Here is a 288,358-nt window from a genome sequence, read left to right as displayed (position 1 = left end):
AAACCACGTGAAGCAAGGACGACGTGAAAGGTTGACTTTTTTTTGACTCGTCAGTCTTCTGACTGGTTTGATGCGGCACGCCGAGAATTCCTCTCCTGTGTCAACCTCTTCATCTATGAACACCACTTGCAACCTACATCCCCAACTATTTGCTGGACGTATTCCAATATCTGTCTTCGCCTACAGTTTTTGACCCTACAGCTCCTTCTAGTACCACGGAATTCATTCCCTAATGGCTTAACAGATGTTCTGTCATCCTGTCCCTTCTCTTTATAAGTGTTTTCTACATATTCCTTTCCTCTCCGATTCTGCGCCAAACCTCCTCATTCCTTACCTTATCAGTCCAACCCATTTTCAGCATTCGTCTGTAGCACCACATCTCAAATGCTTCGATTCTCTTCTGTTCCGGTTATCCCACAATCCATGTTTCACTACCATACAATGCTGTGCTCCAAACCTACATTTCCAGAAATTTCTTCCTCAAATTAAGGCCGATATTTGATAGTAGCAGACTCTTCTTGGCCAGAAATACCCTATTTGGAAATGCTAGTCTGCTCTTAATAGCCTCCTTGCTCCGTCCGTCGTTGATTATTTTGCTGCCTAGGTAGCAGAATTCCTTAACTTCATCTGCATCGTGACCATCAATGCTGATGTTAAGTTTCTCTCTGTTCTCATTTCTGCTACTTCTCATTACTTTCGTCTTTCTTTACTCTCAGTCCATATCCTGCAATCATTAAACTGTTCATTCCATTCATCAGATCATATAATTCTTCTTCACTTTCACTCACGATAGCAATGTCGTCAGCGAATCGTATCATTAATATCCTTTCACCTTGAATTTTCATTCCACTCCTGAACCTTTCTTTTATTTCTATCACTGCTTTTCGATGTACAGGTTGAACAGTAGGGGCGGAACACTACCTCCCCATCTTACATCCTATTTAATCTGAGCACTTCTTTCTCTGTCGTCCATTCTTTTTATTCCCTCTTGGCTGTTGTACATATTGTATATTACCTGTCTATCCCTATACCTTACCCCTATTTTTCTCAGAATTTTGAACATCTTGTACCATTTTACATTGTCGAACGCTTTTTCCAGGTCGACATATCCTACGAACGTATGTTGATTTTCTTTTTTTAAATTTTGCTTCTATTACCAACCGCAACGTCAGAATTGACTCTCTGGTGCCTTTCCCTTTCCTAAAACCAAACTGGGCTCGCCACCTAACGCATCCTCAATTTTCTTTCCCGTTCTGCTGTATATCATTCTTGTCAGCAACTTGGATGCATGAACTGTTAAGCTGATTATGCGATAATTCTCGCACTTGTCAGCCCATGCATTCTTCGGAGTAGGGTGGACAATATTTTTCCGAAGGTCAGATGGCATGTCACGAGACTCATTCATTCTACACACCAACGTGAATAGTCAAATGGTTCAAATGGCTCTGAGCACTATGGGACTTAACATCTGAGGTCATCAGTCCCCTAGAACTTAGAACTACTTAAACCTAACTAACCTAAGGACATCACACACATCCATGCCCGAGGCAGGATTCGAACGTAGTAGTCGCGCGGCTCCGGACTGAGCGCCTGAACCGCTAGACCACCGCGGCCGGCGTGAATAGTCGTTTAGTTGCCACTTCCCCCAGTGATTTTAGAAATTCTGATGGAATGTTACGTACCCCTTCTGCCTTATTTGAAAGTAAGTCCTCCAATGCTGTCTTTGATTCTGATTCAAGACTGGATCCCCTGTCGCTTCTAAATCGACTTCTGTTTCTTCTTCTATCACATCAGACAAATCTCCCCCTCATAAAGACCATCAATACACGCCTTCCCCCTATCTATTTCTGTTCTGCATTTAACAGCGGAATTTCACTAATCATCGTTGAGGTGGGTAGCGATCACACGCCCTTCTCTCTACTGCACACCACAAAGGTATAATTATATTGAGGGCTGGTGATTGTGGTGGCGCATGCGCACAAAACTAGTAGTGCACAATGCGAGCTGCTATCGTCTTGAAACACAGCATCACCACTGAGGGACAAACAGTGTACCAAGGGACGGATCTGGCCAGCCAAAATGGCTGCATAATCTTCGCAGGAATCCGACCTTGCAGAGTAAACATGGGACCCCCGGAATACCACGATGTGGCTGCCCGAATCACCACCGAACCCCCGCCATGCTTCACTCTTCTGACATTCAGTTCTGCAGTGACTTTGCAGATGTCGTCCTCTTATTTTTATTCGCAATCCTCTTCAATGACCGCCTATCACGACCACTCTACACACACTTTCGTCCACTTTTGTGACTTAGTGGATGATGCTTTTCCTCTTTCTCTTTATACGGTATAAATCGTCAATACTGCGCCTTCTGAAACACCGAACACTTCGTCTCCCTTGATTACGGAAGCATTCACCTTACGTGCACCAACAATTTTTTCACGTTCGAATTCGCTTAGATCCAACATAACCCACTCGCAACTACACTACTAGTGATACTTGTAACGTACTGTGGGCCTTTCACAAGTGCCGTTCGTGGCAAATACAACAGTGCAACCTGCAGCTTGGCTAGCACCTGCATTTACGTTCAAGCATCCATTTCTCGAGGTGTTCCTGCACTTTTGTCCAACGTCTGTGTAATGTATTACCGCGGGGACATCATCGGGAAAACTACGATGTTCGCAAATATTGATGAGTAATGTTACTTGCGCTTCTTTCCGAGCATCACGTGGTAATGACACGCTGCCATGTGCCTGTTTTGTGTCTGCAGTATCGGTCCTCAGCGTTCCACTTCTGCCCCTCCCTGCCCCCCCCACTCCCTCCTTTCCCAGCAACCCATCACTCCTCTGCCGTCGGCCGGGGTGGCGAGTGGTTCTAGGCGCTATAGTCTGGAACCGCGCGATTGCTACGGTCGCAGGTTCGAATCCTGCCTCGGGCATGGATGTGTGTGATGTCCATAGGTTAGTTAGGTTTAAGTAGTTCTAAGTTCTAGGGGACTGATGACCTCGGAAGTTAAGTCCCATAGTGCTCAGAGCTATTTGAACCATCCTCTGCCAATATTTTCCATGCAGCAGAAATGAGGGGAATGTTCGTGAAGGTCCCACAAAGTGCCTATAGGTAATGTGAATGACAGATTAAAACATGGAACATGAACGTCTAGGCCATGACACACCTTTGCCTTCCGTACTCAGTAACTTGGTTGAGACAGAGCACGCATTGTAGATGAAAACAACTTTTTTTTTTACTTTTCAGGTGAAAGTTGGCGCCGCATGAGAGCAACTCTAAGCCCAGCGTTCACATCTGGTCGAATAAAAGACATGATGGGACTCATGGCGCAAGTTTCTCGCAACATGGTGGACCACATAGACAGCATCATCAAAACAAGTAAGACAGAGCAACAATTGTAACTTCATAAAAGTACTTGCAACAATCTGTTAAAAAAATGAAAACTTCTCTAGCCACTTATTAAGTTTTGTAGTCATTAGCTTAAACATATTTCGGTGTGGCGGTCCAGAGTTTTTGTGCGTTAGCATAGCTCCTTACCAAATATCTCAACAATGCTCACGAATTAATCAGAAGAAGGCTTTGCAAGGTTTTTTTTGGGGGGGGGGGGAGGGGGGAATTACGTTTCCTTAGAAATTTTTCAGTGATTCTGAAACTGGTAAATGGTTTCGCCACAGATTTTTTTCACGTTAAAATATCCTCTTAAATTAGCCCATGCCATCCCTTATCATTTAGCTACAATATAGCAGGTCAGCAACTGGAAGCATTTAATTCCATAAATTATCTGGGAGTACGCATTAGGAGTGATTTAAAATGGAATGATCACATATAGTTGATCGTCGGTACAGCAGATGCCAGACTGAGATTCATTGGAAGAATCCTAAGGAAATGCAATCCGAAAACAAAGGAGGTAGGTTACAGTACGCTTGTTCGCCCACTGCTTGAATACCGCTCAGCAGTGTGGGATCCGTACCAGATATGGTTGATAGAAGAGATAGAGAAGATCCAACGGAGAGCAGCGCGCTTCGTTTCAGGATCATTTAGTAATCGCGAAAGCGTTAGGAGATGATAGATAAACTCCAGTGGAAGACTCTGCAGGAGCTCGGTACGGGCTTTTGTTGAAGTTTCGAGAACATACCTTCACCGAGGAGTCAAGCAGAATATATTGCTCCCTCCTACGTATATCTCGCGAAGAGACCATGAGAATAAAATCAGAGAGATTAGAGACCACACAGAGGCATACCGACAATCCTTCTTTCCACGAACAATACGAGACTGGAATAGAAGGGAGAACCGATAGAGGTACTCAAGGTACCCTCCGCCACACACCGTCAGGTGGCTTGCGGAGTATGGATGTAGATGTAGATATTATTCCAATATTCTTGATAGCAGTCACTGATTCCAGCGACAAATTTCCCATAGAACAGTCAAACGATGTTGTACACCAACTGTTCTCCCGTGACAGAACCTCCTGACTTCTGAACCCCCAGCCCCATCCAGCCACCTCATCAGAACCGTCCCGAGGTCACCCTGCTCCTCTGGCAGAACTGGCAAATCTAACGCCTCCCCTTCTCCCCGCCAACCTTCCCCCGCACAAAAACTACCAACTACAAACGTAATTAACAAATTTCAGTTTTGTAAGTAGGATTAATAAAACTGAAGCACAGCGATACCGACTGTCCAGCAGGATTTGATACAAGAACTACACGGGTTGCATGTTCAGCACAATTGAAAGCAAAGAATCGTAATATTTTCAATGCTTTGACGTGTTTCAGAGTTCTTACTAGAATAACAACAAAATACTTAACAAATACATTACTGGTCATTAAAATTGCTACACTACGAAGATGACGTGCTGCAGACGCGATATTTAACCGACAGGAAGAAGATGCTGTGATATGCAAATGATTAGCTCGTCAGAGCATTCACATAAGGTTGGCGCCGGCAGCGACACCTACAACGTGCTGACATGAGGAAAGTTTCCAACCGATTTCTCACACACAAACAGCAGTTGACAGGCGTTGCCTGGTGAAACGTTGTTCTGATGCCTCGTGTAAGAAGGAGAAATGCGCACCATCACGTTTCCGACTTTGATAAAGGTCGGATTGTAGCCTATCGCGATTGCGGTTTATGATATCGCGACATAGCTGCTCGCGTTGGTCGATATCCTGTTAGCAGAATATGGAATCGGTGGGTTCAGGAGGGTAATACGGAACGCCGTGCTGGATCCCAACGGCCTCGTATCACTTGCAGTCGAGATGACAGGCATCTTATCCGCATGGCTGTAACGGATCGTGCAGCCACGTCTCGATCCCTGAGTCAACAGATGGGGACGTTTGCAAGACAACAACCATCTGCACGAACAGTTCGACGACGTTTGCAGCAGCATGGACTATCAGCTCGGAGACCATGGCTGCGGTTACCCTTGACGCTACATCACAGACAGGAGCGCCTGCAATGGTGTACTCAACGACGAAACTGGGTGCACGAATGGCAAAACGTCATTTTTCGGATGAATCCTGGTTCTGTTTACAGCATCATCATGGTCGCCTCCGTGTTTGGCGACACCGCGGTGAACGCACATTGGAAGCGTGTATTCGTCATCGCCATACTGGCGTATCACCCGGCGTGATGGTATGGGGTGCCACTGGTTACACGTCTCGGACACGTCTTGTTCGCATTGACGGCACTTTGAACAGTGGACGTTACATTTCAGATGTGTTACGACCCGTGGCTCTACCCTTCATTCGATACCAGCGAAACCCTACATTTCAGCAGGATAATGCACGACCGCGTGTTGCAGGTTCTGTACGGCCTTTCTGGATACAGAAAATGTTCGACTGCTGCCCTGGCCAGCACATTCTCCAGATCTCTCACCAATTGAAAACGTCTTGTCAATGGTAGCCGAGCAACTGGCTCGTCACGATACGCCAGTCACTACTCTTGATGAACTGTGGTATCGTGTTGAAGCTGCATGGGCAGCTATACCGATACACGCCATCCAAGCTCTGTTTGACTCAATGCCCAGGCGTGTCAAGGCCGTTATTACGGCCAGACGTGGTTGTTCTGGGTACTGATTTTTCAGGATCTACGCACCCAAATTGCGTGAAAATGTAATCACATGTCAGTTCTAGTATAGTATATTTGTCCAATGAATACCCGTTTATTATCTGCATTTCTTCTTGGTGAAGCAATTTTAATGGCCAGTAGTGTAAGTAAGGCCCACTTCTACTGGACGTAGCCGGCCACGGTGGCCGAGCGCTTCTAGGCGCTTCAGTCCGGAACTGCGCTGCTGGTATGGTCGCAGGTTCGAATCCTGCCTCGGGCATGGATGTGTGTGATGTCCTTAGGTTAGTTAGGTTTAAGTAGTTCTAAGTCTAGGGGACTGATGACCTCAGATGTTAAATCCCATAGTGCTTAGAGCCATTTTCTACTGGACTTACCCCAGACGCTTCAACAATGCTGTCGATGACTAACGGCGGAGCATACGTGCGCTTCTATTTGCCTTCAACGTAGGTGAACAGAGTGTAGCTGTCTACAAGCACGATGCAACTCCTGGAATCTTATTAATCTGTCTCAGAAGGCTTATTCTTGGATTACTTTTTTTTTTTTTATTTATGCTGCAGACAGTACCATCCGAAACTTGAGCAGCTAAAGTACTTTTTGGAGAGGCAATTAAATTACGTGTCCCCTCCACCTTTTTTGTTTGCTTCATCCACTATCACCTCTTTCTGCAGTCCTCAGTCGGCGGGACTCGGCAAAAATCGGATGCCTTCGGCCAAACAGCACATTTGCTTCAGCTTCCGCTCATCGACCTTTGAGAATGTACAATGGACACTGATCAGACAAAACACTGTGACCACTGCCCACCGCGACGTTGGATGCCGCCTGGTGGCGTGACCCAGAAACAAAAGTATGCAAGCGGAGCAGACACAGAGGGGATCACCCTTGCGAAGGTATGGGCTGCAGAAGGGGGTTTCCGCTGAGATAAGCGACTTTCACAACGGACAGATCATTATTACGCAGAGCCTGTCAACGAGTATCTCGAAAACGGTGGTGTTGATCGAATGTTCACGTGCTACTGCCGTGAGCATCCACAGAAAGAGGTAGGAGGACAGTGAAATTACCACTAGGCACTAAATGGTTGGACATCCACGACTCTTCACAGAACGGGGGCGTTCGGATACTTGTCTTCTCGGTAATGTAGGACATATGGTGATCTGTGACAACTCTACCGAAAGGGCACGATACTGGTGCACGCACAAGTGTTTCGGAGCACACCGTTCATCGTACGTTGTTGAAGATGGACCTCCACTGCAGACGACCCGTACGTATTCACATGTTGACCAAGCGACATCGTCAATTACGATCGCGATGGGCTCGGGACCATCGGGATTCGACCGTCGGTCAATGGAAACATATTGGCTCTTCGGGTGAATCACATTTTTGCTATACTAGGTCGATGATCGTCTCCACAAACGCCGTCATCGAGGTGAACAACGGCACGAAACGTGCAGCGCGCCACGGACCCAGACTGGTGGGAGCAGAGAGCTATCGGAGACATTCTCCTGTGCTTGCATGCGACCTGTGGCAGTAATCGAAGACACGACGACAGCTGCGAACCACTTCCAGCCGTTCATGCTTGGTATCTTCCCCGACAGCGATGTCATCCCTCACGCGTCTCTGAGCCAGAACCGTGCTGCAGTGCTTTGAGGAGCATTATAGTGAGCTCACGTTGATACCTCAGCCACCAAATTCGCCTGACGTAAAACCTGTGGAATCCTTCTGGGTCGCCATCGGCTGCCATCACCGCGTACGCTAATTAGCGGCCCGTTATTTACGCGAATTACTTGACGTGTGCGTAGACATCTAATGCCACATACTTCCAAAAACCTACCAACAGACTGTTGGATCCCTGATACGTAGAATCAGTGATGTATTTCGTTCCAAATACGAACAGTCTAGCTATTAAACAAGTAGTCATAATGTTTTGGCTCACCAGTGAAGCGGCGTAGTACCAGTTCCATTGTTGAAAAAGAGCAAGCTTTGTAGATGGTATCTGGGTGGACAGAGCCCACTGTTGCTACAGAAACCATCGTAGCGATGGTTGTAGTTGTTCCTTCATACTGCTAAGTAGGTGAAATGACTCTGTGACAACAGTACGTATTTACAGTCGCGGACAGAGGGAAAGGTTTTTTGCGCGTAGGGAGAAGACTACAGCACCACAGATAGTAGGAAAACTCGCTTATCTCTCCCCGTTGATTCTTAAACCGTCTTCCTATCTTGATCATTTTCTGGGTCAGTTTTTGCGACCCCCTGTGCCTGCGGCCTTGGCGGAGACCCATCTCGCCACCTTCTGGGTACGGTGCAGTACATCATGCCAGAAACATCGCACCTGTCTTCGTGCCACAGCCTCTGGCACGCGCGGAACTGTCTTTAGTCAGTCACGTCTCTCTTTCCGCCTTAGACTGTATCACAGTGGTTCCCAGTCTATGTTTAATTAGCCCCTGAGGGGTAAAATGAGATTTTGTAAGCGGTAAAAACAAAAAGGGTGTGATTATGTTTCAATCATGAAACTACACTCATGCTCATAAATTAAGGATAATTGCAGAATGTGGTGCCACACAACGTGGCACTACGCAAAACTGGCACTAATAGCATAGGCACATAGGGAACACACACGACACACATCTGTAAGTCCACGGTATTGGCGATAAGTTGAGAAAACCGTGACGAAACACATGTGCTACAAAGCGCCACTGTTTCCTGCGCATGTACCCCGACATCAAAATGGGATATGATCACCACGAACATGTACACAGGCCGATCAACGGGTTGGCGTACTCTAAATCAGTTGGTCGAGCCTCCTATTCTTCCACCAGTGCCTGTCGGAGCTCCTGAAGTGTCGTAGGGGTTTGAAGACGTGCAGCGATTCGTCGACCAAGAGCATCCCAGACGTACCCGATGGGGTTTAGGTCTGGAGAACAGGCAGGCGACTCCTTTCGCCTCATATCTTTTGTTTCAAGGTACTCCTCCACGATGGCAGCTCGGCAGAGCCGTGCGCTATCATCCATCAGAAGGAAGGTGGCAGCTACTGCACCCCTGCAAAGGCGGACATACTGGTGAAAAACGACGTCCCAATACACCTGACCTGTTACAGTTCCTCTGTCAAAGTCATGCAGGGGTGTGCGTGCACCAATCACGATCCCACCCCACACCATCAAATCACGACCTTCATACAGGTCCCGTTCAAGGACATTAAGGAATTGATATCTGGTCCCTTGTTCACGCCAGATGGAAAGCCGGCAAGAATCAAATGGTTCAAATGGCTCTGAGCACTATGGGACTTAACTACTGAGGTCATCAGTCCCCTAGAACTTAGAACTACTTAAACCTAACTAACCTAAGGACATCACACACATCCATGCCCAAGGCAGGATTCGAACCTGCGACCGTAGTGGTCACGCGGTTCCAAACTGAAGCGCTTAGAACCGCACGGCCTCACCGGCCGGCCCGGCAAGAATCGCTGTTCAGACTATACCTGGACTCGTCCGTGAACATAACCTGGGACCACTCTTCCAATGACCACATACTGTGTTCTTGACACCAGGCTTTACGGGTTCTCCTGTGACAAGGGTCAGTGGAATGCACCTTGCATGGCTCCGGGCGAATGAACCGTGTCTGTTCAGTGGTCTGTAGACTGTGTGTCTGGAGACAGCTGTTCCAGTGGCTACGGTAAGCACAGGCGTCTAAAGCTAGCGAAATGAGGGATGCTCAACTACCGGACCTACCGATAGATGGCTCTAGCGCGTGCCGGCCAAATATCATATCATTGTTTATCCGCCATATCTGAATTTGGCGAAAAACGAAGTGTCAAAACACGGATGAAAATATTTTTCGTTCTGCGCCCTGATAAGTCTTTTATATTGGATGTTCTAGATATCTACGCATCAACATAATGAAGTGTTTCTAATCTAGTGAGAAAATACAGTGACAGTTCTGCTATGAAATTCCTAAATTCGAGTGTGTTTTGGAAGTTTGACAAGCTGACCTATAAATTGTTTACTATTAATTTTATGAGTGCTTTACTTATTTGCCCGTTTTAAAATACTATTTAAGATTCAATGGAGCTCAGCAAATTACCTTGGTTGCCAAAGCTTTTAACTACAGGTATAATTCGGAAAATCAAGTGTGGAAAACAGTGAAGACGTGTCTTGAAAAAAAGTTGACATCGTTTGCTTAGGCGTATCTTTACTGACAACAGAAATTACAACTGAATTATTAAAGTATTACTTAGTTATAAACGGAAAAACTGTTATTTTTCTTTATCTGAAGTGATGCATTACCGATCTGCATATATGCTGACACTGTAATTGCAACATTCACTTACGAATTTGGCTCTCTCTTTGATCAGAAATTGAAATGCCATGATTTTATTAACGCCTGTATATGATACGGTGTATTTTAACTGAGTGATAAGGTAGAAGCACCAGTTTTTGACAGTGCTTCAGTCTTTGATACGAGACAAGAAATACATTTAAATGAGACAAACACAAAGGCCAACGTTAAGGCTCCTCTTAAATGCATAACTTGTATCATTTGGAAGTTAAGTGTAGTAATAATATATTGGACTGATCCATGATGATGTAGGAAGTGAAGGAACTTGTTGAAAATAACATTGATCACAGCTGTTAATTTTAAGGTTGGGGTGTCTTAAAACTGTAATTTTCCGGTCTGACACCCAAATAATGACTGGTACCATGGTTTTGTTTTAAAATTGAATTCAAAACATGTCAGTGAGCAAAATTAATTGCACTATGAATTACAACCATGGAATTTTATTTGTGTGAATCTTGGCTCCAGTCTTTGACATGGTGTCAATCACTGGAATGACTGGTTGTCATGATATGGCCCAAGCAAAAAACAAACCTGAAAGCGAAAGCTGTAGAAGCTGGCCACACAGGCACCCCAATGGCTGCTACAATCTGTGTTAGACAAGAGTGACATTATATTGCAAATTTAGTGTAAAAAGTTCCATATTGTCTGAATTTGTCCTATACTGACAGGACATTCTAGTCCAGTCGATTTTCTTATCTGCAAAAGTACACTAGCCAATACCAGTGGTACAAAGGTAGTGCCAAATTACAAACTATCCAGTAACAACAGAAGTATTGCTGGACAATGTACAGTAAATAATATGTAATAACCTGAGACATTCAGAATTGGTTTGAAAAAACAGAACAGCATTTGGAAAGAGAGTAACATTTTAAAAATAACAAATGACACAAGTAGAGTTTTCAGTTCTTATGAAAGCTCGCTTACTTTTTCTTTTTTTTCTTCTTCCTCTCACTTCTCCATTCTCAAGGGAAAAATGTGATAAAATAAAAGTGCAAGAAAGTTGTGTACAACGTTGGAAATGATGAAAAAGAAAATCTCACTATGCTTTTAACAGCATATGCTACTGTAAAGCTTGCTCCCCCTAAGAACATGATTTTCTCCCATCTCTCTCTCTCCCTCCCTCCCTCCCTCCCTCCTCCATGTGAAGAGTATTCCTGTAATAATAGCTAATAGCATACCAAGAACATGAGGGTGTCACAGTGGGGATTTGTTTTCTGGTACAGACGTCTGATACAACTATTCCACAGCAAAACTTACTTTCAACAGGTGTGGTAGCAGTGCATTCCCATAGGATAACAGAATATTATGTCCTCCAGGAATCACATTGGGTACACCACTTACAGCATAAACTGTACAGCAACTACAATGTCTTGTGAGCAAGTAATGCCAGTCAGTATCTTTAATTTTAACATAAGTCTTGACTCCCTTAATTACCTGCTTATACATGTGCTTGTACTACAGGTTATTGGTAAAGCAAATACTTATTGAATAGGTCTTCACACTTTTAATACTTAGCAGAAATTCTGAAAAAAGTAAATTCTTTTATTACTGTATCACCTCTATGGTGAATTAAGAGGTACTAACTGGTTTCGCTGAACATTTAATAGAAGCCTTCTTTTTACCTGCTATTGATAAAGAGCCATTCCAAGTTCGGTACATTACAATCTCTCACATTTTTCATGAGGTTTGTTATTCTGTACACTAATATTTCTTCTTCTAAATGGTAAATAATGCATTCAGACATTGTCGGTATTAAAGGTAATTCATGAAATAAATTACATTTAAACCAGAAAATTAAAGGTTCCACATGACACATGAAAAGTACGTTGTTACACACATGTATGTACAGATTCCAAAATGTCTGTGAATTTGAGTTACAAACTTTTTTAAATAGAAATATGAAGATCACAATACTTTGGGTCTGCAATAACTCAAATGTAAAATACTTTAGTTCCCTATGGGAAGCTTTGTTCTTTACGTGACTCATGCAACTGCTTTCACTCTTAATGGAAAACTAAATGGTTTATGTTAAAGTTAACTTGCAAAAAGTGTAACCATTGTTACATAATTTCTGTGAAGTAAGATTCCTTAATGTTAATTCCTTCCTTTGTCATTGTAACTTGATAATTTCAGTTCCATATGGGACATATGACCTAAAAAAAAATGAAATGCTTTTATTACTATGACCAAACAAAATCTTTTTAACATGTAGTACACAGTTCAAATTAGCAAAAAGTGTAACTGTATAATTAAGGTAAATGTTGACGAAAATTAGGCATGTAACACGAATACTGAAATTTCCTAATCCGCAACTTGTGGTCGTGTGGTAGTGTTCTCGCTTCCCGCACCCGGGTTCAGTTCCCAGCGGGGTCAGGGATTTTCTCTGCCTCGTGATGACTGGGTGGTGTGTGATGTCCTTAGGTTAGTAAGGGGACTAATGACCATAGATGTTAAGTCCCATAGTGCTCAGAGCCATTTGAACCATTTCTTGAAATTTCCTAGATTTCCAAGTGTAACTGTAATCACTGTATTCAGTACTTTGTAGTGCTAGAAAGATAATTCTATATGATTATTTGCATTCTCTTCCCCTCCCCCCTCCCTCAACACAGGAAAATATAATAGAAAGACATGCTAGCAAAATTAAGAAAATTAGGTTTTGCCTGAATCAGGCCCCCTTATTCTAGAATGGTTCTAAAGTAATAAGAATGCTTACGATCAATTGGAACATTGTGTTCATTCTAAAAAGTATTAAAACAAGAATTGAGAGAGTAACAATTTTATTGCTCTTATGTTGCAGAGTATCCACAAACATTACTGTTTGAAACATAGGGTCACTGCATACTCCATTAGATCACACCCATTCTGTGATTAAACTGTTTTCTTAAAGTGAAAAATTCCAGTTAACATAGTTATTGAGGGAAATATTTTCTGACACTGAAAGCTATCTGTCAAATAAGTCTCAGAACTTTTTTTCATTAATTTCACACAAATCACCTGTTTTTAATGCAAGTGCTTATTTTGTAACACCTAACGTCTTAAAATAAGCTTATATAATAAATAATTATAATTTTGTTACAATATCTACACAGGATGTAAAGAGTTAATTTTACTTCAATGTGATTCATCGTTTGAAGTTCATCATTATACAACAACAAATCTATGGACAAAATAGTTTTAAAAAATCTGTCAAAATGTCACACCCATCTGCATGAAATGTCCCAATACATAATCTTTTCCAATTTGAGCACTATACATGGTTAAACAATATGAGTTTATTTAACTTCTGCCTTATACTTGATTTGTTGTTTAAAATTTTCTCAGCGGGCTTTTTTTTTCCATATGTTTTTAAGCATGTGCAGGAGTACAGGGATGCAATCTTACAAACAAGTTGAGTCTGATGTAAATCCTCAATCCCAATTTCATAATGGTAATCATGACCAAGAGCAGGAGCAGGAAATGGGTAATCTACAAATTTAATTTTAACACAATGCAAAATCTTGGCCTGTATATATTTCTGTCGCATATCCCCAGCAATCACAAAGATCTGAAACAGTTTCTGAGTATTCTACAACAGAGTACACGCAGTCACTTGTTTTAAACAGTTTTCCCCAGTTAACAAAATTTAAAAATGCATTTTTATTGGCCATATTGGGAAAAGCGTAGAGATAAATACATTCTAATGCAGATTTAACATTTTTTGCATGGAGCAGCAATGGAACACCAATGATTTTTAAGCTTTTGATATAATTTTCAGTGTCTGAAAATACCAAGCCAATAAGATTTGTTTTCAAGTCTCAGGGGGCTCTTATACCCTTTACCTAATGGATTTCTGGAGTTCTGAATATCAAAAATCCTATCAATATAATACAAAAATTCTACTGTTGCTTCACTTCCTTTAAAATTCGGATCACCAACCCTCCTCAAAAACTCTATACTATCTGCCACGCTAGAACTCAAAAAAGTCTGTGCAGCTAATGAAACATTCATTTTTCTATTTACACTACTTATATGTTGTCCTGATAGTTTGTTGGTAAATGTCATACCTTCTTCTTGTTGTACCTTGTTCAGTTGCTCAATGAAATGCCGTCTAATAATGCCAGTTGGAGACTCAATAGCAGATACTTCTGCTGGAGCATTTCTGGCAAACTTAATCATATGACATGTCCAAGATACACTGAACATTGTATTTTTCCACAGGATGAGGAAAGTAGCTTTTAAAATCACCCTTGGAAAAATTTAAAGTACAGTCAAGTGAACGTAAAGTGCTTATATTTACCTTACAGCCATTACATGTAACACAACAAACCCTAATGCCAGAACTATGCAGCCTCTCTAAAGCAGATTTTATCACTGTGGCCTGATTATTTGCCTGTACACCGTTGATAAAGAAATATGCAATCAGGCATTTAAATTTGCCTTTAATAGAGACAAGCATGAAAACCAGAACCTCAGATGGCTCTATTACTTCTTTTACTGAGCCACTTCCCCACCAAAGTCTAAAAAACCTGTGTACTGCTTAGTTCCTTGGTCCCAAACTACTTGCTTCCTAATTGCCATACTGTCTACAATTACACATGAATCGCTGAAATGGTCCCTTACAATGTACTTGAAAACATCTTTTAAGAAGCCAGGTTCACAGTCTACACTTGCCACCCATTTTGAAATCAATGATGTATGGGGCAGAGGCATTAATTTTTTCAGGTATTCATATGCTGCTGGTGAATAAAAGTACACAGTCATCGCAAACATTTTCACATTTGTTGTGTATCTATTACCCTTTGATGAGACAGAGTTGTTCACTAAATTGCACACTAATTCCACTTGTGTTCCTTTCTGATGATTGAGGAAGTTATGTAACTTCTCAGGAAGATGCCCCTTCTCCTTCAATGAACTTATGATGTCATCCACGGAAAACACTTTCTTCTTCGAAGTTTTTCACGGACACACTTCAGTTTACGTTTTATTTTGTGCACAATGTCTGAGGAAAAAAAAATGCAAGTTTCGGCGCCTTGTCTTCCATTTATACTTTCGACTGTATACCACAATCAATTACTGAAGAACCAACTGCACTCTAAATAAGGAAATAATTTCGTTATATACGATTGAAATAACTCAAGGCTTGATGAAAAAATATTATAAGAAAACGTTGGGGGTGTGAAAACATCCTTATACTAACGTTTTCGACACAATTCGCAGCTTCAGCATTGGATAAGTGGGACATGCTTTCCAGGGAAGAATTCTCATTGACAACATTCTCCACGCAATCAGTAGCATCTGCAATGGGCAAATCGAGCACGGATTCCATGACAGAACGCTAAAAACAAAAATATGGACCTGTATTACAACAGTGCTTAGACCTATGTAGCGTACGAAATAAATTCACAAAAGTAAAAAGCGCACACACAGCAAGGAAAGTAATTTGCTACCTCAAATGTAGAATCATTGTTGTCACTCAAAATCCTAACAACATGTCGTCGTGGCTGTTTATTTGGTGCATCAAATGTGTCGGAAACTGATGGCACTGCTTGGGGTTTGAAACGTTTCTTCCACGTTCCAGGGCTCACTACGTAATCATCTTGTCGGAAACGGTTTCCGCAAAAAAAACCTGCAACACGTAGGATTAAAATCTTTCCGCTTCACGGAAGTAATCTACGTCTTTAGTAGCTCTGGGTGCTTTAGAGGAAACCTGTTCAAAAACATCGAATTAGCAAACGCACTGAGGTCTGTATTTTTATCGTATTGTATCGGTAGTCGTATTACCTGTGAAATGGTAAGTCATTCTCCTTACTCCATCGCTTCGTACAACTGAAAGCGGAACAAGAAATCACCATTTCGATAATCCGTAATTCCTTATACACCGTACAGACCGAGAGAAACTTCTTGCCAAATTCGAATATGGCGGGCAATACAGACGACAGTAATCAGCTGGTAGAGCCATCTATCGGTAGGTCCGGTAGTTGAGCATCCCTCATTTCGCTAGCTTTAGACGCCTGTACGGTAAGCTCCCGAGCAAGGCTACCTGCAGTACTCCGTGGCCGTCTGCGGGTACTGATGGTGAGATATCAGTCTTCTTGTGGTGTTGTACACTATGGACGCCCCGTACTGTAGTTCTTGGACACATTTCCTGTCTGCTGGAATCGTTGTCATAATGTTGAGATCACACTTTGTGGCACACGAAGAGCCCGTGCTGTGGCCTGCTGTGTTTGACCAGCCAATTTCAACACACAGTCTCCATTAGCACGTCTGCGCACTTACTCGCTGCACCGTACTCTGACATGCACCAACACACCTCTGCGTACGTGGACTGCTGCCAGCGCCACCGTGCGACGACCGCAGGTCAAATGCACCGCATGGTCATACCTCGAGGTGATTTAAACCCGCAAACCGGCCACCAGAACGCTGTTTCAACAGGTATCAGCATTATCCTTAATTTATGAGGATGTTGTAAATTACTTTCAAAACATTATTTCTCCAATCACAGTTTTGTAAGACTTTAATACTGATGAATATATAAGTCATCAGTAATTACTTTTTTCCTCCATTACTAGCATTAACGCATGACACCATGTGATGGTGGTCACAGGCGCCTCACATAGACCACTGTACTTTGAACTTGTGTATATGAAAGTAAAAGTAAGACATATGTAAGAAATGCTAGATACGACGTATCTCGTATCTAATGAAAATGTCTTCTGCAAGTTGTAGATAGTTCGTGCAATAGATCAGAAACTGCTTCATTACTGACTCTGAAAGATATAAGAACTAATTGGCATAACAACACTAGAGTGCTGTACAAAGAATTATTATGATTTTTGTTGTTATTAGAGCGCTCAGACACAAAGTGTTAACACCCTGAAGTATTGCAATGTCCGCCACTTCAGAAGCAAGGAGTCCAGCGGTGAAGTGATTTACAAGCAGCAAGTACAGTGTACACATTTTAACTAGGTGGATTTTAAATCGGAATGCATGGTGTGGGTGAAGCAAATGCGCCAGGGAGAGGAACAGCGCAGAGAAGGCACGTTTTGTTAAAAGTGTCCCCCATCACTGTAGATAGCTTTCGTGACTGAGTTGTAGGTAGCACTGGTTATTCATCGGGAATCGCTTCATCATCCATGATAGCGCGCACACACGCACGCACACACACACACACACACACACACACACACACACACACACACACATGTACGATATTGCTTTGAAAAGAAGTTATTTACTAACATAAAAGGCTAGTACTACACTATTCGTTCATTTTTCACTCCCAATACCCACATACACTGTTTCATAATGTAACACTAGACACACAATCGGGTGGCATCAGGATCATAGCGACGATGTTTAATATCCATATAATTTGCTAGCCTGAAAAATTAGGTCAGCATACTTCTATAATGAATGAGATGTTGAGCCCAGGAAGAGGGTAAGATGTTATATTATACATTGTAGCTTTTGGAATAAAGATTTCCCGAAAAGAAAGAAAAAAACATAGCGTGAAAGTTTTATGTGAGACGATGTACTGTTATTATTATTATTATTATTATTATTATTATCATCATCTACTTGAATTAAATGCTTTACTAAACCTATAGTCTATATTACCCAATTAATCCTTCACTGTATAGAATTTACTGCTGAACAGGAACTTTTCAACAGCGTTTTTAAATAAGTTTGGTTTAGTAATCTCAATTGCCTTGTACAGTTTTATTTCTTGGTATAAAATGCTTTTTTGAGTTTTTTGTGTATTCTTTCTTGATAAATGTAAGATCAGTCTAGATTCTGTTCTGTGATCATGAACCGGGCTGTTAGTGCACTAATTTTCGGTGTTATTTTTGATGTGCTTCGCTGACTGGTAACTGTACTCACACGGTTTGGTCTATGTACTTATAAATTAATAGGAGACTTCACTTGTGGGATTACCTTCGTATCTATTGTGTTGTTCCCCCTCGCTGGTTGTTAACACCGTCGGCACCCCAGGCGACTAGTATCAAGGGAACTTGATCCAGCTTGTAGAGGCTCCTCTTCTCCGGTTCTGAATTGCCCATTTGAGTTTTTTCAGAGTCTCACAGTACCTGGCAGCGTTAATTGTGGTCCCAGCGATTCAGCTCCGACGACGAGGTGAAAGAAGAGGTTCATAACTTTGTGAACAGCTTGGCGGCGAGCTGGTATGACATGGGCATACAAAAACTGCCACAGCGTCTACAAAATTTCATCGACAGAAATGGTGACTATGTCGAAAAATAGTTAAATGTTCAAGCAACGGTATGATTTGCGGTGCGGGTGAATTCAGTGCTTGACTTACGATGAGGAGTTACCGCCGAGTTGTAAGTGATGGTTCACCAGCCGCAGCAGAAAGACTGAGGATGGAGCAGGTCCTATAAACACCGTTGTCAGCTGGAGTCACTTGGAATGGAGCAGTTCCAGCCTCAAATCCAGGGTTTTGACCGCCTGCCACGCTGACTGATGCAGAGGCCCAGAGTCATTTTAGACTTAGGGGTATACAGGAGAGATTGCACTCCTGCTTCTGTGTTTAATCAGCTATTTTATGACATTTTATATGAGCACCACAAATATGTAGCGGTCTTTACGGATGGGTCTAATCAGGGAGGCTCTGCTGGTTGCTATGTTGTTTTCTGGGACCACGTTCTCAAGACCCTACTGCCTCAAGACTGCAATATCTTCGACACAGAATTATATGCAATCTTGCAGGCACTGGAGCTGATGACAGGTTCTTCTAGTGCTAAATTTCTTGTCAGTTCCGATTCTCTCGGTGCCCTTCACTCACTAAAACGCTTGTACCTATCCCATAAAGTCGTCCAGAACACTCAAGATGCTCTCCTCTAACTACAGTGACTGGGAAAGGAGGTGTTTCTGCTGCGTACCGCCGGCCGAAGTGGCCGTGCGGTTAAAGGCGCTGCAGTCTGGAACCGCAAGACCGCTACGGTCGCAGGTTCGAATCCTGCCTCGGGCATGGATGTTTGTGATGTCCTTAGGTTAGTTAGGTTTAACTAGTTCTAAGTTCTAGGGGACTAATGACCTCCGCAGTTGAGTCCCATAGTGCTCAGAGCCATTTGAACCATTTTTTGCTGCGTACCAGGGCACATGGATATTGCGGGGAACTAAAGGGCGGATCTAGCAGCCAAGCAGGCGTATCACGTTGCTCAGTAACTTCGGTGTGCCATCCCCCTGCATGCTGTAGCTTCGCTATTCAGGTCCAGAGACTTGCGTCGGCGGAAGAATGAGTGGCTGGGAGGGACAGCCGTCTAGTAAAGCCCACAACGCGGCCGTGGCGTACTTCCTTGCAGCCACGTAGAACGTACGAGGTCCTCCTGCCTTTGCATAGGCCACAGCCCTATGACGCATGGCTTTTTGCCCCGGCGAGAGGACCCTACAATGTGTGGCTCTTGTGGCATACAGGTCACTGTGGGCAACATTTTTTGGAAACCGTTTTATTTTCCGATCAGCGGACCCCGGCTGATTTCCGAAAGATCTGCACTGTATTTTGGGTAACGTTCAAATGAATGTGGTTAGAATTTTAAAGTTTTGTTACTTGTCCAACATTTTTGTCAAGATTTTAGAGAAATGATTTGAATGTATCGAACAGGGCGACTGGGTCACCCATATTTTACCTAAGAGGTCAGCCAGTGACATTTTCCTTTGTACTCCTTTTAGCTCCTTTGTCATTTCAGTTGTGTTTTAGTCTCCCATATGGCATCTTTTATTCTTTCCCCGTGGTCTTAGCGTTGTTGTTGTTGTTGTTGTTGTGGTCTTCAGTCCTGAGACTGGTTTGATGCAGCTCTCCATGCTACTCTATCCTGTGCAAGCTTCTTCATCTCCCAGTACCTACTGCAACCTACATCCTTCTGAATCTGCTTAGTGTATTCATCTCTTGGTCTCCTCTACGATTTTTACCCTCCACGCAGCCCTCCAATGCTAAATTTGTGATCCCTTGATGCCTCAAAACATGTCCTACCAACCGATCCCTTCTTCTAGTCAAGTTGTGCCACAAACTTCTCTTCTCCCCAATCCTATTCAATACCTCCTCATTAGTTACGTGATCTACCCACCTTATCTTCAGCATTCTTCTGTAGCACCACATTTCGAAAGCTTCTATTCTCTTCTTGTCCAAACTGGTTATCGTCCATGTTTCACTTCCATACATGGCTACACTCCATACAAATACTTTCAGAAATGACTTCCTGACACTTAAATCTATACTCGATGTTAACAAATTTCTCTTCTTCAGAAACGATTTCCTTGCCATTGCCAGTCTACATTTTATATCCTCTCACTTCGACCATCATCAGTTATTTTACTCCCTAAATAACAAAACTCCTTTACTACTTTCAGTGTCTCATTTCCTAATCTAATCCCCTCAGCATCACCCGATTTAATTTGACTACATTCCATTATCCTCGTTTTGCTTTTGTTGATGTTCATCTTATATCCTCCTTTCAAGACACTGTCCATTCCGTTCAACTGCTCTTCCAAGTCCTTTGCTGTCTCTGACAGAATTACAATGTCATCGGCGAACCTCAAAGTTTTTACTTCTTCTCCATGAATTTTAATACCTACTCCGAATTTTTCTTTTGTTTCCTTTACTGCTTGCTCAATATACAGATTGAATAACATCGGGGAGAGGCTACAACCCTGTCTCACTCCTTTCCCAACCACTGCTTCCATTTCATGCCCCTGGACTCTTATAACTGCCATCTGGTTTCTGTACAAATTGTAAATAGCCTTTCGCTCCCTGTATTTTACCCCTGCCACCTTCAGAATTTGAAAGAGAGTATTCCAGTTAACGTTGTCAAAAGCTTTCTCGAAGTCTACAAATGCTAGAAACGTAGGTTTGCCTTTTCTTAGTCTTTCTTCTAAGATAAATCGTAAGGTTAGTATTGCCTCACGTGTTCAAACATTTCTACGGCATCCAAACTGATCTTCCCCGAGGTCCGCTTCTACCAGTTTTTCCATTCGTCTGTTAAGAATTCGCGTTAGTATTTTGCAGCTGTGACTTATTAAACTGATAGTTCGGTAATTTTCACATCTGTCAACACCTGCTTTCTTTGGTATTGGAATTATTATATTCTTCTTGAAGTCTGTGGATATTTCGCCTGTCTCATACATCTTGCTCACCAGATGGTAGAGTTTTGTCATGACTGGCTCTCCCAAGGCCATCAGTAGTTTTAATGGAATGTTGTCTACTCCCGGGGCCTTGTTTCGACTCAGGTCTTTCAGTGCTCTGTCAAACTCTTCACGCAGTATCTTATCTCCCATTTCATCTTCATCTACATCCTCTTCCATTTCCATAATATTGTCCTCAAGTACATCGCCCTTGTATAAATCCTCTATATACTCCTTCCACCTTTCTGCCTTCCCTTCTTTGCTTAGAACTGGGTTGCCATCTGAGCTCTTGATATTCATACAAGTGGTTTTCTTCTCTCCAAAGGTCTCTTTAATTTTCCTGTAGGCAGTATCTATCTTACCCCTAGTGAGACAAGCCTCTACATCCTTACATTTGTCCTCTAGCCATCCCTGCTTAGCCAGTTTGCACCTCCTGTCGATCTCATTTTTGAGACGTTTGTATTCCTTTTTGCCTGCTTCATTTACTGCATTTTTATATTTTATCCTTTCATCAATTAAATTCAATATTCTTCTGTTACCCAAGGATTTCTATTAGCCCTCGTCTTTTTACCTACTTGATCGTCTGCTGCCTTCACTACTTCATCCCTCAGAGCTACCCATTCTTCTTCTACTGTATTTCTTTCCCCCATTCCTGTCAATTGTTCCCTTATGCTCTCCCTGAAACTCTCTACAACCTCTGGTTCTTTCAGTTTATCCAGGTCCCATCTCCTTAAATTCCCACCTTTTTGCAGTTTCTTCAGTTTCAATCTGCAGTTCATAACCAATAGATTGTGGTCAGAATCCACATCTGCCCCTGGAAATGTCTTACAATTTAAAACCTGGTTCCTAAATCTCTGTCTTACCATTATATAATCTATCTGATACCTATTAGTATCTCCAGGATTCTTCCAGGTATACAATCTTCTTTTATGATTCTTGAACCAAGTGTTAGCTATGATTAAGTTATGCTCTGTGCAAAATTCTACAAGGCGGCTTCCTCTTTCATTTCTTCACCCCAATCCATATTCACCTACTATGTTTCCTTCTCTCCCTTTTCCTACTGACGAATTCCAGTCACCCATGACTATTAAATTTTCGTCTCCCTTCACTACCTGAATAATTTCCTTTATCTCGTCATACATTTCATCAATTTCTTCATCATCTGCAGAGCTAGTTGGCATATAAACTTGTACTACTGTAGTAGGCATGGGCTTTGTGTCTATCTTGGCCACAATAATGCGTTCACTATGCTGTTTGTAGTAGCTAACCCGCACTCCTATTTTTTTATTCATTATTAAACCTACTCCTGCATTACCCCTATTTGATTTTGTATTTATAACCCTGTAATCACCTGACCAAAAGTCTTGTTCCTCCTGCCACCGAACTTCACTAATTCCCACTATATCTAACTTTAACCTATCCATTTCCCTTTTTAAATTTTCTAACCTACCAGCCCGATTAAGGGATCTGACATTCCACGCTCCGATCCGCAGAATGCCAGTTTTCTTTCTCCTGATAACGACGTCCTCTTGAGTAGTCCCCGCCCGGAGATCCGAATGGGGGACTATTTTACCTCCGGAATATTTTACCCAAGAGGACGCCATCATCATTTAATCATACAGTAAAGCTGCATGTCCTCGGGAAAAATTACGGCTGTAGTTTCCCCTTGCTTTCAGCCGTTCGCAGTACCAGCACAGCAAGGCCGTTTTGGTTAATGTTACAAGGCCAGATCAGTCAATCATCCAGACTGTTGCCCCTGCAACTACTGAAAAGGCTGCTGCCCCTCTTCAGGGACCACATGTTTGTCTGGCCTCTCAACAGATACCCCTCCGTTGTGGTTGCACCTACGGTACGGCCATCTGTATCGCTGAGGCACGCAAGCCTCCCCACCAACGGCAAGGTCCATGGTTCATGGGGGTCTTAGCGTATATGATAACAATTTAGTAATTGTATCCTCATTCGTTCCTTTAATGTGTGTTGGGGCGCGTACGAGCTGTAAATAAGTAGTTGCCATTATTAAAGTGCCAACCCTCGTATTTTATCCCAAATTTGGCTTACTGGTTCTCCTGAAAAATCTTGTAATTTTATTTCTGATAAAAGTCTACCGTAATCCTGTAATAGAGGGAATTTTTTTTCATACTTGATTTTATTTCATTAATTGGCAGAAATGGTCCGAGAGTCAAAGATCTTTTACAACTACACCACTCTTGTCCTTGTCCATATTTGTAAACACTTTGTTGAGTACCGATGCACTCCTTGTTGTTAATCTACAGGTCACGTCTGCATGCAACCGTCGCTAGTCCCTGCCTTTTTACTATAAAACTTTTTTCCTTATGGTGCTGCTGTCCCACCTGTCTTCACGCTATGCCCCCCTCCCCCAGACCCCACGCACCTGTACGCCTTTGTGTCTGAATATACACTCCTGGAAATGGAAAAAAGAACACATTGACACCGGTGTGTCAGACCCACCATACTTGCTCCGGACACTGCGAGAGGGCTGTACAAGCAATGATCACACGCACGGCACAGCGGACACACCAGGAACCGCGGTGTTGGCCGTCGAATGGCGCTAGCTGCGCAGCATTTGTGCACCGCCGCCGTCAGTGTCAGCCAGTTTGCCGTGGCATACGGAGCTCCATCGCAGTCTTTAACACTGGTAGCATGCCGCGACAGCGTGGACGTGAACCGTATGTGCAGTTGACGGACTTTGAGCGAGGGCGTATAGTGGGCATGCGGGAGGCCGGGTGGACGTACCGCCGAATTGCTCAACACGTGGGGCGTGAGGTCTCCACAGTACATCGATGTTGTCGCCAGTGGTCGGCGGAAGGTGCACGTGCCCGTCGACCTGGGACCGGACCGCAGCGACGCACGGATGCACGCCAAGACCGTAGGATCCTACGCAGTGCCGTAGGGGACCGCACCGCCACTTGCCAGCAAATTAGGGACACTGTTGCTCCTGGGGTATCGGCGAGGACCATTCGCAACCGTCTCCATGAAGCTGGGCTACGGTCCCGCAAACCGTTAGGCCGTCTTCCGCTCACGCCCCAACATCGTGCAGCCCGCCTCCAGTGGTGTCGCGACAGGCGTGAATGGAGGGACGAATGGAGACGTGTCGTCTTCAGCGATGAGAGTCGCTTCTGCCTTGGTGCCAATGATGGTCGTATGCGTGTTTGGCGCCGTGCAGGTGAGCGCCACAATCAGGACTGCATACGACCGAGGCACACAGGGCCAACACCCGGCATCATGGTGTGGGGAGCGATCTCCTACACTGGCCGTACACCACTGGTGATCGTCGAGGGGACACTGAATAGTGCACGGTACATCCAAACCGTCATCGAACCCATCGTTCTACCATTCCTAGACCGGCAAGGGAACTTGCTGTTCCAACAGGACAATGCACGTCCGCGTGTATCCCGTGCCACCCAACGTGCTCTAGAAGGTGTAAGTCAACTACCCTGGCCAGCAAGATCTCCGGATCTGTCCCCCATTGAGCATGTTTGGGACTGGATGAAGCGTCGTCTCACGCGGTCTGCACGTCCAGCACGAACGCTGGTCCAACTGAGGCGCCAGGTGGAAATGGCATGGCAAGCCGTTCCACAGGACTACATCCAGCATCTCTACGATCGTCTCCATGGGAGAATAGCAGCCTGCATTGCTGCGAAAGGTGGATATACACTGTACTAGTGCCGACATTGTGCATGCTCTGTTGCCTGTGTCTATGTGCCTGTGGTTCTGTCAGTGTGATCATGTGATGTATCTGACCCCAGGAATGTGTCAATAAAGTTTCCCCTTCCTGGGACAATGAATTCACGGTGTTCTTATTTCAATTTCCAGGAGTATATATATATATACTTGTATTTCTCCACAGCTGGTCTTTTGGACCCCAGTCAATTCACAAATGATTGCAAAACTATGTACACATATGATTTGTTTTCTTGGAAAAGAGAAATTCCCACATCAGGTCTTCATGTGTGATGGTCCTCCCAGACATTTTAACCTTCATATCGTCGATTTCAAATGCAAGTTGTTTAAGTAGGTCAATTTATTCGCCTCCAAACACTCTTTATTTAATTTAATTGGTATTTACCTCTTGTGGGCAATTAAAGTTTGTTGCTATTACATAAGGTGAAATAACATTGCATGTGCGAAGCGTTCGTGTCAGTTGGACAATATTCTCTGCCAACAGAATATCAGGTTCGCCTAATATGCAAACAACTTCGTTTACCATCTACGCCTGGCGTTTAGAAGTATGTCTCAATCTCGATGAAGTGGCTGACTAGAGTCTGGTCCAAGTAAGATTTTGCTAGTTTGACCAGATGATAAGAAGAAAGATATGTGTAGATAAAGGGTAGAAGATTGTGGCGCAAGTTCGTGGCCGCGCTGTTGACCTAACTGAAGGTAGAAGCAGCCTTTGTTTGACCCAGCGCTAGGAGGGGAGCGTGGGGGGTCCATCACCCTGCCCGCCTTTTATCCACAGAAAATATTCCGGTACTGTTTTGGCAGCAGGCTAGGTGTACCTGAATCTTGGAGGGACTGGAACGAGGAAAATCTCCGACACTATCCGAGATTGAACCCAAGACCTAGCCACTAGCCCATAACGGCCACAAAATACAAGATTCCTACCAACAAATAAATATGGGTCACACTGGAAACCACTTCAGATTAGAAGTTAAACACTCTGGACTCATCCTGAAGTAATTTAATTTGTTCCACGAATGTTACAAATCTATTCGACAAAATTTGACCCTGCATATTTGTTTCACAATAATTCAAGGTTTCATTTGAGCTCCATTGAACAAATATTTCATTTGCCTGAATTGATTGCTGGGGGACAAAGAAAATTTCGTTAGTAATTGATATGATATGCTGAACACTAACTAAGCGCAGTGGTTATCATCAAAGATACTGCATTTGCAGCTCCTTTCCCTGGAAACAGAACATAAAGTTCCCTATTCCCGCGGGGGGGGGGGGGGGGGGGGGCATTCACATAACAACGGATTAATAATCCTAGATCTTGTTCTAGGGCAGATGATCAGGTACACTACTGGCCATTAAAATTGCTACACCACGAAGATGACGTGCTACAGACGCAAAATTTAACCGACAGGAAGACGATGCTGTGATATGCAAATGATTAGCTTTTCAGAGCATTCACATAACGTTGGCGCCGGTGGCGACACCTACAACACGCTGACATGAGGAAAGGTTCCAACCGATTTCTCATACACAAACAGCAGTTGACCGGCGTTGCCTGGTGAAACGTTGTTCTGATGCCTAGTCTAAGGAGGAGAAATGCGTACCATCACGTTCCCGACTTTAATAAAGGTCGGATTGTAGCCTATCGCGATTGCGGTTTATCGTATCTCGACATTGCTGCTCGCTTTAGTCGAGATCCAATGACTGTTAGCAGAATATGGAATCGGTGGGTTTAGGAGGGTAATACGGAACTCCGTGCTGGATCCCAACAGCCTCCTATCACTAGCAGTCGAGATGACAGGCATCTTATCCGCATGGCTGTAACAGATCGTGCAGCCACGTCTCGATCCCTGAGTCAACAGATGAGGACGTTTGCAAGACAACAACCATCTGCACGAACAGTTCGACGACGTCTGCAGCAGTATGGATTATCAGCTCGGAGACCATGGCTGCGGTTACCCTTGACGCTGCATCACAGACAGGAGCGCCTGCGATGGTGTACTCAACGACGAACCTGGGTGCACGAATGGCAAAACGTCATTTTTTCTGATGAATCCAGGTTCTGTTTACAATATCATGATGGTCGCATCCGTGTTTGGCGACACCGCGGTGAACGCACATTGGAAGTGTGTATTCGTCATCGCCACAGTGGCGTGTCACCTGGCGTGCTGGTATGGGGTGCCATTGGTCACACGTCTCGGTCACCTCTTGTTCGCATTGACGGCACTTTGAACAGTGGACATTACATTTCAGATGTGTTACGACCCGTGGCTCTATCCTTCATTCGATCCCTGCGAAGTCCTACATTTCAGCAGGATAATTCACGAACGCATGTTGCAGGTCTTGTACGGGCCTTTCTGGATACAGAAAATGTTCGACTGCTACCCTGGCCAGCACATTCTCCAGATCTCTCACCAATTGAAAACGTCTGGTCAATGATGGCCGATCAACTGGCTCGTCACAATACGCTAGTCACTACTCTTGATGAACTGTGGTATCGCGTTGAAGCTGCATGGGCAGCTGTACCTGTACACGCCATCCAAGCTCTGTTTGACTCAATGCCCAGGCGTATCAAGTCCGTTATCACGGCCAGAGGTGGTTGTTCTGGGTACTGATTTGTCAGGATCTATGCACCCAAATTGTGTGAAAATATAATCACATGTCAGTTCTAGTATAATATATTTGTCCAATGAATACCCGTTTATCACCTGCATTTCTTCTTGGTGTAGCAATTTTAATGTCCAGTAGTCTAATTGTGGCCAGTGAAGATCATATCTGTTTTATGCTAAGAAAAGTATTAGGAGAATATGATAAGTGGGACTGAATGCAAATTTTCAAAAGATTGAATATGTAGTGGGTAAAATGTAGGAAATGTAAAAGCAGAGGGTCGTCACATCAAGGCAATTAAAAAATTTTAATATTTGTGTAGCATTTGTTCCAAGCCGGAACAAATAGTTGGGAAATACAGCAACGATTAGCCCGTGGGAAAGATTTGGAAAGTAAATCAGGCGCTCTATAGTGATACTGTAGAGCCTGTAACGACGTATGGATGCGACTGCCGGTAGCTTACTGTGGTAAAAAATGAAGAGCAAACAGAGTTGTAGAAATGGATTAATTCAGTAGATCGTGTAGAATATCTCGGCTAGACCACGTAAGAAATACAATTATTAGGTAGAATAGCTTGCCTGTTATGGACATACTTTGTGAATGACAGATGGTGGAAGAAGATCTTGATGTACCACCCTCACGAAAGAAGGAGAAGATCGAAGGTTGCCTGTTAGATGACATAAAGGAGGCCATGAGAAAAAGAGAAATACAAGAAGACGAGAAAGAATGGGATCACAGAAAGCGATAACAACAGATATGTGGGATTGGAGACTCCATGGTGTACTGTGTGCACAACGACCATATATGTTAAATTTAAAGGAAGGTCAGCGTTGGCCTTAATATTGATGTTTTATTGACAGCAAAATCGATTTTCAATCACGTAGTGATCGTCTTCAGTGCTGTGGTGTACAAATTAAACTCACAATACTGTGATCGCTTCTCAGTTTTTGTCACTGATAACTTGATACCAGTGTCTGAGTTTAATTTGTACACCACAGCATTGAAGAGGATCACTATGTGATTGTAAATCGAATTTGCTGTCAATAGAACATCAATATTACGGCAAACGCTGACCTTCCTTTTAATGTAAGTTATGTGGGATGTGGCGAAAGCTGCAGGAGCTCCACAGAAGAGAGAGAGAGAGAGACAGAGAGAGACAGAGAGATTCCTATTTTTGGTTGCATACGATGCGTAATTCGGAATATTATCTTCCAGTTATCGTGTCTTATCATATATTTTAATATAATTGCGTTCTGTCCTATTTAATACAGGCAGTAATCATTTTGAAAAGCCTATAACTTATTTATCTGGGAATGAAGCTCATTAATATGTTATGTGGTTGAGTTTATTGATAGCTAATAAAAATATAAACAGATGCATAAAGGCTGTTTCAACTGCGCTTAACAAACAAATGTAAATTTCTCGTTGAGCGAAACTACGTAGTAAAATGTAATTAACCTTCCCAAAAATTTTCCTCGCCTGAATCGCTCGGTTTTTCCAGGCAAGCTTACCGATGGTCCTGTGCCCATGGAGATAGAAGACCTGATGAACAGATACAGCAGTGACGTCATAGCTTCCACTGCATTCGGACACGACTGTAACTCATTTGCAGACCGCAACAACGAATTCTATCGCCGAGGGAAGGACATCACAGACTTTTCCGGAATAAGAGCTCTTGTTATCATCGGCCACGTGCTGTTCCCGTCTCTCATGAAGGTAATAGTCCCGAACTGTTTTATATCAGCATGTGATGACTATGATCCTGAAACTGTGTTGCGCAGAGGATAAGTAATTGTTCCTACACCTTGCGTCTGAACGTCGAATTTGCTCAATGTTTTGAACAGGTAACCGCAATGGATTCTCACTACACTATAATCCAGATTCATAAGTCAACGTGGGTTGTTGTATTGCATAACTTATAGCTGCTGCCGCCAGCCATTCTTCCTTGATGACTATGAATTTTCTATAGCGTCTCTGAGTAAAAAGAGTATGGTAGCAATCAACTTTAATAATGTCTACAGTATTTTGGTTCTTTAAATACGTCGATGACGCATGCTTTATTTATTTGTTGTTACATCTTTGCAATTTTCTTGCTGCTAGGTTAGTTTCGTTATCGCTGCCGTGCTGTTAATCATGGCTGCTCCGCTGTCTATTTGCACCAAAGAAGAGCAACGTTCAGTGATCCGTTTTTTGTGGTCGGAAAGCGTATCAGGGGCCGAAATTCATCGAAAAACTGTCGGTACAGTACGGAAACAGTGTTTTACCACAACGGAGTGTCTACAAATGGATTGAAAAATTCCGAAATGGTCGCACAAGTGTTACACACGATGAGGGAGCCGGACGACCGTTTACCGCCACAAATGAAGAAACCATTGAGCGTTCACGTGAAATGATTCTCTTAGGCAGACGATTGATCATTCACGAAGTAGCACATCATCTGCAAATTAATCACAGTTCTGCCTACGAAATCATCCACAACAGACTTGGGTTTCATAAAGTTGGTGCAAGATGGGTCCCAAAACAACTGACACAGTTGCATAAACAAACGCGCTTGCACTTCTGCAAAAAACACATTTGGATCTTAGAGAGGATCATTACTGGTGACGAAACATGGATCCATCATTACGAGCAGGAGAGTAAACGGCGGAGTACGGAATGGAAACATCCAAATTTGCCGGGTAAGAAAAAGTTCAAGACCCAACCGTTCGCAGGAAAACTGATGCTTACTGTTTTTTGGGGCTCACAAGGTCCAGTAGTGGAACATTATGGGGAAAGGGACACAACAATAACAGTGTACGTTACAGTGAGATGCTCACTGCTAGGCTGAAGCCTGCAATTCGAAGCAAACACTGAGGATTGCTGTCGAATGGTGTTGTGTTGTTGCACGACAATGCCCGTCCGCATACTGCTGCCCACACTGCTGAAACGCTCCAGAAACTCAAATTTGAAGCGCTGGATCGTCCTCCATAGAATCCCGATCTTGCCCCTTCTGACTATCACTTGTTTGGCCGATTTGCCCCGGACGAAGCAGTCAAAGAAGCGGTGCATTCCTGGCTCGCAGCTCAACCGAGAATCTTCTGTTATGAGGGCATCAGGAAGCTCGTACAACGATGGACCAAGTGCGTTGAAACCCAAGGAGACTATGTCGAAAAATGATATTCTTGTAAGTTTCCTATTTGATTACAATAAACTTTTACAACTACTTTGCGGATAATAATTGACTTACCCTCGTATTTTGCTTTCTACTGAAGCATCACTCTCTAATACCACTTTCTGAGCACTGCTAATTCGGAGATAAGCTTTTAAACTGAAGTCTGTCAGAGACCTTCTGTGGGTGTGCTCCATTCTCTTGATTGCGGAAAAAAGTTGCTTGCAAAAATATTGTTTTGCGAAGAACAATATTGTACCTTTTGTGGGATCTTGCTCACTCGCCGCTAACAGGGTGCCTAAGGGATGCAGCGTTCTCAGAATGCTATACAACAATTCAAACAAATAACATCAGTAGTTATATTTCTATAAAGCATCAAACCAGTCTCAGGACTGAAGACCACAACAACAACAACAACAACAACAAAGCAATTGACAATACTTAACTTCGATTACAGCAGATGTCGCTAGCGAGAGGCGACATGAAAACAGTAAAGTTCTTGCTATACACAAAGTTCAAGTAAGCACTTGATACGGATCACAACAATCTGATACCGTAGCACAAATGTCTGTTGGTGACGGGGCCGATCTGAGCGACCGAGGCTTATATTCACTTCTTGAAGGGGGGGCAAGTGGCGCGCAGCGGTCCAATTCCGCGCACCATTGGCCGACGTTTTCTCACCGCCTTCTCTGGTTTTCTGTTCGTCTTCGTTCCGGCGCTTGCGGTTACGCCAGAACACCTTTTACCTCCGGCATGTTAAATTTGCCGTTTTCAATGTATCTTTTCTCAGGATGTATTAACAGTAGAACTGAAGTTTTTTTTCCCCCTTGCATTTATACTATCCGCTAACAAGCTGACATTTTTTTGAATAATATTTTAAAATTGCATTTTTACTGCATTTTTACTGCAAATTCTTAAAATAAGAAAAGTCTTGGGGAACTTAATGATGCAGCTATAAAGTTAAAAACATATCACTTCATGCACATGTACTAATACAATTGAGTGAATCTCACAGCTGTGGGATAAACAGTTTCAGAGAAAAGATACATTGGGTTAGAAAGTTACGAGTTTGTATTCAACTTACAGTGTTTTTGAATTTTTACTACATTCCTGGTACGTACTCGTTTATTCTCCCACGTTCTATATTTCTCTTGTTCCTCTGTATTTCTGTTTAGCCTTCTTGTGGAGATGTTCTGCCTCCAAATCAGACTTCGTGCTGCAATACCGGTCTGTTTCTTTGAAGATTTTCTGCAGGTCTTCCTGCTTGAATTCCTAGACTTTTCCTGTTCAAGGTGTGTCAGCGTGTTCCTGCTCCTGCACCCCCGCTTTCATCCCAACGTCTGTTGTCACTTTGTTATGTCCTCGGCTTCCATTCCATGTCAGATGGTCTTTCTGGTGGTCCCCTGTTTGAATTTATAAGCGTTCCGCTGTCTTTCTGCCGTCTGACCTCCACTTCCAGATGTAATTTGGACGTCATCTCTGCAGTCTGGTCACCGCAGCCAACAGACTCCGCATGCGCTTTGGCGACAAGCGAGAGGCCGCTCTGACTGGTACAATAATGTCTGGTCGATCGCCACCGGTGGTTTTACCTGGAGACTGAGAAGGTACGAAGAGAGAAAGAAACATGTATTAAGCTTCGAATGTAGCATGCAGCGCCGTGACTACGTGAAGATGCAGAGCTGCTAGTTGTCAATCAGCGGTCACGCAACACTACTCTGAGTCTCCTGAACAGTATTCCGTTGGTCGATCTTGGCATTTCTTTCCTGATAATAAAAAAAAACACGCTTGTTACGTTATTACTGCAGGTAACAACGGAATGCAAGGCAACAAACAATGTATCCAATAGCTGAAAGCTCAAAGCGTCGGCAAAAATGTTCCTAGGCTTCAAAATCATAACAAGAGAATTCACAGAGCAAACAGTGGACGTGTCTCACTTTGCAAGCTGCCATTTAAACTGCTATCTAGAACCCTTAAATAACGATTTGCACGAAAATACTTGTATATTCGCACAAAGCACACTTCAAACCGTCGCAATAACCAATAAGAAAAAATTGATATAATCATAATTTTCAAGGTTCGATTTGTATTATCAGAAATAAAATGTGGTGCCTCAATATGAGTGACACTTGACGGAAACACTTTCTTATTCGCTTTCAGAAGCAGTCAGTTCCTTGCTATGACGTCCAGAACGTTCTTAATAAATTATTTACTTTCTAATTGGTTTCATCATTTTTCCAGTGACGAGGTGAACAGCTTAATTCTGTTGTGCTAGAATACCTTTTCAGTTTTTTAAGATACAAGTAATTAGATAGTTTTTTCGATCCTCCTGGCAAAGGTTAGATTTGGCACTTACAGCGTTAGAAGTTTGCACAGTTCATTTGACCGTCTTTTGATTTTGCCCACATACTTACCGTACAGGCCATGACAGGCCAGGTAAAGTATCAGACCACGCGACGAGTAAACGAATCTGTCGCGCGGGATTAGCCGAGCAGTCTTGAGCGCTGAAGTCATGGACTGTGCGGCTGGTCCCGGCGGAGGTACGAGTCCTCCCTCTGGCAGGGGAGTGTGTGTTTGCCCTTAGGAAAATTTAGGTCAAGTAGTGTGTAAGCTTAGGGACTGATGACCTTAGCAGTTAAGTCCCATATAAAAAAAAGTAAACGAATCTCATTTGTAGTACGCTATTGTCAGAAGTAAGTGTTGTGTATACTGGAAGGGGAGAAGGGAGAATGGAAGGGAAGGAAGTAATACTATCAGCTGCATCAGGACTTTGTGCGGAATCAGTGGCACCGAATGAAAAGGTGTGGCAGACCGGAACTCGAACCCAGTGAAACCTTCCCGTCGAATAAATAACAGAAATAATGATTGAACTTAATGCGTTTGGACGATAACCTTCCCGTCTAGAATAAAATAATTTAACTTACTTTCCGTGTAATGAAAGAAAGAAAGAGAATTGAACTTTTTGTGCTTTGCAGCTTTCATGCCTGGACTTGCTTCTGACAACGTGTCTGATCTGATAGTCTTTAGCGTACACAATGTTGTACGCCTTGCGCCTTTATTGGTAGCAATATTAACATGACTGGTCAAAAGAAGATTATTTCGACGTGAAGACAAAAGCTTACGCCGTTGTCTATTCAGTGAACCTGAAAACATACATGTATATTTTCCTTACCTTTTATTTTCCTGGGTCGACTCTGGATAACGTCATCTGACTGCATGTCTGAATATACTCACTCTGATCTATTGTTGATAATTATTTGGGTTGGCATTCATTTACTAGGATTGCAAATATGTGAGCTAAAACTGTATTTGTGATTCATTTGCTTTTTTAATTGAAGTTACTGGTGCAAAATTCAATGTCATTATTACATAAAAAAAGTTGAGAAAAAAATCAACAAAAGTTAAATCTTGTGGTTACTGGGCTCAATGAAAAATAATACGATATTGACTGAGATAAACTGATCTATTCTGAAAACGATTGAATATAAATTTTTTGACGCTTTATAATGATTCAATTTATAAAACTTTAGTTTGGAGATCGTTTACATAAAACAGATTAAAAATGTAACAACGAACTTACAATATGCAGTTAGCGCTTATATACCTTTTGATGTCTTTATGGCGTCGATTTTTAATAATTCATCAACAATTACCAATTATAGTATTCTTCAAGTAATATATAGCTGGTGGCGAACAGGCACACCGCTCTGTCTCTACACACAACTCCACTGCACAAAGGTTGACTCAAGAGTGTTCTATCGACAACGCTGCGCGCTTCTCGCCGCGCTTCCTATGTACACTCCTGGAAATGGAAAAAAGAACACATTGACACCGGTGTGTCAGACCCACCATACTTGCTCCTGACACTGCGAGAGAGCTGTACAAGCAATGATCACACGCACGGCACAGCGGACACACCAGGAACCGCGGTGTTGTCCGTCGAATGGCGCTAGCTGCGCAGCATTTGTGCACCGCCGCCGTCAGTGTCAGCCAGTTTGTCGTGGCATACGGAGCTCCATCGCAGTCTTTAACACTGGTAGCATGCCGCGACAGCGTGCATACGACCGAGGCACACAGGGCCAACACCCGGCATCATGGTGTGGGGAGCGATCTCCTACACTGGCCGTATACCACTGGTGATCGTCGAGGGGACACTGAATAGTGCACGGTACATCCAAACCGTCATCGAACCCATCATTCTACCATTCCTAGACCGGCAAGGGAACTTGCTGTTCCAACAGGACAATGCACGTCCGCATGTATCCCGTGCCACCCAACGTGCTCTAGAAGGTGTAAGTCAACTACCCTGGCCAGCAAGATCTCCGGATCTGTCCCCCATTGAGCATGTTTGGGAGTGGATGAAGCGTCGTCTCACGCGGTCTGCACGTCCAGCACGAACGCTGGTCCAACTGAGGCGCCAGGTGGAAATGGCATGGCAAGCCGTTCCACAGGACTACATCCAGCATCTCTACGATCGTCTCCATGGGAGAATAGCAGCCTGCATTGCTGCGAAAGGTGTTCTTATTTCAATTTCCAGGAGTGTATCAATGCGCGGGCTCACCCGTCAACAAAGAGCTTCGTGCGGATACTTCACTGTCACCATCGATATGCAAAGAACTTAAATAAATTTTACAAAACATTTTTCTTACACACTGTAACTATTATTTACATATTTTTAGCTTATAAATATTTTTCATCAGTTTATTACTTTGACTTATTTATTGTTTTGGCCTGGTTGATTTTCTGTTGACATATTTCACCAGGACCTCCTACTTACTAGGCAGTTGCATTAACCACTGCGCCACCCGGACACAGTGTTTATCGCAAACGTGCGGACTGGCTGACCCACATTCTCAACTAGCTGGCCGGCCGGGGTGGCCGAGCGGTTCTAGGCGCTACAGTCTGGAACCGCGCCACCGCTACGGTCGCAGGTTCGAATCCTGCCTCGGGCATGGATGTGTGTGATGTCCTTAGGTTAGTTAGGTTTAAGTAGTTCTGAGTTTTAGGGGACTGATGACCTCAGAAGTTAAGTCCCATAGTGCTCAGAGCCATTTGAACCCAACTAGCTCCACTTATACGGAGTCCCTGTCCATGTCCTCGACGCTGGGCGATTTTTAGATTCCTCCCAGGTGGTCGAACGTACATGTGCATTCGCACTGAAGGTTGTAGATTCATTGCCCATCGAGGCGAATGAATTATAGAAATGCGTGGTGTCTGTTCTATTAGGCATGTCCGTAAGAACTGGTGCCACACACTGATCTAAATATACAGGATGAAAAGTATTTAAACCGACAAACTCTGGGAGGCTCCTCTTCTCCGGTTCTGAATTGCCCATTTGAGTTTTTTTCAGAATCTCACAGTACCTGCCAGCGTTAATTGTGTTCCCAGCGATTCAGCTCCGACGACGAGGTGAAAGAAGAGGTTCATAACTTTCTGAACAGCTTGGCGGCGAGCTGGTATGACATGGGCATACAAAAACTGCCACAGAGTCTACAAAATTTCATCGACAGAAATGGTGACTATGTCGAAAAATAGTTAAATGTTCAAGCAACGGTATGATTTGCGGTGCGGGTGAATTCAGTGCTTGACTTACGATGAGGAGTTACCGCCGAGTTGTAAGTGATGGTTCACCAGCTGCAGCAGAAAGACTGAGGATGGAGCAGGTCCTATAAACACCGTTGTCAGCTGGAGTCACTTGGGATGGAGCAGTTCCAGCCTCAAATCCAGGGTTTTGACCGTCTGCCACGCTGACTGATGCAGAGGCCCAGAGTCATTTTAGACTTAGGGGTATACAGGAGAGATTGCACTCCTGCTTCTGTGTTTAATCAGCTATTTTATGACATTTTATATGAGCACCACAAATATGTAGCGGTCTTTACGGATGGGTCTAATCAGGGTTTTGACCGTCTGCCACGCTGACTGATGCATACGACCGAGGCACACAGGGCCAACACCCGGCATCATGGTGTGGGGAGCGATCTCCTACACTGGCCGTATACCACTGGTGATCGTCGAGGGGACACTGAATAGTGCACGGTACATCCAAACCGTCATCGAACCCATCATTCTACCATTCCTAGACCGGCAAGGGAACTTGCTGTTCCAACAGGACAATGCACGTCCGCATGTATCCCGTGCCACCCAACGTGCTCTAGAAGGTGTAAGTCAACTACCCTGGCCAGCAAGATCTCCGGATCTGTCCCCCATTGAGCATGTTTGGGAGTGGATGAAGCGTCGTCTCACGCGGTCTGCACGTCCAGCACGAACGCTGGTCCAACTGAGGCGCCAGGTGGAAATGGCATGGCAAGCCGTTCCACAGGACTACATCCAGCATCTCTACGATCGTCTCCATGGGAGAATAGCAGCCTGCATTGCTGCGAAAGGTGTTCTTATTTCAATTTCCAGGAGTGTATCAATGCGCGGGCTCACCCGTCAACAAAGAGCTTCGTGCGGATACTTCACTGTCACCATCGATATGCAAAGAACTTAAATAAATTTTACAAAACATTTTTCTTACACACTGTAACTATTATTTACATATTTTTAGCTTATAAATATTTTTCATCAGTTTATTATTTTGACTTATTTATTGTTTTGGCCTGGTTGATTTTCTGTTGACATATTTCACCAGGACCTCCTACTTACTAGGCAGTTGCATTAACCACTGCGCCACCCGGACACAGTGTTTATCGCAAACGTGCGGACTGGCTGACCCACATTCTCAACTAGCTGGCCGGCCGGGGTGGCCGAGCGGTTCTAGGCGCTACAGTCTGGAACCGCGCGACCGCTACGGTCGCAGGTTCGAATCCTGCCTCGGGCATGGATGTGTGTGATGTCCTTAGGTTAGTTAGGTTTAAGTAGTTCTGAGTTTTAGGGGACTGATGACCTCAGAAGTTAAGTCCCATAGTGCTCAGAGCCATTTGAACCCAACTAGCTCCACTTATACGGAGTCCCTGTCCATGTCCTCGACGCTGGGCGATTTTTAGATTCCTCCCAGGTGGTCGAACGTACATGTGCATTCGCACTGAAGGTTGTAGATTCATTGCCCATCGAGGCGAATGAATTATAGAAATGCGTGGTGTCTGTTCTATTAGGCATGTCCGTAAGAACTGGTGCCACACACTGATCTAAATATACAGGATGAAAAGTATTTAAACCGACAAACTCTGGGAGGCTGTAGGGGACATCAAGACAAATATTTTCCGCTTTTTTTAGAGATGGGGCCCCTCCACGCCCGCACCAACGTGGTGACCAAACCAAAAGTTCTACTGTCACCTCCGTAAACATGTTAGCTATCTAGTAAGTGGATCACAGGATGCTGGGCTGTGATGTTATCCGTGCGTCTGGGTAAGATTACGCATCAACACGGTCCATCAGGTGATAGATAGTGGACGAAACGCGAGTGAGGGTAGCGATTTGAAGAGCAGAGGGAAAAAAGTGCCATGGCTCGTGCCGTGGGAAAAAAACCTCTGCGACAGTGGGATGGGTAGTAAGAGCAGTAGTGGCTTACTAGCTGCGATAGTTCATGCAAGGTTGGGTTTGTTAGTATAGGTATCATGCATCATTACCGTGGCAAGCGATGGCGATGTATCCCAGTTGCTGCAGCCGCTACATTCCTGGAACAATCGAGATCGTTATACAGTAGTCGGAGATCGGCCGTAGATCATCTCACTGTGTGGGGGATGTGTGGAGCTTGTCTGCATGCAGTGTACAGTACGGCTTCCCTGCGTGGTGCCAGTTATTCGGCAGTGTATTCCAGCTGGATATCCAGTAATGGCGTATGATTAGCAGGGGCTCACCTATACCGTTATGTTTGCGTATGCTTGGCCATAGATGTTAGGTCCTCACAAGTATGTCTTTTGGCCTTTTATGTTTCCATCTATGGTTGTTGTCGTAGTTACCCAGATTCAGAATAAACGGGTTCTCCGAATGTCTGGAGTTTCTGTATAGTCTTGTGGTAAGTTTGTGGATTACCTCCGTGAGAGTCTCAAGTCGGTATTCCCGGTGGAGGTCCGCGATGCGTGTGTATCGTGGAGCGTTGCTTCTGATTTTGAGTACTTTGTTTTGTATGAACTGCAAACGGCGCAGGCGTGTAGGCGCAGCGTATCCCCAGACAGGAGCTGCGTACGTCATCAGGGGTCGGATAAGTGTCATGTACATGGACCTCGACACCCTTCTGTTCAGTGTGCTACCCCTGTTGAGCATAGGGTAGAGCTGTTTGAGCCTCGCGCTAGCTCGGTTGGTCATGTGTTGTATGTGGTCCCCCCAGAGTAATTTCCGGTCCAGCCAGACACTGAGGTATTTGACTTTCTCACGGAAACGTATTGGGCGTGCATGTAGAGTTATTGGCCTGCAGTATCGGTGTTTGCGCAGTTGCTTCGGTCTTCTAGTGAACAGAACGGCTTCGCACTTGTCGACGTTTACTCTAACACGCCATTTCTCCAACCAAGGCTCAGCCACTCTGAGTGCAGTCTGTAAGCGTGACGTAATGTTTGATGGTTTCCAATCTTGCGCGAGGATGGCTGTGTCATCCGCGTAGATTGCCATCGTTGTGTTGTGTGTGGTTGGGAGATCGTTTATGTAGAGGTTAAACAGTAGGGGCCCTAGGATGCTTCCCTGGGGTACTCCCACGTGTATACCGTGTCGTGTTGATTGTTTTCCCTGCACGTCAGTGTTGAAACTCCTGTCTGTGAGGTATGAGTGTATTAGACGCACCACCCCGTCGGGGAATCCCGCGTCGCTGAGTTTGCGAATGAGGCCGTTGTGTCATAGACGGTCGAAAGCCTTTTCGTTGTCCAGGAACACCGCCCCTGTAGCTTTGTTTATGTTGAAGCCATATGTTATATGTTCAACGACCCGTAAGAGTTGTTGTGTTGTGGAGTGGTGATTCCTGAAGCCGAAAAGCTCCGGTCTCAGGATGTCATTTGTTATGCAGTGCCTAGTGATGCGTTTGAGAATCACCTTGCCGGCCGCGGTGGTCTCGCGGTTCTAGGCGCGCAGTCCGGAACCGTGCGACTGCTACGGTCGCAGGTTCGAATCCTGCCTCGGGCATGGATGTGTGTGATGTCCTTAGGTTACTTAGGTTGAAGTAGTTCTAAGTTCTAGGGGACTGATGACCACAGCAGTTGAGTCCCATAGTGCTCAGAGCCATTTGAACCATTTGAGAATCACCTTCTCAACAACCTTACTGAGCGAGCTCAGAAGGCTGGTGAGTCGGTAATTTTGTGGGAGGCTGTGGTCTTTCCCCGGCTTCCTGAACATCAGGGCCTTGGCTGTCTTCCAAATGGCGGGGAAGTGTTGGTGTTTTACGAGTAGTATGGCATTCGTTATGTGTGTTAGGCACTCAGTTGCTTTATCTGTGAACTCCTAGAGGACACGGTTTTGCATGCCATCAAGACCAGGGGCTTTCCTAGCAGCGGAATGCATTATAGCCCAGGGGACTTCGGATGTGCTAGCATGTCGAATGTCGTCGCGCGATGGTTGGGCTAGAATGCGTGTAACCTCTTGGTCAGTAGCAAGTGTGAACGCTGGATCTGATGGTACCAGGTTCGGTGTGAATGACGCTGCGAGTGTGCGGGCCATTAGTTCTGCTTTCCCTTCCGCTGAGTATGAAGGTCCGTGAGGCCCTTGAAGCGTTGGGGTGTATATTTTCTCCCTGGTGAAGTGTCAGGCTAGTTGCCACACACCAGGTCGTGCGGTGTCCAGCCCTTCGAGTTTTTGGTTCCATTGTTGTGTTCTATGTGTTTGTATTTTATCGTGTATGATGCCCTGTAGCCTGTTAATGTGCCGTTTGAAGTATGGGCGCCTGGTGCGCTGCCATTGTCTCCTGAGGCGATTCCTCATTGAGATTAGGCCCAGGATTTCCTGGGGCAGGGACGCACTGCTTTGTTGTGAGGTGCGATCAGGTATGGTGCCTGCCATTGCGTCCTGGACGGCGTTAGTGAGGGTTTCTACTGCCTCGTCAATTTGTGCTGTTTCATTAATTTCGTGTATAGGTGGGATGTGGCTATCGAGCGTTTGCTTGAACAATGTCCAATTCGCACGCCCGTAGTCCAACATCTTGCGTTGTTCCATATGCTGCAGTGTTTCCTCAATGTATAGTATTACAGGTTGGTGGTTTGAGGGCAGATCGTTTTCAACGGCAACGTTGAGTGTCGATGTAATGCCCTTGATGAGGGCCATGTCTATCACGTCTGGCCTGTGTCCCCTCTGATAGGGAATGTGCGTCGGTTCAGTCGGCGCTAGTATAATGTAGTTTCTGCCTAGTGAATGTTCGTACAGTTTTTTGCCGTTGGGATTTCGTATGCGTGAATTCCATTCTGGGTGTTTTGCGTTCAGATCTCCAGCGACTATTACTCGCGGTGAAATGTTGAGTAGTGTGCTGATATCGCGTGTTGAGATGCCTACAGGGCTGTTGTATACCGATATCAGTGTGGTGTAGGCTCCGTTGAACTTGACTCTGACGGCCGTAGCCTCGATTTTTTCCAGTTCAGGGAGCTCTATGTTTGTGTGCTCAATGTCTTTGTGTATGACGATTGCAGTTACACCTGCCACGGCGTCGCCCGGTCGGTCGGTACGATAGACACAGTAGCCAGGAAAGTTTAATTGTTTGTGCGGTTTAAGCTTAGTCTCGCTCAGTAGCGCGACAAGGATTCCCTTGCGCTCCATGAACGCGGCAAATTCTGCCCTTTTGTTGTGGATCGAGTCTGCATTCCAGAACAGGATCCGTGATAGTGTGTGCGGGTTTGCGTTATGGGCCGGGTGTGGCATATTATTCATGTAAGAGTGTGAAAGAGTGTTGTGATGGCAGTGTGTATGACAGCCCAGTATTGCCCGGGTTCGGCGCTCATGAGTTGGGTGATGAGTGTAGTGACGGCCGTCAGCACCTTGGTAAGGATTTGAACGGTCGTGTGTCGGGGGAATAGTGTTTCCAGTATTCCCCCAGGTGGTGTGTTGGTGTTGGGTGTGGCAGCCTGAGATGCTGTTGTGGAGTTAGCGGCCGCTTGTGCGGGTATTGGTGTGTTGTTAGGAGTGGCATTTGTGTTTATGTTTTGTGACAGAGGTTGTGGCGCCTGTGTTACTTCTGTGGTGAGGGGGATGGTAGTGTGAGTTACAGTCTCGGTGTCTTGTTGACTGTTTTCCTGTGTGTTATTGATCTGTTGTTGCTGGGTGGCCTGTTGTGGTGATTTCGTGTTCCCCGCCCTGTGTTCACGTCTACGTCTATTCCTTCTCTGGGCTAGGGGTTCTGGGGGATCTTGTGTGGGTGTGTTTTCCTGTATAGCGTGCGTTTCTTCGCAGCACGTGATTTCCGGGAGTGGGGTCGTGTTGTTTGGGGGCATAGGTGTTGGTACCGATGCTTGTTGGTTTTCAGGTGTTGTCTGTGGCTGTTGTGTAGCTGTTGCAGCGGTTGTTTCGCGTGTGTGTGAAGGGCGGTGAGGTTCCGTGGCCTGTGCCGTTCCCCCAGGGCGTGCAACCGTGGCAAACGTTACGCTGTTCCTTACTGGGTTTGGCGCTGACCTTGGGCGTGGAATGTCGTACTGTACCCTGCTCTTGTCTTGTTTACGCTTCAGCGCCTGTTTGTATGCACTGCACTGCCTGAAGTTGGCCGCATGGGGCCCACCGCAGTTGGCACAGCGTCGCTGGTTTGGCTTTGTTTGTGTGTAGGTGTTGGATCTGTGTCTGCCAGCGCATCAGCGGCGAGTTGCCAGGCCGCAGCGTAGGGCCGAGTGGCCGAATCGATGGCAGTTGTTACATTGTTGGGGGACGTTGGGTGGTTCGTAAAGTTCTACACGTACGTCCATCCGCAGAAAGCTCTTTATCTGCAGGATGGCGCGGGAATCAGCCGTGTCGGCTAACTCAACCATGTAGTGTGGTAGCGGTGCGTGTGTACGGAACCCTGTCATCCGGGAGGCACTTTTACAGTAGAATCCCAGATAACAGAACGCCATCTGTACTGTCTCGTTGGGGGTACTGGGATCCACTCCCTTGATCACGTACTGCTGGGTTCTCTCGTCCAGCATTCTGTACGTGTAGTGTTCGATCTTCCGATCTTTGAGGAAGGTCAGAAGATCTTTATATTCGTTGTTCAAAAATGGTTCAAATGGCTCTGAGCACTATGGGACTTAACATCTATGGTCATGAGTCCCCTAGAACTTAGAACTACTTAAACCTAACTAACCTAAGGACATCACACAACACCCAGTCATCACGAGGCAGAGAAAATCCCTGAGCCCGCCGGTAATCGAACCCGGGAACCCGGGCGCGGGAAGCGAGAACGCTACCGCACGACCACGAGCTGCGGACTATATTCGTTGTCTGTGGCAACGTACAGTGAGGCCCTATCCCCCGAGTACTTTGCGTGTAGTGTACTGTTTATGTGCCTTTCCGCGAATGCAGTGTTAAGGGCACTATGGTTCCCATAATTTTGTATAACGACTGGGGGGAAACCAGTCTTGTGTTGTGTGGGCACCGCTGTGGCTTTGTGTGCTTCGTTGTTGTTCGCCACAACTGTGTTTGCGTTTTGTTTCGTGTCAATATTGTTGCTAGCCTGAGATGAGCTAGTAGGTGTAGGCAACAGCGCCTTTCGGTTGCCTAGCGAGTTTGGTTGCTCGCTTGTTTGTGTTGGTGTTTTTCTGGATCTGCGTTTTGGGCCCTCCACCTGCCAGGGCTCTGTGTAATGGCTTTCTGTGTCCACAACCGCCGCCGCTGCCTCGATCTCTTGAGGCTGCGGCGTCGGTCGGACAATGGTACATGACTGTCCAGTGGCAGGTGAGTGTAAGGTTATGTTAAGTGTTGCTGTTTTGGTGGGTGAGACGTCCGCCCCGAATAGTTCGGTGGCTAGCCGGCGCGACTCGAGCTGCTTTTGCGCTTTCGCGCCAACCTGTCGAACGTCGCCAGACGCTCCCTTGCCTTCGGTAGCGGGCGGGGCGCGAGTTTCGGCGGGTGCAGTCGATCCTCGCGCCTCGTGTGTTGCAGTCTTACTGCGGGTAACAGCAGGGGAAGTGCTAGCAGGGTCCGCCATCTCGCACTTAGGATTATTTATTAGGTGGGAGGGGGGAAACGACAATTTTGCTTTTCTCGATAGGCGAGAGAAGTGTATCTTGTTCCCTATTGAAGTGGGTGTTCCCTACGTTATGCTAACATGCGCTGTTGGTGCAAGCGCGGCACCTAAAGGAGGTGCGACAGAAGAATGGCCTGCAGCACGCGGGTGCGGTCCCGTGAAGGAGCCCTGGTACTGCCTCAGAGTCCCTAAAAGAACGTGAGAATCACGTTGGGGGCGTCGGGTAACCGGAGGCTACCGGGAGCTGCGAGCCGAAGCTCTTTGCGGCAGTCCGCGACTGGCTCAACCCTTCGGCACTCGGCCGGTTGCCGCTGGGCGGCTGCGCCGGGAGCGGCTCATCCGCACTCTCCGGGCGCTGCCGGGCGACTGGCTGCAGAGCGCTGGTAGCGGCCGGCTGGAAGGGGTAGCGGGCGAGCTACGGCTGCTGGCGGTCGCCAGCTGCGCTGCGACGTCCCCTCCGCTCGGCGTCCACGTGACAGTATCCTGAATTGTTCCTGCTGCTGCTACTATCCGAGCTACCAGATCCTCTTCTGATGCAACAGGAGTTGCGTAAACAAGGTTGCGCATCTCTCCCCACACAAAAAAGTCCAGAGGGGACATATCTGGGGATCGAGCAGGCCACGGTACAGGACCACCTCTGCCAATCCACGTTTCTGGGAACCGTCGGTCCAGGAGTCGAGGCACACGACGACTGAAATGTTCCGGCGTCCCGTCATGTTGGAACCACATGCGTTGTCTTGTAGGTAGCGGGACCTCTTCCAGCAATTCTGGCAATGCTCTGGCTAGAAAACTAGAATAGTGCCTGCCATTTAATGGCCTAGGTAGCAAATACGCCCCAATTAAATAGTCCCCAACAACACCGACCCACACATTAACGAAGAACCACACCTGATGAGCGCTAGTAACTGTGGCATGTGGGTTGTCCTCACTCCAAACATCACTCCCGAACATCGCTTCATCGGTAAACAAGAAAGAGGATGGAAATGTAGGATGCATTTCACACTGCTCCAGATACCACTGCGAAAACTGTGCTCTGGGTGGATAATCAACTGGTTCCAGGTTGTGGACACGCTGTAAGTGAAATGGACGTAACAACTGGTCTCGAAGGACTGTTCTTACATTCGTCTAATTCGTCCCCATGTTACGTGCAGTTGCACGAGTGCTGATTGAAGGATCCCGCTCCACATGCTGCAAGACAGCTTCCTCAAATTGCAGCGTTCTTACCGGTCGACGGCGTCCCTGTCCAGGTAATCTGCTAAATGAGCCGGTCTCACGCAAACGTTCGTAGACAGAAGCAAAGGTCGTATGATGCGGGATACGGCGATTAGGATATTGTTGTTGATAAACCCGCTGTGCAGCTCGTCCGTCGTGGTGCGCTACGTAGTACGCACCAACCATATCAGTGTACTCACTCCAGGTGTATCGCTCCATTAGTAAACAGAGACAATGCACTACTTCACTGGTGGACAGCAGTTGCCTACAACTGAAGAGCGTAATACGGCCTCCACCGGTTTAAATAATCCTCATAGGAGAAAATGACATTAGGGAAGAATATTTGTTTTGATGTCCCCTACAACCTCCCAGAGTTTGTCGGTTTAAATACTTTTCACCCTGTATACACGTGTTCTCCTGCCCGCATCGCCACACTCACTTTGCCGCAGTTGTAAGGTGCGACACAGTGTGATGTGCTGCAGGCGCTGGGGATCCCCTTCGTCCGTGCGTCCAGCCGCGACTTCCTGCTACGGCTGGTGCGGGACGCGGTGGAGGCGCGGCGGCGGTCCTCCAGCTCCAGCCGTCCGGACGTGCTGCAGCTGCTGATCGAGGCCCGCCACGAGGATGGAACAGGTGACCACTCTGCGACGCAACGGCAGGTGGCTGCACTGTGGAACGTAATCTAGTGGTCCTAAATACACTCGTGTGTAAACGTTAAGGACGAAAGTAACTTTCGCATAATGTCTCACTGCCAACATAGCTCAATGAAACTTGGACAGTACATGATATACAGGACATAAAATCCCGTCTGAAGCTTGCGATCATTTTTACGTTAATAACTGACAACCAATGCTCTACAATCGCAATAAAGGCATGAGATGTTCAACTGTCTCTTTCATTAGAACATGTTACGCCTTTCAGGATTACACCCATCTTCAGACAACTGTTACAAAACATAAGTGAACAGCACACTCAACACGGCTCAACGCTACAGAAAATGAGATCTGGTCACATGTGTTACACACCACAAACTTCGACTCCTTCCTAACCATCCAGGCGTACAGCATTGACAACTGAAAGGAGTGTCGAATAACATACGACTGTGACACAAGTAATCTTGAAGCAGAGCGTATACTGACGCTAAACAAGTCAACTAGCAGCGAAGCGCCCTCGGTAGGGGGAGCTTCATGGTCATGTGCTCCATGCGTTCACAAGTAATTTAATAATAATATACTCAGCGTATAACATCTAACAGGGTGTAATTACGACTAGCAACCGTAATAGTACTTCCGTACACGTTAACACTAAATGATTTTTTTTTAATTTAAAACTCCAATTTTTTAATACATTGCCATATTATGCCTATACCCAGCAGTGCCACTAAGCACAACTCAAACCATATGTCAATATAAAATAAATAATAGGGGGTGGGGGAAGTTCCTTCATGAGAGGTTGAAAGGTTTTTTCATGAAGGAACTCCCCATCCCCTATTATTTATTTTATATCGACGTATAGTTTGAGTTGTGCTTAGTGGCACTACTGGATATAGGTATAGTATGGCAGTCTAAAAAATTTCGGAGTTTTTAAAAATTAAAAAAAAAATCCTTTAGTGTTAACGTATACAGAAGTACTATTCCGGTTGCTAGTCGTAATTACAGCCTGTTAGATGTTATATGCCGAGTATATTATTATTAAATTACATGTGAACGCACGGAGCACACGACCATGAAGCGCCCCCTACCGAGGGCGCTTCGCTGCTAGATGACTTGTTTAGTGTCAGTATGCGCTCTGCTTCAAGACTCCTTGTGCCGCAGTTACAGTCATATGTTATACGACACTCCTTTCAGTTGTCAAGGCTGTACGCCTGGATGGTTAGGAAGGAGTCGAAGTTTGTGGTGTGTAACTCATATGACCAGATCTCATTTTCTGTAGCGTTGAGCCGTGTTGAGTGTGCTGTTCACTTATGTTTTCTACTTTTTTTGTAACAAAAATGGCTCTGAGCACTATGGGACTCAACATCTTAGGTCATAAGTCCCCTAGAACTCAGAACTACCTAAACCTAACTTACCTAAGGACATCACACACACCCATGCCCGAGGCAGGATTCGAACCTGCGACCGTAGCAGTCCCGCGGTTCCGGACTGCAGCGCCAGAACCGCACGGCCACCGCGGCCGGCTTTTTGTAACAGATGTCTGAAGATGGGTGTAATCCCGAAACGCGTAACATGTTCTAATAAAAGAGTCAATTGAACATTGAAAGGTGGCTACACTGAGCCACAGCGCCAGAGATCGCTAGAGAGCATTGTTCCGCCGCCTCCACGGGCAGTCATTATTGAGATGTGCTAGAAGTCAGTGCTTGTCGAGGACTCGTAGTAGTCAGTTCGTGTTGAGATGTGCTAGTAGGGTGTGCTTTCTGAGATGTGATACTGAAAGGTTCTTGTTGAGATGTGGTAATAGCGAGTCGGTGTGGAGATATATTGTAATGATTAGAGTGATTTTGGTCAATATATGAAGGTAACGAAACTTGATTTATTTTTCATTATTTCCATGTTAAATAATGCGTCATTACAGGTTCAGTCAACAAAGCATCTGGCTTGTGTTATTGTATTAGAGTGTAATTCTGGTTTTCTTGAGTAATTATGGTATTTTTATTTTCTTTAATTAATTCAGTATGAATGATATTTAAAATTTCTTGTGTTATTGAAGAAGAACCGTGCCAGATGCGTACGTTGAGTCATACTTCCACACACAGAACAGTTATACTTGTGCTTTGGTTTCGTAGGTTTTATAGTTGCTGGGGACTTAATTAATTAATTAATTGTGTTAATGAAAATTTCCATTTCATTCTTTGTTGTTGTTCTAAGCAGTCAGATTGCGTAATAATAACAGTCAGGGCCAACCGTTACGAGACTTCGTAATCGGACAGACAGCTACTAAACCGAAAAACTAAAAATATTTGCATTTCATATAATTAAGCCCCCATGCACGTGGCGACCCTGCTTCGGATCGTCCCTTGGAATTCTTCTGATTGTAGAAATAGTAGACAGTAGGATTGTTGTAGTAATTTGTAATTTAGTAATTGTAGTCTATATTGCATGTGTAGATTTGGTAATTGGCATTTTTCTAATGGTATTCTTTAAAATTTAATTTTTGTTGTCTTGTCTATGGGTTTGACAATTTAGTGCAATTATTTCAATTGTTCGATGATCGTGATTGAGGGAAGCATTTCGTGTGAATGATATTGTTGGAGATATAGTGTCATTGTGTGTAATTTTTTTATAGTGACGAGTTTTGTATATTTTGTAAATGATCACGCGATCAATGAAAAAGGCAAAAATGATGGATAGTCAGAATGACGAAATTGTTGACATGGCGAACTCGCCAACACAAGAGAACAGTATGTTGAATAATGAAGTGGAAAACAATGTAATAAGTCGGGAAAATAGTCCGGAACCATTTCAAAATTTTTCTCAATCAGAAAATTCACAGAATCCGAGATTAACGACAGAAGATTCTGGAATAGTATCGAATTCAGATAGCTTTACAGCTATGATGAAGGAAACTGGTTTCGCGGGAAATGTTAGGAGCGAAAGGAATTTCGAACAAGTTAATATGGAGCAGTTGATGAGTGTAATATTAAATTTTCGATCTGAATTTAAAACTGAGATGGGAACAATGGGAACACGGTTAGACTCACAGGGATCACAAATAGGAACAATTAAAACTGAGATAGGAACAATTAGAACTGAGATGGGAACAATGGAAACACGGTTAGATTCACGAATAGGGACTTGTTTCAAAAACATGAAAGATGAATTAAAGAAAGAAATCAGAGAAGAAGTACAACCGATTTTGAATGCTCACAATAATAGATTAATTGCAGTAGAGATTAGACAAAGGGAACAGGATAGAGAACAGGAAGAAAGAGATCGCGTGATAGTACAAAAATTTTCAGAATTAAATTTACAACGTGCACACGATAAGGAAGAAATATTTGAGAGAATCGAGGAATCCGTACCAAATGACAGAATAAATAATCTAACACAACAATATGAACAGTTAACTACCAAATGTGTCAACACTGAAACCCGAGTCGCGACACTTACGGAAGACGTAAATAAACAGAAAGAAAAAATAGGTGACTTATCGGAAAGAGTTGAGGAGATTTCAGATAAATTGACAAGTCTTAGTTTAAATGGGGATAGAGATTCAGATGATACAGCTCCATTACCATTTGCAGAAACCGAAGAGTACCAGAACATAAATAAGCATGTTGAAAATCAGGGAAAATTTAATGAACGCGTTAAAAGGGAAGTTGAGGCATTACGAAAGCAAGTGAAACAAATTGAAGGCGAAATCGTAGGAAAAGACAGCAGAAGAAATTTAGAATCACAGATAGCAGAGGGGTTTGAAGAAAGTAATTTATTTCATTTACGGGACACAACAAGAGAGCGCCAGGCGCGCGAACTTGACAATAATCGACATTCAAACTGGGACAGACGCGGTAGGTCTTTGTCGCCACGAGGCGAAAACTTTGACTATAAACACTTTTTGACTGTTCGGAAATTTAAGATCTTCCGCAATTCTAAAAATGACATACATCCATGTGCATGGTTAGATCAATTTATGTATGCACTCCCACCAAATTGGCCACTAAGTCACAAACTGGAATTTATGTGTGGATATTTAGAAAACGAACCGGCGACGCGGATGCGTGCACTCATTAGAGATTGTAATAATCTGAATGATTTTTATCATGCATTTCTATCGGCATATTGGTCCGAAAACACGCAAGACAGAGTCAAACACAGTCTTATTATGCAGCGTAATTTCAAACAGTCTGAATTCCGCACGCCAGCAGAATATTTTGAAGACATGATTCGAAAGAATCAGTTCCTTTCCAACCCTTACAGTCCGACTGAATTAATTCGCATTTGTTTAACTAAGCTGCCACAATCCATAAGACAAATTGCTTTAGCCGGAAGATGTAAAGACGACATTGAGACTTTTAAGACTTTGCTACAAGAACTTGAGTATGACAACGACGACGGGACTTCTTGTAATTTTTTCAGTAGCAGTAATTACAATACATTTTCAGAGAAAAGGGATAGTGATCGGAACGGACGTTATTTGGGTAACTTTGAGAATGACAGACGTAACAGACAGGACAATAGATACCAGCCTTATGACAATAACAGACGTTCTAACAGAAATTACACAGACAATTATAATAACGGTAATTCCTACCGGAATGATCAACCATACGGAAACAGTAATCGGTATCATCAAGATAGAAATTATTCATACAATAACAGAAATTCTTACTACAGAAATAACCAGGGTAGTAGATACAACAATAATTTCAGAAGTGACAGTCGAAATTACACAAGAAGTAGTTATGCAGACAGACAGGAAAACAGAAATTTTAATAACAGACACAACCAAGAATTTGCATCTAACAGACAGGAAGGACCTAATTGGCATCCTCCACGTGACAGAACTTCAGAGAGACAAGTGCAATTAGTAGAAATTGATCCGCGAAATGACGCGAATAATCAAAGACGTGACGCAAACAATCGACAATGACTAGCAGCTTCGGCTTCTGGCAGCAATATAGACGGTTCAGAAAGTAATGACACTTCGACTTTACACTACGTACGACTGGAAGACATGAGAGACATTTTGTTAGACGAAAAGGAAACTAATGTAGACGCATTTTTACATCCTGTTATTGAAGTATGTGTGGGTAAGAATAAGTTCACTGCAGTTTTAGATTCTGGGAGCCCATTGAACGTCATTAGTGAATCAGTTTTTCGTATATGTGAAAGAACTATTGCCTGTCCCGTGTTACCTATTTCTAAAACTACAATTCGAGGAGCGATTTCTGGAAAAGGTGTGGAAGTTAAACAACAGACCAACCTAAATTTCATTTGTCAAGGATACGAATTTTCTGCTAATTTTATTATTGTTCCATTACTCAGTACACAGATTATTTTAGGTATGGAGTTTCTTAACGCACATAAGGCAATTTTGAACTTTAAAGAAGGAAGTGTGAATTTGACTGTTGCCGGAATGCTGAAATGTTTGAAATTTTTCGAGTGTTTAGCAAGATCTGAATCAGATACAAAATGTTTAAGGTTTCTTACTTCTGATGCTTTTGTTGAGCATTATGACGACAGTGTGTTTATTCATGACAATGACAATAGATACAGGGACGCGATGGATGATGTAATTAATAGCGAAGAATTAATTAATGAAAAGGTTAAGAAAGCTGAAGTGCCAGATGACGTTGCAAGAGAAGAGCTGCACCATATTTTGACTTCACATGCTACAGTGTTTAGTCATCACACAGGAACTATACAAGGCTTACAATATTTATTTAAAGTAAAAGAACACACACCATTTCGCGGAAAAACGTACGCTATTCCTTTGGCTTACAGAGACAAGGTTAAGAATGAACTTCAATACATGTTAGATCAGGGCATTGTTGAGCCAGCAGTCAGTCCTTATACCAGCCCATTACACGTTGTTCTTAAAAAGGATGGGTCAATTCGTTTGGTTCTGGATTCCAGACAGATAAATAATATTATTATTCCTGAAACTGACCGTCCACAAAATTTAGATGAACTTCTTCAACATTTCCATGGAATTAAAGTTTTATCCACGATTGATATGCGCGCAAGTTTTTGGCAAATAGAACTCCACCCTGATTGTAGAAAATATACTGCTTTTTTAGCCTTTGGTAACTGTTACCAGTTTCGGAAATTACCGTTTGGACTTACTGTATCTTCAGCAGCATTCATTCGTAGCTTAAATGAAATTTTACCTGTTTATCTTCGTGACAATATTACTTCTTATGTTGACGACATTCTTATTGCTAAACGTTCTTGGAGTGAGCATAACAAAATTTTGGATTCATTATTACGTATTTTTGCACGAGTTGGCATGACAGTGAACTTGGAAAAATCTGAATTTGGTCGTTCTCAGGTGAAATTTCTCGGTCACATTATTTCTACAGAAGGTATTCTTCCCGATCCAGAGAAACTAGATGCTATTCGTAATTATGCTGTTCCTACCACAAAACGTGATGTTCGTAGTTTCCTTGGTGTCCGTAATTTTCTTAGACGCTTTGTTAGATTGGACAATTTGGCCACACCTCGTTTATGTGAATTATCTGGAAAAAATTCTAATTGGTGTTGGGATGAGGAAGCTCAGTCAGAATTTGAACAACTTCGTGATGCTTTAGTTGCTGCCCCACTTCTTTCACATCCGGATTTATCTAAAGATTTTTGTTTGGCGACGGACTCATCATACAAAGGCCTAGGTGCACATTTATTTCAAGAGATAGAAGAAAACGGCGTTGTAGTACAGAAAACTGTTGCCTTTGGAAGCCGTGTTCTCTCTAAATCAGAGAAGAATTATTCGATTACGGAACTTGAAGCTTTGGCTGTTGTATGGGCCTTCACAAAATTTCGCACATTTTTGTTTGGCAGACATACTAAGGTTTACACCGATCATCGAGCTCTGGAATTTCTTATGTCGACAAAATTAACTCATGGCAGATTGTCACGATGGGCGTTGTATCTACAGGAATTTGATTTTAGCATTGTTTACATACAGGGATCTTCAAATATTGTTGCTGATGCTTTATCACGTGCACCTATGGGTTTGAAACAAAGAGCTGAAGAGGACTGCAAAGAAAACCATTATTGTTTGATGTATATTCAAGGTGTTGCGTTTGAGAACTTTATTTCATCTTCGCTCCAGGACATCGCTAAGGAGCAAAATAAGGATCCAATCTGGAAGGACATTAAGGAGAAGTGGAGGAGAAAGGAAAGCGTAGCGATTAGACAGCATTATTTAGTTCGCAATGACATTCTTTTTAAACGAAAATCGGTCGACAACTCTGTTTGGTTAGTTTGTATTCCTGATGAGTGGGTCAATAAATTGATTTGGTACACACATTTCAGTTATGCGCACTTTGGTCCCAGAAAATGCTTTCATAAATTACGAGAAAATTGCTACTTCAGTAATATGGAAAAACGTATTCGATCTGTTCTTGCCAAATGCAAATTATGTCAAAAGGCTAAGCCGCCAACAGTTTCTCACAGAGCACCGTTGTTTCCTATCATTCCAGCGAAATTAAAGGAGATGGCTGCAGTCGATTTGTTCGGTCCAGTGGTTCGTTCTACTAATGGTTTTGCGTATATTTTCGTAGCAGTGGAATTAACATCAAAATATGTGTGTTTTACACCTTTACGCAAAGCAACAGCTCGTTCAGTATCTAATGCTTTCATCAAACATTTTCTTAAGGAAGTTGGTCATGTTGATAAGGTTATATCAGATAATGGATCACAGTTTCGCTCTAAAATTTGGCTTCGTACTCTACGGCGTCGTAAAATTAAACCAATTTTCATTTCACTTTTTCACCCTCAATCTAATCCTTCAGAGAGATGGATGAAGGAAATCAATAAATTGTGTCGTCTTTATTGTCATCAGAATCACAGAACGTGGGATCAGTATCTTCATCTTTTTCAAAACATTCTGAATGAACTTCCTAATGATTCAACTTCTTTACCGCCTATACTGATATTAAAAAATAAAGTACCAACAAATCGCATTTCTGAAATCGTTCCTTTTCCGCCTACACGGAAACTGCGGCATTCTGAAGTTGTCAACCTGGCTCTACGAAATATTGCATCGGCGGCTGCTAGAAGAGAGAAATCAGCTAAACGTCCTGGTCGTTTAAAAATCTTGTCAGTTGGTCAGAAGGTGTTAATTAAATCTCATCGTTTGTCTCATAAAGGAAAAGGCTTATGTCGCAAATTTTTTCTGCTTTATAACGGTCCATATAGAGTTCGCAAAATTATTCATGATAACACTGTTGAAGTAGAAACTCTTAAAACTCGGCGCTCTAAGGGAATACATCACATATCTAACGTAAAAATTTTTGTGGAATGACATACTTGTGAGAAACCAACAGTTTACGTAAACATGGAGAGAGTACAAGGATACCGCGCTGTGTTTGGCGGCGGCACATACTCAAAGCAACAGTCAGTCTGCGCGCCGCACAAGGCAGTCGTTGACCGCAAACAATTACCTTCCTACGTCACGCGCCTACAGCTGATCGAGCGCTCAGTGCGAATGCACTGACAGACGTAAACAAATACACAGTCTAATTTCTCCGACTCAATTCTGTATAAAGCTATAAGGACTTCATAAATTATGTTATTAACGTTCAGTATTTTTCAGGATACGGTTGTCTAAAGTATTTAAGACCTTCAGGTAAATTCGGTGCGTGTCCGACGTTAAGACGACTTGCTATCGAGAAAATTTCAGGAAGAATGGAATTTCGAAAAAAAAAAAAGTAATAAATTAAAAAGGGTAACTATTAATTGAGTTTTCAGGTAACATAATTCCACTTAGGTACGTACTTTAGACGTAATTTGCTGCTTGCGATTACGTGACTCATACTTTGTGCTAATTTCATGTTCTATGAATTTACTTGTGAAGCGACGTGCTTGCGCACATTAACTGATTTTGACAATGATTGACTAATGAACAGGGTTGTTATTTGTATATATTATGCATCGCTTGGCTGCTATGCTTTTTCACTAATGATATATTTTTTTATGTGCCTGCTGTGCTTATTTATTTAAATTATAATTGTCACCTGATTAATTGTGCTAATGTGGTTAGATATGTAAGTTATACTTTATGATTTATCTGCTTGCGCCTTCATGGGTACTTATTAAGATTACATATGAGCATTTATTTGCTTATGTCGATGTGATGCTAATGACCTGTTTATTGTGTAAGGCATGTTTGCTGCTGTGCGTATGGATTGCATATTTACACATTTCTGTTTTGTTGTCATAACTACTCTTCAATTTAGTATATAGAAATGCTGATATACTGTGTACGAACATAGAGTTTAGGTTACACTGTGGTATTAATTATAGATTGTTCGCTTGGCAGAGCCTCGTTGTAGGAATTGTGCTGCATCCACTTGTTGACATTCTGTTGTCTACTGGTATATTTACTCGCTATTGCATGTTTTGCATACGCTCAGTGCCTTATATTTTTAAGATAAGAAAATGAACTGCAGTAATTCGACGAACGACATTAGTACAAGAAACTTCATTGAAGTCACATGAGTTGGAGGTTTTATGGAATCTGTATAAATTTATGTTAATAGGAAGGAAGCTAACGACATGACAGACCAAAACTAGGTTTAGACCATTGACAGTATTACACTGCATTTTCGTGAGCAATTGAAATAGGAAGTGACACTTGACACAAGGAATACTCCACATGTTTGCTTCTGCCATGATTCTTGAAGTGGTGTACACACTGTGAAATATTATGATTATTCACACTCCGTAATCGTACTTAATTACTGAGAGTTATTCGAACTAAGTCTGTTAGAGGTCATGTATGCATTTCTTTTATTTAATGATGGACAAGGAACCAAAATGTATCTTATAATTTATAATGAGTAGAAAATTTGGGTCAGATGGATTACACAGAGGTTGTGTGTGGACACTGTGTCTTCGGATTGTATGGGATGATGAATTGAAGTTGCACTAGGATTTTGTCTGTACTTGTTCGAGGAGACTGACTAGAGGAAAGAGTTGTTATGGAAGTGAAATGATATTGGTTCTGAGGTTTATATGTATCGACGTATTATTGAGGTATTGAGATTAGGTGAAGTAGATGATTATTGGAGTTTTCGTGGACAAAAGGTAAGATAAATGATATTGATGATCGACGTATTGAAAAGGTATTAGTGAAGTATTGAGATTTTGGTGGATAAGAGGTAAAGTAAATGAGGAGCATATTTTTTTTTGTTGGTCCATATGGAACAAGGAGGATAAAGATGGCAGACTAGAACACTAAAGTGGAAGGAAGATTGTCTACACACACACTTTGTCAAATCACTAAGCAGTATATACTTTTTTGAGAGAGGAAGCATTTGCATATCTTGGTACACTGACAGTTGTTCAGCAACCGTACATTTTGATCTGGCTTGGCAAACATTGGTCTTGACATGATGACTATGACGTTGACTAAACTATTATTGACTGTTATACATTGCTGCCACTACTACTTGATACACATAATGAACATAAAATTTCGACAGAATTGCATTTACACAGTTAACACTATTCAATTACACAGTAGCACTAATGTGGATGAAAGATGAGTGAGTGTGTTTTGTGTGTTTTCCTTTTACAATCCCAGAGAAGTGATCCCAACCTATCTCCTAAATATTATTTCACTTGTTTGTTGTGGCTTGCACTGACACCCATAAATATTATAGGTTAACTGTTATTGTGTACTGTAATAGTTAATGTGACAATTACCTGATATCATTTGTGTGTTTATTATGATTTGTATGTTTAGTGTAAGAGCATTGATAATAATTTGTTAAAGAAATTGTATGTGCATTCAAACTATTGTTCATGACTGAACTGTCTCAGTAGTTATGGTGAATAGTATGGACTGTTACTTGCACTTTTTCTACATGATTGGTGCCACAAGGACATGTTTAATTTCTGCTGATGAACTGTGTGATCAGTGATTGTGAAAAAATTATGGACTGTTACTTGTACCTTCTCTACATGATTGGTGCCACTAGGACATGTTTAATTTCTGCTTATAAACTCTGATGAACAGTGTGATCAGTGATACTAGATTTTATGGAACTGCTTCTGCTGAGAAATGTGACTTGTTGCTGTGTGTACCTACTCAACATTGCTGGGTGCCACTGATGGATTGCTTCTACTGAAATGAAGTCACCTGTTGCTGTGTGCACCTGATCAACATTGCTGGTGCCACTAATGGACTGCTTCTACTGAAATGGTGTTACTTGTTGGTGTCTGCACCTACTCAACATTGCTGGGTGCCACTGATGGACTGTTTCTACTGAAAAGATGTCACCTGTTGATGTCTGCACCTGCTCAACATTGCTGGGTGCCACTGATGGATTGCTTCTACTGAAATGAAGTCACCTGTTGCTGTGTGCACCTGATCAACATTGCTGGTGCCACTAATGGACTGCTTCTACTGAAATGGTGTTACTTGTTGGTGTCTGCACCTACTCAACATTGCTGGGTGCCACTGATGGACTGCTTCTACTGAAAAGATGTCACCTGTTGATGTCTGCACCTGCTCAACATTGCTGGGTGCCACTGATGGATTGCTTCTACTGAAATGAAGTCACCTGTTGCTGTGTGCACCTGATCAACATTACTGGGTGCCACTGATGGACTGCTTCTATTGAAAAAAATGTTACTTATTGGTATTTGCACCTGTTGACCATTGCTGGGTGCTACTGCTGGAACTGTCAACTTCTTATTCTTGGGCTATGGAAAGCGTTTATGTGAATATTTGTATAAACTGATTTTTGTGTATTACTGTTTGTGAAAAGTTAAGAGACTCTTACCTGCACATATTCGTCATTGCTGACGCTATTGATTGAACTGTTTAACCACATAATACTTGTGTAAACTGTTATGTAAAGTCACATGTATGACAGAATTTGTATTGCTTACTGTATTCTATATAATAGGTTATTGAAAGGTCAGTGCAAAGCCAAAATTTTATTTAGTTATATGATGTTTACGTATTAATATTATCTTTTATTTTTGTCTGTATTTTTTTGACGAATTTGGTGGTATTTTCACCACCAATGCTGGCAAAAATACCATCAAATTCTAGCCGTGGAGGAAGGGCATATGAAAGGTGGCTACACTGAGCCACAGCGCCAGAGATCGCTAGAGAGCATTGTTCCGCCGCCTCCACGGGCAGTCATTATTGAGATGTGCTAGAAGTCAGTGCTTGTCGAGGACTCGTAGTAGTCAGTTCGTGTTGAGATGTGCTAGTAGGGTGTGCTTTCTGAGATGTGATACTGAAAGGTTCTTGTTGAGATGTGGTAATAGCGAGTCGGTGTGGAGATATATTGTAATGATTAGAGTGATTTTGGTCAATATATGAAGGTAACGAAACTTGATTTATTTTTCATTATTTCCATGTTAAATAATGCGTCATTACAGGTTCAGTCAACAAAGCATCTGGCTTGTGTTATTGTATTAGAGTGTAATTCTGGTTTTCTTGAGTAATTATGGTATTTTTATTTTCTTTAATTAATTCAGTATGAATGATATTTAAAATTTCTTGTGTTATTGAAGAAGAACCGTGCCAGATGCGTACGTTGAGTCATACTTCCACACACAGAACAGTTATACTTGTGCTTTGGTTTCGTAGGTTTTATAGTTGCTGGGGACTTAATTAATTAATTAATTGTGTTAATGAAAATTTCCATTTCATTCTTTGTTGTTGTTCTAAGCAGTCAGATTGCGTAATAATAACAGTCAGGGCCAACCGTTACGAGACTTCGTAATCGGACAGACAGCTACTAAAGCAAAAAAAAAAAAAAAAAAAAAATTAAAATTATTTGCATTAATATTTTTATTAAGCCCCCAGGGGGCTTAATAAAAATATTAATGCAAATAATTTTAATTTTTTTTTTTTTTTTTTTTGCTTTAGTAGCTGTCTGTCCGATTACGAAGTCTCGTAACGGTTGGCCCTGACTGTTATTATTACGCAATCTGACTGCTTAGAACAACAACAAAGAATGAAATGGAAATTTTCATTAACACAATTAATTAATTAATTAAGTCCCCAGCAACTATAAAACCTACGAAACCAAAGCACAAGTATAACTGTTCTGTGTGTGGAAGTATGACTCAACGTACGCATCTGGCACGGTTCTTCTTCAATAACACAAGAAATTTTAAATATCATTCATACTGAATTAATTAAAGAAAATAAAAATACCATAATTACTCAAGAAAACCAGAATTACACTCTAATACAATAACACAAGCCAGATGCTTTGTTGACTGAACCTGTAATGACGCATTATTTAACATGGAAATAATGAAAAATAAATCAAGTTTCGTTACCTTCATATATTGACCAAAATCACTCTAATCATTACAATATATCTCCACACCGACTCGCTATTACCACATCTCAACAAGAACCTTTCAGTATCACATCTCAGAAAGCACACCCTACTAGCACATCTCAACACGAACTGACTACTACGAGTCCTCGACAAGCACTGACTTCTAGCACATCTCAATAATGACTGCCCGTGGAGGCGGCGGAACAATGCTCTCTAGCGATCTCTGGCGCTGTGGCTCAGTGTAGCCACCTTTCAACATCTCAAGACTTTATTGCGATTGTACAGCATTGGTTGCCAATTACTGGACAATACCCAAAAAAAATCTGCTATAATGTACGAGACGTGCGAGGTGAGCAATGAGAGTGACAACGCAGCGAGCGATCTGGCAACACTGCGTTGTTCTACATGTTCCAGATGGTGAGTCCGAGCTTCAGTACCGCACTCACATCACGTGATTTTTGAGACCGTCATTGGTGGAGCTGAATTTTTGTTGTGTGTTACGAAAATGGAACAGCGGAAATAAGAACAATGTTATGCACTCAAGCTTTGTTTTAAACTTGAGGAATCTCCGAGTGTGACCTTTGGAAAGATGAAACAGGCCTATAAGGGAAGTTTCCTTATCAAGAGCACAAGTTTTTCGCCGGCACAAATCGTTTTTGGATGCCCGAGGCCACACCGAAAATAAAGCTCGCTCAGGGATACGTTCAGCTTCAAAGACGTCGAATGTGTACCTGCCCTTGTGAAGTCAGACCGACGTTTTAACAGTAAGGATGATGGGTGACCTGTTACACATTTACCGTACGTTAATATTTGATCGAAGATTTTAACATGCGAAAGGTTTGTGCCAAAATGGTGCCGAAAAGCCTTACACATGAGCAGAAGGACAGTCGAAGAAATGTGTGGATTGATCTTGACAGCACTGACAATGACCACGAATGACACATTCGTGTGGTCACAGGTCATGAATGCTGGATTTTTTAGTACGATCCTGAGACAAAGCGGGAAAGTGAAGAGTGGGACACTGAAACACCTCCTCGATCGAATAAAGTTAGAATGAGCAAATCAGAGATAAAAACAATGCTGATTTGCTATTTTGACTGTACGGGCATCGTGCATAAATGATTTGTTTCTCCAAGACAAACTGTCGATCAAGTGAAACTTCCTCGCAGCTTAAAACTATGTGCCGGCCCGGACTCCAACTCGGGACCTTTGCCTTTCGCGGGCAAGTGCTCTACCAACTGAGCTACCCAAGCACGACTCACGCCAAGTCCTCACAGCTTTACTTCTGCCAGTACCTCGTCTCCTACCTTCCAAACTTTACAGAAGCTCTCCTGTCTCTCTCTCATTGTCGATCAAGTGTTTTACAAAGATGTCCTCGAAAGGTTCAGGAAAAGGGTGAACGAATGAGACAGGACACTGCAGATAACTGGGTGCCGCATCAAGACAACTACCCACGTCGCACGGCTAGTTCCATCACGGAAGTTTTGGCCTCAAAAGGCATTCTTGTTGTACCATAGCCCCCTAATCATCCGATCTGAATCCTTGTGACTTTCGTCTTTTCCAGAAATTGAAAACTGTCTCAAAAGGACGTCATTTTGGGACTCTGGACAACGTTCAAAAGAATGTGAGAGACATGTTAAAGTCCTACCATTGAACCCTTTCAGTGCTGCTACTAGGAAGAACGTCTCCACCGGTGTGTAGCTGCTGAAGAGAATTACTTTGAACGAGACAATATTGTTGTTTTTTAAAAACAAAAAAAAACTTTGTTAGATGAAAAATTAGTCTTATATAGCTGGGTGGTCAGCGTGACAGATTGCCGTCCTACAGGCCCGGGTTCGATTCCCGGCTGGGTCGGGGATTTTCTCCACTCAGGGACTGGGTGTCGTGTTGTCTTCATCATCATTTCATCCCCTTTGGCGCGCAGGTCGCCCAATGTGGCGTCGGATGTACTAAGACCTGCACCAAGGCGGCCGGACCTGCCCCGTAAGGGGCCTCCCGGACAATGACGCCAAACGCTGACTTCCTTTTTTTTTCTCATAAAGATTTTAGAACAGAAGATAATTGAAAGAAATACGCTATGAGACGAACAGGAACGACACTTCTTTTCAAAGACAGTTATTACGCTGAAGTTACCTCGATTCATGATGGTGTCCTGGACGTCACAAGAGGGGATAACATGGCTCTCAATAGGATGTGTAATCGCCCCGCACGGCAGTGCGTGTTCTGCATAATGCCGCCACGCTGGCCATAAACTTGGTGAGTAGTTCTCGTTGTGGGGCGTTCCATCCCCCCACCAGCGCGTTTGACATCAGCTGGATCGTCTTCGGTACATGTGGACGTTCTGCAACACATACATCTCACCAACGCCTCGCACACGTGCCCCATGGAACTTTAGGTCAGGGAAACCGGCACGCCAGTCTATTCACCGAATACCCTTCTACAACAGCTCTCTCACCTGCGCAGTTCGATGCGGTCTCGCCCGTTGTCATCCTTAAAAATGAAGTCAGGGCCGACGCACCCCTCAAAGACGCACATGGAGAAGGAGTAAGCGTCGCAGTAACGTTGGTGGCGAATGAACCGTGTTCATAGATCTGGAGGTAGCTCATCCGTGCAGCATTATGTCGCGTCACACTATAACACCTGAAGCACCAAAATGATCGTGTTCGACAATGCTGGATGCACCCTCATCTGTTGAGAGGTGGGAACGCGTAATCCACCCAGAAACATGGCTGAACATGATCGTTTTGTGGACTAAGTGTTATGCTGTGGAGAGGTGTAATGCTGTGTTGTCACACTGACTTCCAAATCTTTGAGCATAGTTCACTCACCGCTGAGCGTTATTGTAACACTATACTCTTCCCCATATCCGTCTTTTCAGGCGTGCATTCGGCCCTGACTGCGTGTCTCATGGATGACAGGTGTGAGGTAAGGGGCGAGTCGTCAAGGCCTGAAAAATATTCTAAGTTCGGAGGAAGCAGCGGCCGCACGGGCCTCTTGGCGGGCGCCACCGCTCGGCAGGCAAACCACGTGGTGGCAGAAGCTGGTCCAAGCAAGAGGTGTCCAGCCGTACGCCTAGGAATTACATGGTGACGCTATCTCGATAAAGGAGACACGCCGGGAATGCCAAAGATGGGGGACTTTATGAAACCTTAATCTCTCACATTTCACACTTCGTATAGAAATTAATTGTAGCCAGATGAATCATGATACCTCAAAAAGAAACATCCACATTACTATTATTTGCATGACGATTCTGATGGTGTAACCAGATTTTCAATATCTTTATTAGTTTAAAGTTTCGTATCTGACGGTAAATTATACACTATGGCCATTACAATTGTTGTTGTTGTCTTCAGTCCTGAGACTGTTTTGATGCAGCTCTCCATGCTAATCTATCCTGTGCAAGCTTCTTCATATCCCAGTACTTACTTCAACCTACATCCTTCTGAATCTGTTTAGTGTATTCATCTCTTGGTCTGCCGGCCGCGGTGGTCTCGCGGTTCTAGGCGCTCAGTCCGGAACCGCGCGACTGCTACGGTCGCAGGTTCGAATCCTGCCTCGGGCATGGACGTGCGTGATGTCCTTAGGTTAGTTAGGTTTAAGTAGTTCTAAGTTCTAGGGGACTGATGACCACAGATGTTAAGTCCCATAGTGCTCAGAGCCATCTCTTGGTCTCCCTCTACGATTTTTACCCTCCACGCTGCCCTCCAATGCTAAATTTGTGATCCCTTGATGCCTCAGAACATGTTCTACCAACCGGTCCCTTCTTCTAGTCAAGTTGTGCCACAAACTCCTCTTCTCCCCAATTCTATTCAATACCCCCTCAATAGTTATGTGATCTACCCATCTAATGTTCAGCATTCTTCTGTAGCACCACATTTCGAAAGCTTCTATTCTCTTCTTGCCTAAACTATTTATCGTCCATGTTTCACTTCCATACATGGCTACACTCCATATAAATACTTTCAGAAACGACTTCCTGACACTTAAATCTATACTCGATGTTAACAAATTTCTCTTCTTCAGAAACGCTTTCCTTTCCATTGCCAGTCTACATTTTATATCGTCTCTACTTCGACTATCATCAGTTATTTTGCTTGTATCCTCCCCCTCACTTATCGACCTTAATGACAATGAAAAATTAAACCGCGTGCACCTAATGGAAATTTGGGAAAAAGCAATCGTCACCGAAGTTAATTTGTCGGTAAAGAGGGAGGAAAGGGTTACATCTAAATGAAAGGAAAAATGCAAATGAAATTGGTGGAAATTAATTTTGAAAAGGGGTAAATTTAATAAAGAAAGCAAATGTGCGGTCGTTACGTTAACAATTAATTGGCGTTAATTAGATATTTGAGATTTGGGGAAAATTACGGTCGCCAGTCCTATGGACAACTACTATTATAACTGAAAAAGAAAGGTTATTACACATATAATTAGTACTAAAAGCGTGGCAACTGAAGGTTGACACGTGTTGTGTGAAAACTGATTGTTTGTTAGAAGTAATAAATTTCGCTACACTCTGACTTAATTTAGCAAAAGAATTAATAAAACCGGAAAACTGAAAGTTAATTTAGTGACTGAAATTAATAGTGAGCTTTGTTTCTGAAGCACTACGAAATTCAGTAAAATAATGTTACTCTTGGGCTACACCAACAATCATTTCAAAAGCTACTTGAATCTACGCAATTTAGAAATAATATATTTAACTTTGAACTTGAATTAAATGATTCTGGACAATTAACAATAGTAACATTTAGTACGTACCAAGCTGAGCTGCAGTCACAGGTAAGCTAAAATATGCTAACAAAACTCGCACTCTTAATTTGTGCTTGTGTAATCTAAATATTGTAGCCAGCTATGAATACCTTAACTGAACTTTGAAATTAAAGCAGTGAAATCGAATGATATTACTTTAATGCTGGCGTTTGAATTTCAACGACACTCGGGTTCATTTCGGAAAAGGAAGGGACCCTGCTTGGTAATGCAATAGGGACAACGAGCAACAAAGGTTCATGCTAAGTTGCTGTAATTTTGTGATGCAACAATTTTAAAAGCTGAGGTCTGCCATACAGTTCTAAAACTTTACGTGCTACCTTGTTGGTTGATTGAAGGTTTGAAGTCGTCGATCGAGGAGGTGGCGACAGTCACTCATTGTCGGCCGTCGCTGTTGCAAAAGCTGGATGCTGGCGCGCCTTCTTCTCGACACGGTCTCCAGCCGAAACGGGCTCTTGATGTGCGCCAGCTAACGCTTCCCGTCCGCGACACCGTGTCAGAAACTATCATAGCAAGTCGAGCGCAATTTCATGCTGCCAAACCCCGAAAGCGCGGCAACTCGCGGGAGCGTCACACACCACACCTGCTCCACTGCCCTCCTCCAGCCAGACTCCCCTCTGCTGCGCTCCACGCGACAGAGCTAACACTACAAAAACCCTAAACACTTTGGTTCTCCACGCGACCTATAGATGTAATCGTTCGATTGCATAGTTTTTCCCTAGGCCAGACCCAGCGTAAAAATACAAATACTATTTACAAAACAAACCAATTATACATCGACATAAATGCATGTATCTACAAATAGTAAAACAATTACAATATACAAAGACACAGAAACGTCGTATCTTCAGGTAACAAAATAAGGGAAAAAATTTACAGTACAATAGATGGAAATAGGAGGATATGCATTTCCGGCGTTACATGCTCCCCAAATAGCAAAACTCATCTACTATTTTAAGTTGTCTCATTTCCTAATCTAATTCCCTCAGCATCACCCGACTTAATTCGACTACATTCCATTATCCTCGTTTTGCTTTTGTTGATGTTCATCTTATATCCTCCTTTCATGACACTGTCCATTCCGTTCAACTGCTCTTCCAAGTCCTTTGCTGTCTCTGACAGAATTACAATGTCATCGGCGAACCTCAACGTTTTTATTTCTTCTCCATAGACTTTAATAACTACTCCGAATTTTTCTTTTGTTTCCTTTACTGCTTGCTCAATATACAGATTGAATAACATCGGGAACAGGCTACAGACCTGTCTCACTCCCTTCCCAACCACTGCTTCCCTTTCATGCCCAGCGACTCTTACAAATGCCATCTGGTTTCTGTACAAATTGTAAATAGCCTTTCGCTCCATGTATTTTACCCCTGCCACCTTTAGAATTTGAAAGAGAGTATTCCAGTCAACATTGTCAAAATTTTTCTCTAAGTCTACAAATGCCAGAAATGTAGGTTTGCCTTTCCTTAATCTATTTTCTAAGATAAGTCGTAGGGTCAGTATTGCCTCACGTGTTCCAACATTTCTGCGGAATCCAAACTGATCTTCGCCGAGGTCGGCTTCTACCAGTTTTTCCATTTGTCTGTAAAGAATTCGCGTTAGTATTTTGCAGCTGTGACTTATTAAATTGATAGTTCGGTCATTTTCACATCTGTCAATACCTGCTTTCTTTGGGATTGGAATTATTATATTTTTCTTTCGCCTGTCTCATACATCTTGCTCACCAGATGGTAGAGCTTTGTCAGGACTGGCTCTCCCAAGGCCGTCAGTAGTTCCAATGGAATGTTGTCTACTCCCGGGGCCTTGTTTCGACTCAGGTCTTTCAGTGCTCTGTCAAACTCTTCACGCAGTATCGTATCTCCCATTTCATCTTCATCTACATCCTCTTCAATTTCCGTAATATTGTCCTCAAGTACATCGCCCTTGTATAGACCATCTACATACTCCTTCCATCTTTCTGCTTTCCCTTCTTTGCTTAGAACTGGGTTTCCGTCTGAGCTCTTGATATTCGTTCAAGCAGCTCTCTTTTCTCCAAAGGTCTCTTTAATTTTCCTGTAGGCAGTATCTATCTTACCCCTAGTGAGATAAGCCTCTACATCCTTACATTTGTCCTCTAGCCATCCCTGCTTAGCCATTTTGCACTTCCTGTCGATCTCATTTTTGAGTCGTTTATATTCCTTTTTCCCTGCTTCATTTAGTGCGTTTTTATATTTTCTCCTTTCATCAATTAAATTCAATACTTCTTCTGTTACCCAAGGATTTCTACTAGCCCTCGTCTTTTTACCTACTTGACCCTCTGCTGCCTTCACTACTTCATCCTTCAGAGCTACCCATTCTTCTTCTACTGTATTTCTTTCTCCCATTCTTGTCAATTGTTCCCTTATGTTCTCCCTGAAACTCTGTACAACCTCTGGTTCTTTCAGTTTATCCAGGTTCAAATGGTTCAAATGGCTCTGAGCACTATGGGACTCAACTGCTGAGGTCATTAGTCCCCTAGAACTTAGAACTAGTTAAACCTAACTAACCTAAGGACATCACAAACATCCATGCCCGAGGCAGGATTCGAACCTGCGACCGTAGCGGTCTTGCGGTTCCAGACTGCAGCGCCTTTAACCGCACGGCCACTTCGGCCGGCAGTTTATCCAGGTCTCATCTCCTTAAATTCCCACCTTTTTTGCAGTTTCTTCAGTTTTAATCTACAGTTCATAACCAATAGATTGTGGTCAGAGTCCACAACTGGCCCTGGAAATATCTTACAATTTAAAACCTGGTTCCTGAATCTCTGTCTTACCATTATATAATCTATCTGATACCTTGTAGTATCTCCAGGATTCTTCCATGTATACAACCTTCTTTTATTGCTACACCAAAAAGAAATGCAGATGATAAACGGGTATTCATTGGACAGATATATTATACTAGAACTGACATGTGATTACATTTTCACACAATTTGGGTGCATAGATCCTGACAAATCAATACCCGGAACAACCACCTTTGGCCGTAATAACGCCTTGATACGCCTGGGCATTGAGTCAAACAGAGCTTGGATGGCGTGTACAGGTACAGCTTCCCATGCAGCTTCAACACGATACCACAGTTCATCAAGAGTACTGACTGGCGTATTGTGAGGAGCCAGTTGCTCGCCACCGTTGACCAGACGTTTTCAATTGGTGAGAGATCTGGAGAATGTGCTGGCCAGGGCAGCAGTCGAACGTTTTCTGTATCCAGAAAGGCCCGTACAAGACCTGCAACATGCGTTCGTGAGTTATCCTGCTGAAATGTAGGGTTTCGCAGGGAGAGAATGAAGGGTAGAGCCACGTCCACTGTTCAAAGTGCCGTCAATGCGAACAAGTGGTGACCGAGACGTGTAACCAATGGCACCCCATACCATCACGCCGGGTGATACGCCAGTGTGGCGATGACGAATACACGCTTCCAATGTGCGTTCACCGCGATGTCGACAAACACGGATGCGACCATCATGATACTGTAAACAGAACCTGGATTCATCAGGAAAAATTACGTTTTGCCATTCGTTCACCCAGGTTCGTCGTTGAGTACACCATAGCAGACGCTCCTGTCTGCGATGCAGTGTCAAGGGTAACCGCAGCCATGGTCTCCGAGCTGATAGTCCATGCTGCTGCAAACGTCGTCGGACTGTTCGCGTAGGTGGTTGCTGCTGTAAACGTCGTCGGACTGTTCGTGCAGATGGTTGTTGTCTTGCAAACGTCCCCATCTGTTGACTTACGGATCGAGACGTGACTGCACGATCCGTTACAGCGATGCGGCTAAGATGCCCGTCATCTCGGCTGCTAGTGATACGAGGCCTTTGGGATCCAGCACGGCGTTCCGTATTACCGTCCTGAACCCACCGATTCCATATTCTGCTAACAGTCATTGGATCTCGACCAACGCGAGCAGCAATGTCGCGGTACGATAAACTGCAATCGCGATAGGCTACAATCCGACCTTTATCGAAGTCGGAAACGTGATGGTACGCATTTCTCCTCCTTAGACGAGGCATCACAACAACGTTTCACCAGGCAACGCCGGTCAACTGCTGTTTGTGTATGAGAAATCGGTTGGAAACTTTGCTCATGTCAGCACGTTGTATGTGTCGCCAACGGCGCCAACCTTGTGTGAATCCTCTGAAAAGCTAATCATTTGCATATCACAGCATCTTCTTCCTGTCGGTTAAATTTCGCGTCTGTAGCACGTCATATTCGTGGTGTAGCAATTTTTATGGCCAGTAGTGTATATATGGTCCAACTTTCATTGAGATATGTTGCTTGACAGTGGCACACCTTAAGTATTGCACCGCACTGTTTATAGAGACCGTATCTAGAAGCAGATTGGTGAGATGTAACTTTTTTCTCGCAAATAATCAGCTGTCGGTGGTATTCTCCGGTAGTTACACTCTGAAATAACGCTGTTTTTACATCTTAACGCTGTGCACATCATTGTGAGGTCCTGCGCTTCAAATGATCTCGCAGAGCGGATGGAGCATTGTATCCTGTTCTATACTTCTGTGATTTGTCGGGTCATTCTGCAAAATCATTTAATTCATCCTTGACGTTACAACACTGCCTCATAACATCATTATATCCAGAGCGTTGTTTGGGAAGTACTCTCGTGGTCTGCAGAGATGTTTTGGAAACGAAGCATCTACATGTAACTGACGTGATAGTGAATGAAAAACACCATCTTCAAAAATGACTCAAATGGCTCTGAGCACTATGGGACTTAACATCTGAGGTCATCAGTCCCCTAGTCTTAGAGCTACTTAAACCTAACTAACTAAGGACATCACACACATCCATGCCCGAGGCAGGATTCGAACCTGCGACCGTAGCGGTCGCGCGATTCCAGACTGTAGCGCCTAGAACCGCTGGGCACCCCAGTTGGCAAACACCATCTTGTATTTACAGGGTGTTTCAAAAATGACCGGTATATTTGAAACGGCAATAAAAACTAAACGAGCAGCGATAGAAATACACCGTTTGTTGCAATATGCTTGGGACAACAGTACATTTTCAGGCAGACAAACTTTCGAAATTACAGTAGTTACAATTTTCAACAACAGATGGCGCTGCGGTCTGGGAAACTCTATAGTACGATATTTTCCACATATCCACCATGCGTAGCAATAATATGGCGTAGTCTCTGAATGAAATTACCCGAAACCTTTGACAACGTGTCTGGCGGAATGGCTTCACATGCAGATGAGATGTACTGCTTCAGCTGTTCAATTGTTTCTGGATTCTGGCGGTACACCTGGTCTTTCAAGTGTCCCCACAGAAAGAAGTCACAGGGGTTCATGTCTGGCGAATAGGGAGGCCAATCCACGCCGCCTCCTGTATGTTTCGGATAGCCCAAAGCAATCACACGATCATCGAAATATTCATTCAGGAAATTAAAGACGTCGGCCGTGCGATGTGGCCGGGCACCATCTTGCATAAACCACGAGGTGTTCGCAGTGTCGTCTAAGGCAGTTTGTACCGCCACAAATTCACGAAGAATGTCCAGATAGCGTGATGCAGTAATCGTTTCGGATCTGAAAAATGGGCCAATGATTCCTTTGGAAGAAATGGCGGCCCAGACCAGTACTTTTTGAGGATGCAGGGACGATGGGACTGCAACATGGGGCTTTTCGGTTCCCCATATGCGCCAGTTCTGTTTATTGACGAAGCCGTCCAGGTAAAAATAAGCTTCGTCAGTAAACCAAATGCTGCCCACATGCATATCGCCGTCATCAATCCTGTGCACTATATCGTTAGCGAATGTCTCTCGTGCAGCAATGGTAGCGGCGCTGAGGGGTTGCCGCGTTTGAATTTTGTATGAATAGAGGTGTAAACTCTGGCGCATGAGACGATACGTGGACGTTGGCGTCATTTGGACCGCAGCTGCAACACGGCGAACGGAAACCCGAGGCCGCTGTTGGATCACCTGCTGCACTAGCTGCGCGTTGCCCTCTGTGGTTGCCGTACGCGGTCGCCCTACCTTTCCAGCACGTTCATCCGTCACGTTCCCTGTCCGTTGAAATTTTTCAAACAGATCCTTTATTGTATCGCTTTTCGGTCCTTTGGTTACATTAAACCTCCGTTGAAAACTGCGTCTTGTTGCAACAACACTGTGTTCTAGGCGGTGGAATTCGAACACCAGAAAAATCCTCTGTTCTAAGGAATAAACCATGTTGTCTACAGCACACTTGCACGTTGTGAACAGCACACGCTTACAGCAGAAAGACGACGTACAGAATGGCGCACCCACAGACTGCGTTGTCTTCTATATCTTTCACATCGCGTGCAGCGGCATCTGTTGTTGAAAATTGTAACTACTGTAATTTCGAAAGTTTGTCCGCCTGAAAATGTACTGTTGTCCCAAGCATATTGCAACAAACGGTGTATTTCTATCGCTGCTCGTTTAGTTTTTATTGCCGTTTCAAATATACCGGTCATTTTTGAAACACCCTGTACGATTACATAGTTATAAATTCACTGCTGTCGATACCACAATGGAGACAGTGGGCGGTGTCTTGGTGTGCTTGAGGAGCTGGAAATTTATACTGCTAAACGAAAATAACTTGACAAGAAACTTAAAAAACAAGATGCGTTTTCCTGTGGCGTTTATTTTAATACGTTCTATGTCATTCTCGAGTAAATGTATTAAATGTTTCATACGGTATTGTGTGTTCTTGGCTGTATGTGTGTGTTTGAAATGTAATGTCATATTCTGATCACATACAGATTAACTTCGTCGCGTCGTATACTTCCTGGTTCAGCGTGATAACGAAAAAAAATAATTATTTTTTGAGAGGCACCCACTTGCCTTTCTCATACTGTGGCATCAAGCAGTCAGGCCTGCAAGATGAGTGGTTTGCCAAGCGAGTGGATTCTTCCTTAATTTATCGAGTAACATGAAATCTCGTATCTTACTATTTAGTTACAAATTATCCTCCTGTTTGAATAACACGCAACGGAAACACGCATCTGACTATCAGTGATTTATAGAACTCTGACTGCACACTACGCACTGGCAATACCACATTTACTTTTTGTCTTTGATTTAACGGCTTTTATATAAATTCGGGACATTATGACAACATACAATTTAATGAAAAAGGCCACCAATCTCTTTCTTTTCATTATTTGATTTATTCCTAAACACACAAATTCTACAACCTACAACAATATCACATGAGAAATTCCGCCCAATGGGCATGGCTTTACTTTAGTGAATCTCTAAACTATGGTCTCGTAATCTATTTACCGCAACAGTGCACTTCCTGGATAGGATGGTGGATCTTTTATTATACCTCACACTTCGATTCTCACAATCATCCTCACGAAACTTTCCTCGAGATCGAGCGATACAGAAGGAACAAGCATAACCCACAAATCTTTCGAAACTACCTTGCTACCCCCATGCAAAACACACATACCCAAATTACATGACATACACAACACAACAATATGAAATATTACACAAAGAACGGTTACAACTTCATCACTTTCCGCTTTCCCACTTCAATCAATATTTATCCCAGTTTCACACGACACTGCCCCATTTTGTAATTCTACTTTCCTACTGTGAACTCTGGAGATAAACGCACGTCTTCCTGTGCAATGCAAGCCAAGTGGCGTTGCTGGAAAGATGGCCGACTCACCTTGATTCTCTCTCAGAGTTTAAATTTAGCGTCACACGGAATGATATTTCTTAAATATTTCAACTTATGATACACACGCTATTTCTTAAATATTTCAGCTTATTGTACACACGCTATTAATTCAGCTTAACTTAAGCACACGGAAGTATCTCAACTTATAACTACACGTGGGCTCATTGCGACCGTTGGTTTACTACAATCCCCTTAAAATTACCTGCCTCACATTTAATTCTCCCCACAAAAGTTCCTGAGAAAGAGAAATTATTAATTCTAACTACTCTTAAATATTCCACATCCATACCATGCCTCCACTCTTTCATTACGGAGCACAACAAAAAACAGGTCTTTACAGCAGAAGGTCCAGCGGCAGAGTGCCGAAACATGGCCGTATTCCGGTTCTCTCGCACCTCTGTCGAAGTGGGAGAAGCACCTTGCTACCTTATTGGTCAGCCGCATTTCAGACGCTCAAAGCTCTGGTAACTTCCATCTCTTTGGTCCCACCAAAGGTGGCGAAAGGATCGACTCAAAGATGATCATTTATTCACATTCACTATCTGTGGTTAGCAGACGACCATACATTCTTCATTTCACAGATCTCACCAAACTGGATGTAGGGATTTATTTTGAGGGAGTGCACATGTGATCAATTAAATAAATAAATTGTCATTCTTTCCCACACTGGTATCCGGCTTCGCTGTATTAATTGAAATTGAGTTACTTTTACACAAAAAATGTGTTGTTCTGACAAAAATATCGAAGTATTTCGTACCTATTTTCAATGTCGGGCGGTACTGTACCCTTTGATTTTAGTTGAGTCTCGCCAAATAAATGTTCGTCGATGAAAACCCATTTATTTTTCTTTGGTAAGAATAATACTGTCGTACTAATACGATGCTGATAAACATATCAATTATTTAATTAATAGTCCATCTAACCATGTGTTCTCCATCTTGGTCCAGCCCAGAACACAAGATGCCCTAATAGTCTTAGTCTTAATTACTACGTACAGGGATCATGCTCGCTCTGAGATAATATTTAACCATTTTCCGCTAATGCAGTAAGTAATGTCTTTGCTTTCCAATCTAGCTTCACAATTTTTATACACAGACACGCGGTAAAGAAATGATATTTTACATGTACAATTCGTGATGTGCCTGAATAGACAATACCTGTTGTGATCCTTCGCTCCGGTTCGTTGGTTTCTCTGGGAGGACGGCACCAAACAGCGACGTCATCGGTCGCAACGGATTAGGGAAGGATGGGGAACGAAGGCGGCCGCGTCCTTTCACAGGAACCAACCCGGCATTTGCCTGAAGCGTTTCAGGGAAATGACGGAAAACCTAAATCAGGATGGCCGGACGTGGGATTGAACCGTCGTCCTCTGGAATGCGTGTCCGGTGTGCAAAGCACTGGGCTACCTCGCTCGGTCTGTCGCTCCGATGTCATGGACGTGTTCAGCAAGTCAGCTGGCAGTATATGGAAGGTGGTCGGCACATCCTGCCTCCTGCGACATGCAGAAACACACTGTCGTTATAGTGCGTCGTTCGTCAAGCAACCAGATGTGGTATGCAGGGCAGCCTAACTGCCACTCTGTTTTCCCGCACTATTATCATCCAGCGCCTTTGTTGATATTTTTCTCGCCTTAGAGCTGCAGATATCTGTTGGTTTGATCAAAACTGGTCATCATTAATACAAGAAATAGTGATTTAGAGAGTATTTTTCTATTCCTTGTGTCAGTTATGGAACTGACGTGATTTTGCTGTAACTGGTCAATAAATATTTCATTTGAAACTTCCTGGCAGATTAAAACTGTATGCCGGACCGAGACTCGAACTCGGGACCTTTGCCTTTCTTTGGCAAGTGCTCTACCAAACTGAGCTACCCAAGCACGACTCACGCCCCGTCCTCACAGCTTTACATCTGCCAGTATCACGTCTCCTACCTTCCAAACTTTACAGAAGCTCTCCTGCGAACCATGCAGAACTAGCACTCCTGAAAGAAAGGATATTGCAGAGACATGGCTTGGAAGGTAGGAGACAAGATACTGGTAGATGTAAAGCTGTGTGGACGGGGCGTGAGTCGTGCTTGGGCAGCTCAGTTGGTAGAGTACTTGCTCGCGAAAGGCAAAGGTCCAGAGTTCGAGTCTTGGTCCTGCACGCAGTTTTAATCTGCCAGGAAGTTTCATATCAGAGCACACTCCGCTGCAGAGTGAAAATCTCATTCTGGAATATTTCATTTACCGTATTTCTTAATACATGGAAATATAAAATGTTTCTGATCAATGCTAATAATAATGGTTCAAATGGCTCTGAGCACTATTGGACTCAACTGCTGAGGTCATAAGTCCCCTAGAACTTAGAACTACTTAAACCTAACTAACCTAAGGACAACACACACATCCATGCCCGAGGCAGGATTCGAACCTGCTAATAATAGATAACAGTAAAATACTAATAATAACTGAATAAGACTGTCGTATCTGTATGAAAACGCTTCTCCAAAATCACTAGACGAATTTTCATGGCCTTTTTACAGGTAATCTGAACATAGCTTGGGGCACCGTAGAGGCTTTATTTAATCAAAACATGTGCATGTATGTATGTTCCACAACTCCTCCAAAACTTATGGGCCGATTTCAATCGTTCTTGATACACACATCACGTACTGTCTAGAAAAAAATGCTGTGGAGTAAGAACCACCTTTCTCTGCACTCCCACGACAGAAATGTGTGTGTGTGACGGTAAACGAAGGAGTGAAGTTATTTGATATGCTGTTGATCCTGTTTGCATGTGACATGATTCCAATCACCGGTACAGGCGCTACAAACGATTCAGGCCTCAACTGCGGTTCTTGGGAACTACGAGGCACCTTTTTAAAGTAAGTACCGTTTCGAAATAAAATAAAAAACAAAAGCAGTATTATAACGTCTTTTACATGAAAGCCTGGACCTTAATCTACACTGCTGGCCACCGTAAATGTAACACCCTGAAGGAAGCATCCGAATCAAGTGAAATTTACAGAAATGGCTCGAATGGCTCTGAGCACTATGGGACTCAACCGCTGTGGTCATAAGTCCCCTAGAACTTAGAACTACTTAAACATAACTAACCTAAGGACAGCACACAACACCCAGCCATCACGAGGCAGAGAAAATCCCTGACCCCGCCGGGAATCGAACCCGGGAACCCGGGCGTGGGAAGCGAGAACGCTACCGCACAACCACGAGATGCGGGCTGAAATTTACACCATGGGTTTCCAGCGATGAGATATGCAACTGATTAGAATTTCAGCGCAGACGCACATCACGCGCGCCTGTGGCGCCACCTCATAGCGCCATTTAAGGCTTGGCGATTTCGACGAGTGTACGTTCGGCACGTGTGTTTACCTTGTGGTTGTTTCACAAGACGATCAGTTATGCCTCGTAGACAACAGCGAACATCGTTTGATCAAGTATCCGAGTTCGACAGAGGAAGGATAGTGGCTTACCGAGATTGTGGATTATCATACAGAGAAATCGCTAGTCGTGTTGGACGAAACCAAACAACTGTAATGCGGATATGTGATCGTTGGATGCAGGAGGGTACGACGGACCGACGTGGTCGATCGCATTCACCTCGATGCACCACTGCACGTGCTGATAGGCAAATTGTGCACATGGCAGTGACGGATCGCTCAGTGACATCCCGAACCATAGCACAGCACATTGCGTCTGTAACGCATCATCCAGTGTCTGCGCGTACCATTCGACGCCGTTTACAGCAGAGTGGTCTGTCCGCAAGACGTCCATTGCTTCGTCTACCATTGACGCAGAACCACAGACATCTCCGTCGCCAATGGTGTGATGACAGACGGATGTGGACGGCAGAATGGAATGACGTTGTCTTTACTGTCGAGGCACGCTTCTGTCTGCAGCACCACGATGGTCGGATTCGAGTGTGGAGACACCGTGGAGAGAGGATGCTGGACAGCTGCATTATGCACCGCCACACTGGTCTTGCACCGGGTATTATGGTATGGGGCGGTATTGGATATTACTCTCGCACGCCTCTAGTATGCATTGCCGGTACTTTAAATAGCCGGCGCTACATATCCGAGTTGCTGGAGCCAGTTGTCCTTCCTTACCTTCAGGGTTGGGCCACAGCCATATTTCAACAGGATAATGCGCGACCTCACGTGGCACGCATTGTCCAAAGGTTCTTCGTCAATAACCAGATTGAATTGCTTCCCTGGCCGGCTCGCTCTCCGGATCTTTCGCCGATAGAAAACATGTGGTCCATGGTTGCTCAACGAGTGACCCAGATTACATCCCCAGCTGCCACACCAGACGATCTTTGGCAACGTGTGGAAGCTGCTTGGGCTGCTGTACCCCAGGAACACATCCAACGTCTCTTTGAGTCAATGCCGAGACGTGTGGCAGCGGTGATCTCCAACAATGGCGGCTACTCTGGCTACTGATTCTGGCAGGAACCACATGTCACAGACGTCTGTAAACGTAATCATTTGATACTTGGTCAACATGTTATCTACAAAATAAATTTTGTTGTGCTACCTCTTGTCTTTCTTGGTGTTGCATTTACGGTGGCCAGCAGTGTATTTTTCGTCATATTAAGGCACTTAAGATATGTACCGTTTCAGAAACAGTGTATACATGTTGAAATGTGCACCATCACATACATCAAAGCTGCAAAGCACCAAAGCTTCAAAGACAGAAGAAATTTTAGACGATTTATAGACAGTTAGGCTAACTGACTACAGTGGCGGTAGAAAAGGCGTAATATTAACCTGTCAAATTGCGAAGACAGCGGGTCCACAGGACGGGATAAACGCTATGAAAAGAGGGAGGTTATACACAGTATGCAACGTGGGTTGTTTAGTCAGCTTTGCTACTATAATATTGCCTCGCTCGCTACATTTCCAGCCTATTGGTATCCGTATGTGTTTTCGCATTTGTGTTTTACTTACTTGAGTATTGTTGTTCGTATTCTTGTTTATTAGCCATTACATGTGCTCTGAATAGCCTTGTTTACAACTATCTGCACCTCTGAGCACGCAAGGAAAGTTACGTCCCACGCCTCCGTCCTCAAACAGCACTCACCGACACCGAGATGGCAGCGCAGGTGATGTTCTTCCTGCTGGCCGGCTTCGACTCGACCACAAACCTGCTGTGCTTCACGACGTACCTGCTGGCCCTCCACCCTGACGTCCAGGCGCGCCTGCAGAAGGAGCTCGACGAGTGCAGGTCTGCGGCGAGCGGGGAGATCAGCCACGACGACCTCACGCGCTGCGACTACCTGGACTGGGTCATTGCAGGCAAGTTGAGTTACGGTATACACTCGTTTACGAACCGTTTCCTCTTCGTCACCTAGCTCAGACATTTTCAGGTGCGGATCAGTGGTCACTCAGCCCATTATATTTTAACATCTTTTTATCAGATCACTTACTTGATCTCTGACTTCACTGGAAAGCCTCTAACCCATAAGCGAGACTAACGCAGTCGGAGTACAACATTGTGCATCACTTTATGCGGATTAATGAAAACCAATGCGTCAGGTCCAGGCAGAAAGCAAAAGTCCCGACAATGTTCGCGGAAACTTCGCCAGACACCTGCCCTTGCGTCATCTGAGACGGAGTCACCAAGGCGCAGCCGTCTTTCGGGTCACACACAAATGAATGTAAAATCTCCCCCCCCCCCCCCCCACAACTGATATCCAAATGGGATAATTACTCGTCCGAAGCCTCGTCTCAGCGGGCACGGAAATGATATGTTTAACTTTAAGTGCAAATATCTTAGATTAGGCTTTACTGTGACTGTTATTTATATCCAATGAAATAACAATTTCACTGTTACCAGTCATCGTTTATTTATATCTGCAACGCGTTTCGAAGGTTTAAACCCCCATCCTCGCATGGACTTACATATGTTAATGTGAGGTGTGCACTGTGCTACTACTTTGGGGCAACCTGTAGCACTGCCATGTGGAGAAACAAAACACTGTTCCAGAACATGGGTCTATGGTGGTCTTCGATTATAAATTAAACGAAAATGTCAAAATAAAACAACTAAAATAGAATACATCCAGTGGTCAGAGGCTCCTCTCTCTGTCGAGATACACCATACGTAAAAGGTCACACGTCGTAGACAAAGATGGTGTGGGGAAACTAGTTGGTGCAAAGAACATCAGCAAAAACAGAAACACTATTCCAAAGTACAAACAACATATAACAAAACACCACCATAATTTTAAAGTAAGTCGAGAAACGTTATGGAGACCTTTAGTTCAGTGGATGAAAACATATGTCAGAGTAAATATTTCAAATACACTACTGGCCATTAAAATTGCTACACCCAGAAGATGACTTGCTACAGACGCAAAATTTAATCGACAGGAAGAAGATGCTGTGATATGCAAATGATTAGCTTTTCAGAGCATTCACACAAGGTTGGCGCCGGTGGCGACACCTACAACGTGCTGACATGAGGAAAGTTTCTAACCGATTTCTCACACACAAACAGCAGTTGACCGGCGTTGCCTGGTGGAACGTTGTTCTGATGCCTCGTGTAAGGAGGAGAAATGCCTACCATCATGTTTCCGACTTTGATGAAGGTCGGATTGTAGCATATCGCGATTGCAGTTTATCGTGTCGCGACATTGCTGCTCGCGTTGATCGAGATCCAATGACTGTTAGCAGAATATGGAATCGGTGGGTTCAGGAGGGTAATACGGAACGCCGTGCTGGATCCCAACGGCCTCGTATCACCAGCAGTCGAGATGACAGGCATCATATCCGCATGGCTGTAACGGATCGTGCAGTCACGTCTCGATCCCTGAGTCAACAGATGGGGACGTTTGCAAAGACAACAACCATCTGCACGAACAGTTCGACGACGTTTGCAGCAGCATGGACTATCAGCTCGGAGACCGTGGCTGCCGTTACCCTTGACGCTGCATCACAGACAGGAGCGCCTGCGATGGTGTACTCAACGACGAACGTGGGTCCACGAATGGCAAAACGTCATTTTTCCGGATAAATCCACGTTCTGTTTACAGCATCATGATGGTGGCATTCGTGTTTGGCGACATCGCGCTGAACGCACATTGGAAGCGTGTATTCGTCATCGCCATACTGGCGTATCACCCGGCGTGATGGTATGGGGTGCCACTGGTTACACGTCTCGGTGAACTCTTGTTCGCATTGACGGCACTTTGAACACTGGACGTTACATTTCAGGTTACGACCCGGGGAGTTACCCTTCATTGGAGCCCTGCGAAACCCTACATATCAGCAGGATAATGCACGACCGCATGTTGCAGGTCCTGTACGGCCCTTTCTGGACACAGAAAACGTTCGAATGCTGCCCTGGCCAGCACATTCTCCAGATCTCTCACCAATTGAAAACGTCTGGTCAATGGTGGCCGAGCAACTGGCTCGTCACAATACGCCAGCCATTACTCTTGAACTATGGTATCGCGTTGAAGCTGCATGGGCAGTTGTACCTGTACACGCCATCCAAGCTCTGTTTGACTCAATGCCCACGCCTATCAAGGCCGTTATTACGTCCAGAGGTGGTTGTTCTGGGAACTGATCTGTCAGGATCTATGCACCCAAATTGGGTGAAAATGTAATCACATGTCAGATCTAGTATAATATATTTGTCCAATGAATACCCATTTATCATCTGCATTTCTTCTTGGTGTAGCAATTTTAATGGCCAGTAGTGTAAATGAGACGTCTAGTATCGTCGACTACACTCCATACTTTGTTGAGCAGTGTAAATAAACAATATCTGGTAAAAGTAAACTTGTTTCATTTTAATATCTTGTGTCTAAATCTGAAAGTTAACTGAATTACGCCGAGTAGGGAAAATAAAATAAGATTATTAAAGAACTGCAGGGAAAACTGTAACTACAGCCTCAAAGAGTAGTCTGAATGGATGTGATGACCTGTAGATTGTTAGCTGAGGCGACTGTTGTGCGCAGAGTCTCTGCGGCTGTTCCCGCCAGTGCCGCTGCTGGACAGGCGGTGCGGCCGCGCATGCGCAGTGGGCGGCGGCCCGCGGCTGCAGGCTGGGGACGTGGTGGCGGTGCCCGTGCAGGGCCTGCACGCGGACCCCCTCCTCTTCCCCCGGCCCAACCACTTCCTGCCAGAGCGCTTCCGGCGGCCGGACCAGGTGCCGCAGGGCGCCTACCTTCCGTTCGGCGCCGGACCCAGGGCCTGCATCGGTACGTTCATCAACGCTGCACTCTCCGCTCCCGTGCCGAACCGGTCAATACTAATAATTAAAGCGGTACTATTCTATACTAGAGCCATGCAGCTGTTTCATTTATGGTAGGTAATTCACACTGAAGACACAATTTCATCTTCAGACTTGCTTGTGGCAGTCCAGCTCAATCGAAACCTTTATCGTATACAAAATTGTTACGCCGTCGCCAAGGTAGCCCCTGCGGGCCGGCAACCCATTTAACACCAAACAGCACCGAAGTTGTCTATGCCCAACGCGTAAGCAATGGTAAATATCGGCTGTTTTGGAAACAGACATTCCGCGTACTACTTCCTGCAGAGGGAGTTCGAGATGGCCTGCAGGAAGTAATACTACACCAACATCTGATTGGCTGGCCAATACTATTTAAAGGCTAGAACCAGCACCGAACGTCCCCCCACCTTCTCCTTTTCCTTGAACACATCCGCACACTATGTATTGTCCACCGCCTTGATCCCCCTCACCCCCTGGTGTCTCCCTTCCTCTCCACCCCTAACCAGTTGCCGCGCCTTTACCGTTGTGTCCCACTCTCTCTCCATCTCCACACCCTCCATCTCCTTTCCCAACGCAATTTCCACCGTCTACCCCTCCCGGATGATGAGCTTCGCCCTGACGCCTACCCTTCCTACCAACTCTAACCCCATCTTCCCGCCTCCTCCTCAGGGCTCCCTCTCCTCCCCCTCCATCCTCCTGAGCGGCTTCGCCCTCCTACTCCCCCTCCCTCTCTTGTGCCTCCTTTCAGTGTCTCTGCGCTCCCTCCTGCCTTGCCTTCCCTCTTCATCTCCCACCCCACGTGTCTCCTGCCTCTTCGTGTACCCGCTGACGCCCCTACTCTCTTCATCCCTGCTGCCCCTTGCTCTCCCCTCCTTTTCCATCCTCTCTGACCCTTCCCTCGGCCGGTCCCACCTGGCAGTTTTATTCTTCATTGTGTGTGCTCCAAGTGGGTTTTAAGTGTGTTGTTCTGGAGTGTTTTTAATACTGTGGCTGACTTTTAACCTGTACATGTGCGTTCAGTGTCTTCTCTGTGTTTTAAGAATCGCCAACTGTGTTTTTTAACTTTCTGGCGACTTTTTTTAACTGTCCCCCATGAATGTCTCCATGTCAGTCTATTTTTACCTCCATTTTCCCCCATTACTCTGTTTTAAGTTCCCCTTTCTTATCGCCTTATGTATGTAACATTTTATTCTTATTTTAAGTTGTCATGTCACTGAAGAGCGGCGGATTGTGCCTCTGACAGCCCTCTCCTGCCCATATGGGGCAGGGGAATGAAATCACAATAAAGAAAAAAAAATACTGGACGACAGTTCACGCCAAATACCGACCTCAAAGACGTCTCCACGGAAGACTACGTCTTTGCTATCGGAATAGGACTTGTAATTAAGTGTATGTGTGTTGCGACGGACTCTTGAGGGAAACTTAGAAGTTATCTATTGTTGCCCATAGTAGGAAATTCTTACTGGCTTTGTGATTGTGACTTTTCGTTGTTATTCATTCGTTTCCATGTAGACTCACGTAAATTAAAGTTGTGTTGTAAAAACTTTCAAATTGTCAGTTGCAACAAAAATAATCCAAAACGTAACCACACCTAACCTCAGCGTTGTACTGTAAACATGACATATTTCAGACTTAGAGAAACGTGCATTGGAGTCGGCGCCTTTGATACCCGCCCATTTCTTCAGATATGTTGACGATACTTTTGCTGTTTGGCCTCATAGAATATCTTAACACGACGCACGCGAACATTCGTTTTACAATGGAGGTGGAAGAGAGTGGTTGCCTTCCCTTTCTTTACATTGTGGTTACGAGGAAGGTTGATGGATTATTGGGACATGCAGTTTACTGACTTGTATTTACAGGCTAATACACTCATGCTCATAAATTAAGGATAATGCTGATACATGGTCGGACAACGCTCTGGTGGGCGGTTTGCGGGTTTAAATCACCTCGGGGTATGACCATGCAGTGCATTTGTCCTGCGGTCGTCGTATGGTGGCGCTGGCAGCAGTCCACATACGCAGAGGTGTGTTGGTGCATGTCAGAGTACGATGCAGCGAGTAAGTGTGCAGCCGTTTTCAGACGTGCTAATGGTGACTGTTTGTTGAAAATGGCTCAAAGATCACATACTGATAACGTTATGAGGGGTGGAATACTAAGGCGACGGGAGGCTGGTCAAACACAGCAGGTCGTAGCACGGGCCCTCCGTGTGCCACAAAGTGTGATCTCAAGATTATGGCTACGTTTCCAGCAGACAGGAAACGCGTCCAGGCGCTACAGTACAGGAAGTTCACAGTTTACAACAACAAAAGAAGACCGATATCTCGCCATCAGTGCCTGCAGATCACCACGAAGTGCTGCAGGTAGCCTCGCTCGGGACCTTACTGCAGCCACTGGAACAGTTGTCTCCAGACACACAGTCTACAGACGATTGAACAGACACGGTTCATTCGCCCGGAGCCATGCAAGGTGCATTCCACTGACCCTTGTCACAGGAGAACCCGTAAAGCCTGATGTCAAGAACACAGTACGTGGTACCAGGATATGTTCACGGATGAGTCCAAGTATAGTCTGAACAGTGATTGTCTCCAGGTTTTCATCTGGTGTGAACCAGGAACCAGATACCAATCCCTTAATGTCCTTGAAACGGAGCTGTATGGAGGTCGTGGTTTGATGGTGTGGTGTAGGATTATGATTGGTGCACGTACATCCTGCATATCTTTAACAGAGGGAGTGTAACAGGTCAAGTGTATCGGGACGTCATTTTGCACCAGTATGTCCGCCTTTTCAGGGATGCTGTGGGTCCCACCTTCCTCCTGATGGATGATAACACACGGCCCCACTGAGCTGCCATCGTGGAGGAGTACCTTGAAACAGAATATATCAGGCAAATGGAGTGACCTGTCTGTTCTCCAGACCTAAACCCCATTGAGCACATCTGAGATGCTCTCGGTCGACGTATCGCTGCACGTCTCCAAACCGCTACAACACTTCAGGAGCCCCGACAGGCACTGGTGCAAGAATGGGAGACCATACCCTAGCAGCTGCTCGACCACCTGATCCAGAGTATGCCAACCCGTTGTGCAGCCTATGTACGTGTGCATGGTGATCATATCCCATATTGATGTCGGGGTACAGTGGCGTTTTCTCAGCTTATCACTAATACTGTGGACTTATTATCCTTAATTTATGAGCATGAGTGTAGTTACGACCATCTGGCCCAGCGTGAAGGCGTAGTTTGAATCTTGGTACACAGGGCACATGCCATTTCCGACAGTGAGACTTTTCCAGCTGGACTGGCCCATTTTGCAGCTACATTTCGTCAAAATGGTTATAGTGAAAGACCAATTTAACATGCGGTGCGCTATCGACCAACTGTGATCGGGTGAATAATGATAATACTGAGTCGACACCTAAGCCTACTGTCTTTTTGCCTTACGCAGGAAGCACTTCCAACAAGATCGGTCGTATTTTACGGAAATTAGAATGCTTCTGGGTTCTGTTAAGGATGATCTTGGTTTGCGTAAGGAGGGTGTAAAACGCATTCCTTGTAGCTGTGGCGTGGAATACATTGGTCAGACTCAGGACCGTGGAAGACCGATGTACTGGGCATAGAACGGCACACACGATTACAGCAGCCAAGTATATCTGCTATTGCCGTACATTGTTTGGATACTGGTCACCCTATTTATTTAACAATACCGAGGTATTGGCGTCCACGTCCAGCTATTGGGACAGAGTTATTAAAGAAGCTGTTGAGATTAAATTAGCGAGCAAACTTGTAAACAGGGATGGAGATTTTTGTTTAAACTCTGCTTGGAATCCTGCTCTTTCCCTTGTCAAAAAACAGAGGGACAGAGTCAATGTTACCTCACCTGCTAGTACATAGTCTTTCACTATCGATACTTCTGACTTTGCTCATCTCTGGTGGCACTAGTGTTCAGTGTTGTTTTGTTTTTGCTCAGTTACTCCAAGCACCAAGGTTTTAAATTTGCTTGTACATCGCCTCTTCGTTGCAGTTTGTGCCTTGAAAATGGCGGGGAGTACTCCCGCCGAAGAATAGGCAGTCGCTGTAAATGTTACCTGGCCGAATACCAGTAAGTTGGTTGAAAATTGTATGGACCAGGAGAAACTCAGGTCTCGCAATATATTCATCAATTGTGAATGTCATTTTTTCCGATGATTAAATAAAGAAAACGTCACTAGTGATTTGGTGCTGCACAACTGCGACTTTACCTTTAATTACTTACGTTTCACCATTGTCACGATATTTGATCACCGTTACATTGTAAGTGGCTAGGTCCGTGCGGATGTAGTACTTCCGTGTCCGTAATTTTGTACGGCTTCCAGCAACATATATTTATTAAATTTTTTTGCTATGTGATGCTCCATAGCTGATAAGCACTATACGAAACACATAATGTATAGACACATGAACAGCTGCTAAGTGAATTAATTTGTTTACAACACTTTCAGGTCATCCTCAGGTACAAAAACGCGATCACTGCTTACACCTGCCCACACTATGATTTTCTAGCATAAACTTATTTGGTAATAATTTTCAGAAACCATATTGTGAAACGTGTACATTGTCGTAATATTTTTGTACCTGAAGATGCTATGAAAGACTGAAACTTGTAAAATAAAAGTAATTCACCTAGCAGTTGATGTTTCTACATACTACGAGTGCTGCTTACGAGGCGTGGATCCAGGGATACGGGAGGGGGGGGGGTCATGGTGGTCATTAGCACCAAATAACTTTTTACTGGTGGGACAATGGAAAATGAATCAGTGTGTGAAAAACAGAAAACAGAAGAAAGTGATGAGGATACGGGATTGGAAACTGAAGGAGAGTGAAAGTGCTGAGAAGTACAGAGAATTAGTCGGACCAAAATTTCCTAAAGAAGTTTTCTGCGATGTAGAAAAAGAATGGAGTTTATTCAAAGACACTTTAGTCGAAGCAGCACAAAAGTATGTGGTAGAACATCTGGAAAGGAAACAGTAAGACAGACAAGTTGGTGGGATGATACCACAATCCAAGCAGTTAGAAGAAAAAATGGAGCATGGAGAAAGTGGTGGAAAACTAAAAATGGCGAAGACCATAAAAGATATATAGAGGACAAGAAGAAGTGCAAAGAAATAGCGGAAACAGCAAAGAAAAAGGCATGGGAAGAGTTTACAAAAAAACTTGAAGAAGATGTGAAGAGCATTAAGAAAATGTTCTATAAAATGATGAAAAATAAAAGGAAGGCTTCTGAAGTACCAGTAAAGATGGAAACAGAGGACGGTACCGTGATTGAAGATCCAGGGAATATAAAAGATCTCTGGAAAGAACATTTTCAGAAACTGTTAAACGCTGAGGAGCAGGTACACGACGAAACAACAAATAATGGAGAAACTGAGAGAAGCTGGGAAGAAAAATTAGGACAAATTACACTCGATGAAATGGAAATAGCTGTGAAGAAGATGAATGGGGGGGGAAAGCTCCAGGACCTGGTGAAGTATCAGTGGACATGATAAGAGCAGCAGGTCTAGTGGGAATGCAGTGGCTGTATAGAGTACTATCAAGCGTGTGGAGAAATAGTACAATACCTGATCATTGGAGAACAGGAGACATTGTTCCCATCTTCAAAAAGGCAATAAAAGACTTTGTAAAAACTACAGAGGAATAACCCTTATGAGTCATACAGTCAAGATTTTTGAAAGAATTTTACTAAATTGAATAAGTGAAAAGATAGAAAAGGAGCTGAGTGAAGAACAGCATGGGTTTAGGAAAGGAAGAAGCACGATCGACCTGATATTTTCTATGCGTCAACTGATGGAAAAAGGTTGGGAGTATAAAAAAAGAGTGGTAATAGTTTTTACAGACATAGAAAAGGCATATGACTCAGTTAACAGGGAAAGACTCTGGGCAGAAATGAAGAAGATAGATATAGAAGATGGATACATTAATGTAATAAAGACAGCGTACAGCGGGCACAATTATAGAACACCACTGGGGAACTCTGGATACTTCGAAACAAGACAAGGACTTAAGCAAGGAACTATTCTATCTCCTGCACTTTATAATGTTGACATGGAGGGTATGAATAGGGCAGTTAAAGATATAGTAAAATAAAAAGACAAAAAGATGATTTTTGCAGATGATATGGTAATATGGAGTGACAAAGAGGTAGATGTACAGTTACAACTTGATGCGTGGAAGGAAATAATGAAAAGGTATGGATTAAAAATATATAAGAGTGAAGTAATGGTATTTGGAAGAGAGAAAGGGATCAACGGAAATATTACCTTGAATGGAGAACCCTTCAAAGTGGTAGAAAGTTTCACTTACTTAGGGAGTGAAATATCTAGGGATGGAAGAATAACTAACGAAATTAATAGGAGGTTACAGAAGGGAGGCAATTTCTACCAAACAATAAAACACCTGATTTGGAATAATGAAGTTGCAGAAAAAGCAAAACTCCTTATGTATAAGAATTGTTACTTACCTATGTCACCTATGGTGGAGAAACATGGACAATGACAGAAAGCGACTGGAGCAGACTGCAAGCAGCGGAAATGAAATTTCTCAGAGCAGTTAAGGGAAAAACAAGAATGGGCAGAGTAAGGAATGTAGAGATCAGAAAGGACCTTAAACAAGAAAGTATGAGAGAAGAAATTGAAAAAAAGATATTAAGATGGTATGGGCATGTTAAGAGGATGCATGGGCAGAGATTCCCCAAAATTATGGAAGAACTAAAGATGGATGGGAAAAGACCTACAGGGCGCCCAAGAACACGGTGGAAAATGGGAGTGAGAATATCTGTGGAAAGGAGAGGTGTGACCTGGCAGCAAGAGGAGGAAGAAAAGTGGTGGGAGGACCAAGCCAAGTGGAGAGGACTCGTCAGCACCCTGACCCGGCAGTAGCTGGAGCGGAATCTGGATATAGGTAGATAGAACTTTTTACTAAAAGCTTTTTACATATATCGGATTTCAGATTTTTCAGATAACTTTCAGAGAGTTCAGTATTGTGAAAACTAAGTCTCAAAAGTGGCAAGAAATTATAAAAAATTACAAGCTCAGTTTATACAGGACACTTTCCAGTATCGTTCCTTAGGGGTTAGCCCACGTGGATTGGTTTGTGGCATGACTGGCCGTAGGAAACGTACCATCGAGATGGAATCGACGAACCAAAGGCACAGGAAACTGACAAAAAACAAGCTGAGGCTGGGGAGGGGTGTGTGTGTGTGAATCATAACACGGATATTGCACTCTTTATAGTTTGGTGTGCTGTGGTGTTTCGTCAGAAGTTACTGAGTAACTGAAATTTTTATATACTTATGCGAAGTCGTACTAATATTTCGATATAAGACAATCTGTTATAGGCATATGAAGCCAGCTAGTTAGCAATACGTGTCTCAAAGAAAATGATCCAGAAATTACTCAGTACGGAAATTTTATAAATTATTATCAATTTTACCCCATAGAAGCAAGAATAAAGTCCTTATCAACAGATGTTTGGAATACTAGGGTAGCCGATGACAAGTATTGCGTTGACGTTGGATCTACCTCGGGGGTGGACAGAGTGGCTCAGTCTTATTGTTATCGTTAGCTTCAAAATTTTTTCTTATACTTCTTGTTTTCGACAACAACGTCTGTTAGAGGATGATGATTACGACTGGTATTTCCAGTTTGTGTTCAAACCGCATTTAGTATATGCATGATCTGAAGACGGTTGTTATTTAGAACCGAAACTAGGTAGTTATCTTTTCTTAATTACCTTAAGCAAATACTGTCTAGGCGTTAAAAAAGATTTTTCTAAAAAAACTTTTTCTAATTTTAATAAATTACATAAATACCGCCTTCTCTATTCCTGACAATGTCAAGCATAACTAAAAGTTGTGCATGTTTGTTGGTTACAGTCAGTGCTTTTTTTATAAAAAAAAGGTTGAGGGTACTCCGACATTGGATATAATGCAGCGAAAATTACTTATAACTGAAGCATGGGGTACCACCCGTCTGTTTTTAGCCATGTCGTCATCAACATGCCGAACTACAAAAAAATGGTATCGGACTTGTTCCAAAATCCAACACTCTGGACGATCACTTAATTTTCTATCATGCACACGTTCGTTCACTGCATTTTCACACGTAGGTTCAGTGGTCAGGTTTACAGTTTCACTTTCGTCATCCACTGATGTTCAACTTCCTGGCTTTTCACTCGCACACGAATTATTGACAGTTTTTGGTTTTTTAGATGCAGGAGAACAAGTAAAATAGTTTTTTAGTTTTCTGCTTGAAACAGTCAATGACATCGCTTTTCCCACCAAAAACTGAACTGTTATCGTTCGTATTGCAATTACCAACACGAAAAAGTGAAATAAAAAATTTACGTCCGTGAAATAAATCTATGGCACTCTTTCCAGTTCTCAACATTGTAAAAAAATTACTTTGTCGACAAAGAAGTTTAGGGGTAGGCATTCCCCAGCGTTGCCCAGAAAAACAGCACTGGTTACAGTTCTTAAAACAATTGCATAACACAGGTACTTCTCGAATTTTTGGACAAACGCTTTTCGGATGATGCATCTATTTGATTTGTAATGTTGTTGACATTATACTGAAGCTCTGTATTAAGCACTGATGTACACAAATTATATAAGATATTTCAACACATTTTTTCTCTGCCTCGTGATGGCTGGGTGTTGTGTGATGTCCTTAGGTTAGTTAGGTTTAAGTAGTTCTAAGTTCTAGGGGACTGATGACCATAGATGTTAAGTCCCATAGTGCTCAGAGCCATTTGAACCATTTTTTTTTCAACACATTAAGAATAATGTGTCGTTATTTATTTTTTATATCTTAGTCACCTGTGGCTCGTTAGAAAAGTGCGTGACATCAAGTTATATACGATGATACCCCCCTCCTCTCTCCCAGAACTGAACTCTATTTCGTGTCTGCTTCTTATATTTACTTATTAAGCAACAAACCGTACACGCAGGTAAAAAAATTAATAATCAATCCCGATAAACGTTTGTACTTATGTGATACTCTCGTCTGTGGTTTCTAGCGAAACGCTTCGCCCTGATGGAGAGCAAGGTGGCGCTGTCCGTGCTGTTCTCGCGCTACAGCCTGCACCCGGTGGAGAAGACGCCGACCTCCATACGGCTCACCACCAGGGGACTCAACATGACCATCGACGGTGGCTTCTGGATAGGCTTCAAACCGCGGCTGTCATCCACAAAGACGTGAGCGGCGGATGACGAAGCGAAGTAAACGTCTCGCGCTTTACACGTCGCACACTGCACAGGCGAACATGGCATGTTCCACTGTTGTTATGTATGACGCAGTTGTGACTTAGCAAAGTTCCAGGACGCTGGCCAATAACTTGATGACATTATTTCCTGTGCCAGAGAGCGATGAATGCTGTGAAACACAATTCAGAGTCAGTACCTGATATCCGTGTGGAGAATTGGTATTCGCATACCAATGTGAATTTTATATCCATTACCAAGATCACTGTGAGAGTGTCCTACGGTTGTCGCAGCTCCTCTTTTCCCACCTTCCATCTGTATCTTGTAGTCTTCTTGAACTGTCGCATCACGCACATCTTCGTACCAGCTGCCAGACTGTTGTCAGCATTCCATTCAGTTTCGTAATCTCATCGACAATCCATTGTTGTATGACTATAATTGAAGCTGTTGAATATTATTATTAGAAGTGTCCAATTCTCTCTCTCTCTCTCTCTCTCTTTCTCTCTCTCTTTCTGCCTCTCTCTCCCTCTCTTTCTTCCTCTCCCTCTCTTTCTTTCTTTTCCATCTCCCAACTGTGGAACTAATTATTTTCAACTGATAAAGTTAGTAACAAGCTGCAAAAAAGACGTGTGTGAACCAAAAACTAGGTTAACACTTGGATCGAAATATATCGATACGCTTCATTCCTTGCTCTGGTCCAGTCAAAGCAAAACGATAGGAAATTGCATCCAGAGAAATTGTGGCGCTGATTAGTAATAACATAACAGTGTGTCGGTGAGTAAACAACTGCAAGGAAAAGAAATCTTGATACACTGGGAATGAACCGCGAGTGGTTTAGATGCCCTTGTGGGGCATCGAGATAGCAAGCAGGTAGGAATGAAGATGTAAGAAATTGTACATATATTAAAAATCTATAACCGAATGATCAGAGCGAAGGTAAGCCCAGTGCCACAGTCATTTGTGTGAATGGAAGCATAGCTGGCAAAAAAGAAGAAAAAGAGGACCGTCGTCATCTTGAAAAAAGTTATGAATGCAGTAGTCAGCCTCGTTCCATACCTTATACAAACATTCTTTTTTAAAAAACAAGACAATGTGGCACTGCATGGAAAGTTTTTCTAAAGTCTACAAACGCCAGAACTACATGGTTCCTCTATACGTGGCAATGAGATCTTATGTGAAAATGGGTGTTCAGCCGCACGTGCTCGATTTTTTCAGAACCAATGATAATTTTGTTCTAGTTAGATCGTAATTTATGAGCTCATAATATGTGCTAGGATCCCGTTACAAACATACGTTAAGTCATATACGAAGTCAGTTCAGCTTCCTTTTTCATATATGAATGTCACCTACGTTCATTCCCAGTTACAGTGGATATCTTCCTGCTCAACGGATCCGTTGTAAATTATGTGGAACCAGTTTACTTGCAAATGTTTTACAGAACTTGTCAGGGACCACATCTGGTCATGAGGCCTTATTCAAGTTTCTTCACCACTAGTAACGATTACTACGTCGTTCATTTTAACAGTGGTATTGTTATTGTATCATTGCAACATTACTTCATTTTCCTTTGTGAAGGAACATTTCAACTCATCACATCGGCCTTTATTTTGGTGTTTTGCATTTAGGCTCCTCTCTTGTTCAAAACTGTGTGGAAAGCTTTAACATGGCAATTGTCTGGAAAGTTGTCGAGCAACTGGACAGCCTTAACATATGGCTAACATTTTTTGGTATCCTACGATATTTGTAAATATTTCTGGATACTATGCACAACCATACAAGATGGCACAGTGCTTAAGACACTGAAATCACATTCGAGAGCAGCAGAGTTGAAATTTTCTTTAGTTAATCCTGATGTGAGTGTTCTGTGCATTCCGTAAACAAGTTCATAGGAATACCGGTATAGTCCCTTTGAAAATTCCGTGCCTGATTTTCTGCCACATCCTTGAGCAAGCTAATTTGTGCTCTGTGTGAAGTGACTCTGTCATTGTACGAGGTGTCAAATACTAATCTCTTTTTTTTCTCGTATACATCATGTAAGGTCCATTTCCTGCTATATCACTTCAAACCAAACGAGGAATAATTATTACGACACTTCACCAGCTATTAGTCTCGAAAAAAATGTCAGTCATGTGGTTGGTCTGTATCTAGAATATTTTCTTCCTTAATTAAAATGTATTCCAAAGAATTTTATTTTCTCAAAACAGTTCGCGTTTGCGGAAGGATGTCTGCAGGAACAACGCAATACTCTGAAAAACCGCAATCCGTTATGCACTGATAAACTTTAATATCTTACAATGTTCTTCACAACACAGCTATGTACGTATACAGTACGTAATGGTGATGGTTTCAAATTAAACCTTTTAATCGTAAACAAATTAAAGTAAGTGATCATCTAGACCGAATACATCGTTTTTCAAAATAATTTTGAATATTGACAACCCATAACGCTTTCATCTAAGTTTTGTATTATCTGCTGTTCACTTTTTGATTAAATTTGTATTTTTTACTATACAGGAATAATCGTAACTAACGAACTAATTAAAACAGTTACGAAAATGTCCAATTACGTTTCATTATATCATGACCACCCTCTTGTCTGAAGACACATATTTTTGGCCATTAAAAACTCACCTAGCTTTGGTAAGAAAGTGCTTGCATGGCACATTACAACTGAATTTCCAGATTTATGATTTGTATTGGTGAGATACTATAAGTAGACTAATTTGATCACTGTATGTTTGGAATGAAGTTCTAAAAGTTTTCCAGCTAAAAACTAGTATATAATTTTAATAAATTATCTAGTGTATCCTCATACAAAGAAAAATTATATTCGACGACTTTTCTCTTTCGTGGAACCCTTTAACCGCACGAGGATAATAAAAGTTACTCGTGTGCAAATAGCAAAAAGTTTATAATCCTGTATTTTATGTCGGTATTTTCCATTTTGAGGATTCACATAACGACAGCTATTTAATACAGCAGAGGGAGCAGCAGCCTCTTTTAAAGGCAGCAGCTTTTATGAAAAGCGATTTTCCCGCTTGTTTACTAGGCTACATTTACTAGCTTACGCATATCTCGTACTCAGAATTGTATGGCCAAGCTTTCAGTAAAGATTCCACATACAAAGGAATAAAATGTTTTGTATCGACATGGGTCCGAAAACGCTTTATTTCCATGTTGAGCTCATTTTCTACTTATCATCGTAATCACATTAATCATGGGAAATGCGCAGAAACAGCCCGTAGAAGCACTACATGACACGTTTTCTTAAATGAAATGTTCAATACCTTCTTGGTAGCCTTTGGCTAGAATGTGTAGTAAGCTGTAATTCTTGCCAGCGTTAATTGCTGCACCTACATGAAGGTAGTGCTAACGTGCAACTAACCTCATTGCCCTACTAACATCAAGAACGTAGCATCATCACGGACTTTGTTTCCGGTACAGCACAATGGAACCATACTCAAATGCGGAGTACAGATTCTCGGATGGTAATGGCCTTAGCGCTCAACGTTTGTTCTGGATGAGGTTTCCCAGGATTATGGTGCTCCGACAGGAGGATGCATGAAGCAACTGATCGTCCTCTTGGGGAGCATGGAACGGTTACGTCTACTGCTCGAGACTGAAGAGACCTAGAAGGACAAGGAAACCTCAGCTGCAGCCAAATTTCCTGCGCGGCCACGAATAATTCATTCAGTAGTGTGTCAACGCCGACTTTAGTGCAAACGTGGTGTTCGCTAATGAGGCTTCATTTCAAAGCAGATGGTTAATCTGTGTAAGAGTTGTAGAAACTTAGCTTTAACATGGATATACAGAGTTTCTGGACACATGTTGTAAGTGGGCTGGTTGTGTGTTGGCAGCGCTGTGTAGCGCTTTGCATTGGATCTCTGATTGCGCTTTTTTCGTAAGAGACTCTGTGGCTGGTCGGACTCGTTGTTGGAAGTTAATTGCCTGTACTGTTGGGCAGTTGGAAGTTAGTCGCCAGCAGTGATGGAAGTACTGTTGGACAGTTGGAGGTGAACAGCCAGCAGTGATAGATGTTAAATGTGAGAAGTTACATCGATGAAGGGTAGAGGTCTGAAGTGTTAGTGTAAGCTAACGATCTGGAAGTATCTGACTCGGAGATTGAAAATTATTCATGATTATATATCTTTGTACTGGATGTTAATGACGATTTATATGCGTGTTTGAACTGTATGTGACATTATTAAGGTAAAAAATGCATTATTTGGTTTGCTACAAAATCTTTCCTTTGCTAACCATATGCCTATTAGTAGTTAGTGACTTTAGTAGTTAGAATCTTTCATTTAGCTGGGAGTGTTGGGGCTCGCCGTATTGCAGTAGTTCGTGTAATGAAGATTTTTGTGAGGTAAGTGCTCAATGAAAGTTATAGGTTATTGTTAGGATTTCTTTTTAGTCAGGGCCATTCTTTTTAGTTAATTATTTGAAGGGCTTATTTCAATAGTGGTACAAGTCCATTACCTCCACTTTTCTGTCAACACTCCTGGAAATGGAAAAAAGAACGCATTGACAACGGTGTGTCAGACCCACCATACTTGCTCCGGACACTGCGAGAGGGCTGTACAAGCAATGATCACATGCACGGCACAGCGGACACACCAGGAACCGCGGTGTTGGTCGTCGAATGGCGCTAGCTGCGCAGCATTTGTGCACCGCCGCCGTCAGTGTCAGCCAGTTTGCCGTGGCATACGGAGCTCCATCGCAGTCTTTAACACTGGTAGCATGCCGCGACAGCGTGGACGTGAACCGTATGTGCAGTTGACGGACTTTGAGCGAGGGCGTATAGTGGACATGCGGGAGGCCGGGTGGACGTACCGCCGAATTGCTCAACACGTGGGGCGTGAGGTCTCCACAGTACATCGATGTTGTCGCCAGTGGTCGGCGGAAGGTGCACGTGCCCGTCGACCTGGGACCGGACCGCAGCGACGCACGGATGCACGCCAAGACCGTAGGATCCTACGCAGTGCCGTAGGGGACCGCACCGCCACTTCCCAGCAAATTAGGGACACTGTTGCTCCTGGGGTATCGGCGAGGACCATTCGCAACCGTCTCCATGAAGCTGGGCTACGGTCCCGCACACCGTTAGGCCGTCTTCCGCTCACGCCCCAACATTGTGCAGCCCGCCTCCAGTGGTGTCGCGACAGGCGTGAATGGAGGGACGAATGGAGACGTGTCGTCTTCAGCGATGAGAGTCGCTTCTGCCTTGGTGCCAATGATGGTCGTATGCGTGTTTGGCGCCGTGCAGGTGAGCGCCACAATCAGGACTGCATACGACCGAGGCACACAGGGCCAACACCCGGCATCATGGTGTGGGGAGCGATCTCCTACACTGGCCGTACACCACTGGTGATCGTCGAGGGGACACTGAATAGTGCACGGTACATCCAAACCGTCATCGAACCCATCGTTCTACCATTCCTAGACCGGCAAGGGAACTTGCTGTTCCAACAGGACAATGCACGTCCGCATGTATCCAGTGCCACCCAACGTGCTCTAGAAGGTGTAAGTCAACTACCCTGGCCAGCAAGATCTCCGGATCTGTCCCCCATTGAGCATGTTTGGGACTGGATGAAGCGTCGTCTCACGCGGTCTGCACGTCCAGCACGAACGCTGGTCCAACTGAGGCGCCAGGTGGAAATGGCATGGCAAGCCGTTCCACAGGACTACATCCAGCATCTCTACGATCGTCTCCATGGGAGAATAGCAGCCTGCATTGCTGCGAAAGGTGGATATACACTGTACTAGTGCCGACATTGTGCATGCTCTGTTGCCTGTGTCTATGTGCCTGTGGTTCTGTCAGTGTGATCATGTGATGTATCTGACCCCAGGAATGTGTCAATAAAGTTTCCCCTTCCTGGGACAATGAATTCACGGTGTTATTATTTCAATTTCCAGGAGTGTATAATGCTTCTGAAATTAATAATCCAAACAAACAGAAAGAAACGTTCATCTCTAGCAAGAAGCCATATGCTTGAATATTTCTGGTATCTCAACTGAAAATCTTTCAGCGCTCCTTTAATGTAGGATTCTGTATCTCAAAATGAACAAAAATGGACTCGTACCACTATTGAAATAAGTCCTTCATTTGAAGTCAGATTATCTTTTTTTGAGCAGTCAGACGGCGCTGCGCTAGGATATTGTGGGTTTCAGTCATTCAGCAATTTTAGTACAGACACAATCATTCAAATAAAGAAGTTTCAATGTGCATATAACATATTTTCCTCCTCTACTTATGAGGTACGTTTCCTGGAAGAGTGGCCATACCTTTTTGTTACACCCTGTGAAGTGATAAGTTACTGTTAATACACTGTACGGATTAAGTCTCTAGAAGTTGTCAAAGTATACCATATACGCAGTCTGCCTTGATGGGACCTACGAAACATATTGGATGGATGAGTGAATGGCGTAGAAAGCAACGACTGTTTGTGAGGCGCGCTGCCGTAAATGCACCCCTTGCCTACACATAGGTACCTGTCTTGTTATAATAAATGAAAAGCACCAGTTTACTTTTGTTCTACAATATTACTTTTATTGTTAACCGGTTTTCGGCTTACAAGGCCATCTTCAGACATTTACTGAGTATTATCACCTAAAATACCAGTAGCAGAATACATTGATATTCTGACAGAGCTGATGCGCAAGTCTAATGTCAATCCTGTGGAATTGAGTGACTTGAGACTGGTCACACAGACATGCCTCGCACAGAACTATTTCCAGTTCCAAGGGACTCTTTATAAACAATTAGATGGCTTAGCTATGGGTTCCCCTCTTAGTCCACTGTTGGCTGAAATATTTATGGACCATTTTGAACAAAATTTTCTAAAAACAGAACCTTTGAGTGCAAACATCAAATACTGGTTTAGATATGTAGATGATGTCCTGTGCATGTGGACTGGTACTACAAGACAACTCAACATATTCTTGAAAAACCTAAACAGTCAACATAAAAATATCCAGTTCACTATGGAAATTGGCAACAAATCCATAAAGTTCTTTGATCTCACCACTGACATCAGTACACACACATATTGTTTCAAAATTTACAGAAAAACAACAACTACAGACACAGTAATACCTTCTTGCTCACAACACCCCATAGCTCACAAACATGCAGCTTTCCACTCAATGGTACACCGTCTCATATCCATCCGCATGTCCAGAGATGATTTTAAAGCAGAGTTAGATACAATAAAATTTATTGCCACAGCCAATGGCTACAGTCCAGTTCTTATTGACCACATCTTGCACAGGAAACAAAAACGGAAAATTATATCCCTCCTCTATGCCCCACCTGCTTCCCCATCCACTGTCTACAAGAAATGGTGTACACTACCATTTCTAGGTCAGGTATCACAGACTGTAGCCAAAGCATTGAAATCCTGCAAGTATAGGCTTTCCTACTATGTCAGGAAAGACAACCCAGTGTGTTTTTAATAGCAAAGACAAGATCCAGTTATTAGCCAACAGTGGGGTATACAAAATCACCTGTTCTGATTGTGACAAATTTTACATCGGTCAGTCAGGCAGAGACATAACAACTAGGCTGGCTGAACATGAACGCAGCTGGCGGTTGCAGAATTCAGACTCTGCATTTGCTGAGCATGTACTGAGTGAGGGTCACAACTACCAGCCAGTGTCCCATGTACTTCACTTAGCAAACAAAGGCCATAAACTCAACCTGCTGGAAGCCCTGTAAATTAACAAACATCTTGCTCACAGTCCAGATCTCATCCTAAATGACCAGACACAGCTAAACACTTCCCCTCTCCTAAACTTCAAATAATCATTTTCGTTGTTCATTACTTTCCACACTCTCTCTTCTTACATATTCCCATTTACCTGTATTCATTAAGTTGTTTTATTTGTTGAAGTTGTCTTTGTATTCCACATAGACTGTAGTTTCAATAGTTAAGGGTTTCTTTTAACTGGTACTTGTATTACTGTCCATGTTTAACACCCCTTGTAGTTGTCTCATCAAATACTGTTCATATTTTACTTTGCTCGTTTATTTAATGAAAACTGGTACACAGCCACTGCTTTGATTATAATGTTAATGTTAAAACGCAGTACCACCACACTCTCAAACTGTAGGTTCCCTCAAACACCTCCATTTTCCTGCATTTATTAATTTCTGTTTATCTTATTGATATTGCTTAAGTTCCTTATGTATTCTGTATTTACACTGACAACTGTCTCTTCTTTTAATTGGTTGTGCATCACTCTCCATGTTTCATACCTCCTGATGCAGCCTTGTCTAGTACTAATTTTATTTTATTAATTTTGTTTATTAATAGAAACTGCTATGTAGGCATGCTATTCCTATTTTGTGCTAAAGGTTTTCCTGTCTACTCCGTTGTTATTTGTGTACTTTTCAGTTTTTACCTTTTCATTGCAAAGATGTTACTTACTGTATGTTTCTACTTCAGTCTAGATGTGTTTCTTCTCTTCCAATGTTGTCTGCTAACATTTAACTTCTTTGGTGACAATACTCAGTAAATGTCTGAAGGTGGCCTTGTAAGCCGAAGACCGGTTAACAATGAAAGTAATATTGTAGAACAAAAGCAAACTGGTGCTTTTCGTTTATTATAATGTTGTTCTACACCAGAACCGATGGAAGATTCTGTTAACCTGTGTTATTTGTTTCGCAGATGTTTATCTCAGAGCCTTCCGGAACAGCAGTCATTTTCTCCTCCGCAGACACAGCCACGTCCAACCCTTGATGTTCAGCCCAAAGTTCTTGGTGTCCAGCTCTAGTGGTATGATGGTCCTTGGATCCAGCTGCAGGTGGAACCGAGACAACAGATGCACCAGCAGCACCTTCGTCTCCAGTAACGCGAACCTTTGAGCTGCAGAAAGACAAATTCGTATATTATTTCTGATGTTTCACTTCTTCGAAGAAGACAAAAGACACGGGGTGATTCAGGAGGAATATCACGTAATTTGTGAAGTGATTCTGCATGTGAAAATAAACCGAAATGTCCTGTGAACATGTGTTATATTTTCGATCGTTATAGAACTGGAGCGAGTTGAAATCTACAGACATCTATAGATGAATATGAAGACAAGTGTGAATAGTACTTACCAAACTGCTGTGTTGGCGCTTTGGTGGACAGAGCAGTAGTGGCCCAGATGACTGATCCATCCCACAAGAAAGATTCAAAAAGTCTCCAACCTTTAAGTTCATTTGTCAGCGCGTTGGAGGGTGTGTTGTGTTGCACTTCGAGCATAACCTCGGCGGGCTTTAATGCGGGCTACAGTGTCAGTGATGCGAGTGACTAGTTCTTCACCTTCGTAACGCACACGTCCGCTTTTAAGCAGCTCCATAAACAGAAGTCTAATGAAGTTGGGTCAGTTGATCTGGCAGGCCAGTCAATGGGTCTGCCACGGCCAATCCACCGATAAGGAAATGTGTTACTGAGATACTGGGATACTTGTCTGGTACAACGAATCGATGATTCATCATGTTACAGGTACATTTGCTGTCTTTGTTCCAGTGAGACATCTTCCAAAGGCGCAGATAGGTGTTCTCTCATCATCTATCAAGAAATTTGGATAAGCTGTAGCTGTCATGCTATTTGGCAGGAACACAGGCCCTATCATCAGATCATCAATCATACCACACCAGGCCCGCATCTCGTGGTCGTGCGGTAGTGTTCTCGCTTCCCACGCCCGGGTTCCCGGGTTCGATTCCCGGTGGGGTCAGGGATTTTCTCTGCCTCGTGATGGCTGGGTGTTGTGTGCTGTCCTTAGGTTAGTTAGGTTTAAGTAGTTCTAAGTTCTAGGGGACTGATGACCATAGATGTTAAGTCCCATAGTGCTCAGAGCCATTTGAGCCATACCACACCAGATGTTCACAGAGAACTTAACTTGGAATCTTGCTTCCCCATGTCATGTGAGTTCTCCAGGGTGTTCATGATACCACTGCCTCATTTGTAAATAAAGTGCATTGCACACCGTCTCTGTGTACAGCCAACCATTCACAAAACTGTTGTCTGTGTACTGATTTACCACGATACAGATGTTGCGTAGCCTGCACGTGGAATGGCTTGAAGCCATCTGAATGTAACATATGCCACACTTGAGTTTGTGGAATATCGAGCTGACAGCTAAAGCGCTGTGTACTGGTGGTGAGACACTGATGTACCATTACAATAATGGCTTCCCTTTCCTCAGCTGACTGGGCAGCCACACATTCAGATGTTACGTGTATGTGAAAACCCTGGGAAATACTCCGGTGCAGGGGATTCATCAGTCAGGCAAACATCTACGGTATTCTGTTGCAGGCAAACGGGCACTGCCATTACTGTACCTGTACACAAACAACATGTCAGTGTATTCTGCATGGGTGCATGTACGTGGCCTGTTGGTATTCACACACACAGTGGAATTGCTCGATTAAACAACACTCAAGCACGACATGGACACGGCCTCACGACTGATCACTGACCCAATCCATAAGTACAGACTGGATGTTCTTGCAGCTGCTGCCTCGGTGTGACGTCATAGTGCTGCCATCTGTTGGAGAACCCTCACATCTCTTGTAGGACAGATCAGTCATTTGTCACAGCATTATTCTGCCCACCACAGCGCCTACACAGCATTTCAGTAAGTAGATTCACATTTGTCTCCTTACTCATTCATGGATGTGTGTAGTCTTCAATCTGCTCCAGTTCCGTAGCAATCGATAATTGGACACATGTTCGTAGGACTTTTTCGGTTGATTTTGACACGTGGAATCACCTCAAAAATTACGTTACGTTCCTCCTACATCGTCCTGTGTGTCTCAAAAGACAGTACAGTGGTGTGCATTTATTTATGTACCGTGTGTGGAAGAATGCTGTATCTTGGGACACTTTTCAGGCTGTCGCCACTAGTCTGTTCTGTAATAGAAGTTTAATATATTTTCTTATTCCATTTTTAAATGATGGCATTCTCTTTTAATGTGCTGTAGTCTTTTTTCTGAAATTACAAAAATTACTCCGAAAAATTAGAGATATTTCCAAATGTAAGAATATGTTTCAAGGCACATCATTGTCATATAACACACAGTGTATCTCTACAGTCACCCATGGAGTGACAGCTTGTCATACTGTTGATGATGATCCGGAGACATTAAATTCGACAGCCCTAATGTACTATTTCAGACGAAGAGGTTAAGTACCGACACTAGGACTTCTCCTTTCACCAGCTATGATAGAAACACCCTACCGTACTCCAGCTGTATCCATCACAGTCACCGGCACTTCACATCTACACATGACGCGTTGGACAGATGCTTGCACGAAGAGTGCTCAGCACAAAACGAAGCAGACCTGCGTGAGACACTGGGGAATTTTGGTATTTAACGCAAGTTAACTAGCGAACAGTCTGGTCATCAGGAAGTGTTGCATCGTCACATCTGCTGTGGTTGTAAACCAAGCGTAAGACATGATAATTTCTTACAGCTCAAGCTCCGGTTCGAGTGCCACTACATAGGCTTACATGATGGTTGTCATCGGACAAGCTACGTGGTTATCTCGCGCTATGTCCGCTCCATCAGCTCCTCAGCACGTATGCACCTCTCTCCTTCGCATCAGGGATCAAGTACCTCTCATCATAACTGCAACACAAGGTCTCACTTGCCTGGTATCCAAGCTGTGCCTACTGTGCATCTACATCTACATTTATACTCCGCAAGCCACCCAACGGTGTGTGGCGGACGGCACTTCACGTGCCACTGTCATTACCTCCCTTTCCTGTTCCACCCGCGTATGGTTCGTGGGAAGAACGACTGCCGGAAAGCCTCCGTGCGCGCTCGAATCTCTCTAATTTTACATTCGTGATCTCCTCGGGAGGTATAAGTAGGGTGAAGCAATATATTCGATACCTCATCCAGAAACACACCCTCTCGAAAGCTGGACAGCAAGCTACACCGCGATGCAGAGCGCCTCTCTTGCAGAGTCTGCCACTTGAGTTTGCTAAACATCTCCGTAACGCTATCACGCTTACCAAATAAGCCTGTGACGAAACGCGCCGCTCTTCTTTGGATCTTCTCTATCTCCTCTGTCAATCCGACCTGGTATGGATCCCATACTGATGAGCAATACTCAAGTATAGGTCGAACGAGTGTTTTGTAAGCCACCTCCTTTGTTGATGGACTACATTTTCTAAGGACTCTCCCAATGAATCTCAACCTGGTACCCGCCTTACCAACAATTAATTTTATATGATCATTCCACTTCAAATCGTTCCGTACGCATACTCCCAGATATTTTACAGAAGTAACTGCTAACAGTGTTTGTTCCGCTATCATATAATCATACAATAAAGGATCCTTCTTTCTATGTATTCGCAATACATTACATTTGTCTATGTTAAGGGACAGTTGCCACTCCCTGCACCAAGTGCCTATCCGCTGCAGATCTTCCTGCATTTCGCTGCAATTTTCTAATGCTGCAACTTCTCTGTATACTAGAGCATCTTCCGCGAAAAGCCGCATGGAACTAGGTCATTTATATATATATGTATTGTGAAAAGCAGTGGTCCCATAACACTCCCCTGTGGTACGACAGGGGTTACTTTAACGTCCGTAGACGTCTCTCCATTGAGAACAACATGCTGTGTTCTGTTTCCTAAAAACTCTTCAATCCAGCCACACAGCTGGTCTGATATTTCGTAGACTCTTGCTTTGTTAATCAAGCGACAGTGCGGAACTGTATCGAACGCCTTCCGGAAGGCAAGGAAAATGGCAGCTACCTGGGAGCCTGTATCTAATATTTTCTGGGTCTCATGAACAAATAAAGCGAGTTGGGTCTCACACGATCGCTGTTTCCGGAATCCATGTTGATTCCTACAGAGCAGATTCTGGGTTTGCAGAAATGACAAGATACACGGGCAAAAAACATGTTCTAAAATTCTACAACATATCGATGTCAGAGATATAGGCCTATAGTTTTGCGCATCTGCTCGACGACCCTTCTTGAAAACTGGGACTACCTGTGCTCTTTTCCAATCATTTGGAACCTTCCGTTCCTCTAGAGACTTCCGGTACACGGCTGTTAGAAGGGGGCAAGTTCTTTCGCGTACTCCGTGTAGAATCGAATTGGTATCCCGTCAGGTCCAGTGGACTTTCCTGTGTTGAGTGATTCCAGTTGATTTTCTATTCCTTGGACACTTATTTCGATGTCAGCCATTTTTTCGTTCGTGCGAGGATTTAGAGAAGGAACTGCAGTGTGGTCTTCGTCTGTGAAACAGCTTTGGAAAAAGGTGTTTAGTATTTCAGCTTTACGCGTGTCATCCTCTGTTTCAATGCCATCATCATCCCAGAGTGTCTGGATATGCTGTTTCGATCCACTACTGATTTAACGTAAGACCAGAACTTCCTAGGATTTTCTGTCAAGTCGGTACATAGAATTTTACTTTCGAATTCACTGAACGCTTCACGCATAGCCCTCCTTACGCTAACTTTGACATCGTTTAGCTTCTGTTTGTCTGAGAGGGTTTGGCTGCGTTTAAACTTGCAGTGAAGCTCTCTTTGCTTTCGCTGTAGTTTCCTAACTTTGTTGTTGAACCACGGTGGGTTTTTCCCGTCCCTCACAGTTTTACTCGGCACGTACCTGTCTAAAACGCGTTTTACAATTGCCTTGAACTTTTTCCATAAACACTCAACATTGTCAGTGTCGGAACAGAAATTTTCGTTTTGATCTGTTAGGTAGTCTGAAATCTGCCTCATATTACTCTTGCTAAACAGACAAACCTTCCTCCCTTTTTTTATATTCCTGTTTATTTCCGTACTCAGGGATGTAAAGGATGAGCCAGACAATAAGGGATTTTACTTTATTATATGAGCCTCAAACCGGTAACTTCATTTTTCCATTACGGCCAAGCCACGGCCGGCAGTGTTAGCTGCCTGTAAATTCTTTCGTCCCACGGTCTAGTAACAGGAAGTCAGCACCGAGGAAGGGCACCTTGATCACGCGCCTCTCTCATGTGCTTACGAGGTAACGCCGCCCCAGGCGTCGCTTAGCAGGCAACGCTCTGGAAAGTTCCATGCCGCCCGCACGGTTTGCTCGGTCCTGACCAATCAGGGTGGAGGAAGCCGCGTGGTGCGTCGAATATACCCGGCCGCCCGTCGCCGGGCCCCCTCTCTTGTATTCTTGCTCACCCGCAAGTCGGATGCGCGTCCTGTAACATTGAACATGTCCCGCTTCTCCCGGTGCTGCGGCACTGTGGACTTAGTTATGGCAGACAACAACTTTCGGTAGCTTCGCGAACAATGTTCGCCACATTATAAGTTCTGGCTCACCCTCACCTCCCTAGGCCTATGTAGCCCCTTTTCATCATGCTTTAGCCAATAAATGGCCTTTGTCTAAAAATTACCCTATTATTCCGCAACGCGCACCGCCTGCCCATACCCGCCATCCTGTACAATTGGTGTCAGAAGTGGGATTGCGTTCCCGTAGTGACTTTGTCGTTACACAAAATTTTTTCCGGCGGGACGCCGTGAACTTCGCGCATGGAATGCGCCAACTGGCCGCCACGTTTGCTCCACGTGGGCCGTGGCTGCTCCACCAAACACGCACAGGGCGCGCGCTGCAGCGAGGCAGCCCACGCTAGTCAGCCACGTGAGCCGGGCGCCGCCGCGCTGTTCGCTGCCTGAGTTCGAGGGGCCTGCGCTGCGCTGCGCGACCGGCCGGGCCGCCGTCATCCGCCGCCGCGCCAGCCGACGCCGCCGCCGCGCCACCCACCACCGCCCGCCGCTGTCACCGACGCGCCAGGGGCCTGCCGCCATCGCCGACCGGCCGAGCCAGCGCCGTCCGCCGCCAACACATTTGCCGCCGCCCGAGGGTCCGGACGCCGCCGCCGCCGTCGCTGCCGCAGCCACTGCACCACGCCGTCGCCGCCACCACTGCGTCGCACCGCCTCCATCGCCATGTAAGTCGCCGCGATGCTTACAACTATAGCTTCGACGATCTTCCGCCGCTGGATTGAGAATATTTGTGGCCGTCCTTTTTTTGTAACGATCATTACTTTTTTCTGGTCACTAGCGTCCCATAAAATTGTAAACATGCCGATGGGAACACGAGCGACGGAACGGGATACCCCCGTAGAGGCACCCGCCTCGCAAGACCCGCTCGAGGCCATAAATTCGCAAATGCGCCAGTTATTCGCACAAAATCTGGAGCTACTTGAGCAAAACCGCGTCTTGAAACAGACGCTGGAAGCTAGTGCGCGAACTTCCATACCTGTGGGTAGCTCCACCCCTGTAACAAATGCTCAAACAGAGGCAACTAACACTAATTCTGTTTCTAATACAAACGCCACACTTTCTGCTAACATGGCGACTGTAAGTAATTTTCCTGCGGCTGATTTCATTCCCACGTTTTCTGGGAAGTCCCACGAAAATGTGGCTATGTTTTTACAAAATATTCGTGATGTGGGTCGCACGTGTGCCTGGCCGGATGATCTATTGGTCAATGTAGCCAGACTGAAGTTGACAGGGGAAGCCCGAATGTTCATAGAAACGGTGGACGAATTGCGTGACACGCACGAATTTGAAGTATTCGCCCGCGGATTGACTACGCGTTATTCCGATACCAGAGGTACCGCATATTACAGAGATCAATTATCAACCCTTAGGCAGAAGCCTAACGAGGATTTTGATGCCTTTGCAGATCGCATACGAGCAGGTGAAAATGCCAGTGAAAACAGAATTTTGCGCTCAGAAGCGGAAGCGCGTGCAATTGATGCGTTTGTTCGCGGTATTGACCCCCGCATCGGAGGAGAAGTCAAAGCAGCCTCCCCCACTTCTCTGTTTGAAGCTGTTCGTTTGGCAATGCTTCGCGAAGAGGTATTGCGTTTTTGCGCTGCCGCCCCGCGCCCAACGAACCCAGTACCGGTCCCAGCAAAAGAAGTATTTTGTCAGCGTTGTGGGAAGCCCAACCATACGGCAATGCGCTGTCGCGCGCCGTATTGCACTATTTGCCAGACAGTAGGTCATGCTAATAATGTTTGCCCCACAAAGTCTCCATTTTCTAATCAGATGCGCGGCCACCGCCGCAACGTGGGGTCGAATCAGGGAAACGCTTGGGGGGCAGGTTCCGCCACCCACCCGCGCCCCCGACAAAAGTAATACACCCGGTTAGGACCGAAAAATGTAAAGAGGTGGAACATGTTAGTCTATTTGGCGTACTCGGGAACAAATTAGTTAGAATTTTAGTTCAAAATGGTTCAAATGGCTCTGAGCACTATGGGACTCAACTGCTGAGGTCATTAGTCCCCTAGAACTTAGAACTAGTTAAACCTAACTAACCTAAGGACATCACAAACATCCATGCCCGAGGCAGGATTCGAACCTGCGACCGTAGCGGTCTTGCGGTTGCAGACTGCAGCGCCTTTAACCGCACGGCCACTTCGGCCGGCAATTTTAGTTGATACTGGTGCTCAAGTTAGTGTATTGTTTGTGGAGAAAAATGATCGAAGGGTGTTACAGCCACCCCGGTACCATATCAGTGGCCTTGGAGAGGAAGTAATTGTCCCTGCAGGTTCGTGTGTAGTGAGTCTGCAAATCGACGAGGGTAAATACAGTCAGAGGATGGAGGTAGTAAGGCTAAAGAAGGGTGAATTTGACATCATACTAGGGAATGACTTCCTGCACCGTTATCAGGGGATAGTGGATTATCGAACGCGAACTGTGCAGTTCGGCGAAGCAATTCACCGATTTGCCAGTGCGCACCCCCGTCAGACGCGAGGGAGCTGCGAAAGCCGCCGTTCACAGTCTCCCATAAAACCGCAGATGTGGGCGATAAAAACCACTGACCCTGTGAGGATAAAAGGCGGAAGTGGAAAGATTCTCTGGATAGATGTCAAAAGTCAAGAACAGCCCAAGACGGACATTTTGGTTGACCCGCTCACCCACAATGATGTTTTAGATCGTCAGTCAGTCCATACAAAGAGAAGTATCTGCCGACCGGAAAGGAGACAGAAGGGTTTTGCGATACCAGTAAGTATAGATAATTTTGGTGTAAAAGATGTTGTGATACCGAAGGGTACTGTTGTTGCCGGTGGACAGGAAATTTTTGAGGAAATAAGAGGAAGTGAGAAGCAGCGAGATAAAGATGAGAAAGGAAGGAAAGGAAAGAAATGTTCAGTTAGAGAAGTGCGATATGTCGCGTCGACGATAAGGAGTCAGTTAGCAGAGAAGTTAGGTCATTTAAACAGTGAGGAGAAAAGGATGTTGCAGCCAGTATTAGAGGAATTTTCGTGGTTATTTGAAGAGAGGCAGTTTCTACCGGCTACGGATTTGGTTCAGCACGAAATTCCGACCGGAGAAGCTCGGCCTATTACGCCAGTAGTTCCACCCATAAAAGCAAGAAAGAAGGTAATACAACCGCCTAGACAGCAACGTAGATATGCTCTAAGGTCAAACCCCTATAATTTGCGTGCCAGAGAGTAGGTCTGAAATGGTATGTAAACAGTTGGAAAAGTCCTGCATGCAGCAAGAGAATTAATTGACGGAAAACACCGTCGTTACTATACATTTAATTAAATTGTGCATGTTAGTTATAAGTAGATATAAGAATTGGCAACTGTTGGTAACTGGTAATAGAATTTATGACGTCACATGTTAATGGAAGTGACTGAAGTTATGTAATCATTTTGTCTTGTCATTTAACGTCTCCAGTAATGTTATCGTAGCAGTCGAGAATTAAAAACACAAAAATTCTTTAATCATGGAATTAAGGGGAAAGTTGTCCTTGTCAACAGAACACTTAGAGAAAGAATCAGTTAATCTAGAATATATCAAAGGGATTCACATTTCACCTGTTAATTTAGTGAATAGTGCACGAACACAGCTACTAAAGCTTTACCATAAAAACATGATAGTAACACGCCTTCGTAACCGTCAGTAGATCAGTGACTACATGCAGCCGTCTACCTGTACTTTGAAAGACGCCCTATTACATGTATGTTTTGCTAAATGATCACACAACGATAAAAACATGAATAAATACGTCCAAGTTAAACAACCAATATGTTACTCTAAAGTAAGTCTTCCTCAAGTGCTATTTTATTGTTTTCATGATGCGATGCGAACAGACAAGGTAAGTTTTCTTGCTACCACGTATTTCTGTATATTAAATGCCACGGAAGGAGTCGCGTAAATACCTCCACTGTTGTCTACAGCTGTTTACATGCGCCGAGCCCCGCCCCTCCCTATCAGCTGGCGACGCGGCCCCCTTCCCTTCCCTCTCACTGGCCTGCCGAGAGAGCGGCCATTGCAGTCCCCTCTTCCCCCACCTCCCGCCTCTGTCTTTGGCGCGTGCAGCATCTGCACCTTTCCCCTCGCCCCTCCGCCCGTCACATCGCCAAGCACGCCACGTGCGTCAGCCACGCTACACCTTCGTACGTTGCAGTTTAAACAGCAAACCTAAAGGGATAGTTATAGAAATAAAATCACCGGCTTAATATTGGCCTACAGATTTTATTAGTCTTATCTAAAGACGGAAATCTATGTGTCTTGTCTATTTGAGTTTTCAGTAAGGAACAAAATCGTGAGAGAGAACTTTTTCCTGGTACGCATTGTGGAAACTATCAGGATTAGAAAACATTGGAATTTCAGATCGATCTCCGGCTATGTTGTATTACCACCACGGTTAATAAACGGATCTATATGGTGTCAAGGAAGCCGGCACTTGTCGCTATATCTGTCCTGTAAACGACCGCTGTGTGGGAAACGCGTTAGCCAAGGAGTTGGGTTTGGAATGCCATCGCAAAATACAGTTTATCTAGAAGCCTAACACCTGCCATGTACCTAAATTTTAGGAGAACAGAGTGTTTAAGTAAAATAATTGGAACCCAATAGTTTTGTGACCTCTAGCGATTGAAGTTATTAGAGTCCCTTAGAAAAGAACATCCTCCATGCATAACTGTCGTGAACAACATAAGCTAACTCTGGAAGGAAATTTTGTGACTGTACCGAGAGATAAACTTCATTCGTAGCAAGAGGACGGACCCAGCGTGAACGCCAGCTATGCCGCCGAGCCAGTGAAACCGGACGCAGCCGTACTGTCAGCTGTACTGTCAGCAACTTACAATCTCACGAGCGCGACGCGTGTCGCACCTTAGCACCTCAAGCTGCACTGAATCTCAACACAGAAATTCTTAACCATTATATAACGAACCCTTTGAATAACTTTATGCACATTTTCAATAGTAAGGAACATACTTTGCTCCCTACACACTCTTTATATGACAAATGAACTCTAATTTTATTAAAAACCAAAGCACCGACAGGTAAGTCATATCGACGTCTTCGAGATGCAACCAGCTTCGTCGAGCCGCCAATATTGATTATATGGAAGCAGGTAAGTGAGAGAATTAACAAAAGGAACAACAATCATATCCTTGAACGATTGACTGGGTGACTGATAATCACAAATATTTGCAAAAACAAATCAACACGGCAGACAGCATATCACAAGTTTAATAATTATTGGTCTGTTCATTGAAGGCGACACAAAACCACTTTTCATCAGAATCTTGTTGAAGGAAGTATTAACGTAACATCACACTATTCCACAGCATTACACACAACATTGCCATTACTTAACGACAGTTTTCTCGTAGGTAGAAGTACCAAAGACTCTCAGTTGGTATGGAGATGCAAATGTGAGCATAAAGGTATACCAAGGAATACTTACACTCATTTTGCTACGAAATGTAACTGGAGGATAAGGAAGTTTTATTTGAAAGAAATAATATTTTGAACTTTTGCTTTGTTGCGGTTTTGCCATGTCTTGTAGTATCACTATGACGAGTTGCCAATTACTTATGTCAAATTACTTATGTCTAATTTCTTGTGTCCAATTATTTAAGTCCATGTATTATCTTATTGTTGTTCATTTTGACTGTTTTATTACTACCTATTTAGAGAATTTTGCTAAAGTTTTGCCAGCACCAGTAATTTAGTATTTGTATCAACCTAGTGTTCCCATGTGTCACTGTGTTACTATATTGATGAGAATAATCATTTTGTAGGATTTCAAGTATGCTAGAGTAAGTTCCCGAGTACTGCCAATTATTTGTTTAATAATAATGATGTCTTAGGTGATAAATTGTTTTGGAAGAGTAGTTTAGGATGTAACCATGCTTTATTTTGATTTGTATTTGAATGTTTATCTGGAGGGACATACCACATGCCTACCCCCGTGACAGAACGAGCAAGGTTTGGCCATATACCTAGTCTGTTGGATGAACAAGAGAACCACACCCGCAAGGGCACGTACCTTACGTGACGCGGCTGGCACCCGCGCGGTCCCTTAGCTGTCTGTGTCGTTTCTTCACTTTTACGTTTCGCGACATAGTCCATCCTACCCACTTTCATCTTTCCTCTCTCAACACAAAACATGAAGAGTTATGCACAACCCGCAAGGGCACGTACCTTACGTGACGCGGCTGGCACCCGCGCGGCCCCTTAGCTGTCTGTGTCGTTCCTTCAATTTTCCGTTTCGCGGCATAGTCCGTTCTACCCACTTTGATCTGTCAAATTTCAACAGACACAAAACTATTCAGCCCAGACTTTGATCTTCCATCTCGAAGAAGAGTTCACGAGAACAGTGTTCCGTGCTCTCTGACGACAGCTGATCAGGCAACATCAGACGCTAACCGCGTCTAGCCCGCAGCTAAACGCCAGTAAGCGGAAATCTCTGTTCAAAACCTTGAGCCTTCTTTGACACTGTTTCCCGTTGTATTTTCCGAAGGAATACCCACTACTGAAGTAGTAGCATTTAACTGTATGACGTGTCCCAGGACACTGCGAGATAACCAATGATAGACGGAGTTTTAAGCAACCAGCTGGGCCCGAGGAGGCCAGCACTACGGAGTTATAAAGACGGCGAATTTGGCCGCAAAGTAAAGTTTAGTCGCAATATGTTCAGAGGATAAAGACGACGAATTTTGTCGCGCAGTAAAGTTTTGTTTTAGGTGAGAGAAGTCGAGTTTGAAGAAGAAGTATGAAGTAGCTATCTTGGAATCGCAGAATTGTCATATACACAGTTAAGTAGGCGAAAACGTCGTGTCAACGATGCGCCATGCACTGTATCTTCATAAAGGGAAAGTCCTTCAGAAATTACGCTCCACTTAGTTGATTCTAATTTAACTCCTTACGCTTTCTGTTTCCACTATGGAAATCTCTAGATTCTTGTGGAGTTTTGTCGAGTGATGACACGCGTAATCCCACTTCTATTTTGTTTGTCATCAGTGAATAAACCATATCGATTACGCATATCTATTTCCCTTTGGAGAGAATGTAAAATACAGACAGCGCAGTGAACAGCGTCGGTAAGCTTCATCGCTCTCTCTCGCTCTTACACCTGACGCATGCTTCCTGCGCCGCGCACGTGCGCACGTAGCCGCCTCGGCTTCGCTTCTCAGCTGCCGCGTGCAGCCCTGACGCCGCGCTGGCCTTGGAAATTATCTGCCGCGCGCCTTTCTGACTTAGCGCGAGATTCGCAGTCAGCTGCCACTCTGACGTAGCCTCCGCGCAGATCTTTAGCAAACGGTTCCTGTTGGAACACCATTAATAACCTTTCATGCCACTATGGCTTACTCAATTAGCATTCGCGCATCTTTAATTATGTTTTTTTTTATACCTGAAAGCTTATTCGTGATCCCTTGTCAGCTAACTTGCCAGCTTTATCTAATAAATCAAATGATCACCTATCGTCAATTGATGACTTTCTAAAACATTGAAAAAGGACAAATTTCTTACCCTCGCCTGTTGGCACACTTAAATGAATGGCAAACAGTCGCAAATTAAACCAAACAAAAAAGAGAAAACAAGAACCTATCAGGCATGTGCCCTCCCTTAGTTTTAAGAGTGAAACTGAAATAACAACTAATGTGGAAAAACTAGTTTTGTGTAGTGAAGTGTTCCCTTAGTGATAACTCCCTTTTCAACTGTGTTTTGAAACATGTGGACCTCCCCTCATACCCCCCTGCGCTGAGTTCCAGTGCACGGACCTGACCACGGCCACGCCCCCTACCCGCCGGCAGCCTGCGCGCTGCCCGCTGAGGACAACACACCACGCCGCCTCGTGCCACTCGCCCTCGCCGTGACTCATCAGTGGTGATGTGTTTAAATTTTCAACTTATTTTAACAAAAGCAAAAAAAAGACATTTTTACTTCAACTTCCCAACAAGAACACTTGACATATTTATCTAATTCACACTGCAATGTTGTGTCCTAATTTTGTTTTGATATTCTATGATATTTTATGATGTTTTGATATTTTATGATGTTTTGATGTTTTATGATGATTCTTGTATACACAAATATTGTTGATGTAAGTCCCCTTGCGACCCTTAGGAGGTCTTTAGAGTCTCTACACCCTCCCATACATTAAGACCCCTGCCGTCTTCCGTGAGGGCCTTTCTTAATCAAGTGATGTTCACTTTCTTTTGCAAGATAAATTTGTTTACATTCAAATAATAATTACCTTGAGCGAATTCACGTACGTTCTCCGCTCCCACGGAAGGGGGAGGAATGTAAAGGATGAGCCAGACAATAAGGGATTTTACTTTATTATATGAGCCTCAAACCGGTAACTTCATTTTTCCATTACGGCCAAGCCACGGCCGGCAGTGTTAGCTGCCTGTAAATTCTTTCGTCCCACGGTCTAGTAACAGGAAGTCAGCACCGAGGAAGGGCACCTTGTTCACGCGCCTCTCTCGTGTGCTGACGAGGTAACGCCGTCCCAGGCGTCGCTTAGCAGGCAACGCTCTGGAAAGTTCCATGCCGCCCGCACGGTTTGCTCGGTCCTGACCAATCAGGGTGGAGGAAGCCGCGTGGTGCGTCGAATATACCCGGCCGCCCGTCGCCGGGCCCGCTCTCTTGTATTCTTGCTCACCCGCGAGTCGGATGCGCGCCCTGTAGCACTTAACATCTCCCGCTTCTCCCGGTGCTGCGGCACTGTGGACTTAGTTATGGCAGACAACAACTTTCGGTAGCTTCGCGAACAATGTTCGCCACATTATAAGTTCTGGCTCACCCTCACCTCCCTAGGCCTATGTAGCCCCTTTTCATCATGCTTTAGCCAATAAATGGCCTTTGTCTAAAAATTACCCTATTATTCCGCAACGCCCACCGCCTGCCCATACCCGCCATCCTGTACAGGGATGCTGCAACGGCCTCGTGATCACTGATTCCCTGTTCTGCGGTTACAGAGTCGAAAAGTTCGGGTCTGTTTGTTATCAGTAGGTCCAAGATGTTATCTCCACGAGTCGGTTCTCTGTTTAATTGCTCGAGGTAATTTTCGGATAGTGCACTCAGTATAATGTCACTCGATGCTCTGTCCCTACCACCCGTCCTAAACATCTGAGTGTCCCAGTCTATATCTGGTAAATTGAAATCTCCACCTAAGACTATAACATGCTGAGAAAATTTATGTGAAATGTATTCCAAATTTTCTCTCAGTTGTTCTGCCACTAATGCTGCTGAGTCGGGAGGTCGGTAAAAGGAGCCAATTATTAACCCAGCTCGGTTGTTGAGTGTAACCTCCACCCATAATAATTCACAGGAAACATCCACTTCTACTTCACTACAGGATAAACTACTACTAACAGCGACAAACACGCCACCACCGGTTGCATGCAATCTATCCTTTCACAACACCGTCTGTGCCTTTGTAAAAATTTCGGCAGAATTTATCTCTGGCTTCAGCCAGCTTTCCGTACCTATAACGATTTCAGCTTCGGTGCTTTCTATCAGCGCTTGAATTTCCGGTACTTTACCAACGCAGCTTCGACAGTTTACAATTACAATACCGATTGCTGCTTGGTCCCTGCATGTCCTGACTTTGCCCCGCACCCTTTGAGGCTGTTGCCCTTTCTGTACTTGCGCGAGGCCATCTAACCAAAAAAAAACCGCCCAGTCCACGCCACACTGCCTCTGCTACCCGTGTAGCCGACTGCTGAGTGTAGTGTAAGTGTACCATATCGCCCTGCGTCAAGTTGTTCAGGAGGCGGATATCCGGTGTGCATTGTCGTCTCGACAATAGAAGTTTTCCATGAAGAGCGCGCATTTTTTGCAAGTCGGATGAGTGAAGCAGGAAATACGAGCCGAGGGTAGAGGACGGAAGAGTGGCACTGTAGGATATAGAAACAAAGCTATTTCCATTATTGTTAAAATTAAAAGTGAGATAAATAGCGAAACAGTGGGAGTCGGAGATGCCGGTCATGTGTGCGTGAGGCGCTCGCTCGTGTGAGTGAATGTATGTGTGTTTTCCTTTTCTGAAGAAAGCTTTGGCCGAAAATCAATTTGTGAGAGGCTTTTCGTTGTGCCTGTCTGCAACTTAACTGTGTCATCTTTACCGCAAGTACCAATCTATATTTTCCTATACTGCTGAAATGAGGTAAGTGGAAGGGCGGTAAAAACAAGTGAAACAATCAAAGAATACGGAGGAATCAATGTAATTTTTGAAAGAGGTTGTATCGCAAGATCAGTAGATCAAGTGTTTAATATCAGTAATCGCACGCGAATATTGAAAAATGGTGTTTGTCTGACACAGTTTTTAAGATTCGATAAATTCGATGAAAAATATTTCAGACTGAATGAAACTGTAGCATTTTAAAGACAGTGATGAGTGCAACTGCGAACTGAAGTACTGTGAGTCTGAATTTGTTCTGTAATACGCAGTGGCTATAATTGCAAACATTTCTTATTAATCACTATCTGTTACCACGGAAATTACATTGTCTACTTAAAAAAAAAATAGTTCAAATGGCTCTGAGCACTATGGGACTTAAATTCTGAGGTCATCAGTCTCCTAGAACTTAGAACTACTTAAACCTAACTAACCTAAGGACATCACACACATCCATGCCCGAGACAGGATTCGAACCTGCGACCGTAGCGGTCGCGCGGTTCCAGACTGTAGCGCCTAGAACCGCTCGGCCACCCCGGCCGGCTTGTCTACTAACATTCAGTGAAAAGTTCTATAAACAATTCCAAGGTATCGGAGTGGAGATATAGGGTTGGTAACAGCCCACACTTTCACAACTCTCAACCTTGCCTTATTCATCTGCCCTACATAACTGCTTTGCCCACAACTAATTACATTCCTAGCCAACGGCATTGTTGAAGTGGTAACACCGGTTCCCGTCAGATCACCGAAGTTAAGCGTTGTCGGGTTGGGCTAGTACTTGGACGGGTGACCATCCGGTCTGCCGAGCGCTGTTCGCAAACGGGGCACACTCAGCCCTTGTGAGGAAAACCGAGGAGCTACTTGATTGAGAAGTAGCGGCTCCGGTCTCGGAAACTGACATACGACCGGGAGAGCGGTGTGCTGACCACATGCCCCTCCATATCCGCATCTAGTGACGCCCATGGGCTAAGGATGAGACGGCGGTCGGTCGGTACCGTTGGGCCTTCATGGCCTGTTCAGGAGGAGTTCAGTTCAGTTTCGATTAAATTCCAATAGCCTTGATTAAATTTGTGAACGCTAAGTGAACATTTCAAATACAGAGAGAGGAGGAAAAGTGTTACGACTTCCATCATACAAAACAGTTCGGAATCGGCTTCTCCATTGATGCTGTTCGACTCTTGAAAAGACTACCCAGCACTCTGCGCTCGGTTAAATGCCCTACTGCATTCCAGGAAAAGCTGAAGTTCTTCCTTTTCTCACCCTCGTAACATTTCCCCTAAAAATTAACAAATACTCCCGGACGAAGAAGTGAAGCAGCCGTAGGACATGGTCGGATGGCAACGTAACTTCGTACACTATCGATTGTTATCCAAATGATTATCGTTGCAATTCTCTGTGGCAGGTATAACGGCCACCAGAATGCATTAGTGTTGTTCGTGTTAAGCATTGTTACTAGGTGTGACGGTACGTCACATAAATAGACAATTGGAGAAAGGGAGAAGAAGTTTTTTTATGAGATGTGTGAACCCTAAATTATCTAAATAAGTACGTCTGCGCGATGTATAAGAAATAGTTAAGGATTGTAAATTATCATTATAAAAACGCAAATATCGATGTAATTAACAAAACACAGTTTTTTGTATAATCTCTGTGTAATATAGGCCATGAAGATCAGAGACAATGCTTTGATTGAAAAACTCTCCTGTTTTTGTTTCGTCTAGAGGTAGGCCGCCATTGTAGCGCTGGATAATATTTGATGAAATTTTGGTTGTAATTTAGTAAAATATACTTATTATTGTTATTAGAAAATGTGTATTATTGACTTATTTGTCACCTCTTATGATCGCAACCATTAATTATAACTAACAAAATTTTTACAGAACTTCGTAGTCCAGGGAACTCATCTCCCCTAGCAGGATTTAGTCGGCCATTACGCTGACTGTATCATTTAATTAAAATTTCGTATCACAATATTAAATGTAAATGCGAAAGACTTCTCAGTTTTGATCTTTCATTAATTCAAAGTAAAAAAGCGTAGTAATAAACTGCATTTACTAAAATCTACAGCATTGAATGAGTTCAGTATGTTTCATTTTGGCCGCCTAACGGCAGATGAGATTCTCTCCAGTTTTGTCTTGCAAATAATGAACAAGAAATATTGAAAATCAGTATATTCAAAAAGCCCCGCAATATCTCAGTTTATCTTTGTGACATTTGGTTCATAAATAACCAGTAGCTCCTGAGACCGATGTTAATAATTACAGTTTATGTAAGAATACGCTTATTTTCTTTTCTAAATAGCAGCGCTCACGCAAACTATTTATTAGAAGGCGGTGAGTCGCGCGTTGTGTTTAAAAAATATTCGGGGCAGCCGATGTCCGTACGAGTGCTATCGCGGTATAAGTTAATTAAAAGTCTCATGCTAGCCCACGATATTTAAAGCCACCCCAACCAAAATCATAAAATATATAATTATAAAAATAAAAATATATAATTATCCCGTGATTAAGTGCACCCACCCAAACAAACACATATATAATTATACCGTGATACAGCCTAGGTGACTGATGACCTCAGATGCTGAGTCCCATAGTGCTCAGAGCCATTTGAACAGGTTAGGTGGAATACGTAAGAGGTGTGAGCAGTCCGGCGCTGACTGGCCACTGTGCAGGACACGGAGGCCGCATACTCGTCTCAGAACGTGTTCAAAATGGTTCCAATGGCTCTGAGCACTATGGGACTCAACATCTGAGGTCATCAGTCCCCTAGAACTTAGAACTACTTAAACCTAACTAACCTAAGGACATCACACACATCCATGCTCGAGGCAGGATTCGAACCTGCGACCGTAGCAGTCACGCGGTTCCGGACTGAAGTGCCTAGAACCGCACGGCCACCGCGGCCGGCCCAGAACGTGATATCAGCACCTGAATGAAAGGGGACACATTGTGGGTCGCCGTTTGGCCGGCTTGTCGAATCGTGTGATATCCAAATTATTGGAACGCGTCCGACAGCAGACTGCATGGGAACGTGAGGTCACGCATACTCGTCGTGAAGGTTCCAGTCGACCACGGTTGACCGTCGCAAGGTAGGATCACCGTATCCTGCACCAGGCACTTCGTATTCCCCTCACAGTTGCACTGTCGTCCTAGAACAATGGACGCCCTGGGACATTCTATGTCTTCCCAGACCATTGGTCGGAAACGAGCACCAGCGGGACTCATGCATAGGCTGCTGCTAACACCACAACACCAACGGCTGCCTTAAGAGTTGAGCCGTCATCAGGAAGCATGGGCAACTGATGAATGACGTCGCACTGTGTTCAGCGACGAATCTCTGTTCTGCACTACCCCAGGTCACCAACGTCGGCGAGTATGGTGACCTGTGCAGTGGTCCCTCTTCCAATGGTTCAGAGAGGCACAGAGTGTTACCCGTGGCGTCACGGTGTGGACAGCCAACGTGTATGGCTTCAGGTCACGGTTGATAGCCATTGAGGGAACTCTGATGCCACAACGGTATGTGACAGTCATGCTGTATCCTGGATATCAAGGATCATTTACAACATTCGTACGTGAGCTTGCCTCAAAAGATGATACAAAGGCTTTATGTACCCATCTCAAACGTATCAGAAGGTGCCTCAAAGCTAGATGGGGTGCAATGTCGTACTAATAACTGGATACATACTGCCAAGTACTTTGTAAATGCGAATCGATTTTGTAATCACTGAAATAACACTACACACTCTCTCAACCCGTGAAGTTTAATTTCGCTTCCTCCTAATCTCCTACATGCTTCACTTTTTTTGTCGGGAAGTGTATGTGGACAGTTTCTCTCTATCAAACAGTAAAGAAAATATTCCCATCTCCCATTTACTCTTTTTTACCTTTGTTTTCTTCATAATTTACGCCTCTTTCCTTCCTCACTTCATTACCTGTGTTTTGTCACGTTCCTTCTCCTCTCCTCTCTTTTCCCTCGCGTCTATTTTTGTCAGTGTTCTTAGTTGAAATGCACCTATCCGCATTTATCACTTTTGTTCTGCGAGGGTTATCCAGAAAGTAAGGAACGATCGGTCGCGAAATGGAAACCACAGTGAAAATCCGATGAATGTTGGACAGTGTCCCTAGTATGCCCGTCGATCGCGTTACGTCGTTCTTTTTAGTTCTGAGCACACAGGGAGCACGTGAACATGCCTAGAACAATAGTGCCTCCCGCCAAGTACGAGGGCCTGGTGAGAAATTTCGCCTAAAGCTATGCAGCCAACTTTACATAACTGTCTTGCGTTTTTTTCTGCAAGACAGTTCTCAATCGCATTCTGCACGGGCAATGAAGATGCTCCGACATCGTTTTCAATTGGAAATGTTTGTTTACTCAAAATACGGCCTGCAATTGTCTCCCTCTGAATTTCATCTCTGTTCACATGACCCGTTGGCTAAGAAGATAACATTTTGGCACAGACAACGAGCTGTACGCCAGCATAGAGAATTGGCGGAAAGCAGTGACGGCTGCCTTCTATAACTAGGGTATTGGAAAGTTGGCACAATGCTACGACAACCGCCTAAGTCGGATCGGCGACTATGGAGATAAGTGGGTGGAAGTTGTAGCTAACTGTTGCAAACAAGTAAAACAGTTTCACTGTGGTTTCCATTTCGCGACGTATCCTTCCTTACTTTCCGAATAGCCCTCGTATTATTCGTGAACTAATATAAACTATCTTTTTTTCTACCATAGCTAACATAGTTTCCACTATTCACGTTATATTTATTTCTAATTGCTGTATCCCATGTTAAATGTAAGGTAACTTATCACATATGTTTCATAATGTACATAATGTAAAATGTCTGTTGCTCCATCATGGACAGGGGGCATTGGCTGCTTAACTTACTGTCAGTGTCAATGAACTTCACCAACAGCCGTGTAACTTAAGATGTTATTTTATTTTATTTTGAAGGCTACCATATCAGCTTTTCACTATACCATCTTAGGCCCCCCGCGCATCGTTTATTTAGATAGATGCATATGGGGCGAGGATGGCACAGTGAAATGCTGAAACTGACAGCCTTCAAAATAAAGTAACATCTGAAGTTACACGGCTGTTCTTGAATTTCATTGAACCTGACATTAATGTAAAATGTGTCGACGCCTGGATTGGTACGTGAGGGGGCCTGATGACCCTAACCATGCAAGATTAAAAAATATCAGTCGATAAATACAACACATAAAATCACAAAAGCAACTGTCGTTACAGTGATAGCTCTATAATAAGAAATATGCTACACACTAAGAACGTAATTTTACAAAATCGGAGTAACAAAACTGGGTTATTTTGGATGACAAGAGAAATATGACACAACAGTGGTGAACGTACACTGACAGTCAAGAAGAGCGACGGCGTAAAAGTGGGGAAAAATTCGCATACAAAAGCTTCTGCCACAAGTTTAGAAGATGGCATCATGATACGGGCACAAGGGCTACAGCCAGCGATACTAGAAGATGAAAAACAATCAGACCGTAGCATAAAAATGGTACCTACATAGACTGGATACAAATAAGAAGTTTATAGCAGAGACAGGCAATGGCCGTATACTCCAATAAAGTACTGTTGCAGATTTGAATTAATCTTCCTAATTAGCTAACGATTCCCGTAAAAGAAAAAGAGAGGGATGTATCATGATGTAAAAGATGTCTGGAATCTATGAGGGCATTTATCGTAGATTCTCAGTGGGATTCTCAGCTGGGAATAATCTTAGAGTTTTCGTTGGATTCACTGCTCACAGCACTGACCAATGCAGCTGCGAGGTCCGGATCCAAATGGGAAGTAGGTGAATGGTTTGATGAGGTGCTTGTTCTTCGGGCTGAATCGTTCCGGGTCGAAGCGATCTGGCTTCGGAAAGTACTTGGGGTCGCGGTGGATGCCGTGGACGGGCACCCAGATGCCATCTCCAGGTCGCAGTTCGACTCCTGGGCAAGTCTCTGTGGCTGGAAGCACGTACGGGCGTGTGCATTGGCGGTCCAGCACAGCCCCTGGAGAGTGCATTCTCAGCGTCTCTGTGAACAAAAGAAGGATGCTGAAGCCAAAGTAGGAGCGAATTAGAAGAAATGCACTGAGCAGTAAAAATGTTTGAGCAGTGCAGAAACGAGTAATGAGGTAATATGTCTTTGGGGCGTCCCTTCTCGTCCTTACATCAGTTGTTACGTAGCGTAGGGCGCCGCAGCCAGAACCACAACAATGAGCGCGACGCGAGACAAATAACGCGACGTACTGTTACTGTTCCGCAGACTTTCTCGGAACCAATTATTAGTGGACGCGGAGTAATTCACTGCACTAATGTTAATATACAATCAGTCTAAATAAGGGTGGCCACGTTCGCTTATCCCGTGAGACAGGGTTAGTGTTGCCACTACCACTACATCACAACTGAGTGCCACAAACAGCTTACATTCGCATCTATACTCTGCGAACCGCTGTGAAGTGCACGGCAGAGGGTACTTCCCACTGTAGCAGTTATCGGGCCTTTTTCCCTTTCGAGTCACGTATGGAGCTTGGGAAGAACGATTATTTAAATGGCTCTGTGTGTGCTGTGATTAATCTTGTCCTCACGATCACTATAGGAGCGATACTTAGGTGGCTGAAGTATATTCCTAGAGACATCATTTATAGGCAGTCCTTGAAACTTTGCTAGTCGGTTTTCTCGGGATATGTTATGTCTATCTTCAAGAATGTGACAGTTCGTGCTGCCTTTCTCTGCATACGTTCATTACGCCCTTCTAGTCCTATTTGGCAGGATCCCATACAACTGAACAATATTGTAGGACAGATCGCACAAGTCATTTGTAACCAATTCAGTTTCCTTTGCAGACTGGTTGCATTTCCCTTGTATTCTAAAAATAAATCAAAGTCTACTACGTGCTTTGCCCACGACTGGGCCTATGTGATCTTTCCATTTTGTGCCCCCACTTAGTGTAGCACTTTGAAATCTTATCGAGATCTGACTGAATATTTGTGCAGTTTCGTTTAGACTGTACTTCGTTGCAAACAACTACATCATCTACGAAAAGTCTGACGTTACGATTAATATTGTCCGCAAGGGGTTGTTAATATACAACATGGACGACAAGGAACTCAGTACACTTCGCCCTTGAAAACACCATGGCGGCCCACATCATCATCCGTTTGGTTGGATAACAGGAATACCGGGCTGGAGAACAGGCCCCGTCTCCCAGGAGCTGAGTCTTTACGAGCAAACCAGGAGCTTCTTTACCTGTTGTTACTCGTGCTTTAGGTATAAGTGTATATGTGTTTGTATGTGCGTGGGGCCCACTTATCACGGGATAATTATATATTTTTATTTTTTATGATTTTGGTTGGCGTACTTTATATATTGTGGGCTAGATGAGACTTTTAATTAACTTATACCGCAATAACACTAGTACGGACATCGGTTGCCCAGAAGTACGTACACTATAACATTTTTTAAACACAATGCGCGACTCACCGCCTTCTAATAAATAGTATGCGTGAGCACTGCTATTTAGAAAAGAAAATATACGTATTCTTACGCAAACTGTAATTATTAACATGGGTCTCAGGGGCTACTGGTTATTTATGTACCAAACTACACAAAGATTAACTGAGATATTGCGGAATGTAATTATTTTAAATATTTCTTGTTCGTTATTTGCAAGGCAAAACTGAGGAGAATCTCATCTGCCGTTAGGCGGCCAAAATGAAACATACTGAACCCATTCAGTGCTGTGGATTTTAGAAAATGAAATTTATTACTATGCTTTTTTACTTTGAAATTAATGAAAGATCAAAACTGAGAAGTCTCTCCATTTACATTTAATATTATGCATGAAATTGTAATTAAACAATACAGTCAGCGTAATGGCCGACTAAATCCTGCTAGGGGAGATGAGCTCCCTGCATTATGAAGTTCTGTAAAAATTTTGTTAATTATAATTAATGGTTGCGATCATAAGAGGTGACAAATAAGTCAATAATACACACTTTCTAATAACAATTATAAGTACATTTTACTAAATTACAACCAAACTTACACTAAATATTACCCAGCGCTACAATGGCGGCCTACCTCTAGATGAAACAAAAAACAGGAGCTTGTTCAATCAAAGCATTGTCTCTGATCTTCATGGCCTATGTTACACAGAGATTATACCACAAACCTTTGTTTTGTTAATTACATCGATATTTGTGTTTTGATAATAATAATAACTCACGTTCTTTACTATTTGTTATACATCGCGTACACGTGCACAGTCGTGAAATAATTTATAATTCACACGTCTCATAACAAAAACCTCTTTTCCCTTTCTCCAAATGTCCATTTATGTGACGTACCGTCACAACTTGAGCTAAGCAAGGCTCTATTTGAAAAAGAATAGCTCAATTTTTGTTTTACTGATTTTGGTTTATTTCAAATCAGCTTTCGGCATATTAGGCCATCTTTAGGAAACAACAATTATTACCTGAAGATGGCCTGACAAGTTGAAATTAGTTTGATATCAACAAAAATTAATAGAACAAAAACAGTGAACTTGTTATTCAACCTAAAATATGGAATTGTTCTACCAAGAAGTAACGGAAGAATCCATAAATAAAAACAGCTCGATGAAGTCATAGATTCGAGCCGCGCACGTCTGCTTTCATGCCCCATAGCTAACAAGATGCAAATTATAATGTGGAGCTGTGATCCCGCAATTAAGTAGTCTGTCCACTGGTTAGAATTTCGATTTAATAAAATACTTAGAAATGTATGATAGAAGTTAAATGAATAACTTAACAAAAATGGGTTCTATTCTAGTATCTGTAGTTGATGTAGACAACAGAGAATTATCTTTAATAATCTTTACACAAGAAAGGACATCTCAAATAACAAGGAAGTGGTTCCAAGATATTCAGTTAAAATACAGATAGAATAAATTAAGTAAAATTACATTGACAGCGTTACAAGAATGGTAGCAAAATCCCCAAACTAAATTATAAGCAAAGGTAACGGGAAACCTAAGTCCATTTCCTGGTCACGACACACAAAATATTCACCATCTCACAATAGTTCAGTGTTCAACATGATGAATCGCAAATTGACAACCGCGATACAAGGAATGGTGCCTCATACTCTGCGTATTCTCCGTTCCGAAATACAAGCGGTTAAAATTCCAGTCCTACACTGGATCACATTCAGACCTCTCGAAATATAAAGTCCTCTCAGAAGCTAAAGTACGGTAGCGGCCGTTCACCGCCCGGAATCAGTACCAATCGTTACCATAGGCAGGTCTGCCTGCTTCCAGAACGAAAATCCAACAGCCCAGAATCGCTCCCTTGAACTTTTCACTAGGAAAGTGCCAGTCTTCAATTGACTCCCATAGTGATCCTCTACTGAGTGCTTTTCCAATGGCTGAAGACTGCCCCCCCCCCCCACCCAAAAAAATACATAGTTCTTAAGCTCCAAAGACATAATTTGACTCAACATGACTACTTTCCAGACTTAACTAATTTATTACAACAATATTTAAATAAAGAAATCTTACAAATATTTGGTCACTCAGATCATTCACAATAATTACAAATAAAAGATTATTCATAAATGAATAAGCTAGTATTCGTCCGCAAGTGCACTCATGTTAAATGACAACGAATTGTGGTTAAATATTATTTAGTTGTTTTATGCGTTCTTGACAAAGGCGTCTTGTGGTTCTCTTTTCAATTGTGGTGTCCGCTAACATATGCGACTGACGATTTTTAAATTACCACCGTTTTTAATAGCACTTGCAGTCACCATTTAAATAAAGTTACTGGCAAAATAGTAACTTATTCATTAAATAACTACACAAGTATACCATATGTGAGGTATTCATACCGTATGCACACGCTATGTTATTCTGGAGAATACGATGTTCTGGCAAACATTTTCATAATACAATTGGTACAAAAGACGTCATAAGTCAGTAAATAAAATAGATATAGACGAGTGGCCTACTGGGAGGATAGCTATTGTGCAATGCCATCATCTGAGATATCGTTTGTTGAAATCGAATGAAGCTTTTAAAAGTTTTTAATTCGGTGGTTCACGGTGAAAATATTTATTCACTGTGAGATATTAACTCCTGTAATTTTGAAGATATTGAAATATTATTGTGTCACGGGATGTGCCTCATTGTTATGATATCGCGCATGTATTCAGATTTGCTTCAATACTTGACTGTAAATTATTATACATTCTCAAAGAGGTGTAAAAAGCCGTCTCTCAGTTTGTCTGAAAGCCCGCCATTGCTGGTGCATCTCCTGCACAAAGGCCATGCGAGTAATAGCCGTCCAGATTCCCAGCTTTTGGAATTTACTCATTTCCGGCGACGCTGCTCGTCTTTCTACATGGATTTGTCAATACAGGTCGCCCTGAGTCTTGGGCCCTCTAGCGTTCACTTATACAACAAATTCATCTTACCTGGTACCAGTACTGGGTGGCAGATTAGTTCGTCTATAAACGCAATAGCGAGCACGACTAGCCGATGGGCACGGCCAGAAAAAAAAATGGTTCAAATGGCTCTGAGCACTATGGGACTTAACATCTGAGGTCATCAGTCCCCTAGAACTTAGAACTACTTAAACCCAACTAACCTAAGGACATCACACACATCCATGCCCGAGGCAGGATTCGAACCTGCGACCGTAGCAGTCGCGCAGATCCGGACTGCGCGCCTAGAACCGCTAGACCACCGCGGCCGGCAACGGCCAGAATTCCCGCCAAGTGTGTTCCTGGTGCAGATTACTTAGGCAGACAAAAACATAGGCGAAACCGTGATCTGGTCAAATGAGTCCCGATTTCGGTTGGTAACAGTTGACGGTGGGGTTCGGGTGTGGCGCAGATCCCACGAAGCCAGGCTCCCAAGCTGTCAACAAGAGACTGTGCATGCAGATGGTGGCTCCACAATGTGCGGGCAGTGCTTAAATAGAATGAACCGGGTCCTCTGGTCCAACTGAACCGATCATTGACTGCAAATGATTATTTTAGGCTATTTGGAGACCATTTGTAGTCGTTCATGGACTGCATCTTCTCAAACGACGATCTGATTTGTATGGATGAAAATGTGTCACGTCACTGGGCCACAATTGTTTGTGGTTGGTTTCAAGAACATTTTTCACAGTTCGAGCGAATGATTTCGTCACGCAAGTCACCCGACATGAATCCCGTCGAACATTTGTGAGACATAATCAACAGGCCAGTTCTTGAACAAAATCCTGCACACTTTCGCAATTATTGAGGGCCATAAAGGCAGCATGGCTTAATATTTCCGGGGGGGGGGGGGGGGGGGGAGACTACAAACGACTTGTCGAATCCATGCTGAGTCCTGGCGCTGCACTATGCTGGGGAAAAGGAGGTCCGACACGGTTTTATGATGTATCCCATGACTTTTGTCTCCTCAGTCTCAGACTTCGCTGTTAGTCACGTTTCACAGCTCAAAAATAACAGTAATCTTCATAAATATACACTCAGGAGCTACCAAACTACTCAAAACATGCCTACTTATGAGTATCACCGATTTTCACTCTGATGAGGCCGGCAGCGCGGAGTTTGCAGAGAGTGGAGGCGGGGGGAGGGGAAGTACAGTCCTAACAGTTTCAGAAAGGAGGATAGGTGGAAGGAAGAAAGCTGAATTTCTCCCAAGAAAAGGAAAGTTTCTTATGCTAATCACCTTACATACTACACTACTCGCCTTTAAATTGCTACACCAAGAAGGAATGCAGGTGATAAACGGGTATTCTTTGGACAAATATATTATACTAAAGCTGACATGTGATTACATTTTCACGCAATTTGGGTGCATAGATCCTGAGAAAACAGTACCCAGAACAACCACCTCTGGCCGCAATAACGGGCTTGATACGCCTGGGCATTGAGTCAAACAGAACTTGTATTGCTTGTACAGGTACAGCTGCCCATGCAGCTTCAACAGGATACTACAGTTCAAGAATAGTGACTGGCGTATTGTGACGAGCCAGTTGCTCGGCCACCATTGACCAGACTTTTCAGTTGGTGAGAGATTTGGAGAGTTTGCTGGCCAGGGCAGCCGTCGAACGTTTTCTGTATCCAGAAAGGGCGGTACAGGACCTGCAACATGCTGTCGTGCATTATTCTGCTGAAATGTAGGGTTTCGCAGGGATCGAATGAAGGGTAGAGCCACGGGTCGTAACGCATCTGAAATGTAACGTCCACTGTTCAAAGTGCCGTCAATGCGAACAAGAAGTGACCGAGACGTAACCAATGGCACCCCATGCCATCACGCCGGGTGATACGCCAGTAAGGCGACGACGAATACACGCTTCCAATGCGCATTCTCTGCGATGTCGCCAAACACGGATGCGACCATCATGATGTGGTAAACAGAACCTGGAATCATCCGAAAAAATGACGTTTTGCCATTCGTGCACCCAAGTTCGTCGTTGGGTACAGCATCGCAGGTGCTCCTCTCTGTGATACAGCGTCAAGGGTAACCGCAGCCACGGTCTCCGAGCTGATAGTCCATGCTGCTGCAAATGTCGTCGAACTGTTAGAGCAGATGGTTGTTGTCTTCCAAAGGTCCCCATCTGTTGACTCATGGATCGAGACGTGGCTGCACGATCCGTTACAGCCATGCGGATAAGATGCCTGTCCTCTCGACTGCTAGTGGTACGAGGCCGTTGGGATCCAGCACGGCGTTCCGTATTACCCTCCTGAACCCACCGATTCCATATTCTGCTAACAGTGATTGGATCTCGAATTCGACCTTTATCAAAGTAGGAAACGTGATGGTACGCATTTCTCCTCCTTACACGAGGCATCACAACAACGTTTCACCAGGCAACGCCGGTCAACTGCTGTTCGTGTATGAGGAATCGGTTGGAAACTTTTGTCATGTCAGGACGTTGTAGGTATCGTCACCGGCGCCAAGCTTGTGTGAATGCTCTGAAAAGCTGATCATTTACATATCACAGCATCTTTTTCTTGTCGGTTAAATTTCGCGTCTGTAGCACGTCATCTTCGTGGTGTAGTAATTTTAATGGCCAGTAGTGTAGTTACCTACTACCTACAATGCGCTTAACAAAGATAGTATATTTGCTATGAGATATGTATCCATCATTTTTCTTTCAAGTAGTTAACATTCAGATATTTACGAGTACTTTCTATATTCACAATTCAATCGTTGTAAATATTGGTGACATCTGGAGAAAAGTGACGCGAATTGAATGACATCCTTAAGATTGTAGAGCCATTTGGGATTCAGCTACGAAATACTTTTGAGATAAGTGGCTGCGGCCACACTTATTATTGCTCAATATCCGTTATGTATTCTGGCATTCTTCAAACTGATACTAACTGACGCGTCAGTGAAGCGAGACGGCGATAGGCTTCGGTTTGCGAATACCTTTTATTTTCTATTTCTCCCACGGCCATGACCTCTAGTTTGCAAAAATGTTCCACACTGCGCGCGATTATTATTGGAGAGAGGTGGAGAGGGAGGGGGGGGAATGGAAGTTACGTGGATGCTGCTGATTTAACCTGATGAGCGAAAACATTATAACCATCTGCTTAATAGAGTGTTGGTCCATCTTTGAAATGCAATGCAGTAGCGATTCCGAGTCTCTAAAATTAGACATGTGCCTGTTAGGTTACTGGTCTACGCACAGGTCATGCATTTCCCGTCCGTTAAGGGCCGGTGGGTGTGGCTGCGGAACGAACGCCCGATGGCATCCCAGATGTGTTCCATTGGGCTCCGATCAGGCGAATCTGATGGCCAAGATATCAACGTGAGTTCATTATCACGCTCCTCAAATCACTGTAGCATGATCCTGGTCCTGTGACACGGACAGTTACCCTGCTGGAAGATGCCATCGCCGCCGGTAAAGACGTCAGGTACGAACGGATGATCCCCCCCATGAACCATGGACCTTGCCGTTGGTGGGGAGGCTTGCGTGCCTCAGCGATACAGATGGCCGTACCGTAGGTGCAACCACAACGGAGGGGTATCTGTTGAGAGGCCAGACAAACGTGTGGTTCCTGAAGAGGGGCAGCAGCCTTTTCAGTAGTTGCAGGGGCAACAGTCTGGATGATTGACTGATCTGGCCTTGTAACATTAACCAAAACGGCCTTGCTGTGCTGGTACTGCGAACGGCTGAAAGCAAGGGGAAACTACAGCCGTAATTTTTCCCGGGGACATGCAGCTTTACTGTATGGTTAAATGATGATGGCGTCCTCTTTGGTAAAATATTCCGGAGGTAAAATAGTCCCCCATTCGGATCTCCGGGCGGGGACTACTCAGGAGGACGTCGTTATCAGGAGAAAGAAAACTGGCGTTCTACGGATCGGAGCGTGGAATGTCAGATCCCTTAATCGGGCAGGTAGCTTAGAAAATTTAAAAAGGGAAATGGATAGGTTAAAGTTAGATATAGTGGGAATTAGTGAAGTTCGGTGGCAGGAGGAACAAGACTTTTGGTCAGGTGATTACAGGGTCATAAATACAAAATCAAATAGGGGTAATGCAGGAGTAGGTTTAATAATGAATAAAAAAAATAGGAGTGCGGGTAAGCTACTACAAACAGCATAGTGAACGCATTATTGTGGCCAAGATAGACACAAAGCCCATGCCTACTACAGTAGTACAAGTTTATATGCCAACTAGCTCTGCAGATGATGAAGAAATTGATGAAATGTATGACGAGATAAAAGAAATTATTCAGATAGTGAAGGGAGACGAAAATTTAATAGTCATGGGTGACTGGAATTCGTCAGTAGGAAAAGGGAGAGAAGGAAACATAGTAGGTGAATATGGATTGGGGGGAAGAAATGAAAGAGGAAGCCGCCTTGTAGAATTTTGCACAGAGCATAACTTAATCATAGCTAACACTTGGTTCAAGAATCATAAAAGAAGGTTGTATACCTGGAAGAATCCTGGAGATACTAAAAGGTATCAGATAGATTATGTAATGGTAAGACAGAGATCTAGGAACCAGGTTTTAAATTGTAAGACATTTCCAGGGGCAGATGTGGATTCTGACCACAATCTATTGGTTATGAACTGCAGATTGAAACTGAAGAAACTGCAAAAAGATGGGAATTTAAGGAGATGGGACCTGGATAAACTGAAAGAACCAGAGGTTGTAGAGAGTTTGAGGGAGAGCATAAGGGAACAATTGACAGGAATGGGGGAAAGAAATACAGTAGAAGAAGAATGGGTAGCTCTGAGGGATGAAGTAGTGAAGGCAGCAGAGGATCGAGTAGGTAAAAAGACGAGGGCTAGTAGAAATCCTTGGGTAACAGAAGAAATATTGAATTTAATTGATGAAAGGAGAAAATATAAAAATGCAGTAAATGAAGCAGGCAAAAAGGAATACAAACGCCCAAAAATGAGATCGACAGAAAGTGCAAAATGGCTAAGCAGGGATGGCTAGAGGAAAAATGTAAGGATGTAGAGGCTTGTCTCACTAGGGGTAAGATAGATACTGCCTACAGGAAAATTAAAGAGACCTTTGGAGAGAAGAGAACCACTTGTATGAATATCAAGAGCTCAGATGGCAACCCAGTTCTAAGCAAAGAAGGGAGGGCAGAAAGGTTGAAGGAGTATATAGAGGGTTTATACAAGGGCGATGTACTTGAGGACAATATTATGGAAATGGAAGAGGATGTAGATGAAGATGAAATGGGAGATAAGATACTGCGTGAAGAGTTTGACAGAGCACTGAAAGACCTGAGTCGAAACAAGGCCCCGGGAGTAGACAACACTCCATTAGAACTACTGATGGCTTTGGGAGAGCCAGTCATGACAAACCTCTACCATCTGGTGAGCAAGATGTATGAGACAGGCGAAATACCCTCAGACTTCAAGAAGAATATAATAATTCCAATCCCAAAGAAAGCAGGTGTTGACAGATGTGAAAATTACCGAACTATCAGTTTAATAAGTCACAGCTGCAAAATACTAACGCGAATTCTTTACAGACGAATGGGAAAACTGGAAGAAGCCGACCTCGGGGAAGATCAGTTTGGATTCCGTAGAAATGTTGGAACACGTGAGGCAATACTAACCTTACGACTTATCTTAGAAGAAAGATTAAGAAAAGGCAAACCTACGTTTCTAGCTTTTGTAGACTTAGAGAAAGCTTTTGACAATGTTGACTGGAATACTCTCTTTCACATTCTAAAGGTCGCAGGGGTAAAATACAGAGAGCGAAAGGCTATTTACAATTTGTACAGAAACCAGATGGCAGTTATAAGAGTCGAGGGGCATGAAAGGGAAGCAGTGGTTGGGAAAGGAGTGAGACAGGGTTGTAGCCTGTCCCCGATGTTATTCAATCTGTATATTGAGCAAGCAGTAAAGGAAACAAAAGAAAAATTCGGAGTAGGTATTAAAATTCACGGAGAAGAAGTAAAAACTTTGAGGTTCGCCGATGACATTGTAATTCTGTCAGAGACAGCAAAGGACTTGGAAGAGCAGTTGAACTGAATGGACAGTGTCTTGAAAGGAGGATATAAGATGAACATCAACAAAAGCAAAACAAGGATAATGGAATGTAGTCAAATTAAATCGGGTGATGCTGAGGGGATTAGATTAGGAAATGAGACACTTAAAGTAGTAAAGGAGTTTTGCTATTTGGGGAGCAAAATAACTGATGATGGTCGAAGTAGAGAGGATATAAAATGTAGACTGGCAATGGCAAGGAAATCGTTTCTGAAGAAGAGAAATTTGTTAACATCGAGTATAGATTTAAGTGTCAGGAAGTCGTTTCTGAAAGTATTTGTATGGAGTGTAGCCATGTATGGAAGTGAAACATGGACGATAACCAGTTTGGACAAGAAGAGAATAGAAGCTTTCGAAATGTGGTGCTACAGAAGAATGCTGAAGATAAGGTGGGTAGATCACGTAACTAATGAGGAGGTATTGAATAGGATTGGGGAGAAGAGAAGTTTGTGGCACAACGTGACTAGAAGAAGGGATCGGTTGGTAGGAGATGTTTTGAGGCATCAAGGGATCACAAATTTAGCATTGGAGGGCAGCGTGGAGGGTAAAAATCGTAGAGGGAGACCAAGAGATGAATACACTAAGCAGATTCAGAAGGATGTAGGTTGCAGTAGGTACTGGGAGATTAAGTAGCTTGCACAGGATAGAGTAGCATGGAGAGCTGCATCAAACCAGTCTCAGGACTGAAGACCACAACAACAACAACAATGAACGGATGCAGGTGGTCCACAACAATGTTTTTGGTCTATAAACACCATAGTGCCTTTGATTACTACCACAGGTCCCTGGCGTAAAGGACGCGCGATTCACGCGGCCAGGTGACATGTTTCGAATGATTTACGGTCCACTCCCGATGACGCCGTGCCTCTTGCAGTCGTGTCTGACGAAGTCGTTGGGTCAACACGGTAACACGGAGGGATCGTCTGCAGCGGAGGCCCGTGTTCAACAATGTGCGCTGCACAGCGTGCTGCGAAGCACTCACGCCTGCACCAGCTCTCTGTTCCGTCGCCGTATCTGCAGCTCATTGTTGCCTATCCTGCTTTACAGAGCAGCCAAGCCTCCGATCTTCATGTTCTGTGGTGAGGCGTGGACGTCCAATAGTTTATCGCCTACTCGTAGTTTCATCGCAGTTCAACCACTGTCCACAGACACTCACGACATAAGCACTTCAACAACAGACTTACTTCATCCGACTTTGAGATGCTCCTTCGTCCCAGGCAACGAGTTGCAACAACCTGCCCTTCGTCAAAGTCGATTACGTCAATGCATTTCCCCATTTGCAGCCCTTGTTATCGCAAAAATTATTCCCCATTCGCCTTGCTACGCTTATAAACTTCACCTGCCACCAGGAGGCAGTCAGTCTCGTGGAGGGCAGTGGTCAATACATTTTCGTTCGTCAGTGTAAAACAGTGCAGACGACGTGTCGCTGTCGTTGACAGAATGTAGCTAGCTACCTTTACAGGTAGAGCTACCCAAAATAAAAGACAGCAGGTGAGACGATAAACCAAAATACTGAAAATATCAGATTCTACGTAATTACGCCTGGTTTAAGCAGGAAGAAGGTGTTACAAATTTCGTTTACATTCACTTATTCAGCCAAGCAAATACCATTATCAATTTATTTATTCAATCGTATGGCTATGGCCCCACGTCGGGAAGACCGTTCACCGAGTGCCGGTCTTTCAATTTGACGACACTGTGGCGACCTGCAGTCGATGAGGATGATAGAATGATGATAATGACAGCACAACACCCAGTCCCCGGGAGGAGAAAATTCCCCGACCCAGCCGGGAATCGAACCCAGGCCCAGAGGATTGACAATCCGTCACACTGACCATTCAGCTACCGGAGGCAGACAACCATTATCAATAACTTACTGGGACAGTGGTCTTTTGGAATGATTTCAATAAGCAGAACAGTATTTCACAATGGCAAGCCTTGAAGCGGTGGAGTCATACCCCCCCCCCCCCAAAAAAAAAAGTGGCGCACCACTAGGAAATTATTCTAATAAGACAGGAATCGGAAAATGTTTTGTAGATGTACAGCTATAGTTTCAGGAAAACCGGATGGTTTATTCAGGAGAGAGAGAGGTTCGCAATTTGAGCAAGTCAACAATGCGTTGGTTCAAAAATAGTTCAAATGGCTCTGAGCACTATGGGACTTAACATCTGAGGTCATCAGTCCCCTAGAACTTAGAACCACTTAAACCTAACCAACCTAACGACGTCGCACACATCCATGCCCGAGGCAGGATTCGAACCTGCGACCGTAGCGGTGACTCGGTTCCAGACCGAAGCGCCTAGAACCGCTCGGCCACAGCGGCCGGTCGCGTTGCTACACCTCTGGCCCTTATGCAAGCAGTTATTCGGCTTGGCACTGATTGGCAAAGATGTTAGATGTCTTCCTGATGGATATCGTGCCAAATTCTGTCCAACTGACGCGTCAGATCATCAAAATCCCAAACTGGTTGGACAGGCCTGTACGTAATGCTCCAAACGTCCTCAACTGCACAGAGATCTGGTGGCCTTGCTTGGCAAGGCAGGATTTAGCTGCCACGAAGACAAGCAGCAGAAACTCTCACCATGATCGTAAGGGCATTATCTTGTTGAAATGTAACCCCAGGATGGCTTGCCATGAAGGGCAACAGAACGGGGAGTAGAATGCCGTCTACGTGCCGCTGTATTGTAAGGGTGCCGGCAATGAAAACCAAAGGTGTCCTGCTATAAAAATGGACGGCATCCCACACCATCACGTCTGGTTATTGGCCGGGTGATGGGCGACAGTCAGGCTGGCACTCGTCATTGAAGACAATTCCACTCCAGTGAATGAGATTCCAGGGCCCGATGACCGGCAAAGAAGCGTCCACGGTATATCCTGGCTGTCAGCCACCATACGGCTCGACGACCAGGAGTGACAGTCTGTGTTGCCATTTCACTTCACAGCAGGACCCTTGCGCTGGTCATCCACGCACCCTTGCAGCACAGCGGTATGGCGACGATATTCTGCGCCCCGTTTGGTTACCTCTCATGGCAAGTCATCCTGGCCTTACATTTCAGCAAGATAATGAGGGTCCGCACACGGCGAAAGCTTCTACTGCTACCCTACTTTGGCCATCAAGGTCGCTGCATCTCTGCCCAATTCAGAACTTTTGGGACATTATAAGTGCAGACAGCTCGTGATTTTGACGATCTAATGCGCCAAGCTGAGGGTATTTTTCCCTCGGGATGGCATCCAACAACTGTGCCAATCAATTCCAAGAGCAAATAACTCCTTTCATAGGGGCTGGAGGTAAACCAACGCGTTACAGACTTGCTTAATTTGTGATGTTTTTGCTCCTGAATAAATCATCTAGTTTTTCTGAACTGTAATCATTTGTTTGTCCATACATGTACGTCACACCTACTGATTTCCGTCCTATTCGGATAATTTCTTCATGGCGCATAGTTTCTTTTGTCATCTACATCTGCATCTACATGGATACTCTGCAAATCACATTTAAGTGCCTGGCAGAGGGTTCATCGAACCACCTTCAAAATTCTCTATTATTCCAATCTCGTATAGTGCGCGGAAATAGCGAACACCTATATCTTTCCGTACGAGCTCTGATTTCCCTTATTTTATCGTGGTGATCGTTTCTCCTATGTAGTTCGATGTCAACAAAATATTTTCGCATTCAGAGGAGACAGTTGGTGATTGGAATTTCGTGAGGAGATTCCGTCGCAACGAAAAACGCGTTTCTTTTAATGATATCCTGCCCAAATCCTGTATCATTTCAGTGACACTCTCTTCCATATTTCGCGATAACATAAAACGTGCTGCCCTTCTTTGAACTTTGGAATTTATTTTGTGTGCAAATAAGTTATATGACTCAGTTTTAGAAAGGCTTCACAAGTGCATTGTTTGGAACGTAAGCTAAGTAGTTCAGATGAATTTGGAAAAATTCTTACGTGAGGATCATTTCTGTACATCTCAAAACAAACGACAGTAATCGTGTGCTACTGCAAGATTAAAAATAATTATTACCCGATGTATAGTCGTTGCAAGCAACCCACCTCCTTCGTCCAATTAGCAAAGGTATGGTTATAAACAGAGGAGAGAAACGTTACATTATCTCTTTTATAACATAAGCAATGTGTTCTTCCGCTTCGTGAATTACTCCTCCAAGCACGCATAAGCAGCTGCGCTATAGCAAAATGAAGAGATGAGTACTATCACAGACACGTCACATAACTTAATTCGTCATCGTTGGTTCGGTCCACAGGACACCGCTGCTCACCTGAGATGACCATGTCGAGATACTGGCACCCCATGACGTCTTCATAGCTGGGCTGCCCGCCGCTGCCCTCCACGATGTCCTTCACTTCCCGGTGTAGCCTCCACTGCACGTCCTCGTGCGTGGCCAACAAGTAGCTGCAGAATGTCATCAGTGTGGATACAGTCTCGAAACCGGCGAAGAAAAAAGTCATCGCTTGGGCCGCGATGCCGTCTTCATCCAAGACTTGAAAAACAAACAGAGCACTGTATTAGAGGGTTCAGATAAGAAAAAAAAACACCGCACGTGACTTGAGTAAGAAAGCGTTGGGTTGGGTTGTTTGGGGGAGGAGACCAGACAGCGAGGTCATCGGTTTCATAGGATTAGGGAAGGACGGACAAGGACATCGGCAGTGCCCTTTCAAAGGAAACATCCCGGCATTTGCCTGGAGCGATTTAGGAAAATCACGGAAAACCTAAATCAGGATGCCCAGACGCGGGATTGAACCGTCGTCCTCCCAAATGCGAGTCCAGTGTGCTAGCCACTGCGCCACCTCGCTCGGTGAGAATAAGTCTAATGGCCCGTCGATTACAGGAGCATTAGAAGGGCAGCATAATTTTGGACTGCATAAGGATGCTGCACCAACGTGCAGCCGCCTTTTCCGCTGAAATATCGCAACATAAGTCTTGCGAAACTATGGAATACCCAAATGTGAATGGCCAGATGGATCCAATACTGTTTCTCCTCAGTGCCAATACCACATCCACTGACCGGAGCAGAAGCAGAAAGGGAAAAAAACGAAATGTGTTTGCGTATGTTGTGACGAAGCAAGAACTGTAATTGAAAATGGCCACGGGCCGGAATTGACCAGTAATGTAATGTAATACATGATGCAATAAATTTCTTCTGTACAAAGAATTTGACAGCTTACGGTGGACATTTAAAATGGTTTGGGGATTTGAAAATTACGTCGAGGCTGTGGACCCACACATTGCTGTGTGCAGTCTGTGGCTGGTTTGCATTGTTGGAATCTACTATTGTTGTGTTGGGCAGTTGGCTGTTAACAGCGCGTAGCGTTGCGCAGTTGGAGGAGAGTCGCCAGAAGTGGTGGATGTGGGGAGAGAGATGGCCGAGTTTCGAGAGAGGATGATCAGAGAGAGTAAATTTGTAAGACTGGGCGTCATGAACTGATATATATATATTATGACTTTTGAACGCTATTATGGTAAATACATTGTTTGTTCTCTATCAAAATCTTTCATTTGCTAACTATGCCTATCAGTAGTTAGTGCCTTCAGTAGTTAGAGAATCTTTTATTCAGCTGGCAGTATTGGCGCACGCTGTGTTGCAGTAGTTTGAGTTACGAAGATTTTTGTGAGGTAAGTGGTTCATGAAAGGTATAGGTTATTGTTAGTCAGGGCCATTCTTTAGTAGGGATTATTGACAGTCAGATTGCGTTGCGCTAAAAATATTGTGTGTCAGTTTAGTGTTGATCAGAATAGGTAAAGAGCGAAATGTCTGAGTACGTTCAGTTCTGCTCAGCTGTTTGAAAATCAAATAATGTAAGAGGTTTATCAGCACAATCATTCATAAATTTTTCTAGGGGCGCTTCAACAGTTCTGATTTAGTTCGTTGATTTCTGTTTCCCGTGGTTCACCTAAAATTATTAAGGAGAATCCCAGTATTCGTTCCTTTCAAAGAACCATCGCCGATTTCTCGGCCTATCATTATCGATTCACAGACTGTGAATATCAAGCAGAGCTTATTTGCAGCAACTCGTGTGGTGAATTATCACTGACAGTAGTGGTAATCAATTACTTAAGCTACAAGACTCGGCGGAGTTGTGGGGGAAGAGTTGTGGATAATTGGTAGGCTAGACAGCTTGGTATGGTTCACCAGAATGACAATTTCCCGTGTGATTACTGTTTAGTTAAAATATGAAGGCTCAGATTTAATGTTAGTTACGTAAGCACGTGCACTAAAGTGTGCCACTAGCAAGTGAACGCATAAAAAAGGGGCAGCGAGGAACAGACTTTCATTACGGATGCCACTCAGAAATTGAGAGTTGTTCAATTAGCACTGAAAAGATGCACGAAGGGATTTCTTACGATAGACAAGAAAACGAGTAAAGGTGTCAAGCAAAAAGCTGGATTGGGAGATGCAATTACGCCTTTGATTAAAATGAAACAGAGCTGGGCAGAACCAGGTGTTGTTGTTGTTGTTGTGGTCTTCAGTCCTGAGACTGGTTTCATGCAGCTCTCCATGCTACTCTACCCTGTGCAAGCTTCTTCATCTCCCAGTACTTACTGCAACCTACATCCTTCTGAATCTGCTTAGTGTATTCATCTCTTGGTCTCCCTCTACGAATTTTACCCTCCACGCTGCCCTCCAATGCTAAATTGGTAATCCCTTGATGCCTCAGAACATGCCCTGCCAACCGGTCCCTTCTTCTTCTTAAGTTGTGCCACAAACGCCTCTTCTCCCAAATTCTATTCAATACCTCCTCATTAGTTATGTGATCTACCCATCTAATCTTCAGCATTCTTCTGTAGTACCACATTTCGAAAGCTTCTATTCTATTCTTGTCCAAACTATTTATCGTCCATGTTTCACTTCCATACATTGCTACACTCCATACAAATACTTTCAGAAACGACAGCCTGACACTTAAATCTATACTCGATGTTAACAAATTTCTCTTCTTCAGAAACGCTTTCCTTGTCATTGCCAGTCTACATTTTATATCCTCTCTACTTCGACCATCATCAGTTATTTTGCTCCCCAAATAGCAAAATTCCTTACTACTTTAAGTGTCTCATTTCCTAATCTAATTCCCTCAGCATCACCCGACTTAATTCGACTACATTCCATTATCCTCGTTTTGCTTTTGTTGATGTTCATCTTATATCCTCCTTTCAAGACACTGTCCATTCCGTTCAAGCAGGGGCTATTCTAAAAGTCTGTCAAAGGGAAAGGGGGGGGGGGAGGGGAACTAATGGGGAGGGGGGGGGGGTTCGGGCAATGGAATATCGCTCAACAGAAGGAGAGTTTGGGTCCTCTACCGACAAACTGGAAAAATTTGGTGTTGCTCAAAGTAGTTTTTGGTAACTGTTTCGGAATTCAGGTTAAAAAAATGTTGTTGTTGTGGTCTTCACTCCTGAGACTGGTTTGATGCAGCTCTCCATGCTACTCTATCCTGTGCAAGCTTCTTCATCTCCCAGTACCTACTGCAACCTACATCCTTCTGAATCTGCTTAGTGTATTCATCTCTTGGTCTCCCTCTACGATTTTTACCCTCCACGCTGCCCTCCAATGCTAAATTTGTGATCCCTTGATGCCTCAAAACATCTCCTACCAACCGATCCCTTCTTCTAGTCACGTTGTGCCACAAACTTCTCTTCTCCCCAATCCTATTCAATACCTCCTCATTAGTTACGTGATCTACCCACCTTATCTTCAGCATAATTCTGTAGCACCACATTTCGAAAGCTTCTATTCTCTTCTTGTCCAAACTAGTTATCGTCCATGTTTCACTTCCACACATGGCTACACTCCATACAAATACTTTCAGAAAAGACTTCCTGACACTTAAATCTATACTCGATGTTAACAAATTTCTCTTCTTCAGAAACGCTTTCCTTGTCATTGCCAGTCTACATTTTATATCCTCTCTGCTTCGACCATCATCAGTTATTTTGCTCCCCAAATAGCAAAATTCCTTACTACTTTAAGTGTCTTATTTCCTAATCTAATTCCCTCAGCATCACCCGATTTAATTTGACTACATTCCATTATCCTTGTTTTGCTTTTGTTGATGTTCATCTTATATCATCCTTTCAAGACACTGTTCATTCCGTTCAACTGCTCTTCCAAGTCCTTTGCTGTCTCTGACAGAATTACAATGTCATCGGCGAACCTCAAAGTTTTTACTTCTTCTCCGTGAATTTTAATACCTACTCCGAATTTTTCTTTTGTTTCCTTTACTGCTTGCTCCATATACAGATTGAATAACATCGGGGACAGGCTACAACCCTGTCTCACTCCTTCCCCAACCACTGCTTCCCTTTCATGCCCCTCGACTCTTATCACTGCCATCTGCTTTCTGTACAAATTGTAAATAGCCTTTCGCTCTCTGTATTTTACCCCTGCCACCTTCAGAATTTGAAAGAGAGTATTCCAGTTAACATTGTCAAAAGCTTTCTCTAAGTCTACAAATGCTAGAAACGTAGGTTTGCCTTTTCTTAATCTTTCTTCTAAGATAAGTCGTAAGGTTAGTATCGCCTCACGTGTTCCAACATTTCTACGGAATCCAAATTGATCTTCCCCGAGGTCCGCTTCTACCAGTTTTCCATTCGTCTATAAAGAATTCGCGTTAGTCTTTTGCAGCTGTGACTTATTAAACTGATGGTTCGGTAATTTTCACATCTGTCAACACCTGCTTTCTTTGGGATTGGAATTATTATATTCTTCTTGAAGTCTGAGGGTATTTCGCCTGTCTCATACATCTTGCTCACCAGATGGTAGAGTTTTGTCAGGACTGGCTCTCCCAAGGCCATCAGTAGTTCTAATGGAATGTTGTCTATTCCCGGGGCCTTGTTTCGACTCAGGTCTTTCAGTGCTCTGTCAAACTCTTCACGCAGTATCTTATCTCCCATTTCGTCTTCATCTACATCCTCTTCCTTTTCCATAATATTGTCCTCAAGTACATCGCCCTTGTATAAACCCTCTATATACTCCTTCCACCTTTCTGCCTTCCCTTCTTTTGCTTAGAACTGGGTTGCCATCTGAGCTCTTGATATTCATACAAGTGGTTCTCTTCTCTCCAAAGGTCTCTTTAATTTTCCTGTAGGCAGTATCTATCTTACCCCTATTGAGACAAGCCTCTAAATCCTTACATTTGTCCTCTAGCCATCCCTGCTTAGCCATTTTGCACTTCCTGTCGATCTCATTTTTGAGACGTTTGTATTCCTTTTTGCCTGGTTCATTTACTGCATTTTTATATTTTCTCCTTTCATCAATTAAATTCAATATTTCTTCTGTTACACAAGGATTTCTATTAGCCCTCGTCTTTTTACCTACTTGATCGTCTGCTGCCTTCACTACTTCATCCCTCAGAGCTACCCATTCTTCTTCTACTGTATTTCTTTCCCCCATTCCTGTCAATTGTTCCCTTATGCTCTCCCTCAAACTCTCTACAACCTCTGGTTCTTTCAGTTTATCCAGGTCCCATCTCCTTAAATTCCCACCTTTTTGCAGTTTCTTCAATTTCAATCTGCAGTTCATAACCAATAGATTGTGGTCAGAATCCACGTCTGCCCCTGGAAATGTCTTACAGTTTAAAACCTGGTTCCTAGATCTCTGTCTTACCATTATATAATCTATCTGATACCTTTTAGTATCTCCAGGATTCTTCCAGGTATACAACCTTCTTTTATGATTCTTGAACCAAGTGTTAGCTATGATTAAGTTATGCTCTGTGCAAAATTCTACAAGGCGGCTTCCTCTTTCATTTCTTCCCCCCAATCCATATTCACCTACTATGTTTCCTTCTCTCCCTTTTCCTACTGACGAATTCCAGTCACCCATGACTATTAAATTTTCGTCTCCCTTCACTACCTGAATAATTTCCTTTATCTCGTCATACATTTCATCAATTTCTTCATCATCTGCAGAGCTAGTTGGCATATAAACTTGTACTACTGTGGTAGGCATGGGCTTTGTGTCTATCTTGGCCACAATAATGCGTTCACTATGCTGTTTGTAGTAGCTTACCCGCACTCCTATATTTTTATTCATTATTAAACCTACTCCTGCATTACCCCTATTTGATTTTGTATTTATAACCCTGTATTCACCTGACCAAAAGTCTTGTTCCTCCTGCCACCGAACTTCACTAATTCCCACTATATCTAACTTTAACCTATCCATTTCACTTTTTAAATTTTCTAACTTACCTGCCCGATTAAGGGATCTGACATTCCACGCTCCGATCCGTAGAACGCCAGTTTTCTTTCTCCTGATAACGACGTCCTCCTGAGTAGTCCCAGCCCGGAGATCCGAATGGGGGACTATTTTACCTCCGGAATATTTTACCAAAGAGGACGCCATCATCATTTAACCATACAGTAAAGCTGCATGTCCCCGGGAAAAATTACGGCTGTAGTTTCCCCTTGCTTTCAGCCGTTCGCAGTACCAGCACAGCAAGGCCGTTTTGGTTAATGTTACAAGGCCAGATCAGTCAATCATCCAGACTGTTGCCCCTGCAACTACTGAAAAGGCTGCTGCCCCTCTTCAGGAACCACACGTTTGTCTGGCCTCTCAACAGATACCCCTCCGTTGTGGTTGCACCTACGGTACGGCCATCTGTATCGCTGAGGCACGCAAGCCTCCCCACCAACGGCAAGGTCCATGGTTCATGGGGGGGTAAAAAAAAAGAAATAAATAAATAAAATAAAATGTGTTTTAATAAATAATAAGACGCCTATTTTAAGTTAAATGACATTGTAAGCTATATTGCTGCATAATTATTAAAAAAATGTGATTCTTGAGTTTCTCCCGGCGTATTTGATAATCAAAATATCCACGGGTGTGCTGCCGGTCTATAGTGTCCAACGGGCACAATATTTCGGCGATCATACATGTCGCCATCATCAGGTGAACTGACGGACTGAGCTCCTGTGAACGTGCCGGCACGGAGATCCGTACGCTATGGCTGCTCAGAAGGAACTGGGTTCGGTCGCGGCGGCGGCCGATTTAAATACCCTCCGCCCGCGGCGCGCTCCCTCCGCCGTCCGCGCCCCCGCCACGGTCGCGCGGTGGAACAGATTGCGACGGCGTCCGAGATGACGTCGGTGTGATGGCTCTGTCCGCCGTGGTCGTCCCAACTATACGTTTGCTCGATTTAGTCTTGATTAACCCAATCGCTGGTTCCCAAGCCTTGCTAAGATTATAGCCACAGTCACGGTTTATGAGGTCGTCATTGGTGCGAATTTCGATGGCCTCTCTAACAACGCTGTCCCAGTATCTCGACGTCTGTACCAGAACCCTCGTGCGGTCATACTCCATAGCGTGATTTTCCGACAAACAATGTTCAGCGACCGCCGACTTGCTCGGATACATCAGTCGAATGTGCCTCTGGTGTTCATGGCATCGATCCTCGACGCATCGTCTGACCAATACCGTTGGACACTATAGACCGGCAGCACACCCGTGGATATTTTGATTATTAAAAAAATGATTGAATCTGTTGGAGTAATATATTCGCTGATTTCTGAAGTCATTTTATCCAGTGTAATATGATACTCCATGGGTGGGAGGGGGGAGCTATAGCTACCATAGTGCCCCCCCCCCCCACTTGCCACCGAGCCTGGGTAGAATATGGGCCCAGACGACGTAAAGTGTAGGATGATAATCATTACGGTGATGATGTAAATCAGAAGGCGTGCCTGCTACAGCAATGCCCCTGCTATTCCCAGGCTCTGTCCGCAAGCGGTTCGATGTGACTAGTATTCTCTCCAAAGGCCATTAAAGAAATATACCGTCTCATTGTGTGGCACAATGCCCCGTTACTGTGTTCTAGGGCTTCAAAGGAATCGAGTACTCCAGCTGTGCATAGCGTTCAGTAATAACAGCAAGATTTTGTAGGCTGACACTTCAGCAAGTGGACTGTGTAAGCAGTCCCACCATTCTGTGGTTAATGGTGGTTCTTTCCCAATCGCATGTCTATAAACAGCAGCACTAGCAGTAAAGGCTCATTACTTATGTTACAGCCTGATATTTCTCACCATAATCACTATTATTAATGTGCCGCTAGTTGCGGAGGTACAGCAGCTTTTCAGTGTCGTCTTGAAAGAAAGTTACAGCTGTGAGTTCTATCACACTATGATAATATTCCACAGTTGTTCGTTTAAACTAAAACGAATATCACCCAACTACTTCATCATCTCCAAAGAAATGTGCAAGTCTTACGGTGCAAAGCCACGATTCGATGGACGGTGATTGTCTATACTGAGAAATTTCTTGTGTTGACTGACCTAAAGCCCGGTTAAAGCTCCGTGATAGCAATAAACTAAACATCTGGTGCGGGCTAATGCATGATAGGATTGTTGGACCATTCTTGTTTTCGGAACAAACAGTGAATGGGTCAATGTATCTGAACATGCTGGAGCAGTTTGTGTACCCTCAGATACAAGACTTGCAACCCAACATCATTTTTCAGCAAAATGGAGCTCCACTGAATTGGTCAATGGCTGTTCGCAAGTTCCTGGATACGAAATTTCCCAGTCGTTGGATCGAACGTGGCGGACCCATTTCCTGGCCATCACACTCAACCGACATTACGCCGCCTGATTTCTTCATGTAGGGATTCGTGAAGGACCGCGTGTATGCGACCAAAGTGGACGATATTTCTCCGTTGCGACATCGTATGACTAATGCGACTTCAACAAAACAGAGGAAATTTTACAAAGAACTTGGCAAGAAATTGAATATAGACTCGATATTCTTTGTGCCACAAATGGTTCACATGTAGAGGTGTATCGATGATAAATAAGTAAATTCTTTGAGATGCTCTACAATGTGGTGCATTTTTCATTGCCGTATCTACTATGAATTCTTTTCCTAGGTCTTTGAAATAAGGGAGGTTTGAGAGGGACACCATGTATCGTATTATTTCATTTTAGATTGTACTCAAGCGACCTGCCAAATATGATCCGATTCGGTTGGCCATATCTGTGGCCTTTCCCTTCTCTGTTTACATAGATGAAACAATTTAAGAATTACGTGCACCGCACATAGTAGCACAGTGAGAGAACCTGTGTGTATTCATCTACATCTGCATACATACTCCACAATCCACCATACGGTGCGTGGCGGAGGGTACCTCGCACTACAACTAGCATCTTCTCTCCCTGCTCCACTCTCAAACAGAACGAGGGAAAAATGACTGCCTATATGCCTCTGTACGAGCCCTAATCTCTCTTATCTTACCTTTGTGGTCGTTCCGCGAAATGTAAGTTGGCGGCAGTAAAATTGTACTGCAGTCAGCCTCAAATGCTGGTTCTCTAAATTTCCTCAGTAGCGATTCACGAAAAGAACGCCTCCTTTCCTCTAGAGACTCCCATCCGAGTTCCTGAAGCATTGCCGTAACACTCGCGTGATGATCAAACCTACCGGTAGCAAATCTAGCAGCCCGACTCTGAATTGCTTCTATGTCCTCCCTCAATCCGACCTGATAGGGATCCCAAACGCTCGAGCAGTACTCAAGATTAGGTCGTATTAGTGTTTTATAAGCGGTCTCCTTTACAGATGAACCACATATTCCCAAAATTCTACCAATGAACCGAATACGACTATCCGCCTTCCCCACAACTGCCATTACATGCTTGTCCCACTTCATATCGCTCTGCAATGTTAGGCCCAAATATTTAATCGAGGTGACTGTGTCAAGTGCTACACTACTAATGGAGTATTCAAACATTACGGGATTTTTTTTTCCCATTCATCTGCATTAATTTACATTTATCTATATTCAGAGTTAACTGCCATTCTTTACACCAATCACAAATCCTGTCCAAGTCATCTTGTATCCTCCTACAGTCACTCAACGACGACACCTTCCCGTACACCACAGCAACATCAGCAAACAGCCGCACATTGCTATCCACCCAATCCAAAAGATCATTTATGGAGATAGAAAACAGAAGCGGACCTACCACACTTCCCTGGGGCACTCCAGATGACACCCTCACCTCCGATGAACACTCACCATCGAGGACAACGTACTGGGTTCTATTACTTAGAAAGTGTTCGAGCCACTCACATACTTGGGAACCAATCCCATATGCTCGTACCGTAGTTAGGAGTCTGCAGTGGGGCACCGAGTCATAGGCTTTCCGGAAGTCGAGGAATATGGCATCCGTCTGATACCCTTCATCCATGGTTCGCAAGATATCATGTGAAAAAAGGGCGAGTTGCGTTTCGTAGGAGCGATGCTTTCTAAAGCCGTGCAGATGCATGGACAGCATCTTCTCTGTCTCAAGGAAATTCATTCGTAAGGTGTGGAGAGAGGTGAGCAGCGGGGTGAATATCCGAGTCGTCTGTTCGGCGCCATTGTCAGCACACTGCACATGAAAGCTAGCACACTGCACATGAAAGCTAGCACGCTGCACATGAAAGCTGGCACACTGCACATGAATGCTAGCACACTGCACATGAATGCTAGCACACTGCACATGAAAGCTAGCACACTGCACATGAAAGCTAGCACACTGCACATGAAAGCTAGCACGCTGCACATGAAAGCTAGCACACCGCACATGAAAGCTAGCACACCGCACATGAAAGCTAGCACACTGCACATGAAAGCTAGCACACTGCACATGAAAGCTAGCACACTGCACATGAAAGCTAGCACGCTGCACATGAAAGCTAGTGGTCCCGCCCCGGTCCGCCCCCCATTTTAACTTGTCGCTACAGAAATCCGTCACAGTGTATACTCTACTGAACGACAGAACAAAGTAATGAGTAACTGCGACGTTTCCACCGAATCAAAAGATTATTTTCTTTAAGTTTCATCGTTGACTCGTGCAGGGAGCACTAATTCTACTACCGGGATGTACTTGCTAGTACAGCGCACCACAAACCTCTCAACACGACTACCTATGGAGTGAGCACAGTTTACTGCGCATGTTCTCATAATTAATAATAATACAAAGTATTACACGTAAGCATTTGTATGACTAGTGACTTACTGAAATTGCAGAAATGGCTTGTTACGTTTCTGCATTTTGCAAGATTCAGAATCTTCGCACTACCACAAGTGTCATCAGTATCTGCTAGGATATTTGTGTTATTATGGTGTGCTGGGACATTCTTAGTAAATCGTTATATCAGTTACGTAATGAGGTTTTGGATGTATAGTATCAACACAAATTGCCACGAATTAAGATCAGAATTCGCTACAGAGTGGTGTAAAGTTGAAAGTCATAACCAAGTATATTTACCTGTTCTCTTCCTTCCAGAGCTTCTTCCGTCTTCATCTGCTTGAGACGCACGCTCACCACTTCTGATCTGCATAAGTAATTGAATCAAATCCTGTCTCTCGATTTTCTGTTCTTCACGTACTCTCATTGCCTCAGAAACCAGGGATCTGAAGAATCCCTCCGTCCTGGGATGGAAGAACGGTACGTTCAGAAACTAGATGACGGAAGAAGAGACATCTTTGCTTATTGAATTTTTCATACAGTAATTTGGATTTTTTTTTTACCTTGAAGTGGACTCCACATACCTCCATAAGCCTCGGGAATATCATATAGCCTATGGCGATGAGTCCCCGCAGCCCGCTGAAGTTTGTCAGGTCGCGTCCCATGCGGTAGAACTCATTGTCCGGGTTCGATATGGAGTCAACTCGGAAACCGAAGGCCGTTGAAGCTATTACGTCGTTTGTCACGCGGGCGTAGAAGTCCTTCATCTCCAGTGTCACTGAGCCGTCTAGAGCAACACAGCATTCAGATCACCAAAGTATATGGTTAGCAAGAAGAACCAAAGTTATTAAATTTATTATATTATCTAAAGCAGTACGTAAATGTCTTAAGCAGAATTAGCACCATCTTTTACACCAATTTCCTCCTGATTTTTTAAATTTGTTTCATATCTCAGTTTGCCATAATCTTCATTTTATTGTGCAAATTTTATTACATTCATAACCTTGGTAATTCTTCAAGATTGAGTATATCATATGTGAAAACCATTAAATCCAGGTAATCTCATTAATTTTAAAATGAGCCAGCAAGATTGTTCTGCATATTATTACCACGTCTTTATTAACTCGCTCTCTTGTTTGTTTGTCTATTCGGTACAAATTTGGCAGTTGATTTTAAACTAACATCCCGATGAGCTAGAGACTTGAAATTTCAAACATATCTCAGAACTGGGTGACAATGCAACATTAACTCGCTTTCTTGTCTCTCCGTCGGTCTGTTCAGTACAAACTTCCCGATGACCTATAGACTTGCAACTTGTAACATATCGCCAGAGCTGGATCGCAGGTGAAGAAAGCGAATTTGTTAACAGTTTGCAACAACAAAATACCAATATTAATAGTGAATAGTGCATTAGTGACGATTTCTTTGATTGCCATCCAACGCAAACGACGCGTGGAGAAGGAGTAGCAAAAACGGCAAGAGCAGCTTCAACAGAGATCCTAAGCAAATAAGCTTCCAAGATAAGCCAAACGGTGTAAGCTAGATAAAGAAGTTCTCGAAAAGGAGGGCGATACCTAACGTACAAATGCCAAGGAACGAATGACTCAAGCCAGAGGAGGAGAAGTGGAACATACAAACGTACTTTCATTTTATATTATTATTTAACGTATGGCTAATACAGACATATCATGAAATTAAATTACATATACTTATGTACATATTGACACACAAGAAACTTAAGTTTGTCTTTACAACTGAATATCCAGTCCTTCAATATCCAGTCCTGCACCTAGAGTTACTAGCAGGAAGTCCTCTTTGGCGCCGTGATAGGCTCGAATCCTGCATTCACTTACAATGTGGTGAACATTCTGGTATGGAGCCCCGCAGTCACAAGCTGGATTAGGCAGCTTATTCCACTTAAAGAGAGCATCCCTGCATCACCCATGGCCGGTACGGATTTTGTTGAGGGTAGTCCAGGTCTTGCGTGGTAGGTCGAATCCACTTGGAAGTTCAGCAGCTAAGAAGATGTTATGCAGGTGCACATCTGTCACTGCTTCCCACCGACCTTTCCATTCTTCAAGAGGTTTTAAATCCTTAGCAACAATGTCAGCAGCATCGCACATAGTTGGATGGTGTGATTTCATTCTCTTACGATTTAAAAGTGGCAGGTCGCTACACACGGGTAGTGTGTTACTTCGGAATTTTTTCCTCATGCTGGTGTATTTCCTCCCAGTTTTCTCAGAAGACTCCATGCTTTCCTGGGTAAAGTCCATATTTTCGACTGTTTCTGCCCATTTATGCCTCCGAGACATGTCCAAGCTGGACAAGAGTTCCATAGTTATCTCTGGGTTACCACTTTGCTGGAAGTGTTGGTACAGTGTTTCACTTTCATCATTCCATCCTGGAACATATTCTTTTCGGTATCCTCTTGGCATACACTTCTTAGCTGTTGCTGTTACTGCACCAATTAAGCGTTGATAGTTTTTATGTGGAGGTATCCATCGAATGGTCTTATCCAGTTCCGTTGAAAACTTCATGCAGTTCATTTCATAATATGTACTGATTAGAGAGAAACCACAAACGATGACGTAAAAAATGTTTCACTCAACATAGAGTCTTCAAAAAAATATTTTTATTCTTAAATACCTTTGCACTTTCTCGTACTTATGGTGACTTTTCTATATCTGCTAGAAATTATGCTCAAAACTAACTTAAATCGTCCTGAAACTTTACCAAGATCTTACGTCTATAGTAACAATCGTGTAGCTCACGATCGGCCTAGGTCGTACGTAATACGACACGTCCTAAAACGTAATTAAGCGATAAGTAGACGAAGTATGAAAACGGTGGTACGAACGACGTGTCGCACCAACTGGCACATTAGCTTTTGGTTCCATGGTAGAAGGATTACTTGGGTGGAAACACCTGCAAAGAACGTCGACTTTCAGGGCGATGCGCTAAGGTGACTAAAAGAGCAGGGAGAATGCTTCTATGACGTTGTATTCAGGTGTACTTGTCAGAATCAAAAATATACACTGAGGTGACAAAAGACGTGGATACCTGCTACTATCGTGTCGGATCTGCTTTTGCATGGCTTAGTACAGTAATTTGGCGTGGCATGGACTCAACAAGTCACTGGAAGTCCCCCCAGAAATACTGAGCCATACAGCCTCTATGGCCGCCCATAACTGCAAAAGTGTTGCAGCGCAGAATTTTGTGCACGAACTGACATCTCGATCTTCTTCTATAAATGTTCGATGGGATTCATAATGGGTGATCTCGGTGGCAAAAGCAGTCGCTCGAAATGTCCAGAATGTTCTTCAGTCGCAAACAACTGTGGCTCGATGATAAGGAACATTGTCTTCGATAAAACTTCCATCGTTGTTTAGAAACACGATGTCACTGAATGGCTGCAAATGGTCTCTAAGTAGCAGAACATTCAGAGAACCGTTCATTCCATGTAAACAAAGCCCACATCATTATGGAGCCACCACCAGCTCGCACAGTGCCTTGTTGACAACTTGGGTCCATGGCTTCGCAGGGTCTGCACCACACTCGAATCCAACCATCAGCTCTTACCAGTTGAAATCGAGACTCATCTGACCAGGCCACAGTTTTCCAGTCGTCTAGGGTCCAACCCACATGGTCGCGAGCCCAGTAGGGGCACTGCAGGCGATGTCGCTCTGTTAGCAACGCACCCGCGTCGGTCGTCAGCTGACACAGCCCATTAACGCCACATTTCGCCACACTGCCCTAACGCATACGTTCGTCGTACGTCCCACATTGATTTCTGCGGTTATACCATGCAGAGTTGCTTGTCTGTCACCACTAACAACTCTACGCAAACACCGCTGCTGTAATGCCTGAAATGTGGTAGTCTCGGCACACTCTGGACACTGTGGATCGCGAAATATTGTGGTTTCCGAAATGGAATGTTCCATGCGTCTAGCTTGAACAACCATTCCGTGTTCAGAGTCTGTTAACTCCCGTCGAGCGGCCAAATGACGTTGGAAACCTTTTCACACGAATCAGCTCAATAAAAAGGACAGCTCCGCCAATGAACTGTCCTATTACACCTTGTGTACGAGATACTACTGCCATCTGTATGTGTGCGTATATCACCAGACCATGACTTCTGTCATCTCAGTGTATATGAAAATCGGTTGTGGTTCTAATGAAAAGTAACTATACGTACGTTCTAAATATGCGTCAAATTAATGTGTAAACATAACGTTCCAGAAATAATTGTCCTTTGAGTCTGCGCTCGCACTACGGAATAGATATGACTCCAGAACAAGTACAGATCTCGCCCACTCCACCTACAAAGACATTCAGTATTGTGAACTGGTAATCCTCGTCGTCCGCCGACCCTCACTGCCGCCGTGATCACGAAACTCAGCCCTGTGGTCACGGAGGCGGAGATGTTGGCGGAACTGAATGCCCGCTCCGCCCTCGAAATCAGCACGGCCCGCCGTATTTACAACTCCGGCCCTACCTTCCTCATGCGTGTCTTTACCGAGTCTGCCTCCTCCATAGATCACCTCCTCACTCAGGGAGCCCTAATTTTCAACCGCCGACACACCGTTGACCCGTCCCATTCCCCTCCTCAATCCTATCGCTACCAATGCTGTCTCCTCTGCAACGACCACCTCACACAAAATTGCAAGATCCCCACCCCCTCTCCACCTGCCGCGATTGTAAAGCCTCCCGCTCACTTAAACAGTGTCCTAAGATCGTCTCTACTGTTTCCTGCAACACCTGCAACGAACCCCACCCCACCTACTCCTCCAAATGCAAAGCAAAACCCCCTCCCACTAACCCTGAGCTCACTGTCCCTGTTCGCCCCATCGACCAGCCCATCCACCCCAACAATTCCCTATGACCTCCCCCTATGGTTGAAGACATCATCTGGTTCCTGACCATCGTCCTGCAGAATATCCTCCCCTTCCTACGCCCCCACATTCTCCAGCAAATCTCCCTCGCCGCTCGCTCTGTCTTCCATTTGAATACCTACTTGCACGCCACCTACTCCCACAACCAGGCCCACTTTACTTTCACCCACCTAGATACCCTCGTTTAAGCCCCTTTCTCCTCCCCCCCCACTCTTTTCCCCCCCTCCCACCTCCTGGTGTGACAACAGTATCGTCTCCTCTACCTAAACTTTCGCTCCCTCGCTGCCAACAAATATCTCTTCATGCATGCCCTGTCCTGCACCACGTCGACTCCTTCATTCTTAATGAAACCTTCCTCCAACCTTATCATGTTGTCTCCATCTCTCCCTATTTCCTTCACTGCACCAACCCCCTTCCCCTCGCATGAGGTGGTGTCACTATTGAAAACCTCAATCACCTCCCTGTCCAGCCACAACCCCTACTCAATGACCCGACCGCTTCTCCTCAGCATCTTTTTTCTCTCCCTCACCATCACCTGTGCCACCAACTATATCTGTCCTGCAGCTCCTCTCCCCTACAACTTCATTTCCCTTGTTGAGCATATCTTCTCCGCCTATGTGACTGCTGCCGACCTCAACATCCACAGCTGTGACCCTTTGGTGATGGCATCAGTTCCTTTTAACCCTCCACAGTGATCTTGATCCCCTCACGCAGCACACCCATCCTGATAGTAACGCCACCCTGGATGTCATCCTTGCTTCCCCCAATCTTCTTGGTTGTATCACCATGGACATCCCCGATCTCATTGGTAGTGACCACCTCCCCATCATTCTCACCTTCTCCTCAGCCCATGGCCCCCATCCTGTCCCCTGCTCTGATGCCTCTCTGAAGTCTGGCAACGACTACCACCGTGCCAACTGGAATGCCTACTGGGAATCCATTGTTTCACATGTCGAAAACCACCCCCTTACCTTTCACCATCCCGCTGATGTCCCCCATGCCTCTTCCTTCCACCAGAAGGCCGTCACTGACGCTATGGAGGCCCAAGTTCTTACGAAACACATCCACCCTCACCACCCAACACTTCCTCCACAGGCCAACCTTCTTCTCCATGAATCCTGCAGGCTCTACCGCTCCTTCCTCTGCTCCTGTGACCAGAATTCACTCCTCCACCACCAGCAATTACAACAACACATCCTCAACCTCCTCACAGCAATGAAATGCCAGGTCTGGCGCCAGACATGTACATGCCTCAACTTCATCCTCTCTGTCAACTCCTCCAAGTACTGGTCTGCTTTCCACCGCCTTACTGATAACCATCCTACCCTGCAATACCCGCTTCACCATGACAACCACCCCTTCCCTGACAACCTCAGTAAGGCTAACCATTTCACTTCTGACCTCTCCGAGGTCTTCTCCTTTCCTCATGACCACCATGTTGTTACTCCTTCTTCCCCACTGTCCTTGAATGCACTGATCCCCTTGTCCTGCCACTTGCTACCTGTTTCCAGTACTTGGATCTGTTACCCCCTTCAGACATAAATACTCCCATTACTGCACATGATGTGAAACTTGTCCTCTGCACCAAACACAACACCACTCCTGGTCATGACTGTGTCAGCTACTGCCACCTCAAGGAATCTTCCCCCCCCCCCCCACCCATCCTTCCTGGCTGCCCTTGCTACCCAGTACAACATGTTCCTCTCCACCAGCTTTTTACCCTGACCCGTAGAAGACTTCCCATGTCCTGCTGTTCCCTAAACCCAACAAACCCCCCTCTGACATCTCTTCCCATCATCCCATCTGCCTCACCATGTTCAGTGACATCTTCGAGTTAATACTCTCCTATTGTATTCATCACCACCTTAACCAGCACCACCTTCTTCCCCTTACCCAGTGTGCCTTCTGGTCCTCCTTCTTAGCTGACAACCAGCTCCTTAACCTTACCAATCTCCTGTCCCTCCAACTTAACTCCTGTTGCTCTGCTATCTTTGTTTCCCTCTACCTCCAGAACGCTTATGACCATGTCTGGTATCCTGGACTCCCCTTCAAACTCCAGACCTATGCTCTTCCCATCAGTTTCGTCTGTCTCGTTGCTTCCTCCCTCTGCCATCGTTCCTATCCACAATACCAGCTCCTGTACCTTCTATCCCAAAGCCAGTGTGCCCCAAGGGCTGTTCTCTATCTCCTGTATACTGCCAATCTGCCCAAATGTGCCCCACCTGTTCACCTCCTCCAATTTGCTGATGACACCTACTTCCTGGCCCTTTATCCTACCCTTCAGCAGTCTAAATGTACCCACCAAATCCCACCTCGACCAGTTCACCACCAGGTGCAACCAGTGGCTCCTTCGCATCAATCCCTCCAAGACCAAGGCAATCATCATAAGTCATTCAACCTGCTCCTTCCAGCTCCATGATTTTTACTTCACTTTATATGCTCGTCCTATCCACCTTACTCGTAGCCTGAAATACCTTGGCCTCACCCTCGACCATCACCTCACCTGGAGTCCCCACCTCCTTACAATCCAATACAAAACCCACAATAGACTCTGACGGGCATGAGGATTGCATCCTTTCACCATCCTTCGCACCTACAAATCCTTGATCCGCCCCATCCTTTGTTATGGCAGCATCACTTGGACTTCCACCCCTCTCAGATTCTATAAAGCCCTCCAAGTCCTACAATGCCATGCACTCCACCTCATCTTCCGTATTTGCCTTCCATCCTCTACTACTTCATCCCCTTCCCCCATCTTCTTCTTATTCTTGAACACATCCACATCCTGTATATCATCTGCTGAATCGATCTTCCCCACCCCCTGGTGCCCCCTTCCTCTCCAGCCCCAGCCTGTTGCCGCACCTTTACCGTAGTGTCCCATGTTCTCTGCATCTCCACACCCTCCATCTCCTTTCCCAATGCAACTTCCGGCACCTACCTCTCCCAGATTATAAGCTTCGCCCTGATATCTACGAACTCTAACCTCACCTTCTCCCTCCTCCTCATCAGGGCTCTCTCTCCCCTCCTCATCCCCTGAGCAGCTTTCCTCCCTCCTACACCCCCTTCCCTGTGGCCCCCTTCTGTGTCTCTGTGCTCCCTCCTGACTTGCCTTCCCTCTCCCACCCCGCCCATCTCCTACGTCTTGGTGTGCCCCCTGCCTCCTTTATTCCTCCCCCCCTCCAGCAGCCCCCCCCCGCACTGCAACTTCCTCCCTTCGCTTTTTCCCTCCTCTGAGGCCTCCCACCCCTCAGCAGGTCCCTAACAGCAGTTTTTATTTTGCATGTGTGCTGCATCGCTTACAGTGGTTTTGTAAGTGTCTCTCGCTCTGTGTGTTTTTATACTGTGTCCGACTTTTAACTTATGTGTGTGACTCCAGAGTATTTTAATTGCTCCACAAATCGCTGACTGTGTTATTTTCATTTTATGTCGACTTTTTTAACTGTCCCCAATGAACGTCTCCATATTAGTGTATATTTTAACTTCCATTGTCTCCATTTACTGTGTTTTTCTATCCCCTTTTTCCGCTCTTTTTATGTGTAAATTTCCTCTTATTATTTGTATGCCACTCAGCTGGAGAGCGGCAGATTGTGCTGCTGCCAGCCCTCCCCTACCCATGTTGGGCAGGGGAATTAAATTACAATAAAGAAAAAGAAAAAAACTGGTAATACAGTGGATTCAGACACGTGTTGCTCACCAATGAACGAAATCTTCAATAAATTATGAGTAAAAGTAATCCTTGAAGCAAGTAAATTGAGCGTCACAACACAAAGTTCAAAGTGGCAGGATCAACTGTGCTGAAATATACTCCCACCAACTGATTATATTTTCATTATTCAAAGTCGATATTCAATAAAAGAAAGAATAATTAGTAAAAACTGAGCTGGAGCTCAGAATGGCAACTATTTCGATGAATCCAATCGCATTTGTACCGAAGTGTTCCACTACCACCTAAAAACGATATTCGATGTACACAGATAAGGAAGTGTTCCGGAGACGTAACAAATTCCCGGAATAAGTCATGAGACGTGGTTACTGGTGAGGCTGGTACAGGTGAATCGAAGTCCGAGATTGACGAACATTTTGATGTACTCTAAGTATTTTCCACGTCCATTAGCTGACTCTTGTAAGTCCAAAGGCAATGTGAAGACTGATCATTTTAAATTACCTTCATCTTCGTTGGTTACTTTCATCAAATAGTCAACCACCTGCAGGCCAATTTCAGACATCAGCACGAACATGTTCTTCATCTTCATTGTCGTGTACGCTGGAGAGAGTGTCGAGCGCATGGCCTGCCATTCTTTTCCTAAAACACAGAAAAAAATTCCCTAGAAAAGGAAAGAAAGACTGTTAGGAACTGTAAGAAAGACCAGCTACATTATATGTCTTGAAATCATTTTGTAGTTCTTCTTAGCGTATGACAAAACTATAGAAAATGTGATACATGTAAAATAAAAAAGGAACAAGATATCTACAACTACATCATACTCTGCAAACAGTTGTCAAGTGGTCCTATCGACTTGTCTTTTTAAAACTTGTGGCTAGCTGGTGTTGAAGGTGTAGTTATGGCTGTGATTTCTATCATATTGCTCACGGTACTTTATTATGTGACCCGCAAGTAAATTTGATTAGCATCTGCGTAGAGAGTGTATTGTGTATTGCGTATTGCGGTTCGGCCCCCACTGGACCCCCCGGGGACGTCTCACACCAGACGAGTGTAACCTCAAACGTTTGCATGGTAGAGTAATCGTGGTGGACGCGTACGTAGAGACAGTGTTTGGGCAGCAATCGCCGACATAGTGTAGCTGGGCGGAATAAGGGGAACCAGCCCGCATTCGCCGAGGCAGATGGAAAAACGCCTTAGAAACCATCCACAGACTGGCCGGCGCACCGGACCTCGACACTAGTCCGCCGGGCGGATTCGTGCCAGGGACCGGCACGTCTTCAGGCTCAGGAAGCAGCGCGTTAGACCGGGCGGCTAGCCGGGCGGGCTGCCTAGAAACTACTTCGATCAGGTACACTGTAAGCTGATGTTCTGATAATTCTGCCCTCGCTTAGTCGTAGTAGCATTTGTTCGCTAGGAATAGATGAACTAGCTGTTGGTAATCACGTTACATGCCGCAGTGAGTTCAGTTTTCCTTGCATATTAATGGGTGCAACTTTTCTGAATCAGTTATTATTTAAATTCATTTAAATTATTTAAATTCATTTAAACTGATGTTGTTAACATGATGATGTCTCTTGCCTCTGATACTAAATTTGATTAAAGCACCTATACCTGGCTTTCAGGCAGGGTCCTCCTTTTCGGTCGATGGTGAGATGCTATTCCAATACAGTTGGAGGCCCTCTGCAATACCGTTCGAGTTTAAGGGGAATACCAAGAGGGCTGAGGCGCGAATGAGATTGAGGGAGGCGTGCTAGGGTAGTCCGTGCAGTTGTGCAAAGCCACCGTGCCAGGGTGGCGTAGTGGTTTGCACATCTGGTTGGCGAGCAACAGATCTGGGTTTGAATCCCGGCCTTGATACAAATTTTCATTTGACGCTTCAGTTTGCATGATACATCATAGAAGTTGAGACATGAATAGGTCTCTGTTTCGTTTGATACTGAACTGTTTCAAGAAACATTTCAGTAGTCGTTAATTTTGCTGCAGACTACACATGCCGATGAAGATTGCTCGAGAAGCAAAATGATCATGTAATAAATCCCCAAGGGTAATGGAAGCAGGTGGACAGGTTTGAGCAAGATAGTCTGTGATAAAAACCCAGACCTATACAATACATATATAGTTATCGTCCAATCAGTGAAGAGAAGCCTTTGAAACAGAGAGATTTCTCAAAACACACACAGTCTTGCAAAGAATTCACTCCTGAAGCAAATGCAAAAGAAAATACTTCCTCATTAGTAGGAGGTGCAACGCAGATGCAGTCAAGAGTCAACAAATCACAGGGAACAGACCATGGATATGTGGGAGAAGCTGCTGCATGTGGCAAATCAGTAGTGCAAGTTCCACAGCAAATGATTGCGGGTAACAGGTTGACATTGCGAGGAGCTGAACAAGCCATGCCGCCAAAAGAACGTCACAGGCGCTACAGCAAATCTCTCCCAACAAGCCCGCTTGGCTCGCCAAGTGTATCCCCTAGGGGGAACCACAGAACAGGTACTTCACAGGTGTATTTGGAGTCCCTACCCAATACCCTGGAAGCTGGATTTTATCTGGAGTTTTGGGACAGAGATATTGCTGCACATCAAATATTCAGCAGACAGCATCTCAGAAATCGTCATTAGATGATGGAAAACAAAGTGATGTATGCAGGAATAAATCTTCATCATCACTTGTTCGAACAGCTACGGAAGGTTCTAGAGATGAAGACCAGAGCTCATCCGCAATAATTCTGAAGTTCTGTTTTAAATATTGTTTTTACTGCCATTAAGTTATATTTTTTAGAAATTCACTTGATGTTAATCATGGTGTCTTAACAGTTGTTAAGTTGCTTTTAAATTCTTAGGAGGATGAGATATATTGCTTGTGAGCCTTGATTTTACACCGGTTAATGCATTTGATCTTGTCTCTGTTTAAGCTGCTGGCTACATGCACTCGAATTAGCTTTCAGGACTGAAATTGTGTTGTGTTACGCATTGCAAAAGTCGTTATTCAAATTACGTATCGGTTACCATAATTTGGAACCCAACATAGTAATCGGTCCCAGTCTTCCATCCTATCGGCCAGTACCGGCACAGTCCGTAGTACCAGCAGTAGTACACCTACTCATAGTAGCAGTTTCAATCATCTGCAGATCACTTTTACAAGGACATTAATCAAAAACAATATAATCCATGTATTAAGTATTTACATACTTACAGCTCTAGTTTATCATGGATGGGCCAGGTAATCGGCCGTGAACTTACGGTGGGAAACAACCCGAATTAACTCAGTAAAACCACAGAATACCTAAACTGGGATGGCGAGATGAAGTCTGGAACATCCACCCTCCAGAATACAACTGCAATCTGTTTAAATCAGTGGTATTACATTCGGTTTTTATCCATTATGTACTATTTTGTACTGCAAAGAAGTTGTATAATAATGAAAAAGGGTGGTACTACACTATTCATTGATTCACACGCCCAGTCTCAGTACGGACACTATACAGTCATTAGATCTTTAATAGCTACATCAAACTTTCATCTATCCATATTTGTGGCCACATGGTCAGTTACCAATGCGGTCATTGTACTTACCCTTGTTGCACTATTGGCCAACAAGGGCATCTCAGCGTTCATTTCATATCAGATGTTGGAAGTACGAAACAAACCATTCCACATTTGCGGAACATTTAAAACACCATAACACCTTCCTACAAACATGGAACAAAAAATGAAAGTAATGAGAATAAGCAGCCACGAGAAATATCTTATACAAACTTCCGAAAGTAATGAGAATAAGCAACCACGAGAAATATCTTATACAAACTTCCACATTCAGAAAGCCATAACTGAAAACAAACATGTGATAAATGAACAAACACACATCAGCACAGGCTCCCTACTACACTTAATAAAGGAAATGATAAGATAAAACAAAAAACTCTTCCCCCTTCAGCTTCTGAAAACACACACACACACATACAGCCCACAAAAATAAAAAAAATTCTTACCGAAATACACACACACAGCACAAAAAAAATTATATCACACACACACACACATACACACACAAACGCACACACAAATGCATACACGAACAGATCACAGATACTTCAATAATTACACTCGAAAGTTTGGCAATAACATTCGATCTTTGACAAAAACATTTGACAGTCGGCAACAGAAACCAAAACATTCCATGGAAATAACTGTTTAGTTCATAGTGCTGTGGAATGTGCGAAAAAAACCGCCAATTGGATTCATAAGAAGAAGAAAAAAACACCAAAAATGCAACAGGAGCGCAATATGTAGGAAATCGTCCACGCAACCTGCAAATACAGTTCAAAACATTACTACTTAATAGGAAATACCAACCAGCAGAACTGTTTATAACCTATAGGTACAGTGACCAAAATGTAAATTAAATAGCAAACATATGTACATGTTCCAGGCCACTGATGATGCCTTGCAGAAAATAAAGGCGAAACGCGTATGGCACTAAAACTGTGTTTTATTCATTTGCTATCAGACGGTCCATAAGTGTAAATTTATCAATATACTGTAATATTACACGTAACTGAGGAAGACAGGACTACAGAAGTTGAAGATGTTCATTTGTGATATTTGTGTTCATTTTTTAAAGGAACTTACCAACAATTGACTGTTTTATTGTTTAAGTAAAACCCAAGTTTTGGCTTTTTTGCCATTTCCAAGTATTTGATTTTGTGTATTTAACATATATTGCAGGGCACTAAACAGGTTTTCAAGCTTAAAGTTGGACATAAATGAAGAAAAATATTGGCTACCCACGAACAGCAGATGTAAAATCACCATCTGGCATTTCGTGGGGAGCCAATATAGTTTTTTTTTTAATCTATGGCCAACTTTGAGCTTGACAACATATGAATTGTCATGCAGTATTTGTTTAAGACATAAAATCAAATACTTTACAATGGCATAAAAGGCCGAAACCGTGGTTGTACTTAAATAAGCAATAAAACAGTCAAATGGCGGTGTGTTCCTCTAAAAAATACTGTATGACTGTTGCTCAGCAACGTCAAAAACTATTTATATTAAAATTTATGTTTCAACTATGGATGTACGAAGATCAAAAACTATTTGTGTTTATGTTTACATCTCAGTACAAAATTATGTTGCTTTTTCTTGTGGAACTTCTGATAATTTATTGAAAAACGTTCCACACTACCATTAGATGACCAATGCTCAAACAAAATGATTAATTTCTTGTTCATGTCAAGCTCTGTTATTTCAATACCTACTATTTCAAACTATTTGTCATCGCATACGGTACTGAGGTCATTTCCTGACTTAAATTGCGATGTGAACCTACACCATTTAAAGCAGTCCTACAGTAAGAGTGCATTCTTTCACACAACGATAATATTAAATCCTCAGTGAGACAAACTTCCGTGCAGTTCAAAGCTTGGAGCTCAACTTCAGATTTCTGTACTTTATTTTTTTTTTATTGATTGCGTATTTGGATGAAAGATTGATAAGCCTGTGAAACTTCCCATGTTATTTCATCGAGTGGCTTTTTTATGTTATGTAACTAGTACGGCATTTGTTGTATCAGACTCTATCTTGTGAGTGTTTATTATAAGACTTTTTAAACTGGTGGAAATAGTCATAGGCAGGGCAAACTGTTTTCTGCGTTTATCCTTAAAGAAACGTGCTTCTCCTACCTATGACAACAAGTGTTTGGCGATGCATGTCCCAAGATCCACCCCTTATACTTTCATGAATCAGCTGTACCATTCTTCCATTCCTAGTCCTGTTCAGATATAGGACACGCCTAGTTGAACCCCATCTTTCGATAGTCCCGACTGATCGCACCTGTGCTGTTCCTAACCTCACATAAAACGCTGTCACAGGTCTATTGAGGCGTGGCCTATAATGGTCCGGAATAGCTCGACGAAGTTTACATTGGTGCCACGAGTCGGGGCACCCATCCCTATCCAAACTGTTATCCGCCCCATTCACGAAGCTCCTCTTTCGAATAATCCTTACATAAATACTCTAAGTCATCTATCACTTGACTTAGTCCTGCATTTGGTTTGAAACTGCTGATAGAATGGTACATTGCCCTAACTTTCCTGTAACTGAAAGCCTACAAATCGCCCATGGTTACCACCTAGCAGCATTACTGTCTTCTACCTAACATTTTGCATATTCCTATGTTTCCTGGTCCCACTTGAGCTGTGTTGCACATTTCCGGCTCCTAGCTCTACATGAGGCTCTTCTTCACTTAACTCTGGCAGTGGTTGATATCTGTCCTTAGTATTTATAATGAAACTATCAAATCGCATTCTCTCTCTTCCTGTTTTCATATCAACTGCCAGTTCCAAAAGTCCCTCCTTCCCTCTGTCTCCCTTGATCCTGATGAATTCTCTCCTTGTTTCCTCCAACTGTGCCTGAAGGCCATATATTTTCCCTTCCTGCTCTTCAGTCAAGATGTTTCTGCTGCATACTGTGCGATATCAGAAGAGAAAGCTTGTTGAGTTTCTCTACGGTTCTTCGCCACTACACTACTCCCCCCCTCCCCCTCCCGCAAGTGAAAATATTACCTACATCACTGCCAATGAATTCCCCGAACTCAGAATCCTGTAACAGTTCCCACTTTTCTGCCTCGTGGTCAGAGAAGATTACTTCTTCTTCCGAACTGAAATAATTAATTTTATCAAGGGCTAGAGTTTGGCTGTGTGTAAACAAAAACGACACTAAATTCTTTTGCTCTGTTACCACTGTCTTGCATAGAATTCGAGATATAATGATAGAAGAATGAACTAGTAGTGCCTTGGTTTGAGAGAATTCGCGTTGCCAAGATTTCTGGATTAGGTTTTTAAACAAGGCCTAGATCGCGACTATCCAGCTAGCAACTAACACAAAATGTGTTAAAAATGACTAATTGCACTTTCATGGCGAGAATAGACACTGCTGAAACTACTAGAAGCTTTGTTTTAAAGAAATCTATACCATTAAGAAAATTTAAGTAGCATTGGCCCCAACAAGCGACGTAAGATCTACAAGCCCAACAGCCGCACAAGCGGCGAAGTACGTCATCTGGGCCCATCACATGTTTGTCATCTGTCATCCATTTTGGAGTATTTCCCGACATTTGCGGCCCCATATATCTTATGTTAAATTACTTGTCTCAGTGTCATCTACGTCGCTATTGTTTTTTTTAAGTATAATAAGAGTCACAATATATATTGTACTGTGTAACAAAAATAAGCACTACAGTAAGTACCGAAAACGAAATCAGTTAAACTTAAACACTGCTTACTCTTAAGTCATTCTTCTTGTGGACGAAATATACCGGTACCTGTGTACGGTATCTCACTCGTCGACCATATCTGCAGACGCACACCTGTGCTTTACTTTAGTTGAGATTGACTTTCAACTGCTAATTATATTATATGGTTACACAAGTCTTAGAGGATTTCTTGGAAAAATTGACTTTGCACAATTTTATAGTTGTACGATGTGACTCTTATCCTCTGTAGAACGAACTATGTGCAATTGATGGAAAATCAGTGCAAGAGACTTGCTGACATAATGCGCTTCATTTATCATTTTGCTTTCTTTGCTCGAGCTTTAGATAAGCAATGGAAGAGTTTGGAGAAACTATTCACAATTTTTACACTATTTGCATCGTGTATGGTGTATATTTACTGAGAACAAAGACAGACCCTATTACAGTTGTTATTTATTCGTAGATTCTAACCATACGGACTCTGATGATTTATTGTTGATTCAGTGTTAGAAATACGTGTGAAGCGAGGAAAGCTCGTTTTATTCTTTAGAAAACAATTTTGTTTCAAACACCACCCACAGAATTTCATCACGTTCACCATCATTAGCTATTTGACAGCTACTGTTGAACAAAGCACTCCTCTAAATTTCTCCATGTATTACAGTCTTCAACTGTACACATCCATGTTGCTCCTGATTTACTAGTGTTATCTATTCACTTTCCATTACTTCGTTCCCAAGGACTTCCCTCACCTCTCGAAATTCATTAAGTACTTTTCTGAGTCAACGACCATCTATTGGTTTATAGCTACATGTCCCATCCAGCTCCATTTCATTTTGATTATAGTCGTAACTACGGCTTGCGCTCTAATTTATTCCCTGACTCATTACTTGTTTTCCTGTATCTCTTAATAATTCTCAACATGCATGCCTCTACTATTAGCTGTGTATCCGTCAGGTTTTAATTTTTTTGCTGTTATCTCATTACCATATGTCAGTACTGGTGACACACACTGAGTGTATAATTTTATTTTCAGGCACGCCAGTAGCTTTGTTTTGAAAACCGTTATTTAGTTTACCAAAGCCCCTTCCCCCTCGTATCTTTTTTGCCAAATTTACAGGATTTATTCGTGTGACTTCTTGTTTCCCTGTTGCTCCTACGATATATTTAGGAAAGCAATATGAATTTTCAACCTTCATGTGTGTGAAACAGTCAAGTTTCAGTTTTATTCAGAGTCTATGTTGAGATCTATGTGTATGGTCGGAGAAAGATATGAGCAAAATGTCTCCAGTCGATTACTGCTTTACTTCTCTTTCACTGCCTGTTACAGTGAACGAGGGAACTCTGACGGCACAATGGTACGTCACGGGTATTCCGAGACCTTATGTTGTACCTCTCATGTGATAAGATCGTGGTGTCCCTTTTCAGGAGGACAACGCTCGTCCACACATGCTACGTGTCACCATGAGCTGTCTGCATAGTGTTGCGGTACTCCCGTGGCTAGGAAGATCGCTGATTGTACAGCTGGGACGGCTACTCCACCCCAGTGTGCCAGAACATCAAGGATCATGTCTCGGCTACAACAATGCGTTCACTATGGTTTCTTATTCATTATTACACCTTCTGCTGCATGACGTCCATTTGATTTTGTGTTTATAACCTGTATTCACCGAACCAGAAGTCCTGTTCCTCTTGCCATCGAACTTCACTAATGCCCACTATGTCTAACTTCAACTTATCCATTTACCTTTTTAAATTTTCTAAACAATCTGCGCGATTAAGGGAGCTAACATTTCATGCTCCGATACGTAGAGCGCCAGTTTTGTTTCTCCTGATGATGACATCTTCATGAGCAGTCCCCGCTCAGTGATGCGAATGGGGGAGTATTTTACCTCCGGAATATTTTAGCCAAGAGGATTCCATCATCATTTAACCAGACAGTAGAGCTGCATGCCCTTGTGAAAAATTATGGCTTTCAGCCGTTCACAGTACTGGCGCAGCAAGGCCATTTGGGTTGATGTTACAAGACGAGATCATTCAGTGGTCCAGACTGTTGCTCCTGCAACTACTGAACCGGTTGCTGCCCCTTTTCAAGAAGGGAGAATAAATGGCCATTTTCATGAAGAGTTTTAATTGTTGTTTTTATGCATAAATATTACTTGGGATCTGCTGATTAATTTAGTGAACAATTAATTAAATTTGTCTGACTGAAAGCATATTTAATTTAAATTAGTTAGTTGCGTAGGACGATTTTAGGATATGATAAATAATTGGTTAGTTAAAAATTAATACCTCAAGAACCATAAGGCCTAGAAGGCTGTGATATGATTTAAATCCTAGTGGAAACCCTTGCTTCATAAATAGGTAGGACTGGCATAACAGTTTTATTCTTCTTTACGTTGTGCATGCTATATTCTTATTATAATGTATGTTGTTGTTGTGGTCTTCAGTCCTGAGACTGGTTTGATGCAGCTCTCCATGCTACTCTATCCTGTGCAAGCTTCATCATCTCCCAGTACCTACTGCAGCCTACATCCTTCTGATTCTGCGTAGTGTATTCATCTCTTGGTCTCCCTCTACGATTTTTACCCTCCACGCTGCCCTCCAATGCTAAATTAGTGATCCATTGATGCCTCAAAACATGTCCTACCAACCGATCCCTTCTTCTAGTCAAGTTATGCCACAAACTTCTCTTCTCCCCAATCCTATTCAATACCTCCTCATTAGTTACGTGATCTACCCACCTTATCTTGAGCATTCTTCTGTAACACCACATTTCGAAAGCTTCTATTCTCTTCTTGTCCATGTTTCACTTCCATACATGGCTACACTCCATACAAATACTTTCAGAAACGACTTCCTGACACTTAAATCTATACTCGATGTTAACAAATTTCTCTTCTTCAGAAACGATTTCCTTGCCATTGCCAGTCTACATTTTATATCCTCTCTACTTCGACCATCATCAGTTATTTTACTCCCTAAATAGCAAAACTCCTTTACTACTTTAAGTGTCTCATTTCCTAATCTAACCCCCTCAGCATCACCCGATTTAATTTGGCTACATTCCATTATCCTCGTTTTGCATTTGTTGATGTTCATCTTATATCCTCCTTTCAAGACACTGTCCATTCCGTTCAACTGCTCTTCCAAGTCCTTTGCTGTCTCTGACAGAATTACAATGTCATCGGCGAACCTCAAAGTTTTTACTTCTTCTCCATGAATTTTAATACCTACTCCGAATTTTTCTTTTGTTTCCTTTACTGCTTGCTCAATATACAGATTGAATAACATCGGGGAGGGGCTACAACCCTGTCTCGCTCCTTTCCCAACCACTGCTTCCCTTTCATACCCCTCAACTCTTATAACTGCCATCTGGTTTCTGTACAAATTGTAAATAGCCTTTCGCTCCCTGTATTTTACCCCTGCTACCTTCAGAATTTGAAAGAGAGTATTCCAGTTAACGTTGTCAAAAGCTTTCTCTAAGTCTACAAATGCTAGAAACGTAGGTTTGCCTTTTCTTAATCTTTCTTCTAAGATAAGTCGTAAGGTTAGTATTGCCTCACGTGTTCCAACATTTCTACGGAATCCAAACTGATCTTCTCCGAGGTCCGCTTCTACCAGTTTTTCCATTCGTCTGTAAAGAATTCGCGTTAGTATTTTGCAGCTGTGACTTATTAAACTGATAGTTCGGTAATTTTCACATCTGTCAACACCTGCTTTCTTTGGTATTGGAATTATTATATTCTTCTTGAAGTCTGTGGGTATTTCGCCAGTCTCATACATCTTGCTCACCAGATGGTAGAGTTTTGTCATGACTGGCTCTCCCAAGGCCATCAGTAGTTCTAATGGAATGTTGTCTACTCCCGGGGCCTTGTTTCGACTCAGGTCTTTCAGTGCTCTGTCAAACTCTTCACGCAGTATCTTATCTCCCATTTCATCTTCATCTACATCCTCTTCCACTTCCATAATACTGTCCTCAAGTACATCGCCCTTGTATAAACCCTCTATATACTCCTTCCACCTTTCTGCCTTCCCTTCTTTGCTTAGAACTGGGTTGCCATCTGAGCTCTTGATATTCATACAAGTGGTTCTCTTCTCTCCAAAGGTCTCTTTAATTTTCCTGTAGGCAGTAACTATCTTACCCCTAGTGAGACAAGCCTCTACATCCTTACATTTGTCCTCTAGCCATCCCTGCTTAGCCATTTTGCACTTTCTGTCGATCTCATTTTTGAGACGTTTGTATTCCCTTTGGCCTGCTTCATTTACTGCATTTTTATATTTTCTCCTTTCATCAATTAAATTCAATATTTCTTCTGTTACCCAAGGATTTCTATTAGCCCTCGTCTTTTTACCTACTTGATCCTCTGCTGCCTTCACTACTTCATCCCTCAGAGCTACCCATTCTTCTTCTACTGTATTTCTTTCCCCCATTCCTGTCAATTGTTCCCTTATGCTCTCCCTCAAACTCTCTACAACCTCTGGTTCTTTCAGTTTATCCAGGTCCCATCTCCTTAAATTCCCACCTTTTTGCAGTTTCTTCAGTTTCAATCTGCAGTTCATAACCAATAGATTGTGGTCAGAATCCACATCTGCCCCTGGAAATGTCTTACAATTTAAAACCTGGTTCCTAAATCTCTGTCTTACCATTATATAATCTATCTGATACCTATTAGTATCTCCAGGATTCTTCCAGGTATACAACCTTCTTTTATGATTCTTGAACCAAGTGTTAGCTATGATTAAGTTATGCTCTGTGCAAAATTCTACAAGGCGGCTTCCTCTTTCATTTCTTCCCCCCAATCCATATTCACCTACTATGTTTCCTTCTCTCCCTTTTCCTACTGACGAATTCCAGTCACCCATGACTATTAAATTTTCGTCTCCCTTCACTACCTGAATAATTTCTTTTATCTCGTCATACTTTTCATCAATTTCTTCATCATCTGCAGAGCTAGTTGGCATATAAACTTGTACTACTGTAGTAGGCATGGGCTTTGTGTCTATCTTGGCCACAATAATGCGTTCACTATGCTGTTTGTAGTAGCTAACCCGCACTCCTATTTTTTTATTCATTATTAAACCTACTCCTGCATTACCCCTATTTGATTTTGTATTTATAACCCTGTAATCACCTGACCAAAAGTCTTGTTCCTCCTGCCACCGAACTTCGCTAATTCCCACTATATCTAACTTTAACCTCTCCATTTCCCTTTTTAAATTTTCTAACCTACCTGCCCGATTAAGGGATCTGACATTCCACGCTCCGATCCGTAGAATGCCAGTTTTCTTTCTCCTGATAACGACGTCCTCTTGAGTAGTCTCCGCCCGGAGATCCGAATGGGGGACTATTTTACCTCCGGAATATTTTACCCAAGAGGACGCCATCATCATTTAATCATACAGTAAAGCTGCATAATGTAGGAAACAGAGTTATTGAAGACACCGCTGTCTGATCGCAAAACTATTAGGAGTCGTCTGCTAGACAATACTATGCATTGACTATCAAAATATTGTGGCCAAGAAATTAGAAGTACCGATAGAAACATAGATGGTATGAATAAGCCTATCTAGGACATATTTTTCCATAAAATATCAACAGATGACAAGCCGACTCACAGCCTCTGTTCAGACGAGAATTGTAAATATAAAAAAGCTGAATCAGCTGTGACTTCAGATAAGTTTACCCACAACAACTCTTTACCTGAGGCTACTGGTGTTTATAGGGATTTGGCAAAAACACATCTACTGAAGAAATATGTGACAGGGTAAACAGAAAATCAGAATGAACCAGTAAAGAGTGTAGTTTACACAACAATCCCAAAAAAATGTATTTGTGGGGTTCCATACATCGAGGCTCGCTGTGTATGATGCTGTCATCACATTTAATGATGGTAATACCGGAAGACTGAAAGTGTTGGAGCTGGGAGTGAAGACTGGTTGCGATACGTGAACCATACTTGAAGAACAGGCCAAAACGTGAGTCAACAAAGCTGAGCTAAGAGCCCAAAAAGTGTCCATTGAGGCAAGGTGTTTGAACAGGAGGAAGTGGATGCTTTCGGACAATACAGATGGTAATGTAGCCTACACTGCTCCCGCATTTTAAATGTTGTTTTCTTAAATTTTGAATCTTAATTTAAATTAATTTGTAACTGCAATTTATGAAAAACAAAATTTTCTCAGACAAATGGCCTGTTTTCTTAGGAACTAAAAAAGATAGATTCTTGGTTTTTAACAGTTAATTCATAATACCCATGTGACACTACAACTCTATAATGGTACAGATCGCCTGTATATTTACAGTAAAATGCACGAAAATTTAAGAAAAAATGTAGCTACAAAGATACACAGAAAAATGATTTTGTCCTGGCTCCTAGAATATATGTTGCAACCAAACTAGAGGAGTAAGTGTACGAAGCATGTACGAGGCGCGTTCAATAAGTAATAAGACATTTTTTCCCGGCCAATTTCTGTTGAAAAAATGCGGACTTTGTTGTGGAATATCGCGGACCATTCCCACTTCAGCTCCTACAGTTTCATGAAGATGCGATGGGCCGCAGCGCTAAACGCAGCCTTCCAAACGGAGGTGCGTTCCACGCAAAAAAACTGTCATTGAGTTTCTTTTGGCGGAAAACCAGAGCATCGCAGATATTCATAGGCGCTTGCAGAGTCTCTACGGGGACCTGACACTCGACAAAAGCATGGTGAGTCGTTGGACGAGGCGTCCGTCTTCATCGCGACAAAGTCGCGCAAAGCCTTTCCGACCCCTCGCGCGCCGGCCGGCCGAAAACTGAAGGGATTGTAGTTGACCGTTAACATAACCAAATGTAGCATATTGCGCAAGAATGGGTGGAAAGACTCGTTATTGTTTCTTAACACCATGTTGAACAATCACTGGAGACAGTCACACCCGTTAAATATCTGGGAATATGGGTACGAAGCGATTTACAGTACAATGATCAAATAAAATAAATTGTAGAGAGGGCAGGTGCCAAAAAAGTTTATTGACAGTATCCTCATGAAGTGTAGACCATCCACTATGAAGGTACCTCTACAAAACGCTCGTCTTTGACTGTTATGAGAGAGAATTGACTGATACAATACAAAAAAAATCTACAAATGGACAATCTGTTTCGTGGAAATTTGTGTGGTAAGGTCTTATGGGACCAAACTGCTGAGGTCATCGGTCCCTAAGCCTACACACTACTTAATCTAAGTTAACGCTGTGGCCAACACACACACACACACGCCCGAGGGAGGACTCGAACCTCCGACGAGGGGAGCCGCACGGACCGTGACAAGTTTGTTTCGTCACGGGTTCATTTGTACACTCGAAAGCCTCGCGTAAATGGTCGTCCGAACTCCAGTGCCAGGCACTTCAAAAGAGGTGTTGTGCATCTCGATATGTTTCACTGTGAAAATTCCGAGTACATACCGAAAAGGGTCATCCAATGTCGGGTACAGCGGAGTTTTACCCTCACAAGGCTAATCCGTCAGAAATAATAAATGTTGCAACAGTGGGGTAGTTCTACACTAAGTCAACGTCGTTTTGCTTAAGTGTGTGCCAGTCTCTCCCTGACACCGCATGTGATGGTAGTAGGGGTGTTTTCTGTTACATTATTGACAGGACAGAAGAACAAACTCTAGAAGTAAGCCGATTGTGATGGATTATTGCCGTAGTAAAAGAATACTCCCAAACAAATTAAGGTCTACAAAGCTCAATAACGAGAAATTTTAAATGTCACCTGCATAAGAACACATGTTAGGCCGTGTGTGTATCAAAACATATTGCTGGATTTTTCCACAATGATCTGATTTTTCTGCGTCTTTGGAAATGTCTGCACATGGGGCTATTATGTCTAATAAACGTTTGATTATTTCCGCTCAGTTAAATTATTAGTTTAGTTGATATTTTACGGCGAAATTCTGGAGAACACATTTTCTTGGCTTCTTTTGAGGTGGTCAATACATACAAAGGGGAAAAGCCAAGTGCTTTACGGTCCGAGGAAGATATGAAACAAGCAATAACAAGTGTTGTAGGGAGCTTCTTGGTTTCTAAAGTGTGCGTAGGTGCAAAAAGGACGAAAAATGTTCACTTGTGGTAAGTGCTTCCTATTTTAACTCTGAAATACACTGGGCAGAGTAGCCCCCTTAACTGGGTAGAATTGTCGCACCACTTTCATATATTATGCTTTCTATTTTCTTTAGATGTTTGTTTAACACTTTGTTCGTGTAAAGGAATTTCGGCCTTTAACATACTGAAATGTATTCACAATCAACATACTGTAATGTATCACACTAACCGATTTTTTAAAAAGGTTCATGTAGTATTATATAGGGCTTACTGTTGAAATGAGTGGAACAGCCCTGGTGTACACTATTGCTTCTACATATTTCTAGCAGAAAGACCACGAAGGCAACATCAGAGAGATTCGATCTCACACGGAGACTCATCAACAAATGCACCATTCAAGATTCAAACAGCAAAGTAGAGACGTAACAGTGGCACTTTTGACTTAGCATCTTTGGAGCAACATTAGGTAACAGTCCTTTTCTGAATATACACTATATATTTTTGGCTTTGCGGCATGTTTCACGTGTTTTACTTATTGTTCATTATGGATCTACAGAATATATAGTGGATCTTATTTCTATTTAGTGTTCACTAAAGAGATATGCAAGTAACTGCCACAGTCAAGGTATTAGCTACTCACCTGTTAGACAAAATAGCATCCTCTTGAACAGAGGATTAGCTCTATCGGTGACCCCGAATGGCAAGTGATCGTTGAAGTGGTCGAAGTCTTTGACGGTGACTGCGCGAATGATCTCTGGGTCGTTGATCATAAAGACGGGTTCTCTGAAGTAGAAAACTCCTGCGTAAGCATGTGGCTGCAGTTGGCGGTAGAGACTCAGCACCCTCTCGGACAGGGCTTCGCGAGCCAGGACCACAGGGAGCATGTTGCCCACGAAGGGCACGGGCGGTAGGTACGGAACGCCTCGGCGCGCGAAGTACGTGCGGCAGCGGTACAACCACAGGAGCACCAGCGAGGCGAGGAACACCGCCAGCGACGCCATCGATGTCCAGTTGTCGGCCACCATAATCTGTAGGAGGAAAGGCGCATACCAGTCACCAAGCAAATTGCTGACTGGGAGAGCTGTAGGGGCAGGTCCAGCTACCCTACTAGCCGTTGCCAGCCAAACACTGAATGTGAATTTTCTTTTCACTATTTGATTTCAAAATAGACTACCTGCTAATCGAGAGACACCGCACAATCATGCAATAGCGACCTCAGTTATGTGGACGGGTTATAGCAGCCATTAGTAAGCAGAATACTTACTTTTTGTATTCATGGTATCCTGCAACCTGTACGAAGTTGACGAATGACATTTGCATGATAAAAAACAACAATAAAACAAGCAGCCTTATCTACACTCAGTCGCAAAAGTATTCGGACAGCACGTAACGGCGCATAATTTTGCAGTTTGCCGCATGAACAAATACAGAAATTGCACTTTGTAATGTATTTGGGACTCTGGGTACGATGTCGCAACATGAAACACGCGTCAAGTACGAAGAATTGTTGTCGGACATGTGTCTGTTACGTAATATTTCCTGAAAACGGCATGGGAAGGTGCAACAAAAGCATTCGAACAAAGGCGGACAACGTGAGAGAATAGTTCATTCCGAGACGCACAGAGGGTGAAGCGACTGCAGTGTGTCCGACATTTCCGCGAGACGATAGCGATGATTAGTAAACACGTATCGCGAGCCTGTGCAGGTCGACGATGGGACGCAGAGGGAAGTGTTCTACGTTCGAGCAAAGGCAACTTGTCGTTTAGCATCACGCGAAGGGGAAAACCTGCAGGGAAATTGCCGCAATAGTGAACATGAAGAAAAGTACAGCTCACGACATTATTAAACGGTTCGAGAAAGAAGACCGATTGGAATTCCGTTGCAGTACACGACGGCCACGGACATTTTCACAGAGAAATGAACGTGTGATTGTGCGAAAGGTACAACAAAATCCGAAAATATCTGCCACACAAATTGCAAGTGAGGTGGAGGGAGACCTTGGTATAAAAGTTCATCCCGAAACCGTGCGGAGAGTACTACGACGATCGAAGTACCATGGTCGAGTGGCAAGGAGAAAACCATTCATAAATGCAGTGAACCACAAGAAACGTATGCAGTTTGCGAGGGAATACGCCGAATACGATCAGGCTTGGTGGAATCGGGTGATATTTTGCGACGAATGTAAATTTACTGTCGTGGTCGTGCGGTAGCGTTCTCGCTTCCCACGCCCGGGTTCCCGGGTTCGATTCCCGGCGGGGTCAGGGATTTTCTCTGCCTAGTGATGGCTGGGTGTTGTGTGATGTCCTTAGGTTAGTTAGGTTTAAGTAGTTCTAGGGGACTGATGACCATAGATGTTAAGTCCCATAGTGCTCAGAGCCATTTGAACCATTTTCTTTTTTTTTTTTTTTTTTTGTAAATTTACATTATGGCAAAGCGACCGAAAGGCAAACGTGTGGCGAAAGACCAATGAAGAGCTGAATCCCAGGAACTTCAAACCAACAGGAAAGTTTGGAGGTGGGAGCATCATGGTGTGGGGATGCATGTCCGGCAATGGTGTGGGTGATTTAGTGTTCATTGATGATCAGATGAACAAGGAAGCGTATCTGAATATACTACGACGACCTTTGAAGCAGAGTGCACGACATCTAGGTATTGCGAACAACTTTCATTTTTATCAGGATAATGATCCCAAGCATACCGCGCATATTGTACAAATGTGTTTGCTCTTCAATTGCCTGAAAGTATTGCACCCCCCCCTCCCCAATCACCAGACCTTAACTCAATCGAAAATTTGTGGGATAAATTGAAACGACATCTATACGAAGGAGACGTTGAAAGAGAAACTGCGCCAAGAATGGGCAAACATAGGCCCAGATTTCACGAAAAAACTCGTGGAAAGTATGCCTAGTAGATTGGAGGAGGTACTGGAAATGAAAGGTGGACCCACAAGGTATTGAGATTTTCGTCGTACAACTTATGAACATTTATTGGACAGTGTGCGAATACTTTTGTAGCAGCAGGGTGTGCAGGATGTTTCATTTTTGTTGTTAATTTTTCTGTTATTTATGTTTTGGAAACGAAATAATACAATAATTCTTTTGTAATTAATGTTGTTACGCATATATATTGCTAATAAATATGTTTGGGTTTCATAGTCAGTGTTTCTCGAGTACTCATTGTGAAACTTCCCACTGTCCGAATACTTTTGCGACTGAGTGTATGTATATAAGAGGGTCATTCGGAAAGTAAAGAACGTTTTGCTTTGACACGTGACCACGTCCCACCGACCACCACCGCCGATCGGCCACTGACCTTGGTACTCATCCACTTCAGTTTGACGGCAGCTACGATCCACTACGCTTGCTCCTACTGCTTAGCTGCGTGACTTACAAATGTGAGACAACATTGACGATCCCGCCAAGTGTGAGGTGCACAATGTTAGTCTCTTTTTAAACGTGCAAGAAGTCCGACCCGTCGAAATTTATAGACAGATAACTGAGGTTTACGGTTATTCAATGAACGAAACATCAGTCCGGAAGTGCTGTATTATTTGTAATGGCGGACGGAAGAATCTTCACGAAGATGGCTCTAGCCGGCCCTCTGTGATGATTGACGTACTCAAAACGAGGACTGCAACGAAAATCCAAGAAGACAGGCGTTTCATAATTGGTGGAATGCACTCATTTTTTGCAGAAAATGCCGAATTCAGAAGAACGCAAAATACCCAAGACTGCCTAAGTTACACGGAAGCTCGAAATTTAGTGCAGACGTCAATGCAAGATGCTTTTAATAGTTTACACAATGAAACATTGTCTCAAAATATGGTAGAAAACCCAAAGAGATTCTGGTCGTATGTAAAGTACACCAGTGGCAAAAAACTAGTCAATACCGTCACTGCGCGATAGCGATGGAAATGTTATCGATGATGGTGCCACCAAAGCGGAGTTACTAAATACAGTTTTTCGTAATTCCTTCACAAAAAAGGACGAAGTGAACATTTCAAAATTCGAAACCACAACAGCTGTTAGCATGAGTGACATAAAAGTACACTACTGGCCATTAAAACTGCTACACCAAGAAGAAATGCAGATGATAAACGGGTAATCATTGGACAAATATATTATACTAGAAATGACATTTGATTACATTTTCGCGCAATTTGGGTACTGAGAAATCAGTACCCAGAACAACCACCTCTGGCAGTAATAACGGCCTTGATACGCCTGGGCATTGAGTCAAACAGAGCTTGGATGGCGTGTACAGGTACAGCTGCCCATGCAGCTTCAACACGATACCACAGTTCATCCAGAGTAGTGACTGGCGTATTCTGAAGAGCCAGTTGCTCAGTCACCATTGACCAGACGTTTTCAATTGGTGAGACATCTGGACAATGTGCTGACCAGGGCAGCAGTCGAAAATTTTCTGTATCCAGAAAGGCCCGTACAGGACCTGCAACATGCGGTCGTGCATTATCCTGCTGAAATGTAGGGTTTCGCAGGGATCGAATGAAGGGTAGAGCCACGGGTCGTAACACACCTGAAATGTAACGTCCAGTGTTCAAAGTGCCGTCAATGCGAACAAGAGGTGACCGAGACGTGTAACCAATGGCACCCCATACCATCACGCCGGGTGATACGCCAGTATGGCGATGACGAATACACGCTTCCAATGTGCATTCACCGCGATGTCGCCAGACACGGATGCGACCATCATGATGCTGTAAACAGAACCTGTATTCATCCGAAAAAATGACGTTTTGCCATTCGTGCACCGAGGTTCGTCGTTGAGTACACCATCGCAGGCGCTCCTGTCTGTGATGCAGCGTCAAGGGTAACCGCAGCCATGGTCAGCGAGCTGATAGTCCATGCTGCTGCAAACGTCGAACTGTTCGTGCAGATGGTTGTTGTCTTGCAAACGTTCCCATCTGTTGACTCTGGGATCGAGTCGTGGCTGCACGATCCATTACAGCCATGCGGATAAGATGCCTGTCATCTCGACTGCTAGTGATACGAGACCGTTGGGATCCAGCACGGCGTTCCGTATTACCCTCCTGTACCCACCGATTCCATATTCTGCTAACAGTCATTGGATCTCGACCAACACGAGCAGCAATGTTGCGATGCGATAAATCGCAATCGCGATAGGCTACAATCCGACCTTTATCAAAGTGGGAAACGTGATGGTACGCATTTCTCCTCCTTACACGAGGCATCACAACAACGTTTCACCATGCAACGCCGGTCAACTGCTGTTTGTGTATGAAAAATCGTTTGGGAACTTTCCTCATGTCAGCACGTTGTAGGTGTCGCCACCGTCGCCAACCTTGCGTGAATGCTCTGAAAAGCTAATCATTTGCATATCACAGCATCTTCTTCCTGTCGGTTAAATTTCGCGTCTGTAGCACGTCATCTTCGTGGTGTAGCAATTTTTATGGCCAGTAATGTAGATATCTTAGGTGTTGCGAAACAACTCAAATCACGTAAGAACGGCAAGTCTTCCGGTCCAGATGGTATACCAATCAGGTTCCTTTCAGAGTATGCAGACACAATAGCGCCATTCTTAGCAATCATATACAACCGCTCGCTTGACGAAAGGTCTGTTCCTAACGACTGGAAAGTAGCACAGGTCACACCAATATTCAAGAAAGGAAATAGGAGTAACCCACTGAATTACAGACCCATATCACTGGCCTCAATTTGCAGTAGGATTTTGGAGCATATATTGTGCTCGAACATTATGAATCACCTTGAAGAAAATGACTTATTGATACATAACCAACACGGATTCAGAAAATATCGTTCTTGTGCAACATAGCTAGCTCTTTATTCCCATGAAGTAATGAGTGGTGTCGACAAGGGATCTCAGATCGATTCCATATTCCTAGATTTCCAGATGGCTTTTGATACCGTTCCTCACAAGCGACTAATAATCAAATTGCGTGCATATGGAGTATCGTCTCAGTTGCGTGACTAGATTAGTGATTTCCTCTCAGAGAGGTCACAGTTCGTAGTGATGGACGGTAAATCATCGAGTAGAACAGAAGTGATATCTGGCGCTCCGCAAGGTATTGTCATAGGCCCTCTGCTGTTCCTGATTTACATAAATGATCTAGGTGATAATCTGAGCCCCCTTAGATTGTTTGCAGATGAAGTTCTAATTTACCGTCTAGCAAAATCGTCAGACGATCAATTCCAATTACAAAATGATCTAGAGAGAATTTCTGTATGGTGCGAAAAGTGGCAATTGGCACTAAACAAAGAAAAGTGCGAGGACATCCACATGGGTACTAAAAGAAACCCGATAAATTTTGCGTAAACTATAAATCGCACAAATCTAAGGGCTGTCAATTCGACTAAATACCTAGGAATTACAATTACGAGCAACTTAAATTGGAAAGACTACAGAGATAATATTGTGGGGAAGGCGAAACAAAGACTGCGCATTGTTGGCAGAACACTTAGAAGATGCGACAAACCCACTAAAGAGACTGCCTACATTACACTTGTCCGTCCTCTGCTGGAATCTTGCTGCGCGGTGTGGGATCCTTACCAGGTAGGATTGACGGAGGACATCGAAAAGTGCAAAGAAGGGCACCTCGTTTCGTGTTATCGCGCAATAGGGGTGAGAGTGTCACTGATATGATACGCGAGTTGGGGTGGCAGTCACTGAAACAAAGGCGGTTTTATTTGCAGCTAGATCTATTTACGAAATTTCAATCACCAACATTCTCTTCCGAATGCGAAAATATATTGTTGACACACACCAAAGTAGAGAGGAATGATCATCACAATAAAATAAGAGAAATCAGAGCCCGAACGGAAAGATTTAGGTGTTCCTTTTTCCCACGCGCCATTCGAGTGTGGAATGGTAGAGAAGTAATATGAAAATGGTTCGATTAACCCTCTGCCAGGCACTTAAATGTGAATTGCAGAGTAACCATGTAGATGTAGATGTAGACATTCCAAGAACTGTGTTGTAAGAGACTGTTACAGCAGAACTGCGCTGAAAAAAAGTGTGTGCATGTGGGTTCCTTGAATTTTTACAGAGGAACAGAAAACCAAACAAATGCCAGCTGCATTGACATTGCCCAGTCCCTATGAAAAGAATGGTGACGAATTTTTTGAATCAGATTGTCACTGGTGATGAGACTTGAATATCACATCTCACACCAGAAACAAAGTGCCAGTCAGTGGAATGGCCTCATTCGCAATCCCCAACGAAACAATCAACAACAACAAAATTGAGCACCAGAAGGATTATGGCTACGGTGTTCTGGGATCGTGAAGGTGTCCTGCTCATCAACTACATGCCTAGAGATGAGGCCATAAATGCAGCGGCCTCCTCTCAGACGCTTCAACGACGCCGTCGCAACATTAAGAACAAGCGGCGCCGATTCCTAACCACTGGAGTCATCTTCCTTTACGATAACGCACATCCGCATGCAGTGGGGTGACACAGGACTTGCTTCAACGGTTTCAGTGGGAAACGTTTCAACATCTGCCACACAGTCCGGACTTAGCCCCAAGTAAGTATCACTTATTTACCAAATTGAAAGATTTTTTGAGTGGACAACGCTACAGAAGTGGTGATGAACTTAAGGAAGCCGTCAATCAGTGATTCAACACTTTGGCGGCAACTGAGTATACAGAAGGCATAGAAAAGCTAGTAAGATGGTACAAGTGCCTAAATTTGAACTGTGGCTACGTAGAAAAGTAGTTTGAGTATCAAATTGTATGTAAAATACAGTTCCGTTTAATTATATCAGATAAAAATTTCTGCAGAAGAAAACGTTCTCTACCTTCCGAATGGCCCCCGTACATAACAGCGTCAATCGTCAACAGTGTTCTTAGTCTGTAAAAAGCAGTGGGACTACACAACCTGTCAACCAACCAAGATACGGATTATTAAGAGAGGCATAACGAAATCTTTTACATAGTCAGAATCAGAGATTCAGTTGTATAAGAAACACAGATGCGAGGGAAACACTATTCACTGGACTAAATAGTGTAAAAAACTCTCATTTACTAAAAACGACTCTGTGGCTGAGGCATTTTCTGCTGTGTTAGTGCATTTTGTAGCAAGAACTCCGTATACAGCTCTATCTTGAACCAATTTTATTACGCTCTACCGGTTGCGTGGCTTATAGCAACATCATTACGTGCATATCTAAATAAAAAGAAATAAACAATGACAGTGACTGAACCCCTGTACATCAAAGTAATAACAGAGACATGAGCACCTAGTTATGAGAATACATGTGTACTTACAAAACTTAAAACATGTTAAACAACGTGGCGGAGAATATATAAGGCCCAGCCTTGAACGGAATGGACAGTGTCTTGAAAGGAGGATATAAGATGAACATCAACAAAAGCGAAACGAGGAAAATCGAATGTAGTCGAATTAATCAGGTGATGCTGAGGGAATTAGATTAGGAAATGAGACACTTAAAATAGTAAAGGAGTTTTGCTATTTGGGGAGCAAAATAACTGATGATGGTCGAAGTAGAGAGGATATAAAATGTAGACTGGCAATGGCAAGGAAATCGTTTCTGAAGAAGAGAAATTTGTTAACATCGAGTATAGATTTAAGTGTCAGGAAGTCGTTTCTGAAATTATTTGTATGGAGTGTAGCCATGTATGGAAGTGAAACATGGACGATAACCAGTTTGGACAAGAAGAGAATAGAAGCTTTCGAAATGTGGTGCTACAGAAGAATGCTGAAGATTAGATGGGTAGATCACATAACTAATGAGGAGGTATTGAATAGGATTGGGGAGAAGACAAGTTTGTGGCACAACTTGACTAGAAGAAGGGATCGGTTGGTAGGACATGTTTTGAGGCATCAAGGGATCACAAATTTAGCATTGGAGGGCAGCGTGGAGGGTAAAAATCGTAGAGGGAGACCAAGAGATCAATACACTAAGCAGATTCAGAAGGATGTAGGTTGCAGTAGGTACTGGGAGATGAAGAAGCTTGCACAGGATAGAGTAGCATGGAGAGCTGCATCAAACCAGTCTCAGGACTGAAGACCACAACAACAACAACAACATTTCATGTCTTATACGTTAAAAACAAACACGCTAGACTGCTTAAACTCGCAGTTGAAAAGAAATTAACATTATTCGCACAACAATCAAAGTCTTTCACGTAACCCTCAAGATTTTGGTGCACTTTAACAATTCGTGTTGCAGAGCGACACTTCGCGTCTGCAAACGACGAAAGGTACGTGAAACATAATATTCTAATAACGATAGGCCCTCAGAAATCTAAAGTGTCTGAGGCCAAAGCGCCCAAGGAAAAGTACATTTCTTTTTATTGAAAATAGCAAAGCTCCGTTAAGGTGGCTTTAATGCAAAGCTCCATTAAGGTGGCTTTACTGGTGTCGCACTTTCCAATTTGCAACCTTTCATATCAGAGAGCATCATTACGTGTTGGTAGAATTAAGTGTTCTGCATTTACAACTGCATTTATCATTGATACTGGGAACAAGTCAACTTAATTATTTCTTGTGCTACACGAACATTGACAACATCAGACAGTTCGGATAGTAGTACACGGCGGAGAAATGGGCAACTCTTATCTTCACTGTTGAGTTGACGGGCTTTTTGTGGGTCACCGGGGAACATTTCACCGTGGGTGCTGGTTACCTGCTGTGGTCAGCGTCAGCTGCTGTCGTCAATTTCGCGCATGACAGAATTCACAATCGTCTAGCTTGGACTGCAAACACAGGCAGTGGGGCATCATAAAGGTGTTGACAGCTCGCAAATTTAATGCTGTATCACAACATGCTAGCAGTCACGCCATCGAGAACCATCTACCAATAATAGGCTACAGAAGACACTAGCCTGCATGACTACCGCCGCTGGCCACTGGAGATCAGGATGGGAGAAGAATATCACTACTAAGCTAATCATGGGAAAAAACTTCAAAATCTGGATGTTCTGTTTACTGGTGACTCGCGTTCTGTGACATACGAACGTATCGAGAGCTGAGCAAAACACACACATAGCGTATTTCCGGACGCTATCATTACAGGATATACACAAACGGCGCTGGAACATTCATTGTAGCCTTCAGAACAGAAGCAACATGTCACATTGTTTACTGCGTACTATCTGCATAATTTTTTTTCCCTTGTCATTTTTAGGAAGACGCAATAAGCTATGGAGGGAAAATCCACCTCCTTCACGTAACGTCATCAGTAAGGGGGAAAAAGAGAGAGAGACCTGTGTTTTGCGATTCATACTGGCAAATAAGTACGGAAGGTGTGACCACCTCGATTGTAAGTTGCCTAGTCAGCTTCCTGTGGAAGTTTCGAGCTATTGCCAGTATCCTTGATCATTTGTGTTTTGCAGGGATTAGGCCGTGGCCTAAGGCATTCCTAATGCATGAGAAAACCTCAGAGGCTATAAAAGACATACTTACGTACAAACAGTTCAGTCTGCAGAGTGTTACGTTTAAAATCAAGCAACTATGTCGTTATAGCTTCTGTTGGTGTCTTCGGCAATAGTTGACAAACCCTTAGGCACTGAAACACAGCCTAATTGCCAATGAAACAGAAATCACCTTCTCATATTCACCTGCAGGGGAGGCCAAGGAAACAATGAGAACTGCTACAGCTTGTCTGCAGCAGTCATTAAATGAAGACGAGGATGATTTGCAACACAGATATTTAAAACTAACATTTAGAAACAAGGGCGTCCATAAGACAGTTTGCAGGACGGGGGGAGGGGGGGGGGTGCTAGACTTGTGGGTGTGGTCTATTTTTAATATTTTGAAAGACGAATGGCGACTTCTATGTGAACATAAAAATTTCCAGATCATATTAAAAGACTGTGTAAAAAATACTGTCTATTAAATCGTTTTCTTCAAAGAAAAGCGCCAGAATACATTGCATTTTGTTTTCCTTTCCATAAGAGCTGGTGTGGAAAGGGGATGGCGCGGCTCCCTCCCTGCCCCCCTTTCCCATAGGTATGGGCGCCCTTGTTTAGAGAAAATGAATGTTGACACGTTTCATACAATTGTAGCCAAAACTGTTTCTTCGAAGAAGCCGACTACACATCGCTTTTCGGCGTTAATTGTACTCACGACACAGAAGCTGCAGCAGAAGCAATCCACTCAGGAGGGAAAACGCAGACTGGAGGAAAAGAGGACTGGCGCAGCAAAAGGCGGTGTGGCGTCGCGGGGAGCCACCGGCTTGCGTCACGCCGTCTGTTGGCTCTGCCACCTCATGAGTCAGTCGACCGCACAGCAGGAAGCTCTAGCCGAGAAACGTTACATTCGCCGAACCCGCAGCATTCACATTTCTTATTACGCCAGCCACATAACTCCGTGCAAAATTAAAGTGCTAAGACCAAAACTCAGGACGTCAAGCAGATCTGTGCTACGTGCAACCATCACGTTTACAATAGTTAGTTATATTCTGTATCGCGCACTATCTATCCTGACAGTGGACAAGGCTCAATTTGCGGGACACGTGTTCCTCCAATAGAATGATACAAATTCTCGTCGTCGAAGACTGAAAACTGATACATGAAAACTGCACACTGCGAAATTTGCGTCCAGTACTCCTGGAAACTCCCTGCTTTTTTTTAAGTCACAACCTACCTACATTCCGAGAATCCTCGTCCACGGTTTCGTGGGCTTTCCGATAGTGGGCTTTGTGACCCGTGACGTCAACATGGTGTTACCGACCACAAATAATTTATCAGTGGAATTTGCGACCGTCATAGGAACAGTGGGCGAGGCTATGCCAACCGTTTTGTAAGAAGAACATCCCTTCATATTTTATTAAGACTTAGGACTGGCTATGCACATAGTACACAAGCATGTTTAAATGTGTGTTATTTTTATTATTTTTACTTTTTCTTCATTCTACAACATTACTGCAGCAAATAATTCAACTTATTGTCTTATTTTATGGATCTTATTTCTGATTCAATGTTTTGTAAGAAAGCCAGAGATTTTAAACGTCTTCTTAAATCCCCCGCGTCATATATTTCTCAACGGTGTATCAACGTATCAACCGGTGGGGCAGGAGGTGCATTCGGCTCCCCTCCCCCACTTCAAACTATTGGGGGAGGGGGCGCGATAGGGTTTCTGCCCCCCCCTCCCCCCCCCCCCCCCCACACACACACACAAAAGAATCACTTGGAGTTTTATCTGAAGGCAGAGCCAGTGAATAAACTACGCTGCCCTCAAGAAATATGGGATCATTATTTTCGTTGGCAGTGATTTTTGCTTTTGACTGAAGCGTCTTATAACACCTACTGCATTCTGTCCTCTCCCTTCGTCCCATTTTTCTGTCTGTGACTCCTAATGGGGACAGCCTTTGTGTGCACTTGAAACAAATTCAACACAGCACTGTCGAACTGTAGCTGAGACTGATCGGGCGCTATGTCCTATACGCGAATTACAGTGACAAGGGCGCGAAATTGGGGGAGGAACGCCAGACTTAAGGCAGAAATCTTGACTGAAAAAATTGGTTTTGCTGTCTCTTTACGTTGTCAACAGTTATCCCCTGTTCAAAACAAGTATTGTTACCACCCTCATTACTTACTGTTCGGTTCCTCTTGAATCCAAGTCCACACACCTTCGCAGATCTGCAGGTGGTGCAAAACGTTTTTTGATCAGTTTATTCTCGCGATCACGCATTCACAAGCCACGTGCGGTGCTATCGAAAATAACAAACGCCGCCCAACAATGCCCAAACAGCAGTCGGTACCCCCGACTTGGCTCGCCGCTAAGACAATGTCCGCAGCACTCTACGAACAATCCAACATTTCAGACAATAAAAACAACGTGATAACCCCCCTTTTCCTCCCTTCAAGACCGCTAAGCCTTTACTCCGTAGCTACATCGGTGTGCATTGTTGCTCTGGTAACGAACGCGAAACGTTTACAGTGTAGTTAGTGATTTTTTCCAGTTTTCTATGCATGGATAAAGGTACACACATTTGATTTGCAGTTTCGAGGTGATGTTTGCAGTTTCGAGGTGATGTGAGTGAACCTCTGTGGTGAAAGGTATGTATTTATTTTTTGCCGTTTGCCATAAATCTCCTAGCTGAGTACTGATTGTTCTCAGTAGTTTATTGAAGAACGTAAATGCAATTATATTCCCACACATCTCGGTGACATTTTATGGGAAACGGGGGTGGGATGGGGGGGTGGGGTCATCGGAGCTATGTCGTACCCAAAGTATTTGCAGAAGGATGTCAGTTATTTCCGATAAAGTGGAAATGCTTTTGAGTTAAAGAGGGCACCAAATCTCAATGCAAAAGCGAAAAAAACAGTGCCTGGATCTACATTGGAATACTCAGAACCAAGGAACATGAACAAAAAAGGTATGCCAGATTGGCTTAGTGCGCTCTCATTGGTCAGCGACTTGTTACGTCACCCGGCAGCCAGACGGCAGCAGTCTCCGTTTGTAGAATATGGGAGATTGCAAAATAATTGTTTTCACGTCTCTTCTCGTCTCATATAACTTACAGTTTCGCGTTCACAGGGTTGAACACACTTCATGTTAATATTATATACAAGGTTTCCGAAAAAAAAATGCGTTAAATATTAGTGGCAATGATGATATATCGCCACGCATAACTAGTGGCCGATGTTCGCATCCGCATTCATGCTCGAATTTTAGGCATCTGACTATACGGTAAATGTTTTACAATAGGGTACTGCCTATTTTACACATTTCTTGTAAATATAAAGATAATAATCTCCAGACTTACCTTATAAAGCTGATGCAGAAGCTACGTCGAAGATGCTGAGCCGGCCGGAGTGACCGAGCGGTTCTAGGTGCTTCAGTCTGGAACCGCGCGACCGACGTACTTTTTATTCAATGACAAATATTTTGAACAGACTGACGGAGTGGCTATGGGGAGCCCACTGTCCCCAATAGTCGCCAACCTTTTTATGGAAGATTTGGAGGACATGGCGCTGAAGACGGCGTCCTTAAAACCAACCTGTTTCTGGAGGTACGTTGACGACACGTTTATGGTGTGGCCTCATGGGAGAGAGGCTCTTGACCGCCTCCTAGATCATTTTAATTCCCTGCATCCCAGCATCAAGTTTACCATGGAGGTGGAAAGTGATGGAAAGCTTCCGTTTCTGGATGTTCTGGTGTACAGAAAGGATGATGGGACACTGGGACACAGTGTTTATCGAAAGCCTACGCACACGGACCGTTACCTGCATGCTTCTAGCTGTCATCCATCGTTCCAGCGTACGGGGGTCCTGCGAACGTTGGCGAGAAGAGCTTATGCCATTTCAGATGGAGAAAGCTTGACACAAGAATTGGACCACCTTAAGGTTGTGTTCAAGCAGAATGGCTATACAGATAAACAGATCCGTCGTGCTTTCCAGTTTGGACCATCGCCTGAACCACCAGAAGATACCTGCAAATCGGTGGCTTTTCTGCCTTTTGCTGGGAGCATTTCCTCGAAGATAGGAAGAATTCTAAAAAGATATCACATCAAAAGTATTTTTCGTCCGCCGGCCAAGCTTAGAGCGTTTCTTGGCTCTGTTAAGGATGACTTGGGTTTGAGGAAGCCCGGTGTGTATAAGATCCCTTGCCACTGTGGGAAGGCTTATATTGGTCAGACGATCCGGACCATTCAGGACCGATGTGTTGAGCATCAGCGGCACACACGGCTGCTTCAACCCGAGAAATCCGCAGTGGCGGAGCACTGTCTCACCGAGGGACACAGAATGCAATATGATGCGACACAAATGGTTGCCCCTGCATCTCGCTATTGGGACTGTGTTTTAAAAGAATCCATAGAGATTCGTTTATCTGACAATCTTATTAATAGAGACAAGGGTTATCTTTTAAGTAAGACTTGGGACCCGGTGTTATCTGACATTAAAAAACAACGGTCTGCGTCTCAATCGTCGGAATAGAATTTTTTGAAATTTCTTTTATTTTTGACAGCGATATCTCGATTTCGCCTCTTTCCACCACTGGCGGCGCGGCATGTTTACTGCACTAGAGGGCAGCTACGGCATCTTCTCGCGCACGCGTTGTGGGTCTTCTGCGGCCTATATATGGGCTGCCGCTTGCGCTGGGAAGTCAGTTCCGGCGAGATTGTGCACCAGCGCACTCACCTGATGATGGCGGCCAGTTGGACCGCGGAAATATTGTTTCTGGAAGACGTCATGATCCGGCTGCATACCCGAGAAGAATATTATCACTGACAAACTGTACTTCTCAAATCATAGCATACACATTTGTCCTTCTTAGTATGAGACACATTACGTTTCATAGATACAGCTTGCTTTATAATTTCTTTCATGGGCTTAATTCTTTGTTCCAGTCGAACATTTTTGATCTTCAAAATAACCAGTTCTTTCTTCAGTTCTTGAATTTCCTGGTCTTTAAGTGAAATTAGCGGATCAGTAAAAACGTCTGTGTTGCTGGATTTGTCCAGCTTACTTTTCTTCGGAGATAAAGTTTTCAACGTTGAGAGAGCTCTTTTTGTTTACTGTTCTAGTGTCAATCCACTTACGCTGTAGTTCTGTAGTTCATCATTTTTTGGAAAACGATGATAAATTACGCCTTCAGTCATACGTCTGCTATTACTACATTCAGCAACTGCACAATACGACGTATTTGTAGACATAATTCCAAAAACGAAGCTACAAGACTCACGAAACAAACTCCTTTCCAACTGAACACTCGGCAGGACAAGAAATACACACAAACTAACATGTAAGACGAACTTACATGCACGCCTTCGATAGAAACACTGAGCGACACCGTTGTAAACAAACTGCAGTAGCTGCCAGGTGACGTCACTGCTCGAAATTCATTATGGCGGAGAAAAGGGAGGGAGGCCGCATTTGCACACTCAGAACCAAGGAACATAGAATAAAAAAGGTATGCCAGATTGGTTTAGTGCCTGCTCATTGCTCAGAACTCGCTTGACTATTCGTATCGGCGGCAAACTGGTCAGCTCCAAGGATTCGAGTAGGAAAAAGAGAAGATATGTTCCAGAAGTAATTAAAAACCGTAGGTGAATAAGCATTCCTACCACTACAACAAAGCAAGTAGAGGTTCAATCAACAAAGGCGTCGATAATCATGTAACAATATAAATTAAACTCGTACAGAAAGCCGCAAACTACGTACATATAACATCACATCAAGAACTAAGATGGAATAATTCTTGTAAGTTGCAGGAAAATTAGTATCTGGACGCATGCGTTTGGGCTAGATACAGTATTGCAAGAGAATCCCTCGGTAACCCATTGCAGCTCGTCCTGAAATTAGGCACCATGGCAGTGTATTCAGATTATCCTTTTATTCCTCAGCAAGAGAAAGTCCACTGCTGTTGCAGGATCAGAAAAGTGAGACGTACCGGTATATATCGAGACATTACTGTATAGCAAGTTGTTGTGAAGTTCATTGTTCATGACACGTACTACATTCACATTTCAGTATGAAAATTTTAATTAATTTGACTAGTTACAAATATATCCCATTTATATCTCAAGGGAATACATAATACATTAATGATTTGACGCACACTGCTTTGTTTATGAGCCACATTTCTCATAGTCAACCCTGCGATAGTAGTTAAGCAGTGCACTCAATCAGTCATGGCAATCATTGCTTAGATAATGTCTTTCATGCTAAAAACAGCCCTCAGTTTACTAACGCATTGTAAATAAATTTATCATTAAGTCTAGTGCGCACTGATTTATTATCCAGATTCATTATCGCAATTCGTTATCCCTAGCTCAGAGACGCGGTATTATTGTTGCGGATTGTTTGCGGGAAACTCTTTTTCGCCCTGATACACAAAAGAACCGAAGCGGAAACCGAATTTTCAGTCATGTGGTCCATTGTTTTATATATATGAGGAAGGCATTTGATACGGTTCCGCACTTACGTTTAGTGAAAAAAATACGAGCTTACGGAATATCGGACCAGGTTTGTGATTGGATTCAGGATTTCCTAGAAGAAAGAACACAACATGTCATTCTTAACGGTTCAAAATCTGCAGATGTAGAGGTAATTTCGGGAGTACCGCAAGGAAGCGTGATAGGACCTTTATTGTTTACAATATACATAAATGACTTAGTTGACAACATCGGTAGCTCCGTGAGGCTATTTGCAGATGACACGGTTGTCTACAAGAAAGTAGCAACACCAGAAGACTCGTACGTACTCCAGGAAGACCTGCAGAGGATTAATGAATGGTGCGACAGCTGGCAGCTTTCCCTAAACGTAGATAAATGTAATATAATGCGCATACATAGGGGCAGAAATCCATTCCAGTACGATTATGCCATAGGTGGTAAATCATTGGAAGCGGTAACGACCGTAAAATACTTAGGAGTTACTATCCGGAGCGATCTGAAGTGGAATGATCACATAAAACAAATAGTGGGAAAAGCAGGCGCCAGGTTGAGATTCATAGGAAGAATTCTAAGAAAATGTGACTCATCGACGAAAGAAGTAGCTTACAAAACGCTTGTTCGTCCGATTCTTGAGTATTGCTCATCAGTATGGGACCCTTACCAGGTTGGATTAATAGAAGAGATAGACATGATCCAGCGAAAAGCAGCGCGATTCGTCATGGGGACATTTAGTCAGCGCGAGAGCGTTACGGAGACGTTGAACAAGCTCCAGTGGCGGACACTTCAAGAAAGGCGTTACGCAATACGGAGAGGTTTATTATCGAAATTACGAGAGAGCACATTCCGGGAAGAGATGGGCAACATATTACTACCGCCCACATATATCTCGCGTAATGATCACAACGAAAAGATCCGAGAAATTAGAGCAAATACGGAGACTTACAAGCAGTCGTTCTTCCCACGCACAATTCGTGAATGGAACAGGGAAGGGGGGATCAGATAGTGGTACAATAAGTACCCTCCGCCACACACCGTAAGGTGGCTCGCGGAGTATAGATGTAGATGTAGTAGATGTAAAGCTACATCCTTTTCTGAAATTAGTTTGTTCGGAAAACGTTTTACTAATTGCACACAAAATTTAAGAAAATACTTTTCTGGTTTGCGTGGGGCTTCTTCTTTCCGCTATGCAACGTTTCTCATGTGATTTCTTTTGAATACGTGAGATCGTGCATTGCAGTGTACCAGCTGAAGCTAACGTACCAAAGTAACTTTTTATCGTGGTAGGAAAGCTATACCTTTCCAGTGACGAGTAAATGTGTTGTATGTGTTGGTGGTACGCCGCACATGATAAGTTTCTGCACGCCACTCATAGAGTGCAGCGTGACTAGTCACTACACATAAACAGTTCAAGATCCTGAAACTAGGTTTCCAGCAGATAACGTATGCAAAGAGATGAATAGTTTCTCTGTACAATAAATACTGAGATGTTTTTATCTATGTGACGTATGCCATTCGTTAGCTTATGAAAGGAAAAGTACAGTGCTATAATGCAAGGCAATGTTCACAGTTGAACTTGCCGCAAAACCAGCAGCAAGCAAAAATTGGCTCTGAGCACTATGGGACTTAACTTCTAAGGTCATCAGTCCCCTAGAACTTAGAACTACTTAAACCTAACTAACCTAAGGACATCACACACATCCATGCCCGAGGCAGGATTCGAACCCGCGACCGTAGCAGTCGCGCGGTTCCAGACAGCAGCGCCTAGAACCGCTCGGCCACCCCGGCCGGCAACCAAAAATATTCAGTTGTTTCTGGCAAGAAGTTTTAATGTACTGCGGATGCGGCTTCATTCTTTCCTGTTACAGAGCTATTGAGAAAAGCATCTTTACACAGAAAACGAGATCCGAGTTCTCTGTATTTCGTACCAGTTTCATCAAAAATGCTAAATGTAACGGTAACAAACATTATTCGATTTACATAAATTGATTTAACAACTAAAAGTTGAAAGTCAAATAACTGCAAAAACACAGTGCTTTACACGGCAGCTCATCATTGAACAATGACCAAATATAGTAGTACACATTATCTTTACACCTGAAAACAATTGATTTATGATGTGAGTTGCCCTCTAATATATCATCAGTCGCAATCGATTCGGTACGAATTACGCAAGTTCGTTTGTTATGTCTGATTTTAATGTTCTTCCATTTACACTGCTGTATTGCTTTAAGGGCTGATTTGCACCCTCTTTTGTAGTGTAATTCGCTATATAGTTTTTCAGTACTGTTTACAGTGATTCCTCTTACTTGCAACACACACCGTTAGTGAGTTACATCGTCATTTTTAAATTTCAGTATCTAACTTTTTGTTCCCCTTTTATGTGTACATCTATCCATGGGTCATGGCTGATATTTATGTACGATTTTTACTATTTTGTCATTTTAGGTGTGGTACTGCACAGTGCCACAAAAATCTATTAAGGAATTTTTTGGAGATGGTCATCATCATAAACTAAAGATTATGCCTTGTCGATTTAGCCACGTCCCTCTCTCCATTGTCATCCTCTTCAATACTTCACACGATTTTATCTCCATATCTTCTTTGATGTTATTAACATACGTTGCTCTTGGCCTGCCTCTCGATTTTTTCCCTAAAACTTTTCCTTCAAATACATTCTTTAGGAGCTGGTTGTGTCTCATTATGTACCCTATCATTTTTGATTTTCTTCTTTCTATATAATTTAGCAGCGTTCTGTGCTCGTTCACTTCTCTTAAGATCTGTTCATTACTTTTTCTAACTACCCAGCTTGTTTTCGTCATTCTTCTCCATATCCACATTTCCATTGCATCCTGTCTCTTTTTCTCTGCCTTTCCCAGAGTCCACGCTTCACATCCGTATGTTAAGACACTCCAGACAAAAGTTTTGACAAACTTTTCCTACTTTCTAGGCTTATATGACTGTCTGTTAGTAAACTGCTTTTATTTTGGAAAGCTTGCTTTGCCAAGGCTATTCTTCTCTTTATATCTGTGATACATTTATTGTCGTCAGTGATTGTGCTCCCCAAATAACAGAAGTTCTCAACCTGCTCTAGAACATCATCTTAAGGTTAGTATTAACTTTACCATTTTCTTTTGTCTTCACTACTACCATAGTTTTTGTTTTCTTCTTATTTATTTTTAGATTAAATTCTCTTAGGATTTTGGCAAATTTTAGCAACATTAACTCCATTTCCTTTACTGAGTCATCAAGTGCTACTATATCATCTGCAAAACGAATACAGTGTATTCGTTCCCGTTAATTTTAATTCCTTTGGTTATTCTTTTCAATTTTTCAATGGTTTTTCCAATAAATAAGTTGAACAAATATGGTGATAATGGGCATCCATGCCTTACTACCTTCCTTATTTCTGCTATCTTCTTCACACCATTCACTTCTATCTCTTGTAATATTATTGGATTTCAGCTACTTTGCATGTGTGATATTCGTCATTAAAGAAAAGGACAGCCAACGAGCTGTAGTTCGTAAAGATGCTAAGCATCACAGCGCGAGAGTAGAAAGACGAAATATTTTTTTTTTTTATGTGCGCCTATACCAAGCCGCGCGTCCAGCGTTTAAATACTCAAACAGTGTTACCCGCTGGGCGCAGATATTTAAAATCATTGCCGCAGCGCTTGATAGCAAGAAGCTGCGAAACAGAAGAAAGAACAATCTATCTTTTGTTATCGCTTGCACATTTGGTCGCCGACATGTTAAGACGTACTGCATAGCCTTACTACAAGTTGTATTTTTATTTTGTGTAAAAACTATGTGAAAAGACGAACAAACATTTAGGTAACTCCGGTGAGGTAACAATGTACTTACGCACATGCAAGGACATTTAATTTTAAAAAGGAACAGACTGACAGAGCAGCGATTATTCGGCTGCGCCATCCACAAAAGAAATATCAGATGTAAGTCAGGCATTTATTGTGTATTTATCAATGTCTAGTAGTTTAACGCTAATTTGTTCAAAATATATTGATATTTTATGATGCAGTATTCTTTTCTTTCATTAGCCAAAAATGATGTTCAAATTGTATATGAGCTTTGTTACAGGTTCGCTCTTTATCACGGTGTCTCGATTGTATTTGGGAGACCACTAATGTGTTCAACTTCCGATCTGTTAATCTTTCTCTTACGAAAGTCCACTAATTTGCTTTCATTTCCATTTTTATATTCAAATAGGTCCCTTAGGTATTTTCATCGAAGATTCTGATTGCGTGAAGGCAAACCGGGTCAAAATGTCAATTGAAACTTCCTGGCAGATTAAAACTGTGTGCCCGACCAAGACTCGAACTCGGGACCTTTGCCTTCCGCGGGCAAGTGCTCTACCAACTGAGCTACCGAAGCACGACTCACGCCCGGTACTCACAGCTTTACTTCTGCCAGTACCTCGTCTCCTACCTTCCAAACTTTACAGAAGCTCTCCTGCGAACCATGCAGAACTAGCACTCCTGAAAGAAAGGATATTGCGGAGACATGGCTTAGCCACAGCCTGGGGGATGTTTCCAGAATGAGATTTTCACTCTGCAGCGGAGTGTGCGCTGATATGAAACTTCCTGGCAGATTAAAACTGTGTGCCCGACCGAGACTCGAACTCGGGACCCGAGTTCGAGTCTCGGTCGGGCACACAGTTTTAATCTGCCAGGAAGTTTCATATCAGCGCACACTCCGCTGCAGAGTGAAAATCTCATTCTGGAAAATGTCAATTATTCGCGTAATCAATCCGTACGTCTCCTGAACACAATCGAGAACCCACGCATCGGTGATCAATTAATAATCTCTCTCTCTTTTAAAGTCGTACTAAAAAACGGCCACACAGGATAGTCGTAAGTACGCGATCTAGCGTTAGGTTGCATTTTGTCACTAAATATTACCAACCAACAGTTACAGCCTCACTATTATTAATAAGCAAGTTCCTAACACCAGAATCTGCTTCCTGCCTTTTATACAGGTTCCAGATTGATCTTCTGTCCCTCCAATCAAGATTTTTTTCCTTCATTGTTCAGAATAACAATTTCCAATTAACCACGTCAAATGCTTTTTCTAAATCTATAAAGATCAAGTAGATTTTCCTTTTAACTTCAGTTCGTCTTTCTAATACCTTCCTCAGAGCTAGTATTGCATCTCTAGTTCCTTTTCCGGATCTGAAACCAAATTGGTCTTCTCCTAGGTGTTGAGAAAATGTCTTAAACTTCTTCTAGCAAAGTAGGGAATATTATAGAGTGATTGATAATGTTGTTAAACTATTTCATATTATAAATTATGTTTTGCATTATTATAACCAATAGTACATTGTAGGAAGAGTATAAATACTCGGTCTTGAGTATTGTTAGGGCAGATGAGTGTTGGGCCCACTAGAGGACAGATCTGTGTGTATAGTTGAGATAAGTTCTTGGTTCATGATTCAGGTTTGGATTTACGATAGAGCAACTCGTGTTGGACATTGTCTAAAACAGCGTATTAGACCAGTGCAGTGACAGATTATTTCGGAGTGTTAAACAGTTTGATTTAATATCGCAAAAGGCAGTATGATATGTGACTTTATATTCGTACTTTGTTGAGTGAGTATAAGTGTTGAACAATGCAATGGACCTCACACACGCATTTCTATCAGATTACTGCATCTGGACTATTTAATATCACCAGTGTAGTATGTGCTACCATCTGTTAGCTGTAGTAGTAACAACGAGGCTTATTACACCGAAGATTGATCATGAGCTCATAAGAATACAGGTTTTGAAGTGAATAAATCTACGTACTTACTTTACTTCTGTTGTGACCTACTTCATTGTAGTGAAATCCATTATGGTATCCTGTATTTATTGAACAAGCATATTTTATCTCATGTATGCAGTCATCGAGGGAGACTGAAGGCAAGATATTCACAGGTATTTAAACCATTTTTAACCACTCACTAACTGGTGGGACGTTACAGACTGAATACTGTCTGGCTTTGTTGTGAGTACAAGATGTGGTTTTGGAAGTATATAAATGGGGTAGAGATGAATGGGGAATCATTCAAGCAACAATACAGGCTGCCAATAGAGAAATGAACTGAGATAAGTGACTGTGGCAAAGGGCAGATTTTTATAGCAGAAAAATCTCAGAATTGGTGAAGTCAGTTGGCTGTTCATGTGCTACTATAAAGTGGATCTACAGAAAATGGTTGGATGGTGACATCCCAAGTAGGCAATAAGGTGTTGAATGCCCACACATCATCTCAAAATGAGAAGGTAAACAACTTGGCCACTCTGTAAAGCAGGGCAGGCATTGATCTGTGGCAGATCTGGAGACAGCACAATGTTTGTGGAGGCAAAAGTGCTTTGTACCATACCATTCAGGTCGATCACCGAGGGCGGATATGCCACTATCCAGGCAAATGGCAGTTTGAAACATGCACGGCATCACTTGCACACATTATTGGAGACAGTGTTATATTATCTGTTGTCGGGGGGGGGGGGGGGGCAGTAGTGTGGTCTTCCATGAGACCTATGGTAGAGATTGAAGACACCATGATACTAAGGAATACGAGAACATTATTGTGGGTCACCTACATTCCTTCATGTGAGGACAGTGCCAGAATTGTGCTACTGCGGTTCGAGGTCACCATATTTGTCTAACCTAAACCTGGTGGAAATCATCTGGGATACTAGCAGGTGCCAGCTCCACACCCACAAACAACTGACCCATAATTTACAGGAATTGCATGATCTCTGTGTAGACTTCTGGTACCACATACCTCTGAAAACCTAACAAGGACCTGTGAAATGCATGCCTCACAGAATCACTACTATATTGTGTTCCAAAGGTTGACCAACATGCTATAAAGCAGGTGATCATAATGTTTTTGTTCATCAGTGTGTAGTCATGATGGTGAATATATACCTATATTACATCAATACAAATTGTTTAAAACTCAGAAATTGTCTTTATTGGCATAACAGAAACTATAAATATTTTTCAAGTAAATTATACATGATGATCTTGGAAAATGTTTGGCATACACCATTTAAAAACATAGGATGCTCTTTTGCACAACATGTTTTACTGTATACAAAATATTTAAAAACATTCTAATATTTTTAAAATGAGAAAACAAGGCAATCACTAATTGTGACAAAGAATTATTTATTTGCCAGCATAAAAATCAAATATCAAAACTATCTTTTCAAAATCAGAAACATTTATAAGGAGATTTGTTTTTAATGCTGTAAGATGAAGGTGCTAGAATAATCAATTTGAAATACACTGAAGCGCCAAAGAAACTGGAATAGGGATGCGTATTCAAATACAGAGATATGTAAATAAGCAGAATACGGCACTGCGGTCGGCAGTGCCTATATAAGACAACAAGTGTCTGTTGCCGTTGTTAGAATGGCTACTGTTGCTACAGTGGCAGGTTATCAAGATTTAAGTGAGTTTGAAAGTGGCGTTATAGTCGGTGCATGAGCGATGGGACACAGCATCTCCGAGGTAGCGATGAAGTGGGGATTTTCCCATACAGCCATTTCACAAGTGTATCATGAATATCAGGAATCTGGTAAAATATCAAATCTTCAACATTGCTGCAGCTGGAAAAAGATCCTGCAAGAATGGGACCAACAATGACTGAAGAGAATCATTCAACATGACAGAAGTGCAACCCTTCTACAAATTGCTGCAGATTTCAATGCTGGGCCATCAACAAGTGTCAGCGTGTGAATCATTCAACGAAACTTCATTGTTATGGGCTTTCAGAGATGATGGCCCACTCATGTACCCTTGATGACTGCATGACACAAAGCTCTATGCCTCATCTGTGTCTGTCAATACTGACATTGGACTGCTGATGACAGGAAACATGTTGCCTGGTCAGACGAGTCTTGTTTCAAATTGTATCGAGTGGATGGATGTGTATGGGTATGGAGACAGCCTCATAAATCCATGGACCTTGCATATCAGCAGAGGACTGTTCAAGCTGGTGGAGGCTCTGTGATGATGTGGGGCATGTGCAGTTTGAGTGATATGGGATCCCTGATAATGTCTAAATATGACTCTGGCAGGTGACACATACGTAAGCATCCTTTCTGATCACATGCCTCCGTTCATGTCCATTGTGCATTCCAACGGACTTGGGCATTTCCAGCAGGGCAATGGTACACCCCACATGTCCATGATTGCTACAGAGTGGCTCCAGGAACACTCTTCTGAGTTTAAACACTTTCGATGGCCACCAAACTCCCCAGATATGAATATTATTGAGCATATCTGGGATGCTTTGCAACATGCTGTTCAGAAGAGATCTCCAACCCCTCATACTACGGATTTATGGATAGCCCTGCAGGATTCATGGTGTCAAATCCCTCCAGCACTCCATCAGAAATTTGTCAAGTCCATGCAGCAACATGTTGCGGTACTTCTGTGTACTCACGTAGACCCTACATGATATTAGGCAGGTGTACCAGTTTCTTTGGCTCTTCAGTATATAATCTGCACCGTTAGTTGAGAGACGAGCAACTGAAATAATCAGCAGTGCAGGAAAATGAAATCATTATATTACTTATCTAAAAATTTATAGCCTCCAGTTCACTGTTGTAAATTAGAAAGCTAATGGATAATAGGGCTACATTTCCTGAAAAAAAGAAAATAAATTCTTATATGTTTTCTGCAGTAACCCTGGCTACACAGACAAAAACACTATACTGTTGATGAAATGAGTCATCAGTTAAAGAGGATGTGTGTAATCACCAGACTATATTTAACAAAAAGCAGTTAATTCTGTATTTGAATTGCTATACATAAAGTAAGTACATGCTAAGGCTTGGACTCAGTTTCGCTGTAGTTGTTCAGTGGATAATGTCTAACCACATGAATTTGTGTACAATACACATAAACCAAGCCTAGCAATTAGTAGAATGAGAGGCAACTTCCAGCAAGAATGCTTGACAAGATACTGACAAGAACTCATTGTAACATCCTTATAAATTGTTCAATGTTGCAATTATGACAATAACAAATTAATTGTACAGTATCTGAGTACACTGTTTCTTTAAATCCTTAACATGCAGTTCATTGCTGCCCTTACTTCTGCAGAATTATGCAGATTGCCCTTACAGATATATCCAAAATTCTTAAACCAGTATTTGTTCATTATTTTCAGCACAATAGGCTGATATTGGTTTCTGAGATGTATCAGCATCTTATAACTGGGTTTCCAAGCCAGTCACAATGGAACTTTGAGAACAGGTGCAGTTTTAATCCAAATGTTAGGAGAAGCATCTAGCATATGCTTGTACAGTTGAAATTTTTGCTCCATGTACTGTATTACAACACTGTTTCATTAATAATGACACAGTCCCAAATTAACATAAGTGGTCATAAAGATTGGCAGTGTTTATCTGACAAATCAGTTCAAAGCAAATGCCTCACAGCTTTCTTTTTGTGGAAAGTTAGTGTGTAACACATCTGATTTATCTACTGATATTGTCACTGTTGTAACGACAGACACTTTTGTACTTAGGCATTTCAGAAGAAAGTAAATGTATTATTGGTTTTTAGCTTTGTACATACAACTACCTAATAACATATTTTGGCCTTATTTCAGTTGTGTTGAAAAGCAGTTGGCGTGTATTTTGACTAGAACTAATATAAATATGTCTTCAGTTTCAGCACACATTTTGCTAATCTCATTTCTCAAATCATAATACTGATTCATACTTAAACATTTGCACTTGAGGAAGCTCCATTTTCAAGTTAATGAGGATTCTTGTAAGCTTCTTGTGGTAGTCATCCAGTACTAACAAAACTGAGTTCAGAAATACCGTTACGTGCAGCCATGTACTTTTTGTGAGCTGTGAAACAAAACACAAATTAATTCACATATTTGAGCTTTTTTGTACTTACAGATACAGGAAATATTTTAAACCTCTAATAAATCAACTATAACAGTTAAAAACACACGACATGAAAATATTACAAAAGACTGGCCCCTGACGAACGAGTATATTAGTCCTGGTGTAGGGAACTGGTGAACCCATCACCCATTGGGAACCATTGCAGGCAGCCTCCAAAGTACTGGCAGGAAAACTATGTTTAAAGTACAGCAAGCTAGAGTAAACAATGTACATGTGCTTGAAATCCTTTTCAGATACTTGAGTGGAATGTTATTAATCAGTGACAAACAGTTTCAGAATTGAAAAAATTACAAACAACTGTGGAAGTAGATCTTACCTCTGATAAGACTCTCCAGTTCATTCTGATCATGATAAACAACAAATTCTGTTGGATGTAGTCCTTGGAACATCTTCACTATACTTGGCTTTAGTTTATAGAAGAAAAGTGGCTGTTGTCTTTTGCTGAAGTCATGTGTAAGGCAGTCAATCACCTGTAAGTAGTGGACAACTAAATTTCTTTCATTCTGAGATGAGGTCACTGGTACACTATGCTATCACATTAGGCTAAAACAACATACTTATTGTGATGAACGTAACAGGCATCATAAGGCACACAATTACTTATCATTTCAACTAGCAAAACCAAGTCCTAACAGAAAATAGGTATTTTACCCTGGCTTTCTATTTAATGTGACACATTATGGCTTTAATTGGGTATACATATTCCCATTAAAGTGGCACTTCCTGTGAAGACAAAGTAAAAATAAGAAATTAATTTACTGTGAGAAACTCCTAGACAGAATATAATTAATACAGCAACAAAAGAACAGAGTATGTGTGTGTGTGTGTGTGAGATAGTGTGTGTGTGTGTGTGTGACATCTCTCCCTCTTCTTGTGTGGGCTTTACTCAATCATATAGTGCCACCTTACTTTCAGGTACTGCTAATTAGAATTGTGGTCTTCATGAAAACTTTACTGGGTGCACAACCACATTACACCACTGTCATATTCACCAATGTTTAAGTCATTGTTCTAAATGTTATTCATTATGGCGGATGTGTACGAAATTCAGATCTAATATATTGAGATTTTATTCTGCCCCTAGTATCAGTTATCAGGCAAATTACTAAACTCAGTTTGTGACTAACTGGATGGACGGCATGGGCACAAGTGGGAAAGGAGGTGATGTTATTTACTGACAGTAGTTTTTATTTCTATTTCTGTTGTCTGGCATTCATGAATGAGGAGGATGCTAGTACTGACACACTAAGTGGGGTTTTCTTGTAACCACTGTCAACCTGTAAACTGACTATTTCTGACAGCTAAAAGACAATGCAAGCCCACATCCATAATTTTACTACATCAGTCATCTCTTCTACTTTTGTCTTAAGGGCTGCGTAGCAAGTATGCAAGATTTTGAAAACAGTATAGTTTTGTTACACACACAGTATGATGTTCTGCCAAAAAGACTTGCTGTGTTGTCCAGTCTGAATGTTTGCCTCATGCTTCATGAAGCATGTTCTAATGACTTGGATATAAGTGAAAAAATACATCGGTGGTCATTGTTATCCTCAAAAAAGCTTTCCTGGGTAATGACCATGTCATCAGAGTTTTATGCTAATGTTTTGGCCATTGCTGCATGTGGCTTTTGTCAGGCTGGTGATCCATTGGCACATTCAGATCTGATATTTCATTGTCTTTGTAGTATCAATTGCCAAGAATGTTACTGAGCCTGATTTTTGATTCGATGATTGGAGTGAGAAGCCAGGGGTTGATTGTTATTGCTAGCATTCATGAGGGTGCCCCATTGTGGATGATGACAAACAGTGCATTGTCATAGCCACCAACAAGAACTTTGGTAGTAGTAGTAGTAGTAGTAGGAGTACTGTAGTTTATCACTATACTCACCTACTTCTCATCCATCAGTATTAGTCAGTAACTCTCAATAAAGGGGAGCTGACCCCACCTCCCACAGAATCAAAAATAGAGTTCAGTAACAACTGAATAGAGTTAGGATGAAATGTTAGAAAATGAGATCTTTATATTTTACCGGCCCAATACCTTACCATGATGAATGGCATTTGCAACAACAGCCAAAATAGTAGTCTGTATAGCAACACACCTAGAGAGTCACACGCTCAGACAAATTTTATTGAAGACTAGCAGAGTACGCGGCATGGTCCAGGTACATATTTATTCCAGTCACCTATTAATCCACCTCCTCCTTCCACCTTTCTCTGTCCACCTTCTCCACCCCTCATTCTCTGTCAATCTCCTTCTGCCCCCCTCTCTGTCCATCTCCTCCTGCCCCTCTCTATCCATCTCCTCCTGCTTCCTCTCTCTGTCAATCTGTTACTCCCCCCTCTGTCCAGCTGCTCCTTCGCTCTCTGTCCATGTTCATCTTCCCCTTCTTATTCAATCTCCTCCTCCATCTCCTCCTCCTCCTCCTCTTCTCTTTGTCACTCTCTTCCTCCCCCTCTCTTTGCCAGTCTCCTCCTCCCCCTCTGGCAAGGAAAGCATTTCTGAAGAAGAGAAATTCGTTAACATCAAGTATAGATTTAAGTGTCAGGAAATCTTTTCTGAAAGTATTTGTATGGAGTGTAGTCATGTATGGAAACGAAACATGGACAATAAATAGTTTAGACAAGAAAAGAATAGAAGCTTTCGAAATGTGGTGCTACAGAAGAATTCCAAAGATTAAATGGGTAGATCACATAACTAATGTGGAGGTACTGAACAGAATTGGGGAGAAGAGGAATTTGTGGCACAACATGACTAAATGAAGGCATCGGTTGGTAGGACACATCCTGAGGCATCGAGGGATCACCAATTTAGTATTGGAGGAAAGCATGGAGGGTAACAATTGTAGAGGGAGACCAAGAGATGAATACCCTAAGCAGATTCAGAAGGATGTAGGTTGCACAGGATAGAGTAGCATGGAGAGCTGCATCAAACCAGTATCTGAACTGACAACAACAACAACAGAAATAATTGGAAGAAAAGACAGTTAATTTTAAAAACAAAATAGAGAGAGTGCTTATGTCTTTTTGAAAATGCACTGCAGTCAAGCAGATTAAGTGTAATAGAGCCATCTGTTAGGCTTTACAGAAATTGCTATCACGTAAAAGACAGAAAGATATAGAAAAAATTTTAAAAACAGCTGTAGAATCCATAAAATATTTACATGAATGTAACTTCGGTAGCACAAATCTATGAGATTAGAAGAAAACGATGTTTGAAAACTAGAAGCAGGGAAAATATAGTACAAAATAGAAGAATCAAAATTCCACAAGCAGTGGATTGAAACCATTGAAAAAATTTTTGTTACGTAGATGTAAGTGTACATTGAGGATAAGGCCATTGTTCTTTGAATATGGTTGAAAATCTCCAACTATTTGAGTACATTGAGGCTATGACCTTTCCTTTCCATATGTAAACTGGAAATTTCTTCAATGGGTTTCAATTTGTGTCCAGAAATTAGAAGATGATCAGCAAAAGTGGTGTGGAATTGTGTACATTAGTGCTTCTTTTTCCCAACAAATGTTCTTTGTATCTGACACTAAAAGACCTTCCAGTTTGTCCTATATAATAAACGAGACACGTATCACAAGTGATTTTACACACTCCTGAGTAATGTTTCTTAACAGTGGACTCGAGATTGTGAATGCAATGTTTTTGGAAATTGTTGTTGTTCTCGGAATAGGCAACTTTGAATCCATATTTCTTTATCAGTAGATGACAAATTTTATATGAAATATGGCCAAAAAATGAAATGATAAACCATTTTTGTACTGTTACTGTCAGGAATAGTACTGCTGCCTAAAGTGGTCACTTCAGAGGCAGTTTTCACTTTGGACATCTTGTCAACTAATGTGGGATCATAGCCATTATAAATTGCAAATAGTTTTTATTATGTTCATCTCTTCATTAAGCTTGTCAGGTGACGAACGTACAGAGACTGCACGATGAATGGCTGAATAGAAAAATGCTTTCTTATGGGAATGAGGGTGCACTGAACTAGTGGACACAGTTCGATCTGTATTAGTGGCTTTCCAAAAATTACAAAAAGAAAGTCTGTCATTGTCAATAGCAATATTGATTAAGCTGAGGATGGTTATTCTCTAACTCATAAGTGAAGCTGTCTTTTTTTTTTTTCCCATGAAGACTGTTAATAATTTCAAACAACTGCTGAATTCCTTCCAGCAAATTAATGAAAATATCAGCCAAATGCCTGCCAGTGGGTTACCCACTGTGAGACCATCAGGCTGGTGGCATAATTTGTCACTGACTTGAGCATCACTGCTTTAAATTCTGGCCGTTGCTTTTCAGCAATGCAATTTTAAGTAACCTTTGTGCATCATGAAAAGTGTCATCTTGGTTAATGTGCTTCTTGTCATACTTAATATTCTAAGTATTATTTTATATATTTAGCAAAATTTCCTTCCGATTAAGACACCCTAGTATATATTGAAATCTAGGTCAATATACCTACCAGTTGCATGTAACCGGTTGGCTGCGTAATCCTATGTTGAAGCTAGTATACGGTTGCTGAGTAACAGCTGTGTTCAAAACTGTATTTCTACCAGCTCAGGTGTTTAAGGCTGTGACAAAGTAGTCCAAGTATAAAGACATAAGAAGAAAATGGTTAAACACAGGTATTGCTATTAATTTTATTAAGCATGGTGAAGAAAACGGACTTTTCCAGCTTACGTTGAATCCCATGCTAACATCAGAAAGTGCATGTAGAATCCAAAACGTTTTCAGTATCCAGTTAAAAAAATTATTTCTGAGAAAAACATTGCTTTATACTTGTAAAAGAACAGATTAAATGAACAGGCCTATGGTTTGTATCTTGAGCTCATTAAAATTTTTCCCATACATTTTAATTTTTGCCTTGATGCATTTTGGGATTTTATTAATGACAGGTTGGATAACTGCAAGAATTGTAATGCAGAAAACTTGAGAAGAAACTGGCTAATCTTAAAAGCTTTTTATCTGTAAAAAAAGCCTGGTCAGAGCAAAAATTTTTCAACAGAATTTTGAATAAGACTGAAATAGATTTTACACCAGAAGAAACTGCCTTGTTGGAAAAAGGACTTAAATACAATGTAATGCCTAACGTGTCAGATAAAAATGTTGTAGAAAATATAATTGTAGATGTTAAAATAGGCCTTGATAGCGTCAAAGTAGAAGCTTCTTGAGAAATGAGAGTAGCTCATCATGTATGTAGTATTTTTGAGAAACATGCACTTAAGATTTCCTGTCAATGTGATTGTGATAAGAAACTGATTAAAAATATAGTTGTTAAGCTAAAAGAAAATGATGCCCTTATAAGGAAGTCTGACAAAGGGAATGCTGTAATCAATACTACTCAGAACGAATAGGTCTAAAACTCTACGATTTTTTGAGGAGAATAATTTTTCCAAAGTAGAAGAGATTCTGACCACCATGATACAAAAAGAAATTAGGCTTGCTGTTAACAGTACTACGCATTTGCTCAAACCATTTCATGAAAAACAGCTTATTAATATGAATCCACAGGCCCAAAATTGCATTCCCAGTTTAAGGTACATAAAAGTCACCATCTGATACATACGATTGTGAACAGTATGAACAGTGCATGTCATGAGTTACCAAGCTATCTTCACGAAAAAATAAAAAATCCTTTGCTTTTCAAAAAAATTATTCTGTTGTCAACAGTCAAAATCCAGCCACTAAAATCAAAGATCTGCGGTGTGACCAAGATACTAAGCTGCTTTCATTAGATATTACGAACCTTCATAGTAACATACCTGTTCAAACAAACATTGATATCATTGAAAAAACTTACGTACTTTTAAAAAAGATATTTCAGATGAGCAAATCACTGACCTAATTCATTTGCTAAGAACAGTAGTAAGATACAATTATTTTGTTTTCAGTGGCAAATTGTACCATCAGCCTAATGACCTGGCAATGGGTAACTCACTGGCAGTCATCTTGGCTGATATTTTCATTGATTCACTAGAAAAGAAAGCCATCAATAATTTTTCAGCTGCTGATCTTGGTATTTTGTCTTATTCTTGGTATGCAGATGACATTTTGATCATATACAGCGGTTCCTGGGAAGGATTTTGACACTTGTCTGAAATTTTAACAGTCTTCATGAAAAAATCAGCTTCACTTGTGAGTTAGAAAATAACAACTGTCAGCATATTTACTTGGACCTCAGTATTGCTATCGACGATGATGGACTTTCTTTCCAGACACAAACCGAAACCCGTTGAAGAAATTTCCACTTTACACAGAGAAAGGAAAGGTCATAGGCTTGATGTACTTGAAGAGCTGGAGATTTTCAAGCACATTTCTAAAAACGATGGCCTTATCTTTAGTGAACAGTTACAATTATGTAACACAAATTTTTTCAATGTTTTTAATCTACTACTTGGTGGAATTTTGATTCTTCTGTTTTATACTATATTTTCTGTGCTTCTGATTTTCAAACACAATTTTCTTCTAATCTCATATATATGTGCTACTGAAGTTACCTTCATGCAAATATTTTGTGGAGTCTACACCGGTTTTTGAAATTTTTCCTATATCATTCTGTCCTGTACCTAACAGTAATTTCTGTAAAGCCTAACAGATGGCACTATTATGCTTAATCTGCTTGACTATTGTGCACTTTCAAAAAGACATTAAGCTCTCATTATATTTGTTGTTGTTGTTGTTGTGGTCTTCAGTCCTGAGACTGGTTTGATGCAGCTCTCCATGCTACTCTATCCTGTGCAAGCTTCTTCATCTCCCAGTACCTACTGCAACCTACATCCTTCTGAATCTGCTTAGTGTATTGATCTCTTGGTCTCCCTCTACGATTTTTACCCTCCACGCTGCCCTCCAATGCTAAATTTGTGATCCCTTGATGCCTCAAAACATGTCCTACCAACCGATCCCTTCTTCTAGTCAAGTTGTGCCACAAACTTCTCTTCTCTCCAATCCTATTCAATACCTCCTCATTAGTTACGTGATCTACCCACCTTATCTTCAGCATTCTTCTGTAGCACCACATTTCGAAAGCTTCTATTCTCTTCTTGTCCAAACTAGTTATCGTCCATGTCTCACTTCCATACATGGCTACACTCCATACAAATACTTTCAGAAACGACTTCCTGACACCTAAATCTATACTCGATGTTAACAAATTTCTCTTCTTGAGAAACGCTTTCCTTGCCATTGCCAGTCTACATTTTATATCCTCTCTACTTCGACCATCATCGGTTATTTTACTCCCTAAATAGCAAAACTCCTTTACTACTTTAAGTGTCTCATTTCCTAATCTAATTCCCTCAGCATCACCCGACTTAATTTGACTACATTCCATTATCCTCGTTTTGCTTTTGTTGATGTTCATCTTATATCCTCCTTTCAAGACACTGTCCATTCCGTTCAACTGCTCTTCCAAGTCCTTTGCTGTCTCTGACAGAATTACAATGTCATCGGCGAACCTCAAAGTTTTTACTTCGTCTCCATGAATTTTAATACCTACTCCGAATTTTTCTTTTGTTTCCTTTACTGCTTGCTCAATATACAGATTGAATAACATCGGGGAGAGGCTACAACCCTGTCTCACTCCTTTCCCAACCACTGCTTCCCTTTCATGCCCCTCGACTCTTATAACTGCCATCTGGTTTCTGTACAAATTGTAAATAGCCTTTCGCTCCCTGTATTTTACCCCTGCCACCTTCAGAATTTGAAAGAGAGTATTCCAGTCAACATTGTCAAAAGCTTTCTCTAAGTCTACAAATGCTAGAAACGTAGGTTTGCCTTTTCTTAATCTTTCTTCCAAGATAAGTCGTAAGGTCAGTATTGCCTCACGTGTTCCAACATTCCTACGGAATCCAAACTGATCTTCCCCGAGGTCAGCTTCTACCAGTTTTTCCATTCGTCTGTAAAGAATTCGCGTTAGTATTTTGCAGCTGTGACTTATTAATCTGATAGTTCGGTAATTTTCACATCTGTCAACACCTGCTTTCTTTGGGATTGGAATTATTATATTCTTCTTGAAATCTGAGGGTATTTCGCCTGTCTCATACATCGTGCTCACCAGATGGTAGAGTTTTGTCATGACTGGCTCTCCCGAGGCCATCAGTAGTTCTAGTGGAATGTTGTCTACTCCCGGGGCCTTGTTTCGACTCAGGTCTTTCAATGCTCTGTCAAACTCTTCACGCAGTATCTTATCTCCCATTTCGTCTTCATCTACATCCTCTTCCATTTCCATAATATAGTCCTCAAGTACATCTCCCTTGTATAAACCCTCTATATACTCCTTCCACCTTTCTACCTTCCCTTCTTTGCTTAGAACTGGGTTTCCATCTGAGCTCTTGATATTCATACAAGTGGTTCTCTTCTCTCCAAAGGTCTCTTTAATTTTCCTGTAGGCAGTATCTATCTTACCCCTAGTGAGACAAGCCTCTACATCCTTACATTTGTCCTCTAGCCATCCCTGCTTAGCCATTTTGCACTTCCTGTCGATCTCATTTTTGAGACGTTTGTATTCCTTTTTGCCTGCTTCATTTACTGCATTTTTATATTTTCTCCTTTCATCAATTAAATTCAGTATTTCTTCTGTTACCCAAGGATTTCTATTAGCCCTCGTCTTTTTACCTACTTGATCGTCTGCTGCCTTCACCACTTCATCCCTCAGAGCTACCCATTCTTCTTCTACTGTATTTCTTTCCCCCATTCCTGTCAATTGTTCCCTTATGCTCTCCCTGAAACTCTCTACAACCTCTGGTTCTTTCAGTTTATCCAGGTCCCATCTCCTTAAATTCCCACCTTTTTGCAGTTTCTTCAGTTTCAATCTGCAGTTCATAACCAATAGATTGTGGTCAGAATCCACATCTGCCCCAGGAAATGTCTTACAATTTAAAACCTGGTTCCTAAATCTCTGTCTTACCATTATATAATCTATCTGAAACCTGTCAGTATCTCCTGGCTTCTTCCATGTATACAGCCTCCTTTCATGATTCTTGAACCAAGTGTTAGCTATGATTAAGTTATGCTCTGTGCAAAATTCTACAAGGCGGCTTCCTCTTTCATTTCTTCCCCCCAATCCATATTCACCTACTATGTTTCCTTCTCTCCCTTTTCCTACTGACGAATTCCAGTCACCCATGACTATTAAATTTTCGTCTCCCTTCACTACCTGAATAATTTCTTTTATCTCGTCATACATTTCATCTATTTCTTCATCATCTGCAGAGCTAGTTGGCATATAAACTTGTACTACTGTAGTAGGCATGGGCTTTGTGTCTATCTTGGCCACAATAATGCGTTCACTATGCTGTTTGTAGTAGCTAACCCGCTCTCCTATTTTTTTATTCATTATTAAACCTACTCCTGCATTACCCCTATTTGATTTTGTATTTATAACCCTGTAATCACCTGACCAAAAGTCTTGTTCCTCCTGCCACCGAACTTCACTAATTCCCACTATATCTAACTTTAACCTATCCATTTCCCTTTTTAAATTTTCTAACCTACCTGCCCGATTAAGTGATCTGACATTCCACGCTCCGATCCGTAGAACGCCAGTTTTTTTCTCTCCTGATAACGACGTCCTCTTGAGTAGTCCCCGCCCGGAGATCCGAATGGGGGACTATTTTACCTCCGGAATATTTTACCCAAGAGGACGCCATCATCATTTAATCATACAGTAGAGCTGCATGTCCTCGGGAAAAATTACGGCTGTAGTTTCCCCTTGCTTTCAGCCGTTCGCAGTACCAGCACAGCAAGGCCGTTTTGGTTAATGTTACAAGGCCAGATCAGTCAATCATCCAGACTGTTGCCCCTGCAACTACTGAAAAGGCTGCTGCCCCTCTTCAGGAACCACACGTTTGTCTGGCCTCTCAACAGATACCCCTCCGTTGTGGTTGCACCTACGGTACGGCCATCTGTATCGCTGAGGCACGCAAGCCTCCCCACCAACGGCAAGGTCCATGGTTCTTGGGGGGGGCATCATTATATTTAGTTTTTCAAAAACTCATTATATTTAGTTTTTGAAAATTGACTGTATTTTTTCTAGTCATTCCTGTTATAATGTTTCAAATGGCCACAGTTAGTGTCTGCATCTGATAGGTGGCGCAACTCATATTGTTTTCTTGCATGCAGTGTAAGCCATTGGGCAGTCAGTCTGATGTTGTTCCAAGAGCATACATGGAAAAGGCTACAATGTTTTATTTTACTTTTGACTTGAGCACAGCTGCTCTAAATCTGACCATTGTTTTTTAGCAATGTAATTTTATTAAAGTAACTTTTATATGCCATGAAAATTGTTGTCTTGGTTAATATGTTTTTTGTCATACCTAATGTTCTATGTATAATGTTATAGGATTTAGCAAAATTTCATTCTGATGAAGACACCGTAATAGGTGTTGAAACCTAGGTTAGTGTACGTACCAGTTATGTGCAACTGGTTGGCTGTACAATCCTATGTTGAGGCTCTTAGATCCATTAAGTCATGGTGATGAGCATGCTCAGCAGCTGAACTGTGAGTGCCCCCATGATGTACAATTCTTCTGTGTCAAAGGCAAAATTTCAGGTGTTGCCAACAGACACATTTAAAAACTACAAAAACGATACCTAGCTCTGACAACTGTTAGTGCCTTCCTCAGGCTGGAACCTAGGAACCTAAAGTTCTAGGTACATTAATCTCAATCTGGGACTTCTCCATTCCAGCTTTTCCCAACTTGTCCCTCTTTACTCCCTAATACAGGAATAAACAATTTTGAACGTTAAGTATTATTAATTCCATTTTTACATGAATTTTGCCTTCTGAAAGTAATAATAAATGGCTAGCCAGTTTGTATCCTGGTATATTTACAACTGTTCCAAGCAGAATTTCATTTTGAATGCAGGATGTACTCATCGTGGTTAGCACTTATTATCGTATGACCTTTAGTGCTTGTTCTCAAAGAACCTTGAACCCAGGTGAACACACTTGGCTAGCCTCAGATTTGTTTGTACGCATGAGACACATGCTCCCATAACACGTGCACATTGTCACTGGTTGTGGAATACAGCAATACCATGAAGTGTCCCCAGTGCCAAAAATCTGAGGGACTCTGGTCATGTGAATAAAAAGGCCACACTACTAGACAGCCTCGACTAAACTATTGCCTATCAATCATTAGTGTTAGGTACTCCCATGTGAGGTGCAGAAACTGAGGTAGTTCCCCAGTTTGCAGCATCCACATGTATTCGTTTTTATGAAAGGATAATATTCTCCAGTAGCTTGGCTAATTTGTTGTGCACAAACTGGTGATAAACAACACCTAATAATTTACCAGTGCCTGGTATGGTGCTGAGTGTGTTACCACAGTTTCTGCCCATACGCTGATACCAAAGTGAATCTAGTGCCTCACTTCCATGATTGCTTGAAGATTTATGTACATTTGCTCTGATGTGGTTACTGCTATTCTACGTCATGCATAACTAAAATACGAACTGTGAACTATGTCTCTTTGGTTTTAGAAATGTAACCAGTGAAAGTATAATATAATTTATTACCTTGGCTGCAGTGTAGTCTGATACAAATATATGTGAACAATTAATTACAACAGGCATATCATTCCTCATGCTTTGCTTCACCACCAAGTTGCGTACATATTCAACAGAAGGAAAAATAAGACACCTATCTGGAGTAAGTTCTAGGTAGTCAGTGCCCTCTGGAGTCTGAAATGAATGAGAAATTTATCATTAATGAGAATCTTAATAACCTGTTAAAATACTACAAGTAATTATTCATGGAAAAAGCGACTATGTTTATAGAAAGTACAAGAGTTATCACTTTTTGGTACAATATGTTCTTGTGCTAATTATTGGATAGTTGAAAGTAAATGGAAATGGAAGAAAATGTTAAATTCACCGGACATAAATTGAGCTTGGTAAATCTGAATTGGAACAAATGTTATCTACAATAAAATCTTGCTTTGCATCACACACCAGAGCATCATTTACACCATATTTTTTTTCTTTTTCCATCCCTCCCTTTCTAACATCCAAAATCCTCAAGATCCATCTATTTTACTGTCCCATTAACCTTCAGTTGCCTAAAAGACCTGTCTGCTTGTGTTCCTTTTATAGTATTTTCTTCTTTGAGTAGAATAGAATAGAATAGAAACTTTATTGTCACATAACTTGTCATATTTGATCAGACCAGTTTAAAGCTACTTCTAATTAAAAGTATGCAGTATAATTACAGGTATTTTGTAATTTTAAGTACCAAAAATGATTTAAAAGAATCACGTTGAAAATAAAGTAAAATTAAGAATAAGTATTTATTTAAAGTACTTTTTCAGAATAAAATGTAACATCAGGCACAGTTATTTGTGACAGTCAGTCATAAATTCTTCTACACTGTAATAATATTTACTTGCTAGGTATTTTTTTAAATGATGTCCAAATTCTTCTGGTTCATAATTTTTAAATTTTTCACAGACTTTATTTCCCAGCCTCATACCCATATAGTGAGGTGTCTTCTCCAACAGTTTTAGCCTATGAGTTGGTAACTTATACAGATATTTGTTTCTTGTTTCATAATCATGCTGAAAAAGGTTATCATCAAAAAGTCATGGGTTTTATTTAGAAAACTTAATTGTCTCAGAGATATAGAGACCAGGAACAGTTGTAAGATGAACAGAGATCTGCACGATTGTCTTTTTTCTGCACCTGCCATGACTCTAATGATTTTTTTCTGTAGCCCAAAGACTCTCTGTAAGTTTGTTTTCCCTGATCCCAAAAAAATTATACCATATCTAATCACAGATACAAAATATGCAGGATATACAACTTTTTTGACTGGTCTTTCTATTTTACTGCTTATAACATTCATTGCAAATATTAGAGTATTTAGATGGTGACACATGGCATGTACATAGTCTGTCCATGATAAATTCTTGTTCATCATTATACCTAGAAATTTGGTACAGTTTGTGGTGGCAAGGTGGTTGTCTTCATAAGGTATTTCTAGTATATCCTGTACAGCTCGTTTTGTGGTAAAGTGAATGATTTGTGTCTTTGTTAGATTTAATTTCAGACCATTATTTCTCACCCAGGCCTCAATTTCAGCCAGAGACTGCTGAAGATGACTAATTAAATTTTCACTTTTCTTGCAACAGACTATTGCTGTAGAGTCATTCGCATAAAGAATAGTGTCTGAATTTATGTTAGTTGGTAGGTCATTTATATACTGTAATACAAGAATAATATTGGACCTAGGACAGATCCTTGTGGCATACTTTGTTCTGCCTTTTTCCAACCTGAGAAGAATCTCTTACCAGTTTCTTCTATTACTATTCTTTGTTTCCTGTTTAATAGGTAAGATGACATCCACCTCAGCGAATTTTCACTAAAACCATATTGTTATACTGAGTTCCTCTTCCACCTGTTTCGCTCCATTTCCTATGACTTTCAGCTGTGTTAAGTATCATTACAGCTCTTATTGTATTGTTACATTAGAGTCTTTGTTTATACTTATATTTTCATTCTTAGTTAAAATCTCAAAGATTTCCTTTTTCTCCTGTATCCTGATGTAATGGCGTGGACATCTTGATCAGTTATGATGAAAATCTCTTTAGTGGATGCATAGTAGTCTGTGCAGTAGTTCACCTGGGTATCCTGTTCTGGAAATTTTTTCTCGTACATTAATTGGGCCCTGAATATTTTATTCAGAACTTCACTCCTGAATCAACACCCACTGCTCCTGTCTGTGTTAGTTATCAGCCAGCTATGATGAGACAGAGATTATCTTTCTCTATCTACTTTTTGAATCTCTGATGAGACAGAGATTATCTTTCTCTATGTACTTTTTGAATCTTTCCATTTCAGTTCATTATCACGTGCTTCATTTCAAAATCATACTGGAATACATCTTTTTGACCATTTATTTTGAATAACCTAGCATTTCTCTTAGCATCTTGCATATTTTTTTCTCTGTGAAATTTTTCAATGTTGAAGGTGTAGTAACCTGTGATATTAATTCTGGAAGCTGATAATTCAGTTTTAAGTTCCGTGTTAGTCTGAATATGTTTGTTAAGTTAGTTTTACCACGTAAAAAGAGGATAAGGCAATATATCCAAATCTATAAATACTTACTTTATTTGTCTCAATATTTATTTTTGGACGTGCAACATTGTAAAGAATGAATAGTACATTCAAGCCAATGCCCACAAGGATGCCTAATTCCAGTTGCAGTATCAAACAGGCAAAAAATGTTGCAAATCCAGGGATAAGATCATTTTCTGGAAAGAAACAACATTTTAACTTTGCAGATTATAATCAGGTAATGAAGGTTGTGCAGTGTAACATAATTACTTCAGAGTTCTGTTACGTAACCTAGAAATAGTCATGTAGCATTAGCATCTGGCTGGCCCCAGTGAGTGGACAAGCTGCTTATTAAGCAAATTTATCTTTCAGGAGATAACATACTATATATATTTATTCATGCTTTATGTTACATCTTAAGGATAACCACATATCTGCTAAGATTACTGTTTGTATTTGTGTTGCTGATTTCTTGACACAAGGGAAATAGTGAACACTCCGCCTCTCAAGTAACACAAAGGTGACACTCTAGCTCAATGTCACATCCAACAGACAGACATAACAGTAAATGTGAAGAAAACAAAAATTCTTATTTTATCTAATTTATGATGTTAAGACAATTCAATTTCAGTCTTGGCAGTAGAAATTATGATCAATAACAATCATGTAGGGCCACAGAGCTTGAAGCAAGGTACCAAAATGTTGTATAAAGTTGAACAAAAATGTCAGAATCCCATGGAAGGAGTGCATTTTGATTAAATTATCTTAATATTGTTTTAAATCTGACTTCCACTGTTTTGTGTGTTATCAGCTAATGACTAAATAATTCCAAGCTTTAGAAAATTAGAGGCAAACATCTTGCTACCAGTTCTATCAGTAAATAGATATAATTGCCTGCTTTATTGATCACAAAAATGTGTTTGACAGTTTTAAATGCTACAACCAGCTTAAATTTAGTCAACATAATTTTACTACATCTACATGACTACTCTGCAGTTCACACTTAAGTGCGTGGCAGAGAGTTCTTTGGACCACTTTTTTGTTTCAGAAAAGCACTGGACAATTTTAACAAAGGAATCGAAATCAATGGTAGAGCTCATGCAGAATAAAAAGTTTTTGTCCTGAGTGCTGGGCAAGTCTACATGTTCTAAAAGAGGTGATGCCCTAGTTGACTGTGTCTACCAAACTGCACACTTAAAGTGTTCTTGCTATTTTTTTACTAAATCACATGTCATCACAGTCTTCAGGCATCATAGGTGCAGTAAAAGTTCTTCATTATCAGACATGTGTTACTATATGATTATATGCAATACCATCAAATTTTTGTCAGAAGGGGCAAATGAGGAAGCAAAAATGTCGCTAAAAAGTGTTTCTGAAATGGTTGCAGGAACTGTTAGCTACTCCTATCACACAATAAAGAGAATAAAAGAAGTGAGGGGAAACATAGTTTAAAGTACTTCCCAGTTCTTTTCTTCAGAAAAGATGCAAAATAAGGAGAGGAAAATTTTATATTCTGGTAATATTGACAAATGCATTGTCAAGGGACTGACAGATAACCACCACATGATACATATTGTTTATTTTACATTGTTGGTATTGTACTACATGGTGTTGTCTGGCACTCTTACATTTTTACACCTTTTTTTTGTTTGTTTTTCAAGATTGCCTTATGGAGCATTTGATCAGACTATGTTGCATTGGTCAGGGTGTAAATGACCCGGGACAACCGAGAGATCTGGGAAAAACCCAGGAATTTTTTCATCCAGGAGAAAACCAGGAAAAATCCGGGAATTTTTTAGAATTACAGGAATTTTTCATTGTTTTAGTTTTCAGTTAATTTTTTTTTTTGTAATTTTGACTGGTAAGAACCAATACTCTAACAAAGGATATTACTGAATCCTGCTACTACAGAATAATACTGCCGCAATAAAACATGAACTAGAGAAAAAAACGAAAATAAAACTTAAATTGTAAAGGAAATGCACCTTATACAACAACAAAACATGGTGCTCATACACGTGTCTGCCAACAGCAAAATGTGTCAAAGGCTTTCGGGAGACCATGCAATGCTTCATAACAACAAAGTGCCTCCAATGAGCGTGACGTCACAATTGTTTACATTTAGATTCGTTTTAGCAGTTATGAGTGGGCACTTGCGCATGCACAGGTGAGTCACAGATGAGTAGTACATTCTCCTGCTTCTGGCTAGAAATGTGGTTGTTGGCTGTGCAAGCAGTCGCAGCAAGCAGCTGGGAAAAATTTTACTCCCGCCCCCAACCTGCCAGATTCACACATGCACATCAGGCCCGGATCTATGGGGTGGGGGTGGGGGGGCAATTCATATTCTTGAGGAAAAAAACCTTGTTTGACAAAGCGCCTAGCATCCAGCGCACGTTGGTCTATCAATTACTCATATGATTTTGAAACACATCCCTGTTGGCTTTTGAATGAATCATAAATTGGTATTTGAATGCATGCATAGTGTATGTGATGTCTATGTCAGGGGAATCCTCGTCACATCTAGAAATAAACTTTCCTGCAGGCAAAAGGGGATGGGGAGTAAAGCTGTATGGGTGAATGCCAATTGCTGTCTGATTATGCGGTTGATTGGTTTTGCGAATGACCAGCGTTGTTATAATTACAAGAGAAATCCATATATTCAGACAACCAGAGTGGAAATAAATGACTAACAGGAATAACATGTAAGAAAGATTACCTATTGTCTCCTCAGTGTATCCAAGAAAATGAAATTTTGACAGAAAATATTTGGTCAGATTGCTACACTAATAAGGGCCAGTTGCACAGTCCCTGGTTAGCAGTCACTTAAGTTCCATTCTGGAAGTAGCACAGAAGACGCATTGCATGAACATGTAAAAACGCCTAACCGGAGAATAATCGTGCGATAACTAAACCGGTGACTCTGGCAGGGTTAGTGAAGTTAACCGGCGAATAAGTTTTCACAGTGGCAGGAATAGTTCCAGAATTAGTGATAACAAGATTGTTTGTTAGAACGAGGAAGGAGAAGAAACAAGGACATCACACAAATTATGGAAGAATATGATGATTCCAAATTTATATAAAAATTTTTTACTACTACGTTTTGATCTCATGCTTGATAAACTGGAGCGTATGAATGAAATGTGAAACTAACATAAATCTTTTTGCTTGTAGTAGGCGTAATAGGCATTTAATATTGGTACTTCTTGAATTATATTCTGTTATGTTATAAAAATGACCATTTTTGCCAAAACAGCCTGGTTTATTTGATGTGTGTTACAATTGCTGCAATATTAGAAAGGCCTATTTTGTTTTATCTAGCAGACAGTGACAAAATAGACGTAATCAGATCGAGAAACCACACCAGTCTTGAGTACTATTTGTATTAACAGCTTTTGCAGTATTAGGCAATGACATTTTGATTTTTCATGTAGCAAAAAGTTTGACAAACTTTGTTGAGGTAATAGATTCTTTCGCAGAAAGGAAATCACTCCATGTAAAGCTGTAGCAAGATTAGAGAGCAAAAAAATGCTAGGAGCTGAAGATTGAAGAAAAGTGTACTGTCTTGCTTGTCTCTTGTCTTTACTGGTTTTATGTATCCTATATTTAGTTTTATGTCAAGCAAAAGAGAAAGTTATTGCCTAATAATCAATAAAGAGTGCAATTTTTCTGAGCTCTTGTTCTCCCAATTACAAATAATCCCATCAAGTAATAATTGCGAGGTTTTTTAAGAGCTGCAGAATGTCAAACCGGCCAACTGGGAACAGGAGAGGCGCCACAGGACATTTTAATTTCCACTGTCCTGAATATAGTTTGATGCCATCCATTACAAAATATTGCGTTTCAATTCCACAGAACGAAATACAGTGACGTGTGGTAGAAGAATGCTGTGTGAAGAGGTGTGGTACTACACTTTGGCACACTTGTGGCCAAATAACATGTCTTACATTTCCTCGAGCACACTATGTTTTATGTATCAGACTCTTCAGAAAGATGTGCGCAACAAAATGAACATATTTTTGAAAATTCAATTTTTAAAAATTTTTTTACATCCTATGTCAAACGCTCGATGGAGGAGGGCGAGGGAGCGCCACTATCTAGTATTGCCCATTTGCAAAAATATTGTAGATCCGGAGCTGATGTGCTGAGCAGTCTGAATTATTGTGGGGAATTGTGTAATCTCCACATGACCCGTGTTTACATTTAGTGATTTTGCTGTTTCCTCTTCGTTTACTGCTCTCTCGTAAAATTAAAACAAAACGGATATCTGTGGCCGGGGGCTATCAAGTGAATTAAGACATTCACATAATTACGGAAGGCTAAAATATGTTATTAGTTTCAGATGGTTTTTTATTTCCATCTTTCTGACAGTCAAGCATTAATCACCTTGCAGAACAATGAAGTTATTTTTGTCAGTTTGCTAAAGAAATTTGGTTTTTAGTAATCTTTCCTGCTGAGGCAGTCAATGTATTTGAATGAAGAAATGTTTAATTCCACACTATTGGCTAGTTTCAACTGCTTGCTGCATTTCAAATGAACATTTTCATCTTCTGGCACGTATGGCATTATGCCATAATAAAGAACCAAACATGAGGCAATACAGTACTGGTGCTCCAAGAAAATTTTCATCCCGAAAACCACACTGTAAAGCTTAATATCAGGTCAAGACCTACTTCATTGGGAATCTGGACCTGTGTCATCGTAGCTGCGCAAGCACTGTGGCACCTGTTATCTGGTGCTCTCTGGCAACTACTACTTTCAAAGTAAATTTCCCTTTATGCAAGTTGGACTTTGTGGAAGAATGTACAATGAATTTCTTAAATCACAGAGTGTTTGACTCTCATTTTAAATCAACTCTTTGGTGACAAGCCATTTAGAGGAATTTCAAGCCCAGAGAAAATTGATGTACTACAGGAAGCCCTCTCTCCTCCCTGGTAACAAATTTATTTGTGGAGAACTGCAACGACAAGTCACTGGACTTGGCAAAAAATTTTGCTGGCACATTTGTGTGATATATCCTAAAGTGTAACATGCACAAAAAAGATCAACATTATATATGAAAGCTTACCTTCTCTTGCAGTATGTGAAATTCTGCTTTTCTAGTAGCAACACTATGTATATTATTGTAATTTAAAACATTAACTTTCCCAGTTTGTATATTAGTGCTACTTAACAGTGATGTTGCTATTGGCCAAGTGCATCACGTGCCCTATGGTCTGAATATCCGCTGTCATCGGCTGGCGAGATCACGTGACATGAGCTATGACTGGCTTACAAAAGCACATCGCAAACTCATTTTCAGTGGTTTGGAAAGTAACATGTGGTGTTTGGTGGGATTTGAATTTATACTTTTGTAATACGAAAATATGCAGCGTACATATTGCTGCCCATCAAAGATCTTTCCAAAACATGTTTCTTTCCCTGAGTTTCGTTTTCTAAAGTGCCGGAAAACTCTACACCTATGTATAAAATCATAACCATTCAAGGGATTGATAAGTTTTATAATTACAATGGAAAATCTAGTGTCATTTAACATAGAAAAAGTGTGTTTTCACCTGGGAGAAACCATATTTTTAACCGGGAAATCTGGGAATTTTTTTTCCTTGTCCGTGTATACACCCTGATTAGTTCATCCTTTCTTTACCTCACTGTTTCTTTTCCAGCACACTAGTTAGAAATTATTAACTTGAATGTCAGTGTTTGACAAATTATTGGACAAACTGACATCACCTGGTAATGCAGTCAGTTGCAGAGTCACTAGCTGTAGCTCATAAGTTACGTGATACAGGCATTTGTACCTAAGCTTCATCTGTTGAACTACACTTCCCCTATCACACAGCGGTCATTCACATTGGAGCCCACACCACTATCATCCCCCCCCCCCCCTCCACCATTGCCTCTCACACCGTACCATGTCCGTCAACACGCACACAGGTCAGGGTACCTTGTGCACACTTTTCATGATGAAATGACATACTGATAACAGAAAAATTTCAGTTTCTTCTAAACAAAATCATCATCACTGGTAAAGAGTGTGAAAACAAGATCAGTGTCGAAAAAGCAAATATAATAGTCAGCACAAAGAGAGAAGGTGACATGATTATCAATTTAGATGGGAACATACTACAGAGAGCTACTAGGAGTGCGTTCTAGAAAAAGAAAAATGATATGATGGTGAAGAGATGAAAACCAGAATTAGCACTAAGTGGGGAGCATTTTAAAAAACTCAGGAACTTGACTTATAATTGCTTTCTTCAATTTAACATGCATTGACAAATAGTAAAATGTTATGTGGTATTGATAATGCTGTATGAAGTAGAATCTTGGAGAATTACAACATAATCCTTGAGCAGAATGAAAGCTTTTTGTATGTAGGCCTAAATGTGGCCACATGTATAAACTGGCTCATGCAGACCTTAGGGAAAAACTGTTTGAGTTCTGGAGAAATGTTGGAACATGTGAGGTACCTGAGAATATATGTTGAAAAAGGGCAAGCCTACATTTATAGCACTATTGAAGAAATGTTTTGACAATGTTTGGTGGAATACACTTCATGAAATTTCAAAGATAGCAGGGACAAAATACAGGAAGAAAAGGTTTATCTGTAACTTGTGCAGGAATGACGTTGCAGTTATAAGAGTTGAAGGGCATGAAAAGAAAGCAGTTGTTGTTAATGAGTGAGACAAGCCTAGTTTCAACATTATCTACTCTCTGCACTCTGCAGTCAAAAGAGGAAACCACAAAAAATATTTTTAAAGGGAATTAAAGTATAGAGAGAAGAAATAAAAACTTTTGAGGTAATGAGACACCAAAATTGGTAGATGAATTTTGCTATTTGGGCAGTAAAATAACTGATGATGGCTGAAGCAGAGAAGATGTAAAATGTATACTGGCAACAGCATGAAAAGTGTTTCTAAAAGAGAGAGAGATTTTTTAAATATCAATTATAAATTGAAGTGTTACGAAATCTTTTATAAAATCAATTGTCCAGAGTGTAGCCTTCTATAGAAATAAAACAGACAATAAACAATTCAGATAAGAAGAGAGAATAAGCATTTTGAAGTGTTGTGCTACAGTCCAATGTTGAAGATTAGAGTGATAGAACAAATTACTAATGAGGAGTACTGAATCAAATTAGGGAAAAACAAATTTTTGGCAAAACTTTACTAAAAGAGGGGAGCAGTTGATAGGACACATCCTGAGGCATAAAGGAATCATGAATTATGTAATGGAGGGAAGTGTGTGAAGGAAGGAGGAGATGTGGCTGGTGATAAGCATTGTAGAGGGAGATCAAAGCCTGAATACAGTATGCTGGTTTAAATGTTTGTAGGTTGCAGTAGTTAGGCAGAGATAAAACCTCATGCAGGATACACTAGCATGGACAACTGCATTAGACAAGTATTCAGAAAAAAGATCACAGGAACAACAAAGTGTGAGAGAAGAAAAGAATTAGTTTCAATCCCTATTAAGTTACAAAGAGCCTATCAGCAAGCAGAGATCTGAGAAGAAATAGCAATACATCAACGACTGTGTTAATCATATTAATTGTATTGGTCTGTGGAGCCTAAGTAAACATTGAGATGATCATATAGAATTAGCAGATTGTGAGCTCTGGCATGACACCAGCAAATCAGTACAGCAATAAAGCATGTTGTTCTAGTAAATAACAGCAGTGTGTACACTTGTGACAGCAAAATCAATACAATCTAAAAGGAAAACCACGATAGCTACAGATAGGAACTAAAAGACAAAGAACAAGCTCACTCTTCAACAGTTCCAAAACTGTAGGGCATCATTCTACTGCAAAAAGCAAAAGCTGAAGTCAGAAAAACTAGCATATGTGGAAGCTACAGTAGCTACAAGGAATGGCCCAGTCAGTCCAAAGCTGAAGAATGGATGAAACTGAGTAACTGCATGAAGTAAGACTGCAGGGAGATAGCACACACATGGGCCCAACGGCGTCCTCCCTTCTTTGACCACGAATGAGTATGAGAGGGAAGTTCGTGTTGGTTACACCAAACAACACCAATTTTGCAGCAGTTCGTTTATTCACCTAAACACATCAAAGGCTAACAAAGAACTGACATGGCGGAACAGAACAAAGATAATGCTTAGCTTAGTTCAAAGATGGATGCTCAGGGTCCAAAGACGAACGCATATCGATGCTGGTGTCGACCTCATTGGCACCACATAGCCCCCCCCCCTCCCAGTACGGGGTACTTTTGAGAGGCAGAGGGGGGGGGAGGGGGGGTGAATAAGGTGTCGGCAGGGGTGGTCCGCGGGAGCCGGACCATGGTCAGCTCGACAGCGTCATCGGGGAACTGTGTGGGTAGATGACGTGAAGGAAGGTTCGGCCACCGAACCTGGTAGTTGTTGAAGCGAGCTGGGCATCGTACTGGGCGTGCTGGTCATGCGACGACAGGTAGGCCGGTGGTTCGCGGGTGGAACAGAGCAACGACGACGATGTCTCTGGAGGGTGTGGTGAACACACGAAGCATGTCCAGGTCGACGTCGGGCGGGAGGGGAACACATTTCACCAGGTGGCAGGGAATGGCAGAGGTTGTGTCATGAGCACTGGATGAAGGTAAACACACGACGAACAGTGTATCGTCGTGCAGTATTATTGAGATGTCGTGGATTATGTCCAGGGGGACAGGCACAAACACCTCGAGAGAGGGCACATTCAAGATTGGGGGGGGGGGGCATGAGAAACCTCGACAGGGCGAGGCAGGCGACGATGGTGGTAGTGGTTGGAGCATCATGAGCCACAATAGTGAGTGGCGTGGTCGAGGTCTGTAGGGGGATAGAAGAAGGCTCAACATGAGCAGGCTTAAGTCTGTTGAGAGACTGTAACAGCTGAATCTTTCATCTGGATGACATAGGTCTTGGCTGAGCACCGGAGAACTCGGTACGGGCCAGTAAATGGAGGTTGGAGGGGAGCACAGACAGTGTCATCTCGGAGATTTAGGGACGTGAACCTTAGGGTGGGAATGGCTGCCAGGTGGAGGGATATGGAGGTTGATGAAGTGGCATCTGACGCGGTCCACGAAGGAAGGGAAGTCAGGCAGAAGCGGAAGGGCTCACAAGTTCGCCAGGGAAACAATGTTCTGGCCGTATACAAACTTGGCTATTGTGCCTTTGAGGTCTTCCTTATAGACCGCACGAATGCCGAGTATCACAAGGTGAAGGGCCTCCATCCATAGAGAGTCATGGCAGCGAAGAGCCGCCTTGAAAGTGTGGTGCAAGCGCTCGACTAGCCCATTACTTTGTGGGTGATATGCTGTGGTATGGATGTGCCGGTTGCCGCAAATGTTACAAATCTCATTGAACAGGGCCGACTCAAATTGTCTGCCCTGGTCAGTGATGATAGCTGGACATCCGAAACGCGATACCCATGACTCGGTGAAAGCTCGAGCAACAGTTTCTGCTGTAATATTGGGGAGGGGGACAGCCTCGACCCAGCGAGTTGTTCAGTCGATAGATGAGAGAACATAATGAGAGCCGTTAGAGGGAGGTAGAGGGTCGACAATGTCAATATGAATTGCTGGAAACGCCCAGGAGGGATCGAAAAGGCACCGAGGGGGGGGTGAAGTGTGCTTGTGTACTTTGCATCGTTGGCACGTGACGCAGGAGCCTGTCCATTGCTGGCAGTCCTTGTTGACATTTCTCCACACAAAGCACTCTGCTACGAGGCGGGCAGATGCACGATCATCAGTGTGGGCTAAATTATGCAATACGTTGAAGACAGCTTGACGGAGTGTGGTTGGGATGAGGGGCCGTAACGTGCCTGTACTGTCATCGCACCAGATCTCACCAGAAATGCCAGGGAAGGTGGTGCGGATGAAGTGTAGTGAAGAGGTAGAGTCTGAGATCAGGTTTTGTGTTTTCTCGTCGGCGGGTTGGAGGTTAGGCAGTTCAGAGAGGTCTAACAGCAAATGGATGGTGTCGACTCGTGAAATGAAATCTGCAACTATATTGTCAGCACCCTTTATGTGTCTGACATCGGTGGTGAACTGAGATATGAACTCCATGTGTCTGAAGCGGCAAGGAGGCGGGTCAGCTGGCGGGTTTGTAATGGCCACAGCCAGGGGTTTGTGGTCCGTTAAGACATAGAAAGGGCATTCCTCAACATCAGTCTTAATATGCTTGATTGCTTCGTAGACCGCGAGCGACTCCCTGTCAAATGCGGAATATGTCCTTCTGCAACAGATCTCAATAAAGTGTTATGGCTACTGTTTAGTTACATTACAAATGATCAGGAAAGATTAAATTTATTGATCTGTTTACATATGGATCTGTTGTGTTGGATATGTCTGGCTGCACCTTATCTTCTGAATCCCTGTGGGACTTCACAAATGCTACGAGCAGTGGGGCTAATAGATGGGGGCGCTACATGTATGTTACAGGTTGAGAATTTGGGTTGGGCGGGAAGTGTGTCTGGATGGCTGAAGCGGTTAAGGCATTAACAGACCCACACATCAACACATCAGTAAATTTAATCTTTCCTGATCGTTTGTAATGTAACCAAACAGTAGTCATAACAATTTATTGAGATCTGTTGCAGAAGGTAATATATAACATATTCAATCACTTATTATTCAGCATTATTTCACAATTATGCATTAGTTATAAACTGAGTTTATAAAGTGATGTGGGAAAGACATCTGCTCAGCGGTAGACATTGACAATTTTTAGTTATTTAATTCTTTAGTTTCATGTTCCTTGGATCAATAGCATGATAAATCATAATAATGTGGAATGAGTCAGTTTACATTCACATCACAAATTAATTTGTGAACATGCTGAACATTTATAAGGTTGTTTCCATGGTGTACAGATGTGAGTTAGTAATTCCTACCCAACACCTTCAACACATTGCAATAATAGAAATTCTTATACAGAAAAAAAGAATTGTCACGATGGAACTTTTTCAGTTTGTTTTCAAATTTTACTTTGCGGCTCATCAGACATTTTGTATTACTGGGTAAATTATCAAAAATTTTAGTTACAGCATTGTGCACCTCTTTTTGTGCTAAAGACAGTTTTATGTGGAGTAATGGGTATCATTTTTCCTTCTTGTTTTTCAGCTATGAACATCGTTGTTTCTTTTGACAGCAGTGGATTATTAACAACAAACTTCATGAGACAGTACATGTACTGTGAAGCAATATTCAGAACGCACACCTCCTTAAACAGATGTCTGCAAAATGCACATGAGTGAGCACTACATATTATCCTTACAGCAGTGAAGAAGTTATTTCTTAAAGGTGAGTTATCCCAGAACATCATTCTATATGACATTTTTGAATGAAAATATGCAAAGTATGTCATATAACTGATTTGTCTTTGCATTGATTCTAAGTGCGGATGTGGCTTGATTTTTCTAGTTTACATTCTCATCAATATAGACATGTAAGAATTTTGAAGTTTCCACTCCCTTCATTATTTTCTCTCCATGTGTTGTACTTATCTTTGGGTGTTATCCCTAGATGTGCAGATCTTAAGATGTTGTATTTTTTTACTAAAACTTGATGGTATTTGCCACTATCATACCTCCAATGAAAGAAAAATACATTACTGAAATGTAGGCTAATTTGAAACACAATTCTGTGAACCATTAAAACCCTAGGATATTATCAGCATTACTTATGTTTGACATGGCCCTTTTGTAACTTAACATATGGCACCAATAATACAGTCTCACAGTAGGATTTGGTTTTCTTTATAAGTGCTTTTATCCTTGTCTCACATTGTTTGTTGCTGTCTCCTCTGATTTACTGCATGGTCAGTATGTAAAATCAAACATTTTAAAGTGACACATTTTATTTGTTAATAGATTTCATATTGAGTTTAAGGTCATACTAAAGCTTGATATGAGGCATACATATTAATGTCAAATGTTGCTTCTCCAGTTTGACTAAACACTGGGATGTTTTTGTAAATAACAATGCAAATTAATGAACATATCTAAAAACACTGGGTAAATTATCAAACATTTTAGTTACAGCATTGTGCACCTCTTTTTGTGCTAAAGACAGTTTTATGTGGAGTAATGGGTGTCATTTTTCCTTCTTGTTTTTCAGCTATGAACATCGTTGTTTCTTTTGACAGCAGTGGATTATTAACAACAGACTTCATGAGACAGTACATGTACTGTGAAGCAATAGTCAGAACGCACACCTCCTTAAACAGATGTCTGCAAAATGCACATGAGTGAGCACTACATATTATCCTTACAGCAGTGAAGAAGTTATTTCTTAAAGATGAGTTATCCCAGAACATCTCTGCCCAAACTCTTTGCCTTTACAAATGTCTGCTTGTGTCTGTGTATGTTCGGATGGATATGTGTGAGTGTACGAGTGTATACTTGTCCTTTTTTCCCCCTAAGGTAAGTCTTTCCGCTTCCGGGATTGGAATGACTCCTTACCCTCTCCCTTAAAACCCACATCCTTTCGTCTTTCCCTCTCCTTCCCTCTTTCCTGATGAAGCAACCATTTGTTGCGAAAGCTTGAATTTTGTGTATATGTTTGTGTTTGTTTGTGTGTCTATCAACCTGCCAGCACTTTCGTTTGGTAAGTCACATCATCTTTGTTTTTAGATATATTTTTCCCACGTGGAATGTTTCCCTCTATTATATTCAAATTAATGAACACTTAGACAAAGTGCATATTTTTCCCCCCTGACCTGCCACTCCAATTATTACTTTTGTTTTCATCACACTGTCTCTTTCTAGTTTGGCATTGACAAATTTAAGAGCACTTCAGCTATATGGAGAGATGGATTTAAGCTCCGGGCTACATTTTTAATCAGACAACTAATTCATCTATTGACCTTTTGAATGTCTTGCTCTGTACATTGATAGATAAATTAACATATTTTAGCTTGTGAATACTTACTCTTTGTCTTCCAGATTGGGACAACAACTCTGACCTCAACCATAAATATCACAGCAGCTATGATTATAGCAGCAAGACTTGATTTTGGTATAAAGTAGAAATAATCAGTAAAGAAAAGAAGAGATAAAATCACCAAAAGTCCTGTAAAGAAAAAAAATCTGTGAAGTATTGTCATTTTCATTTCATATTTATAAGTTAGTATTGGAGTATACAACAAATTCACACATCTGATATAGTTACAAATCACTATTTTTTAGTATTAAGTTACAGCAATGATAAATAGAAGAGTGTTAGCAACATCTTTTAATTTCCCACAACAATTTTTTCCATTTGTCTAGAATCTTCCATTCTTACACTTGCAAAAATAGTGCCGAACAATATCACATAAGTGCACATGATTAGTTTGTCAATTAAAAACAAAATAAGCAGGCCTACAGAAATGGAAAACTAAGACATTATTCAGCTATAGTTTGGATTAATTTACATTGTATCTTGAATGAGATAAAGCAAACACACTCGTTGTTTTACTTCGTGGAAATTTTGTCATCATCAACTATCCAGCAATCACTGCCACATGATGGTTTAATCCAAATACTTCCATGCATTATTAGCTGTTAGCGCCCATGTTGCTCCTCTGTTTTAGCTAATCACCTACCCACCAGTAGGTCATCATCTCATTCTTTTCTTATTTCTTGAATCCAACAGAGAGATTCCGTGTACCATATATCACATTCTTGGCTACATGTCTTGAAGACTTAATTATGGTCAATTGGGGTGATCCACTTCAATTTGTTCTCCAGTTCATCTGCTTATTTCTTTTACTGGCCTATTCAGTTATTATCTTCAGCTTCACTAAATATAATAACTCATCAACTGGCTCTATATCTCCATTGTTAAAGTCTCCAATATTCCTTTTAGTGTGTTGATTATACATTACTTCACCCTTATTATAGCTTCAGTTCTCCCATTTGTTGAAGAAGATTATCTACACTAGAGACAAACAATACAATGTTAGCAAGAAACTGAAGTTGGTCACGGTATGTTTCAATTAATCCATAGTCATTCTTAATTTTCACAGCTTAGAGATATGAAAAGGTACTGTAGAGCTATTGACAGTATATCTACATCTACATAGATACTCATCAAGCCACTGTATGGTGCATGGCAAGGGTACCCTGTACCACTACTAGTCATTTCCTTTCCTGTACCACTTGCAAATAGAGCGAGGGAAAAATGACACTCTATATGCCTTCATATGAGCCCAAATTTCTCGAATCTTATCTTCATGGTCCTTACATGCAATATATGTTAGTGGCAGTAGAAGTGTTCAGCAATCAGCTTCAAATGCCGGTTCTCTAAATTTTCTCAATAGTGTTTCTTGAAAAGAATGTTGCCTTCTCTCCAGGGACTCCCATTTGAGTTTCTGAAGCATCCCATCTACATCTACATCTACATCTATACTCCGCGAGCCACCTTACGGTGAGTGGCGGAGGGTACTTATTGTACCACTATCTGATCCCCCCTTCCCTGTTCCATTCACGAATTGTGCGTGGGAAGAACGACTGCTTGTAAGTCTCCGTATTTGCTCTAATTTCTCGGATCTTTTCGTTGTGATCATTACGCGAGATATATGTGGGCGGTAGTAATATGTTGCCCATCTCTTCCCGGAATGTGCTCTCTCGTAATTTCGATAATAAACCTCTCCGTATTGCGTAACGCCTTTCTTGAAGTGTCCGCCACTGGAGCTTGTTCAACGTCTCCGTAACGCTCTCGCGCTGACTAAATGTCCCCATGACGAATCGCGCTGCTTTTCGCTGGATCATGTCTATCTCTTCTATTAATCCAACCTGGTAAGGGTCCCATACTGATGAGCAATACTCAAGAATCGGACGAACAAGCGTTTTGTAAGCTACTTCTTTCGTCGATGAGTCACATTTTCTTAGAATTCTTCCTATGAATCTCAACCTGGCGCCTGCTTTTCCCACTATTTGTTTTATGTGATCATTCCACTTCAGATCGCTCCGGATAGTAACTCCTAAGTATTTTACGGTCGTTACCGCTTCCAATGATTTACCACCTATGGCATAATCGTACTGGAATGGATTTCTGCCCCTATGTATGCGCATTATATTACATTTATCTACGTTTAGGGAAAGCTGCCAGCTGTCGCACCATTCATTAATCCTCTGCAGGTCTTCCTGGAGTACGTACGAGTCTTCTGATGTTGCTACTTTCTTGTAGACAACCGTGTCATCTGCAAATAGCCTCACGGAGCTACCGATGTTGTCAACTAAGTCATTTATGTATATTGTAAACAATAAAGGTCCTATCACGCTTCCTTGCGGTACTCCCGAAATTACCTCTACATCTGCAGATTTTGAACCGTTAAGAATGACATGTTGTGTTCTTTCTTCTAGGAAATCCTGAATCCAATCACAAACCTGGTCCGATATTCCGTAAGCTCGTATTTTTTTCACTAAACGTAAGTGCGGAACCGTATCAAATGCCTTCCTGAAGTCCAGGAATACGGCATCAATCTGCTCGCCAGTGTCTACGGCACTGTGAATTTCTTGGGCAAATAGGGCGAGCTGAGTTTCACATGATCTCTGTTTGCGGAATCCATGTTGGTTATGATGAAGGAGATTTGTATTATCTAAGAACGTCATAATACGAGAACACAAAACATGTTCCATTATTCTACAACAGATTGACGTAAGCGAAATAGGCCTATAATTATTCGCATCTGATTTATGACCCTTCTTGAAAATGGGAACGACCTGCGCTTTCTTCCAGTCGCTCTGTACTTTACGTTCTTCCAGAGATCTACGATAAATTGCTGATAGAAAGGGGGCAAGTTCTTTAGCATAATCACTGTAGAATCTTAAGGGTATCTCGTCTGGTCCGGATGCTTTTCCGCTACTAAGTGATAGCAGTTGTTTTTCAATTCCGATATCGTTTATTTCAATATTTTCCATTTTGGCGTCCGTGCGACGGCTGAAGTCAGGGACCGTGTTACGATTTTCCGCAGTGAAACAGTTTCGGAACACTGAATTCAGTATTTCTGCCTTTCTTCGGTCGTCCTCTGTTTCGGTGCCATCGTGGTCAACGAGTGACTGAATAGGGGATTTAGATCCGCTTACCGATTTTACATATGACCAAAACTTTTTAGGGTTCTTGTTTAGATTGTTTGCCAATGTTTTATGTTCGAATTCGTTGAATGCTTCTCTCATTGCTCTCTTTACGCCCTTTTTCGCTTCGTTCAGCTTTTCCTTATCAGCTATGATTCGACTACTCTTAAACCTATGATGAAGCTTTCTTTGTTTCCGTAGTACCTTTCGTACATGATTGTTATACCACGGTGGATCTTTCCCCTCGCTTTGGACCTTAGTCGGTACGAACTTATCTAAGGCGTACTGGACGATGTTTCTGAATTTTTTCCGTTTTTGTTCCACATCCTCTTCCTCAGAAATGAACGTTTGATGGTGGTCACTCAGATATTCTGCGATTTGTGCCCTATCACTCTTGTTAAGCAAATATATTTTCCTTCCTTTCTTGGCATTTCTTATTACACTTGTAGTCATTGATGCAACCACTGACTTATGATCACTGATACCCTCTTCTACATTCACGGAGTCGAAATGTTCCGGTCTATTTGTTGCTATGAGGTCTAAAACGTTAGCTTCACGAGTTGGTTCTCTAACTATCTGCTCGAAGTAATTCTCGGACAAGGCAGTCAGGATAATGTCACAAGAGTCTCTGTCCCTGGCTCCAGTTCTGATTGTGTGACTATCCCATTCTATACCTGGTAGATTGAAGTCTCCCCCTATTACAATAGTATGATCACGAAACTTCTTCACGACGTTCTGCAGGTTCTCTCTGAGGCGCTTAACTACTACGGTTGCTGATGCAGGTGGTCTATAGAAGCATCCGACTATCATATCTGACCCACCTTTGATACTTAACTTAACCCAGATTATTTCACATTCGCATTCGCTAATAACTTCACTGGATATTATTGAATTCTTTACTGCTATAAATACTCCTCCACCATTGGCGTTTATCCTATCCTTGCAGTATATATTCCATTCTGTGTCTAGGATTTCGTTACTGTTCACTTCCGGTTTTAACCAACTTTCCGTTCCTAATACTATATGCGCACTATTTCCTTCAATAAGAGATACTAATTCAGGAACCTTGCCCTGGATACTCCTGCAGTTTACCAATATTACGTTAACTTTTCCTGTTTTTGGTCTCTGAGGACGGACGTTCTTTATCAACGATGATAATGTTCTCTCTGGTAAGCCGTCAGGTATTTTATCGTTTCGCCCAAGGGGGGGTCCCTCTAACCTAAAAAACCCCCGTGTGCACGCCACACGTACTCTGCTACCCTAGTAGCTGCTTCCGGTGTGTAGTGCACGCCTGACCTGTCTAGGGGGGCCCTACAGTTCTCCACCCAATAACGGAGGTCGATGAACTTGCAACCATTATAGTCGCAGAGTCGTCTGAGCCTCTGGTTTAGACCCTCCACACGGCTCCAAACCAGAGGACCGCGATCGACTCTGGGCACTATGCTGCAGATATTAAGCTCAGCTTGCACTCCGCGTGCGATGCTGGTTGTCTTCACCAAATCAGCCAGCCGCCGGAAGGAACCAAGGATGGCCTCAGAACCCAAGCGGCAGGCGTCATTCGTTCCGACATGTGCTACTATCTGCAGCCGGTCACATCCAGTGCGTTCAATAGCTGCCGGAAGGGCCTCCTCCACATTACGGACGAGACCCCCCGGCAAGCACACAGAGTGCACACTGGCATTCTTCCCCGACCTACCCGCTATTTTCCTGAGGGGCTCCATAACCCGCCTAACGTTGGAGCTCCCTATAACTAATAGGCCCGCTCTCTGTGACTGTCGGGACCTTGCCGGAGAATCGGCCACTGGCCCAACAGGCGAGGCATCCTGTGGTGACTCGGAAACGATGTCATCACCACTAGGAAGCACCCCGTACCTGTTGGAAAGGGGTAAGGCAGCTGCCACGCGGCCAGATCCCACCTTCGCCTTTCGGCCAGGCACGCGCGAGCCCACCACTGTCCGCCATTCACCCTGGAGTGATGGCTGACCGGTAAGATGCTCACTGCCGGAAGACGCAGCGACATCAGGGGTTCCATGTGATTCCAAGGCCACCGAAGTAGGCATAGGACTCACCACAGTTGCCCCAACGCCACTACGAGCCGACGCCTGCGCCTCGAGCTCGATGAGCCTAACAGACAAAGCCTCCACCTGCCCCCGAAGAGTGGCCAATTCTCCTTGCGTCCGCTCACAACAACCACAGTCCCTACACATGACTATGTTTACCCTACTCTATACGGTGACAAATTCCCAAGATAATCTTCTGATGAGCTACTCTGATAATCAAGAAACACTCACTGAAATACGAGACGCGAAAACTACGCTAGGTTTTCCCAGAAAAACTATTTAAAAGCTAAGCGCAGCAAATAAGTACAAAAACGCTTTATACAAACAGTACTCGCTGCTGCTGGTGCTCTCGCTCTGGCTGTCACAAGACAACTGCTGATTCAAGTGACTAGTGGCTAACGGCCGCGAAACAAACAAAAGACGGTTTTAGGGCGCTTTCTGTTCTAAACGATCAAGAAAACACTAAGAAATCTAACACGAAAACTACGTAAAGTTTTATCAAGAACTGTTAGTTACTATGCAGAGCAGATAAACACAAATAGAATCCCTTCCTTAGTGGAAGGTCGTAAACAAAATGCAAAATAAACGCTTTATACAAACAGTACTCGCTGCTGCTGGTGCTCTCGCTCTGGCTGTCACAAGACAACTTACGTGTTGTTTGAACCTACCGGTAACAAATCTGGCAGCCTGCCTCTGGATTGCTTCGATGTCTTCTTTCAATCCGACCTGGTATGGATCCCAAACACTTGAGCAGTACTCAAGAATAGGTCGCACCAGTGTCGTATATGTGGTCATCTTTACAGGTGAACCACTTTCTCCTAAAATTCTTGCTATAAACTAAAGTCAACCATTCACTTTCCCTGCCACAGTTCTCACATGCTCATTCTATTTCATATAGCTTTGCAACATTACACTCAGATATTTACATGACGTCTGCCTGCTTAGCTGTGTGCTAACATGCTTGCCTCCCATGCAAGCGGGCCCGGGTTCAGTTTCCGGCCAGGTTGGAGATTTTTCTCTGCTAGTGCACTGGGTGTTGTGCTGTCCTCATCATCATTTCATCCTCATCACTGGCAAGCAAGTCGCCCAATGTGGCTTAAACTGAAATAAGACTTGCACTCGGTGGCCAAGCTCCCCCACAGGGGGCCTCCTGGCCAACAGTGCCATATGCTCATTTCATTCCATTTAAATGACTTCGCTGTGTCAAGCAGGACACTAGTAGTATTGTAAGTGAATGTTACAGGTTTGTTCTTTCTGCTCACCTGTGCTAACTTTCAATTGTTCGCATCTAGAGCTAGCTGCCAGAATGTTTCAGAATCTGCCTCTGTTACATGATAATCTAATCCCAAAATACAATATTCTCTAATAATCATAGCAAAAATATGTGGATTTCAACACCTAAAGTCATTATTGTAGAGTTTCTCATTGCCTGACTTCTCTTATGATTCTGAATTTCCTTTTATTGTGATGACATCCTGTGTAAGCTGTCAGTATACCAATACACACTAAATCAATGCTTTTGTTTTTAATGACTGTGAGTCCCAGTCATGGTAAAATAGAACTGAAAGCTTTCCAAGATGCAATGAATCACACAAAGTGATAATATACATTAATTTTCCATAATTTCATTCACAATTTGTGAAAATAAGCTTACCAGTCATCCCACTAGCCTACCTTTACAGTTTCAGTTATACAAAGTAACCACTTTCAAGTTACAGTCATGCATACAATTTTGATCTTTAAGAATGTTTCAGAATCTGCCTCTGCTACGTGATAATATAATCCTAAAACACAATATTCTTTAATAATTATAGTAAAAGTATCAAGCCATGATTGTATAGATTCTTCCACCCAACTCTTGACTTCCCAGTTAGTCTTCTTCTGACCTACTGCATACTGAGATGATCACTCATAATTTTGAAACTTCCTGGCAGATTAAAACTGTGTGCCGGACCGATACTCAAACTCGGGACCTTTGCCTTTCGCAGGCAAGTGCTCTACCAACGGAGCTACCCAAGCATGACTCACACCCTGTCCCCACAGCTTTACTTCTGCCAGTACCTCCCCTCCTACCTTCCACACTTTACAGAAGCTCTCCTGCGAACGTTGCAGAACTAGCACTCCTGAAAGAAAGGATGTTGCACAGACATGGCTTAGCCACAGCCTGGGGGATATTTCCAGAATGAGATTTTCACTCTGCAGCGGAGTGTGTGCTGATATGAAACTTCCTGGCAGATTAAAACTGTGTGCCGGACCGAGACTCGAACTCGGGACCTTTGCCTTTTGCCGGCAAGTGCTCTACCAACTGAGCTACCCAAGCACGACTCACGCCCCATCCTCACAGCTTTACTTCTGCCAGTACCTCACCTCCTACCTTCCACACTTTACAGAAGCTCTCCTGCGAACCTTGCAGAACTAGCACTCCTGAAAGAAAGGATATTGCGGATACATGGCTTAGCCACAGCCTGGGGGATGTTTCCAGAATGAGATTTTCACTCTGCAGCAGAGTGTGTGCTGATAAGAAACTTCCTGGCAGATTAAAACTGAAGTTTCATATCAGTGCACACTCCGCTGCAGAGTGAAAATCTCATTCTGGAAACATCCCCCAGGCTGTGGCTAAGCCATGTCTCCGCAACATCCTTTCTTTCAGGAGTGCTAGTTCTGTAAGGTTCGCAGGAGAGCTTCTGTAAAGTGTGGAAGGTAGGAGGCGAGGTACTGGTAGAAGTAAAGCTGTGAGGCCGGGGCGTGAGTCGTGCTTGGGTGGCTCAGTTGGTAGAGCACTTGCCCGCGAAAGGCAAAGGTCCCGAGTTCGAGCCTCGGTTCGGCACACAGTTTTAATCTGCCAGGAAGTTTCATATCAGCGCACACCGCACTGCAGAGTGAAAATCTCATTCTCGACTCATAATTTTGCCTAATTAATGAATGAGGTACTGTATGTTATGAATAAAATCCTCATCATTAGATCAAAGTAGTCATCACCATAACTGGAGCTGATCTAAGTATTTGTCATTACCATAAATGGTTCTCATGTAAGTACTAAGAGTAGTTGGATAAATGTGGAAGTAGGTCTGCATGAAAAGCTATCCATGCTTATCTCAACTGTGAATCATCATAAACTGAATGCTAGAAGACATGTAGCCTTCATTATGAGGGTGAGGTATTTCCACATATTATTTACTATAGTGCAGGTAAGAGTTTGATAACTAGACTACAGTCAGTAAAATAAGTGCAAATGTCATGGCTGTGATAATAGTCTGCACTGAATAGTAGAAGAATGTGTCCAGGTATGTGCAGTCTTTCACCACATAAATGAAGCAGAGATTCTCTGAGGAAATTACATAGCTTCCGTCACATAATTCATAGTACTTCTTTTGCCCATATTGTTGGGAAAACATATCTCTAATACTGATATCTCAGATTCAGGTCTTTATTTTTGTGTATTTTGTCAGCTGAGTCTCAAGCATAACCTGAATATATTCTATCTTAATTTTTTCTTACTTTTATTTATGATTGTTTCTGTATTTTGCATCCTTCAATTAAGTAAGGTGCCAAAATATCAAGAAAAATAGTGATAGGTAACTGAAACAACAGGGTGTTTCGCATGCAATGCCTGGGAAGCCCACTGCCCGCACAGTAGATTTACCAGTTGCTGCCCCTGTATCTCCTGCAAGAAAGCTGCGAGCGCTTCCCCTGAGTGTTTCATGTATGATGCGTGCACTGAGTCTGAGACTTCCCATGCCATATGATTGACCGTATAGGTTTTTTCTTTTGATTTTTTTTTTTTTGTCAAGTTTCCATTTGCTGTGGTAGACACCAAGGATCAATGAATGTTTCTTGTTTTGAACTATGCAAAAACAGAATCTTTTGTGGAATGTCAGCTTACATTCATACAAAAATTTCCCAGGTGCACGTTCCCTGCGGTGCAGTGATACATAGATCAGTAAAGAAATTTAAAGAGACTGAATCCATGTTAGGCAAACAAAGGTCAAGAGAAACCAGTGTTTTAATTGAAAATAAATTTGGTGAGGTAGGAGAGGCCTCAGGAAGAAGTCTAAGAAAGTCATTGCACCATGTAGTACTTCACACTGGTGTGGTGGAAGCATCTCCTCATAGCACTGTGCACAAACTCAGCACTGAAACCACACAGAATAACAGTAGTGCATTGAATGACTAACTTAGATACTGTTACTCAATGTTGTTTTGCAACTGGGTGTTACAGTCTGTGTATGATGGGGAGGTTGATCCTGAAATGCTCTTTCTTCTGATTAAGCATGGCAGTATTTGTGAGGGTATGTAAATTCATGGAACAATCAATGCTGGAGGTCTGAAAATCCTCATTAATTACAGCAATGGCCTCTGCATGATGTGAAAACAGGATCATGGTGTGCAACTAGGCAGTTAGTTCAAGATGAATTATTGGACCTATCTTTTTCCATGAAACAGTGACTTCTGATAGCTATATGAACAGTAGACTGAATACTTTTTTTTTAGTGAACTAACACTTAGTGAAGAGATCTATGGTTATTTCATGCAAAACAATGCAAGACCACACACTGCCAGTGTGCCACTACATTAATACGAAGTGTTTTTGGTGATAGGACAGTTGATTGGCCTTCCATTGTATACATCTAATTCCATGTAATTTTTATCTTTGGGGAATGTAAATGATAAGGTATAGGCAAGCAACCACCATACACTCTAAGTCTGGGTTCAGCTAGTCGTTTCCCAAATTGCAACAGGTGAAATTCGACGAGCATTTGGTAATGTGTTCAGAAGATGTCAGGCTGCTATTTCCATACAGGGGCATCATTTTGAGCAACTGCTGTAAAGGTAAGCTTAATTTAGTCAGATTGCATCATAATTTACATCCAACTCAGGGGAAGTGCACGCAGCTGTCCTGTGGGAGGTGTAGGGAACCAAGATCCAGTACATATGCTGTGTGAGCTGTGAGCTTCCCCCAGACATCTATGTGAAACACCCGTTATAGAAAATATGGCAAAGACACAATAAAAAATAAATAAGTAAAAAAAATGTAAAGAGAATAAATAAATAAGTAAATTATTGAAATGAAAGATAACAAAGTGTAGGAAAGTGAATAGCTGTGAAAACTTTGCTGTGACTTCTTGGAACATTTACTTGATAGGTGAAGCCAGTGATCCACTAAAACAAAATTACATCTGCTGAACAGGTTTTGATTACAATGTATGATTTGAATTTAAAGCACAAGCACCTGTGTAAAGCCCTCCAAGTGTTGTCCTGACTCCGCTTGAATTGTTAACAGCACTGCGAGCAAGGGCTCCAGTTCCTGGGAAGCCTTGGACAAAAGAGTTACCAATATTGGAAATACCAATGGCAAGTAATTCTTGTGTGGCGTCTATAGGTTTACCATTAGCTGAAAAATAAAACAGACTGATGTAACAGTGCTGTTATATAACTCTTGTAATTAATTATGTCAACACATGTGAACGGTAAGTACTATAGCAGAGATGTTTGAAATTTATTGCTTTAAAAAATATTCAAGAAACGATACTGACTAAGGAGAAAGAAATATAAAGAAAAAGCATATTGCCAAATTCTTTCAATAATTTTCAACACACTATCTCAGAAAACGAGTAACCTCTGCTTCTTAAATTACTGAATATGAAACAAATGTAATTAGTAACATCCGTTGTTGTAAAAAAGAAAGTGTGGGTTGACACTGTGATTAGAGCCCAGAACTTTCATTTGGGAGAAGTGCGGTTCAAATTCCCAACTGGACTTGCAGATTTAGGTTTTTTATCGCTTCCTGAATCAATTAAGGCAAACGCCAGGACGGTTCCTTTGAAAAGGACACGAGCCAACCTCCTTCCCTGTCTTTGTTCTGTAGGATCATCTGCTTTGTATCTAATGATAAAAATTCAAGTTTGCACCTGTCCATTGAAATTTAGGTTTTCAATAGTTTCCATGAATCGGTCAAGGTGCGTGCCAGGATGGTTCCTTTGAAAATGATGTAGCTAGTTTCCTTACCCATCCTCACCATATTGGATCATAAGCTCCATATCTAATAATGTCTTTTTAAAAATAATAGCTCACACAACAAAGTCTTTTAATGTAAAGATTTTATTATCTGATATTAAAATGTTGACCACAGCATAGTAATTATTCTTCAACTCAAGTATATTAAAGTGATAATTTTTGAATGAAACTAGAAGAGGAAAAAATGTTCGTCTTGAGATGGCACACCTGCTTTCATGGACACTGCAAGCATCAAAGAAATATTTAACTCATATGACTGAGTACCAGTAATCATGTGTATAAACTCATGAATGATGATAATAAAGGCAAATGAGAGTACACTCTCAAGTTGTTAATTGCCTTTCCAAAGATGAAGGAAGGATGAACAAATGGGAATTAGTGAGAATAAATATTGTATGGAATAATAGGCAATAGATAATCCCAAGGCAGACATACTTTCGTGAATGTTGGAGTGTGACACACTTTGATAATTTTTCTCAGTCTTCGGTTTTTGCTTTACCTTTTCTTTCTTTTGAATCTTTTCCTTTTCTATAAGCTTTTTCTTCAGTTGGTCTCTGTTCCATTTTCATTCTTACTTGCAGTTTTTCCTCTCCATTTTTTAACTTACTGATCACCTTGCCTCTCATTTCTAAATTATTATATACATAGTTACCCTGTGATCTAAATCTTCAGAAACCCATTTCTGTAGTTTGAAAGAACAAACAGCACACAAAAACTTTTTTGTCAATAGTATAGTGTTGAAGCACTGGTATGACTTTTTCTCTAAGTTCTGCTAACTAGATGTGGATTCTTTTTTGCATTTTTCCTCAGATGACTACTTTATCTCAAGGACAATATTATGGGAGGGATAAATTTCTACTGACCATATGGAGGAGGTACTGGGTAACAGACAAGCACAACAAAAACACTGCTGTACATTCAGGTTTTTGGTGAAGAGGCCTTCTTCTAAAGTAGAAAACACAAATAATTTCAGGCAAGCACAAGTCGCACACACGTGACCACTGTCTCTGGACACTGAAGCCAGACTGCAATTACAGTCTGTCCTCAGTGGCCAGAGACAGTGGTCATGTGTGTGTGAGTTGTGTTTGTGTGAATGTGTGTGCATTTTCTTCTTCAGAAGAAGGACTTTTGGCTAAAAGCTTAAATGTATAGCAGCCTTTTTGCTGTACCTGTGTTCAACTCAGTGTCTCCTCAATAAGGTGAGTAGTAATCTATCATTTTCATAATATTGTCACTATTGCATCCTGGATTTCATTGTTTGATTTTTATTTTATCCCAATGGTGTTACATGATTTTCAGGTTCATGTTGGGGGTTTGAAATGGATCATTCAACAAGACAGCTTAATTTTCTTCATCCCATGAAACAGCTGGCTCTTGCATTGTGGCGTGGAACTTTATTGCATTGGTACAGAAAACTGGTACTGAACAAAACTAATGGTCAATACCCAAACCAAGCAGAAGAGCCTCAGAAAATCAAACAACATCCACCAAATTTCAATGTTACCACAACACAGTGCAATAAATGTCTTCCACTGTATATCTTACAGATAAACACAGAAATGTCTGACTGCCCCTTAAGATTATGATTTATGTTTGAGTTTAGTGCTTCCCTAATATTTCCACTTTACTGTATCAAAAATGAGGCATTGGTCTCACATGCATTATATGCAATCTTCCTGACAGGACAAATGGGAACTATGGCACTGGCTCCTTTTTAACTAGCTCAGCACTCTATTGATTCTTTCTGACAGAAGAAGAATATACAGTGTTGATTCACGGTGTGTGAACTTGGACATTCTTGGATGCTTATTAAGAGTAGGCTACGTGGGTTGACTAGGACCTCTAATCACGATATGTATTACCCATTGGTGGCATTTCATTGCGATTTATCCTAACACTCTGACAAACCATGTCTTTTGTGAGAAAAAATATTGCTTAATACTAGAATAGTTCTGTCTCTACTAACATCTTCCTTCTTTTGGTAGGTGAAGGGACCTAATGTGCTGCATGTTGCTTCTGTTCATGTATATCTGTTGTCACAACTTAAGCAAAAGTTTTTTTCTGTCATAATGTAACTAGAAGGCCTTTCAGTACAGCTGAAGAAAGGGGTAAAATCAAATAACATTGTGTAAGAAGACCTGAACTTACAGAATGCCTTGCAAACAGCAATATTTTCCAGTAGCGCTACAAGAGGTACAACAAAAATTCCAGATCCAAGGTTGGAACACATGTCACCAAATGAATATGTGACTGTGGAATTTCCTGTCTCCAATGTCACAGTAAATGGTGGCAAGTGAAAAGCTGGAAGTCCAGGAGGTATGGGACCTAAAGAAAAAGGAAATTCACATATTAGTCTAAGTCATATGCAGTTTTATTAGTGCTGCAGAACTGAGTAGCAAGTTTTCTTGTTTCACAAAATTTCTAAATGATTAATGAATTTAGAAACAAACCTATTAAGTTAAGAGGTGCATCTCCTGAGAGTGATAGCTGATATCCTATGACACCACATATAATCACTAGGATAGCATTGCGAGAAGTCCCAATAAGCCAAATAGCTTTATTTAGAATCCTATGGGTAGTTGTCTTCTTTTCATCTTCTTTTGGTCCTATTTTAAAATTCGCCAATACCTGTAACAACCAAATTTGTCCATGAATGCAATTACTGTAAAGCACTAAAATAAGAATCTAAGAGTTCAGTTTGTTCATCTACATCCTGCCTTATGCTTTGTTCAGATGCCTTCTGTAACAGTGTGCACGATAAAAATGTCATTGCAATGGCAATGGACAGTGCACCACTGGCAGTGTGCCATGAGACACTGCAGCCTGGACAGTCATTCTCCCACATCTGTCTGCAGCACGTACTTCAGGATGGGTGAAGATCATTTAGCATTGATTTTCTCATTAGTTTAAAGTAAATGTGGCAAGTATTATTTGATGAACTGAAAGCAATAGTTTTCTGAGCAGCAAACTGTGCTGCATTGTTATTAGTGGGGGAAAAATATGTTTTCTGAATATGTGAATTATTTAGGAATAAAGGAGATGACTCACCAAAAGGGAGAAGCTATGCATCAACGATAGGTACACATTTTTATGAGCATTAAAACAGACAGTAATCTTGAGGAACTCATTAATCACATACTCTCAGATGTGGTTAATTGGTTCAAGGTGAATGGTCTCTCATTAAATTCCAGTAAGACCAGCTTTATTCAGTTCTGTACAAAAACAGAAAAAGAGAGAGAGATAAGTGTGACATGTGGTAATCAGCCAATAGAAAGAATGGAAACTATGAAATTTCTTGGAGTGCACTTTGACAAGAAAATGAACTGGTCTTCACATATTATAGATCTCTGTAAGAGGCTCAGCTCAGCTACATATGCTTTACGGGTTGTCACTACATGTGTTGAACCTAACACTACAAAAGTGGCATACTATGGCTATTTTCACTCACTCATTGAATATGGCATTATTTTTGGGGGCAACCAGCCATTAGCAAGGAAAGTGTTCATTGCACAGAAGCGAGCTTTAAGAATTACATGTGGAGTGCACCCAAGAGGCTCGTGTAGAAATAGCTTTCGAAAACTTAAAAATATACACAACTACATGCCAATATATTTTTTCTCTCATGTGTTTTGTTTGTAAAAATATAGAGATATTTCAACCAAACAGTAATTATCATGAGCATAACACACGGAGGAAGAATGACATACACAGCAAGCATAGAAATTTGAGCTTGGCACAAAAAGGTGTCCACTACACTGGAACAAAACTCTTCAATGCTCTTCCTTCTGAAATAAAGACAGAGATTCACAACAAGCGTAAGTTTAAGAAAGCACTAAAAATATTTCTGCTATAAAAAGCTTTTTACAGTCTAGATGAATTTTTAACCAAATAAATTGTAAAATTTTAATATTATATAATACAAGTTGACGTAATGCTACTAAGAATGTTATTTAACTTGAGCTCTGTATCTGTGTGTGCTCTGTATCTGTTTTCTGTAGTGCTTTAATGTATTTTCTTTTTACTGTATTGCTACTCAAAGAATTCACTGTATAAATTTTTATATAATTATGTACTCAAATGTCTGTACATTCTATAAGATTATCATATTGTAGTGTGCGGCTCGTGGTCTTGCGGTAGTGTTCTCACTTCCTGCGGCACGGGGTGCCGGGTTCGATTCCCGGCGGGGTCAGGGATTTTCTCTGCCTCGAGATGACTGGGTGTTGTGTGTCTTTCATCATCATTTCATCCTCATTCACTCGCAAGTCACCGTAGTGGCCTTAAAGAACTTGTGGAGCGGTGGCCGAACCGCCCCGCGACGGCTGTCCCGGCCACCAATGCCATACGCTCATTATTATTATTCATTATCATATTGTATTTGTAAAAAACTGACTCGTTCCACATCCTTGTGAACCCAACACAGTTGGACCTATGGAACATGAAATAAATCAAATCAAATCAAGCAAAAGGTACAGAGCTTGGCTAACTTTCGGAGTGCACTTCCTTTTTCACGCTAGTGGGAAAAACGTGCACACAAACACTCACTCACTCACTCACTCACACTCTCTCTCTCTCTCTCTCTCTCTCTCTCTCTCTCTCTCTCTCTCTCACACACACACACACACACACACACACACACATGCCTGGCTCGTTGCATTGTGCTCAGTTAACTGGAAGTTCATTTCTGGCCCATGGTGAGTATATTGTGGAGGGTGGGGGTGTGGTTTAGGGTGGGGTGAGGTGAGGGATGGAAGGAGGGATGGGTTGGTGGGAAGCATATAGCAGCTTGTGGGAGAATGGGGAGTTGTCTGTGGGTTAGCTAAGAGTGCAGGTAGAGGGGGCAGGTGTCAGACGGCTGGGCATGTGTCCTAGCCTATGAAATCACGTACCTAGCCATCTGTCACCTGTCCCCTCTACCCGCAACCCTATCTAGCCCACAGACAGCTCACAGCTCCCCACTTTCCCATGAGCTGCTAGACACTTCTCCACAACCCCCTCCCTGCCTTCCGCCACTCTCCATCCCTCACTGCACCCCACACCCCCACCCCTCACCAGAACACTCATTGTGGGCCAGGGAAGAGCTGAAAGTTGGCTGAGCACAATATAGGGAGACAGGTGTGTGTGTGTGTGTGTGTGTGTGTGTGTGTGTGTGTGTGTGTGTTTCCTACAAGCTTGAAAAGGAAGTGTATTCCGAAAGCTAGACAAGCTCTCTAGGGTTTGTTTGTATGCCTATTGATGATGCAGCACTTCTGTCTTTCAGTCAGTCATCCCCTTTATTCCTAAACAATTCATAATTCTCAACCAGAACTTTTCTGAAAATTTTGAATGGTATCTGCAACTCTGTGATACTATTGTTAATAAGGCTACATTTCTTTTTTACATGCAAAATGAAAGTATTGTCATCTTATGCTATTTAATAAAAACATTTTCAACACATTGACTGCCATGGTATAGTTTGGTTACCGACCTCTTGGGGCCATTTACTTTTTTTCAATATCCTGCTTTAGTTTGCTTCAAGTAAACCTTTTAAGTGCAAATAAAGTGAAAATATGGCATTTTTGAACCTTTTTTTAATTTCTTTTATGTGAGTTACAAATGATTCACATGGTCCCAGACTAAAGGTACCAGGTGTGTCATTTGCTATGTCACTAATAATTTTAGGTATGTATTCCTGCCAGTTTTTCATTCCACAGCATTATGTGTGTACAGTTCCATTAATGGTTTCCTGCATTGTTCCAATGGTCTTTATTCATGTTGTTTGCTGCGTAACAAAGTGATATTGTGGCAGAAGAAAATGTCTCATTGAAGTTATGAAGATGAACAAAGGTATGTACAGCAGCTTTTAGATGAAGTAATGGACATAAATGATGAAGATTCTGTGTCTTTATTTGGTGATAGCTCAGACAAATTTTTACCAGAGGAGACTGGAAGCAAAACGGGTAGTTCTGATGATAGAATCACATCAGTGAAGGTAGGAAGAAGAGTTTTATGTCCACATTCAGTCAAATAACTGGACTACACAGCTGTAAAAACCAGGCAACAAAGCATTCTAACTGTGTTAGTGCCATAACTATTGCAGAAGATTCAGCGTCAATTGAAGTAAGTGTAATATCAGAAAGTTCTGAAGATGAAGATGACACACTTAGAACAAATTCTAATGAGATTGCCTGGGGGCCCGTTACGTATAAAAATATGAAAAACTTTATATTTATTCATCCCAGTTCTGGTGTAAATGCTTCTGTTGCACTAATTCTCAAAGGCAAGACACCATATGATTTCTTTGAATATTTTGTAACTGATGAAATTTTTGAATATGTGACTCAACAAACTAAGTTGCACATGTAATTTGTACGTGGGAGCAGCCAGTCATAGGTGTACAGTGTGCTACGAAAAAATGAACAATGAATTTGGACTAGAGCAAGCTGTCAAGAAATGCAAACAAACTGCATGGCAATGTAAGACTTGTGACTCATATTTTTGCACAGAGTATTTTTTCATAAAACACAGTGCTTACAGGTGTTAAAGAAACAAAGTGAAATGACCCAAATTTTTCAGTTTCATTGTTGTTGCAGTTAGAGTTGAAGAGCGTAAATAAAACTATGTGATTTGCAATCTGCTGTGTAAGTAATATGTCAAACTAAATAATAAAAAGAAGAAAAGTCCAATACGACTGAGCCATGTGAATTATATATAACTCACAAATTCAAATGTCAATAACTACTCTTCAGCTCTTGAAAACTGTAAACCATGAACATGATTTGTTACTGGGGCCATAACCTACTATAACACCGAGTCACAGTACGCTCCTGTGAGTTACAACTGCACCATGAAGCTTTAAATGGAAAAATGTCCGTGAACTATATTTACTTCACATGGCCCAAAGAGGACACTTCCTGTGAGTTATATTTAAGTCACGTGGCAGTCAATGTGTTAAAGAATATTACCATCCACATGATCCCTATGTGAGTGATATGTAGGAGATTGTAGTATATTCCTAGAGTCATCATTTAAAGCAAGTTCTTGAAACTATGTTAGCAGACTTTCTCAAGACAGTTTACATCTGTCTTCAAGAGTCTGCCAGTTCAGTTCCTTCAGTATCAGTATGATACTCTCCCATGTATTAAACAAACCTGTGACCTTTTGTGCTGCCCTTCTCTGTATTCATTCAATATCCCCTTTTAGTCCTATTTGGTACTGTTCCTGCACTTGAGCAATTTTCTAGAACCAGTTGCATGAGTGATTTGTAAGCAAGCTCCATTGTAGACTGATTGCATTTCCCCAGTATTCTACCAATAAACTGAAGTCTGCCACCTGCTTTACCCATGACTGAGTCTGTGTGATCATTCCATTTCATATCCTAAGAAGGTGTTACACCCACATACTTGTATGAGTTGGTTGGTTTCAACAATCTCTTATTGATGTTACAGTCATTGGATACTATGTTTTTTCATTTTGTGAAGTGCACATTTCTGAACATTGAGAGCAAGTTTTCAATCTTTGCACCACTTTGAAATCTTATTAAGATCTGACTGAATATTTATGCAGCTTCTTTCAGATAGTACTTCATTGTAGGTAACTCCATCACCTGCAAAATGCCTGATGTTACTATTAATATTGTTTGCATGGTCACTAATATAAAACATGAACAGCAAGGGTCCCAAACACTTCCCTGGTGCACACCAAATTTATTTCTACAGCTGACAATGACTCTCCATCCATCATAATACAGTGTGTCCTCCCTACCAAGAAGTCCTCAATCCACTCACATGTTTCACGTAATACCCCATATGATGATACTTTTCACAATAAGCATAGGTGTGTTTCTGAGTCAAATGCTTTTTCAGAAATCAAGGAATACTGCATCAACCTGATTGCATTGATCCAAAGCTTTCAGTATGTCATGTGAGAAAAGTGCAAGTCGGGTTTCACATGATCTATGTTTTTGAAAACCATGCTGGTTGGCATTGAGGAGGTAATTCTGTTCATGATACCTCATTATGTTTGAGCTCAGTATATGTCCTAAGATTCCGTTAGAAATTGATGTCAAGGATATCGGACGGTAGTGGGGCTGGTGTAGTGTATTACAAGACAGTGAACAAATACCTTTAAATTAATCCTGCTGATTATCTTTTAATCTGTTGAGCTAAAAAGTTGCTAATTTCCTGTAAGAATTGAAGCAAATATATAAACGAGATTTCTATTAAGGCAACACAAAAACCTGTGGTAAAAACAATTGGTGTCCTAAAACATTATGAGGTTGTTATAGTTGTTAGAAAACTCAAAAACAGAGTTAATTTACGATAAATGCAGATAATATGCAGGGTTACTCTTCCTTAAGGGAAAACTAGATGTAACACAAAATATCTGCTACAGTAACTAAATCAGAAATGCCAATTTATTATAAATTGCTTGTAGATTATGCAAAGGACAATGATGGCTTCCAAAAATTCTTGAAAATGCATGTTTATTTGCATTGGCAAACAATGAATTTCAGCGATGATTTATTCTGAAGGACTGTGAACCACAAACACTGATTTGCTACAAAATAAATTATGTGCCCAAAATACTCAATGCCAGTAACTTACGAAAATATAGTTCTTTAAGAATCCAAAAATTCTTGGAAATAACCTATTTCTAATGTAATTGTACAATGAAATTAGAGAACGATTTTTGGAACGAGGGTAGGTCTACTCTACTCAAAAATTTTAAAGGAGCACAATTAAGTTTAAGTCTGTAATTGACAATAGCAGTATGGGTTTATCGCAGCACTCACGAATGCTGGAAATTTCACAATATATCACAATACAAATGAGCACTGATGTAATTGATGAAAGATTATGGAGAAGCAACACGAACAGTCAAATATATGAATCTAGAACTTCAAATCGGCTGCATGAATCTTTTAGTCTGCTTTCACAGTGGCACCAACAATGCCTGTCAGACACTGTCCCCAGAGGTTAGCCAATAACATTGGCCGACTGAGTGGTCAAAGTGTGTCCAATCTCCTTCATCAATTTTTGGCAGGGTCAAGGAGGTTACATTAGATTAGATCAGAATCTGTTCTATGTATGAAGTAGATTAGATTTTAACCTATTAGGTTGGGGTTGACTCTACAGCACCTCTGCACTATACTAGTGCTGCATAGTGGCTTATGTATTAAAGAGACGCTGAATGCATGTGAATGATCTTTCCTGGCTCATAAAGAGTGCCGCTGGTATTATACACTCTGTCCTTAGCTCTCAGAATAAAAAGACAAGTTTTTTGAATATATGAGATGAAGGGAGAAACTTTCTGTTACACACTCAAGACAATTCATGGTGACCTTGAAAAGTAACTTATAAACACTGTTTCACTGTATTTATTTACGGTGTGCCGAAGTCCATCAATTAACCTTCAATCACTGTCATTTAGCACAGAAGTGAAAGACAAGCATAATCTGTAGCATAAGATATTCTGTAAAACTAAAGTGCTTAAAATTCAACACTCTGTTTCCACTGTATTTATTTAAAGTTGTGCAGAAGTCCATCAATTAACCTTCAATGACTGTCATTTAGCACATTAGTGAAAGACAAGCACAAACTGTAGGATAAGATATTGTGTAAAACTAAAGTGCTTAAAATTCGAAATACGTACTGTACATCACATTTGCAAACCACTTCATATTAACAGAATCACTACCCTACTGGCATAAAACCCAGTAAGCAGTAATGATAATTTGCCAATGATATGCCACCCTTTTTACTTGAACAAATTATTTTTGAGTTTATAAACTATGCCTAAAATTTCCAATAAAGATTTTGCCTATTTGAGATTTTAAATAAATCTACTGTTTCAGTCCACAGATTATGAACTATAACCTGATTATGATATTTTCATCCTCAGGATGGCGTAAACTCACTCTTTCTTGGACTAAACTTGTCAGTTTCTCATGTTCCATATTTTGTGTGCAAGAATGTTCGTCAATTTGACTGAATAAAACAAACTGATTTGATTTACACAAATTGTCATCCAAAGCCTGTTCATTCGGGAGATAAGATTGTCTATAGTATGACCACACACGTAATGACATACTGATTTGAGAAGATTGGCCATCATACTGATTTGAGAAGATTGGCCATCTCTAGCTGATGTCAGTCAGCAATGGAATTCACTGGTATCAGAACGACTGTGACTGCAGCCGAACATATGGTCTCGCACAAAGAAAAATTCTGTAGTTGGCTTTTATATGTAAATAAACGTGCATATTGCACAGATTTTTTACTTAGCTGATTCTGTGCACACTTCTACACTGGCGTGCCAAAGAAGAACATTGCAGTGTGAATTTGTCTCGGTCAAAATCGCCAGAATGTGCGGCACCAACGAAGCACGTCTTCCGCCTGTCACAGCTGACAATTCTGATTTTAGCTATTATACCAAATTATCTAACAAAATATGAAATAAATTTGCTTCTTACTTGCTTTTGGAATTCAAATTATAGGAAAATTGCTTTCACATGACATGGAGAATTATTGTTTCACTCATCTCTTAGCATTTTTCCAGTGGTGAGACACATTTGGGCTATAGTATAAATGTTTGTATTTAAAACTTCATTTTTTTTTTTACTACCCAAGTTTTAGTTTGGAAGTCCATTTTCCAGTACACAGCTCATTCATCATTTTCTTTGGGCCATTGTTCCACTTCAACGCAGGGTCGGCCTAATTACTATGGATTTGGTGATGTTAGAGTCAGAGGTGGCCAAATGCCTTTCCTGTCGCCACCCTGTACCCCCTGGGATGGAATTAGTGTACCCCAGCTGTCTGTGTCTAGGGTAAGCCGTGAAATAGTGCGAACATTTTTTCAAATGTCTGCGACTTGTGTAACTGAGGCGGGACATGGGGACCAGCCCAGTATTCACCTAGTGGGTTGTGGAAAACCGCCTAAAAACCACATCCAGGCTGGCTGGTACAATGACCCTCATCATTAATTTGCCAGCTGCATTCGATCCGGGGCCAGCGCACCTACCCAAGTCCAGGAAGAAGCACATTAGCGCCCTCGGCTAACCTGGGGGATTTTCCAGTACACAACTGATTCTGGTAAATGGCCTACAACCCAAAACCAAAGCCATAAAAAAATAATTAAGTTTTTTGAAACAAGGCAAAAATTGCTTTGATTAGTTAACACAAAATGCAGCATTTCATAGAGAACCAACACTGAATAAATTAAAATAATAAATGTCTGAGGTTTTCCAACAGCAGAATCACACTACAGTTCCTGTTACTTAATCACAAGGTAACAACTCACCCTCATCAATAACAGCACAACAATGCAGACAGCACCGAAAATACTATCATAGAGTTTTGTGTTATGCATGTTCTGGAAAAGACTTCCCCATACTTCAATGAAAGTATTGCCTTCTGCTGTGATTCCCAACAAATCCTTCATCTGTGAAGTTACAATCATGAGAGCAGCTGCTGATGTAAAACCTGATGACACTGGACCAGATATGAAGTCAATCAGGAAACCTACAAAAATAAATTAAAGAATGTTTTAATCCACTGCTGATCCAGAATTCTGTTTTCATATTAAGGATGGGTGAATGTTATATATTTTACTATATTATTTATGTTATATTGTTATAGCACAACATCTTTGTAAATCTTGCATCTCAGCTGCCTATGAGTAGATAAAAATGTAATACTGTATAGCACTGCTCATGGGATATCTTTTCGTTGTTTAGCTGCCTAATTCTGAAAAGCTTTCTCTGCAAATGGTGAATTTATAATGAGTTCAGAATCTTTCCAGATGGCAGGAATCATTTTGTTATTGAAGTCTATATTCAAATTGACCTGTGATCGGGTACAGGCACAGACAAGTATGTCAGTGGTAGTGTCGTCTCCATGTTTTCTAAAAATTGTGCCAGTTTTGTGACTACATGCTTTTCAAATTCCCAACTGTTCAATCTAGAAGAAACAACAACAAGCCAGCTGTATTTTCAGTACCTTGCTATTTTTCTCAAAGACAGGCATGATATCTTTCCAAAACTTGCAAGGTGTTAAATGAGCCATTGTAGCTTCTACACAGTGTTCAACGGTATGAAAGACATAGTATGCGTAGCTGTAAAATGTGAAGTAACAATCAGATTAATAACAAGGAACTTTAGCTTCAATGACCACCAGCTTTGAGCGTTGTAAGGTTGGTCACTATTACGCAACATGAAACTACAAACAGTACCATTCCAGTACGCATCTTGAACCATAACAGGTGCAGTTTCACGAAGAATATTAGCCCTCAATTTACAGCAAAATACTTGGTGCTTGTAAGTGCCATGATCCATCGGCTACAGCATGAATATGATAAATAATTACTCTAGTTGTTACAAGCACGATTGGTCTCATAGTTCTTCTATCATCATGTCTTGAGGATTTATTAGACATCTCCTGTTTGAATTATTTCACTAGTAACACTTCATTACACTACTTTCATTGTGCGTACCACAGTGCAAGTTACTGTACTTTAATGTTAATGGGAGATATGTCATTTGGAGGAATCATACAAATGGTTTTTTTTCCCCAATCATGCCATTCAGCAATAAAAATTATGTAGTACACCCTCCCTTCAAATTTTTCATAGTTTATTTGTAATCATGTCCATAATATGCATCCAAATACCAATTGGAGACTTGTCCATTATCTGATATATGTTTTCTGAATTAATCTAGCAGTTTGAGTTCTTATGATGCATTAAACATAGGAAACTGTGTTTAAATATTGTACAGATGTAAGCATTAGGCTATGTTACAAGTCAGTCTTTTACCACAATCTTTTGTTTGCATTCACATTCCTTGGTTTTGCTAGTCACAACCAACCTTTCAACCTAACCTACACCTCAAGTGACACTAAAATCAGTCTGTCATTGCAGCCAGTTTCAAGGGGAAAGGGGGGTGCAGTACTGCCTTTCACTGTGCGTAGCTACAATATTAAAAAATGGACACTGTAACTTTTAAGATGTATCCTTATGAAGAGTATAATTGTTACTTTTCAATCCAATCTATTGCAGTGCACACCAATTTCAGTTTGCTATGCAGCCCAATAGCCTCTTGTTGATTATCAGGAATAATCACACTCAATAGAATCAGAGAATTCCTCATCTGATCAGTAAGAGTTGGGTTGAAGCTTCCAATGACAGGAGACAGAGAAATATAATTCACAGCATAGTAATTTATGCTAAACTGAATAAATAAATTCACGGTCTGCACACAAAAAGTGTTGGAGCATGACTTACAGTGTCCAATAGAACAAAATCAATAGCATCAGCATGGATTGTCATGCAGTAAGCACAGTACAGAATACTGTCAGATATAAATGTTTCAGTGTTTATAGTTCTTAATATTTTGAATGTTAACCTTTGTGACACATTACTGTGAATTCTGTCTATCTGTTCATTTATGCATTTACATTGCAATGAAACATCAAAAGAAAAAAATGAAGCAGATCTGCTTACCAAGTCCCAGGATCCCCATGATGACCTGGATGGCTCCAGTGAGGAAGCAAAGAAGCACAGCATGCTCGGGACCCATGCCACGCACTGACTGAAATGTCAGCAGAGAGATGACAGCAGAAGGGCCCATGGGTACATCCTTGCAACTGCCAAACAACATGTACAGGAAGCAGCCCATGAAAGAGCCATACAGCCCGTACTGGAACATACGAAAATATGATGGTTGCTCTGTAAGTGCATGTTGTTGCGGAATAAAGTGTCTTCATCAGTTGCCAATAAGAATGCAAAAAGAAATAACTATAAAATGGGAATAAATTGTCATAAATGGATGGCTTCAACTCATAGAGAAAATAAACGACTCAGTTTATAACCGCTGCTTTTAGTGTAGTATAAATTCAGATTTACACACATAAAGTAAAATCTGCTGATGGCATTGTAAGCAAAGAGGTTACACCAGTCAGTTTCACTGTGATACATTCCCCAGAACTGAAACGTATGCAAAATTTCATTTGCTGTCAGCAGAAAATTACTCCTAGATAACCAGAATGTTAATTCTAGAGAAGAAGTCACAGTATTTTGTAAACTGATAACTCCATTATTTAGGTGTACTATGTGGTGTCTATAATTCAATTAAATTCACCTAGACATCAAGAATCAGCAGCTTTTATTGTACAGAATTCATATTGTACTGTTAATATTGAGTACGGGTTTTTGTATAGAAAAATGAAGATTACAGTTGTAAAATGTTTTTATATTGCTTTTCTATAAATGTAATACAATTTTATTTTTAAAAAAAGTTTTAACGTGAACTATCTACTCGTATACTGTGTTTTGTTCTCTACACCTGAGGCAGTGCTTTGATGTCTTGACTGAATTTTCTAATATTCAGAACTACGAAGGAACTGTCTATGTTTTAATTTGGAAAATATTTTCAATAGCCAAGATGGAATAAATTAGTCTTTATTGTTGACAAATGATTTTGACAGTTGTAACTGTCATTTTCCTGTCTCAAAAAATTTTTGTTAAAAAGTGTAGTCTGTTTGTGAATTCATACTTCATGTCATGATGTCATTATAGTGGATAAAATATAGCACATTATACATACATTTATCAAAAATAAAACCTTTCCACCTCTGACTATATGCTTTGGGTTAGGTGGATCCACAAAGTATGCAACATGTTAAGCAAATGTAAATAGATGTACAAATGTGAATTTTACAGTATATCATACATTTTGAAGAATAACATTCCTATTTGAGTGATACGTATGTGAACATGACCATTTGCACAAGATGTTTTCTAACTGTAGATACTTTTATTTTTGACAAATCTAAGTAAAACATGTAGTATTTTATCCACCAAAATGACAATGTAGTATGAAGTACAAACTTACAATGGAACACATTTTACAACGAAAATTATTTGTATGTGGAAGATGATAGGTACAATTGTCAAAACCAGTTGTCAACAATAAAGACTTCTTTTGATGACTTGTTCATCAATGTATTTAGTTAGCTTCTTTAAAACACATTGAATGATAATTATAGATGGGCAGCACTTTCTTTTATGGTTAATAAAGAATTATGAGCTTAAATATTGTACAACAAAAAATTTTAAGAAGTTTCTTTTCAAATATCAAAAATTAGAAAAAAATGTATTCTTTGATTTGGATAATTGTCTTTATAATTTCATTGTAAACATGTATATGGATTTATATCTGTGCCTAGGCCTTATATGAAACTCTGTGCTTCAGTTTGTTACTCCTGTGGTGCCATCTGGTGGATAATTTATTAATTTATTTGTTTAGTGGCCGTATTATCACATTCATGATATTGGACTTGTCAAAGTAAAGAACAGTATAAAATATTACATATTTACATCATGTCCAAAATCCTATCATAGGTATCAACACATCTTTATAACAAAAACATTATTCTACTTACGTACATACATATAGAAGAAAAGCTTGCGAAACCCGTTGGTTGATTTTACTAAAACTATTAAATACCAGTACTTTAGTTAACTAGGCATAGTAACATACAGCACAGAAGCTAGGTGCATAATTACATAATACATGGATAAAAGAAGTTTGGTTTTATCTGGGTGTGGATGATAATTATGAATTTTTGTTTAGAGAGTTATGAAGTAGACCTACAGATTCGAGCAAAATTCCAGGAGTTCATTAATGCTGTAGAAGCTGTTGTTTATTAGTAGATTTTTAGTTTTTTTAAAATGTATTATTGTTTGGAATTTTTTTATGCTATCTGGAAATATAACTGCACAGAACTTTTGGTTTGTAAACAGCACTGTCCTGATACATTGATTTTTGTGCACATCCCTTTGATAGTCATCCCTGTTCCTTGTTTGATAATTCAAAGCTGAAACTTGATGGTTTTTAATGAAGCATATGCTTTCAGATATAAATATAGATAGTAAAGTCATGATTTTTAATTCCTTAAAGATACCTCTACATGGTGCTCTGTAAGCAGCATCACTTATTAATCTTAAAGCTTTCTTTTGGAGCTTAAAAGACTGCTTTGCAAAAGAGGTATTTCCCCAGAACACTATTCCACACTTCAGTAGACTACACATGTATCTGTAATAATAACTTAACACTGTTTCGGTATTGCAGCAATCTTTAAGCACTCTTTAACATGTAACAGTATTTGCTTAATTTTTTGTTAAGCATTTCTACATGTTTTTCCTATCTTAGATGTTCATCTACCCATAATCCTAAAAATTTTATGTGATTCTTTTGCTGAATTTGGCTATTCAATAATGTGAATTTTACATTTGTCCTATTTTTGTTCCTTATATGGTTGAAGTCCATCCATACAGTTTTCTTGTCATTGACAACTAGACACTTATCTTTAAACCACTTTTCTGCCACTTCTGCTGTTTTGTCAATTTTTTTTCTGCCTCTCATAATCATTCTTTCCTTTTATGATGAAGCTGGTATCATCAGCAAATAATATGGTATGAGCTGTTGAAAACTGTAGAGGTAGGTCGTTAATAAAAAACAAGATTAACAATGGTCCCAATACTGCGCCCTAGGGCATCCCATAATTAACTTTTTTATATTCAGAATGGTACACATTTCCATCCTGAGAAATTTGTACTCTTTGTTTCCTATCAGTTAAATATATTTTGAACCAATTGTAGGAAATACCACAGATGACATAATTATACAGTTTTAACAGCAGTAGATTATGATTTCTAAGATCAAATTCTTTGGAAGGTCCAAAAACAACCCACAGATCAGTTCCTTGTCCTCAATAGCTTTGTAAACAAGTTTAAGAAACTGAAGAGAGCTGTTTGTGTAGATTTGCCTTTTCTGAAACCATTCTGTGCATTTACAAGAAGTTTATTTTTGTTTAGGAAGTCTAGCAATCTGTCATATAATTGTAATATCTACCATGTTTACTACCCAGTCTCAGTCTGTATGCATATTTTAAGTGCGCATGAGTATGTATATTCGGTACATTGTGTATGATATTTTATACAGTGATTGTTTTACCTTTGACATGCCGATATACTATGACATGCATGTTCTTGGATTGTTTGTTTATTATGCGACACAAATTAGTGTACACATGGACAAGATGCTTTGTATAGTGCATGAGGAATTTTATGGATTCATATTATGTTCAAAATGTTGTGTAGATATCTTACGCCCAGTTTTTGTGTTTACTCTGTCTATGCTTTACAGATCTGAAGATGACAACATAGTTTTGCTTAAATTGGCAGTCTGAATACTTTAATAAGTGATTTTGGCATTTTGAAGTTTGTTACTTCTGTTTTCATATCAGTGTATATCACCCCAACAATGGCATAATGTCAAGCATATACTGTGAAAAATATCTTCAAGCTGCTGACAATTCAGACAATATACAAAACAGCAGCTAGCACTTTCCAGTGTGACTCATAGTTTAAAGTCATCCCCTCATCCAGAGAAATCAGGTTTACATCCCACATGTGAAGCAGTCGTGGTGCATGGAACAAGCTGTGATTCCATGTGTAATTCTTTTCAAGAGGTGTGGAATGAAAGGAGGGTTTATGTGGAAGACTTAAACAACTTCTTTGGAAGTTTAGCTATGTGGACGGGCATGCAGAAAAGTGCTTTTTCTATTTTTGTAGCTCAAAGTGCTACGTGGAGGAAACTGGAAACTTTTATAAATAGTGGATTTCGAATTGTTCATCTGTGTGTCCAGCCCATTGAGTCTCGCCTTAATGCAAATTTCTTTGATGTTCCTTGCAACTCTCCTCAACTACTTTATTAGTCTGACTTGCATAAAACATATGACATTCTTATGGAATGTGATACACACCTGCTTTTGGAGAACTGGACTATCTTTTACATTACAAAGAAAACATCCTATTCTTGTTGATGACAGCAAAAAACCCTAGCTTCCATGTTTTCATAGGAGAATACCAATCTTTTCAGAGACTGGGCAGATAAACAATTCTTGGCATATCTTTTTGTTTATAATTCTCATCATCGTCCTCAGGTGTTGTTTATTTTGACTGCCACACCCACTCAGTTTATTGATCTGAGCACCCATAACACTATTTGCAGGTGTCATAATTCTTTGGCAAGGCTGTTGTTGTCTGACAGCATTTGAGCTCTGTGGACCAGAATCTTTCACTTGAAACTTCTCTGTGACACATGGCTTGAGGCCTGGGTGCATGGGTTTTCTATATACACTGAGACACAGGGCATTCCCTTGTTGGTGCTTTGCCTGAATCTGAGCTCGTCCACTTTGTAGACATGTAATGACTCAAAGATAAAACACCTGCTGACATTATCATGTCTAATGGAAATTAAAGTACTTAGTTTCATAAAACTGACCTTAAAATAACTATTTTATTTACATGCATCTTTTTAAAGCTACTTTCATCTGATTTTTAAAATAATTTCTAACATAAATATTATTTTAATCAATCATACTGGATCCAGCTGTAACATAATATTGCAACATTTAGGAGATTAAATTCACATACATTTTGTCTCTTTGTAGCTCAAATAACAAATACTCATCGCTGTTGCTACCCATAGCCTCCTTTTCATGCCAACAGTGCCCTGCTGCCCTTTTCCGTCTCACAGGCTCTTGAGAAATGAAAACGCTCTCCTCCTCCCCCCCCCCCTGCACACACACACCTCACCCCTCTCACACTACCCTCCCCTCCCCTCCCCTCTCCTCTCAATGAGATACTAAAGCTGAGGTTGAGGACCACTGCATTAAGGTATCAAATTTTGATCAGAGCATTTACATCGTGCGTGCACAGGTGTGGGAAGGCGTAGGTGGGTGGGTGGGGGGGGGGGGGAGTGAGGGAGGGAGGGAGGACTGGCTGACTGGTATGGGGGGAGATGTAGAAATGTATACCTAGAGGAGAGCAGCCAGAAAACATTCAGATGGAACACTGTTGCTCGGACAGCAGCAGTACCTGAGCTGGAAGACCTGCGATGCTGGCATAGGCGAGCGACTGGGGGATGACAGTGAGTCCAACAGTGACTCCAGCCACCAGATCTCCCACCGCATCCTCCACGGAGTAGCGCGGTAGCCATGACAGCACGGGCAACCTCTTCAGCAGTGTCTTCCGTGAGAATGCCCTCTTCAGCCGCATGCACGTCCTGTGGCGCAGGGAGTTTTCCGGATCGAGTGAAGTCACTGTACAGTCAAAATGATTATGATAGTAACTGCTGCCATTAAGTGACAAGTCGCAATAGTCTTGTGGAACTGTTTATAGCTGTACGATGTCCAGTATATGTCACGTACATAAAACATACAGAGGAAGCATTATAATATATAGTGACTACACCTTACACTGAAAATGAGTGATGGATCATTTTAATTACCTATTGCACTGATTAAAGCATTATGATTTTGAAACTATCAAGAAATTTTTCAGAATGCGGTTCACATAAAAATACAGGGTTCCGTAAGAGATCAAAGTAGTCACACTCCCAAATTAAACTCCACTAATTACTTAGCACCAAATCCTTCACAGACAGAACAATGTTCTTGCAGGTAACAGGCTATTATGCTCGATGCAGAGACACTTGTCAAATGTTTTCTTTATAAATGCATACACCAATACAAGTAAATGTGCACACTATGTGTACATATGTTTTTGTTAAGACTAATTCCCAGTTCTAAGATTTTTTGAAACAATTCTCATTGATCAAAGCCAAATGACAGAATTGCTAATCTCCTTATTCCCAATAGATAAGCCCGTTGTCCTAATTGCAGTTTGTTGTTGGTATATGACTAGATAGAAACTTTTACTGCACAGAAATTTCACAACCATTTTGAAATATTGCCCTTTAGGCAATTATTTGCAGCTCTCTGGGATTGGTTTGTAAAGTACTGAGACTTCTGTGATGCGTGTGCCACCATCGTTAGTAGGCAGGAAATATACTGTGCTGTAAAACTGCTAACTTGGTGAGAATATGAAATGCACAAAAATCGTTAGCGTGTGTGTGTGTGTGTGTGTGTGTGTGTGTGTGTGTTTGTGTGTGTGTGTTAAAGTTCTGCGTTTAATGAACTTGCCGCACAAAATGCCCATACCTACATCTATCTACATGTACATACATACTCTGCAAGCAGCCATATGGTGCATGGCAGAGGATACCTTGCACCACTACAAGTCATTTCCTTTCCTGTTCCATTCGCAAATAGAGTAAGGTAAAATGGTTGTGTAAAGGCCTCCCTACAAAGCCTAATTTCTCTTATCTTCGTGCTCCTTTCAAGGAATATAAGCTGGTGGCAGTAGAATCATTCTGCAGCTGGCCACAAATGGTGGTTCTCTAAACATTCTAAATACTGTTTCGTGAAAAAAACATCATCTTCACTTCAGGTATTCTCATTAGCTTTCTTGAAGTGTCTCCATAATATTTATTGATCGACCTATGATAATAAGTTCAGCAGCTCACCTCTGAATTGCCTCCAAGCCTTCATTCAGTCTGACCTGGTGGGGATCCCAAACACTTGAGCATATTCCAGAATGGGTCAGAGTCATGCGGTCTCCTTTATAGATGAACTCCTCTTTCCTAAAATTCTCCTAAAATGTGAAGTCGACCGTATGCCTTCCCTACATGCCTGTCCCATTTCATATTGCTCTGCAACATTACACCTAGTTATGTAACTGACGTGACTGTGTCAAGCAGTACACTACTAATTTTGTATTCAAATATTCCTACTCATCTGCATTAACTTACATTTTTCTACCTTTAGAGCAAGCTGTCATTGATCACACCAACTAGAAGTCCTGTGTAGGTCATCTCATATACTCCTATAGCCACTCACTGATAACACCTTTCTATACACCACAGCATTATCACAAACAGCCTCTGACTGTTGCTCACCCTGACCGTCAGATCATTTAAGCATATAGAAAATAATAGCGATCCGATCACATTTCTCTGGGGCACTCCTCATGGTACGCCTGTCTCTGGTGAACATTCGCTGTCAAGGCCAACATACTGGATTCTATTACATAAAAAGTCTTTAAGCCACTTACATATCTGGGTACTTATTCCATATGCACGTACCTTCATTAACAGTCTGCTGTGGGGCATCATATCATACGCTTTTCAAAAATCAAGGAATATGGAAATTTATGATTCACGGACTATTGTGTGAGAAAATGGCAAGATTTTGAATGAGCAATGCTTTGTAAATCTGTAGTAATTTGTGGACAGAAGTATTTAGCAGTCAGATTAATTTTGGAGCTTGCTAGACTTAACATTTTTGCTTTCCCTAATAAATACCTCTTCTCCTGGATAGGGTAACCTAACTTCCAATATATGTTACACATGCTATCAAAAAATTTCCAGCTCCTTTCTTTGGGTTTCAACCCACTCTCAGTTCGTAGCATGATGTTGGGGCAACTGCCTTTTATGAGAGATGTGAGTTCTTGGGCCTTGCTGAAATTCTCCGATAGAACAACTAATTTGGCTTCGAATCCATTCTGTTGAAATAATTGGTTTATGTGATGCTGGTTTTCTGGTAGCAGTCTCAGAGTTTTTGCTAATCATTTCTTTAATATATTCCACATAATATTGAGAGGGGCAATAAAAGTGTTGTTCATTCCTTATTTGAAGAAGCATCCAACTTGTGCTTCTTCTTGTGCTGAGGGCTTGTGGTAGACATATTCACAGTTTAAAAAATGCCTACTCCTGATTGCACTGCTTTGCTCATGCATATCTTTATATAGTAATAACAAAGGGAAATGCCTCCGGTTTTTCTAAGAAGGTTTTCTGCAGTTTACTTAGTGAGAGAATATGGGATTTACAGTGAGACTTACAAGTTCTTAAAATGACGACATGGAGATTTGACTCCTGTCATGCATGTAAGATTTCTTAGATAAGATAATCTTCATAAGCTTACACAGATACTAGTGGTCTGAGCTACAATATTTCTTGTAAAACTTCAGGTGAAGTGGAAGGCTTAACACGTCAGCCGTTAACCGCAGTGCTACCAGTGAACTTTTGACATTTCATATAGCCTGTATCGGTAAAAATATATCATCATAATGCATCATTATGACTTATGTGTCAAAACATTGAGAGCTAGATGTGTGAATTCACTTCAATGTGGATCCGTCTACAGTACAATACTTCCATTGTTGTACACTTTGTTGTTATGTTAGACTTCATTCCTCCAGATCATGTAATCAGTTTTATGGTATGTCTGTTCACTCAAAGAAACCAAACTCCATTAGAGGCAAGTGGTGAAATGTAGTCTGTTGTACAGTTGCGATTTGTAACGAAATGGATTGATACAACATGTGAAGTATTTTGAGAAGAATTTTACACTGGTTGTCAAGTTGTCACGTTAAATGGAAGCAAGGTTTACAGCACTAGATTTTTCTTCTAAAATCATTCCAAAGATCCTCATAACGTTCCAGTCAGGGAACAAACCACACCTCAACTGAGGTAGATTAGACTAGAGTAGATTTACTTTCATTACAATTGATCTGTAGCGAGGAGGTCCTCCAGGATGCAGAACATTTCAGGAAAACAATAATACATGACAAATATTTACAACTAAAACAAATAAGCTAATGTACCTTCCACAGGCCCCAAGTGGAATGATTCTTTTTTTTTAAATGTACACTATATTAAAGGATCATTTTACAACACTCATTTACTAAAATTGCATTAATGCAATGAATTTAAAATTTAAAAAAAGTTTTTATTTATTTATAAAGTAATAAACATATAATAGAATTACTACAATACTTATTTACAGTGAACACATTACTGCGCTGAATGGCAGGGGCATTTGAAGAGAAACAAGCCAGAGTCTGGAATGTGCAAACCGGTGACAGGAGGGTAATATCGTGGCGTGTGTAATGAGGTGTGGTTCTGACCAGAGCGTGGAAGTTCACAGTCCATAACTAGAGGGCACCCATACACTTCACGTGACTGTACAAATCTAGCAGCAGCAAGCATCAATTGCCCAATGGTGCCAGACCATTGCAAACAATGACATGGAAGCATCAACCAAAGAGCAAAGAGGTGTTATTCGTTTTCTTACAGTGGAAGGAGTAGGAGGTACAGACATTCATCAATGAATGTCACAAGAGTACAGCAAACACTGCATGTCCCTTGCAAGGTGTCAAGGCATGGCACAAGCGCTTCAGGGAAGGACGGGTGTCGTTAGCCAATGATGCAGGGTCTGGAGCACCACACTGCATTACCAATGACATCATCCACCTGGTGGATGTGCTCATTACCCAGGACTGCCAAGTGACAGTGAAAGCCATAGTTGCCATGGTCGGATTGAGTGTCGGAAGTGTTCACACCATCATGAAGGAACGACTGCACATGCGTGAAGTGTGTGCCCAATGGGTGTCCCACAGTCTTCAACCACACCAGGAAGCATGTGGAATGGCCCACTGTCTTGCTCATCTGCTGCAGTATGCTAGGGAAGAGAAAGCGTTCCTGGCACTAGTGGTGGCTGGAGATGAGTCATGGTGTCCACTTCGAACCAGAATCAAAATGACAAAGTCTCCAGCTGAAGAATCCAGGGTCACCACCGCCAAAAAAAGCCAAGGCCATCCACACATGAGCAGGAAAGGTTATGCTGACGTTCTTCTTTGAGCAAGATGGCCGCCTTCTGATTCACTTCCTGCAGCATGGGACAACAGTGAATGCCCATCATTACTCGTAAACCTTGATCACCCTTTACCAAGTGATCAAATCAGAATGACCAGACAATCTCACCCATGAGGTCATTCTGCTCCACTACAAAGCAAAGCCTCACACAGCCAACACAGTTGTGGCACTCCTGCAGAAATTCAAATGGGAGATTCTCGGCCACCCTCCATACAGTCTGGACCTCTCTCCCTGTGATTGCGCCATTTTTGATCCCCTTAAGAAGGCTATGAGGGGCAAATGATTCACCTCGGATGATGACGTCCAGCTGTACGAGCGGAACTGGTTAACATCACAGCCCCGGGAATTTTATGAGACAGGCATTCACTGCCTTGTGTCACAGTGGGACAAGTGTCTCAACAGCTTGGGTCAATACTTTTAACATACAGGTACTGGTTTCTGTAATTATGCCTCTGAGTCAGTTGGTTCTACTGAGAAGTTCATCAATGAATGGAGTAGGAGTTGGCTACCAATAAATCCTTTAGGCTTCTCTTAAACTGAATTTCATAGGTTGTTAAGCTTTTTATGGCTGCTGGCAAGTTATTGAAAATGTGTGTTCCTTAATAACGCACACCTTTTTGTACAAGAGCAAGTGACTTTAAATCCTTCTGAAGATTATTCTTATTTCTAGTATTGATTCCATGAACTGAGCTGTTGGTTTGAAAAAGTGATATATTTTAATGGCAAATTTCATTAAGGAATAAATATATTGGGAAGCAGTAGTTAGTATCTTTAGTTCCCTAAACAGACCTCTGCAGGATGTTCGTGAGTTCACACCACATATAACTCATATTGCACATTATTGTGGCCAGAAAACTGTGGCTTGGCTTGATGAATTACCCCCCCCCCCCCCCAAAAAAAAAAAATCCCATATGACATTATGGATTGAAAGTAAGCATTGTATGCGAGCTTTTTCATTTTTGTATCCCCTATGTCTGACAGAATTCGCATTGCAAATAGAGATTTGTTAAGATGCTTCAGCAGTTCTGTGGTGTGCTCCTCCCAGTTGAATTTATTATCAAGCAGTAATCCCAAGAATTTAACACTGTCCACTTGTCATCATATGTTAAGCATATACTGATTGAACACCACTAACAAGTTCTGAATTGCATGTAGTGTGTTTTTTCAAAGTTTAGTGACAAAGAATTGGCTAGGAACCAGTGATTATGTCCACAAATATTTTATTAGCTGATATTTGTAAGATTACACTTGATTTGCTATTTATTGCAATGTTTCTATTATCGGCAAACAAAACAAACTTGACATCTGGTAATGTTACTGATGAAAGGTCGTTGATATACACAAGAAAAAGTAAGGGCTCTAAGATGGAACTTTGTGGGACTCCACATGTAATTAGTTCCCAGTTGGATGATGCCTAATAGCTTGATACATGTCTCTTTCCTAATAACACCCTTAACTTCCTGTCAGAGGTATAAGATTTGAACCACTTTGCAGCATTTCCTACAACACCATAATATTCTAATTTACTTAAAAGGATATTGTGACTTACACAGTCAAATATCTTTGACAGATTACGGAATGTACCAGCTGCCCGCAATTTTTTGTCTAATGATTTAAGTACATTTTCACTGTAAGTGTAGATAGCCTTCTCAATATCAGAACCCTTTAGAAAGCCGAACTGCGGCTTTTGACAGTATGTTATTTGTGATAAGATGGTTATAAAGCTGTTTGTACATTAGCTTTTCTAAAATTTTTGAGCATGCTGGAATAAGTGAAATTGGACGGAAATATTTCTTTATCTCCCCTCTTAAATAGTAGCTTAACTTCAGCATATTTCAACCATTCAGGAAATATTCCACTAATAAATGACTGGTTACACAGAAAGCTTAATATGTTAGTTAGCTCTAGCTGTGTGAATGGGTGCACTGCCACTTCTGCAGAGACCAGGCTTTATCAGGGAACAAAAACTGTACCATGGGACATATTAGATCACTTACACTGAACTTTCTTCTGAAAAAGCTAGATATTCTAGAGGAGGGAGTTTCTAATCCCTTAGACACTATCTTGATTTATGTTCCTCGCAGGTGATTCCGTCAAGAAAACCACAGTAGTTTTGTTGGCTCATTCTTGTCCAACGTGAGACTGAATCTTTTGTCTAGAGGCTTCAGTGTCTTTTTTTGTCAATTCAGGGTTGGTGTATCACATTGAAATCAACGACAGGCAGAAGAAACAGTGTCCTAAACAACCGAGACTGAAGATAAGTGTTTTGCTTTGTCGATAAAAATTAGTTTCAAACACGATAGGAATTGCTGCTGTTACTTAATGCAGGTCCATCTCAATCAGATTCTGAACTTGTGAAACGAAAGGCATGTAATTGATATTTGACGTTGCACAATGCCGCTGCGCACATAAAGCTCGACATCAAATAACACAGAAACTGCACAGCAGCTCGAGGAAGCACGATTGTCCCTCTTTTCAAATGATGCAAGCCGTCGCCCAATAAGGCGTTTAATCAGTAGTGTGTTTAGGGTGCAATTCAGACCGCAGTCAGTTCTGTGATTTTTTGGTGTTGTTTTTCGTGCCATGACTTTGGCATTCTTATTCAGGTTTCCGTTGACATGAGACAGGATTTTTATTTCTCGGTGAGAAAGTGTTGCCATTTCATCAGAATCTCCATGATTAGTGTACTGTGGACACTCTCACTATCCAAGATGATGACAGCCCTTTCATAGGTGTGCCCACATGTGTTCAGCCACCATATCACAGTACGACTGACTGGATAGTTCACCTGACCCTAATCTCCTAGAAAATCTCTGAAACTATTTGAAGCATAGCAATCAACATCTTCACAATAGTTGTAGGTCTGTAGGATGTAATCATCAGAGAATTATCCAGTGGCATGCCAAGTATTTGTCATAGATGTATGAGTGTCATTTAATAAGTAATAATAAGTAATGCAATACATTTTTTTCTGAGAGCTAGTTGGTTTTATTCAGAGCGTCAGTACACCATATTATTACTCAGTCTTTTGGGTACAAAACATGATTTTTCAATATAATCGCCGTTCACGGCAAGTGTGTAATTCTACCTTCTAGTAGGGCCTTCATGCCAAAATGGTACCAGTCTACTGATCGACATCGCAGCCAACGTATTCTTTTTCTGAAGCCAGGTTGATTTTATTCAGGATCCCCCACTCATTTGGCTATAAAACTCTATTTATCAGCCGGCCGCTGTGGCCGAACGGTTCTAGGCGCTTCAGACCGGAACCACGCTGCTGCTACGGTTGCAGGTTCAAATCCTGCCTGACGTGGATGCGTGTGTTATCCTCAGGTTAGCTAGGGTTACGTAGTTCTAAGTCTAGGGGACTGGTGACCTCAGATGGTAAGTCCCATAGTGCTTAGAGTCATTTGAACCGATCTATTTTTCAACATAATCTCCGTCCAATGCGACGGTCTTACTGGGAGGGCCTGTATACCCACATGGTACCACTACTGGGTGATGTGATTCTTCAATAACCCCCGGTGTAGTGTGACCTATGTCAGGCCAAACAGGTGGAAGTCCGAAGGTGCGAATTACGAGCAGTAGGGTGAATGAGGCAGAATAATCCACTGAAAGTTTTTGAGCTACTCTAGGATGTGCAAACTTGTGTGAGGCGTTGCATGGTCTTGGAGAAGGAGAAGTTGTTTTGCATTTTTCCGACGAACACGCCAAAGTCGTTTCTTAAACTACTGAGGGTAGCACACTTCAGAGTTTATTATTGTACCATGAAGGAGGAAATCAAACAGAATAACTCCTTCGGGAGTCTCAGAAGACCGCCAGAATGACTTTACTGGCTCAGTGTGTGGCTTTGGACATTTTTCTTCAGAGGAGAGGTGGTGTGGTGCCTCTCCATGGACTGTCATTTTTTTTCAGTTCGAAGTGATGAACCTATGTTTCATCACCTGTGTCAATGTTCAACAAAAAGTTGTCACTAACACTCGTATCGCACAAGCAGTTCTGCCTCAGATGGTGCTTTGTTGCTTTTTATGGGCTTCTGTTAGGCAGCGAGGTATGTAGCGGGCACACACCTTTGAGTACCCCAACTTGTGGCCGAGTGTGTAAGCGCTACCAGTAGATGTGTCCAGTTATGCAGCGAGGTGTTTGACTGTGATCCGTCGATCGCCTCGAATGAGAGTGTCCGTAACTTCCAACTCCAACATTGCAGGAGTCACAGGTGTGTACAGCCGGCTGGCATTCTGCATGTCAGACAGGTTCGCACCTTTCATTTCATTTCATTTTATTATCTTCCTATATATCATTTACATGAAGTAGGAATTGTCACAACAAAGTTATCATACTAGTACAAGTACTACAGACATAATAATGGAATATCACTTTCAAGGCATTTTTTAAAAGTACAAGTTTAGACATACAAATTAAAATTTTTGGCAATAAATTTACACACAATCAAAGTACTCATCTACGTCATAGAAAGTTTTGCTTAAAAGGTAATTTTTAAGTTCAGTCTTAAATTTTACTTCATCTATTATTGCCTTCATGTACACTGGCAGAGCATTGTAGAGTTTTATTCCAAAATAACTTACATGCTTTTGGGTTTGTGTTGTCCTTACCCTTTCTACATACAAATTCTTACGAGTTCTGGTATTATAATTATGGCAGTCCTCATTTGTACGTAGATTTTTCATATGTGCTCTTGTACACAGAATGCTTTTAAAAATATACAGTGATGGTATTGTGAGTATTTGCAGTTCTTTGAAAAGGGGTCTACAATGAGTTCTTGGAGAGTTGTGTGTTATGATTCGTACAGCTCTTTTCTGAAATTTGAAGATATCTGTTAAGCTTGATTTAGTTTTACCCCAGAACACTATGCCATAAGACACGATGGAGTGAAAGTAAGCAAAATACACTAGTCTAGTACAGTCTGTGCTGCATACTCTAGATAATATCCTCAATGCAAAACATGCCGAATTGAGCCTGTGGGATAAGTACTTGAGATGGTCTTTCCAGCTTAAGTTCTGATCAATGTGCATGCCCAAAAACTTTGTGGATTGTACACTCTCTATCTTCTTATCCATTAGTTTTAACTGGAGGTCCATATCTTGAGTTGCTTTGCCATACTGTATATAATTTGTTTTACTTAGATTAAGTGTTAACTCATTAGCATTAAACCAATGTTGAATATATTTCAGGACTATATCAGTTGTGGCGGTTAATGATTTTTTATCATCACTTATAATTATGCTAGTGTCATCTGCGAACAACATTATTTTGGTAGAAATATTAGGATTTTTTATGTCATTTATATAAAGCAAGAATAATAAAGGACCGAGAACACTGCCCTGTGGGACACCTATTTCCAATTTCTTTGCATCTGAGACCCACTTGATTTTCTGATTTTTATGCTCTGCAATGATTTCTACCACCTGAGTTCTATCTTGAAGGTAAGATTCAAACCACTGCTTCACAACTCCCCTTACACCTATTGCCTCCATCTTGTTTAACAGAATTTTGTGATTTACTGTATCAAAAGCTTTAGATAAATCTAAGTTAATTCCCACTACACATTTTTTAGTGTCGAGACTCCTGACAATCTCTTTGGTATAGGCATGGATAGCTGATTCTGTGCTGTGGCCTGAGCGAAAGCCATGTTGATTGCAGTTTAGAAGTTTGTGAGCATCTAAGTAATTTATGAGTCTGGTTTTCATTAATTTCTCTAGAATTTTTGAAAATGATTGGAGAAGGGATATTGGTCTATAATTTTCTACCTTGTATGGATCTCCTTTTTTAAACAGAGGTCTAACCTTAGAGATTTTCAACCTCTCAGGAAACACTCCTTCGCTGAAAGACAAATTGGCAATATGTACCAGGGGCTTTATAATTTGTTGGGCAACTTTTTTTATTATTGACACAGGCACTTCATCCACACCTGCAGACATTTTTGATTTTAGACTCTTTATCACCTTTAATATTTCATTATCATTTGTGGGAATTAACAACATACTACTGTCTACTTTTGGGGCTGTTAATTTCTCATGTTTAGTAAAGTTTTTACTTAATGACACTGGTACACTTAAAAAGTAATTATTAATGTAATTTGCCAGAGTTTCATCTTTTAATTCAATATTTTCACTATTTTTGAGTACTATTTCCTGATCCTTGAGGCCCTTACCTGTTTCCCTTTTCACAATTTCCCAAATAGTTTTTGATTTATTGCCTGATTTTCTTATTAATTTATCATTACTTAGTAATTTTGCTTTTCTAATTACTTTTCTATATATTTTTTTGTAATTTGTTACATATTCTTTAAACTTGGGGTCAGTCCAACTTTTCAGTCTATAGTTAAGCATTTTCATGGTCCTGGAGGAATTTCTAATACCTGTTGTGATCCAGGAGTTAGCATGTGTATGCCCAGATGTGTTTGATTTGACAAGTTTCTTAGGAAAACCTCTTGTTGCGATGGTGACAGGTGACTCGCCGATAGATTCACCATACTTTTGTTCACTGGCAGGTCATCTTAGACATTCTGCAAGCGCCTGTGAATATCTGCGACGCTCAGGTTTTCCGCCAAAAGAAACTCGATAACAGCAGTCTGCTTGGAACACACCTCCGTTACAGATGCCATTTTGAAGGCTATGTAAAGCGCCGCCACCTGTCGGAACTTCATGAAACTATAGAGGTGGAAGCGGGTTTACTTCACGATACCCCTCAACAGAGTCCGTATTTTTTCAACCGAAAATGGCCGAGAAAAAAAAAAGAGTTCCATTTCTTACTGAACGCCCCTCGTACAATGGCTGGGTTGGGCTGGGAGTGGCGTTCCTGATGACACTGTTGACTCTCTCCCTCGTCGATTTGAGGCCATTAGCAAGACTAGAGATGGTGTTACACGGCGACTAATTTTTGTCCAGCATGCTTAGCTATACCATTTGGGGCACGAAACTGCTCTCCAATTTTCTACACAGCAAGAATCTTAGTGTGGGAAGGAAATGGTTAACCGGTTCTTAATGAAGACTGAGCGTATGATCTCAGTTCTTATAGACCCCTCAGAGTTGTCACTTCTAACCAGTGTATGATACTGTACTCGCGTCAAATACGTAAATGGTGGACTCTGAAATTTTCATATTTAAAGATAAGTGATCGTATTTTGCGTCACACAGTTAACTAACTGCAACGAGAACATATGCAAGCTGTGCCAGGCATAGCGCCCTTCGAGTTCTTAGACCAATGAAAACATCCAAGGCTAGCAATAATGGCAATATTTTTTGGAAGATGAGGCTGGAGCTCCCTAAGTTAACTGAATTTCTCAGCAGGGGTGAACTGATACTTCCTGCTAGTGTCTTCAAAGAATGGAAAAGGGCTTGTTTGTGGGAATAGTTGCTAAAACTTCATTACAGCTGACACAGCTGAAGTTATTCTGAATGCACCTTGTATCTGCTACGATTTTTTTTAAGTTATTGTTCTTCTTTATTTTCAAATATTTTTTAAATTTTATTTTCAACACAATAGTACTGCCCAGATCTTTATACTATAGGGTGACCTCAAAAGTCTGTTAACATTTTAAAAGGCACTAATTCACAGAATAATCTAGGTAAAGAGGTAAAAATTGATGCACATTCCTGAAATGACATGGGGTTTTATTGAAACGAATAAGGATTGCAAAAAGTGGCCAACAGACGGCGCTGGACAGCAACACGTCAGTGACGGTGCATGAGAGAGAGAGAGGGAGTCGGATCCAGCTGATAAAAATCCTCTGGAAGTTACGACTTTTAAGTGGGATGACCCTCTGCAGCATATTGTTTCACGTATGAAAGATCTCTTGCGCACAGGTTTGGTGAGGATCGCTTGCTGAGCCGCCGCCAATTCAGTCACGCTTGCCCCCCCCCCCCCCCCCCCCCGCCCCCCTGGTTCCCAAACCCCAACCCGTGAGATTATTGGTTGTGGAGTTACTTGAAGTCGCAAGTCTACCGCGATCGTTCGACGTCATTAAGAAAATGCTAAGAGACAACGTCCGCCAGCATTTTCTTACCATACGTACTGATGTGCTGTACAGTACTGTTCACAACATTGTCCCTCAGCTAGAGCTATTATTGATGAATGACACCCGACATGTAGAGCATTTATTATAAAGAACATCGTGTTTGCTAAAAAAAACTTTTTTTGCTCTTCTAACACGCGAAGCGTCATGTGTTTGACTTTTGTGCACTATTTTTGATTTCAATAACACCTCCTGTCATTTCAAACATGTGTGTCAATTTTTTATACGAGGCGTGTTTTTTAAGTAAGTACCATTTTGCCACACCGCGGCCACACCGCTGTGGTCGGCGTTCTGGGCATGCGCACTGGGTACCTACATCTGTTGTCTACGCACTGACGCCATTACAGTCTGATTCTTCCTTCTTTACGTTGTGTACTGAGTGTTTAAGATGCCTCCGATAATCGTGGGTCCCACCGACTGTGAAGTACGGGCTATTATAAGATCTCTTAGTGCTAAAGGCCTAAAAGCGATCGATATTCATCGCGAGATCTGTGCAGGTTGCATAGAACACTTTACGAGTGATGGAATGGTAAGAAAGAAGTGAGAGCATTTAAAGAAGGCCGCACAAATGTGCATGATGAACAACGGAGAGAGCGTCCTTCGGTCGTTAATGAAAGTTTGGTGCAGGAAGTGGACAATAAGGTGAGAGAAAAAAGACGCTTTACGATTTCCTCCTTGTGGGATGACTTTCGTAATGTTTCTCGTAGTGTTTTGTATGGCAATGTGGCCGAGCACTTGAATTACCCAAAATTGTACGCACGTTGGGTGCCGAAAATGTTGACGGATGTGCACAAAACCGAACGTTTAGAAAGTGCATTGACTTTCCTTGAGCGGTACCACAATGACGGTGATGATTTCTTAAGCCAAATTGTTACGGGCGCTGAAACATGGGTGGCCTACGTCACACCAGAATCAAAGCAACAGTCCATGGAATGGCGACATTCAGATTCACCCAGAAAAGTGAAGTTCAAGCAAACAATTTCTGCCCGGAAAATCATGTGCACAGTTTTTTGGGTCAGAAAAGGAGTATTGCTTGTGGAATTTCTGCCTCGTAGTGAGACAATCAATGCAGCAGCTTACTGTAAGACATTGTACAATCTGCGCCGTTCAATTCAGAACAAAAGACGTGGCAAGTTGAGCAAGGGCATCGTTTTGCTGCAAGACAATGCCCGTCCGCATGCAGCGAATCAGACCAAAGATCTCATCGCATCTTTTCGATGGGAAACTCTAGATCATCCTCCGTACAGCCCCGATCTTGCACCCAGTGACTACCATCTGCCCTGCACTTGAAGAAACACCTGGGCGGTCAGCGTCTTCAAGACGATGACGAAGTCAAAACAGTGGTGATGCAGTGGTTAACAAGTCAGGCGGCAGACTTCTTTGAGGAGGGTATTCAAAAACTGGTACAACGTTATGACAAGTGCCTCAATATTGACTGAAATTATGTAGAAAAGTAGATTAAGGTACAAGCTTTCATGTAAAAATAAAATTATTGACATATCTTAGCACGTCCTTTTTTAATTTCAAAACGGTACTTACTTAAAAAACACGCCTCGTATCTCTACCTACATTATCAGTGGAGAACTGAATTTTCAAATGGTAATGGATATTACATTTTACAGACTAAAAAAATACATCGTAATAATGATTACAGGGCTCGGCTAATGGATCTTTAGAATGAGTTTTTCGTAGTACTTACGCATGGTGTCTGTGCTGGCTGTACGCTGCAGCTGAGCTCTGGCCACGTCTAGGTTGTAGTCGGAAGCCCCATACTCGTAGGCTGCCCGAAGTCCGACGTCGCTCTTCTTGTGATAGGGTGCCGCCATCTGTGAAAGAGAAACTGAGAGCATCAGTGACTGTGTAGACAAAGGCCTGTCGGCATCAGCAGCTAACTGGAAGCTGGTGGGTATAATGTGCACTGTTCACAAACGTGTTGTTGTTGTAGTCTTCAGTCCTGAGACTGGTTTGATGCAGCTCTCCATGCTACTCTATCCTGTGGAAGCTTCTTCATCTCCCAGTACCTACTGCAACCTACATCCTTCTGAATCTGCTTGGTGTATTCATCTCTTGGTCTCCCTCTACGATTTTTACCCGCCACGCTGCCCTCCAATACGAAACTGGTGATCCCTTGATGCCTCAGAACATGTCCTACCAACCGATCCCTTCTTCTAGTCAAGTTGTGCCACAAGCTTCTCTTCTCCCCAATCCTATTCAACACCTCCTCATTAGTTATGTGATCTACCCATCTAATCTTCAGCATTCCTCTGTAGCATCACATTTCGAAAGCTTCTATTCTCTTCTTGTCTAAACTATTTATCGTCCATGTTTCACTTCCATACATGGCTACACTCCATACAAATACTTTCAAAAACGACTTCCTGACACATAAATCTATACTCGATGTTAACAAATTTCTCTTCTTCAGAAACGATTTCCTTACCATTGCCAGTCTACATTTTATATCCTCTCTACTTCGACCATCATAAGTTATTTTTCTCCCCAAATAGCAAAACTCCTTTACTACTTTAAGTGTCTCATTTCCTAATTTAATACCCTCAACATCACCCGACTTAATTCGACTACATTCCATTATCCTCGTTTTGCTTTTGTTGATGTTCATCTTATATCCTCCTTTCAAGACACTGTCCATTCCGTTCAACTGCTCTTCCAAGTCCTTTGCTGTCTCTGATAGAATTACAATGTCATCGGCGAACCTCAAAGTTTTTATTTCTTCTCCATGGATTTTAATGCCTATTCCTAATTTTTCTTTTGTTTCCTTTACTGCTTGCTCAATATACAGATTGAATAACATCGGGGAGAGGCTACAACCCTGTCTCACTCCCTTCCCAACCACTACTTCCCTTTCATGTCCCTCAACTCTTATAACTGCCATTTGGTTTCTATACAAATTGTAAAAAGCCTTTCGCTCCCTGTATTTTACCCCTGCCACCTTAAGAATTTGGAATAGAGTATTCCAGTCAACATCGTCAAAAGATTTCTCTAAGTCAACAAATGCTAGAAACGTAGGTTTGCCTTTCCTTAATCTTCCTTCTAAGATAAGCTGTAGGGTCAGTATTGCCTCACGTGTTCTAACATTTCTACGGAATCCAAACTGATCTTCCCCGAGGTTGGCTTCTATTAGTTTTTCCATTCGTCTGTAAAGAATTCGTGTTAGTATTTTGCAGCCGTGACTTATTAAACTGATAGTTCGGTAATTTTCACATCTGTCAACACCTGCTTTCTTTGGGATTGGAATTGTTATATTCTTCTTGAAGTCTGAGGGTATTTCGCCTATCTCATACATCTTGCTCACCAGATGGTAGAGTTTTGTCAGGACTGGCTCTACCAAGGCCGTCAGTAGTTCTAATGGAATGTTGTCTACTGCCGGGGCCTTGTTTCGACTTAGGTCTTTCAGTGCTCTGTCAAACTCTTCACGCAGTGTCATATCTCCCCTGTCATCTTCATCTACCTCCTCTTCCGTTTCCATAATATTGTCCTCATGTACATCGCCCTTTTATAGACCCTCTATATACTCCTTCCACCTTTCTGCTTTCCCTTCTTTGCTTAGAACTGGGTTTCCATCTGAGCTCTTGATATTCATACAAGTGGTTCTCTTTTCTCCAAAGGTCTCTTTGATTTTCCTGTAGGCAGTATCTATCTTACCCCTAGTGAGATAAACCTCTACATCCTTACATTTATCCTCTAGCCATCCCTGCTTAGCCATTTTGCACTTCCTGTCGATCTCATTTTTGAGACGTTTGTATTCCTTTTTGCCTGCTTCATTTACTGCATTTTTATATTTTCTCCTTTCATCAATTAAATTCAATATTTCTTCTGTTACCCAAGGATTTCTACTAGCCCTCGTCTTTTTACCTACTTGATCCTCTGCTGCCTTCACTACTACATCCCTCAGAGCTACCCATTCTTCTTTTACTGTATTTCTTTCCCCCATTCCTGCCATTTGTTCCCTTACGGTCTCCCTGAAACTCTGTACAACCTCTGGTTTAGTCAGTTTATCCAGGTCCCATCTCCTTAAATTGCCACCTTTTTTGCAGTTTCTTCAGTTTTAATCTACAGTTCATAACCAATAGATTGTGGTCAGAGTCCACATCTGCCCCTGGAAATGTCTTACAATTTAAAACCTGGTTCCTAAATCTCTGTCTTACCATTATATAATCTATCTGAAATCTGTCAGTATCTCCAGGCTTCTTCCATGTATACAACCTTCTTTTATGATTCTTGCTGTGCTCTGTGCAAAATTCTACCAGGCGGCTTCCTCTTTCATTTCTTACCCCCAATCCATATTCACCTACTACGTTTCCTTCTCTGCCTTTTCCTACTACCGAATTCCAGTCACCCATGACTATTAAATTTTCGTCTCCCTTCACTATCTGAATAATTTCTTTTATTTCATCATACATTTCTTCAATTTCTTCGTCATCTGCAGAGCTAGTTGGCATACAAACTTGTACTACTGTAGTAGGCGTGGGCTTCGTGTCTATCTTGGCCACAATAATGCGTTCACTATGCTGTTTGTAGTAGCTTACCCGCATTCCTATTTTTTTATTCATTATAACCCTGACCAAAAGTCTTGTTCCTCCTGCACCGAACTTAACTAATTTCCACTATATCTAACTTTAACCTATCCATTTCCCTTTTTAAATTTTCTAACCTACCTGCCCGATTAAGGGATCTGACATTCCACGCTCCGATCCGTAGAACGCCAGTTTTCTTTCTCCTGATAACGACGTCCTCATGAGTAGTCCCCGCCCGGAGATCCGAATGGGGGACTATTTTACCTTCGGAATATTTTACCCAAGAGGACGCCATCATCATTAATCATACAGTAAAACTGCATGCCCTCGGGAAAAATTACGGCTGTAGTTTCCCCTTGCTTTCAACCGTTCGCAGTACCAGCACAGCAAGGCCGTTTTGGTTAGTGTTACAAGGCCAGATCAGTCAATCATCCAGACTGTTGCCCCTGCAACTACTGAAAAGGTTGCTGCCCCTCTTCAGGAACCACGCGTTTGTCTGGCCTCTCAACAGATACCCCTCCGTTGTGGTTGCACCTAGGGTACGGCTATCTGTATCGCTGAGGCACGCAAGCCTCCCCACCAACGGCAAGGTCCATGGTTCATGGGGGGCACAAACATGTATGTACTCCATATCTGGAATTACCACAAGGTGGACAGAGTATTTGTTGAGAGCTTTGCTCCAGCTAGCTGTAATGACAGCCACTGTTGCTAACAAAGAAAAAGTTACTAACAAGCTTTTACGTCTCCCTTTTACTACGCCCGAAATGTGAAATAATTTGGGTGAAGGTCACGGTTAAAGCAGGCTCAGACATGGTAATTGGATGTCCCTATAGGCCCCCTGGCTCAGCAGCTGTTGTGTATGAACACCTGAAGGATAATTTGGGAAATATTTCGCGTAGATTTCCCCACCATGTTACAGTTCTGGGTGGAGATTTTAATTTGCCGGATATAGACTGGGATACTCAAACGTTCATAACGGGTGGCAGGGACAAAGAATCCAGTGAAATTTTTTAAAGTGCTTTATCTGAAAACTACCTTGAGCAGTTAAACAGAGAACCGACTCGTGGCGACAACATATTAGACCTTCTGGTGACAAACAGACCCGAACTATTTGAAACAGTTAACGCAGAACAGGGAATCAGCGATCATAAAGCGGTTACTGCATCGATGATTTCAGCCGTAAATAGAAATATTAAAAAAGGTAGGAAGATTTTTCTGTTTAGCAAAAGTGACAAAAAGCAGATTACAGACTACCTGACGGCTCAACACAAAAGTTTTGTCTCAAGTACAGATAGTGTTGAGGATCAGTGGACAAAGTTCAAAACCATCGTACAATATGCGTTAGATGAGTATGTGCCAAGCAAGATCGTAAGAGATGGAAAAGAGCCACCGTGGTACAACAACCGAGTTAGAAAACTGCTGCGGAAGCAAAGGGAGCTTCGTAGCAAACATAAACATAGCCAAAGACTTGCAGACAAACAAAAATTACGCGAAGCGAAATGTAGTGTGAGGAGGGCTATGCGAGAGGCGTTCAATGAATTCGAAAGTAAAGTTCTATGTACTGACTTGGCAGAAAATCCTAAGAAATTTTGGTCTTATGTCAAAGCGGTAGGTGGATCAAAACAAAATGTCCAGACACTCTGTGACCAAAACTGTACTGAAACAGAGGATGACAGAATAAAGGCCGAAATACTAAATGTCTTTCTCCAAAGCTGTTTCACAGAGGAAGACTGCACTGTAGTTCCTTCTCTAGATTGTCGCACAGATGACAAAATGGTAGATATCGAAATAGACGACAGAGGGATAGAGAAACAATTAAAATCGCTCAAAAGAGGAAAGGCCGTTGGACCTGATGGGATACCAGTTCGATTTTACATAGAGTACGCGAAGGAATTTGCCCCCCTTCTTGTAGCGGTGTACCGTAGGTCTCTAGAAGAGCGTAGCGTACCAAAGGATTGGAAAAGGGCACAGGTCATCCCCGTTTTCAAGAAGGGACGTCGAACAGATGTGCAGAACTATACACCTATATCTCTAACGTCGATCAGTTGTAGAATTTTGGAACACGTATTATGTTAGAGTATAATGACTTTTCTAGAGACTAGAAATCTACTCTGTAGGAATCAGCGTTTCGAAAAAGACGGTCGTGTGAAACCCAGCTCGCGCTATTCGTCCACGAGACTCAGAGGGCCATAGACACGGTTTCCCAGGTAGATGCCGTGTTTCTTGACTTCCGCAAGGCGTTCGATACAGTTCCCCACAGTCGTTTAATGAACAAAGTAAGAGCATATGGACTATCAGACCAATTGTGTGATTGGATTGAAGAGTTCCTAGATAACAGAACGCAGCATGTCATTCTCAATGGAGAGAAGTCTTCCGAAGTAAGAGTGATTTCGGGTGTGCCGCAGGGAATGTCGTAGGACCGTTGCTATTCACAATACACATAAATGATGTTGTGGATGACATCGGAAGTTCATTGAGGCTTTTTGCAGATGATGCTGTGGTGTATCGAGAGGTTGTAACAATGGAAAATTGTACTGAAATGCAGGAGGATCTGCAGCGAATTGACGCATGGTGCAGGGAATGGCAATTGAATCTCAATGTAGACAAGTGTAATGTGCTGCGAATACACAGAAAGATAGATCCCTTATCATTTAGCTACAAAATAGCAGGTCAGCAACTGGAATTCCATAAATTATCTGGGAGTACGCATTAGGAGTGATTTAAAATGGAATGATCATATAAAGTTGATCGTCGGTAAAGCAGATGCCAGACTGAGATTCATTGGAAGAATCCTAAGGAAATGCAATCCGAAAACAGAGGAAGTAGGTTACAGTACGTTTGTTCGCCCACTGCTTGAATACTGCTCAGCAGTGTGGGATCCGTACCAGATAGGGTTGATAGAAGAGATAGAGAAGATCCAACGGAGAGCAGCTCGCTTCGTTACAGGATCTTTAGTAATCGCGAAAGCGTTACGGAGATGATAGATAAACTCCAGCGGATGACTCTGCAGGAGAGACGCTCAGTAGCTCGTTACGGGCTTTTGTTGAAGTTTCGAGAACATACCTTCACCGAAGAGTCGAGCAGTATATTGCTCCCTCTCATGTATATCTCGCGAAGAGACCATGAGGATAAAATCAGAGAGATTAGAGCCCACACAGAAACATACCGACAATCATTCTTTCCACGAACAATACGAGACTGGAATAGAAGGGAGAACCGATAGACGTACTCAAGGTACCCTCCGCCATACACCGTCAGGTGGCTTGCGGAGTATGGATGTAGATGTAGAATACAGATTTAACTATTTATCTATTGAACACATTCCCCAACGACTGACTGAGAAACTTCATCCAAAAATCCACAGGCAAAAAAAGTAAAAGGATGGCTCAGTAAGTAACGTACAGTATAAAGATATATTTCTGATTGCCTATCTGAGTTCTCGATTCAATTCCTATCTGAATTCTCGATTCAATTTTTCTGCGCAAGATTTCGTCAACTAATTTAGCCGTCTTCGACTTGTAATGTGAACGTTAGACATTCCCTTTCCCTAGATATGCGCTACATTATGGTGTACTAATGGCAACGATTGCTGTTTATATCTAGCTTCGAGATCGGGCGTGCAAGTTGGTTTTGCGGGTTTCTACATAGATATTCGTTCACTAGCCCTATTAGACGCTGCCGAATGAAATGATCTTAGTAAACTAAGTATAGGATCCCAAGACGAGGATCTTCCGAATTTGAATAGGGAGTAAAACCTGAAACGTTAAGTGCACGCTTGAGGCCTTAGCTAATGGTTGATCTTTGTAAGAGACTGTTATGCTTGATAGCCTATTCCAATGTTTGTGTGGGTCATCAGTATTTCCCTTCTGTGCGTGAGCATTGTAAATCCTGAGAAGCAACAAAAGTAGGTGGTCGTCGAACCCAAATCGGATGTAAGATTAAAAATAACACAGACTGTAGTTTGAGGTGCCATTTCGAGTCAGTGTGGGGAAGACAGCAGAATTTGGTAAATGGGGATTAATTGCAGTTGTAAGGTTAAGTGTGTAGGAGATACAGGAAATATAAGTTGTCTTAACAGACATTATGTCGCTGCGCTACGTCAAAGAGACGGGAGACCTATAAGCGGTCGCATTCGTGATGCAGAAATCTGTGGGAAACAATTGTTTCTTTGTTGTTATTTTATTTTCTTGTCCCTCATGGACGTGGATGGTGTAGCACTGGTCCAACGCTCCACTCCCGAGTTATAGGGTTTTAAAATACGGCGACTGATATAAAAAGATCGTTTACATTGATGATGGTAAAATAATGCCCTCGCTGTTTGTATTGCTTTATAATGATGAAGCTGAAACATTTTCAAAAGAAGAATTGCATTTTACTGCATATTTAAGGACCTGAACTGGGTAGAGATAAGTTAGGGGAGGGAAAGTCGGATGGTTGTGTGAGGGTGTTAGCAGACATAGGCGACATAAAAATGAAAAAGCTTGCATACTTTGCCTACTTTCATTCCATAATGTCATATGGTATAATATTTTGGGGTAACTCTTCAAGTCAAACAAATGTTTTCAGAGTCCAAAAGCGTCTGATACGTATTATCTGTGGAGTAAATTCACGGACGTCCTGTAGAAACCTCTTCAAAGAACTGGGTATACCAACTACTGCCTCTCAGTATATTTACTCCTTAATGAAATTTGTCCTAAATAATATATCCATTTTTCCAATAAACAGCTCAGTTCATACATACAATAGCAGGAACAAAAATGATCTGCACAAGGACTTAAAGCACTTACTTTAGTTCAAAAAGGGGTCCACTACACAGGAACACTAATCTTCAATAATTTGCCAGCAAACATAAAAAATTTTGTTACGAATGAAGATCAGTTTAAAAGGAGCCTGAAAGACTTATTAGTGGCCAACTCCTTCTACTCCACTGACGAATTTTTTAATAGAAACAAATGATGTATATATTCATACTATTAGTGTTGTTATTTCAGTTTAAAAAAAATTGAGATGTTCCACATCCACGAGGATCTCCTCAGCACGGATCTATGGAACGAAAAAATAATATAATCTAATCTAATCTAAGGGTGATCAGGATAGTTGGGGTATGGGGTAGGTGTAAGAAGCCAGAGTTGGTTGTATGACACTGTAAAAGGGATATCTGTAAGGGGGCAGAAGCTAGTCCATGGGAATCGAGAGGATAGGAAAAGAAAACAGCTAGAAGAGCACTGGTGTGGGCAAGGGTAGGAGGCATGTATAACTCCAGATGACACAGGTACACTACTGGCCATTAAAATTGCTACACCACGAAGATGACGTGCTGCCGACGCGAAATTTAACCGACAGGAAGAAGATGCTGTGATATGCAAACGATTAGCTTTTCACACAAGGTTGGCGCCGGTGGCGACACCTACAATGTGCTCACATGAGGAAAGTTTCCAACCGATTTCTCACACACAAACAGCAGTTGACCGGCGTTGCCTGGTGAAACGTTGTTGTGATGCCTCGTGTAAGGAGGAGAAATGCGTACCATCACGTTTCCGACTTTGATAAAGGTCGGATTGTAGCCTATCGCGATTGCGGTTTATCGTATCGCGATATTGCTGCTCGCGTTGGTCGAGATGCAATGACTGTTAGCAGAATGTGGAATCGGTGGGTTCAGGAGGGTAATGTGGAACGCCGTGCTGGATCCAAATGGCCTCGTATCACTAACAGTCGACATGACAGGAATCTTATCCGCATGGCTGTAACGGATCGTGCAGCCACGTCTCGATCCATGAGTCAACACATGGGGACGTTTGCAAGACAGCACCCATCTGCACCAACAGTTCGACGACGTTTGCAGCAGCATGGACTATCAGCTCGGAGACGATGGCTGCGGTTACCCTTGACGCTGCATCACAGACAGGAGCGCGTGCGATGGTGTACTCAACGACGAACCTGGGTGCACGAATGACGAAACGTCAATTTTTTCGGATGAATCCAGGTTCTGTTTACAGCATCATGATGGTCGCATCCGTGTTTGGCGACATCGCAGTGAACGCACATTGGAAGCGTGTATTCGTCATCGCCACACTGGCGTATCACCCTGCGTGATGGCATGGGGTGCCATTGGTTACACGTCATGGTCACCTCTTGTTCGCATTGACGGCACTTTGAACAGTGGACGTTACATTTCAGATGTGTTACGACCCTTGGCTCTACCCTTCATTCGATCCATGCGAAACCCTACATTTCAGCAGGTTGATGCACAACCGCGTGTCAACACATTCTCCAGATCTCTCACCAATTGAAAACGTCTGGTCAATGGTGGCCGAGCAATTGGCTCGTCACAATATCCCAGTCGCTACTCTTGATGAACTGTGGTATCGTGTTGAAGCTGCATCGGCATCTGTACCTGTACACGCCATCCAAGCTCTGTTTTACTCAATGCCCAGGCGTATCAAGGCCGTTATTACGGCCAGAGGTGGTTGTTCTGGGTACTAATTTCTCAGGATCTATGCTCCCAAATTGCGTGAAAATGTAATCACATGTCAGTTCTAGTATAATATATTTGTCCAATGAATACCCGTTTATCATCTGCATTTCTTCTTGGTGCAGCAATTTTAATGGCCAGTAGTTTAGTTTAAAGCTTAAGAAAGAGAGAGATGTCGCTACCGATTTCGTGGTCTGGGATTGGGAGTCTGCTGAAGTTTCTTTGGAAAAGAACGTGTAGGTATTGGCACGACATCGTACTATGATTGGAAATTGGGCTTGGCGGGGGAAGAGTGGAGGGGGGACATCAATACGGTTGTGGATGTATCGGAGGCCTTGCTTACACCATACACAGGAAATACACAGATGTTCAAATGTTTGTTGTGAAAAAGGAGGGAGGGTAATTTGAGAAGCTATTTAAAGATTCAGTTGGGGGGGGGGGTATGGAAACAGGGTGATGTGCATGGCTTTAGAGAAGGAGGAAGTGATACAAATTTTCTTATGACGCATAGTGTGTAAACAGACTGATAAGTGACCTGGCGGCGCGAGTGAGTTCAAGTTGCGACGCTTCCAAATTGGTTGGGTACAGCCTTCATCTTCAGTTATGTAAGTAAAGTGCCGGACCTACATGTTTCGTGACTCTAAACACAAAGCGCATTCGATTCCGACGTCCTGTCGACGTGAGGGTCTCTAATAACCGAGAGTATCTGTAAATGGTTCAAATGGCTCTGAGCACTATGGGACTTAACATCTGAGGTCATCAGTCCCCTAGAACTTAGAACTACTTAAACCTAACTAACCTAAGGACATCACACACATCCATGCCCGAGGCAGGATTCGAACCTGCGACCGTAGCGGTCGCGCGGTTCCGGACTGAAGCGCCTAGAACCGCTCGGTCACAACGGCCGGCAGAGTATGTCTCAGAGTGATGAAGGGGGAAAGCAGTACGGGACATGAGAAGTGGTACATGACGTTGAAGCCCTCTGTGGAACAGTGGAGTATCTAATGGTGTAGTTGTGCCGAGTATTAGTTAATGACGTTCATGTTTTATTGAAGACCACAGCTTTCTCCCGTCATGTGAAGGGAACTCGACGAACTGGGAGTATAGAGGTGTTTTTCTTTTTACTCACTGCCGTAGAGGAAAGAAGAACGTCAGTAACGGTCTGCGATGGTGGTGGTGGTTGTTAGTGTTTAACGTCCCGTCGACAACGATGTCATTAGAGACGGAGCGCAAGCTCGGGTTAGGGAAGGATTGGCAAGGAAATCGGCCGTGCCCTTTCAAAGGAACCATCCCGGCATTTGCCTGAAACGATTTAGGGAAATCACGGAAAACCTAAATCAGGATGGCCGGAGACGGGATTGAACCGTCGTCCTCCCGAATGCGAGTCCAGTGTGCTAACCACTGCGCCACCTCGCTCGGTGGGCTGCGATGGTCGCTGGTCGTACGGAGATAAGTTGAGGACGAGCCAACTCTCAGGAGGCACTTGGACAAGAGTAGAGACCGCACCAGCATATCAGTAATGTTGATAATAATGTTACAAGTAAGAATAAGTAAGACCATATGCGCCAGTATTTCGTGTTATCTTATCTTTAACTTCCACCTTCTTTTACTCTGTGATGGTTATGATATTTCCCCGAACTTCCTTACATGGCGGACATGTGTTTTGAGAAACTCCGTTGCATAGAGCAGTTTTCCTGGTAACATTTCTCCGAACTGCATTAGTCTGAAAATACACTGCGTTAATATTCGTTCCAGATATGCCGGAGATTTAACACCGATCTACATCCACGATTTTCTTGATAACCATCACAGACTTAGATAAATCTCATTTCATTAATAAATTAAGGTTGCTTATCACTGATAATAGTTTACTTATCTGCTGTGTCTCAGATTATCGCAGAGGTGTCAACTGAAATCCTCTTCTGCTTACGGTGATCGGCGTTTTTACGACACGTGATTGATAGTTTTTCTGACCTGATGATAATCTTGTTAATCTTGTGTAGAATACTCCGAAACAGACCGTTGTCTGCTCTTCTGTGCATAGTGATAACTGAACCTGGGGTGCTTTCTCATGCCTGTTTCCATCGTAAATGGAAAGACCAGTATTTGAAAACGACAGTACTGACGAAGCTGTGGTATAACCCGGCCGTTGCCATATCAGAAGTGGAAACTGCGCTAATGGCAAAATTAGTCGTTTCATTAATATGGTGAACTGCAATATCCGTTTTCGATTGGAGCAACTGAACACAGAGTTGTCCGCAGTTCGCCAAAGATTTTATTGCAGTGATTCAATGTGGATGCGGATCTTGTCCACAAGCTGTCTCGAACAGAGCTTTTTAGATTGAGAGTGACATACATATTTTTTTTCTTGCCGAACCCGGTACCGTGGCGACAATATACACTCCTGGAAATTGAAATAAGAACACCGTGAATTCATTGTCCCAGGAAGGGGAAACTTTATTGACACATTCCTGGGGTCAGATACATCACATGATCACACTGACAGAACCACAGGCACATAGACACAGGCAACAGAGCATGCACAATGTCGGCACTAGTACAGTGTATATCCACCTTTCGCAGCAATGCAGGCTGCTATTCTCCCATGGAGATGATCGTAGAGATGCTGGATGTAGTCCTGTGGAACGGCTTGCCATGCCATTTCCACCTGGCGCCTCAGTTGGACCAGCGTTCGTGCTGGACGTGCAGACCGCGTGAGACGACGCTTCATCCAGTCCCAAACATGCTCAATGGGGGACAGATCCGGAGATCTTGCTGGCCAGGGTAGTTGACTTACACCTTCTAGAGCACGTTGGGTGGCACGGGATACATGCGGACGTGCATTGTCCTGTTGGAACAGAAAGTTCCCTTGCCGGTCTAGGAATGGTAGAACGATGGGTTCGATGACGGTTTGGATGTACCGTGCACTATTCAGTGTCCCCTCGACGATCACCAGTGGTGTACGGCCAGTGTAGGAGATCGCTCCCCACACCATGATGCCGGGTGTTGGCCCTGTGTGCCTCGGTCGTATGCAGTCCTGATTGTGGCGCTCACCTGCACGGCGCCAAACACGCATACGACCATCATTGGCACCGAGGCAGAAGCGACTCTCATCGCTGAAGACGACACGTCTCCATTCGTCCCTCCATTCACGCCTGTCGCGACACCACTGGAGGCGGGCTGCACGATGTTGGGGCGTGAGCGGAAGACGGCCTAACGGTGTGCGGGACCGTAGCCCAGCTTCATGGAGACGGTTGCGAATGGTCCTCGCCGATACCCCAGGAGCAACAGTGTCCCTAATTTGCTGGGAAGTGGCGGTGCGGTCCCCTACGGCACTGCGTAGGATCCTACGGTCTTGGCGTGCATCCGTGCGTCGCTGCGGTCCGGTCCCAGGTCGACGGGCACGTGCACCTTCCGCCGACCACCGGCGACAACATCGATGTACTGTGGAGACCTCACGCCGCACGTGTTGAGCAATTCGGCGGTACGTCCACCCGGCCTCCCGCATGCCCACTATACGCCCTCGCTCAAAGTCGGTCAACTGCACATACGGTTCACGTCCACGCTGTCGCGGCATGCTACCAGTGTTAAAGACTGCGATGGAGCTCCGTATGCCACGGCAAACTGGCTGACACTGACGGCGGCGGTGCACCAATGCTGCGCAGCTAGCGCCATTCGACGGCCAACATCGCGGTTCCTGGTGTGTCCGCTGTGCCGTGCGTGTGATCATTGCTTGTACAGCCCTCTCGCAGTGTCCGGAGCAAGTATGGTGGGTCTGACACACCGGTGTCAATGTGTTCTTTTTTCCATTTCCAGGAGTGTATAATTGGAATTGTGGATCTTCATAAGATGCTCGAGTGTTTATGAAACGAATACTTGGTTGCTTCCATAATAGCGTATTGAAATTATGAACTTATTTCTCGTGCTTGCAGAAAATAATAATTAATTAATTCATTATTGCTTCCATAATAGTTATCCATTGAAGGCTTAAATTTTTTTCAATCGTATATTTATACCTGTAGGTAATGTTTTCTGTACCATAACAGATTGCAAACGTATTTACTATGTGATTAATCCCATGTCATTGCTACTAATACGAGGCCTGTTCAGAAAGTAAGCTCCGATTGATTGCCAAATTGAAACCACAGTGAACATCAGAAATGTTTTACTTGTAACAATTAGCTACACCTTTCAGCTACTTCTCTACGTAGTCGCCGTTCGGACATAGACTTTTGTCATAGCGTTGTACCAACTTTTCAATAGCCTCATCATAGAAGGCAGCCGCCAGTGCTTTCCGCCAATTCTCCACGCTGGCCTACACCTCGTTGTCTGTGTCAAAATGTTGTCTTCAAAGACAGCGGTTCATGTGACCAGAGATGAAACTCAGGGGGAGACAATTGCGGACTGTATTGTGGGTAATCTAACATTTCCATTTGAAAACGATGCAGGAGCATCTTCATTGCCCCTGCAGAATGCGGCTGAGAATTGTCTTGAAGACGAAACAGCACGACAGTTATGTAATGTTAGCTGCATAGCTTCAGGCGAAATTTCTCACCAGGCCCTCGTACTTGGCGGCAGACACTATTTTCTAGACATCTTTACGCACTCACTGCGAGCTCAGAAATGAGAAGAGCGACGTGATGCTAACTGGGGTTATACTAGAGACACTACCCAACACATCTGTGCAAAGCTTTATCGGATTTTCATAGTCGTTTCCATTTCGCGACCGATCGGAGCTTACTTTCTGATCGCCCCTCGTATAAAGGGATGTATAAAAACAATAATATCTGTAAAAATAATAACAATAATATAACATATTTAATATTTCAATAGAACAGACTATCGACAACGCTGTTTGTACTTCGTGCTTACATGTTGCTGATGGTAATAACAGGTATTTTCAAACATTTTAGGTACTTAACGATTAATGGGTGACTGGAACTCGACAGTAGGAACAGGAAGAGAAGGAAACGTAGTAGGTGAATATGGAATGGGGGTATGGATTGAAAGAGGAAGCCGCCTGGTATAATTTTGCACAGACCATAGGTTAATCATACCTAACACTTGGTCCAAGAATCATGAAAGAAGGTTGTATACATGGAAGAAACCTGGAGATACTGGAAGCTTTCAGATAGATTATATAATGGTAAGACAGGAACCAGGTTTTAAATTGTAAGACATTTTCAGGGACAGATGTGGACTCTGACCACAATCTATTGGTTACGAACTGTAGATGAAAACTGAAGAAAGTACAAAAAGATGGGAATTTAAGGAGATGGGACCTAGATAAACTGACAATGTTGACTGGAATACTCTCCTTCAAATTCTGAAGGCGACAGGTACAAAATACAGGGAGCGAAAGGCCATTTACAATTTGTACAGAAACCAGACGCCAGTTATAAGAGTCGAGGGGCATGAAAGGGAAGCAGTGGTTGGGAAGGGAGTGAGACAGGGTCGTAGCCTATCCCCGATGTTATTCAATCTGTATATTCAGCAAGCACTAAAGGAAACAAAAGAAAAATTCGGAGTATGAATTAAAATCCATGGAGAACAAATAAAAACTTGGAGGTTCGCCGATGACATTGTAATTCTATCAGAGACAGCAAAGGACCTGGAAGGGCAGCTGAACGGAATGGATAGTGTCTTGAAAGGAGGATATAAGATGAACATAAACAAAGCAAAACGAGAATAATGGATCGTACTCGAATTAAATCGGGTGACGCTGAAGGAATTAGATTAGGAAATGAGACACTTAAAGTAGTAAATGAGTTTTGCTATTTGGGGAGCAAAATAACTGATGACGGTCTAAGTAGAGAGGATATAAAATGTAGACTGGCAATGACAAGGAAAGAGTTTCTGAAGAAGAGAAATTTGTTAACATCGAGTATAGATATAAGTGTCAGGAAGCCGTTTCTGAAAGTATTTGTATGAAGTGTAACCATGTATGGAAGTGAAACGTGGACGATAAATAGTTTAGACAAGAAGAGAATAGAAGCTTTCGAAATGTGGTGCTCCAGAAGAATACTGAAAAGTAGATCAGTAGATCACACAACTAATGACTAGGTATTGAAGAGAATTGAGGAGAAGAGAAATTTGTGGCACAACTTGACTAGAAGAAGGGATCGGTTGGTAGGACATTTTCTGAGGCATCAAGGGATCACCAATTTAGTACTGGAGGCTAGCGCGGAGGGTAAAAAACGAAGAGGGAGACCAGGAGATGAATACACTAAGCAGATACAGAAGGATGTAGTAGGTAGTGGGAGATGATGAAGCTTGGACAGGATAGAGTAGCATGGAGAGCTGCATCAAACCAGTCTCTGGACTGAATACCGCAACAACAACAAACAACGATTAAATATAAAACTACAGAAAATTTCCGGTTCTGACCAGTAACATCTTTATCAAGTTTTCAAAAATGCTTTGAATTTTTGTGAGATGATTCCTGAAGAAGGCCAGAATTAAATTAACCCAAAAATATGTTTCGGTATTTCCTTACAATGTAATCCAAACAGCTAACATATCATTAGAAAATTGTTCGAAATGACTAAGGCCACAAAAAAAAAAAAAAAAAAAAAAAAAAAAAAAAGGCCAGCTGCGAGCAGGACTCGTACACTGAGGGTTCTGTACAAACTTAATTACGTATGTATACAGTTCATCCAATCCAGGGATCAGAGTCTCGACCGTTTTTGCCTGTTGTCGTCATTGATACTGGCAAGATATCGGTTTCAGGGATTCCGAGAATGTTTTAACTTCAATAAGATAAATGTGACATAAAGCCTTGGAGGAGGCAGCTGATCGTTATTATAATAGCCAGTAATTATCCATTCAGGCTGACTGTATCGCAATGGTAATAGTCAAATATCAGGCAAAAAATGACTTTATTGCTCATACGATGTGTTTCGAAATTTATCCGTCATCAGTAATATTCCTAAACGCATCTTATGAGCAATTAAGTCATTCCTTGTCCGCTGTTGCAACCCAGTCAGCCTGAATGCAGAATTACTGATTGTTTTAATTTCAGGTTTGACGTCGGATAACAAGTGACAAAATAAACATGTTTTTCGTGTTAGATAATTACAAATTACCAATTTTAGGATTTCTCCTTTACTTCTACAATGAAACTTCGCTTTCTGCTAAATTTCATGATTCTAGATCAACGGGAAGAATTCTATAGCTTTTGTTGAGTGAGTTTGCGAGTTTCAAAATACACTCCTGGAAATTAAAATAAGAACACCGTGAATTCATTGTCCCAGGAAGGGGAAACTTTATTGACACATTCCTGGGGTCAGATACATCACATGATCACACTGACAGAACCACAGGCACATAGACACAGGCAACAGAGCATGCACAATGTCGGCACTAGTACAGTGTATATCCACCTTTCGCAGCAATGCAGGCTGCTATTCTCCCATGGAGACGATCGTAGAGATGCTGGATGTAGTCCTGTGGAACGGCTTGCCATGCCATTTCCACCTGGCGCCTCAGTTGGACCAGCGTTCGTGCTGGACGTGCAGACCGCGTGAGACGACGCTTCATCCAGTCCCAAACATGCTCAATGGGGGACAGATCCGGAGATCTTGCTGGCCAGGGTAGTTGACTTACACCTTCTACAGCACGTTGGGTGGCACGGGATACATGCGGACGTGCATTGTCCTGTTGGAACAGCAAGTTCCCTTGCCGGTCTAGGAATGGTAGAACGATGGGTTCGATGACGGTTTGGATGTACCGTGCACTATTCAGTGTCCCCTCGACGATCACCAGTGGTGTACGGCCAGTGTAGGAGATCGCTCCCCACACCATGATGCCGGGTGTTGGCCCTGTGTGCCTCGGTCGTATGCAGTCCTGATTGTGGCGCTCACCTGCACGGCGCCAAACACGCATACGACCATCATTGGCACCAAGGCAGAAGCGACTCTCATCGCTGAAGACGACACGTCTCCATTCGTCCCTCCATTCACGCCTGTCGCGACACCACTGGAGGCGGGCTGCACGATGTTGGGGCGTGAGCGGAAGACGGCCTAACGGTGTGCGGGACCGTAGCCCAGCTTCATGGAGACGGTTGCGAATGGTCCTCGCCGATACCCCAGGAGCAACAGTGTCCCTAATTTGCTGGGAAGTGGCGGTGCGGTCCCCTACGGCACTGCGTAGGATCCTACGGTCTTGGCGTGCATCCGTGCGTCGCTGCGGTCCGGTCCCAGGTCGACGGGCACGTGCACCTTCCGCCGACCACCGGCGACAACATCGATGTACTGTGGAGACCTCCCGCCCCACGTGTTGAGCAATTCGGCGGTACGTCCACCCGGCCTCCCGCATGCCCACTATACGCCCTCGCTCAAAGTCCGTCAACTGCACATACGGTTCACGTCCACGCTGTCGCGGCATGCTACCAGTGTTAAAGACTGCGATGGAGCTCCGTATGCCACGGCAAACTGGCTGACACTGACGGCGGCGGTGCACCAATGCTGCGCAGCTAGCGCCATTCGACGGCCAACACCGCGGTTCCTGATGTGTCCGCTGTGCCGTGCGTGTGATCATTGCTTGTACAGCCCTCTCGCAGTGTCCGGAGCAAGTATGGTGGGTCTGACACACCGGTGTCAATGTGTTCTTTTTTCCATATCCAGGAGTGTATGTGACATAAATGGCCGTACCTTTCGATTGCATTAACTTAAAGGCTATCGTTTATTATACCGCCAATGGACCATAGACCTTAGTATGTGGCATAAATTTCAACTTGATACGTATACCAATTTCTGAGAAAAAAGGAGTCTTAAGAGATGGATCGACAGACAGAAAAACTGATAAAAAATGGCAGAGTTTTTCTTGTGATATAATTACAAATTTACAGTATTGCATTTTTCCCTTTGGTTGTACTGTGAAACATAACGGGAAGTAGCCTATAGGTTTTGATGAATGAATTTGCGAGTATTAAAATACATAACATAATGAGCCCTATCTGTTGATTGCATTGACTTAGAAGATTCATTCTTTTACATCGCCAGGGACCATAAGCCTCAGTAAATGACACAAATTTCAATTTGATACACCTATCCATTCCTGAGAAAATCGGTTTCTAATACTCGGACAGAGAGACAGACAGACTAACCGATAGCAAGGCGATCCTAAACAGGTTGTGTTTCACCTGTTGTGGTACGGATCCCTAAAAATAGACGAAGTGAGAGAAACCGTGCAAATAAGTTCGGCAAATCACAATGCCGGTGTGATATGCAGTTGTGAATGAAAGGATCGTCGTGTCAGAATAATGTGAAAAATGAGTTTCATCTCAAGTCTTATAAATTTTATATTGTGCGTAAGTTTCCAGACCAATACGCGCGTCTTTAGCTCATTGGTCATTTCAGAATAAAGTGGTACTGCGACGTTAGGAACCTTGGTTTCGCGCTTTTCCAGATGATGCCTGGTTCCGTCTGTCTCTGTATGTGAACTCTGAGAATATGTGCCATTTTCCATCAAAACATTTACGATGAACAGACATTATACAACAATAAAGTTAATGTTTAGTGCGCAGTATCTGGGTCAGTTTTACTTTGGACTGCCTGTGTGAGATCAACACGATGCCGTAAATTTTAAAAGTAAGAACATGAATAAATTGATTTACAACCAATATATTTCAGTATCTCTAAAAGATGAAGGTGTCTGATAATATTGACGCGATAAATAACATAAGTGCTACTGTCGGTTTGGATGACAAAATCTGACTCACCGTTGGAAATTTGCCTTTGTGGAGATCATTTGCAGGAAGGGGGTTACTGTGTCGATAACGCTTGAAACTCTTTTCTTCACAATAAAAGCCTACGTCTCTCGGCACGAAACTTTCAGATGAAGAATCAGAAGTAATAAAACTGACGCAGAAAAAAAATTTACTACATACTATCGGCAAATGCGGGGTATATATATATTGAAGATGACTATATATATATATATATTATCACGAAATAAGCGTCAAACGAAAAAACTACAAAGAACGAAACTCGTCTAGCTTGAAGGGGGAAACCAGATGGCGCTATGGTAGACCCGCTAGATGGCGCTGCCATAGGTCAAACGGATATCAACTGCGTTTTTTTTAAATAGGGACCCCCATTTGTTATTACATATTCGTGTGGTACTTAAAGAAATATGAATGTTTTAGTTGGACCACTTTTTTCGCTTTGTGATAGATGGCGCTGTAATAGTCACAAACGTGTAAGTACGTGGTATCACGTAATATTCCGCCAGTGCGGACGGTATTTGCTTCGTGATACATTACCCGTGTTAAAATGGACCGTTTAGCAATTGAGGAAAAGGTCGATATCGTGTTGATGTATGGCTATTGTGATCAAAATGCCCAAAGGGCGTGTGCTATGTATGCTGCTCGGTATCCTGGACGACATCATCCGAGTGTCCGGACCGTTCGCCGGATAGTTACGTTATTTAAGGAAACACGAAGTGTTGAGCCGCATTTGAAACGTCAGCCACGACCTGCAGCAAACGTTGATGCCCACGTAGGTGTTTTAGCTGCTGTTGCGGCTAATCGACACATCAGTAACAGACAAAGTGCGCGAGAATCGGGAATCTCAAAAACGTCGGTGTTGAGAATGCTACATCAACATCGATTGCATGCGTACCATATTTCTACGCACCAGGAATTGTATGGCGACGACTTTGAACCTCGTGAACAGTTCTGCCCCTGGGCACAAGAGAAATTACAGGACGATGACAGATTTTTTGCACTCGTTCTATTTGGCGACGAAGCGTCATTCACCAACAGCGGTAAAGTAAACCGGCATAATATGCACTATTGGGCAACGGAAAATCGACGATGGCTGCGACAAGTGGAACATCAGCGACCTTGGCGGGTTAATGTATGGTGTGGCAATATGGTTCAAATGGTTCAAATGGCTCTGAGCACTATGGGACTCAACTGCTGTGGTCATAAGTCCCCTAGAACTTAGAACTACTTAAACCTAACTAACCTAAGGACAGCACACAACACCCAGCCATCACGAGGCAGAGAAAATCCCTGACCCCGCCGGGAATCGAACCCGGGAACCCGGGCGTGGGAAGCGAGAACGCTACCGCACGACCACGAGATGCGGGCGCGGCAATATGGGAGGAAGGATAATTGGCCCCCATTTTATCGATGGCAATCTAAATGGTGCAATGTATGCTGATTTCCTACGTAATGTTCTGCCGATGTTACTACAAGATGTTTCACTGCATGACAGAATGGCGATGTACTTCCAATATGATGGATGTCTGGCACATAGCTCGCGTGCAGTTGAAGCGGTATTGAATAGCATATTTCATGACAGGTGGATTGGTAGTCGAAGCACCATACCATGGCCCGCACGTTCACCAGATCTGACGTCCCCGGATTTCTTTCTGTTTCTGTGGGGAAAGTTGAAGGATATTTGCTATCGTGATCCACCGACAACGCCCAACAACATGCGTTAGCGCATTGTCAATGCGTGTGCGAACATTACGGAAGGCGAACTACTCGCTGTTGAGGGGAATGTCGTTACACGTATTGCCAAATGCATTGAGGTTGACGGACATCATTTTGAGCATTTATTGATTTAATGTGGTATTTACAGGTAATCACGCTGTAACAGCATGCGTTCTCAGAAATAAGTTCACAGAGGTACATGTATCCATTGAAACAACCGAAATAATATGTTCAAACGTACCTACATTCTGTATTTTAATTTAAAAAACGTACCTGTTACGAACTGTTCGTCTAAAATTGTGAGCCATATGTTTGTGACTATTACAGCGCCATCTATCACAAAGCGAAAAAAGTGGTCCAACTAAAACATTCATATTTCTTTACGTACTATGCGAATATGTAATAAAAATGGG

The 288,358-nt window shown here is 42.3% G+C and overlaps 3 protein-coding genes across 3 annotated transcripts in view; 1 reads left to right on the top strand and 2 right to left on the bottom strand.

The window, feature by feature from the left end:
* LOC126237545 (cytochrome P450 9e2-like) overlaps positions 1 to 91,570 on the top strand; it is a 95,951-nt gene extending 4,381 nt beyond the window's left edge. Inside the window, exons 3-8 of the mRNA XM_049947731.1 lie at positions 3,252 to 3,383; positions 29,320 to 29,534; positions 45,718 to 45,868; positions 76,744 to 76,965; positions 79,635 to 79,877; positions 88,956 to 91,570. Of these exons, the coding sequence (XP_049803688.1) occupies positions 3,252 to 3,383; positions 29,320 to 29,534; positions 45,718 to 45,868; positions 76,744 to 76,965; positions 79,635 to 79,877; positions 88,956 to 89,137 (1,145 nt within the window). The 3' untranslated portion in view covers positions 89,138 to 91,570. The remainder of the gene's footprint in view (positions 1 to 3,251; positions 3,384 to 29,319; positions 29,535 to 45,717; positions 45,869 to 76,743; positions 76,966 to 79,634; positions 79,878 to 88,955) is intronic.
* A 6,219-nt stretch (positions 91,571 to 97,789) lies between these two features.
* LOC126234240 (cytochrome P450 9e2-like) lies at positions 97,790 to 180,038 on the bottom strand. The gene is made up of 8 exons (XM_049942931.1): positions 180,000 to 180,038; positions 169,550 to 169,937; positions 154,086 to 154,223; positions 145,613 to 145,815; positions 145,329 to 145,521; positions 134,350 to 134,571; positions 119,343 to 119,606; positions 97,790 to 98,003 (listed from the first exon to the last, which is right to left on the bottom strand). Exons 2-8 carry the CDS (start codon positions 169,932 to 169,934, stop codon positions 97,837 to 97,839), a joined length of 1,572 nt encoding a protein of 523 aa, XP_049798888.1. The 5' UTR covers positions 169,935 to 169,937; positions 180,000 to 180,038; the 3' UTR covers positions 97,790 to 97,836.
* Positions 180,039 to 195,567: 15,529 nt separating this feature from the next.
* On the bottom strand, positions 195,568 to 267,321 carry LOC126237544 (sodium-independent sulfate anion transporter-like). Its single transcript, XM_049947730.1, has 12 exons — positions 267,195 to 267,321; positions 252,786 to 253,009; positions 247,344 to 247,539; positions 245,145 to 245,365; positions 236,318 to 236,495; positions 236,016 to 236,192; positions 233,083 to 233,244; positions 222,665 to 222,805; positions 209,823 to 209,968; positions 207,237 to 207,401; positions 196,027 to 196,180; positions 195,568 to 195,647 (listed from the first exon to the last, which is right to left on the bottom strand). The coding sequence occupies exons 1-12, from the start codon at positions 267,319 to 267,321 to the stop codon at positions 195,583 to 195,585; spliced, it is 1,956 nt and encodes a 651-aa protein (XP_049803687.1). The 3' UTR covers positions 195,568 to 195,582.
* Positions 267,322 to 288,358: the final 21,037 nt, after the last annotated feature.

This window comes from Schistocerca nitens, chromosome 2 (assembly GCF_023898315.1).
Source record: "Schistocerca nitens isolate TAMUIC-IGC-003100 chromosome 2, iqSchNite1.1, whole genome shotgun sequence".
NCBI classification, from domain to species: domain Eukaryota; kingdom Metazoa; phylum Arthropoda; class Insecta; order Orthoptera; family Acrididae; genus Schistocerca; species Schistocerca nitens.
This window is presented reverse-complemented; position numbering and strand designations above follow the sequence as displayed.

What these genes read in the sequence shown, in the direction of transcription:
- LOC126234240 (XM_049942931.1), bottom strand. Translation starts at nt 169,934, where the DNA reads ATGGTGGCCGACAACTGGACATCGATGGCGTCGCTGGCGGTGTTCCTC. An exon ending in TATTCCCGAGGCTTATGGAG is followed by an intron (nt 145,522 to 145,612) that starts GTATGTGGAGTC and finishes TCCGTCATCTAG; the next exon opens with TTTCTGAACGTACCGTTCTT. An exon ending in TCTCGACATGGTCATCTCAG is followed by an intron (nt 119,607 to 134,349) that starts GTGAGCAGCGGT and finishes TTTTGTTCACAG; the next exon opens with AGACGCTGAGAATGCACTCT.
- LOC126237544 (XM_049947730.1), bottom strand. Translation starts at nt 267,321, where the DNA reads ATGGCGGCACCCTATCACAAGAAGAGCGACGTCGGACTTCGGGCAGCC. An exon ending in TCGCAGGTCTTCCAGCTCAG is followed by an intron (nt 247,540 to 252,785) that starts GTACTGCTGCTG and finishes CGTATGTTCCAG; the next exon opens with TACGGGCTGTATGGCTCTTT. An exon ending in TTGTGCTGTTATTGATGAGG is followed by an intron (nt 236,496 to 245,144) that starts GTGAGTTGTTAC and finishes TGGTTGTTACAG; the next exon opens with GTATTGGCGAATTTTAAAAT.